This window comes from Coregonus clupeaformis, chromosome 26 (assembly GCF_020615455.1).
Source record: "Coregonus clupeaformis isolate EN_2021a chromosome 26, ASM2061545v1, whole genome shotgun sequence".
NCBI classification, from domain to species: domain Eukaryota; kingdom Metazoa; phylum Chordata; class Actinopteri; order Salmoniformes; family Salmonidae; genus Coregonus; species Coregonus clupeaformis.
This window is the reverse complement of record NC_059217.1, coordinates 25,270,857-25,494,516: the sequence shown is the minus strand read 5'-3', so window position 1 is coordinate 25,494,516 and position 223,660 is coordinate 25,270,857. Positions and strand designations below refer to the sequence as shown.

The following is a 223,660-nucleotide window of genomic DNA, read 5'->3' as shown; positions in this document are numbered from 1 at the left end:
TTTGTCTGTTCATAACTCCCTGCACCACCGTGGAGGGCTATCCTTTGCTGTTTGGCATTGAGATTTCACAGACATATGAAGGGAATTAATGACACCCACACAATGAGGGAAACCCCATTTTGTGTTGAACATGGCAGCAATTTTCTCCAGCTGCTGTTCACTTGGCTGATGAATGAGTGGCTTCAGCACTGTCACAATGATATTGTCTATATTTAGTATAAATTTGATTACTGTGGGGCTGCTCGTGCCAAGTAGGTCACCGATAGAGAGGTAGTCCAAGTTGGTGGCTAACCATATAACTATTGCCACACATTTCTCCAGGGAGACATGACAGGTGGGGTCTTTTACTTCCGGTCTGAGCTTGTCACAGAGTTGGTAGAATGTGTCGAGCCAGTCTTGAGGCTGGAACTTCATCACAACCCTCTCCCGTGAGTCTGACAGGCTCCGCAGGTGTGTAGTCTTGAGAGGGAGCTTGGTGGTGGCTGAAACTAGAATATATATATATAGCAGTTATGGATATTTGAATTCCCAATTTTTATTTCATAAAAAACCTGTTTAAGAAGTTGGGACGTTTGAATCCCCTATTTGATTCTGCCTTTGAACTACTGCATGCGTTCTCTTAATACGGACACGTGATATGTCAGGTTCTGACTGCACTTACTGTATGTGGACGCTTATTCATTTTGTTGAGGATATAGCTACATTTTATGTCTGAAATGAAGTTCGATTTCCATTTATCCATGATGGGGAAACTTTCTGAGGTGTTATGAAAGGGAAGGTGTGTCTTTGCTAATTTTTAGGTGGTGCAATGATGACCATACCAATAGGAGAACAATTTTGTTTAAAAGGGCACTGGAACTTGCTGGTTCTCCATTTACCTGTCATGATTAGTTAATGACCATTCTTTTAATTTGTCTCATTGCACAGAAGGTGACAGAGGTGATGCGCAACCTGACGCCCAACAACTCCCCAATGTCCTCTCCCTGCAAGCATGGTGACAAGTTCATCCCATCCCGTGCAGGGGCCAAATGGAGCATCACAGGATTAATCAATGTACAGTATGTCACTTTAACATCCTACCCTATGAATTATGATGGGTAAATCCATTTGAATTCAATCACTTTTTGAAAGCACCCCTTTTGATTTGAACAAAAACTTCCATACATATTTGTCTATTGTAGAAGTGCTCAGAAAGTGACTTATTGGACTTGAATGCCAAAACATTCAAGAGATAAAGGTGCTCAAAGTTGACCTATTTTGCATACCCCACCATATTATGAGACATCCATGTCTTCATCACTGGAAAATATAAGTTAACGGTTGGGATTGATACAAACAGGGTTGTCAAACTATTTTATAATTTCTCGAAAATTATTTTTTAAACCTTAAATGTCAACAAGGCAACAGTAAGCATGTTGTCCCCCACGAATGATGCAGCGCCACCCCCCTTGGGCCAATTGAAAAATCGCATGTGAGAGTTTCTATCTACAAGCCATCAGACTGCTGAACACTTGAATTGGACTGACCACCTGCTCTGATTCTCTGCACCTTAGCACACATGCACACACCCACACAGACATACACACATATATACATTCATGCTACACACACATCACAACTGCTGCTTGCTACCAGACTTATTACTATGCTGCTCAGTTTATACACTGTTTATATACATTTCAGTTATTGAGTGTGACCACAGATTATCCATTATATTGACCAGATACTTAAGCGGCCACTCTAACAATGAAAATAAATGTCTTTAAACAATGATAGGCAGTTAGCCTGGGTACCAGTCCAGTCTTTTAAATTCAGGTAAATTTGCCAGTGGCACACGGGGCCAGTACCAAGTGAAAACTACTGGCCCAAACCAAGATCACAGGAAAGCAAGTTATGCACGCAGAATTTCAATTGTGGGTGATTTAATGTTTCATTTTCAGTCTGGGATGCAAGTACCTTATATAGCCAACCATAAAATCTGATATTTACACTGATTGTTTGGAAAACAAAACAACCATCCCCCCTCTCAATGATGACATATAGCCTATATTAAACCATTTATAATGTAATATTCCCCTCCAGAAATGATCCCAATAACATATTGATGAAAAACATTATCTTTAGTGCCTGTACATGGTCCATATTATCAGGCAGGTGTGTCTGATGCAGCATGGTGGCTACATTACTGAAGCATGGGGTTGCTCCTCTGCATTGTTTACCACCATGGGCTAATCTTTAGCTAGATCACAGACTCTAAATTTGATCTTGTTGCTTGTTTAATATCTTTTTTTTTTTACTTCCACTGGCACTAATAAAATCAGGTGATATTTACAGTGTTTATAAATACAGTCTAATTGTGTGAATTTTACAGTGAATGGAGTATAGGCCTACCGTTTATGCCTTCGAATGGCTGATGCGCATCGCGCGGTTACTTTTTTTTTAATTGTCATGCCAGACACTTAAGATTGTAAAACGCTGCCCTCTTGCGCAAAATCGGAGTTGAAAAATAAATCATTACTCTTTTCAATAATTGCCATCAAAACGGTTGCATTTTCCCGAGAATGCATTTAGGAATGTTGCGAAGTGACTGGGCTTATTAGAACACATTTCTTTTTGCACAGCAATCAGCTGTGTGTGGAGTTGTGTGCTCTTGCCACCTGACGGTTGATATTCAGCCATACCTGCAGGAAGTAGGGGTGCTGAGGGTGCTGCAGCACCCCCTGAAAAATCAGAATATATATATTTTTAAACGATACTATAAACACTGAACAAAAATATAAACGCAACATGCAACAATTGAAATAAATTAATTAGGCCCTAATCTATGGATTTCACATGACTGGGAATACAGATATGCATCTGTTGGTCACAGATACCTTTTTAAAAAAAGGTAGGGGCGTGGTTCAGAAAACCAGTCAGTATCTGGTGCGACTACCATTTGCCTCATGCAGCGCGACACATCTGTTTCGCATAGAGTTGATCAGGCTGTTGATTGTGGTATGTGGAATGTTGTCCCACTCCTCTTAAATGGCTGTGCGAAGTTGCTGGATATTGGCGGGAACTGGAATGCTGTTGTACACGTCAATCCAGAGCATTCCAAACATGCTCAATAGGTGACATGGCTGGTGAGTATGCAGGCCATGGAACAACTGGGACATTTTCAGCTTCCAGGAATTGTGTACAGATCCTTGCAACATGGGGCCGTGCATTATCATGCTGAAACATGAGGTGAAGACGGCGGATGAATGGTATGACAATGGGCCTCAGGATCTCATCACGGTATCTCTGTGCATTGTCCATAGGTTATGCCTGCCCATACCATAACACCACAACGTTGACATCAGCAAACCGCTCGCCCACACGACGCCATACAGCTTCTTGATATGCCACATCTGTCAGGTGGTGGATTATCTTGGCAAAGGAGAAATGCTCACTAACAGGGATGTAAACAAATTTATGCACAACATTTGAGAGGTATAAGCTTTTTGTGCATATGGAACATTTCTGGGATCTTTTATTTCAGCTCTTGAAACATGGGACCAACACCTTACATGTTGCATTTATATTTTTCAGTATACCATTTTTTGTTTGTTTATGAGGAGTGCAAGGTCAAATTGAGTTTGTGCACTTCACAAAGGTGGCGTTCCCTAACGGAAATATGCAAATACATGCTACAACGGGCCAATAGGATCTCGCTAGCTCGCGCTTCGTTTTGTACACATCCTTGCTTGTTCTGCCCACTGAGCTTAATTTGCTCCCACTGTAAATGACACAGATTAACTATCTTTGGTTAGTTAGTAACATCTTTGGCAGAGCCGTTGTGAAGGAAGTTGTCAAGGAAGTGAGTTTGTGTTTATACAGGACCTCCCGCCCCCACCTAAAATCACTCGAGGCTAAAGAATGGCCGGACCTCCTCAGCCATTGCACCAGCTGTTGTCATTGGTAGCTCTATGGTAAGAAACATCTTGGTTCTCTGGGCAAAAACCCTGTGCTATCCTGGAGCACGGGCACAGGACATTACAAGGCTGCTTCAGACTGTTCTACGACAGCTGCCGGGAGCTGATGCTGTCGTAGTCCATGTGGGATCAAACGACATTAGGAGGGCTAGCTTGGAACTGCTGAAAATTGATTTTCAAGAACTGATTCTAGCTCTGAAAGATTCCAAAAAGCGGCCAATTATTTCAGGTCTGGTGCCAACGCTAGCCAGCAGGTGTGAAAGATTCAGCAGGCTACTGGCATTACACACCTGGCTAAAAGATTACTGTAGCTCTGTTCGAATAACTTTTATAGATAACAGAGGATGCTGTAGTCTACAGAAATGACGGAGTCCATCCAAATCATCTTGGCTCCTGTACTCTGTCCATGCATTTCAAGGTTGCGTTTAGACAATTTTACATTTACATTTAAGTCATTTAGCAGACGCTCTTATCCAGAGCGACTTACAGTTAGTGAGTGCATACATTTTCCATACTTCTGTCAATGACTTATCAATGGCCCAAGCCCAGCTCAGATAATCCCTACCATTTTGTCGCTGAGTTGTCATAATTCTGCAGCAAATGTACATTATCCCAGGGGCGTTGGCAGTCACAACATAAGTAACCTAATTTTTGTCCCTCTAACTTCCCTGAATGCCTCTGTCGATCCTACAGCTATTGTATGCAGTAATCATGTGCCTATGAACCAGAGTTATACTGTTAGCACCGAGGCGGTATGCCCTAGTAGGAAGTCCCCTGTGTGCAGCTCAAACATAAATAACATTGTCATGTCTACTTCTGATAAGCTTCCCAGTCAAGCAATAAAAAACATCAAGTATCCCAGAGAAGTGCTAAAAATAGCCCACATTAACATATGTAGCCTAAGAAACAAGGTTCATGAAATCAATAACTTGCTAGTAACGGATGACATTCATATTCTGACTATCTCTGAAAGTCACTTAGATAATACCTTTGATGATACAGTGGTAGCAATATATGGTTATAACATCTACAGAAAATACAGAAATTCCAATGGTTGCCGTTTATATTCAGAACCACATTCCTGTAAAGCTTAAAGGGGATCTCATGTTAAATACTGTTGAATTAATATGGCTACAGGTTCATCTGCCTCACCTAAAGCCCATTCTTGTGGGAAGCTACTATAGCACCAAGTGCTAACAATCAGTATCCAAATAATATGTGTGAAATGCTTGATTATGTATGTGATATCAACAGAGAGGTATATTTTCTAGGTGACCTAAATATTGACTGGCTTTTATCAAGCTGCCCACTCAAGAAAAAGCTTCAAACTGTAACTAGTGCCTGCAACCTGGTTCAGGTTATCAGTCAGCCTACCAGGGTATTTACAAACAGCACAGGAATGGAATCATCCACATGTATTGATAACATCTTTACTAATGCTGCAGAAATCTGCTTAAAAGCAGTATCCAAATCCATTGGATGTAGTGATCACAATATAGTAGCCATATCTAGGAAAACCAAAGTTCCAAAGGCTGAGCCTAATATAGTGTATAAGAGGTCATACAATAAGTTTTGTAGTGATTCCTATGTTGATTATGTAAATAATATTTGCTGGTCTGTGGTGTGTAATGAGGAGCAACCAGATGCTGCACCTGACACATTTATGAAATTGCTTATTCCAGTTACTAATAAACATGCACCCATTTAGAAAATGACTGTAAATCCCAATCCCTGTGGATTGATGAGGAATTGAAAAATTTTATGGTTGAGAGGGATGAAGCAAAAGGAATGGCAAATAAGTCTGGCTGCACAACCGATTGGCAAACGTACTGCAAATTGAGAAATCATGTGACTAAACTGAATAAAAAATAATTACTTATACTATGATACAAAGATAAATTATATAAAGAATGATAGTAAAAAGCTTTGGAGCACATTAAATACATTTTTGGGCGAAAAGGCAAACTCTGCTCCATCATTCATTAGATGGCTCATTCATCACAAAACCAACTGATATTGCCAACTACTAATGATTTTTTTCATTGGCAAGATTAGGAAATGTAGGCATGACATGCCTAGAGCTGTGGCAGTCATGAAATCTTGTCAGCTGGTGATTGTCAAGCAAATAACTGCCGGTCTCTCTGGAATTGACCGTTCATTAACATAAACACATTTAGCATCTCCTGGCTGCCACGCATAGCCTACAAGCCACTGATGAAGACCTTTGGAACATCTACATTTACAAAAGTATAATAAATCCATTTAATATAGTCTACACCATCCCAATAAATCCATTATTTATTTTAGACAGGTCTAAAGAAACATGACATTAAGAAAATGTAGTCTATTTCAGAAGAACTGAAAAGTATACTCTCAGTTGTCTTTGTTAGGCCCTGATCTGGCTATGCCATTTGGCTGTGGGCTACACAAGTTCATTTAGCAGACAAGATTTGCTTAGAATTCCATGGCATTATTTTATAGTATTTTATAGTATTAAGAATACAATTGAACATAGCTGAATAAAATAGAAAGGTTGTTTTCTCCAAACGATTTGAGGGAGTGCGCACATGCGGCTATTCTGTGTTGAGCGGTGTACAAAGAAACAGATCCTCCTATTTGCTTAATTTAGAGTTATTTATGCAACTTTAGTTGTGATACAAACATTGGGCTATATGTTTAGATTTTTAATACATTCTAAGGCTGCATGATGCGACTAATGATGATTTGAAAAAAGTTGCATGAAAGGCATGAGCTCTGCTTTGTTTTTTGTGCAGGCTGCACACACTTCATCAGTCTCTCATTCACAATTTGACCAGCACTTGATAATGCTTCGAATTTCCCAGCGGCATCCCCTTTGTATGGCCGTAATGCCCCCTAAAAAAATCCATGCCTTTTGCGGCCAGTGACCGTTGTGCCCTTCGGCTGAATATAATAATTATAATTCCCTTCTCCCGGCTGCATGCTTGGAAGCACCTCTCACTCACATGGCTCTCTCATATATCTCAATTCTTATTAGCCAATGTCCATCACATATTGAAGATGTTGGAAGAACTGTCCACATTTACTTTTCGTTAGCCAAGAAGATGAGTAGGCCTAACGAACAGCAAAAGCACTAACCTATGTCAATATACTATCCCCATAGTACAAAAGTTGACCTACTCTATTTTTTTTCTGAGGTCTTGGCTGATTTCTTTCGATTTTCCCTTGATGTCAAGCAAAGAGGCACTGAGTTTGAAGGTAGGCCTTGAAAATACATCCACAGGTACACCTCCAATTGACTCAAATTATGTCAATTAGCCTATCAGAAGCTTCTAAAGCCTTGACATCATTTTCTGGAATTTTCCAAGTTGTTTAAAGGCAAAGTCAACTTAGTGTATGTAAACTTCTGACCCGCTGGAATTGTTATACAGTGAATTATAAGTGAAATAATCTGTCTGCAAAATTTTTTTTGAAAAATTACTTGTGTCATGCACAAAGTAGATGTCCTAACCGACTTGCCAAAACTATAGTTTGTTAACAAGAAATGTGTGGAGTGGTTGAAAAACAAGTTTTAATGACTCCAACCTAAGTGTATGTAAACTTCCGATTTCAACTAATTATATATACACTGCTCAAAAAAATAAAGGGAACACTTAAACAACACAATGTAACTCCAAGTCAAGCACACTTCTGTGAAATCAAACTGTCCACTTAGGAAGCAACACTGATTGACAATAAATGTCACATGCTGTTGTGCAAATGGAATAGACAACAGGTGGAAATTATAGGCAATTAGCAAGACACCCCCAATAAAGGACTGGTTTTGCAGCTGGTGACCACAGACCACTTCTCAGTTCCTATGCTTCCTGGCTGATGTTTTGGTCACTTTTGAATGCTGGTGGTGCTTTCACTCTAGTGGTAGCATGAGACGGAATCTACAACCCACACAAGTGGCTCAGGTAGTGCAGCACATCCAGGATGGCACATCAATGCGAGCTGTGGCAAGAAGGTTTGCTGTGTCTGTCAGCGTAGTGTCCAGAGCATGGAGGCGCTACCAGGAGACAGGCCAGTACATCAGGAGACGTGGAGGAGGCCGTAGGAGGGCAACAACCCAGCAGCAGGACTGCTACCTCCGCCTTTGTGCAAGGAGGAGCAGGAGGAGCACTGCCAGAGTCCTGCAAAATGACCTCCAGCAGGCCACAAATGTGCATGTGTCTGCTCAAACGGTCAGAAACAGACTCCATGAGGGTGGTATGAGGGCCCGACATCCACAGGTGGGGGTTGTGCTTACAGCCCAACACCGTGCAAGACGTTTGGCATTTGCCAGAGAACACCAAGATTGGCACATTTGCCACTGGCGCCCTGTGCTCTTCACAGATGAAAGCAGGTTCACACTGAGCACGTGACAGATGTGACAGAGTCTGGAGACGCCTTGGAGAACGTTCTGCTGCCTGCAACATCCTCCAGCATGACCAGTTTGGCGGTGGGTCAGTCATGGTGTGGGGTGGCATTTCTTTGGGGGGCCGCACAGCCCTCCATGTGCTCGCCAGAGGTAGCCTGACTGCCATTAGGTACCGAGATGAGATCCTCAGACCCCTTGTGAGACCATATGCTGGTGCGGTTGGCCCTGGGTTCCTCCTAAAGCAAGACAATGCTAGACCTCATGTGGCTGGAGTGTGTCAGCAGTTCCTGCAAGAGGAAGGCATTGATGCTATGGACTGGCCCGCCCGTTCCCCAGACCTGAATCCAATTGAGTACATCTGGGACATCATGTCTCGCTCCATCCACCAACGCCACATTGCACCACAGACTGTCCAGGAGTTGGTGGATGCTTTAGTCCAGGTCTGGGAGGAGATCCCTCAGGAGACCATCCGCCACCTCATCAGGAGCATGCCCAGGCGTTGTAGGGAGGTCATACAGGCACGTGGAGGCCACACACACTACTTAGCCTCATTTTGACTTGTTTTAAGGACATTACATCAAAGTTGGATCAGCCTGTAGTGTGGTTTTCCACTTTAATTTTGAGGGGGACTCCAAATCCAGACCTCCATGGGTTGATACATTTGATTTCCATTGATAATTTTTGTGTGATTTTGTTGTCAGCACATTCAACTATGTAAAGAAAAAGTATTTAATAAGATTATTTAATTCATTCAGATCTAGGATGTGTTATTTGAGTGTTCCCTTTATTTTTTTGAGCAGTGTATATATACACACACATACATTCATACATACAGTGAGGGAAAAAAGTATTTGATCCCCTGCTGATTTTGTACGTTTGCCCACTGACAAAGACATGATCAGTCTATAATTTTTATATTAGGTTTATTTGAACAGTGAGAGACAGAATAACAACAACAAAATACAGAAAAACACATGTCAACAATGTTATGAATTGATTTGCATTTTAATGAGGGAAATAAGTATTTGTCCCCTCTGCAAAACATGACTTAGTACTTGGTGGCAAAACCCTTGTTGGCATTCACAGAGGTCAGACGTTTCTTGTAGTTGGCCACCAGGTTTGCACACATCTCAGGAGGGATTTTGTCCCACTCCTCTTTGCAGATCTTCTCCAAGTCATTAAGGTTTCGAGGCTGACGTTTGGCAACTCGAACCTTCAGCTCCCTCCACAGATTTTCTATGTGATTAAGGTCTGGAGACTAGCTAGGCCACTCCAGGACCTTAATGTGCTTCTTCTTGAGCCACTCCTTTGTTGCCTTGGCCGTGTGTTTTGGGTCATTGTCATGCTGGAATACCCATCCACGACCCATTTTCAATGCCCTGGCTGAGGAAGGAGGTTCTCACACAAGATTTGACGGTACATGGCCCCGTCCATCGTCCCTTTAATGCGGGGAAGTTGTCCTGTCCCCTTAGCAGAAAAACACCCTCAAAGCATAATGTTTCCACCTCCATGTTTGACGGTGGGGATGGTGTTCTTGGGGTCATAGGCAGCATTCCTCCTCCTCCAAACACGGCGAGTTGAGTTGATGCCAAAGTGCTCGATTTTGGTCTCATCTGACCACAACACTTTCACCCAGTTCTCCTCTGAATCATTCAGATGTTCATTGGCAAACTTCAGACGGGCATGTATATGTGCTTTCTTGAGCAGGGGGACCTTGCGGGCGCTGCAGAATTTCAGTCCTTCACGGCATAGTGTGTTACCAATTGTTTTCTTGGTGACTATGGTCCCAGCTGCCTTGAGATCATTGACAAGATCCTCCCGTGTAGTTCTGGGCTGATTCCTCACCGTTCTCATGATCATTGCAACTCCACGAGGTGAGATCTTGCATGGAGCCCCAGGCCGAGGGAGATTGACAGTTCTTTTGTGTTTCTTCCATTTGCGAATAATCGCACCAACTGTTGTCACCTTCTCACCAAGCTGCTTGGCGATGGTCTTGTAGCCCATTCCAGCCTTGTGTAGGTCTACAATCTTGTCCCTGACATCCTTGGAGAGCTCTTTGGTCTTGGCCATGGTGGAGAGTTTGGAATCTGATTGCTTCTGTGGACAGGTGTCTTTTATACAGGTAACGAGCTACAGGTAACGAGAACACTTGAGTGTGCTCCTAATCTCAGCTCGTTACCTGTATAAAAGACACCTGGGAGCCAGAAATCTTTCTGATTGAGAGGGGGTCAAATACTTATTTCCCTCATTAAAATGCAAATCAATTTATAACATTTTTGACATGCGTTTTTCTGGATTTTTTTGTTGTTATTCTCTCTCTCACTGTTCAAATAAACCTACCATTAAAATTATAGACTGATCATTTCTTTTTCAGTGGGCAAACGTACAAAATCAGAAGGGGATCAAATACTTTTTTCCCTCACTGTACATACATACACACACACACTACCGTTCAAAAGTTTGGGGTCACTTAGACATTTCCTTGTTTTCCATTAAAACATACAGTGGGGAGAACAAGTATTTAATACACTGCCGATTTTGCAGGTTTTCCTACTTACAAAGCATGTAGAGGTCTGTAATTTTTATCATAGGTACACTTCAACTGTGAGAGACGGAATCTAAAACAAAAATCCAGAAAATCACATTGTATGATTTTTAAGTAATTAATTTGCATTTTATTGCATGACATAAGTATTTGATACATCAGAAAAGCAGAACTTAATATTTGGTACAGAAACCTTTGTTTGCAATTACAGAGATCATACGTTTCCTGTAGGTCTTGACCAGGTTTGCACACACTGAAACAGGGATTTTGGCCCACTCCTCCATACAGACCTTCTCCAGATCCTTCAGGTTTCGGGGTTGTCGCTGGGCAATACGGACTTTCAGCTCCCTCCAAAGATTTTCTATTGGGTTCAGGTCTGGAGACTGGCTAGGCCACTCCAGGACCTTGAGATGCTTCTTACGGAGCCACTCCTTAGTTGCCCTGGCTGTGTGTTTCGGGTCGTTGTCATGCTGGAAGACCCAGGTTGTTGGCCAAGATCTCGCAATACATGGCCCCATCCATCCTTCCCTCAATACGGTGCAGTCGTCCTGCCCCCTTTGCAGAAAAGCATCCCCAAATAATGATGTTTCCACCTCCATGCTTCACGGTTGGGATGGTGTTCTTGGGGTTGTACTCATCCTTCTTCTTCCTCCAAACACGGCGAGTGGAGTTTAGACCAAAAAGCTATATTTTTGTCTCATCAGACCACATGACCTTCTCCCATTCCTCCTCTGGATCATCCAGATGGTCATTGGCAAACTTCAGATGGGCCTGGACATGCGCTGGCTTGAGCAGGGGGACCTTGCGTGCACTGCAGGATTTTAATCCATGACGGCGTAGTGTGTTACTAATGGTTATCTTTGAGACTGTGGTCCCAGCTCTCTTCAGGTCATTGACCAGGTCCTGCCGTGTAGTTCTGGGCTGATCCCTCACCTTCCTCATGATCATTGATGCCCCACGAGGTGAGATCTTGCATGGAGCCCCAGACCAAGGGTGATTGACCGTCATCTTTAACTTCTTCCATTTTCTAATAATTGCGCCAACAGTTGTTGCCTTCTCACCAAGCTGCTTGCCTATTGTCCTGTATCCCATCCCAGCCTTGTGCAGGTCTACAATTGTATCCCTGATGTCCTTACACAGCTCTCTGGTCTTGGCCATTGTGGAGAGGTTGGAGTCTGTTTGATTGAGTGTGTGGACAGGTGTCTTTTATACAGGTAACGAGTTCAAACAGGTGCAGTTAATAGAGGTAATGAGTGGAGAACAGGAGGGCTTCTTAAAGAAAAACTAACAGGTCTGTGAGAGACGGAATTCTTACTGGTTGGTAGGTGATCAAATACTTATGTCATGCAATAAAATGCAAATGAATTACTTAAAAATCATACAATGTGATTTTCTGGATTTTTGTTTTAGATTCCGTCTCTCACAGTTGAAGTGTACCTATGATAAAAATTACAGACCTCTACATGCTTTGTAAGTAGGAAAACCTGCAAAATCGGCAGTGTATCAAATACTTGTTCTCCCCACTATACATGAAATGAGTTTGAATAGGAAATATAGCAAAATGCATAGGAAATGTAGTCATTGACAAAGTTAGAAATAATGATTTTTAATTGAAATAATAATTGTGTCCTTCAAACTTTGCTTTCGTCAAAGAATCCTCCATTTGCAGCAATTACAGCCTTGCAGACCATTGCCATTCTAGTTGTCAATTTGTTGAGGTAATCTGAAGAGATTTCACCCCATGCTTCCTGAAGCACCTCCCACAAGTTGGATTGGCTTGATGGGCACTTCTTACGTACCATACGGTCAAGCTGCTCCCACAAGAGCTCAATAGGGTTGAGATCCGGTGACTGTGCTGGCCACTCCATTATAGACAGAATACCAGCTGACTGCTTCTTCCCTAAATAGTTATTGCATAGTTTGGAGCTGTGCTTTGGGTCATTGTCCTGTTGTAGGAGGAGATTGGCTCCAATCAAGCGCTGTCCACAGGGTATGGCATGGCGTTGCAAAATGGAGTGATAGCCTTCCTTCTTCAAGATCCCTTTTACCCTGTACAAATCTCCCACTTTACCATCACCAAAGCAACACCAGACCATCACATTTCCTCCACCATGCTTGACAGATGGCATCAAGCACTCCTCCAGCATCTTTTCATTTGGTCTGCGTCTCACAAATGTTCTTCTTTGTGATCCGAACACCTCAAACTTCGATTTGTCTGTCCATAACACTTTTTTCCAAATCTTCCTCTGTCCAGTGTCTGTGTTCTTTTGCCCATCTTAATCTTTTCTTTTTATTGGCCAGTCTGAGATATGGCTTTTTCTTTGCAACTCTTTCTAGAAGGTCAGCATCCCGGAGTCGCCTCTTCACTGTTGACGTTGAGACTGGTGTTTTGCGGGTACTATTTAATGAAGCTGCCAGTTGAGGACCTGTGAGGCGTCTGTTTCTCAAACTAGACACTCTAATGTATTTGTCCTCTTGTTCAGTTGTGCACCGGGGCCTCCCACTCTTTCTATTCTGTTCTGTGAAGGGAGTAGTACACAGCGTTGTACGAGATCTTCAGTTTCTTGGCAGTTTCTCGCATGGAATAGCCTTCATTTCTCAGAACAAGAATAGACTGACGAGTTTCAGAAGAAAGTTTTTTGTTTCTGGCCATTTTTGAGCCTGTAATCAAGCCCACAATTGCTGATGCTCCAGATACTCAACTAGTCTCAAGGAGGCCAGTTTTATTGCTTCTTTAATCAGCACAACAGTTTTCAGCTGTGCTAAGATAATTGCTAAAGGGTTTTCTAATGATCAATTAGCCCAAAACATCTGGTTTTGGCCTATATAGGTCTTGGTTATTATTTGCCATAATATGACTGGAAAAATATATATGTATGTATATATTTTATATATATATATATATTTATATGTATGTATATAAAATATGTATATATTTATACGGAATGGTATAAGCAGATTTATCTAAATATATGGCACTGAGTATAAGGTTTCCTTTTTATATAAGGAAGTGGAGTGGATGTAGGCTGTGTCCCCTTTGCGTTGAAAGTTCTGTTGTAGATCGTTGCAAGTTCTATTTGTCCTATTTCGGAAACGAGAGCAAACGTCACCGGATATGCTGCAGAGCGAGCGGGAAGTTGAACCACTAGTTAGTTGTACGGGCAGAAAAATATTCTGGGAAAATCATAACAAACGACGAACTGAGCAAAGACGTCTAACTTTTCTTATGATATTTCTGACAGTCATATCTTGAAAAACAAACTACTTCGCCCGTTTACTATTTATTACAGGCACCTGGCAAGCTAACATGTACGTGATAGTATTCGTTTTTGGCGAGCTTTCTTGTAGATACAGCTACAGGCAGCCAGAGCCATTTGATTTATAATAAATAAATACCCTTCTGACGCTAGCTGGATAACGCCTCTCTGGTTTCGGCTAAGGTAAGGATGGGGGACAGGACCCTCCTGCGGGAACTGAAGCGGTGGGCGACTGAAGAATTTAATCTACCACCCCAAAGTCTCCCAAACGACAACTACTTTAAAACGTGGGTAACGACGTCATACATACATGTCCTATGCAACTTTGTTTTGGCCTTGTTGAGTATTCCTCTTCATGATTTAGGTTGTTGGTAACAATTCATATAGTTGGCTAGCCGATTAAACTCCACTCTACGATTTACGAATGTTCTGCGCAATTTCGGCCTATTCTTTGGGTACTGAAATCAGTAGTTAAAAAAACAAAAACGTAATTTAATGTGACGTCGGTGCTCCAGCCCGCCCACACTACCGTGGTGGAGTGTAGTTTGGTCGGCTAATAGCTAGCTAACGTTAGGTAGTTCACAGCTACAGCTTTGCGTATCGACCGTGGCAGACTAAGTTAACTAATGTGGCCCACCAGTGAGTTAACACAAGTATATTGTTGTTTGTTTTGATTCAGGTTATGTGTTGGCCCAGGTGCCTCCATATGGAGATATGTCACACAACATATTTTCAATCAGAGGTGGGTATGCAGACAGGTTTTTATAACGGATTTTGTTTGGGGGTATACTTCCTAGTTTTTAAATCAATTATTTGTAGTAGCTTGGTCAACGATTACTTTGTATTTTTGTCATGATACGTTTGCTTTTCGTTTCTTTTTGCAGGAATGTCAGGGTTATGCGTGGAAATCTCCAGTGGTATCCTTTGTTTTTGTTCTCTTGAGCTATGTACAACTGGGGTCATTTCATTGTCTCTGAGATGAAACCAACTCTATTGTCAGGATAACGGCCTAATGTATCTGACACCAATATGACACTCACAGGTTTCGTTCAATGGACAGTTGTACAAGGGCATTTCCATCGAAAAGGACCCATGAGCGCTAACATGTGAAGTTCATAGGAGCATATCAAATTGGGTGTCAAATGAAAGCTGAGTCTATATTTTGGGGAAATGGAGGCATAGATGGGTTTATCAACCATTTTTCCAACTTAAAAATTAGGCATAAGCAAAGACTTTGATTTCTTGATAAACATGGAAAATTGGTCTTACAAAACATCTACCAGAAATAGACTCAAAAGGTATCAGAAATACATCAAACACAATAATGTTGACGTAAAGACCCCTGCCAACTAATATCAACACTTATATTTAGTTTAGGAGAAATGGTTTACCTTCTGTAAGTTTAAGAAATATTGCCTTGTGCCTTGTAATTCCGTTACCAAAAACCCACACTTCATATTTTCTAATTACTCCCACTCATGATGAGGGAGGATAACGAAAGTTCACAGAAGTAACAAGTAATGGTTGACCTACCAATTAGTTATAGTGATTTTGCTGATATCACATTTCTTTATGAATTATTAAGTGATTAAAACTCATACTTCCATTGGTAATGGAATTACGCAATAATCAGTAATGGAATTAATGCAACTGAATTGGCTACAATGGGAAATCATAATAGTCACAAACCACAGATGGGTCACCTGCTACTGTCCTCCCTTCCACTGGCATACTGTTATGTTCAGCTGATAACTTTTCTTTCTGTTGTCTGGCGTTCAAACGAAGTCTGGATAACTTTTCTCTGCCTTTCTCTCACTCACCAGTTAATGTTACCTCTCCCAGCTCTTACTGACACCTACCCATGAGCCTCCTCTCTTTCCATTTACTGTAACCAGCATCCTCACCCACTGAGCACTGACTGACACTGGATGTCCATGGACGTTGAAAAGTAGTTGAAATTTGGTCAGTCCACCCTGGCCTTGATGTTAGCGTCCACAGACGGACTGGACCAAATCTGAACCTATCATAGACGTATGTTTCATACGTTTTGATAGTACAGTGAGTAGAGCACAGTAGAGTACACTCCAATACAGTAGAGTATAATACAGTATATTACTGCACTGTACTCTACTGTGCTCTGTTGTGCTCTGCTGCACTGTCCAAACTTGTGAAACATGAGGAAAATGACATTCATATCCATAATTATGCATTTCTGTGTAGGACAGATCAGGGACTCATAATTCAATTCCATTACCGTAATTCTGTTACCGGGTGTAAATCCACTTCACTTACTGTAGTTCAATAACCAAAATAGATTTTTTCAAACTCAAGGTACCATGTCATAGCTGACACCCCACTCTTTCTGCAGAGTTTTTGGAAAAAGTGGTCACAACAACCTGAGGAAGATTTTACCGTAATTCCATTACCAAAGTTTGCATCTTTACAGTTCTGTCACTAAATAATTTTGTGTACAGTTTTCTGTTGAAATTGTTAAAAGTAGTCCTTGTGCATAGAGTTGTATGGTTTGTTAAACTTTGAAATCAATGGTTTTTGTTTGGCATACATTTTAAAGTGAAAAAAGCCTTTCCTTGACATTGTGATCTTTCAGGTACAAAGTTCTACAAGATAAGGAGGTACACCCATATTTCTAAACAAATCTGTAGATAATTTGATATAGCTACAGTATCACGATTTTAAGACCGTGTCAGAGTTAGCATTATGTTTTCTATGAACATTCTTTTACATTACATTGTATGCATTCGTGTGCAGTTAAAAAAGGTAGCGGGGCAGAGTGATGCTGCTAAGCAGCTTGATCTTCAGGAGCAGATAGAGGAGCTGAGAGCAGAACTTAACCACCTGGACTCTCAAATCAATGGGACTGAAGCACAGCTAGCTACTGAAGGTGAGCTTTTTACCAAATAGGCCTACAGTGGGGTCTGAAATGAGCAAAAATTACAGTAAAAAATAAAAATTCAAATACTGAGCTATATTGTATGCTCCAAAAAATTGGGAAATTATATGATTTTATACTAATACAATTGCTCAAAGAAAGATTTTGTAACAAGTAATATTTTTTTCCTCAAAACGTAGGGGTCAAAATTATTGACACCCCTGTTTTCAAAATGTTTCAATACCTCACCTTATGAGGATAACGGCATTGAGCCTATTTGAATTATTTTATACAGTCATTTTTGTCCATCTTTATCAAGGGTGTCAATAATTTTGGACCCCACTGTATAACAATTTTTCCCACATACCACATCCAAAATTGTGCTAAGTCTGTATATGCTGATATGTTGATGTCCCCTTTCGCCGTGACATGTTGTGCTGTGACAACTATTTGTATTGAGTAGAAGAGTCCATTAACCGGAGCTGGGGAATGGTGGAGGAGAACCAACGCAGGGAGCTGATTTTACAGGCTTTTAAGCAGCGCTGCATGAAGGCGCGCCACTCTCTCTCAGAGGATACCCGCAAGATCAGTGGGCACTCCCAGGCTCTGGAGCAGCTGTCTAGGTGTGCTTGCTAGAGCCTCTGCTGTTTACCCCTACCATTTCTTAACACATGTCCACATACATTTTAATGCCGCAAGCCCAGCCCAAATCCATTCTTTACTTTTGGTGTGTTTTGCAGGAAGGCAGAGGTGGAGGTGGTGTTTGGAAATGAAACCTCCAATAGCAGTGGGGACTATCTCAACCCAACAGGAGCAGAGCCTCAGGTTCTGGTAAGTGCTTTTACTACATTTTTTTAGTTGATGCTTTATATGAGATTTATAATCTGTGATGGTTTTGTATTGAACAAATCTTGTTTCTCTTCCTCCTTAGCGTAACGTGAGAGAGCTGTGTGATGAAAGACTCCTCTTCTTCCAGTCTTTACAAGAGAGTGAGCTGAAAATTGAGTCGTCCACTGCCACACAGTAAGAATTATCAGATGGTTTTATATAGGAACCGGAGTCATCCATGTGATTCTTCTACTGCTAAATCATCATTGACTCTCTCCGTCTCTTCAGCTTGACTCGTGAACAGAGAACTGCAGTATTTCAGCATTGGTTAAGTGCTGTAGAGGTAAGTTGCATTGTTGTTTGCATCTAGTTGGTTACATCATGGTCTGTTTCATATTTTCTTCAGTAGAGTGAGAATGGTATTATTATCCGTTTTATCTCATCAGGACTTGTTGCGATGCTATCCTCCAAACCAAGTGCTGTCAGCCTTGCAGTACCTGGCCTTGGGACAAGAAATTACATTGGAGGAGAAGCTTGCCTCATTGGATGTGGCTCGTGATGTTGCTGCATTACGGTAAATTGGTAAAATGTATACAAAATGTAGCTGGACAAAAATCTGCATGGATTGGAATTATAGGGGCAAATGTATCTGTTTTGTTTTAGGTTTCACTACGAAAGTAATCACCTACTGGACATCTGGAAAGAAGAGGAAGAGCTACCACCCGTTAAGAGTCTTTTACAGGTGCTTTACACATGTTTCAGTTTACACTTAAATACCAACATGGGGTAAAGACACTGCATAGGCTTGAACAGTAGTTCACTGTTGCTGTAGTTGATATCTGTGTCTGATCTTTTTGCAGTCAGCCTGGCAGGAGGTGGAACAGAGTCTGATGGAACTGGCTCAGACGCGTTCACAAATTCAACAGCTCAAGACCCAGCTTCATGCCCGAAAGAAAGAGGCAGAGTTGGAGCTGCTTTGCGTGGAATCTCAAACCCAAACTCTGGCACGGTAAGTCTTCACTACAGATTGGCTTTTTCCACAACATTTACATTTTGTCATTAATGAACATGCTCAGCCTCTAAAGAAGTCATGTCAATTCATCAAAATACTTTTGTATAAATTAGTCAATAAATAATGTATATATATCTATTGTATTTGCGATGCTCTACTCTTTCCCAGTTTGAAACCTATTTTCTCCCATTTCTCCCTCCTGCCCAGGTCAGTGTTTGAGCTGGAGATGCAGTGTGTGATGCAGACAGCCGTGCGAGATGGTGTGCAGGACCAGTGTGTTCAAATGGAGCAACATGCCAGGGACAGACAGGAGGCCCTGCGCAACCTGCGGAGCCAATGGCAGAGCATCATGGACTTCAGACAGCTTGTGGTGAGGAAATGTAACGTTTTTTTGCAGTCTGTATTTCTACCTTTGTCTTCCACACACAACACCACAGCATTTCACCACTTGCCACATGTTAACCTAAATAAGTGTGACACACTTTTGTCATGTTTTTCTTTATAGGACGTCAGGCAGGAACAGACAAGAGGTCTGATCAAGGGGAACTCGACAGCTAAGACTGAACTGACTCGCGTGCACAAGAAGGTAGGCCCTCTAAATGCAGACTGTGTAAACAGTGGCCATCTAACTCAACCTGTTCCTTTCTCTTGTCCGACCCCAGATTGGACAGTTTGTCCAGGGAAAACTGACTCCCCAGTTGTTTGAAGTTCTTTCAGCAGCCAATGGGCTTCGCAACTCTGTGTCCCAGGAGGCCAAACAGTTTGGAAATGTGTCACTAGTAACACTTGATCGCAGGATCATTGAAGGGTAAGTGCTTCCTATTTGTTGTTGTTTGATGGGTGAGTTGAGTTCTCCTTCTGATCATGAATTGGTCTGGCTGAGAAAAAAATGCTTAAAGGGACATTTTCCAGATGGTTACGTTCTGTCAACTGCTATATATTTCAGCGAGCAGAGAATTCCAGCTGCGTGGTTGTCTATCCATCGCTTGCATTCCTCGCCCTTCCGCAATCTGTGTCAAAGCCTGGCTTTCCCAATGTACAGGGTGAGTCCTAACAGATTATTCCATGACCATTTATGCACCTAGAGAGGTTCGCTCTTTGCTCTTATCCCGTTGTTTATTTATGTTTTCTCTATTTTATCCCTCTTTATGTTTCTCTGCCAGGCCCCTGAGGAACTGTACTCGCAAGCTTTATCCCAGCATTTGGAGCTTCGCTTTCTGCGTCGTTTGCTGCAATTGCACTCCTCCTCTTTAGCAAATGTAGAGAAGCAAGGAGCGCTGCTACCTGCACCTGACCAACAAGGTACAGGTCTTCAATAGAGTTCAAAGCTGCAAACTAACAAATGGCAGATTATTCCATTTTACATGTCTGACTGATATCTTCATCTCTCTTTAATCTCCCTTTTCTTTACTTCTCCTTAGCCCTCCTGCTATGTGTCCGGGAGGAAGACAAGAAGCTGCTTCAGTCTTTGTTACCCAGGGTTCGGGAGCTCAACCAGTACTGCTCACAGGGCCTTTCTTATGGGAATCAGGTTAAGACTGCCATTTCCTATTGGTAAGTGCTACCATCAACTCTTTCTCACATAGAGCTCCCTTACTTGTATTAAAACTCAATATTATTCACCAGCTAGACTATTGACAATTCATTTTTTTCTGTCTGTGCAGGTGGGATCAGCCTGCTCAGTTTGCTCTGCCTGACATATGCAAGGGGGGACTTACTTTTCAGCAGTGGCTACAGAGGTGGAAATTTGCAGCCAAGGCTTCTTAATGAGATTCATGGAAAATAAAGACAAGTGCATTGATCTGAACCAAGGTCCATTTTAGATGGACAACAATGCTCTTCTAAAACTACAATTTACAATATTGTTTTGCATCTCTTTTTGCAAAACATGCTTTCAATGTACACTGCATTGTGTATAAAATCGAGCACACAGCCATGCAATCTCCATAGACAAACACTGGCAGTAGAATGGCCTTACTGAAGAGCTCAGTGACTTTCAATGTGGCACCGTCATAGGATGCCACCTTTCCAACAAGTCAGTTTGTTACATTTCTGCCCTGCTAGAGCTGCCCCGGTCAACTAAGTGCTGTTATTGTGAAGTGGAAACGTCTAGGAGCAACAACAGCTCAACCGCAAAGCGGTAGGCCACACAGGCTCGCCGAGTGCTGAAGCGCGTAGCGCGTCAAAATCGTCTGCACTCGGTTGCAACACTCACTACCGAGTTCAAAACTGCTTCTGAAAGCAATGTCGGCACAAGAACTGTTCGTCAGGAGCTTCATGAAATGGGTTTCCATGGCCGAGCAGCCGCACACAAATCTAAGATCACCATGCGCAATGCCAAGCGTTGGCTGGAGTGGTGTAAAGCTCACCGCCATTGGACTCTGGAACAGTGTAAACGCGTTCTCTGGAGTGATGAATCACGCTTCAACATCTGGCAGTCCGACGGATGAATCTGGGTTTGGCGGAAGCCAGGAGAACGCTACCTGCCTGAATGCATAGTGCCAACTGTAAAGTTTGGTGGAGGAGGAATAATGGTCTGGGGCTGTTTTTCATGGTTCGGGCTAGGCCCCATAGTTCCAGTGAAGGGAAATTTTAACGCTACAGCATACAATGACATTCTAGACGATTCTGTGCTGATCTTTGTGGCAACCGTTTGGGGAAGGCCCTTTCCTGTTTCACAGACAATGCCCCCGTGCACAAAGCGAGGTCCGTACTGAAATTGTTTGTTGAGTTCGGTGTGGAAGAACTTGACTGGCCTGTACAGAGCCCTGACCTCAACTCCATGGAACACCTTTGGGATGAATTGGAACGCTGACTGCGAGCCAGGCCTAACTGATACTGTTGAGCCTGAATGGAAGCAAGTCCCCGCAGCAATGTTCCAACATCTAGTGGAAAGCCTTCCCAGAAGAGTGGAGGCTGTTTATAGAAGAAAGGGAGGACCAACTCCATATTAATGGCTATAATTTTGGAATGAGATGTTCGACGAGCAGGTGTCCACATACTTTTGGCATGTAGTGTATATCACAAGTAAATTGCTGTTGTCTTTATGCCATTAAATCAACTTTGCCTGCACTTGATATTTTCCTTAATGAGTTTGACAGTTAACCTCAATCACAAATGAAATCCTATTTGACCAAGACCTTTACATTAGTAGTTATCCATATCATCAATACATACACAAAAGTATGTTTTTTTTTTGTTGTAAATAGTGGAATAGGTTGTTGAAATAAATATGAACATGTTATTCCATAAATAGGACCACTTTGTTCATGGTATGGTTTTGCTCAGTCTGCATGGTTGGAATTGTATGAATAAATCACAAATAAATGTGTATTCGTCAGGTACACACAGCAGGTATAAAAAGTGCAGCGAAATGCTTGTATGCTAGCTCTCAACTTTACAGTACAATAATCAAAGAGTAAAATAAAAAATAACACGTAACAGAAGAGTATGCATATCTGATATGTACACAATATATACAGTAGAGTATGAATGTGCTAGGCCAAGTAGGTCTGTATTTACATTTTCACATTTATGTCATTTAGCAGACGCTCTTATCCAGAGCGACTTACAGTTAGTGAGTGCATACATTTTTCATACATTTACAAATAAAGTTTATAATACAAATATCTAGTGTGTATTATTGTAGAAGACCACTAGCTATATTCAGGTCTTGGTCTTGACATGAAATGGTCTTCTGTGTGATGCGCATTGTTTGACACATTTTATGGCACGCCCTGTACTTTCCCTCCCGGTTGATCCTGTGTTTGGGAGAGGCAGGCCGTCAAATGTTGTGCTCACACACTGGACGCTTTAACATTAGTAAAAATATTCAAATTCTGCGTGCAACGTGGATACACTTCTGTAAAAAGGTGTAATCTAGTCTGGGTGTGAAAATTGAACAAGGACTGTACTGTTGTAGTGAGTGAAGGAGGATGGAGAAAAATCCCTAGTTTGCTCGTGAAGCTCCACCCCTTTCTCCATGCGTCTGCGCATTGGATTTTCTCTGATCGACTATGCTTCCGGACAAAGATGGTGGATAAATACAGATAATTTACTCAGGCCGTTTGCCGTTGATCAAAATTGTCCGTTCCGGTCTGTTTAACGGGGTGGTTCTCCCATAGACAATAATGCAATAGCAGCTGTGTCTGCTCAGCTTAGTTCCATGACTGTAATGTAACCAGAAAAAAATGAGGGAGTGGGGTGTCTCGCTTCTTCTTCCGTCTCTGCTTCGGACGCCAAGACTGGCTGCACAGCTGCCGCCGAATTTAAAGAGACAGGCAATAGTTTTTTTTAAATATCATAATCAGCAACCATTGTCTCAAAGCTTGTTTTCCGAAGCTTCACTCTGATATAGCGTACCAGCAGTAGTTACTCGTTGGACCGATAATGGCGTTTAATCAAAGTAGCATCGAGTCGTAGCTTATTCCCATCATAGTTACTTGGCTGGATTTTCCTTATTTTGCTTGCTGGCTAAGATCTCTTACTAGCTAGCTAGCCAACTAAGCGTTGCTAGCTAGCTAGCTTCCCGACGAAGAGCAAGATTTTTGTCGGCTAGCCAACAACCAGATACCAAAGCGTATAATCAACCAAGTAGTAGTACCTATATGCCTGCTACTATCTCCGGGATCATGGCAAAAATTCAGGCACACAGCAACACGAAGCAAATAAACCAAATTCAAGACAAGGCCTATGTTGTACAAAAGCAAGTGCAACAACAGCACTTTCAAAAACTGAAGGTAAGAGACGGTAACCAAAAAGGGAAAAGTCTTACTCAGAACCATTTTGTGTTCGTCAGATATTGTATTTATCTTCATGCTAAGGAGTTAACGTTAGCTAGATAGCTAATCATAGGGGGTTCTGAATGGAATGTTGCATGAACAGTACTTTAGTGTAGGTTAACTAACGCCAGATAACTTGGATTATTCTATTGCGTTAGACACGATTTGAAAAATCATTCATTGGGTCATCCAGATACACCACAGACTAGAACATATCTAACTAGTTGCTTTGGCTGGTTAGCTAGCTACTTTCCATTGTCGGATAACTTTGGGCATCTGAAGTTCCTTGTTCACATTTTCTGCCCGCACTGCCAGAAAAAAGTCAAATTTGCGTTGTCTAGAATGGGATGGTGTTTGTTGGCACAAAATGGGAGACCTGTCTTTAAATACACACTATTGCTAGCTAGTTTGTAATCCGACAACTAACTAGCCAACATACAGTAACGTTACACGTTGGTTCACTTGCCAGCTAGGTTATGAATAGGGTTTTCTCAATACGCCATGCTAACATTAGCTATTGCATTGTTTATTCGTATTGCTTATTTTCAATCGATGAAAATATGCCACACATAACCATCGTTTTTGTTAGCTAGCTAACGTTAACCATACAGTTTATCTACGTTTTCTTACTTGGCCAGATTTGAACTACAATGCATCCAAGGTGTTCTGATTATAGCAAACACAGCCAATTTTCTTTTTCCATCTCTTGCTCAGCCTAGTTAACTGCTTATTGTTTGCAGTGTAACTACAAATAATAGTGGTAGGTAGTTGGATGGATGGATAGCTAAATGAGTTCAATACATCATGCCATAAGTTATTCAGCTAATGACTTAATTGAAGAGCAACGTAACTAATTTGCCCGTTTGTGAATGTGTAATAACAGTGATAAAATCACACACACATACACTAGCATCCTTGTTGATGATCTGTCTTTAACCTGGACCCCTTCATTTCTAGCATCTTATGGAAATAAAAATACATTTTTATATGCTCTAAATGTTTTCATTTGGTTTCACACCATTATCTTTACCTTCAGGTTGAAGATGCCCTATCATACCTGGACCAAGTTAAAATTCGATTTGGGAATGACCCTGGAATATACAACAAATTTCTTGACATAATGAAAGAATTCAAATCACAAAGGTATCACATTTCCCTTTCCCATTTGTTGATACAGTGCCTTGCAAAAGTATTCATCCCCCTTGGCGTTTTTCCTAGTTTGTTGCATTACAACCTGTAATTTAAATGGATTTTTTATTTATTTAATGTAATCGACATACACAAAATAGTAAATTGGTGAAGTGAAATGAAAAAAATAACTTGTTTCAGAAAATTCTAAAAAATAAATAACGGAAAAGTGGCGCGTGCATATGTAATATAATAATAATAATAATAATAATAATATGCCATTTAGCAGACGCTTTTATCCAAAGCCACTTACAGTCATGTGCGCATACATCTTTACGTATGGGTGGTCCCGGGGATCGAACCCACTACCCTGGCGTTACAAGCACCATGCTCTACCAATTAAGCTACAGAGGACAACTTTGTATGCACCCCCAGCCTGATGCAACCAATTACCTTCAGAAGTCACATAATTAGTTAGATTGCACACAGGTGAACTTTAAGTGTCACATAATCTCAGTATATATACACCTGTTCTGAAAGGCCCCAGAGTCTGCACCATGAAGACCAAGGAGCTCTCCTAACAGGTCAGTGACAAAGTTGTGGAGAAGTACAGATCAGAGTTGGGTTATAAAAAAATATCAGGAACTTTGAACATCACACTGAGCACCATTTTAAATCCATTATTAAAAAATGGAAAGAATATGGCACCACAACAAACCTGCCAAGAGCGGGCCGCCCACCAAAACTCACAGACCAGGCAAGTAGGGCATTAATCAGAGAGGCAACAAAGAGACTAACAATAACCCTGAAGGAGCTGCAAAGCTCCACAGCGGGGATTGGAGTAAAAAAAATAAGCAAACACATTTGGTGTTCGCCAAGAGGCATATGGGAGACACCCCAAACATATGGAAGAAGGTACTCTGGTCAGATGAGACTACAATTGAGCTTTTTGGCCATCAAGGAAAACGCTGTCTGGCGCAAACCCAACACCTCATCACTCCGAGAACACCATCCCCACAGTGAAGCATGGTGGTGGCAGCATCATGCTGTGGGGATGTTTTTAATCGGCAGGGACTGGGAAACTGGTCAGAATTGAAGGAATGATGGATGGCCCTAAATACAGGGAAATTCTTGAGGGAAACCTGTTTCAGTCTTCCAGAGATTTGAGACTGGGACGGAGGTTCACCTTCCAGCAAGACAATGACCCTAAGCATACTGCTAAAGCAACACTCAAGTGTTTTAAACATTTAAATGTCTTGGAATGGCCTAGTCAAAGCCCAGACCTCAATCCAACTGAGAATCTGTGGTATGACTTAAAGATTGCTGTACACCAGCGGAACCCATCCAACTTGAAGAAGGAAAAAAAAAGGAGCTGGAGCAGTTTGCCTTGAAGAATGGGCAAACATCCCAGTGGCTAGATGTGCCAAGCTTATAGAGACATACCCCAAGAGACTTGCAGCTGTAATTGCTGCAAAAGGTGTCTCTACAAAGTATTGACTTTGGGGGGGGTGAATAGTTATGCACGCTCAAATATTATTATTTTGTCACAACAACAAATATTTTGCATCTTCAAAGTGGTAGGCATGTTGTGTAAATCAAATGATACAAACCCCCAAAAAACTATCAATTTTAATTCCAGGCTGTAAGGCAACAAAATGGAAAAATGCCAAGGGGGGCGAATACTTTCACAAGCCACTCACTGTACATAGCTTTTTTTATACTATTGAAGTTACTCTTAAATGATGTTGAGAAGCAGATTTTCTTAATGCCATCTCGTTTAAGGTCTCTTCCTCTGTCCCAATGACATTTGTCAAATCTTTCTTTCCTTCATAGCATTGACACACCGGGTGTTATAAACCGGGTGTCTCAGCTCTTCCATGGGCACCCGGACCTTGTCTTAGGATTCAATGCCTTCCTGCCCCCAGGGTATCGGATAGAGATTCCCAAGAATGGAGTGGTTTTCCTTCAGTCCCCATTCTCTGCCCAGGTGGGTCACTCCTAAATGTGTATTGATTTGGTTTACAGACAACTCTAATACTGGCTGCCTATGCACAACATTTGTAACCCAGTTTTATTAATCAACCATTATACCAAGTACTGGCAGTAGGCCTATATATAAGTGGAGTTTGCCACAACTTCTCCACAAGAGCAGACCAAAATGGTCAGACATCAAGGTGCTCTTATGACGCATGTTGTGAAGTTAATTTATGTTAACCACGAGTGACCCTTTTTCTTTGGTAGGTGTCCCCAGGTCAGGGGAAGAGTATGGCAAGCCCTGCTGTGAGTGCCACAGGCTCATCTGTTGCTGAAGTTGGGTCTGCCCAAAGTGAAGCTGTGGCATCGCCTGAAAGTATCTACTCATCCTCTGGGCCCCCAGAGCCTCCTAGTAGACTGTCCTTGCCACTCCCCAGTCGAGAGAGCCCATCCCAGCCACAGTCCTCCTCAGTGTCCCCCCCTGCCTCAGAGCCCAGCCCAGTAGAATTTGACAGTGCCATCAGCTATGTCAACAAGATCAAAAACCGCTTCTTAGACCATCCAGAGATCTACAGATCCTTCCTTGAGATACTACACACTTACCAGGTACACTGTGTCATCAATATGGTAATTGATTTGTTTTTCTGTCAATTGAAAACAATATATTAGTTTGATATAAAGTGAAGTCTGCTTAAAGTGAAGTTGTTTGCTAGCATCAAGGCTACTTTAAATTTTTGCAGATTAGTGTGTATCATATCACAGGTTCTCCGATGGAATAATTGTCTGTTTTTGTCTTTTCAGAAGGAGCAGCTTGAGGTCAAGGAGAGCCGGGGTCATGGTAGTAGTGGGATGACAGAGGATGAAGTTTTCTCGAAAGTGGCCAGCCTCTTCAAAGGCCAAGAGGACTTACTGGCTGAGTTTGGACAGTTCTTACCAGATGCTAAGAGATCACTGGTCAGTATTTTCCCCTTCTTTCTGAGAGCGTCCTGTCCATGGTCATTTTCTGTTATCAGTTGACTTTCAGTGCAATTTGTGTTTCTATATCGAACTATCAGTTCTGTGTCCTTTCAGTTCACTGGCAGCTCCCTGACAGGGAAAGACCATCTGAAGAGGGACGAGGACATGAGCAAGAAGAGACCCAGGCCCATGCTGCTGCCTCACATGACACCACTGCTCAAGGTCTGGACTTAATCACACATTTATACACGTCTGCATTTTCCTAGAAGACATTTACTGTATGTGATTGGTTATGTTTTTTTGTTTTTAGAAAAAGATGAAGTTTTCATGCTCCAAAGACCAGTCCTTTGCCTCAGTTGGGAAGCATGGAGTCTTGCGGGAGTTCACCTTTTTTGACAAGGTAATGCTCAAGACAGCCCAGGTAATGCTCAAGACAGCCCATAATGTGTTTTGGCTGTGACAGATGTCATGAAAGCCTTGGTCACCAATTACGATTTTTTTTAAAATTCCAATTTGTTGCAGCTTCGCCGTTTCTTCAAGAGTCGGGAGGTATACGAGAACTTCCTCCGCTGCATTGCTTTGTTTAACCAGGAAGTGGTTTCGGGAGCAGAGCTGCTGCAGCTTGTCACTCCCTTTCTGGGGTAAGTGGATCGTGGGAGGTTTCAGGGAGAACAGTCACTGATGTCTGTCTCAGTAAATAAATGCATAATGATATTATTGTACTGCATGAAGGGCAGTATGTTTTGCCAAGTCTCCTCTTGAGCCATTCATTCATTTGTACATGTTCATTATTTCCTCCAGGAAGTTTCCAGAGCTATATACCCAGTTCAAGTCTTTTCTGGGAGACAAGGAGCTCTCTCATTCAGTGTCTGGCTTGTCAGACCGATACATGGAAGGAGGTGGGGGCAGGGAGGTCGACTATGCTTCTTGCAAGCGCCTGGGATCCAGCTACAGAGCACTACCCAAGACTTACCAGCAGCCCAAGTGCAGCGGTCGCACTGCCATCTGCAAAGAGGTGCTCATAACTGAAAGCAGTTCTGTATTTATTTAAAGTTTTGCCATTCCAGCACCTCTGATTTCTATTTCAAGTGTATAGCCCTTTTTTGAGTCTGGTAGGAGACACTACAAAGTTGTTGGCTGAAGGCTTGCTATGTGGCCTTGACAGGGATCACTATTGCTCCAATAGCTGTGAATCTACTTCCATGGTCGTTTTGTTTAAGCTGCTACATGCCAGTGCCTCGTGATTATCCAAATTTATTCAAAGTTAAACTTAGCTAACGCTTATTCAGTGCTTTTGTCTTGATAGCTATATCAGAAGATTGAGGATGGGGTAATTTATTAAAGATCAATCGGAATTGAATGTCATTTTGTATTTCGCCAATCAACGGCTTCTGGTTGGCATCAATGATAATATTCTCAGTTGTATGGAAAATGAAAGTAAAACCAAAATACTGTATTTCCAGGTGCTGAATGACACCTGGGTGTCCTTCCCCTCGTGGTCGGAGGACTCTACGTTTGTGAGCTCAAAGAAAACCCCATACGAGGAGCAGCTTCATCGCTGTGAGGACGAAAGGTTTGAGGTGAGCAAGCCGAGATATCAGAAGTACTACTACTACAGCCACCAACTACATGCAAACAAACTATTCTCCCTTATCTACCCAGAGCATCACTGCAGAATCACTTTTGAGGACCTTATTCGAGAAACATTTTCTCACTGTTATTTTCCTGTTTCCTCCAGTTGGATGTGGTCCTGGAGACTAACCTGGCCACCATCCGGGTCCTGGAGAGCGTTCAGAAGAAACTGTCCCGTCTGTCGCCTGAGGACCAGGACCGCTTCCGTCTGGACGACTGTCTGGGAGGCACCTCTGAGGTCATCCAGCGCCGAGCCATCTACCGTATCTATGGCGACAAGGCCCCTGAGATTATAGAGGGGCTGAAGAGGAGCCCTGCTACTGCCGTGCCTGTGGTGCTCAAGAGGTCAGGGTGCACACACGTACACATGCAGAGATTTGACCCAAATTACTTGACCAATGTGAATCTTGCTGTGTGTTAATTCTTCTGTCCTCTCCGCTGTGTCTGTAGATTGAAAGCAAAGGAGGAGGAGTGGAGAGAAGCCCAGCAGGGCTTCAACAAGATCTGGAGGGAGCAGTATGAGAAGGCCTACCTCAAGTCCCTGGACCACCAGGGGGTCAACTTCAAGCAGAATGACATGAAGGCCCTTCGATCCAAGAGCCTGCTCAATGAGATTGAAAGTGTTTATGATGAGGTGAGTACTCCGATTCAATCTACTTTCTTTGTATTCGCCCGACCGATAAATCAAAGGTTCTTAGAAAGGAGGTGTTCTCCTGTGTTGTCTAACCTGTGTGTTTGTCCCCCTCAGCGTCAGGAGCAGAGCACAGAGGAGGGGGGCGTGGTCCAGCAGGGGCGTGACGGGAGCAGCAGGGCAGCGGTCAGCGAGCCCCACATGGTGTTCACCTACGAGGACAAGCAGATCCTAGAGGACGCCGCCTCCCTCATCATCTACCACGTCAAACGCCAGCCCACCATCCACAAGGACGACAAGGACCACATCAAGCGCATCATCCAGCACTTTGTCCCTGACCTCTTCTTCTCCCGCCGCGGCGAGCTCAGCGAGACGGAGGAGTGGACGGACGAGGAGGTGGAGGAGAGAGGAGACAGGGGAGGAGGAGGTGGCAGTGTACCAGGAGCCGTAGCAGCACCAGGCAGTCAGCAACAACAACCGCAGCAGCTGAACGGGGAGTCGAGGCGGCGGCGCTGTACCTCTCCTCAGACAGTGGAGCTGGGTGGAGCCTCCTCCCACAGCCTGGCTCCAGAGGGAGGGGAGAAGGTGGACCTGAGAGACCCTGAGGCAGAGCACCAGAAGGAGCTGGACGGAGTCTACAACCTGTTCTTCGTCAACAACAACTGGTACTTCTTCCTGCGGCTGCACCAGACCCTGTGCCAGCGGCTGCTGCGGGTGTACCGGCAGGCGGAGAGGCAACTGCTGGAGCACCGGGCAGAGCAGAACCGTGAGAGGCTTCTGATGGCCGAGGGCCGCGACTTGGCCATGGAGCTCCGCCTCAAACAGCCCAGTAAGAACCTCTTAGATCTAATGTCCTTCATATTTAGTAGCCTGAATTTCTTTGAGTATAGGAGAGGGAACATTAGGCTCAAGTATGCAATGTTATTTGAGAGGGAAGTTCTGTAGCTAGCTAGTGTCTGTTCAATGACCTTTGAACTCGCTCTACAGGTGAGGTGGAACTGGAGGAGTACTACCCAGCGTTCCTGGATATGGTGCGCAGTCTTCTGGATGGGAACCTGGAGTCCACGCAGTATGAGGACACACTGCGGGAGATGTTCACCATCCACGCCTACATTGGCTTCACCATCGACAAGCTCATCCAGAACATCATTAGACAGGTCAGTGGTGTGTCTCTCTAGTTGCCAGTTTTCATTAAGAATCTACAGAACCAGATGCATGTTCGTTAACTACCTATTCATTCTTTACCTCAAGAATATAGTGATCCTGAAGTGTTTAACTGTTCTCTGAGTGCCTGTAGGTTTTCCTTTCGCTAAACTGACATGCCATTTCTCTCTCTCTTCCTGCAGCTGCAGCACCTGGTGAGTGACGAGGTGTGTCTGCAGGTGGCGGAGCTGTACCTGGCCGAGAGGAAGAGGGGCGCGGCGGGGGCTAACCTGTCGTCCCAGTGTGTGAGAACAGCCTGGGAGACCAACTACCAGTGGAAGTCTGAGAGGGTCATGGCTGAGGAGAACTGCTTTAAGGTAACGGCCTGCCCTGGGGACAAATGCTGAGCTTTGTATATTTGAAGAGATTTTCTGTATATTTTATTTGGGTGAAGCGGGATGGTTTTGTTCGTAGGAGTTCAGCTGCTGCTTATTGTAACAGAGATTTTATGCGTTCTGAAACCGTCTTAAGTGTTGATCATTGATGTTTAATGGCTTGCTGGGATGTGATTTATTTTGTAGGTAATGTTCATTCAGAACAAAGGCCAGGTGACATTGACCATTGAGCTGCTGGACACCGAGGAGTCCCAGACTGATGATCCATTGGATGTACAGGTAAAGAATCCTACGGACAGTCGCACTGTTAGCACCTTTAGAATGTCATAGTATTCCCTTTGGACATGAACATAGACTGGCCTTGAATAGCAACCTGCTGTGCCCTAAAGCAGTGGTATTCAAAGTCGGGGTTGGGAACTGCAGTGGGGTCGCCCCAATTTTTTTTTTTGACTGGATGACTCAATAGGTCTTCAGTAGCTGGAACCAAAAATTAACAATACATATATACAACGTTTTTGAGAAAGATCATTTGATAAAGCACATTTATTTATTGGTTTCTTTTCATTTTGATGAGAGATGAAAATGTAATGAATTGAAGTTTATTTGTTGATGTAAAAATGTACTGATTTTTTTAAGGTTGTCCTTATTTTTGGGGTGGGGTCCCGAGAAATTATTGCCCCAAAAAATGGGGTCCCCTGAAATTCTAGTGGAAAATAAAAATCAGTTCCCTGCTGAAATAGTTTGAATACCACTGACCTAAAGCAGGGTTTACCAAACTCTGTCCTGGGGCCCCCCCTGGCTGCATATTTTGGTTTTTGCCCTAGCAATACACAGCTGATTTAAAATAACCAACTCATCAAGCTGTGGCAGGATGAGTTTGGGAAACCCTGCCCTAACGGAACCCTAGAACAGTAGGGCCTGCACCAGCTTTTGAAGGGGCAGCTTTCTTTATACAGGTTGAGGTTAATAAATTGTCAACATTATTATTGCTCCCAACCACTTTGAAAACTAAATTAAGCAATAAGTTAAGCAATAAGGCCAGAGAAGGTGTGGTATATGGCCAATATAACACGGCTAAGGGCTGTTCATACCCACGACGCAACGCTGAGTGCCTGGATACAGCCCTTAGCCGTGGTATATTGGCCATATATCACAAACCCCTGAGGTGCCTTATTGCTATTATAAACTGGTTACCAACGTAATTAGAGCAGTACAAATAAATGTTTTGTCATACCCGTGGTATATGGTCTGATATACCACAGCTTTTAGCCAATCAGCATTCAGGCTCAAACCACCCAGTTTATAATGACCAATAAACCCTGATTGAGTTTATGGCCTTTGTTATTTAATCTCACAGTTTAGTGCTTTGAAATGGCATTGTTTTGATATTGATACATTTTTCTCTATCCCTGTTCAGTGCCTGTCCAGCTATATGGAACAGTTTGTAGGGACCAAGTCAACGCTTTGCTCGCAGAATGAAGGCTACTTTTTCAAACCTGTATTTTTGCCCAGGTGAGATATTCACGCTATTACCTTTGGTTGTGATGTCCATATCTTGGCCATTGAATGAAGCCACATGATTTCCCTAGACGTTACACAGCAATGCTGTGTTTTCACATTTTCATTTCACTATCTTAACTAATGACTGTCAAAAGCACTGCAGTGCAGATAGTTCGTTTCTGCTCGCCATAACAGCCAAGCACAAAATGAGTCCTAGCATATCAGGCTCTGATTTGAATATGACTGTCCCTTGCTTCACTGTGGTCCTCTGTCTGAACCACAGTATTTTCCCTCTGGTGTGTGTGTAGGAACCTGAGGCACTTCAGACGCTGGCAGGTGCGCCAGGTGGAGGCGATGCGCTGCAGACGGGAGTGGCACAGACAGCTGGGTGTGGAGAGTGCTGGCAGCCTGGACTGCCGCTTTAAACTCAACACCCACAAGATGGTGTTCGTCATGAACTCTGAGGACTACATGTACCGCCGGGGAGCGCTGGTCAAAGCCAGGAAGGTAGCTAGGACCATTTTATGTCTAGGATTGCATGTGTGAGGTGAAGAAAAGTTAAGTTGGGCATTGAACGAGAAGGGACAAGATTATATATGAAGTTATTTATAGCTACAGATCGCAGACAAATTCTGCTTCCAACACTTTTAAAGTGTTATGTGTCTTGTTTTGGCATCAGCTAGACATCGTCATGGCACTTATCATCCAGAGTGCTTCCACTGTGGAATGTTGTCCCTTTAAGACACTGTCTGTAGGTCTGACAGTGACTGACTCTTCCCATCTGTCTCTCTCCCACAGTCCCAGCACAGGGTCGCTGTGAACCAGCACGAGCGCTTTGACAAGTGGCACCAGGGCTGGCTAGCGGAGCATGTGATCCCGGCGGCCGAGCGCTCGGTCCACGACTGGCTGATAGGAGAGGAGATGGAGGACATGATCCCGTGCAAGACCACCTGCCTCAACACACAGGTCAAAGGCCTGCCTGTCAACAGATACCAGGTGCATTACAGTAGGAAACCCACCTCTCCGTAGAGGCCACACACACTCACTACACACACATGGAGAGCGATGGACTTGGCAGACATGTTGAGACTGAGAGACCAGGGCATCCTGGGGGAATCCAGCACAGAACACAGGAGATCTTCATCTGACTCACCCATGCTGCTTCTCTGTTCACACAGTCAGCAGTGCAAGCAGAGTGATGGGAGATTCAAATCATTGAGTTTGTTTCAGAAATGTGAATGTCTCTTTTTTTAAGTCCATTGTAGTTTTTAGCTTCTGAAGCCAGAGGGCCTTTTTGTTTGTTTGTATATGTTTATACTGAAGTACTGAGAGAAATGGTTAGAAAAAATGTGTCATACTCCATTGTCTTTTGTACAGTAAGCTGAACTTAAGTAACTGCATTACTGTATGTGCATATACAACTGTACACATTTTATATATGCATTTACATGAATATGAATGAAATTTAAAATGTCCATGGATCTAAGTGTTTTCTGGCAGCCAATTCTTGACATTTTCTTTGTCTTGTGACTAATCTAAAAATTGATGATTGCCAAGGTGACGAGTCCTCACTATTGATTCAATTTTATTAATTTTATGGAACATTGGAATTATGTATCATTGATGATTTCACCAAATCTTTACTTTGTCATTTTGCATACTAAAATAAACAAAATCAGTGTTAAAAAAAGAATGTATAACATTTATCCTGTATCAGTTATCATGAAAATAAACAACCTAGTTGTGAACTTCTTAAACAGCCTGGAAAAGCCTGGTCTTTTCTTTCATTTGATTGTGTTGGGCTGCAGAACTTGTAAGGTATGGGAGCGCAACATTGCATCTGTTATTTTCCTTTCAAAGACCTTGCCAACAAAATTCCTCACCTGAGTATGTTTATGTTCAGCATTAGGACATCTCGGTACAGACGACAATTTTTTTTATTATGGAATGGAACAAATAAAAAAGCCGGCGACAGTTTAAAAAATAAACGTGGTTTATAAAACCCAGATATGACAGGATCACCTAAGTGTATACAGAAATGCAAATGAGACCATCATAGTACAGCGTTATACACTCAACATTTACAAACTACTCTGTCAAAGGGGGATTGTAAGACGTTTTCTTTCTCTTTAAAACACAACCACATCTGATCTATTTATGTTATCGTTTTTTATAATGTAATCAAAGTACATAATCTAGTTACTATAGACACAGTTACAGTCTTCTACTTTAGAAAGAAAGGGTACAACAACATCAAGAAGGAAGTAAATATGCAGAGATATCAAACACTATCATGGGATTTGGTAAGCAGTAATATCAGCAAATCATTGAGTGGGAAAATGTGGTGTCAGGGCTTGCGTATCATTCAGGTCTTACAAAAGAACTGTACAAAGTAACCCTCTGTCAAAGGGTTATCACTTTTTGACCATCTCTTGTCATTAGACATAGGTCAGTTCTTTATAAATTAGTGAGTAACTGCTAATCAGTCATATATGCATTAGAATGCTTCCAAGGTAATGTCCTATGAAACGTCCTCCATTAGTATCTTGTGCCAACCCCTATTCCCCTCCCTCCAGTAGCCCTGGACGCCAACCCTGAGGATGAGGGAGCCAGGAAAAAGTATAGAAACCCCAACAAAATACGACCAATCACAATCCAGATTCACTTATTTTTTTACAAACACAATTCAACAGGTTTTACATTTGAATGCAGGATTGTGAACAATCAAAATGCTCCTCAGCCCCTAGAATACTGCTTGTTTTAAAGCTAAATGGAAAACAATGTGCAGTGCATTCAGAAGGTATTCAGACCCCTTCACTTTTTATTACATTACAGCCTTATTCTAAAATTGATTTAAAATAATAATATCAATCTACACACACAACCCCATAATGACAAAGCGAAAACAGGTTTAGAAATTTTAGCTAATTTGTTAAACAAATACCTTATTTATATAATTATTCAAACCTTTTGCTAATGAAATTGAGCTCAGGAGCATCCTGTTTTCATTGATCATCCTTGAGATGTTTCTACAACTTCATTGGAGTCCACCTGTGGTAAATTCAATTGATTGGACATGATTTGGAAAGACACACACCTGTCTATATAAGGTCCCACAGTTGACAGTGCATGTCAGAGCAAAAACCAAGCCATGAGGTCGAAGGAATTGTCCGTAGAGCGCCGTGACAGGATTGTGTCGAGGCACAGATCTGGGGAAGGGTTACCAAAAAATGTCTGCAGCATTGAAGGTCCCCAAGAACACAGTGGCCTCCATCATTCTTAAAATGGAAGAAGTTTGGAACCACCAAGACTCTTCCTAGAGATGGCCGCCCGGCCAAACTGAGCAATCGGGGGAGAAGGGCCTTGGTCAGGGAGGTGATCAAGAACCTGATGGTCACTCTGACAGAACTCCAGAGTTCCTCTGTGGAGATGGGAGAACCTTCCAGAAGGACAACCATCTCTGCAGCACTCCACCACTCAGGCCTTTATGGTAGAGTGGCCAGACGGACAGCCCGCTTGGAGTTTGCCAAAGGCACCTAAAGACTCTCAGACCATGAGAAACAAGATTCTCTGGTCTGATGAAACCAAGATTGAACTCTTTGGCCTGAATGCCAAGCATCACATCTGGAGGAAACTAGACACCGCTCATCACCTGGCCAATACCATCCCTATGGTGAAGCGTGGTGGCAGCATCATGCTGTGGGGATGTTTTTCAGCGGCAGGGACTGGGAGACTAGTCAGGATCGAGGGAAAGATGAACGGAACAGAGAGATCCTTGATGAAAACCTACTCTAGAGCGCTCAGGACCTCAGACTGGGGCGAAGGTTCACCTTCCAACAGGACAACAACCCTAAGCACACAGCCAAGACAACGCAGGAGTGGCTTCGGGACAAGTCTCTGAATGTCCTTGAGTGGCACAGCCAGAGCCAGGACTCGAACCCGATCGGACATCTCTGGAGAGACCTGAAAATAGCTGTGCAGAGACGCTCCTCATCCAACCTGACAGAGCTTGAATGGCTCTGCAGAGAAGAATGGGAGAAACACCCCAAATACAGGTGTGCCAAGCTTGTAGCGTCATACCCAAGAAGACCGAGGCTGTAATCGCTGCCGAAGGTGCTTCAACAAAGTACTGAGTAAAGGGTCTGAATACTTATGTAAATGTGATTTTTCCATTTCTTTATTTTTAAATCAATTTGCTAAAATTCCTAAAAACCTGTTTTTGCTTTGTCATTATGGGGTATTGTGTGTAGATTGAGGAAAAATAATTTAATCAATTTTAGAATAAGGCTGTAACATAACAAAATGTGGAAAAAGTGAAGGGGTTTGAATACTTTCCGAATGCACTGTATGTAATCAAGAATTATCAGTACAGCTAGTATAATCAGTATTCATATAATGAAAAATAAATGAAGATATGTACAATGGAAAACAAAACCAGCATGCAGGCAAGACAATCAGCAGAGCAATACTAAAACAATCATGAAGTTGGAGGGAGAAGTTTGTGCTCTCTGACAAAAGAGGATAGTGTTAGAGGGAGGTTTAGGTGAGATTAAACAGTGTATGTGTGTATATATGTGTTTTGAGGGGTAGAAGAGCTATCCATTGCTTCAAAAGGCCTGAAATGCAAAAGCTACAAGGAATGAAAAGGCATCCTTGCAGCAGAGTGCGCTTTGGTGGAAAGACTGGTTGACTGGCCTGTTCAGTAGTTATAGTGAGTATTTATTTAACCTTTATTTAACTAGGCAAGTCAGTTAAGAACAAATTCCTATTTACAATGACGGCCTACACCGGCCAAACCCGGACGACGCTGGGCCAATTGTGCGCCACCCTATGGGACTCCCAATCACGGCCGGTTGTGATACAGCCTGGAATCGAACCAGGGGGTCTGTAGTGACGCCTCAAGCACTGAGATGCAGTGCCTTAGACCGCTGCGCCACATGTATGAGAAGTATGGGAAGAAAGTGAGAGCAACTATTCTTCCAACAAAGAGGATGCACTCAGTAGTTAGATAATTGAATTGAATTGTGTGTTTTGTGATAGTGGTTTCAATGACGTACCAGACGCCATGGCACAGCCATATGTCTTTCTGACTACAATCCTCACCACAATATTATAAGAAATATATCTCAAAGGCACAAGCCATTGTATGTCATTCTTGTTGTTGATGGCACTTTTAGACATTTGCAACACATTTTGTAGCCTATGAACTTTTGTGCTGGGTCCCCAACTAATTTCTCATTAGACACGTCAACAGTCTAAATAATTCAGGCAAGCTCATGGTGATCAACTCATGGCTACTGCATCATGTAAACAGCTTAGCCACAGGGTGAAAGACAGACAGGATGTCACACACTGGGATGGGAGAGAAAGCAGGCAGTGACATACACTTATCCTTCCTTTGAAAAGCCAGGTGGCCCACAAAAAGGGTCTTACCCACTTTCAAAGTTACAGCCGATAAAGATTGTGCTCGCAAATTATATTTGTCTAAGTAAAGCATGCATGTGACAAAATGGACAAACAAACAGAGCTAACAGTGGATAACAGTTGTACAATTTCCATGGTGTTCTTTTTCTTGGCAAAACCAAAATTCACTATAAAAGTTATAAAAAGTACCAACATTTATCAAGGAACAACAAACATTAAAGCAAAAATCATGAGCTTTGTTGATAAGTGCATTGCCAATTAAGCACGAGAAACAGACGTACTGTAGAATGAGCTGGTAACACAAATCACCCTCACCTTCAACAGAACGTTTGGCCACTGAGACTTGAAACTGTGAGCTAACCCTTTCCTTAAAACCAAGTATATACTGCAGGCCTTACAACCCAAGGAGGACAGGCCCGTTTAATCATGGCTATCTGATCTGAAGTCTTTCCAGGATTAGAGATCACCTGACACAGCAGAGATACGACTCACGCACTTGGTCCCTGTTCTAGTCAACAAGCCTGACAAACACTACCACTAGTAAAAACCCTAACACATGCAGAGTCCCAGGGTCTATGATACTGTACATGACGCATGCGTTCTATATTCAGAAGTGGTGATGCAGCAGCTATGTTGTAAAAGTTGTAGATCTTTCAGAGATGACAGAGATGAGGGTGAGGACTTATTTGGAGAGTGAGAGTGCTAGCAGCCATGAGAGATAATGATCTCATGTTTAGCCAGGGAATTCCTCCCATGGAAAAGACCTCTTAGCAGACGTCAACAATATCCTGTGAAGATTCCACGTGACCCACTATCGTAGTCACAGGAACCCCAGTGGAAATGCTGGTCACTGTCAGCTGATCTTTCTCTCCACTGCTTCTGAGAAGGCTGATACCAAAACAACAACAGACCAGATACAAAGTGCCCCACACAATCAGTAGAAAACACTGCAATAGAAAAACAATCACAGTGCTGTTTCAGTTGTTGACCGATAAAAAGAGAGAATGGGATAGTATTCCTAAAGGGCAGAGAAATGCACAAGACGCTCACTCAGTCTTCTCAACTCCACCGCCGCACAGAACAGACTATTCTTCTCTGGCTAGCTAGATAGTTGATGCTATGCCAGCGAACAACATTCATTAAAATAACACTTTGGCAGAAAAGCAAAGTACAGTTTTGCAAATGTAGGGCACTTGCCATGAGCTAATTAGATAACTTTGAAGTTGTAAGGTGCTGGCTGACTGATCTGAAGCCAAGCTTGTATGAGAGGGAGAATGAGCCACCTGAAGGGTCTTCTACAACAACGGCTTTTAGAAAGCATGGCACAAGTCTAACACAACATTCCCACCATTGAGAAACACATAAATATCATTGCACAGATGCTCAAGCTATTGTCATTCTTATAAATAATACATGGAGTACATAATAGTTCTAACATCCAAATAATGCACATTAACAAATATACAAAGAAACTTTCACAGACTAAAATATGTTTAAATTATATTTATGTTTGTCTGAAATGCACTTTTCCTGCTAGTGCCGCCAGGGTTTTACACCGACTTTCTTATTACAACTCAATAAACAAAATCAACCCAAAACGTTGAGTAGAAAAAGAAGCAACAGGTTGAAACCAGTTGATTTTGTTGATATGCTGTGGTTAATGTTGCATTCCAGACCAAATGCTCAGGTTGGTCATTATTATTAGTCTTTTTGATTAATATGTCTTCTCCCTGTTGATCCTGATATACTAAATGCATGTAAACAGTTGTTTATTCTCTATTAATACATCTTTAAAAATGGCAACGAACTACAAAAACAAATATACAAAGTAAAAAGTATTAACATAAAGAAAATAAACTAATGAGTCTGTTAAAGAAAAGAACTCATTGGAAAATCCCAGGTCTGGGTGTTTTTTCTCCAATATGTTCCTGTGTGTATCCCTCTTGGTCTGAATAACTCAGAACTGTGTGTGTGTAATTCCACCTCATCTATACCAATATCGTATACTGAGATTGTGCTTGAGTAAGTTAATTGTTGTGTGTGTCTCTGTGCATGTATGTATTAGTGTGTTTGTATCTGTCTGTATGTTTGTGTCTGTCTGTCTGTCTGTCTGTCTGTCTGTCTGTCTGTCTGTCTGTCTGTCTATCTATCTATCTATCTATCTATCTATCTATCTATGTCTGCCGGTGTGTGTGTATGTGTGTTTGGTGAGGCAGCTCTGTGATGGAGTGATAGGATCACTGGGGGCGTAGAGCCGGCGCCCAGGGTTCAGCTGAAGGCCTCGTCATCCGTGTCCTCTATCAACACCTTGGTGTCCTTCTTGGATGATCTGGACGAGAGAAGGAACACACACATAGTGTCAGACAAGCACAAGGCCACCATATACAGACTCCTGGCAATGGCCATAACCTGGAGGACCCGGAGGGTTTCCTGACCAATTGACCTGAACGGGAAAAACTCAGGTCACGTTTTCAGGAAAATCTCCTAGCCTTAGCCATGTGTGTTTGTGTGTGTGTGTGTGTGTGTGTGTGAGAGAGGAGGTTCGTACTGAGAGGACATCAGAGGGCGTCGTAGAGACAGGCTGTAGCTGCGCTTCCAGCTCTTCTTGCCCTGGCGGTTCCTGACTCCGTCCTCCTGGTCCATCATCTGCTCCAGCAGCGTCTGGTCGTCGGCGTTCAGCGGAGCCACTGAGATGTCCCTCACGGCACGGAACTCACCACAGTTATTCAAGTGCTCGTTCTCCAGACGGAAGAAGTTCCAGACAAAACGCCTGTGTGTGGATACAGAGTGAGGTATATAAGAGAGAGAGAGAGCGCGAGAGAGAAACGAGAGAGACTCTGCGATGCTCCAACCCACCTGAACACCTCTAGAGGAGCCAGCACGGTGGCCACGATGTCTCCCACGGAGGGGATGTTGGTCATGGTGGTGAGGGAGATCTGGATGGTCCAGGCGAAACGCAGAATCACGTCCTCTATGATGGCACAGTAATAGTACGCCTGGAAAATATAACAGTCATCAGGTCAGAGGAGACTGTGTGTGTGTGTATGTGTTCCATGCGTGTGTGTTTGTGCAAGTCATATGTATGTGATACTCACTTTCTGCGGGTAGACGATCTCCTCCCTGAGGAAGGTGTTCTCTCCTGCTCCACGGTCAAACAGGCCCCAGTCCATCTTCAGGTCCCAGATCAGCGTGTACAGGGAGCTGACGGCTGAGAACACGATCAGCAGGTAGAAGAACATGTCTGCATCGGAATGCTTTTGTTCTGTGAAGCACAAACACAAAGACATTTGACCATCATTAGTCTGTATAACAGTAGTATTTTGAACAATCTGTCTGCATACACTGAGTGTACAAAACATTAGGAACACCTGCTCTTTCCATGACAGACTGACCAGGTAAAAGCTATGATCCCTTATTGATATCACTTGTTAAATCCACTTCAATCAGTGTAGATACCATTCCGAAACTCAACAGTTTCCCACAGAATGGTCCACCACCCAAAGGACATCCAGCCAACTTGACACAACTGTGGGAAGCATTGGAGTCAACATGGGCCAGCATCCCTGTGGAACACTTGACAACTTGTAGAGTCCATACCCCATGCCCCGACGAATTGAGGCTGCTTTGGGTGCAACTCAATATTAGGAAGGTGTTCCTAATGTTTTGTACACTCAGTGTATAACTTGATAATTAAGAAGAAACATAGCTAAATTGTCTGCTTGGAACTGCGGACTTGGACAGCAGCTTGTTCATAAATTTGTCTCTGGTCTTCACTATCCCCACTAGAGGGAGAACTTGTACCATAAATAGTACATTTACTGAGCCAGGTTACCATGGATGGAAAATACCACGCTAATCCTTAGGAAACTATTCAGAGACTCTTGAAACAATATGTTGTTGTGTCCTTCAGTCTGGCAATTCACTAAGAATAAAAATCTTTGCTAAAAAAACATATATACATTAAATGCTAATTAAATATACAAGTGTATATTTATTTAATGATTTATTATGTTCTAATTTCTTCTTGAACATTGACCTCATGCCAGTAACAATATGTAATGGCGACCAGCTGTGCAGCAGTGTCATGTTAATTTCCCTGTGTCATAGCTGTGTGTTTTGACTGGGCCAGACTCCCATGCTGCTCCAGCGACAGCCTGAAATGCCTGGGGGATTATTGATGACTGAGGTATTCTTGTCTGATCTGCCCAGGCTCTGGGCTGAACCCAGCGTTCACAGAGAGCTCTATCCCGCTGTGACATTACTGAGAGTATGGCCTAACACTGTGTGACAGACTCACACACCAACACTAGCAACAGGACACCCAGGCCTGTGGAGACACATCACGCAATGTGACGCAACCACCCTTATCACAACTATTCACACCAGCCAGCTTTACCCAGGTGGAGATTTCTGACTGACTGAACTGAAAATGGACTGACTGAAAATGACTATGGTATATCCACTGGGTAAGTCTACTGTGTGTCTTCGAATAGGTTGCTGTATGTTATTGTTCCCATTAACTAAGGAATGTGACAAGTAATCAAGATTCACAAGAGCTGAGACTTTGGACCTTGGTCATAAAGTGTGTGTGTGTGTGTGTCTGTGTGTGTCTGTTCACTGACAAACTGGTTAGATTCACAGTCTGACCTGACCACACAGAGACAGCAGACAGGGACAGTGTCATCCGTCATGGTCAATACCTCCCACTTACTGCCACCAGTGCGCCAGGAAATGAACAGGGGACATCTTTCACAGAGAATTACACTGGTCCCTCCAGCCCTGCTCTCACCCAGACAGTGGCTCTGAATCAGACTACCTCATCCAGTACCATGTCCCCACATTACCCCAACATTCCCTGCTGAGATTCATCCTAAAAATGTCCATGTCGTGTGTCTCCTTTCAAAAAGTATTTCTGATGTGTTCACAGTAGGCAATTGGGATTACATACATTATATTACATACTCATTGAAGTTTGTAGCACAAACCTGTGTCAAATTTTTTTTAAATGGAAGACTTATGCGAATACATATTCAAGGCAGTCTAATGATACAGTTAATAACACATCAATCGTGAAAACTGGAGGACTCTGTAGAACTGATGTCCATCTGATGTCCCCAGAGGCTCTAGTGTGGGTGGCTAGTCATTCATCTGGAGCTCAATAGAGGGTAACTAGCTTCTGTCACGCTCACTAAATGCTTGTGTCTTGCAGGCACCTAAGCGGTTAAAAGCCATTTGAGTTTGGGACGTTGCAGTGACAGGCACACTTTATAAGGCCAGAGGGCCAGGGCAGACCTCCCACTGAAGGTAGTAATAAGCACCCGGGAAAAGCAATCATCTGTCTTTGGGTTGTTATCTGCCGCGGTGCCGCCTGCCTGGGCTGCCTTGTACTGCTGTTCAGGTGATAAAGAATCTATTACCTGCCTGCCTCATCACTCTCTCCACCCCCCTCTCCTCACAGAGCCTATCCAATCAGACACTGAGACCTAGCAAAACAAACAAAGGTTATTCAGTCAGGGAAGGTGACCTCATGTTGATTTCACATGGCTGATTGATAGTCTGTGTAGAGTGATATTAGTACCTGTTTGGTTGGAGTATCATATTGCAGATACCGGTAGTTAGATCTGAACTCAACCTACAACTGAATATGACACTGATCATAATAGTCAATATGTCCCAGAGAGAGTGTTGTCGTAACAGGGTTGAGGCAGAGTTCAGTGGGTATCATGACCGCGATAGTTAGGTTGGGGAGTGTGAGAACAATTTGACTTAAGTCTTCCAATGCAGTGGTTCAGGCAGCTAGCGCTGTGTGTCCATAGACAATGTGTGTGTCTATGTGAGTGATCAAATCATATTCAGTCAGCCAGCCATGGCCTGGCGCTGGGTCTCATCTCCATTCCAGCAGCATCCGCCAGAGATGTGTTTCACCGCAGGCAAGTTATTACAGCACACTCTCCTCCAGCTAGTCCATCCTGTTCCCCTGCCTCCACCCCTCTCTCCACCCCTCCCCTCCCTCTCTGCTCTCCTTTCTCCTCTCTCAATCTCTTCTCATATCTTTTCGCTGATCCTTCACACTAGTTCTACTTTTTCTTGTATCTTCATTATTGCTTGACTGTCACTTACTCAGCAGGTCTATTATTCCTCTATAGACAACACTTTTCTCATATCCATCTATTTCCAGTCTGAGGGATATTTGATCTGTTTGTCTGTCTCAGTCTCACCTAGACCATGTAATCTACCCGATCCATTGTCCCTCCCACACTCTATCAGCCAGTGAGTGTCCTTCCTCCAGAACTATGCTACTCGTTCCAGCTACCCTTGCAGTATTACTCTCCCCACGGCCTGGGCAGTTCATGAAAGCATTCCTAAGGGCTTATATTTGCATGACTGCTCACCTCTCCTGCATCTAAAACGGCATTTAGTGAAGCTACTACTGTACAAGAGCAGATCCCATATTGATCCTGAATAAAGTCTTTGGCCTACCTGTCAGGCTTAATATCCTGTAGTGCTGGAGACTATAAACTCTAAAGTCTAAATCAGCAAATCCCTCATGTCCCATTTCTACATACCCTGGAACATCAGCTGGGACAGCATACACAGCATTGTTCTTTGATTTATTTACAGATTATTATTTCTTTACTAATCTGTTCACAGGACTGCCAAATATTTCTCTGGATACCTTCAGTCTTTTACCTGTATTAATTTACATTAATCCAACTCCTTTACTATATCGTAATACCTAAATAGTAGGAGGGTACATTTTACCCTCTGCATTGATTCACCTTATACATTTATTGCAATGTGCATAGAGAATAATTATCTGTTGTAGTGGTATAATACTGGGATCAATGAGGTCACAAAGCAACAACAGAGCACTACTTTGTGGATGTACAATGAAGGTGACATATCCATACACAACCTGGGAGCCCTGCCAGCATTTCCTATGCTGATTTACTACCGCTGTGCCCGGCATGAACATGATTCAATACTGGGCGATGATCATCATGCATTCTGTTCTGCTTGTGAAACAGTTGCTCTGTAATTTGGGTGCTAGGCTCCAGTCCAGTCCTAATCTATTTTTCCCATTTACTGTATGTCACAGCAGAACTGTCAAACTCGGGGCCAAGATGCGCCACACCCCCACATCTGTCTAGACTTCAGGCAGTAGGTCTATACAGCAGACCAACATACAGTATATTGTAGACCGTGACCCTACCAGTCTAGCAATAAAGAGCACTGGACTGAACAATTTGATAAGTATTTTCTTTCTCTTTAGATTCAAATGACCATGGAGAACATACTTCAAATATCTATGGCCACCCTGTGCATTCACTTTCTGTAAATTCTAGATTTGGTAGCCCTGCCAACGCAGTTGAAAGACAGCGGGTTAACTGGGCATGGTAGTCTGGATATTCCCTCCATCCCTTCTCACTTAACGCCTGGACTATACCTCTTCATTCAAAAAGAGGGCTGAAGACTAGAGGAACAGACCGAATGACTGGAGGAGGAAAAGCCCTTAATGGTCTCATTTCCTAACAACCTAAAACCTCCTCTCTGCCTCCACTGCCTTCAAAACTAAAGCCAAATGAAGAGTCAGGTTACAGGAGAAACACAAATATTGATTTACATTTCTATTGAAAAAGGAAGCAAAAATCATGCTGTGAAGTAACATTTACAAATTTCAAAGGTTGAGCTGAAGTTTAAAAGCTGGCATTTGCACAAATAAATATATAACCGTTGCTGAACAAGTATATAAATAATGAAATGGCAAAAACCGCTTAGCAAACAGCTTTGAGATTATCGACTTGGACAAAGATCTATGCAGCCAAGATGAGATAGCAGAAAGGCTGAATGTTGAAGGGATGTTTTTGTACACGCTTCTGAATCCGAATAATCAGCGGCTAATTGTGGAGCTGGAGAATAGTGCCTTGACTTCTAATGACAAGCTTTAACTTCCTTGATACTAAGTGTTATCATCCCCCTCTCTCGACTGAGATGTTGAGCTTTCTACTTTCCCATTTCCATCATAATGAGGCATCGAATAACAGAGAAGAAATCCAGGGTTGACATCTTTATTCCAGTGGCAAACCATTTGCACTCAAGGTCATCTCTGCTTTCTGTTTCTTCATACAGCTTGTGATGCGCTGTGCCTCAGCATTCAACCTGATATCCCCCTCCTATCACAGCAAAAAACCCTGTCTGTAGTCCACAGCGCAATAACACCTCTGCTAATACTCCACTTCCCATGATCCTCCCCTGACTGTCCAACTGCCTCAGAGAGCTGGGTGTGTCTCCTTACCTTTGTGGGTGCTGTAGAGTGCGGCGAAGGTGACCACAAAGAAGGTGGTGGAGTATTTGCCAGCGTTGACCAGGTGAGGGAAAGCTCGCTTGGTGTCTCGGTACCGACGGAGGCACTGCACGAAACGGAACCAAGCAGGCAGACACTGGATGATGGCACGGAGACCGTAGGAGTAACTATGGCACGTGTAATCACCTGGTCGGAACGGGGGAGAAAATAGCGTATTAACAACAACAAACATTTATCAACCACATCCATATTTACATTTTGTATATGGTTCTGGTATCAACCATTCTTACAACTTGACCTTTTGTATTGTTCTGTTGGAATGAGAGGATGCCAGGATGGACATTCATGGATTTGTTGGACTCACACATGTTGCTCCACAGAGACCACTGCTCACTGAGAGAGACAGCTCATGGTCATTGCTGGGTTAGCTTTCCTGTGTGGCTCAGTTGGTAGAGCATGGCGCTTACAACACTAGGGTTGGGTTTTCTATTCCCACGTGGGACGAGTATGAAAAAGTCTTAAAAGAATGTATGCGCTCACTACTGTAAGTTGCTCTGGATAAGAGCGTCTGCTAAATGACTACTTGAAAAAAATATATATATGTCTGAAGTCCCTGACTCATTGCCATTCCGCACTGTGCTGCTCTCCATCCCTCCCACACACAGAGCAGTAGCAGCCCTTTTGAGTGTACAGCTAATCAGCATGAAAGTCTCACTACTGGACCTTAACAGCCGTAAAAGAAACGCCTGAACCTAGATCCCCTACATCAGGGGTTCCAATTTTTTTCTTCGATATTTGGTTTTAATGTAGACGAGAGCACTGCTGAATCCAGCTTCACACAGATAAGAGCTGGTGAAGGGTACCATGAGTTTTAATGCTCTGAGGGAGACGGCAGGGTATTCCCTTTGAGTCAGGAACCAAATCTCCTCCGTAATGACCCGTGAATGCTTTGTCTGCAGCATTCATTCACATGACAGCTCGAAAGGCTGCACTTGACTGTTGCACTTGAATCCTTCCAATTCAAGCGAAACAGTCAAGTGCGACCTTTCGAGCATTTCCCACGATCTAAGGGCACCCAGGTTGAATTTAATCTTTTAGATTTCAATAATTTTAATTTAGATTTTTACATTGATTTTGAGATACAAAAACGATATGTTTGTTTTTGTATTAAAAAAAATCTCAGATTTTGGAAAGTTCCCAGTTTCGGAACCGCTGTACTACACACTCGTCTTAACGAGAAAAAAAAAACTGTTGGGGGAGCTTCTCTTCTGCACTGTCCAACCAATCCAGGAAATGTGCAGGAGGAGTGAAGATGGAGTGTCGCCTGAAAACCGGAACATCCAGTTGTTGGAGACTCGGCAAAGGCTAGCTGGACACAAGCATTTCCAAATAATTACCTGGCTGCTGATTTGTCGGGCTGCAGATTACTGAGGAGAACCATTAATGACTCATTTCCCAGACAGACAGAACAGACATACGCCACTGAACATGGACAACAGTTTCTATTGACAGGAGTCAGATTGAGCTAAACCATTTCACCTCAGTACATACAGTGCCTTCGGAAAGTATTCAGACCCCTTGACTTTTTCGACATTTTGTTAGGTTACAGCCTTATTCTCAAATTGATTAAATTAGACAAAGTAAAAACAGTTTTTTAGAAATTATTGAAATATCACATTTACATTTAATATTACATTTACATTTTAATAAAACTGAAATATCACATTTACATAAGTATTCAGATCCTTTACTCAGTACTTTGTTGAAGCACCCTTTTTGGCAGCGATTACAGCCTCGAGTCTTCTTGGGTATGACGCTACAAGCTTGGCACACCTGTACTTGGGGAGTTTCTCCCATTCTTCTCTGCAGATCCTCTCAAGCTCTGTCAGGTTGGATGGGGAGCGTTGCTGCACAGCTATTTTCAAGTATCTTCAAAGATGTTCGATTGGGCTCTTGCTGGGCCACTCAAGGACATTCAGAGACTTGTCCTGAAGCCACTCCTGCGTTGTCTTGGCTGTGTGCTTTGGGTCGTTGTCCTGTTGGAAGGTGAACCTTCGACCCAGTCTGGCTTTCATCAAGGATCTCTCTGTACTTTGCTCCGTTCATCTTTACCTCGACCCTGACTAGTCTCCCAGTCCCTGCCGCTGAAAAACATCCCCACAGAATGATGCTGCCATCACCATGCTTCACCATAGGGATGGTGCCAGGTTTCCTCCAGATGTGACACTTGGCATTCAGGCCAAAGAGTTCAATCTTGGTTTCATCAGACCAGAGAATCTTGTTTCTCATGGTCTGAGAGTCTTTAGGTGCCTTTTGCCAAACTCCAAGCGGGCTGTCATGTGCCTTTTTACTGAGGAGTGGCTTCCGTCTGGCCACTCTACCATAAAGGCCTGATTGGTGGAGTGCTGCAGAGATGGTTGTCCTTCTGGAAGGTTCACCCATCTCCATAGAGGAACTCCGGAGCTCTGTCAGAGTGACCATCGGGTTCTTGATCACCTCCCTGACCAAGGCCCTTCTCCTCCGATTGCTCAGTTTGGTCAGGTGGCCAGCTCTAGGAAGAGTCTTGGTGGTTCCAAACTTCTTCCATTTAAGAATGATGGAGGGGGACCTTCAATGCTGCAGACATTTTTTGGTACCCTTCCCCAGATCTGTGCCTCGACACATTCCTGTCTCGGAGGTCTACGGACAATTCCTAAGACCTCATGGCTTGGTTTTTGATCTGAAATGCACTGTCACCTGTGAAGTTGTAGAAACATCTCAAGGATGATCAATGGAAACAGGATGCACCTGAGCTCAATTTCGAGTCTCATAGCGAAGGATCTGAATACTTATGTAAATAAGGTATTTCTGTTTTTAATAAATTTGCAAAACAATCTAAAAACTTGTTTTCGCTTTGTCATTATGGGGTATTGTGTGTAGATTGCTGAAGATTTGTATTTATTTAATCCATTTTAGAATAAGGCTGTAATGTAACAAAATGTAGAAAAAGTCAATGGGTCTGAATACTTTCCGAAGGCACTGCATCTCCCAAACAAAACAATACTGTTATAAATGAGTTTAAACAGAGCTGATGAACCAGCATGATATACTGTATAGGTAACATACATTCGGCTGTTACCTCACCCCAGTCCTGTACTAAGACCATAACTAGTTCCTACCTAAAGGGAGCCATTGCACTAACTCACCGTTGAACATGGGCAGGAGGCCTTTGCGGTCGGTCCATTTAAGCTCGAAGCTGTAGAAGCAGATGAGATACTCCAGGTCCATCAGTACAATCACGAGAGAGTTGAGCTGGTCGGCCAGCCAGAAGTCTGCAAACTCCACGCGGTGGAACGGCGCCGTGAACACACGGAACTGGGGAGACAGACAGACAGGTTTAGTAGTCCCATAGAAGACATATACACTGAAGGGGAGGGTGCAATGCTTATTGAAATAGTCTGAGGTTATGAAAACATTGACAGCTCTTCTATCTACAGTACACCTCTGCATACTAATACTACTAGAACTCCCATGCTTGTCTCACATGAAGGCAAAACAGACAGTACAAATTACCTAAAAGAAGGAACACAAATGCAGAGACCTCGGCTCCAATCGTGTACACAAGACTTCAACATGGAGGAAGATCATTGTCATGCAGCTAAGGAGGTTGTCATGTACAGGGTATTAGAGCAGTGGAAGGGGAGAGGGCAGAGCAAAATGAGCTGGAACGTGTTGAGGGCATGAGCCCTGTAGCAGCCAGCAGTCCTTGCGTCTCCCTACAGTAAATTAACTGGTGGATACGTATGGAAAGCCTAATGAGGCTCTAGTTGGAGTGTGTCAATCTGTCACTCATTCAACAGGGCTGTTGCCACACCAGAAATAGTATCGCTGACACACACAGTATCCAACCCGACACACCACACATGCACAAAACATGACAGTCTGGGAGCAGCACCGGGTCAGCTGCAGAGCCTCTGTAGCAGTTTGATTTAATATAGTCTAATAAGATTGGGTTAACTAGTGTTTTAGGTATGTTTTTTGTTGAGACTGGATTATGTTATCAGGGGTCTGTGAATGAGACTGTGGGTGAATGGGAATGATCCCCTCACCCTCTTGCCTCCAGGACTAGCCTGACATTTCACAAGCCCATCTCTCTGTATGCTCTGCAGCCTCACTATACAGCCTCATCCAGTCCCCAGGTTGTCTCAGCTGCAGTATTGATTCAAGCTGTTATATATGTGTGATAATTAAGGATTTCTACCTGTCAATCTATGTCCTTACTAATCCCCACACCATCCCAATCACACAAATAAATTCTAGACATCCAGAGGATACAAATTATTTGAAATGTATTCATTGCGTAAACTAACACACCAGCGTATCTGTCTTGATTTGTTCCCTGATTTTGGTTAGTGCCTGTGTTCAGTGTGGGTGTGTGCATCTCCATAATGGTGCACAGGCCCAAGTGTAGCCCAATCAGAGCTAGAGAGGGCTGGGAATGGCTCAGGGAGGGACGGGGATGCTTGGGAGATGGGGAAGGTTGGAGGAGCAGCATACTGATGGATCCATCCCTGTAATGATTGCACAGTCACAGCCGCCACATACCCAGGGAAACGCCTTTCATTTGCATGAGAAAGAGACAGAGATATCGTGGACGTAGGTCGGGGTGCCTTGTAAGGATCCGACGGCGAGGGAGTAAACTGCTTCTTCCATCAATCCTATTAGCCAATGTTCAATCATTTGAAAATAAATTGGACGACCTAAGATTAAGGTTATCCTACCAACGGGACATTAAAAACTGTAATATCTTATGTTTCACCGAGTCGTGGCTGAACGACGACATGGATAACATACAGCTGACGGGATATATGCTACATCGGCAGGATAGAACGGCTGACTCCGGTAAGACAAGGGGTGGCGGTGTATATTTGTAAACAACAGCTGGTGCATAAAATCTAATACTAAGGAAGTCTCAAGGTTTTGCTCGCCTGAGGTAGAGTATCTCATGATAAGCTGTAGACCACACTGTTTACCAAGAGTGTTTTCATCTATATTTTTTGTAGCTATTTACCACCACAAACCAATGCTGGCACTAAGATTGCACTCAATGAGCTGTCTAAGGCCAAAAGTAAACAGGAAAACGCTCATCCAGAGGCAGCGCTCCTAGTGGCCGGGGACTTTGATGCAGGGAAACTTAAATCTGTTCTACTTCATTTCTACCAGCATGTTAAATGTGCAACCAGTGACACAAGCCTACCTGACGAGCTAAACCACTTCTATGCTTGCTTCGAGGCAAGCAACACTGAAGCATGCATGAGAGCATCAGCTGTTCCCAATGACTATGTGATAACGCTCTCCGTAGCCAATGTGAGTAAGACTTTTAAGCAGGTCAACATTCACAAGGCTGCAGGGCCAGACAGATTACCAGGATGTGTACTCTGAGCATGCGCTTACCAACTGGCAAGTGTCTTCACTGACATTGTCAACATGTCCCTGACTGAGTCTGTAATACCAACATGTTACAAGCAGACCACCATAGTCCCTGTGCCCAAGAACACTAAGATAACCTGCCTAAATGACTACCGACCCGCAGCACTCACGTCTGTAGCCATGAAGTGCTTTGAAAGGCTGGTCATGGCTCACATCAACACCATTATCCCAGAAACCCTAGACCCACTCCAATTTGCATACCGCCCCAACAGATCCACAGATGATGCAATCTCTATTGCACTCTACACTGCCCTTTCCCACCTGGACAAGAGGAACTCCTACGTGAGAATGCTATTCATTGACTACAGCTCAGCGTTCAACACCATAGTGTCCACAAAGCTCATCACTAAGCTAAGGACCCTGGGACTAAACACCTCCCTCTGCAACTGGATCCTGGACTTCCTGACGGGCCGCCCCCAGGTGGTAAGAGTAGATAACAACACATCTGCCACGCTGATCCTCAACACGGCGGCCCCTCTGGGGTTGCGTGCTCAGTCCCCTCCTGTACTCCCTGTTCACCCTTGACTGCATGGCCAGGCACGACTCCAACACCATCATTAAGTTTGCCGAATACACAACAGTGGTAGGCCTGATCACCGACAACGATGAGACATCCTATAGAGAGGAGGTCAGAGACCTGGCCGTGTGGTGCCAGGATAACAACCTCTCCCTCAACGTGATCAAGACAAAGGAGATGATTGTGGACTACAGGAAAAAAAAGAGGACTGAGCATGCCCCCATTCTCATTGACGGGTCTGTAGTGGAACAGGTTGAGAGCTTCAAGTTCCTTGGTGTCCACATCACCAACAAACTATCATGGTCCAAACACACCAAGACAGTCGTGAAGAGGGCACAACAAAGCCTATTCCCCCTCAGGAGACTGAAAAGATTTGGCATGGGTCCTCAGATCCTCAAAAATTTCTACAGCTGCGCCATCGAGAGCATCCTGACTGGTTGCATCATCGCCTGGTATGGCAACTGTTCGGCCTCCGACCGCAAGGCACTACAGAGGGTAGTGCGTACGGCCCAGTACATCACAGGGGCCAAGCTTCCTGCCATCGAGGACCTCTATACCAGGCGGTGTCAGAGAAAGGTCCTCAAAATTGTCAAAGACTCCAGCCACCCTAGTCATAGACTGTTCTCTCTGCTACCGCACAGCATGCGGTACCGGAGCACCAAGTCTAGGTCCAAAAGGCTCCTTAACAGCTTCTACCCCCAAGCCATAAGACTCCTAAACAGCTAATCATGGCTACCCGGACTATTTGCATTGCCCCCCCACCCCACCCCAACCTCCTCTTTTACGCTGCTGCTACTCTGTTTATTATTTATGCATAGTCACGTTAACTCTACCCACATGTACATATTACCTCAATTACCTTGACTAACCGGTGCCCCCGCACATTGACTCTGTACCGGTACCCCCTGTATATAGACTCCCTACTGTTATTTTATTTTACTGCTGCTCTTTAATGATTTGCTATTTTCTATTTTTCTTAAAAAACTGCATTGTTGGTTAAGGGCTTGTAAGTAAGCATTTCACTGTAAGGTCTACACCTGTTGTAAAATTTGATTTGATTTGATTTATCCTATTATCCCTCACCCCACTGGCCTCTGTTTCGCACACAAACAGAATCCTCCCCAAGCCAGCAAACATCAGACAAAGAAAATATAAGCTGGATACATGGAACACAATATAGAATGTGAGATAGGTATCAAATACAGTGTTGTACACACACACAAACACCAATTGAGTCGGGTTTCATTGTACTGATTTAATTTCATAATTATAATACAGTAGTTCCAGTGGAGAAGGAGCTCACCAGAAGTTTGAGCAGCCAGAAGCGGGACTTGTAGTAGCCAGTCTTGAAGGGGTTGATGAGGAAGAGGAGCATGAAGCCGTAGAGGATGAGGGGGTTGACCTGCATGGGCAGCATGATGTACTCAGAGTACAGACAGGACAGGATGCTCATACACCACAGCACCCCCAGGAATCCTGCAATCTACGGAAGACACAAAGAAAATAAACACTATCGAATTCTCAGTCATTTTCCTTTATAAAGCAGTATACACATTGTCCTTCACAATATGATCAGAAAAAAAACCCTAGTGTAAATCTTCAGATTAGTATTGATTATTGAAAATTTTTTATTTCCATTATTCAGTGCATTCGCTCCCTGGTGATCACACAAGATGATTTTTCTCTCCATTATTTCCTCTATTTCTCTCAGTATACTGTCTGACTCTATTATTGTTCATTGTCCTTGTGCATCCCCTGGTTCTCCCTTCTCCCTTACCTCAAACAGGTGCTGGTGGGAGAGGTTGCTGCGAGGGTTCAACTCGAAGATGAGCACGTGGTTGACCCCCGCCTGGCGCCAGCCATAGGTGTTAATGCCCAACAGGAAGAGGAACTCGATCAGCAGGAAGCCACCACGGTAGATACGCACAAGAGGCCACACGTTCTCATACCGGATGAGTACAGCACCTGAAAAATAATAATAGTCCTTCTCCTTCAAATATCTGACGCTACAATACAGTATGCAAAACTAACTTGAGCTCCCCCTAATGCCAAGTCTCAATATTAAGCCCCATTTCCTCTGTATCTGTTAGCTAATCCCCCAGTAAAAAGGCCTTATTAGCATGGTTGTGTGTGAACGTACCAGTGAGGATGAAGGAGATAGCGAGGACTATGAAGACCCCACAGTACAGGCCAACGCGGAAGGTAGTCCAGGCTAGAGCAGGCTGCAGGAAGGAGCAGAGAATAACAGAGATAAGCAATTACCAGTTACTAGACCTGCGTGACAGCAAGTCTTCTAGGCTCCACTGTAATGTTGTCAGGCACACAGTTTGAGAACCGCGCTTGGCATTTACTAATTCATTTAGCTTGACAGATAGACACTGTTATCCAGGGAAGCAGAAACCATTCAAAGAATAGATCACCTTTTTCTGGTTGTGCTGCAGACAATTCAGTGCATGGTATAGAAAGAGTCCTTATATTAAAGTGTGTTATCGTCAAGTACTTTGGTATGTGCTAAAAATACAAGTCATATAAAAGGTTCCCACAGGGAATCTGGACAAGCCATTTGGATCTAGCACAATTCAGGCTGGGAATGACATTGATATTAATACAGCTATAGATCTGAGGGATATGTGATAGGGGATGTGAAGCACTCTCTCCAGCCCCCTTTATCTCATCCCCTGTGGAAAAAGTCATTTGTCCAGCCTAGTTTGGAGAGCCTATTACAGGATCGATACTGTGGGGATAAATAGAGTGAGTGTGTCACATACATATATAAACACAGCAGGAAGGAGATGAAGAGTGGGAAGTGTGTCGATCTGCCATAGAATGTTGATGTTGATGAGATGCTGACACAAGCTGGAATTATCTAAAAGTGATTGGTTAATTGTCCACTAACGAACTAAAATACACACTCTAGTAAATATATGGTGCAGTCTCTATCACCTGTGCTGCCCCTAGTGGAGGCACTCTCAGCCTCTTCATGGCCTTCTGACGGTCCCCTCCCTCTAGCTCTGTGGTCACCAGAGCCTGACAAACACACAACAAAGACATGTCAAAGGGAGGGCAAATCAATTGCTCAGTCATGAACCGGTTAGAATGCAATACAACATATTCAATGGGAGTCAAAGACCAGGATCAGACTATGCTAGAATGAGAAATTTGGACAATCGTAATTTCATGATTGTACCTAGCTAAAATAGCTGACAGAGTAAACATTGTCGGAAAATAGTTAACCTCAACAATGCCTACACCTCCACAGCCAGGGGCTTCGGTTCCATACGTACCTCTGTCTCAGAGATGAGCTGGGTGATTTTCTTACAGGTGTAGAAGGGGGCCACCTCCACGTGGGCCACACGCCAGTCAGCCCCGCGGGGGGTCTCCAGGATCTTATCATGCTTCTTCAGGATTTTACGGAAACCTGTGAAGTTCAGATTCTGGGAGAAAGACCAATCCTGGGGTTAAGTCTGAACTGAGCAAGCGCTGCAGAGAGACACAACAGGAGACAATGACTGAACGGTTATTCTGCTGAGATAAAGAGAGAAACAGAGAAAGAAATTGACACCAATAAAGATAGATGGATAGAGATGGATAGAGAGAGAGTGAGATGTAGAGAGACATTTTATGCTTATAGCAGCATCAAACAGAAAGATGAGAGGGTGTGGAGACAGGCTGACTGGGTCTCACTTGGTAGTTGTGCTGTAGGATGAGGCTGAGGTAGTATCTAGGGGTAGTGTGTAGGGTTTAGGGTACTAACTTGGTAGTTCTGCAGCAGGATGAGGCGGAGCTAGTATCTAGGGGTAGTGTGTAGGGTTTAGGGTTAAGGGTACTAACCTGGTAGTTCTGCAGCAGGATGAGGCTGAGGTAGAACTCTGAGAAGGCCAGCTGCAGGTCCTTGATGTTGCGGTGTTTGCAGCGTTCCTCCTGGGACAGGTGGAACACCGTCTTGCGTTTGCGGAGGCCTGGCGCATTGCTCTCACGCTGCGCATCCAGAGACGATTGCAGCTCATTCTGCAGGGTGGCGAAACGCCTCTGGCCTTCAGCAAGTTTCTCTGCAGGAGGAAAAATATGGAAAACAACTGAGTGAGCAACAGTGTCATAGCTGCAGTATGCAGCTCAACTTCAGTGATCTGATTGCACTTTGAGAGTAACTTCTGTCAGAAACATAAACATTAGGCTTCATTAACAGCCCTGCAGGAAGTCCAGCCAGAGGTAAACACTCCTCTCCATTACGGGGGAAGCGGAAGGGGAGTATTAAGTTCTTCAGTCATGTAAATGCAGCCCTCTGCAAGCACATTACCAGGGTCAAGACAATGTTAATTTCCCTCCTGAGAGAGAGACAGCAGAGCATGGAGGAACCTGAGTGGATCTGGAGCATGGCCCACATTCTCCCCACCTCGCCTTGGCCTCCCCCAGCCTCACCGCACCCCAGTCCCGTTCCCACTACCACATTCCTGGACTGGACTCATCAAGCCCAGCTCTGACACATATCCTCCACTGTCCCCTCAGCCTGGGTCTGCACTCTGCAGCCCACCACACATCCTATTCATAGGCCAAGGCTGAAGAGAGAGGCTTTTGGAATAGACCTCCTCAGTCCTGATTCACAACTAGGCCACCTGGTCAAAGCAATGGTAGTGGCCTAGCACCGTCTCATGTTGCCCACGGTCAGTGAGGACAGGGGTGTTACATTAGGTGCAGTGGGTTTAACGGTTACTTTACCGCTCAGTTGCACACACAGCCTCTGGATTTCACAGGAATGCCTGAATAGCTGTTCTTTTGATGGCTAAAATTAGAGTAATCCCTCACAGAATAACAGTAGATTATGTCACTGTCTACATGGTCCAGAGGGTCTCCTATCGGCTCTGCATGGATCAAGTCATGACATAACATGAGGCGTGAGAAAGTCAAGACTCACATACTTTACCTAAGCAGGAAGAAATTAAGCCTGGGTAGATTTGTGTACAGACAAAGGTGCAGGCTGAAGCGACAAAAATAGGCTTTAATGTCTGAGCTTTGCCAGGAAAAGCCACAGGTAAAATATTGTCTCGGGAGTCTATATTTGAGGATACATACAAATATTTTAGATATTGTGACAGCATTTAACAGAGACTGTGTTGTGCTTTGGTTTTTCTCCCTGGAATAGAGTTAAGTCATCCTGGCGCAGTGAAATTAAGGGGGTCGATGACCCCTTTCAGAAGAGGGAAGCTGCTTGCCACAGCTCTCTGCGGAGGCGAGGAGTCTCTTATGTAAAAGCTCACACACTGAACACGACATGAAAAGAGGGAGATAGCGCTGTCTATCCAGCAAGATTCAGTAATTGCTTGTTTCATCCCAACATCCGGCTAGGAGGACTGAGAGATTATGATGCTGCAGTCTGGAGTCAGGTGTGAAGTGAATGGATGGGCTACATGACTGCTAATAAGACCCAACACTGCTGAAAACAACCTTCACTATAGATTTCATTATAGCCTACATCGAGCCAGACTGCTTTCAATTATAATAAGGCCTGGTGTCTAGCCTTGATGTGACTCAGACGTCTGCTAGATATGCTTAGGGACTCTTCGCAAATTACTATGGGGTGCGCGGACCAACTGGCAAGTGTCTTCACTGACATTTTCAACCTGTCCCTGACCGAGTCTGTAATACCTACATGTTTCAAGCAGACCACCATAGTCCCTATGCCCAAGAAAGCGAAGGTAACCTGCCTAAATGACTACCGCCCCGTAGCACTCACGTCGGTAGCCATGAAGTGCTTTGAAAGGCTGGTCATGGCTCACATCAACACCATCATCCCAGAAACCCTAGACCCACTCCAATTCGCATACCGCCCCAACAGATCCACAGATGACACAATCTCAATCGCACTGCACACTGCCCTTTCCCACCTGGTCAAAAGGAACACCAATGTGAGTATGCTGTTCATTGACTACAGCTCAGCGTTCAACACCATAGTGCCCACAAAGCTCATCACTAAGCTAAGGACTGGATCCTGGACTTCCTGACGGGCTGCCCCCAGGTGGTAAGGGTAGGCAACAACACTTCTGCCACGCTGATCCTCAACACTGGGGCCCCTCAAGGGTGCGTGCTTAGTCCCCTCCTGTACTCCCTGTTCACCCAAGACTGCGTGGCCAAGCACGACTTCAACACCATCATTAAGTTTGCTGACGACACAACAGTGGTAGGCCTGATCACCGACAACAATGAAACAGCCTATAGGGAGAGACCTGGCAGGTCAGAGACCTGGCAGTGTGGTGCCAGGACAACAACCCCTCCCTCAATGTGAGCAAGACAAAGGAGCTGATCGTGGAGTACAGGAAAAGGAGGGCCGAACAGGCCCACATTAACATCGACGGGGCTGTAGTGGAGCGGGTAGAGAGTTTCAAACTATCATGGTCCAAACACACCAAGACAGTCGTGAAGAGGGCATGACAACACCTTTTCCCCCTCAGGAGACTGAAAATATTTGGCATAGGTCCCCAGATCCTCAAAAGGTTATACAGCTGAGCCATCGAGAGCATCCTGACCGGTTGCATCACCACCTGGTATGGCAACTGCTTGGCATCCGACCGTAAGGCGCTACAGAGGGTAGTGCATACGGCCCAGTACATCACTGGGGCCAAGCTTCCTGCCATCCAGGACCTATATACACTAGGCGGTGTCAGAGGAAGGCCCAAAAAAATTGTCAAAGACTCCAGTCACCCAAGTCATAGACTATTCTCTCTGCTACCACACGGCAAGCAGTACAGGAGCGCCATGTCTAGGTCCAAAAGGCTCCTTAACAGCTTCTACCCCCAAGCCATAAGAATGCAGAACAATTAATCAAATGGCCACCCAGACTATTTACATTGACACCAACTACTCGCTGTTTATTATCTATGCATAGTCACTTTACCCCTACCTACATGTACAAATTACCTCGACTAACCTGTACCCCGCACATTGATTCGGTACAGAACGAGTTGAAAATATCAGAGTCAGTAAAAAGAGCCTTACTTCCCATCACTACGACCACCTGTGCTAATTAGCTATCTAGCGTGCTCAAACACCTCTGTGTAAGCGTAACTGGAGGAAGTGTAGTGGGAGTGTAGTTCCTCGGCTGGAGGCACACGGCCATATGGATCTGTGCAAACCTGCTACAGTAAGTGTATCTTTCACGCTGATATGAAAGAAAAGTTCCATATGTTTAGAAGAACGTATCACAATCGAAACGTTAAAACAGAGCGTCGGGATTGTAGTTCACATGGTCCCACAGGTAAGTGGTGCTTATAGCTGAGAACCCTTGGGATAAGGCAGAATGCCTTGTTAATGCCTTGGGTCACCGAGAGCAAACTAATTGCTAGCTAGCAAACTAGCCAAGCTACAAGCTGTTTCCAATTGGCTATCTAGTTGGTGTTGTTGTTGTCTATCAAATTGTATAAATCAAATTCTATCTTCCCTCTCCTCTGGCAACGACCTGACTCGCACTGGCACACACATGTAGATACCGTAGCTCTCTAGCTCTAGCATTTTGAAAGTGCGCCTTGGTAGGAGTATCATTTGATGTTTTCTATTTTTGCCGTTGTGGCAACAATTTAGCAGTGGCATAATATAAACGGAAACACCATCTCCGGTAAAAAGCCTTCAAAAACAAAGACTTAAATTAATATAAGGACCCGCAGACACCCTGGGATAGAGAGCAGTTGCTTCGCTAAGTATCTCTACCTGAAAATACATGAGTGATTGATAGTTGGTATTCAGCAGTCATAAAAGTATGCCTTATTTACTTTGAAGAACTACTAAAATAGTGTTTTAGTTAGACAGCATAGGCATCAGCTCTATAGAGATGAGAGGATGACTTGGAATGACATAATAAAGTCATCAAATAAAACAAATGTAATATACACAACTGAAATATTTTATTAAAGTGAAGTAATGTGAATACATGATGGTTAATAAGTGATAAGCAGTAATGTGCAGTCACTACCATCATGGAGACTTTTATTAATTGTTTTATTCTGTGTTGTTACAGTATTCAACCCACATAATGCATAGTGTATTTTGAAAAAAATAAAAAATAAAGACACCGAAATCGAAAACTGTCATTATTTTTGAATAATCAAACCGAAACCGAACCAACCTCAAAAAGCACTAATCACTCAGCACTACTAAGTGGGAGGGGGGGTCCAACTCCAGTTGTCACTTGAAAAGAAATACATTACCCTTCATTGAATTACCTCAATAATGATTGTGACCACAGTAACTGCCTTAGCATTAAGGTAGCAACCCTGTGTTTATAATCGCTCATATCGCCACTTCTTGTGGCATGCACAGTCCATGCCACGCTGGGCTACGGGCCAGAAGGTTGAGGGTTCGCCGACCACGTGGACAAGCTCACTCTCCCTGCTTGTTTCATTACAATATGTTGTTCAGAGTGGCTGGAGAGGATGCCGTAGGCTAGTAAGAGAGAAATAATGGAGACCACAAATATTACAATACACTATACCCTCCCCTGTGCCCAATAAAAAAACTACACAATCCTCCCCAAAGCAAAGAAAAAAGTTACACCCCCCTCCCCCATTTTGGATACCCCATCCCCCTAAGTCATTTTAGAACGGATGGGAAATCATTGTTTTTCAGGGGAGATAAAAGCGAGGAGCAACATGATTTTGGTCAGAGTCCCAGTTCTATTTGGCAGTCCAACCTGGCCTGAGTTTATTTCAGCTTCTGGCAAAGCCTCAAGGGGAGGGGATGGGAGGGGATGTTTATTGGAGAAGAAAAACATGGAGTTTAAACATCTTTCAGACTTTAAGGAAAGGCAAATTAAAGTGGACACTAATTAATGCACCTTCTGTATACTTTGTTGGCTTCCCATCTAACTCCTATCATTACCAATAAAGTATGTGCTCGTTAGTACAGATTCAGAATATATCGAATGTCTATGTTGCCAGGAGGCATCAGCCCATTAAATGCAGTTCTACAAACAGCCTCTAGGGGCAGCAATGTTTCCTGATACCTCAGAGCAAAGGTTTTTAAGCAGTACTGTATATAACATCTCATGTTACATGAGGCATATATACTCCCATCCTGAAATAAACCAGGCTTCCTTTGCTAATTTGGTCAGCCATGATTAAATCAAAGTGCCCGCATTAGACAAAACGTCACTTAGTTGGCACACAAGTAAAGCTCATCACTCTACATGACACTCAATGTACAAATGTATACATGTGCAAGATGTCAAGGCAATTACTGGCTATGCACTGCAGGCTGACAGTTATGGCATTAAATGTTAGCCTACTGTGAGTGGGCAAACTGCAGATGCTCACGGCCAATCAACAGGATGGTCTCACTTAGTCAGAGAGAATAACTCGCATAGCATAATATGCCATTTAGCAGACGCTTTTATCCAAAGCGACTTACAGTCATGTGTGCATAAATGTTTACGTATGGGTGGTCCCGGGGATCGAACCCACTACCCTGGCGTTACAAGCGCCATGCTCTACCAATTGAGCTACAGAGGAACACAGCACTAGCATAGCAGCACTGCTCCATCAAATAGGCCTACCTGAATAGAATGTGTTGATCTTCAAAAGCTCCTTCTCACAATTCTGGAAAAACTTCTCCTCAAACTTGGCGTAGTATCTCTTGACAGTGTCTTCATCTGTGACTGGAGAGGGAAAATAGAGAGAGAGAGAGAGAGGTCAGTTTTCAGAGAAGAGGTACAGTTGCTGCTTATCATAACAATATTCAACAAAAACACATTATGTAACCAATGAGAAACAATTATATGGTTTTGGTGAGAGATATATATTTTTTTAATAACAATACAGAACATACAGTGGCTTGTGAAAGTATTCATCCCCTTTGGCATTTTTCCTATTTTGTTGCCTTACAACCTGGAATTAAAATAGATTTTTGGGGGGGTTTGTATAATTTGATTTACACAACATGCCTACCACTTTGAAGATGCAAAATTTTTTTGGGGGTGTGAAACAAACAAGAAATAACTATTCACCCCCCCTCCAAGTTAATACTTTGTAGAGCCACCTTTTGCAGCAATTATAGCTGCAAGTCTCTTGGGGTATGTCTCTATACATTTTGCCCATTCTTCAAGGCAAAACTGCTCCAGCTCCTTCAAGTTGGATGGGTTCCGCTGCTGTACAGCAATCTTTAAGTCATACCACAAATTCTCAATTGGATTGAGGTCTGGGCTTTGACTAGGCCATTCCAAGACATTTAAATGTTTCCCCTTAACATTTACATTTACGTCATTTAGCAGACGCTCTTAACAAGAGCGACTTACAGTTAGTGAGTGCATACATTATTTTATTTTTTATTTTTTCATACTGGCCCCCCGTAGGAATTGAACCCACAACCCTGGGGTTGCAAACGCCCTTGCTCTACCAACTGAGCTACATCCCTGCCGGCCATTCCCTCCCCTACCCTGGACGACACTGGGCCAATTGTGCGCCGCCCCATGGGTCTCCCGGTCGCGGCAGGCTACGACAGAGCCTGGACAGAGCCTTAAACCACTCAAGTGTTGCTTTAGCAGTATGCTTAGAGTCATTGTCCTGCTGGAAGGTGAACCTCCGTCCCAGTCTCAAATCTCTGGAAGACTGAAACAGGTTTCCCTCAAGAATTTCCCTGTATTTAGCGCCATCCATCATTCCTTCAATTCTGACCAGTTTCCCAGTCCGTGCCAATGAAAAACATCCCCACAGCATGATGCTGCCACCACCATGCTTCACTGCGGGGATGGTGTTCTCGGAGTGATGAGAGGTGTTGGGTTTGCGTCAGACATAGCGTTTTCCTCGATGGTCAAAAAGCTCAATTTTAGTCTCATCTGACCAGAGTACCTTCTTCCATATGTTTGGGGAGTCTCCCACATGCCTTTTGGCGAACACCAAACGTGTTTGCTTATTTTTTTCTTTAAGCAATGGCTTTTTTCTGGCCACTCTTCCGTAAAGCCCAGCCCTGTGGAGTGTACGGCTAAAAGTGGTCCTATGGACAGATACTCCAATCTCCGCTGTAGAGCTTTGCAGCTCCTTCAGGGTTATCTTTGGTCTCTTTGTTGCCTCTCTGATTAATGCCCTACTTGACCGGTCCATGAGTTTTGGTGGGCGGCCCTCTCTTGGCAGGTTTGTTGTGGTGCCATATTCTTTCCATTTTTTAATAATGGATTTAATGGTGCTCCGTGGGATGTTCAAAGTTTTGGATAATTTTTTATAACCCAACCCTGATCTGTACTTCTCCACAACTTTGTCCCTGACCTGTTTGGAGAGCTCCTTGGTCTTCATGGTGCCGCTTGCTTGGTGGTGCCCCTTACTTAGTGGTGTTGCAGACTCTGGGGGCCTTCAGAACAGGTGTATATATACACAGAGATCATGTGACAGATCATGTGACACTTAGATTGCACACAGGTGGACTTTATTTAACTAATTATGTGACTTCTGAATGTAATTGGTTGCACCAGATCTTATTTAGGGGCTTCATAGCAAAGGGGGTGAATACATATGCACGCACCACTTTTCCGTTATTATTTTTTTTCAATTTCTTGAAACAAGTTATTTTTTTCATTTCACTTCACCAATTTGGACTATTTTGTGTATGTCCATTACATGAAATCCAAATAAAAATCTATTTAAATTACAGGTTGTAATGCAACAAAATAGGAAAAACGCCAAGGGGGGTGAATACTTTTGCAAGGCACTGTACACAAACGACAACATCACACAAACATCAACTGCATCACACCTGCCCAGACCCACATGCTCACACCCTCATCTCCAGCGCCCGCATCCCTCTCCGCCACATGACCTCAAACTGCACCATTTTGTTTCTCTCCGTCACCCGTGCATTTTCAACGTTTAGATAATAAAGCATTTGACCTTTCCATTGTGTTAACGACGGAGGATTGGTTGATTTTCTGTTTTTAATATAAGTTTTTTCAAAAGTATCATCCAATCCATCGGGTATCTCAATGCACCCTCATATGCCATGTCTTGAAATATGCAGACAGACGGGTTAAAAGTACATTTACATTGTAATACTACTTCTGACAGCCAACTTTCTAACTTCGCCCATATCTTTTGGACTTTATAACATTGCCAGAAGGCATGGATTATTGAGTCATTGTTAGTTTTACACTTAAGACATGACGCTGCCGTTGTGCTGTAGAATTTGTTAATTTTGTCTTAATTTTCGCTAACTGTAATTTCGTTAGTTATGTTCCAACATTCCCTCCATCTTGTGCCAATATCAGTTCTTTTTAAGTCTTGGTTCCAATAGCTTGTATATTTTTCAAGAGATTGTCAGTTGGATAGGCTCTCTGCAAGGTTTTATATAGCTTACCTATGAATGAGAAAAAATTCATGGACACAAACCATTATGGAAACCAGCTTTTTGTGCAACAATTCATGAATATGGTAATTGTAGACCGAGAGGAATGTGAGCATATCTTGGAAGCATACAGGTATCTGTTGGACTCATCCACATCCTTCAGGCTGATTCTCCTTCGACAACAATCAGTTTCAAGGTTTAATGTCACATGCACAAGTACAGTGAAATGCCTTTCTTGCAAGCTCTAAACCCAACAATGCAGTAATCAATAACAATGTAATACTGAAAATAACAAGGTAGAACAAGATAAATAAAATAACAAATAAGAAGTTCCAGTACCATATTTACAATGTGCAGGGATACTGGATTGATAGAGGTAGCTATGTATAGGGGTAAGGTGACTAAGCATTAGAATATATGATAAACAGAGTAGCAGCAGCATTAATGATGATTGTATGTGAGTCGGTGTGTGTAGAGTCAGTATAAATGCATGTGCATATTATGTGTGTGTGAGCAAATGATGATCAATGCACTGTCTTAAACAATGCTCTTTCTCATTCAGACCAGGGTATATCAAACCAAGAGAGGCAAACGGGTTAAAAAGGGCTTGATGGTGTCGTGAATGAGCCTAGTCAGTATGACCTGGTGACTCCTCCAGTCTCCAGACAGAGCTATGGTAACACTGAGACAAGGAAGATGACCTGGTGACTCCTCCAGTCTCCAGACAGAGCTATGGTAACACTGAGACAAGGAAGATGAAGAAGCGGAATAAGAACAGCAAGCGGCCTCAACCACAGGCAGCTGGAGAGCAGCAAAACCCAGTCAAAGGCTGAGAGGAAATGACGGGTGAAGGTAGACTGTATGCAGTTGATCCTCTGCCGGAGGGTGGAGGTAGACTGTATGCAGTTGATCCTCTGCCGGAGGGTGAAGGTAGACTGTACGCAGTTGATCCTCTGCCGGAGGGTGAAGGTAGACTGTATGCTGTTGATCCTCTGCCGGAGGGTGAAGGTAGACTGTATGCTGTTGATCCTCTGCCGGAGGGTGAAGGTAGACTGTATGCTGTTGATCCTCTGCCGGAGGGTGAAGGTAGACTGTATGCAGTTGATCCTCTGCCGGAGGGTGAAGGTAGACTGTATGCTGTTGATCCTCTGCCGGAGGGTGAAGGTAGACTGTATGCTGTTGATCCTCTGCCGGAGGGTGAAGGTAGACTGTATGCAGTTGATCCTCTGCCGGAGGGTGAAGGTAGACTGTATGCAGTTGATCCTCTGCCGGAGGGTGAAGGTAGACTGTATGCAGTTGATCCTCTGCCGGAGGGTGGAGGTAGACTGTATGCTGTTGATCCTCTGCCGGAGGGTGAAGGTAGACTGTATGCTGTTGATCCTCTGCCGGAGGGTGAAGGTAGACTGTATGCAGTTGATCCTCTGCCGGAGGGTGAAGGTAGACTGTATGCTGTTGATCCTCTGCCGGAGGGTGAAGGTAGACTGTATGCTGTTGATCCTCTGCCGGAGGGTGAAGGTAGACTGTATGCAGTTGATCCTCTGCCGGAGGGTGAAGGTAGACTGTACGCAGTTGATCCTCTGCCGGAGGGTGAAGGTAGACTGTATGCTGTTGATCCTCTGCCGGAGGGTGGAGGTTCATCTTATATGGCGACACCCCCGTCAGATCTCGGCCCTGGGATGGAGTTGGTAGAGTTGCCTGATGGCACGTGGGCCATGAAGCAGATGACACCACGGATTGTCGTCACCTACGAAGGTACCAATGTTTTACCTGACTATCTCCTTTACACGTGATGTCTACACAATGTGTTATGTAACTTAAATGTCACGTGTAAGGGGAAGGATGTCTTGTGTGACTGTAGTCAATGGAGGCATGGGCTTGGGCAATTAAGGGGTATAAAACCCAATGTAAAAGACAGGGAAAGGAGCGTAGCAGAACTTCTGGGGAAGACAGATCAGGAGCTGATTGATGTATTAGAAGTTAGAAGACTTTGTGGGGTAAGGTATGAACAGAACTGTATTACTATTGTTAGAAGCTACTGCATTGTAATTGCTATAATTTTTTTTCTCCATTAGTTGTGAAACTGTGGACCCAAAAGAGAAGTGTTACTGGTTTTCTTTAACTAGTTAAATTATTTGTTGAATAAAGTGCTGAAGAAGAAAAGTAGCATTATAATAACTATAGGCTCATGGGGTTCACCTTCGGTGTCCCGCGGCCAGACCATATTGTGGGCTTATGCAGGAAACCACAGGGGAGCTCCAGGGTAACTGTAAAAAGCACATAAAAGGAGCACTGAGTTTCTATAGTTCGTCCTTACTCAGACGAAGTGCCGAACCCCTGCTTCAGCTAAGAATTAATTTCATGATATTCGTCTTAGCTGAAACCCTATACCCTGGAATGAGCAAGTGTGACTCACCCGTGAGGTTGTTGTCCAGTCAACAAAAAAGGGCGGACCAGCCGCTAGCAGGAGTGTCTGAGATTACGCTGCGCTTATAAAAATAGTATAACAAAAGTGGTTGAACGTATCCTGCGTGAAAGGCGAGATAACACGCAGTAAGAGCTGGGGATACGCTAAAATAGAGCAGAGCGGACTATAAATAAATATTGGATTGCTCGTTAGTGTTGTAGACAAAAATAGCCCAGGTGACACGTACTACACCATGTAAGAAACTACCCATGAAGTGTTAACAGTAGGAAGGAGTAAGCTAACCTCTGGCAGGCAGATATAGACCAAGAGGGGTGACCCGGGTTGATAAATTGGAGCCCAGGGCTCCTCTGCTAACTCAGCCTAGGGTAGGAAGACAGGGAGGCCCCCTCACCGGGAAAGAGGCTCATACCGCGGAATAATCTAGGCATAAGACGCGCGGTGGGAGTTGACGCGCGGTGGGAGTTGACCCACCCTGTGTGATCAAGAGAAGATCCATAGGCAAAGACTACCCGCGCGTGAGTGAACCTAGTAGGACCTTCTGGGAGGCGGCCCATACTCAAATAAAATAAAATAAAATTGTATTTGCCACATGCGCCGAATACAACAGGTGAAATGCTTACTTACAAGCCCTTAACCAACAATGCTTGTTTAAGAAAATAAGTGTTAAGTAAAAAAATTGATAAGTAAAAAATAAAAATAACTAAGAATGAAAGAGCAGCAGTAAAATAAAAGAACAATAGGGAAGCTATATACAGGGGGTACCTGTACAGAGTCAATGTGCGGGGGCACCTCGACAATGGACAGTGTACTATTCAGCCCAGAAAGGTCACCAACACGCCCCTGCCTCTCTCGTTCCTCTGATGGTACAGAAGTGCTTGTTTTCCAAAGGCAGTAATTCACAGCATATAAATCATTAAATGTTGGGGACAAGCACAGAAACTCAGCTCTAAATAAGGACACCTTTCATTTGGTTCAGGATTCTGGTTGAAACAGGCTGGGTCAGGACTGTTCAGTAGCCTCTCCTCTCCTCTCCTCTCCTCTCCTCTCCTCTCCTCTCTCCTCTCCTCTCCTCTCCTCTCCTCTCCTCTCCTCTCGTGTTATGTTGTTTTAATTTCTCAGTCATCCGCCACACAGAGTAACCCAACACCCCTGTCAGTTGCCCGGGGGAATCCCCCTTTCCCCCACCCCCTCCCCAATGGCAGCCAAGAGGACCAGCGCCGCAGGGCTCTGTCCCAAGCCACAGGTCTACAGCACAGGATCAACAGGCTGTAGTTCTAATGCTTTATAGTAACCACATCCCATCAGTCTATAACAGCTGGCAATATTTGACAGTGATCCTGAGAGCAGAGAGTCATAGTGTCAGTGACAGGCCTTGCCTCCTGGGACTGAAAAAGACGGAGACAAAGAGGATCTGCACACTGAGAGAATGTGCTTCTCTATATCCTCTCTCTGCTACTAAAACAATTCATATTTTTCAATTATTATTCATCCCGATCACTCTCTTATCAATGTTAGCCTGGCCAGACTTGCTAGTTGACACCATCAATGTTTCCACATTGTTACGTTACAGCCTTATTCTAAAATTGATTAAATAGTTTTTTCCCCCTCATCAATCTACACACAATACCCCATTATGACAAAGCAAAAACATGTTTTTCAATTTAAAATAAAGAAATAAATAAATATCACATTTACATAAGTATTCACACCCTTTACTCAGTACTTTGTTGAAGCACCTTTGGCAGCTATTACAGCCTCGAGTCTTCTTGGGTATGACACTACAAGCTTGGCACGCCTGTATTTGGGGAGTTTCTCCATTCTTCTCTGCAGATCCTCTCAAGCTCTGTCAGGTTGGATGGGGAGCGTCGCTGCACAGCTATTTTCAGGTCTCTCCAGAGATGTTAGATCGGGTTCAAGTCCAGGCTCTGGCTGGGCCACTCAAGGACATTTAGAGACTTGTCCCGAAGCCACTCCTGCGTTGTCTTGGCTGTGTGCTTAGGGTCGTTGTCCTGTTGGAAGGTGAACCTTCGACCCAGTCTGAGGTCCTGAGCACTCTGGAGCAGGTTTTCATCAAGGATCTCTCTGTACTTTGCTCCGTTTATCTTTCCCTCGATCCTGACTAGTCTCCCAGTCCCTGCGCTGAAAAACATCCCCACAGCATGATGCTGCCACCACCATGCTTCACCGTAGGGATGGTGCCAGGTTTCATCAGACCAGAGAATCTTGTTTCTCATGCTCTGAGAGTCCTTTAGGTGCCTTTTGGCCAACTCCAAGCGGGCTGTCATGTGCCTTTTACTGAGGAGTGGCTTCCATCTGGCCACTCTACCATAAAGGCCAGATTGGTGGAGTGCTGTAGAGATGGTTGTCTATCTGGAAGGTTCTCTCATCTCCACAGAGGAACTCTGGAGCTCTTTCAGTGATCATCAGGTTCTTGGTCACCTCCCTGACCAAAGCCCTTCTCCCCCGATTGCTCAGTTTGGCCGGGCGGCCAGCTCTAGGAAGAGTCTTGGTGGTTACAAACTTCTTCCATTTCAGAATGATGGAGGCCACTGTGTTCTTGGGGACCTTCAACGCTGCAGAAATGTTTTGGTACCATTCCCAGATCTGTGCCTTGACACAATCCTGTCTCGGAGGTCTATGGACAATTCTTCGATCACATGGCTTGGTTTTTGCTCTGACATGCACTGTCAACTGTGGGACCTTATATATACAGGTGTGTGCCTTTCCAAATCATGTCCAATCAATTGAATTTACCACAGGTGGAGTCCAATGAAGTTGTAGAAACATCTCAAGGATGATCAATGGAAACAGGATGCACCTGAGCTCAATGTCGAGTCTCATAGCAAAGGGTCTGAATACTTATGTAAGTAAGGTATTTCTGTTTTTTAATACATTTGCAAAAATGTCTAACAACCTGTTTACGCTTTGTCATTATGGGGCATTGTGTGTAGATTGATGAGGCAAATGTTTTATTTATCCATTTTAGAATAAGGCTGTAACGTAACAAAATGTTGAAAAAGGGAAGGGGTCTGAATACTTTCCGAATACACTGTAAATGTCACAGCCAAGGATACATCACACCATCCACCTCTAGGGTTATAATAGAAATGTTAGCTAGCCTATCATATTGACCCTTTGATGCAAGCTGAAACCTTTAGATGGAGAGCCATTTAATTATTTTCTCAGTAATAAGAAAAAGATGCCCAAGGCTGTAGGCTGTCGATATCCCTGCTCTATTCACCTGCAAGGAGAGCAAGAATGCGGGGAGAGACTGTGATTGTGTTCGGTAAAAGGCTGTGAAAATGTTCTTCAGAGCCAGCAAGCCAGTCAACGATGCACAGCTTTACATTAAAAATATCTGTATATTTAAAAATATAATGAATTTCAATGTTAATCATGCTCAGTCGTTGGAAATGCTTCATAATGCACTTTATGAACTGAACTAGTCCCAAGGTGCTGGCATAGGAAATATGTCCCCTTCATTGAAGTTAATCCTATCCTCATGAGAGAGGCATCTTGCAGTCCTCATTACGCATAAAAACAACATAATGACTTGAACAAAGGAAAACAACAACAGCCATGCTCAACTTTCTGAACTGAGCCAGAACATAAGGACTGAGATGGACTGAGATGCCCTTTAACTTATCTTAGCTGGGTCAGAGAGAGAGAGAGAGGGGGAGAGAGAGAGACAGACAGACAGACAGACAGACAGACAGACAGAGAGAGTGTGCTGTAAAACAGCTGGGATCAGTGGGGTATAGCCAGTGTTGAGTTGAGGAGGTCCTGAGGGCGTGTGAGTGCCGTACAGTGTGTAGGTATCGTCCTCCCCAGTGTCCCTCTGACGGGCAACTCTGAAGGGCTTCCCCTGAGCTCATTATCCTCTGAGTGGTACTGTGGCACAGCCAACAGCCCCCTGGGAACCCCTCCAGGCAGCCCACTGCTGCCCCCAACCAGCATTCTGTTACAAAGACCCAGAGCCACAGAGAGCAAACAGGCTGGGTCACACCAAAGCTGGCTCCACCGGCTGTCAGTAAATGGTATCCTGCAGCAGTATCGGCCCTGACATTATAGGGATGAGTGAGCGCTTAGGTGGATTGGTGGTGTGTGTGTGTGTGTGTGTGTGTGTGTGTGTGTGTGTGTGTGTGTGTGTGTGTGTGTGTAGCGCATGCAGTGAGATGATGATGGAATGCCTCCTAGGAGACTAACAGTTCTGTCCCTGTGGGCTCTGTGTGAAGATGGATGCTCTGGCTGACTCCTATAGTGTTAGATAGTGTTTGTTTTACATCTGCATTTCACCTCTCTGTCAGACCTGAGCAGGGTTCTACTCTTTCTTTTGAGGTGAGCTCCTTGATGTTTTGTCTATATATAGTGACATGATGGAGCTGTGAGGTTTGTACCCTTTTAGTCATGACAGTGTCTCATGGAGGACATTCTGGTTAAGTTGTCATTTTGTCATTTTTCTTCATGGTTTCTTAGCTCTCGTTGTTTCAGTGTGTACTGGATATAGCATTTCTAAAAAGTAAGAGTTCAGTTTGATTAAGATGTGTTAACAAACGCTGCATATCATGGACATTTCCTGTAAGTGCCTGAAGGGGATGGGGTATATTATGCACCATAGTCCCAGTCCAAGGGGCTTCCCAGCCTGCATACATCCATTACCACCATGTTTCAGCTGACGCCCATGGCAGTCACAGGAGGGAAGTGAGAAAAGTGTAAGTGCTTTAGAGCAGTCAGGAAAATAAAAAAACGATTATTCTGTAGTAGGGGGATGGGTGAGTAGACTCAGAGTGTTTGCGAGTGTGTGACAGCATCTAAACCTACACAAACCATTAGCAGCCACCTTTATAGAGCCGTGATGAATTCTACAGTATGTTTTCCTCTACTGGTTGGTTCCCAGTGTTACTGTAGGATGAGGTTCAGCACTATGGACAGCTCCTGCTCCAGCTCTGCTGCTGTTGGTATGACCAGAGGTGTCATGCCCATATGGGGCACAGGGGCATGTGCCCCCTCAGATGTTGTCCTGCTCAAGAAGTATGCTTAGATATGCAGAAAAATAAAAGTTTTTTTTATACATATAATTAAGCATAATGATTATGTCTCTAGATTGCCGGACAAAGCTGTTTCAGGTGTTGTAAAAATGCTAAATTCTCCAATTTACAGACAACCACCCCCCAGCCATCCTCACGTACTTTGTGCCCCTTCAGATTTTTGGGGTGCATGACGCCCCTGGGTAAGACTCAGTTCAGTTGGGAACACCTCATTGGTTGTTACTGGAGGAAGCAGTACCATATTAGTCTACCTCATGAGAAGCCAATACGACAATACGCCAGCAACCATAAACCCACTCTAAAGCTCTTGATATCCTCTTGGACCTGAACAAAATGTTCTATATCTGAAGACAAAATGACTAGACTTACTGCCTACATTGTGTTTATTCGATACCTTCACTAAGAACAACTATCTGGGCTTTAACAATATATTCTCTGAGAAAAACAAGTTGTGGTGTATTCCCTTGCAGGTTGCATAACGGGCGGGCAGCCCTTCCCCTTCTCTGGTTTAAATATATAATGAGGAGCACTAGCAGCTTCTCTAGAGCTGACTCAAGTCCCCCCTCCTTAGATGGGTGGTCCCTGACCCACCCCATCAAACCTCCACAGAAATCCTTAATGTTAACCCCCCTGTGGAGATGAGCAAACATGAGCTCTCCGCCATGTCAGAGGCTCTAACCCTCCCTGAGCTGTACACACACACGCATACACACACACAGAGAGAATGAAACATGAGGGGTTGTGGATCACAGGTTATAATGAAGGATAGGGTTGTTTACAAAAATCATATAGCCTAATCAACTGGAAGCCTTTGTTTTCTAGTTGAAAATGGATGTATCTCTGTTACATTTTATGTCCAAGTCTACTTTTCTCTCAATTTTTACTAAACATCTTCCTAGTGTCCCGTTTATCACTGGGATTGTGACAGGAACATGGAGTATGACTGGGCCAGAGGAAAGAGCGGTGACGTGCTCCTTTGTGTTAGGACCAGTGATATCATCCTTTCTTATTATCCTGAAGGTGTAGTCAGGGGAGATAACATGACATGGATCCCTCTCTGCACCTCACAGACACACACAGCTATAAGAGACCCAGTCATTTTACACTTCATTTAAGCCATGTAATGATGGCTCATTGCTGTTTTATCACCCATGTCCTTCTGGCATCATTATATTAATTTCTCTCATCTCTTTCCCTTCAACCAGACTTAATGGAATGGAAGTGTACCAGAGGTGGCTATAAAATACAAGAAAAGCTATATTGTTATGGGTTCTTTGAGGACTCTTCGACCAGCCCAAATATCCTCCTTGTGAGTTGACATTTATTGGAATGAATCTTGTCCTGGAGGCAGAGCTAAGAAGTGTCCACTATACGGGCCAGCTGCAAGGTCGAAATGGGCTATGCTTGTAGGGTTAGGCATAAGGTTAGCAGTGTGGTTAAGGTTAGAGTTAAGTTTAGGGTTAGGTTTAAAATCTGATTTTATGAATTTGTGGATGGGCCAGCTAGTGACGACCTTGCACTGCTGCCTGCAGTACATGAGTCATCCCAATAAATGCCAACCTGCCTCCTCCTTCTCCATCTGATGGAGGGATGCCCAGACAGAGCGAGAAAGAGAGAGAGAGCGCGAGAGAGCACTCACACAGAGCAGTTCTTCCAGTCTTCATACATCCTCTTGTTCCAGGTATACAGGATAAGAAGAACATGAAACAAAACCAGGCAGACAATGCCCCCACACCAACCCAACCCCTCCTCCCCCTCTGCTTCGTTCCTCTTCCCATTCCCCCTCCAGCCACAATTAATTCTACCAATCATGCAGCTGTGGTGCCAAGAGACCATTAAGAATCCACATGAACTAGGCTAGCCTGCCAGGCCCTGGGTGGAGTATCAGCCCGAATAAGGAGGAGTATACATAAAACAGATTGCTAAGTAAGCAACTCAAACTGAATCAAACACAGTTGTAATCATAAGGGAGGACTCACCTTTCAAGAGGCTCACCACTTTGAGAGAGCTGTTTGTTTATTCAGTGCATCGATAAGTGTGTGTGTATGCATGATCGCACGTGCGTGTCTGTGTGTGTTGAGGTGGATTGCCGGCAACCTGCAGATATTGCACCAGTTGAATACATTAGTGGCAGGAAGGAGCCAAGACCAGATGGGATATGAAATGATCTGAGGGACCAAGAAGGATACTGAGACCGTCGAAGGATATATTATGGGATATTACACCAGCACAGTGAGACAGAGAGAGACACTGGGAGAATGAATCATGAAACATTCACCAGTTCACTACCTAATAAAACCTACTGCCACAAACTAGATTATGCTGGAGGTATTGAATGTTTTTTATTGCTTTTGTCAAGATATGCCATGTCTTTAGAGAAGTGAAAAGGGAATATTTCACAAACAGTCCTAGCAGTTGTTGATTGTGCTGAAAATAATCCCTTCCTTTGAATTGAATGTACTGAGAATGTTAGACGAATTCAGGAGATCCCTTTTGCTACAGTACTGTAGTAAGGAAGCGCTGTCCAAGGTGCTGAAAACTTCTACATTTCGGATAAGAAAAAAACAGAATAAGTTGTCTCTGATGTACTTTCAGGCAATTTCTGTACCATAATAGGAATGAACGTCAAAACAATGAATTAGAGACAAATTGGCTTATCTCCTCTCAGCCATAGAAGGATCCTTGAATGTATCCCTTTAATGAAGCCTACATCCCTCAAACCACATTAAAGCTATGATACTAAACCTAAAGGGAAGCTTGTCAAACTTTGATTATAACTTCTTCAATCTTTTACCATAGTAAAACTTTCACAATAGCTTTGAACCAATTACCTTAGAGAGTTATCTTGTCCAGCCTCTATAAGTCAAGACAATGGCCAATCAAAGTCTGACATCAAGATGCTTCTTACAACATGGGTCATTTATTCCACATTTATCATTACTTTGTTGCTCCCTTGGCCTAAAGATGCTCCTGTAATTGTTTTGGGGACTCCTGAAGTAGAAACACTGCATTACTGTCTAATTCTGAATGTGTAGGACTGCAGCTCTATTCCCCACTGTCCTGCTCTGCTTTGCTCTGCGTTGCCCTGGACTGTTTCAATCATCACTGTGATAAGGCCGGACAGTAACAGCATTTAGGGCATTCTATTGGAAACAGAGTCCTCAGAGCAGCACAGTGGATACAGACCCAGTGGGTTCCTATGCAGAAGAGACTGGGACAGCCTAAAAACACGCCACGATACAGCTATGACCGTAAGTGACTTTTTCGTACCAGGTTAGGAGAACTTACACAGCAGGTTAGGAGAACTTACACAGCAGGTTAGGAGAACTTACACAGCAGGTTAGGAGAACTTACACAGCAGGTTAGGAGAACTTACACAGCAGGTTAGGAGAACTTACACAGCAGGTTAGGAGAACTTACACAGCAGGTTAGGAGAACTTACACACCAGGTTAGGAGAACTTACACACCAGGTTAGGATAACTTACACACCAGGTTAGGATAACTTACACACCAGGTTAGGAGAACTTACACACCAGGTTAGGAGAACTTACACACCAGGTTAGGATAACTTACACAGCAGGTTAGGAGAACTTACACAGCAGGTTAGGAGAACTTACACACCAGGTGAGAACTTACACACCAGGTTAGGAGAACTTACACACCAAGTTAGGAAAACTTACACACCAAGTTAGGAAAACTTACACAGCAGGTTAGGAGAACTTACACAGCAGGTTAGGAGAACTTACACACCAGGTTAGGAGAACTTACACAGCAGGTTAGGAGAACTTACACAGCAGGTTAGGAGAACTTACACAGCAGGTTAGGAGAACTTACACACCAGGTTAGGAGAACTTACACAGCAGGTTAGGAGAACTTACACACCAGGTTAGGAGAACTTACACACCAGGTTAGGATAACTTACACACCAGGTTAGGATAACTTACACACCAGGTTAGGAGAACTTACACACCAGGTTAGGAGAACTTACACAGCAGGTTAGGAGAACTTACACAGCAGGTTAGGAGAACTTACACACCAGGCTAGGAGAACTTACACACCAGGTTAGGATAATTAGTGGCGTGTTGCGTGTTTTTAGGAAGTCCCAGTAGAGACAGTAGTTTACACCAAGGGGCTTGTTTAATAGTTGAGCTGAGGGAGAAAGATGAGACACAGCGAGACGGAGCGCGACGGAGCTACAGTGAGTGAGGCCGCAGAGGAAGTAGACCACACAATCCTCCAGCCAGACAAAGAAACCCATAGCACAGGAAGTATATTGACTATGGGCTGCTGGGAAAGTTAATCATTTAGCTAACAGGGCATTAAATCTCCTCTACTTACTGTGTTCCCCCCTGTTCGCATAAGGCTAGAAGGGTCAGAGGTAAAAAGAGGGAGTGGTGGACTAGAACTGAATACAACTAAACACAACTAGGCTAACTTGTACTCCCTGTATATATATATATATATATATATTTGTATTATTATTTTTAAACTCTGCATCATAGGAATAGGCTCGTAAGCAAGCATTTCACGGTAAAGTCTATACCAGTTGTATTCGGCACATGTGACAATTACATTTTAATTTGATTTGTTGATCTCTCCCCTCACTGACTTAGTAGAAGTCCTTACTTCTATCTTAGCCTTGATAAGATCATGCTAAAGTTCTCACCGTATCTTAATTGCTCTGGATAAGAGCGTCTGCTAAATGACTAAAATGTCAAATGTTATCACAGAGACTTTTTAGAGCACATTGATGCACATCAGACAGACCAGGGTTTTGTATATCTCCCTGTCTGTATCTCTCTTCCTCCCTCGTTCTCTCCCTCTCTCTGTGGTTCAGAGCCCTGTAGAGACTGGCAGTGTTGAGCTGCTGCTGTTGTTAAGTGTTATCTCCTGTGCTCACAGCCAGAGGAAGTTTGGCCCAGACCTCACCCTGCCTGCTCACAGCTCCACATGCAGCGGCTCCTTGAAGATTAGGGCCCTCCTTTATACGTCTCCCCCACACCTCCCCAGGTAAAGGCACAAGGAAAAGTAAAGCTGATAAGAGCTGTTTGAGGGGCTCACTGGCTACTGTCTATCACTGTTCTCTGTCAAGCAAAGGAATGGAACTGATGAAGGAGAATGAAATGTTTACCTGCCTGGACTTTTCACAAAGTTTGTTAACTTTTCTGCATTTGTTTACGATTAATATTTCAAACTGTTAAGTCCCTCTAAACGTCAATTCTGCAACACACTCACTGAAATACAATTATAGAACTGTTGTACATATACTAAATACAAGTTACATACTAAGTGTACAGTGATTGTTGCGTGGATGTAAATACATTACAGGGAATCATCTACTAAGGGAATATATACTGAAACAAATGTCAGAGATTCCCACAAGTGTCTGACTGTGACAGTGAAATCACATTGATGAAAAGACTGGGGAAATTATTCAAGAACACAGATCCTGGAGGGGTAATAATCAAACCTGAACCACAACAGGTTATGTATCATAGCATGTGTTGTATTTCAGCTACAATATGGAATTAAAATGTAAATGCTTTTGTTCTGTATTTCATTTGGCATAGGCCTACAAGTCACTGACCACCTTCCGGAGACACTTGAAACCCTACCTCTTTAAGGAATACCTGGAATAGTATAAAGTAATCCTTCTTCCCCCACCCCCCATAAAAAAGAAAAAAAAAGAAAAAAGGTGGTTGTCCCACTGGCTATCATAAGTTGAATGCACCAATTTGTAAGTCGCTCTGGATAAGAGTGTCTCCTAAATGATGTAAATGTAAATATAAGTTCCCTTTATCATGTTAACTATTTCGGATAATATTGCCTTTTATTCGTTTGGTACTGCGCCAATGAAGAAAGAAGATCAATATTATTGTCTCAGCATGCACAGTCATGGATAGCAGAGCTCTTTCACTCAAAACGAATAGGACCAAATCTAATCAAAGAGATTAAGTATTACAGGAGGATCTTTCAAAGAACAAACATTACCCTGCAGAATAAGCTAAGTCCACTATGGGATGCTACAGAACTAAGTCTCAGCCAGGCAGCTAGAACAGGCAGGACTGTGCTTTCAATTATTTTAGACAGAGGTACACTATCAGTCAAAAGTTTGGACACACCTACTCATTCAAGGGTTTTTCTTTATTTTTACTATTTTTTACATTGTAGAATAATAGTGAAGACATCAAAACTATGAAATAACACATATGGAATCATGTAGTAACCAAAACACTGTTAAACAAATCAAAATATATGTTATATTTGAGATTCTTCAAATAGCCACCCTTTGCCTTGATGACAGCTTTGCACATTCTCTTAACCTGCTTCAGCTGGAATGCTTTTCCAAAAGTCTTAAAGGAGTTCCCACATATGCTGAGCACTTGTTGGCTGCTTTTTTTGGTTACTTCCATATGTTATTTCATAGTTTTTCAATGTAGAAAATTGTAAAAATAAAGAAAAACCTTTGAATGAGTAGGTGTGTTCAAACTTTTGACTGGTACTGTATATGCTGGCATGATAATAAGATAATGAACACTTTCCCTGTCCTCCCCTGTGGAGCACTGCAGCCGAGCTTGTGAATTAACAGGACTGTCATTGCATACATCAGCATATAGCACTGCACTGCCAGCATGAAATCAGGTGGCCTTGTCTGCCTTTAGAAACAGTCTCATCCCATTTGAAATGTCATGGCATAAAGAGCTGAGGGATGAGGCAGCGAGGCACGTGCTGCTCTCTTCAGGAGAGCTGGAGCTGACCCATACACTGCACCGTGCTGCACCGGCCGGCAAAGACACCAGACAATATGGCTCCACATGCCCTGGGGCACAGCTCTCTGACTCCACATGTGTCACCGTAAGAGGAAGCAGGAGCAGGCTGGGGCCTGGGAAATGGAGGGGAGGTAGGGGGGAGATGCCAAGTCTCATCAGAATAGTGTTCTCTCCCAGCAGATGTCCAGTCTGGCAGTGTTTGCCAACTCTCCACAGACACCAGCACAGCAACACAGAGAGGAGAGAAAGCCTGTTCTGTCCTCTATCAGCCCAAATAGGACAACTAGCTCTTACTGATACTAACAGGTGACTGCCTGCTTACATTTCTATATGTGGAGAAACGGCATCTATCATCAGGTCCGTGGACATTTTATGATATATCAAATGCAGGGAATAATGTCTGATAATCTTGTCAATAATAAAAAATAAACACGTTCACTGGCCGATGACTGAGAGCAAAGTCTAATAGCTTGAACTGTAGCAAAAATTAAAGCTAAACTTTGAACTGGGCAAGATAATGGTTTGGATGTTCAGTGTGCACATTTGGAAATATCTTTCCTGCAAGTGATGGGCTGACATCTGAGATTGGCCCCAGTCTGTAATGAGATCAGAGTCCAGTTAGAGAGCAGTCATTCACCTGAACAGAGGAGCTGAACAGAGGAGCTCTGCTGGCACTGACACGCCTGTCAATCCCTAATGGATCAATCTCATTACTTTAGCTCCTAAATATCTCATGATTTTTTTTCTAATATTCAGTTATATAGCTGTCATGTCTTTATCTCCTATTTAAAGGTCAATTTAATAGTGTGTCATTAATTAAAATATTCCCATTACATTACTATGTGGATTATGAGGGGGTAATCATTACCTTGGAGCAGAGAGAGGACCAGAGGTGGAGCTCTGGGACTAGACTGATAGGACAACCCCAAAACCTCATTCCCTCTCAATAATGCAATGTCTCATCCGCATTTCCTCTGTGTTCAGATCCCTTGTCTGATTGGAGGATTTCTCCCATATACAACTGCATTAGGAGGGCAGGTCTATATGGTCACGCCTCATTAGGGACTGCCCGCCAGGCTTACTAAGACAATAATGTTTATGTTCTCATCTCATCAGACAGAGTGATATTAATAACCAACCCTTTTTTTAAAGCCACGCGATGAGGATCAGAACCGGCTGGCTGGCTGTCCTCTTGATGTCTCATTTACCGCCTCGATGGAGGTTAGACTGAGAGAAGGATGTCTTCCCTCACTCCTTTGCTCTGCTTCTCCCCTGTACTGTGCACTCAGGTGGAAGGTATAAGGGCGGTGTTCACACAGCTCTGCATTCAAAGGAAAGCAACGCTGCTACTGCCGATGCTGCTGCTATGCAGACTGAACACAGTCAACACAGTGGACACAGTTCATTAAGCCACTAGGCTGGTGATTCACTTCGCTAACATATTTCATATGTCTAGAGCAGCGGCGGTCAGTGCCGTTTAAGATGAGGGTAGACAAAAAAAATAAACATGTCAGCACAGCATATTGGATGACAGTCATTTATATTCCATTCACCCAGTTCAATGTAACAGCGATAGGTTTAGGCTACTACATGATACTAACATTTTCCCTATTCCCATCATGAGGTTGCTACAACCTAGCCTATGAATGAAAGTTTACAACGTAGGTGCACACAGGTTAAGAGAAAAATTTGAGGTGACACATGGACAGACAGTGACACATTCAATACCGCCTTGCACACTCTTGCCTGACCTAGGGTGTAATCATTAGTCCAACAGTTGCAAACTAGAGTTTCTATTGGACAAATCCAGGTATGTTTATCCCCATTTCGTTCCGTTTGCTTCCGTTTAAGAAACCTTTTTCAACAGAATCAGCTGACTGAATACACAGTTCACTTTCATAGTAGCCACGTTGTATTCCTTCTTGCATCTATGTACTCTCCTCTCACCTTTTCCCTTCACTTGTGGACTTCAGTGCACAACACATCAGCTGTATGTGACCAGGCAAAACAAAACTTTCCAAGCCCAACCATATCATAACCGCTACACACAGCCTACATCGTTGTCACCATATTAGCTAAAGTAACGTCATAGTCACCATAGCTAATAGAACTAACGCGTTAGTAAACCCGCTACAATCATGCAGTAACATTACAGTGTACAGTCAGTAAGCAGTTTAGCACTTACATCGGCAGGCCCCGGTGGCAATAAATTAGTAAAACCAAAAGCTTACTTTGACTTCAAATCAAAATCAATCAAAACAAATTTTATTTGCCACATGCGCCGAATACAACAGGTGTAGACATTACCGTGAAATGCTTACTTACAGCCCTTAACCAACAATGGGGGGTAGCCATTTAGACCGGGCAAATAGTCCGGGTAGCCATTTGATTAGCTGTTCAGGAGTCTTATGGCTTGGGGGTAGAAGCTGTTAAGAAGCCTTTTGGACCTAGACTTGGTGCTCCGGTACCGCATGCTGTGCGGTAGCAGAGAGAGCAGTCTATGATTAGGGTGTCTGGAGTCTTTGACAATTTTTAGGGCCTTCCTCTGACACCGCCTGGTATAGAGGTCCTGGATGGCAGGAAGCTTGGCCATCTAGGACCTCTATGTACTGGGCCGTACGCACTACCCTCTGTAGTGCATTGCGGTCAGAGGCAGAGCAGTTGCCATACCAGGCGGTGATGCAACCAGTCAGGATGCTCTCGATGGTGCAGCTGTAGAACTTTTTGAGCATCTGAGGACCCATGCCAAATCTTTTCAGTCTCCTGAGGGGGAATAGGCTTTGTCGTGCCCTCTTCACAACTGTCTTGGTGTGTTTGGACCATGATAGTTCGTTGGTGATGTGGAAACCAAGGAACTTGAAGCTCTCAACCTGCTCCACTACAGCCCCGGCGATGAGAATGGGGGCGTGCTCAGTCCTCTTTTTTTTCCTGTAGTCCACAATCATCTCCTTTGTCTTGGTCACGTTGAGGGAGAGGTTGTTATCCTGGCACCACACAGCCAGGTCTCTGACCTCCTCCCGAAAGGCTGTCTCATCATTGTCAGTGATCAGGCCTACCACTGTTGTGTCGTCGGCAAACTTAATGATGGTGTTGGAGTCGTGCCTGGCCATGCAGTCATGGGTGAACAGGGAGTACAGGAGGGGACTGAGCACGCACCCCTGAGGGGCCCCTGTGTTGAGGATCAGCGTGGCAGATGTGTTGTTACCTACCCTTACCACCTGGGGGCGGCCCGTCAGGAACTCCAGGATCCAGTTGCAGAGGGAGGTGTTTAGTCCCAGGATCCTTAGCTTAGTGATGAGCTTTGAGGGCACTATGGTGTTGAACGCTGAGCTGTAGTCAATGAATAGCATTCTCACGTAAGTGTTCCTCTTGTCCAGGTGGGAAAGGGCAGTGTGGAGTGCAAAAGAGATTGCATCATCTGTGGATCTGTTGGGGCGGTATGCAAATTGGAGTGGGTCTAGGGTTTCTGGGATAATGGTGTTGATGTGAACCATGACCAGCCTTTCAAAGCACTTCGTGGCTACAGACGTCAGTGCTACGGGTCGATAGTCATTTAGGCAGGTTATCTTAGTGTCCTTGGGCAAGGGGACTATGGTGGTCTGCTTGAAACATGTTGGTATTACAGACTCAGTCAGGGACATGTTGAAAATGTCGGTGAAGACACTTGCCAGCTGGTCAGCACATGCTTGGAGTACACGTCCTTGTAATCCGTCTGGCCCTGCGGCATTGTGAATGTTGACCTGCTTAAAAGTCTTACTCACATCGGCTACGGAGAGCGTGATCACATAGTCATCTGGAACAGCTGGTGCTCTCATGCATGCTTCAGTGTTGCTTGCCTCGAAGCGAGTGGTTTAGCTCGTCTGGTAAGCTTGTGTCACTGGGCAGCTCGCGGCTGTGCTTTCCTTTGTAGGCAGCTCTACCCTTTAGCTCAGTGCGGATGTTGCCTGTAATCCATGGCTTCTGGTTGGGGTATGTACGTACGGTCACTGTGGGGACGACGTCATCGATGCACTTATTGATGAAGCCAGTGACTGATGTGGTGTACCCCTCAATGCTATCTGAAGAATCCCGGAACATGTTCCAGTCTGTGCTAGCAAAACAGTCCTGTAGCTTAGCATCTGCGTCATCTGACCACTTTTTTATTAACCTAGTCACTGGTGCTTCCTGCTTTAGTTTTTGGTTATAAGCAGGAATCAGGAGGATAGAGTTATGGTCAGATTTGCGAAATGGAGGGCGAGGGAGAGCTTTGTATGCGTCTCTGTGTGTGGAGTAAAGGTGGTCTACAGGTTTATTTCCTCTGGTTGCCCATTTAACATGCTGGTAGAAATTAGGTAGAACGGATTTGAGTTTCCCTTCATTAAATTCCCCGGCCACTAGGAGCGCTGCCTCTGGATGAGCGTTTTCCTGTTTAGTTATGGCCTTATACAGCTCATTGAGTGCAACCTTAATGCCAGCATTGGTTTGTGGTGGTAAATACAGTGGGGGAAAAAATTATTTAGTCAGCCACCAATTGTGCAAGTTCTCCAACTTAAAAAGATGAGAGAGGCCTGTAATTTTCATCATAGGTACACGTCAACTATGACAGACAAAATTAGAAAAAGAAATCCAGAAAATCACATTGTAGGATTTTTAATGAATTTATTTGCAAATTATGGTGGAAAATAAGTATTTGGTCAATAACAAAAGTTTCTCAATACTTTGTTATATACCCTTTGTTGGCAATGACACAGGTCAAACGTTTTCTGTAAGTCTTCACAAGGTTTTCACACACTGTTGCTGGTATTTTGGCCCATTCCTCCATGCAGATCTCCTCTAGAGCAGTGATGTTTTGGGGCTGTCGCTGGGCAACGCGGACTTTCAACTCCCTCCAAATATTTTCTATGGGGTTGAGATCTGGAGACTGGCTAGGCCACTCCAGGACCTTGAAATGCTTCTTACAAAGCCACTCCTTCGTTGCCCGGGCGGTGTGTTTGGGATCATTGTCATGCTGAAAGACCCAGCCACGTTTAATCTTCAATGCCCTTGCTGATGGAAGGAGGTTTTCACTCAAAATCTCACGATACATGGCCCCATTCATTCTTTCCTTTACACGGATCAGTCGTCCTGGTCCCTTTGCAGAAAAACAGCCCCAAAGCATGATGTTTCCCACCCCCATGCTTCACAGTAGGTATGGTGTTCTTTGGATGCAACTCAGCATTCTTTGTCCTCCAAACACGACGAGTTGGGTTTTTACCAAAAAGTTATATTTTGGTTTCATCTCACCATATGACATTCTCCCAATCCTCTTCTGGATCATCCAAATGCACTCTAGCAAACTTCAGACGGGCCTGGACATGTACTGGCTTAAGCAGGGGGACACGTCTGGCACTGCAGGATTTGAGTCCCTGGCGGCGTAGTGTGTTACTGATGGTAGGCTTTGTTACTTTGGTCCCAGCTCTATGCAGGTCATTCACTAGGTCCCCCCGTGTGGTTCTGGGATTTTTGCTCACCGTTCTTGTGATCATTTTGACCCCAAGGGGTGAGATCTTGCGTGGAGCCCCAGATCGAGGGAGATTATCAGTGGTCTTGTATGTCTTCCATTTCCTAATAATTGCTCCCACAGTTGATTTCTTCAAACCAAGCTGCTTACCTATTGCAGATTCAGTCTTCCCAGCCTGGTGCAGGTCTACAATTTTGTTTCTGGTGTCCTTTGACAACTCTTTGGTCTTGGCCATAGTGGAGTTTGGAGTGTGACTGTTTGAGGTTGTGGACAGGTGTCTTTTATACTGATAACAAGTTCAAACAGGTGCCATTAATACAGGTAACGAGTGGAGGACAGAGGAGCCTCTTAAAGAAGAAGTTACAGGTCTGTGAGAGCCAGAAATCTTGCTTGTTTGTAGGTGACCAAATACTTATTTTCCACCATAATTTGCAAATAAATTCATTAAAAATCCTACAATGTGATTTTCTGGAGAAAAAAAATCTCAATTGGTCTGTCATAGTTGACGTGTACCTATGATGAAAATTACAGGCCTCTCTCATCTTTTTAAGTGGGAGAACATGCACAATTGGTGGCTGACTAAATACTTTTTTTCCCCACTGTAGACAGCTATGAAAAATATAGATGAAAACTCTCTTGATAAATAGTGTGGTCTACAGCTTATCATAAGATACTCTACCTCAGGCGAGCAAAACCTCGAGACTTCCTTAGTATTTGATTTTGTGCACCAGCTGTTGTTTACATTTTACATTACATTTTAGTCATTTAGCAGACGCTCTTATCCAGAGCGACTTACAGTTAGTGAGTGCATACATTCTTTAATTTTTTATTTTTTATTTTTTTTAAATTCTTTTTTTATATATATATATATTTTTTTTCATACTGCCCCCCGTGGGAATCGAACCCACAACCCTGGCGTTGCAAACGCCATGCTCTACCAACTGAGCTACATCCCTGCCGGCCATTCCCTCCCCTACCCTGGACGACGCTGTGCCAATTGTGCGCCGCCCCATGGGTCTCCCGGTCGCGGCCGGCTACGACAGAGCCTGGATTCGAACCAGGATCTCTAGTGGCACAGCTAGCACTGCGATGCAGTGCCTTAGACCACTGCGCCACTCGGGAGATTTGTTTACAAATATACACAGACCGCCACCCCTGGTCTTACCGGAGTCAGCCGTTCTATCCTAACGATGTAGCGTATAGCCCGCTAGCTGTATGTTGTCCATGTCGTTGTTCAGCCACGACTCGGTGAAACATAAGATATTACAGTTTTTAATGTCCCGTTGGTAGGATAACCGTACTCTTAGGTCATCTAATTTATTTTCCAATGATTGAAGATTGGCTAATAGGATTGATGGAAGAGGCAGTTCACTCGCTCGCCGTCGGATCCTTACGAGGCACCCTGACCTACGTCCACGATATCTCCGTCTCTTTCTCCTGCGAATGACGGGGATTTGGGCCTTGTCGGGTGTCTGTAGGATATCCTTCGCGTCTGACTCGTTGAAGAAAAAAAATCTTTGTCCAATACGAGGTGAGTAAGCGCTGTCCTGATATCCAGAAGCTCTTTCTGGTTATTTCGCTAGCTAAGTAAGTGATTCTCTCTCCCTCTCTCCCTCTCCCTTAATTTTTGGGAGAAATTAAATTTGTTCAAAACTGTTAAACTATTGTCTTTCTCTCTCTTTGAGTCAACTACTCACCACATTTTAGGCACTGCAGTGCTTTCTAGATGTAGCCAGCTTATGCTTTCAGTACTAGATTCATTCTCTGATCCTTTGATTGGGTGGACAACATGTCAGTTCATGCTGCAAGAGCTCTGATAGGTTGGAGGACGTCCTCCGGAAGTTGTCATAATTACTGTGTAAGTCTATGGAAGGGGGTGAGAACCACGAGCCTCCTAGGTTTTGCATTGAAGTCAATGTACCCAGAGGAGGACGGAAGCTAGCTGTCCTCCGGCTACACCATGGTGCTACCCTACAGAGTGCTGTTCAGGCTACTGTAGACCTTCATTGCCAAGAAGAAGCACAAAGACGAAAAGTTACAACTGTTTCATTAGAACTACACACATGAACTGCAACTCCCACCATATGTCTCACTTTCGAAAGCTTGCCGGTCAACAAACAAAACAAACAATGTTTTTGCATTTAAAAAAGTAATGGCTGGCAACGTTCAGTAAAAAACTAACAAACAGCGTAATCTAATATAAAACACATCAAATGGCCTGTAACAAACGGGTTCATTGAGTCTTCAGCTCAAGCAGGCACACTTAAGCATGCTTTCAAAGAAACAGGAGATGTAGTCCAAATTAGACTTTTCCAACTTTCGGTGATATGTCTTCTTGAGCGTCAAATATTTTTATAAAAGGCATCGGGTATGAGCAAATCAATACACTAATATTAATATAATTGTATATATATATATTGTGACGTCACGAGAGGCTACACAGCTTTCAGCGGGATTGCTCAAGTAGTGCAAGGAGACAAGGTTCAAACAAAACAAGGATTTTATTATAGGTCTTGGGAAATTAACGAAAATATAACAAAATTCTGTTCTCTTGTGGCTCTTTAAGGGTTAACAGTTCAGGGATGTCTCTTCCACATCCAAAATCATAATTCTCACTCGCTCAGATAACTTTTCCCCAGCCTTACTGTAGTCCACGTTGCAGCTAGTGGCCAACCCAGCAAAAAGTCCTTCCAAATGTCTCTCACGTATTTCCACAGGTGCATATATCCAAAGGTGAGTATTTCCCAAAGGTAAGTATCTCCAAATCCTTATATTCCTCATGGAAGTGGACGTGCAGCACTCTTGTCCTCCAGAGAGCCCAGGTTGGAGACTGTGTCTCTTCCCTTCCCAAACCTTCAGCTCATCAGCCCCTCATTTGTTTCAGCTGCGTGGGAAGATTGGCCATAGAGGGGTGGAGTTCCCGACCATACCAGCAGATGGAGCCATAGCTGTCTGGGTTTGCAGCCACCTCAGGGGGATGTAACGTCCCTCCAGGACACAGCCTCTCGTGACATCACAATATATATATATATACACACACACAGTACCAGTCGAAAGTTTGGACACACCTACTCTTTCAAGGGTTTTTCTTTATTTTTACTATTTTCTACAATGTAGAATAATAGTGAAGACATCAAAACTATGAAATAACACATATGGAATCATGTAGTAACCAAAAAAGTGTTAAACATTCAAAATATATGAGATTCTTCAAATAGCCACCCTTTGCCTTGATGACAGCTTTGCACACTCTTGGCATTCTCTCAACCAGCTTCACCTGGAATGCTTTTCCAACAGTCTTGAAGGAGTTCCCACATATGCTGAGCACTTTTTGGCTGCTTTTCCTTCACTCTGCCGTCCAACTCATCCCAAACCATCTCAATTGTGTTGAGGTCTGGGGATTGTGGAGGCCAGGTCATCTGATGCAGCACTCCATCACTCTCCTGCTTGGTAAAATAGCCCTTACACAGCCTGGAGGTGTGTTGGGTCAATGTCCTGTTGAAAAACAAATGATAGTCCCACTAAGCCTAAACCAGATGGGATGGCGTATCGCTGCAGAATGCTGTGGTAGCCATGCTGGTTAAGTGTGCCTTGAATTCTAAATAAATCACAGACAGTGTGCAAAGCTGTCATCAAGGCAAAGGGTGGCTATTTGAAGAATCTCAAATATAAAATATATTTTGATTTGTTTAACACTTTTTTGGTTACTACATGATTCCATACGTGTTATTTCATAGTTTTGATGTCTTCACTATTATTCTACATTGTAGAAAATATAAATATTAAGAAAAACCCTGGAATGAGTAGGTGTTCTAAAACTTTTGACTGGTACTGTATATCTGACCACATTTTCATGAATTTTATGATATCATCTTGAAGCCCATTCAAAAGACCAGGGACATGAAAACGGAAGTATGACGTAGGAACACTTCACTTGCACAGGTTATTGTATCATGTACCCTTGGAAATGCTTTCTCTCATAACTTAATCTCCCAGACTTCTCTCTGTTGGCCCGGGGTTAACATGATTACAAACTTTTAATACAAACGCATGGAACAAATCTCTCTAAGATTTGAAAAAGAAATACATGCACAGTATACTTTGTCCTTGAATGTCATGTGAATGTGCTGAAAGAATGTGTTGTTTACATACAGTAGAAAGAGATCCTTCTTTTGCCCTTTCTGAGAAACAGTTTTTGATGAAAATAATAATACAGCCGTCACCTGGCTGCCTGGCAGAAAATAGCTGTTGCATTTTAGTGGGTTCACTGGGAGTGACATTATCATCATCATCATCTCGCTCCGTGTGCTCCCCTGGATGGTGCACACGAGGAGTGAGGCTTTTCCACTGGTGCAGCCAATTGCTTTCACATGAACGTGTGCGCATGCATGCCAATGAGCAGGTGTCCGTGATGTGTTTGTGTGTCAGTGGCGTACCGCAGTTTGGCATGGGGCCCCCATGCCCAATTTTTTATTCTACATAGTTTTAAGGGGAAACAGCTAACTTCATACAATTCTACACATTTTGCCATGTGGCTCAGAGAAAATGTTGTCCTCTGTAGCTCAGCTGGTAGAGCACAGCGCTTGTAACGCCAAGGTAGTGGGTTCGATCCCCGGGACCACCCATACACAAACATTTATGCACGCATGACTGTAAGTCGCTTTGGATAAAAGCGTCTGCTAAATGGCATATTATTATTATTATAGCTATTTTAAAAATCTAATAAAAGTGTATTGGTTGTGTACTCATGTTATTCTACACATTATGCCATGAGGCTGAGAATTCTGCATTTTAAAACGAATTTCCTGTCATTCTACAACAATTTTCCATGGCTTATGACGTGTTCATATGCTATCTGGGAGGGGGGCTGACCTCCAGGGTTAGGGTTAGGGTTAGGGCTGATTGCGGGGGCTCTGTGGGTGCGTGGTTCGCCAGTGGTGTGTGTGTGGGTGTGTGCACACGCTTATCGGTGTGTGGGTGGGTAGGTAGGGCCGAGGGAACATGATTGAGAGGGTCTGGGCGATTGTATATGATGCGGTTCTGTTTCAGTATAACAAAAATTCCCAAATTTGATCTGAGATAAGGCATACATCCATAATAGCTACTTATCTTGACATAAAGGAGACAACAGAAAAAAATCCCTCTACTTTCACAGGAACTCTGTTGAAAAGAAATCTGCACACTGCAAGTAGTCAGCAGAACATTATCAATGGGCGTTGATTAGGCGTGTCAGGTACCTTGTATTGTATGGCAAGCAACACCCCTCTCAGTATGCCTCACAATCAATACAACACACTCCTATTATGGCTGGGATAGCTGATCTTACTGCGGGGTGAAAAGAGCAGCACAAATGATTGGCGTGAAATGAGATTGAGAACGCCCTAAAACATGACAAATACAGCATTCAATGTACAAAATCAATTTAGGATAGACACAGACTGACAGACAAAGGGGTTCCCTTTTCTTCAGGAAGAGTGTGTAGGTACAGTATGACTACATGTTGGCACTGTTGCATGAAAACCCTTTTAGACTGAGCCTTCTACTGGGGAATCATGTGTAAAAAACACACTTTTCCCTTATCACTTGGGGATCTCAAGCAAACTGAGAAACCTGGGTGGAGTAGCTAGGAGGGCTAAATATAAGACTGCCATTGTGCTAAAACTGCTTATAGAAGGAACATGTTGATGCAGTATAACACAGGACCATTTCCTAATGACTGTCTATCGGTTAACTAATCTCTAATCTCTTTGTTTCCATTGGGGGAGGTAGAATCATGTGACACCGCATGGGCGTGCCTGTGTGAATCTATGAATTCCCTTGGGGGATGTGTGTGGGGGGTTAATAGGGTCTGCATTATTGCATTAATCATGGCAGTAATAAAAACACAGAGAGCTGATGGAAGAAGGAATCCCCCTGAGGTAGCTGGCTCTTTGTGAACCTCATTCTCCCCAGATCAGCAAGCCGCCCTCTCCTCTCCACTCCACTCCTCTCCTCTCTTCAGCCAGGCCCTGGGAGATCAGCCTACCTGCCACACCCGCTGATTGATGTGACAGACACAGCCCTTTCATTGGAGGCTGGGAGCACAAACACATCTGATCGCTTATTCATTTAAACAGTTCTAACAGTCCTGGTGGGACCCTAAAATGCCTGCATGGAGAAAAAGTGTCCCCAAGAAAAACATGCTTATCATGATGGATAGGATACTATATTGCTGCTGCATGGATTTTATTTACAGGTATAATCTACCGTCCATAACCTAATTTCAGTGATTTTATGACATTGACCTGCTCGCTCAACATGTGTCCTCTGTGGATTAAATTATAGGAGCACTGTGCAGTCAGTGAGGTTATAACATATTTTCATCACACAGGATGATTTGGATAACAATGAACAAATCCAAGCTGCTATAACATATCCAAAATGGTTTCCCCATTGTTTTGGATTACTTGCCCAAACTTTTCAGTGTCAGTTGGGTTTACAGTCAACACATTACTAACACACAGCACTCAGAATCCATGGTGGTTTGTGAAAGGTGTTGAGTGTTAGGCTGTCTGTCAGTTTGATACAGTACAGTATTATTTGATGGTTTCTTACTTTAGTGTCCTCTTCATCAAACTCACTCACTACAAGAGTTTCCCACGGTGCTGTTAGTCTATTTAAAACTCACACACAAACTCAAGGACTAAAAGCTGCCACGCACACACACACACAGCTTTGTTTTCATGAATTTTCTGGACTTTTTGGTGAGTCAATATTTATTCCCATTCAAAATCCTATTTTCCCTAACCCTAAACCTAACCCTTCACCTAACCCTAACCCCAAAAACCTAACCCTAACTCCTAACCTTAACACTAGAACCGCCATAGGCCAACAGCAACTGACGTTTGATTTTGTAAATTTTTAAAAAATCAGCACCCCAAAAAAGCTATGTCCTGCTCCTTCCCTGACTTTTCCTAAATGTTTGTATTTTACACTGCTCATTTGTCAGAATTTTAAAATCACAAACACAAAAGTATTTAGAGCCTTTTTACCTGTTATTTTTTCACATCTATTCCTAACTTAACCTGCCAAGACACGTTGTGTATTGTATTGTAAGGGAAACAAAAACCTGCTATGTGTTACAGTAGGCCTTTAGAATAATGCAAAACATATCCTTGACTCTATCCAAGTTGATGAGCAGGAAACAAACGATGCCAGTCAGCCTCCACAGCCTGACCAGCCGGACCAGCCTGACCAGTCGGCCCATAGAAAAAATATGCCATTTAGCAGACGCTTTTATCCAAAGCGACTTACAGTCATGTGCGCATAAATTTTTACGTATGGGTGGTCCCGGGGATCGAACCCACTACCCTGGCGTTACAAGCGCCATGCTCTACCAATTGAGCTACAGAGGACCACACCTAAACTATACCCAAACTAATTTCAAACATAAGTTAAATTGACAATAATCTGATTAGATTGGCGCATTCTGTAATTGACAGATGCAGGGAAAGGAGCATCACTTTATCAAATCCTCCTTCAGTCACATTCAGGTAAACATTTTGATTTCTATATAGTATCAGAAAGAGCATTTTCTGCAGTTTCTATGACACTTACCTTTGTCAAATAACTCAAAATTCAAGAGATGCAGCTCTATTTCCAAATTTCACTTTTTCCAAGAATATCCGTGCTGTGCATGCATTCAGCACATGCCCACTCGCGAAACAGCATTTAGCACATGACCACTCACACAGCAGCAGTGCTTTCGCTACTAAGCAAAAACTAGTAACATACTAAAATGTAAATATGCTATTTATTTTTGCAATTGACCCTTTACAATTGTTCATGCACTGGTGGTTTTGTTTAGAAATACAGCAAATAATTTCACCTGTGCACCTGGCTGGTTATATTATAATTATCTTCTTATTTTCTACTTTGTCAAAAGAAGTTGTAATTTGACTTTATTAATTACTATAACTCCATTACTAATCAAATCTACAAATAAAGTTTATCAAATGGATTACACAGTAATGTCTTTATTGTAAGCGAAACTAAAAATAGGCTATAGGCTAACGTTTTTTCTAGGACTTTGTAGAATTATACAAAACATTGGACTATTGTTGTTAGATTTATATACACTACCGGTCAAAAGTTTTAGAACACCTACTCATTCAAGGGTTTTTCTTTATTTTTACTATTTTCTACATTGACTGCACTTGAAGAAACGTACAAAGTTCTTGACATTTTCCATATTGACTGACCTTCATGTCTTAAGGTAATGATGGACTGTCGTTTCTCTTTGCTTATTTGAGCTGTTCTTACATTTTACATTTACATTTACATTTTAGTCATTTAGCAGACGCTCTTATCCAGAGCAACTTACATGAGCAATTAGGGTTAAGTGCCTTGCTCAAGGGCACATCGACAGATTTTTCATCTAGTCGGCTCAGGGATTAGAACCAGCGACCTTTCGGTTACTGGCACAACGCTCTTAACCACTAAGCTACCTGCCGCCCTGTTCTTGCCAGAATATGGACTTGGTCTTTTACCAAATAGGGCTATCTTCTGTATACCCCCCCTACCTTGTCACAACACAACTGATTGGCTAAAACACATTAAGAAGGGAAGAAATTCCACAAATTAACTTTTAAGAAGGCACACCTGTTAATTGAAATGCATTCCAGGTGACTACTTCATGAAGCTGGTTGAGAGAATGCCAAGAGTGTGCAAAGCTGTAATCAAGGCAAAGGGTGGCCATTTGAAGAATCTCAAATCTCAAATATATTTTGATTTCTTCACTATTATTCTGAATAATAGGTCAAGAAGGAGAGTGGTGGAGTGCTGCGTCAGATGACCTGGCCTCCACAATCCCCCGACCTCAACCAAATTGAGATGTTTGGCATGAGTTGGATGGCAGAGTGAAGGAAAAGCAGCCAACAAGTGCTCAGCATATGTGGGAACTCCTTCAAGACTGTTGGAAAAGCATTCCAGGTGAAGCTGGTTGAGAGAATGCCAAGAGTGTGTAAAGCTGTCATCAAGGCAAATGGTGGCTATTTGAAGAATCTCAAATATAAAATATATTTTGGTTTGTTTAACACTTGTTTGGTTACTACATGATTCCATATGTGTTATTTCATCGTTTTGATCTCTTCACTATTATTATACAATGCAGAAAATAGTAAAAATAAAGAAAAACCCTTGAATGAGTAGGTGTTCTAAAACTTTTGACCGTTAATGTATTTCCACAAATATTTATTCATGGTATTAATCCTTTATAATAGTTTATGCACTATTTATCAAGCGTTGGTGCTTATGTTTTCTGCACCTTGATACGCATCTGATGCATATGCTAAAGGTGACGCCCGGCAACGTTCTCCAGCGGGTACTTATAGGCTGAAAGGTCAGGCGGTTCTAGTGTTAATGGAGAGGGTCCATTTGAAGCTGAGGCTCTACGCTGAATCCTGTCAAAATCACACAGAAAAGGCCACTCTATGCAGGTCACATGCTGTACATAACAAGGCTGGATGTTATTGGATGGCAGTGAAACTAATAGCTGACTAATTTTAGACAATGAGGCTTAGCGTGTAGGATGTTAGGATTCCCTGACCTACAGAAGGATTAGATGGGAGCCAATCTGATGGCATACAAGGTGAACACTGACAGTGATATGTGTTTCTGCCCCGTGGTAGTAAGAATTATTTATTCCTGTAATTTGTGTGTGTGTGTGTGTGTGTGTGTTCCCCCTTATGGAAAAAGCACATTAATTTCACGTGATCACATGTGAAGTGTTCCAAAAACACGTGATCGTATGTGAAGTTAATATGATAACGTGACAACATGTAAAGCAACATGTGATAACATGAAACTACACATGTGAAAACGTGAATTGTTAAAAAATAAACATGTTTTCACATGATTTCACGTGAAACCCTGTGATTTGCGTTTTTTCTGTAAGGACCTACTTTGTGATCGGGGTGTCAGATTCCTGTTTACCGGAGGTGCTGGCGTGGTTCATTTTGGCTAGCTCCCAATCCCCCTGTCTCCAGCGATCAATACTGGGAGTAGAGCTGGTGTGGATGTCAGTAGGCCTAAACACTACCACATTGTCACTCTACCACAGACTGAGGCGACCCAAGGCTATGTTGACGGCTCTCTGCGCTCTAAGCAGCAGCACTGTGCCGGCTAAATGTCCTCTGTCTGCTCAGTGGGTAAACGAAAGTCATTAGACTGACCTAAACTCCTTAGCCTCTATGTAGCCTTTAGCCTCTGGCCTCTAGCCTCTCTGTCAGGACAGACAGGCCTGCAGAAAACAACACTGATTAGGCTGAGATACAAAGGGCCAGCCTTAACAGAGAATGCTGCTGGTTATCTCACATCTGACACAACACTCAGACATAACAAAGCAGCGAGGCCCTTAAATACCACCAGCTTCATTCTCCGCAAGAGATCCCTGTGGAACCATCCAGTTATGAGAGAGACCAGAGAGAGGCAAAATCGCTTTATAGAGCCATGGAAATGAACATGCGTCTTCCTAAACGCTATCACAGCTATCCCACAACGGTAATGCAGCGGAGGCCTTTGTTATTGATTTTTCCTGCTCTACTCTGTGCCTCCCCCCACCTCATTACAGGGCTAGCCCTCCTGAGTGATTCATAATGAGAGACCCTCTGATTGGTCCAGCTCTGTTCTGACTGAAGGCTGCCTGCTGTCTGAATGAGGCACATACTGGATATCAGCTTGATTCTCTGGGTTTTAGAGAAAGCAGAGGAGAACCGTGTAAGTAGTGACCCAGCAAGAGCTGAGTAGGCTGTGGATTATGGTGCATACATCTGGCTGTCAATCTCTAGAATTCAATTATTTGTGTTTTTCCCGCTGGACTCGCCTTAATAAGGAAATCCTGGAGCCAATTTAACGGTTAATTAGATAAACGAGCAGCCGACGAAGAAAGAAATCGCATTTCTCTGTATTTTCTGTCATTCTGAGAAGAACTGCTGCAGTATTTAGATTCATGATTTTTCTCTCATGAAATTTGACAACAATTGCATTATGTTCACAACATTGTCCTTTCAGAGATGCAGTGTGTGCATCTCTTTGTGGTGACCTTCATCACGCTGTTTGCATACATTTCATTTTGTGGTTGTTACTATTCTAATGTCAGTCACTAAGAGCAGAATTGAATTGATCGCTCTGGGTCACCATGTCACTGCAGAGCATCAATACTGTTAACAGGCTGTGTGTGTGTGTCTCAGCGGGGTGAGGGGACAAGTCATCTTCAGTGACTAGACTGCTAATGCACACATGATGTGCTGGCCGGCCCATGAATGTCATTAAGACAATAGGTTAAAGGTCAACTCAGCCATGGTCCTGTTTATGGTTTCACCCACAGCTGAGGCAGCCTCACAATACACATATTCACCAAAAACAATAATTTAAGCACACACACACACACACACACACACACAACCCAGACAAAGAGCCTGTAAGAGGGCCAAGGCAACAGGAATAAAAGCATTCCCCACGGTTATTAAACCTCTCACAGCAACTCAAAGGACAGGTGGAGACGATAAACACACACAAACACCTTCATGTGTGAATACATACAATCTTACACACACATACTGAGACACAAGCACAAAAACACAAAACACACACAAGCCCATTGAAGAGAATACTAGATGAAAGTCAGTCAGGCTGTGGATGAGGATGCAAGGGGAAGGCGGGGGAGGGGGGGGGTCTGACAGACAGACAGACAACAAAATACATTTGACATTTTAAGTCATTTAGCAGACGCTCTTATCCAGAGCGACTTACAGTTAGTGAGTGCATAAATTTTGGTGTTGCAAGCGCCATGCTCTACCAACTGAGCTACAGGGGACCCAGTCCAGCCCTGAAGTTCAAAAGACCCCTTTCAACCACACATCTAATCGATGTACACACACTAATGCAAAAACACACATACAGTTTAATTCCATGTTTACTAAAACATGTATTTTACACACATAATTCCCTTTAATTATGTACAAATATGCTATGTGTAATGCAAAAGCCCTGGGAACATGTAATTATCCAGTAATCCTGTCTATGGATAGTTTGTTGTAATCATTTGGACTAACATGAGTATTTAGTTCTATCCAGTGGTGTGGTGGATGGTATACGCAGGTATACGCCGTATAGCCACTTATTTTTCAGTGGGCATTGTGTATACTCACTTCTTAATCCCCACTGACACGTATCAAAGTAGTGTGGTGGAAGTACACACCGTATTAATTAAAAAGGCTGATGGAACAGATCAGAATGTTTAGCTTTAAAAATGTTGATAAGCTATTATTTCTTCACATTTTAGGCGCAACAATTAACACATGGCGGTAGGCCTACATGTGAACGTTCCAAAATGCAATTGCGGGAAAACAGTGTTCTAATGCGTACTGCACATGGGAGTGGTTTCATGGACAGAGATGGAAATATCCGTTAATAACTTAGAAAGAGGGGGGATTTGAAGATGCAACAACTATTATGTGTTGCTAATATGACTAGGATAACGCCTTTGGCTGCTAGTCAGTGAAAGAAAGTTTAAAGAAAACCAATAGAATAGGAGAACGCATATGAGGAAGTCTTTATAAGAATAATTGCCTCCATGTTTCTATGGTGGGATTTTGGCTATAGGCTACTTTGAAGCAAGGTAAGACATGCCTCATAATATGAAGTAAAACGTCCAGGTTTCAAACAATTAAGGACCAGGACAAATATAGCAATGCTAATGATAAACCGTCTCTATTAAATGTTAACTAGCTACAAAGTACCCTATGCCTACCTGTCAGAATGATATCATGATTATTTGCATCAATCCAGTGGCCATTTCTTTTGCCTACTCCATCTCATGTGCAACAGAATTAAAAGGGTAACTACACTCAAAAATCAACATTTCTTAGATTTTTCCCAGACCTCAAAAGTGGTCTCCTGATGTTGTTCAAGCATTGCTATGGACTTAGAACATACCATTTTGTTGTTTTCTGTTAAAAAGGTGTGACTACATGAAAAACCCGAAACCTGTGAATTTCTGACTCAGTTGACAGCCTAATTTATCTGTTTCAATAGTAGGCCTACTATTAGCTTACTGCACAGTACAGCTTGGGAAAGACCAATATGGGATTGATGATTTTAGGTAATTCAGAGTGTGTCACCGTTTGACATACAAGTCTTCACACAGGGCTTCTTTCCTTCGCCGGGCAGGCCGTTCTGATTTTTTTGGGGTAAAATTTGAGTATACCCACTTCTCCAGGCACCACTACAACACTGGTTCTATCCTTCCTCTGATAATGAGTGGACTGTGTGTGAGGCACACGCCCAGCAGACTGACTGACTGCTCTTTCATACACTAGCACTCAACGATGCTCTTTGTTTCCAAGGGCTCTCCTCGAGCACATGCAGTACAAACACTTACAAATGGTGTGTCCTCTTTAGCCATCTGACTCCTCATGCATTTACAAGGTTAAACATTAGGCCTATAGATTATAGGTCATATACCCAGGTTCCCATAGCGTTAATCTCCATTCCTCCAGTCTTAATCTCGGTCTCTCCATTCCTGAATAATTGAATCTCCAACCTTTGTCTCTCATTTCTTTATCACTATGCTTGAGGAGAGCCATGGTTTGTCACTATTCTAAAACGCAATTCAATTACCTCTGAAACATATTTTTTTATGGATTCAAATAAACCAAAAAAGGCACATATCCACGGGACGAGAAACGAGTTGGAAAAAAATGTGCAGACAATATAGAATTTACATCAAATTAATTTCAAGAGTGACAGGACTATAAAGGTGCTATGTGCTTTGTGGTCTTAAGTCCTTGCTCCATGTGTGCAGAACAATATTCTTAATGTTACCCCTGCACCACCAAAGGGTCTAGACAGACGCCCCCAGGTATTTGTCTTCGACTCAACAGACAGCGCCTCAGGTCTGAGTGATTGTTGATGGGAGCTATCTCTGTACTCTCTCTCCTCCCTAGCTAAAATATCCATCCTCCTAAAGGCGTCAGCATGCTTCAGTTCGGCTGGCACCTAGTAGGCGAACCAAACTCGCATACTCCCTTAAAAGACCTTAGCTTGAAAAATGCTAACAGTACTGTTCGTCCATTTTGAGATGCTGTATCCAGTATACAAAATAGTCCGAATGAATCTAAGATAACTCAAGAAATCTGTCATAAAATTGACGTTTTTGCAGAGGAGATCTTGGTCGTGCAATTTTACATCTAACTAAGATGTTTGGTGCAGTATTTCTCAATGAAAAAATATGCATGAAAACAAGTCGTCTCTTATTGAATGACAACAAAGTCTATTGTAGAATCCCCAACACTGACCAATCAATGACGAAGGGGCGTAGACTTCGGCTACCGACGTCAGCTTGCCTCGAGAAACGATAAAAAAATGTGTGTGCCCGAACAGCCGGAAAAAACCTGTATCGAAGTCCAAAATGATTTTTTTCTCTCACAAAATGTAGTCATTATATATACAAACTCTTCTGAACTGTTTTGTCTGGGAAGCATGCGCACGCCTTTAGTCCCATTGGAAGGGAGTAGAGAGGCTGCAGTGCTAACTCAAGCAGTCCCAGAGAGCCTGCCTCCACGGCATTGGTTATTGTTCAGAGAGAGGGAGAGGTGATGACACTTAATCAACCTTTTTTGCTGTAAACAAAATCCTGAAGGGACGTGTGAGGAAATGTGAATCAAATGCATAAATGAATAAGCAGATTGAGTTATGTACTTACAAAAAGGCTCAGTGTAAGGCAAGCACTGAAACTATATCAACTGCAAGCTGACAAAAGGGAGCTTAAACTTGTGCAAATCCATGCCTTGAGACAACCAATAGGTAAAATGTCACAGAAACAATAGGGAGAATGTTCTGGAAAAAGGTCCAAGACATACACATAACCCATCATGTCAAATTAACTGAACTTGTGATATGTTTTGAAACCAATTGAAACTAGGCTAGATATACAGAACAAGATACAGTATGTAATGGTTGGGCTCTGGAAATGTAAATCATTATACATACTTTCCTAAGTATGTATAATGATTTAGTGTAAGAGGATGTGAGAGAAAGAGAGCTAGGGGAGGAATAACAAAGATGAACAGCGATAGATGAGAGCACACACTTCATCTGCAACCATAACGCAGCTAGCCGTAGTGACAGTGATCGGTGATTTACAACAACACTTTGCCTGGGCAGAATTTACATAATTGCAGCACTTATCACACCCTCACAGAAAAGTGAATCGTTTTGCAGAGCAAGAGCAGTTGTCATGGCAACAGCAACAACGGTTCACCAAGAGCATGTCATGAGGGAGGAGAGGGGAGTGGAGAGAGCAGGAGAGAGATATGACACACTAAGTGGACAGGGACGGTAAGCCATTAAGGTGTGTCACTATGATAAAGTTAAAACCATGTAAACAAGCAGAGACTAATCTCCATTATGGAATTACAAACCTATAGGATAAATCACCTCCACCTTTGTTAGCACAAATCAGGATAGGGCAATTTATAGAGTAGAGTCCTCAAACCTCTGCAGATCACCTGCAGGGTAAAAAGCTGTTATTTGGGGTATTTTATGTTGTGGTTTGACAACAGTGGTGGAAAAGCATCAGTCAGTGCACTGATCTCACTTTACGGTTTAATCTGGTTTTAGAGGGCTTTGATAAATGAGTGTGGAACCCTGCCATCACCCCCTTTCACTCTCTCCTGCCTTTTATTTGTCCCACGGAGAAAGAGGGGTGGAATCAGATGGAATGGGCTGATATGAATGGATGAGTGTTATAGAGAAGGCAAGGGTTATGCAGTCATTGCAGTCTTCAGTTGTCTTATGATTTAGAGACATACATTTCCAAAGTGTTTATAAACAAGCATAAAGACATTGTCAGGAGGGTGAAATAGGGTTGCTGGGCCGACTGTAGCTGCACTGAACAGTGTTAGGGTGGCGTGTGTTTTTCACAGTGCTTGGAGTAACGCGTGGGCCAGTAGCAGAAGACTTTAACGGGATGACAGTATCTGTGGCCGATTTCCCAAAGAGAAATAGACAAGCCAAGCAGCCCCTTACTGAGTCACCGTCTGAGCCTCTGAGTCAGGACAGCCACACACACACACGGCCTGGAGAATACGCAATCCTATATCAGGATCATCCACGTCTGGGAAGTATGCTTTACACACTAGCAGGGACACATTAGCAGGCAGCTTTCAAATCCTAGTTTGAAACACAATCTGATGAAGTAGCTCTGAGTAGTGACCACCTAAGATCTTAAACCAGAGTTTAGCCATCTGAACTTTATGAACTGGGTATGGCCTTGCTTCACCAGCCATTCTCGGTGCCCCTGTTGGTATGCATGTCTGTGTTCCATCGGAGACAGCCCTGTTCTATGTCTGGACTGTCTGCATGATGTCACTGCGGTAAAAATTGAATGGTAGATAAGTGACAAAAACAACCACTAGAAAAGAGAAAAAGTGTTTCATCAGTTGAGGAGGTTTATTTTGAGTCAGCTGATAACACATTTCACAAGTGTATTTACCTACCAACCTGAAAATCACAGCACAATAACAAAAGGTTTGTTGGGGAAAAAATGCATAGGCAGAATGTCACAGGTTACATTCTACCATCAGACCACTTTAGAACAAAGTGACATAATCATAAACACCAGGCCAGGCACAGATGCTTTAGATACCTCTCTGTTTACTACAGATGTAGGATCGTAATTTGAGCCAGTCGCTACAGCAGGAAAAGAATCCTGCAGCAATAGGAAATGTGAATTATTATGTGCATTATAATAAATGGACATTTTTTTGTAGGGGCAAATCAAGTTTGACATTTTAAAGTGGAAATTACACTTTAGCAGCCTTTTTAAACCTTAAATACACTACACGTTTGCATTTCCGGCTGTTTGCATTTCCTGCTCAGCAACAAAAGATTGATCAAATTAAAAGCCTACATCTGTACCACATAAAAACACACAGCCCTCTACTCGGACAGCCTGTAACATCCAAACAGCCAGCCTGACGCAATACAGCGGGCATCGCCTCCACTTTTCACAATGCTTCTTAGCTACCTTTCCAATTACTATAATAATCAGACTCACTGTACTAAATGAACATAGCAGAATGAATGTGTGGTCGGTGGTTGGACAGTATGTTCATCTAATTAATAATTAGACAATCAGGTTTCAGCACAGATACAGAGTTTAGGGGCTTTGCAGATATATCCAGTAATTAAACTATAAAATGGGAGACACATAAGTGAGTAAATGTGTGTTGTAATTACTGGGGCATTAATGCGGATTGTAAATAGCAGGGAAACAGTACTGAGAATATGAGTAGGAGGAACAGAGAGCCGATGGATGCCTCTGCAGAACACTTAGCCTTTCACTCATTCTCAAGGCCACACACACAATAAGGGGACGGCTGTATCCAGGCAACATGTAGGGCTACCGCGCTCTGCCTGACTGCGTCTACCGGCCATCAGCCAATCACACATCAATTCATACATCTGCTATTCCACTGCTATTCCATTGTGCTCGCCAACCAGCTCTGTGTGTGTGTGTGTGTGTGCGTCTTACGTGACTCTATAGTGTCTGAATGCCTTTATCCAGCTGTCACTCCTCTTTGGTCTATATAACTGGCTCCTGTCCACACTTGAAGAACAGTGCTATTGGGATTTTTATTGTATTTTTGTACACTAGTCTGTACTTCACCTGTAGTTTGGACTCTGCCAACAGGTCTCAGGATGGAAGAACACTTTTTCAATCATTCGCAGACTTACAAACAGCCTCAACTACATGAACAGAGAGAACTATCTAAATCTATATTTACGGATATTAAAATATTCTGCTTCAGTCCGAAGGGACATGAAAGGTTCGGTGAAGTGTGTCAAAAGCAATCAGAGATATTCTGGTTCAAAACACAGCTCTATTATGGCACATGCTCCAGTTATTACATTTCCAATCTTCTGGTCAGGCACACACTAAACAGCAAGCACAGGAGGGCAGGATGACAGACAGACAGGCAACAGACAGACAGGCAGGCTGCAGACACCTGGCAACAGACTGCAGAGAGACAGGGTACAGGTGTCACACACACACACACACTCATGCACGCACACACACACACAGGCTGCCTACTCGCTCAGTGGCAGACAAGTTTAGGCAAGTCAATCTGTTAGCATAACTGCCAGTGACAGGCCCTGTGCTGTTCTCTTCAGCATGTGTTTGATCCTTCAGGTAGAGGGGAATCACAGCCCACAGGGGGATCTCATCCTCCTCTAACTGTTGCTTTGAAGTCACATAACAGCATACACGTCAGGGGACAGAAAACAGGGCTAGTTTATTAGTGATTCAGAACCATTAACAGACAGTGTAAAACAGCCATAAAGCTGCAGAGAGGACAGTAAAGTTGTCAGGATCACAGCGCTAGGTGAAGCAGAGACCCTGCAGGGCTAAACCAAGTCTGTGTCTGATGTGACTCTAGGTCTTCATGAGGAAATATGAGGACCCCACGCAACAGTTGGCTAATAAACGCTCAAATAACTGTTGTGCCAATAGTCAAAGCTGGACCCATTAATCTTGAGGGAAGGAGAATATTGGTTACTGTTGGGATGGGAGATGTGGTGTAAGCACAGCTAGTGAGACTGGGGATGCTGCTGTGTCCATTAACCTAATATGGCCTTTCCATTAACAGAGTGCACATGGGTTAAGACTAGCCTTCCGGAAGCTGAGGTTATCACATGTTTTATGGCAATGTTCTCAGAGACCTTAGAATACACTCAAAATATAGCAGTGTCTTTTTGAGTTACACTGAACTAAAATATAAACGCAACATGTTATAGTTCATATAAGTCATTTGAAATAAATGCATTAGGCCTCATCTATGGATTTTACATGACTGGGAATACAGATATGCATCTGTTGGTCACAGATACCTTAAAAAAAAAAAGTAGGGGCGTGGATCAGAAAACCAGTCAGTATCTGGTGTGACCACTATTTGACTCATGTAGCGCTACACATCTCCTTCACATAGAGTTGATCAGGCTGTTGATTGTGGCCTGTGGAATGTTGTCCCACTCCTCTTCAATGGTGGTGCGAAGTTGCTGAATATTGGCGGGAACTGGAATACGTCGATCCAGAGCATCCCAAACATGCTCAATGTGTGAAATGTCTGGTGAGTATGCAGGCCATGGAAGAACTGGCACATTTTCAGCTTACAGGAATTGTGTACAGGTCCTTGCGATATGGGGCCATGCAGTATCATGCTGAAACATGAGGTGATGGCGGCGGATGTATGGCACGACAATGGGCCTCAGGATCTCGTCACGGTATCTCTGTGCATTCAAATTGCCATCGATAAAATGCAATTGTGTTTGTTGTCTGTAGCTTATGCCTGCCCATACCATAACCCCACCCTAACCATGGGGCACTCTGTTCACCACGTTGACATCAGCAAACCGCCCACCCACACGACGCCATCTGCCTGGTACAGTTGAAACCGGGATTCATCCGTGAAGAGCACACTTCTCCAGTGTGCCAGTGGCCATAGAAGGTGAGCATTTGCCCACTGAAGTTGGTTACGACACCGAACTGCAGTCAGGTCAAGATCCTGGTGAGGACGACGAGCACGCAGATGAGCTTCTGACAGTTTGTGCAGAAATTCTTTAGTTGTGCAAACCCACAGTTTCACCAGCTGTCCGGGTGGCTGGTAAAAGACGATCCCGCAGGTGAAGAAGCTGGATGTGGAGGTCCTGGGCTGGTGTGGTTACATATGGTCTGTGGTTGTGAGGGCGGTTGGACGTAGTGCCAAATTCTCTAAAACAACATTGGAGGCGGCATAAGGTAGAGAAATTAACAAATTCTCTGGCAACAGCTCTGGTGGATATTCCTGCAGTCAGCATGCCAATTGCACGCTCCCTCAAAACTTGAGACATCTGTGGCATTGTGTTGTGACAAAATTGCACATTTTAGAGTGGCCTTTTATTGTCCCCAGCACAGGATGCATCTGTGTAATGATCATGCTGTTTAATCAGCTTCTTGATATGCCACACCTGTCAGTCGAATTGATTATCTAGGCAAAGGAGATAGGGATACAGTGGAGAAAAAAAGTATTTAGTCAGCCACCAATTGTGCATGTTCTCTCACTTAAAAAGATGAGAGAGGCCTGTAATTTTCATCATAGGTACACGTCAACTATGACAGACAAATTGAGGAAAAAAAATCAATCAATGTAGGATTTTTAATGAATTTATTTGCAAATTATGGTGGAAAATAAGTATTTGGTCACCTACAAACAAGCAAGATTTCTGGCTCTCACAGACCTGTAACTTCTTCTTTAAGAGGCTCCTCTGTCCTCCACTCGTTACCTGTATTAATGGCACCTGTTTGAACTTGTTATCAGTATAAAAGACACCTGTCCACAACCTCAAACAGTCACACTCCAAACTCCACTATGGCCAAGACCAAAGAGCTGTCAAAGGACACCAGAAACAAAATTGTAGACCTGCACCAGGCTGGGAAGACTGAATCTGCAATAGGTAAGCAGCTTGGTTTGAAGAAATCAACTGTGGGAGCAATTATTAGGAAATGGAAGACATACAAGACCACTGATAATCTCCCCTCGATCTGGGGCTCCACGCAAGATCTCACCCCGTGGGGTCAAAATGATCACAAGAACGGTGAGCAAAAATCCCAGAACCACACAGGGGGACATAGTGAATGACCTGCAGAGAGCTGGGACCAAAGTAACAAAGCCTACCATCAGTAACACACTACGCCGCCAGGGACTCAAATCCTGCAGTGCCAGACGTGTCCCCCTGCTTAAGCCAGTACATGTCCAGGCCCGTCTGAAGTTTGCTAGAGTGCATTTGGATGATCCAGAAGAGGATTGGGAGAATGTCATATGGTCAGATGAAACCAAAAGATAACCTTTTGGTAAAAACTCAACTCGTCGTGTTTGGAGGACAAAGAATGCTGAGTTGCATCCAAAGAACACCATACCTACTGTGAAGCATGGGGGTGGAAACATCATGCTTTGGGGGCTGTTTTTCTGCAAAGGGAACAGGACGACTGATCCGTGTAAAGGAAAGAATGAATGGGGCCATGTATCGTGAGATTTTGAGTGAAAACCTCCTTCCATCAGCAAGGGCATTGAAGATTAAACGTGGCTGGGTCTTTCAGCATGACAATGATCCCAAACACACCGCCCGGGCAACGAAGGAGTGGCTTCGTAAGAAGCATTTCAAGGTCCTGGAGTGGCCTAGCCAGTCTCCAGATCTCAACCCCATAGAAAATCTTTGGAGGGAGTTGAAAGTCCGTGTTGCCCAGCGACAGCCCCAAAACATCACTGCTCTAGAGGAGATCTGCATGGAGGAATGGGCCAAAATACCAGCAACAGTGTGTGAAAACCTTGTGAAGACTTACAGAAAACGTTTGACCTGTGTCATTGTCAACAAAGGGTATATAACAAAGTATTGAGAAACTTTTGTTATTGACCAAATACTTATTTTCCACCATAATTTGCAAATAAATTCATTAAAAATCCTACAATGTGATTTTCTGGATTTCTTTTTCTAATTTTGTCTGTCATAGTTGACGTGTACCTATGATGAAAATTACAGGCCTCTCATCTTTTTAAGTGGGAGAACTTGCACAATTGGTGGCTGACTAAATACTTTTTTCCCCCACTGTATATAAGAAATACGTTTTATGTGCATATGGAACATTTCTGGGATCTTTTATTTCAGCTGGACCAACACTTGTTGGATTTTTATTTTTGTTCAGTGAAATTATCATCACCTACAGTTCATTTTCACGTTTTGTACTGTCATACTGTGTGGAAGCCTTGGCAAGTTTGGAAGGCAAAGAGTAATCAATTGAGATGGGAACTTGGTCAGGAGTACCTCAGTCAGCAGCAGGCTACAGTCAGCCAGTCCACTCAGAGGTATGTCAACCTCTCCCTTCAGACCTGCCTGTCATTCTAACTGCAGCAACCTGCAGCCTCTCGATAAGAACCACGCCATAATGCCTCTCTGAGGATAATAATGAGGTGAATTGCCAACATAAAAACACACACTACCCTGCACTCAGTGTGAAACAGGCTGCTAGTAGGAAGCTGTCCCATGGAAGCCGATTAACAGGCATGAAACAAATATTTCCACTGAAAGCAAGCTAACTTCCTGATGGTCATGGAAACTATTAGTGAAATTTTATTGCAGTAAGACTTTCAGCCATTAAGGAATATAAACACCTTCACACCTCATTCCCCTTAGGTCTGACTCCAAGAAACCGGTTCTTATCATAACTAACTTTCTTACGTCTCTCACTGATGATGAAACTAGTCTACTATAGATGTAACGGCTCCACATGGAGTGCACAAAATCAAAGCAACGATTTTGGATGGAGACCCTATGTGTAGCAATGATCAATCTGAAGAGGAGCACACCTCTCAAGACAAAAGGCTAACATCGCCACAGGGATCAGAAAAATTTTAATGTGAACATAATCAAATTTACATCAGGCAAGGGCGGGACCAGGACATGGAATATTCATGTTGCAGTCCAGGGCGCCATGCCTGGTCCCTGTCACTATGAGTGACTGAGTGTGTGTGTGTGTGTGTGTGTGTGTGTGAGCGAGAGGGCAGGCTAGGCTGGATGTCCCATCTGTTTAGGGTTCCACACTACACACAGACTCCTCCGAGGTTGTTCCACTGCTCTAGCACTCAACCCAAACCAGACGGAGCACTAAAAACAAAACCTTGACTATCAATTAATTATTTACTGTCCAGTGGAGGTTTCTCAGAGGAGGAACATCCTCATCAGTGAATTTCATAAAAATTGTGAAACATAAACAAAAGTTTCCCCTTTTAGATGAAACTATACTATGTCACGTCACCAAATAATTGATTAAAACACACTGTTTAGCCATGAAGGTCTACAGTAGCCTCAGCAGCACTCTGTAGGGTAGCACCATGGTGTAGCCGGAGGACAGCTAGCTTCCATCCTCCTCTGGGTACATTGACTTCAATACAAAACCTAGGAGACTAGTGGTTCTGATCCCCTTCCATAGACTTACACAGTAATTTTAACAAATTCCGGAGGACTTCCTTTAACCTATCAGAGCTCTTGCAGCATGAACTGACATGTTGTCCACCCAATCAAAGGATCAGAGAATGAATCTAGTACTGAAAGCATAAGCTACAGCTAGATAGTACTGCAGTGCATAAAATGTGGTGATTAGTTGACTCAAAGAGAGAGAAAGACAATAGTTGAACAGTTTTGAACACATTCATTTCTTCCAAAATTATGGAGAAGCAAGAGAGAGCTATATTTCGTAGTATATTTTCTTTCACTTTCACTTACTTAGCTAGTGCAGCTAGCTAGTTTAGCCTACTCAAACACTTGGCTTAAAGAGAGAGGGATGCTATGTTAGCTAGCTGGCTATGGCTATCCAACACTGGAACTCAAGTCAAGGTAAGCTTTTGGTTTTATTAATTTATTGCCACCGGGGCCCGCAGGTGTAACTGCTAAACTGATTGCTGCTGACTACACTGTACTGCATGATTGTAGCAGGTTTACTAACGCTTTAGTTCAAGTAGCTATATTTACTATGATGTGACTTCCGATTTAGGCTGTGTGTAGTGGTTAGCAGTCATGATATGAAGGTTTGGCTTGGAAAGGTTTTTTCACCTGGTCACAGACAGCTGATGTGTTGTGCACTGAAGTCCACAAGCGAAGGGAAAAGGTGAGAGGAGGAGAGGGCATAGATAGATGCGAGAAGGAATTATATATACAACAAGCTGTTTGTATGTGTCTGGTATGAAAGTGAATTGTGTTTGCGTGTGATCAGGGTTGTATTTATTACGCCGATTCTGTTGAAAAAACTTTTCTTAAACGGAAGCAAACGGAACGAATGTCATCCAATATGCTGTAATTGAAATAAGGCCATGTTCATAAAATAAATTATCATCCTCCCTCATCTTAAACGGCACCGACCGCCACTGTTACTGTCATATCACGATTTCTAAAGCTGTCATGAATGACCTACCCACCAATGTTAACTAGGACTGTCTTGAGGCATTTTTGCATTTCTTACTGCAGTAGTAATACTAGGCTCCCTGGTGAGAGCTGATTCTGAGAATTGCATTGGAAAGCGCATATTAACAGATACGTCCAGCAGGCCATGCTTATTTGAGCTGCTAGCCCTAATCTTGAGTTAGCCTGAGAGCTGTTGGTACTCTATCTGGCCTGGTTTTGTGGGCTGTATACAGGAAATCAAGTCACCAGGGAGTCATGAAAAAATAAGACAAAAACAAACTCTGGAAATAATGGACCATTGAAGAAAGGTCATCTATGCTATTATGTTATGTTATTATGGCCACCTAAGTGATAACCGGCTGTTTTGATTTATTTTGGTAACACTTTCCAATGCAATGCATTACACCTGATACCTGTAAAGAATGTTACCTATAAAAGGTCAATGCAGAGGTCGTAACCATGGTAATGAACTGCTTTACAGGATATGCATCATATACAGAGGGAATGTGGCATCCAAACTTGATATTATTAGATTAGCTGCCATTTCCTGATTCAATTAAATAAGGAGGTATTGACCTTGCCTCATAGTGACTCATGTTTCATCATAATCTGATAACAGTGAAGAATAAAACATTATGGTTCACACAATACAAAGTACCTGAGATCCCAACAAATATCACAAATAACCTGAACATTTTCTATTTTAGGGAACAGTATAAATCCGACGGGAGGTGATTTCATCCAACCGGCAAAGCATTTACTTATGTTCTGTAATGTTCATGAGACGCTCGATCAATATGGCTTCCCAGAAACATCTGAAACAAATCCGTAGCCATGGGCGAGCATTTAGGCTAACAGTGGGAATGCTCCTGGATAGGAGGGAGAGATGGAGGCTGGTTTGGGAGCCGGAGGGGTGTGTGGGTGTGTGGCACACTGTCAGTGGAGCAGCATGGGGCAGGGTCCTGCTGTGTTCAATGAGCTCGGCGAGGGCAGAGGTGCTTTGTCTCCCAGTATAGAGAGCAGTGCCACTCCGTAATGTCATTCATTCAGGAGGCTGAAGAAATTCAGCTTTTTATTTATTGACCCTTATTTTACCAGGCAAGATGACAGAGAACATATTTTATTTTACAGCAATGACCCGGGGAAGAGTTACAGGGGAGATGAGAGGGGATGTATCAGCCAATTGGAAGCTGGGGACAATTAGGTGACCATGATGGTATGAGGGCCAGATTGGGAATTTAGCCAGGACACCGGGTTTAAACACCCCTACTCTTACGATATGTTCCATGGGATCTTTAGTATCCACAGAGTCTGGACACCCATTTTAACGTCCCATCCGAAAGACAGCCCCCTACACAGGGCAATGTCCCCTTCACTGCCCTAGGGCATTGGGATCTCCTTAGACCAGAAGACAGAGTGCCTTCTACTGGCCCACCAACACAACTACCAGCAGCATCTGGTCTCCCTTCCAGGGACTGACCAGGACCGACCCTGCTTAGCTTCAGAGGCAAGCCAGCAGTGGGGTGCAGGGTGGTATGCTGCTGGCTTGGCCCCTAAGACCCTCACAAACTCCTACAGATGCACCATTGAGAGCATCCTGTCGGGATGCATCACCCCGTAGTACGGCAACTGCACCGCCCGCAGTCCCAGGGCTCTCAAGAGGGTGGTGAGGACAGCCCAACGTATCATCGGGGACACCCTGCATGCCATCCAGGACATCTACAGCACCCAGTGTCACAGGAAGGCCAAGAAGATCAAGGACCTCAGCCACCCGAGCCACGGCCTGTTCACCCTGCTACCATCTAGAAGGCGGAGACAGTACAGGTGCATCAAAGCTTGGACCGAGAGACTGATAGAAGCTGTTTATCTCCAGGCCATCAGACTGTTAAACAGTCATCACTAGCTGGCCTCTGCCCAGTACCCTGCCCTGAACCTTAGAGACTGCTGCCCTATATACATAGTCATTGAACACTGGTCACTTTAATAAATGTTTACATACTGTTTTACCCACTTCATATGTATATACTGTTTTCTAGTCATGGCCCATCCTATATAATTACTGCTGTACACACCTTTCATATTCATACAGTGAGGGAAAAAAGTATTTGATCCCCTGCTGATTTTGTATGTTTGCCCACTGACAAAGATATGATCAGTCTATAATTTTAATGGTAGGATTATTTGAACAGTGAGAGACAGAATAACAACAACAAAAATCCAGAAAAACGCATGTCAAAAATGTTATAAATTGATTTGCATTTTAATGAGGGAAATAAGTATTTGACCCCCTCTCAATCAGAAAGATTTCTGGCTCCCAGGTGTCTTTTATACAGGTAACGAGCTGAGATTAGGAGCACACTCTTAAAGGGAGTGCTCCTAATCTCAGTTTGTTACCTGTATAAAAGACACCTGTCCACAGAAGCAATCAATCAATCAGATTCCAAACTCTCCACCATGGCCAAGACCAAAGAGCTCTCCAAGGATGTCAGGGACAAGATTGTAGACCTACACAAGGCTGGAATGGGCTACAAGACCATCGCCAAGCAGCTTGGTGAGAAGGTGACAACAGTTGGTGCGATTATTCGCAAATGGAAGAAACACAAAATAACTGTCAATTTCCCTCAGCCTTGGGCTCCATGCAAGATCTCACCTCGTGGAGTTGCAATGATCATGAGAACGGTGAGGAATCAGCCCAGAACTACATGGGAGGATCTTGTCAATGATCTCAAGGCAGCTGGGACCATAGTCACCAAGAAAACAATTGGTAACACACTACGCCGTGAAGGACTGAAATCCTGCAGCGCCCGCAAGGTCCCCCTGCTCATGAAAGCACATATACAGGCCCGTCTGAAGTTTGCCAATGAACATCTGAATGATTCAGAGGAGAACTGGGTGAAAGTGTTGTGGTCAGATGAGACCAAAATCGAGCTCTTTGGCATCAACTGAAATCGCCGTGTTTGGAGGAGGAGGAATGCTGCCTATGACCCCAAGAACACCATCACCACTGTCAAACATGAAGGTGGAAACATTATGCTTTGGGGGTGTTTTTCTGCTAAGGGGACAGGACAACTTCACCGCATTCAAAGGGACGATGGACGGGGCCATGTACCGTCAAATCTTAGGTGAGAACCTCCTTCCTCAGCCAGGGCATTGAAAATGGGTCGTGGATGGGTATTCCAGCATGACAATGACCCAAAACACACTGCCAAGGCAACAAAGGAGTGGCTCAAGAAGAAGCACATTAAGGTCCTGGAGTGGCCTAGCCAGTCTCCAGACCTTAATCCCATAGAAAATCTGTGGAGGGAGCTGAAGGTTCGAGTTTCCAAACGTCAGCCTCGAAACCTTAATGACTTGGAGAAGATCTGCAAAGAGGAGTGGGACAAAATCCCTCCTGAGATGTGTGCAAACCTGGTGGCCAACTACAAGAAACGTCTGACCTCTGTGATTGCCAACAAGGGTTTTGCCACCAAGTACTAAGTCATGTTTTGCAGAGGGGTCAAATACTTATTTCCCTCATTAAAATGCAAATCAATTTATAACATTTTTGACATGCGTTTTTCTGGATTTTTTGTTGTCGTTATTCTGTCTTCACTGTTCAAATAAACCTACCATTAAAATTATAGACTGATCATGTCTTTGTCAGTGGGCAAACGTACAAAATCAGCAGGGGATAAAATACTTTTTTCTCTCACTGTATACTGTCCATACTGTCTATACACACCATTCACGTGGTCCTCTGTAGCTCAGCTGGTAGAGCACGGCGCTTGTAACGCCAAGGTAGTGGGTTCGATCCCCGGGACCACCCATACACAAAAAAAATAAAATGTATGCACGCATGACTGTAAGTCGCTTTGGATAAAAGCGTCTGCTAAATGGCATATTATATTATTATTATTACATACATATACAGTGCCTTCAGAAAGTATTCATAACCCTGGACTTATTCCACATTTTGTTGTGTTACAGCCTGTATTCAAAATTGAGTCAATAGATTTTTTCTCTCTCACCTATCTACACACAATACCCCATAATGATAAAGTGAAAACATGTTTTTAGACATTTCTGCAAATGTATTGCAAATAAAATACACCCCTTAGCTATGACACTCCAACTTGTGTTCAGGTGCATCATATTTCCTTTGAACATCCTTGAGATGTCACTACAACTTGATTGGAGTCCTCCTGTGGCCAATTCAATTGTTTGGACAGGGTTTCGAAAGAAACACACCCGTCTACAGTATATAAGATCCCACAGTTTCCAGTGCGTCAGAGCAGAAACAATACAATGAAGTCCAAGGAACTGTCTGTCGATCTCCGAGATTGTGAAGAGGCATATATTTACATTTACATTTTAGTCATTTAGCAGACGCTCTTATCCAGAGCGACTTACAGTTAGTGAATACATATTATTTTTTATTTTTTATATACTGGCCCCCCGTGGGAATCGAACCCACAACCCTGGCGTTGCAAACGCCATGCTCTATCAACTGAGCTACATCCCTGCCGGCCATTCCCTCCCCTACCCTGGACAACGCTAGGCCAATTGTGCGCTGCCCATGAGTCTCCCGGTCGCGGCCGGCTGCAACAGAGCCTGGATTCGAACCAGGATCTCTAGTGGCACAGCTAGCACTGCAATGCAGTGCCTTAGACCACTGCGCCACTCAGGAACCCATATATATCTAGGGTATAAAACAATTTCTAGTGTTGAAAGTTTCCAAGAGCAAAGTGGTCTCCATCATTGGGAAATTGAAAAAATACGGAACTACCCAGACTCTGCCTAGAGCTGGCCGTCCGACCAAACTGAGCAACCGGGCAAGAAGGACCTTGGTCAGGGAGGTGACCAAGAACCCAATGACCACTCTGACAGAATTACAGAGTTCCTTTGCTGAGATGGGAGAACCTGCCAGAAGTACTACAGTCTCTACAGCACCAATCTGAGCTTTATGGGAGAGTGGCCAGACGGAAGCCAATCCTGAAAAAAAGGCACATGACGGCACACCTGGAGTATGCAAAAAGGCACATGAAAGACTGATCATAAGGCAAAAGATTATGTGGTCTGATGAGACAGAATTGTAACTATTTGGCCTGAATGCAAAGCTCTATGTCTGGGGAAAACCAGGCACAGCTCATCACACATCTAAACACCATCCCTACCGTGAAGCATTATTTATTTTATTATTTAACCTTTATTTAACCAGGAAGGGCTCATTGAGATTTAAAATCTCTTTTTCAAGAGCGTCCTGGCCAAGATAGGCAGCACCAAGTCATTACAAAAAATTACAGACAGACAACATGAAAAACTACAAGTAATCTAGTAAAAACCATTCATGAATTCACAAGAGTATAACAATATCAAAAACAGCAAATTAAAGACATTGACAGGTCAGGGAATCAGCCTCAAAATCCTTCATCAGAGATTTAAAAACACCAATCGGGACAAGTTCTTCCAGTTTAAAATTATTTTGTAAGGTGTTCCAAGACGATGGCGCAGAGTACATAAAATAACTTTTACCAAATTCAGTTCGGACATTTGGAACAGTTAGCAGGATAAAGTCCAGTGAACGAAGAGAGTACCCACCACATTTCTGAACAATAAAAATGCCCAAATAAAAAGGTAGTAAACCCAAAATGGCTTTGTAAATAAAAAGTATACCAGTGACTGAGCCTACGAGTGACTAGAGAAGGCCAGCCAACCCTGGTATACAAAGTACAGTGGTGCGTAAGGGTTTTGCAGTTTAAAATAAATCTCAAAGTACCATGATAAAGAGTGTCAATTGATCTCAAACACTGAGCGGAAGCATTCATATATAAAATATCCCCATAGTCTAGTAAAGGCATAAATGTAGCTGATACTAGCCTCCTTCTGGCTTCAAAAGAAAAACAGGCCTTATTCCTAAAATAAAATCCCATTTTCAGCTTCAATTTTTTTGTAAGTTGTTGAATATGCAATTTAAAAAAGAGAGGCCGTCATCAATTAGAATTCCAAGATATTTATATGAGGTTACAACCTCAATCTCCTTGCCCTGACAGGTAGTAACAGGTCAGCATCATGCTTTTCAACGCCAGGAACCGGGAGACTGGTAAGGATAGAGGGAACAATGAAAAAATAAGACAAAAAAACTCTGGAAATAATGGACCATTGAAGAAAGGTCACCTATGCTATTATGTTATGTTATTATGGCCACCTAAGTGATAACCGGCTGTGATAACAGGCAAATCCTTGATGAGAACCCGCTTCAGAGTGCAAATGACCTTAGACTGGGGCGAAGAATTACATTCCAATACGACAATGACCCCAAGCATACAGCCAAAGCAACGCTGGAATGGCTTCAGAACAATAATGTGAAAGTCAGACTTAAATCCCATTTAAAATCTGTGGAAAGACTTGAAGATTGCTGTTCACCGCCACTCCCCATCTAACTTAACAGAGCTTGAGAAAATCTGCAAGGAAGAATCCCCAAATACAGATGTGCAAAGCTGATAGACAAACCCAAGAAGACTCAAAGCGATAAATCGCTGCCAAAGGTGCTTCTACAAAAGTATTGACTCAGGTGTGTAAATTGTATATTTCTGTATATTTTATTTTCACTTTGTCATTACAGAGTATTGTGTGTAGATGTGTGAGAAAATAAATATATTTAATCCATTTTTGAATTCAGGCTGCAACACAACAAAATGTGGAATAAATCAAGGGGTAGGAACACTTTCTAAAAGGCACTGTAGATGTATTTATATTCCGGACTCTGACATTGCTCATTCTGATATGTCTTCAATCCTTGTTCTTTCTTTTTTGGGGGGGGATGGGGACATAAGCATTTCGCTGCATCTGCGATAACATCTGCAAAACTGTGTACGCGACCAATAAACTTTGATTTGATTCATCTAGGCTCAGTCCAAATAGACCGGGAAAAAGGTGTAAACATATGCTTTAAGCAGGCATGGAGATTGAGTTTCAGAGAGAGAGAGGGGAGGTGTGAACTTGAAGTGTGTGGGACAAAAACCAAGGTGCTAGATGCCGGATGTGAGAGGGTGTCTAGGCCTTGACTCTGTGTGTGGCAGGAAAAGGAGAGATTAGCCAGGTTGTCAGAGGTTGTCAGTTAAAAATGGGTCAGTGTGTCTGACCCTGTTAATTCAAGCCTGGTATGAGCCTGTCCTTTAGAAAGCTCAGACTCGCTAATTAACTAGTAATGCACAGCCTTAACTAAGTACTTCCTGTCAGGTAGAACTGCAGCCAGAGTGGAGACAAAGGCTCGCTCCGATCTAAGGTTATGCAAAGCAGACAAGCTGCTACAGTAGCTAAATAACAGATCTGGAAATCAGTTAGGCTTATGTCAATGGACGATTCTTTAAAACGCTTCTTTATCCCTGTTGAGAGATCACAAGTATAACAGGAGGTCTTCAACCTTTGATCTATTTTCATGGCCTAGAAATGTTGTCAGCAATCAACAGTGTTTTGCCCCTTGAATGTCAAAGAAACCAACAAAAAAACTCCCAAACGATTCTGCTCCCATCCTGGGTGCATGGTTACCTTTGGCTGGGAGGTTTTGCTTATTCACATAACTAGACACACATCTCAAGTCATTAAAATGCCTATGAGGAAATTTAAATTGGCTTTAACAGCAAACTGCACTTTCATGCCAAGGGAACAATAGGTTATCCATGCTCAATTGAACTGCATACTAACTGGGTAATCACGGAGCCTAATTATAAGATGTTGACTGTCAGGACAACATGCATTTGGCCTGTGGGGAAAGAAATGCTAATCATAGACAAATTGTAATTTCTTAAGCCACAATAAAAGAGTTCAAGGTAACAATAGGGCAGGTCAGTTGTATAGCATATAAACAGATAGGGAGATTGTTAAACACACTGGGGTGGTGGTGGTGGTGAAAGACAGAGAGGGCGGATAGTGGTGAGTCTCCTCAGAGTAAGTACATTATGGTGCTTCTCTTCCTTGCGCCAGGGCACAGAGGCCATGTGTGAAAACTCTGACGCAGGATTAGCCTCACCATACCACTGTAATTGGTTATTATTAACACTCATCACAAATACATTATCCACAAGCTGCGGATGATATGAAATATGCATATTTCCTGAGGCCACGAAGTGCTACGAATTAAAGACGCTCACATTGTTGTCCTAGATCTACTAGCTCAACGACAGAAATTCTTTGACGGTTTTCCAACAGCTGCACAAGCGAGGCACTAGAAACTGTAACACTGTATGGCGTGCCAGCAAGCATGTGTGAATCTGTGGCAGTCCAGTGTCTCCAGGAATAAGCAGGCTGGTCAAAGATGAAGGAAAGGAATGCTGGTCCATCTCTCCAGTCTCCACAAAGAAAAATATTCAGAATATGTTAGGAAAAATTGAATATTTTAAAGGAAAACTTTAAACTGTTAGTAATTTGAGGCCATCTTTAAAGTAAGTGGCTTGATTGCAACGAACAGGCAGAATTTAACACGCTCGTGCAGGTTACCACTGGATTTCCTAAAACGTTACTAATGGGAGATTACATGCACCTGCGGGCTAAACTAAGCTTGATTGCAACGAAAAAGGGTAAACCAGCAGATTAGTTGATCTTTCTCATTGATCTCTCATTGGAAACCGTAAGGCTGATGAATGAGTATGAGAATATAGAAGTAGTAGGCCTATATTTGTTTCAAACGTTTCACCTTAATTGGCAAAATAATATAATATATGCCATTCAAAATAACTTAATAGACTACATTTTCATTCGATAAAAAAAACATATAGATTATATAACTCAATCACGATTTACTTGATTTAGTTACACATTTCAAGTATGGATTCTCCAGGGATATTTTACCCCCGATATTGATAAGAAATGACCATATCAGACTATTTATTTTAAAGACAGTTGTATTTAATGGATTACATAAATTGGAAATGAATACAATTATAAGAGTAGGCTACACTATCAGTTGATTCACATTCATACAATGTGTCGGGGAAATTGCCACATTAGATTTGCCCCGGTAAACAAGGAAATACTCTGTTTCAGTTGTATGGAATGATTGTCAAATAGATAAATCGACCTTAGTCTGCTCATAAAGTAGGACTGAGTTCTTCCGATGATAACACCAACCAGAGATCGAAATGGTCTTGAAAAATGTTGGCTGCAATCAAGACTGAAAGATAACCTCGACATCCGCATTAGAGAGCAGTAATTCGCTGGCCAATGTTGGCTGCAATTGAGATCAGCTGTGCATGTGATTTTGGGTATTGATGGTTTAACGTGAGATCAGCTGGCAATAATCTGGTGGCTTTCAATGGTTGCAATTGGCCCATTCAGTTCTACTGCTAAACCAGAAACATATCCAAAACTTGGATCTTTGATAATGGCATAATATGGTCTATTTCAGGATAACTGCCCTATCCACTTGTGTCACAACAGCATTACTTTACTGCTAATGAACATATTCAGCTGTGTGAAATATTGCTGTAGCACAAACATTTTCCTTTCCACATAAATTATGGTTTGTACGTTCTAGCTGTGTAAACCATAAACACACACTATACTGTATATCTATCCAATCCTCTAAATTAGGAAAGCAAAGGCTAGCTTTTTCAAACATAAATTTGCATCCTGTAGCACTAACTCCAAAAAGTTTTGGGACACTGTAAAAGTCCATGGAGAATAAGAGCACCTCCTCCCAGCTGCCCACTGCACTGAGGCTAGGAAACACTGTCACCACCGATAAATCTACGATAATCGAGAATTTCAATAAGCATTTTGCTACGGCTGGTCATGCTTTCCACCTGGCTACCCCTACCCCAGCCACCAGCTCTGCACCCTCCGCTGCAACTTGCCCATGCCCCCCCCGCTTCTCCTTCACCCAAATTCAGATAGCTGATGTCCTGAAAGAGCTGCAAAATCTGGACCCCTACAAATCAGCTGGGCTAGACAATCTGGACCCTTTCTTTCTAAAATTAGCCGCCGAAATTGTCGCAACCCCTATTACTAGCCTGTTCAACCTCTCTTTCGTATCATCTGAGATCCCCAGAGATTGGAAAGCTGCTGCGGTCATCCCCCTCTTCAAAGGGGGTGACACTCTACATCCAAACTGTTACAGACCTATATCCATCCTACCCTGCCTTTCGAAAGTATTTAAAAGCCAAGTTAACAAACAGATCACCGACCATTTCGAATCTCACCGTACCTTCTCCGCTATGCAATCTGGTTTCCGAGCTGGTCATGGATGCACCTCAGCCACGCTCAAGGTCCTAAACGATATAATAACCGCGATTGATAAAAGACAGTATTGTGCAGCCGTCTTCATCGACCTGGCCAAGGCTTTTGACTCTGTCAATCACTGCATTCTTATTGGCAGACTAAATAGTCTTGGTTTCTCAGCTGACTGCCTCGCCTGGTTCACCAACTACTTTACAGATTGTCAAATCGGAGGGCCTGTTGTCTGGACCTCTGGCAGTCTCTATGGGGGTGCCACAGGGTTCAATTCTCGGGCCGACTCTATTCTCTGTGTATATCAATGATGTCGCTCTTGCTGCTGGTGACTCTCAGATCCACCTCTACGCAAACGACACCATTTTGTATACATCTGGCCCTTCATTGGACACTGTTAACAAACCTCCAAACGAGCTTCCATGCCATACAACACTCCTTCCGTGGCCTCCAACTGCTCTTAAACACTAGTAAAACTAAATGCATGCTCTTCAATCGAACGCTGCTTGCGCCCGCCCGACTAGAATCACTACTCTCGGCGGGTCTGACTTAGAATATGTGGACAACTACAAATACCTTGGTGTCTGGTTAGACCGTAAACTCTCCTTCCATCTCCAATCCAAAGTTAAATCTAGAATCGGCTTCCTGTTTCGCAACAAAGCCTCCTTCACTCATGCTGCTAAACATGCCCTCGTAAAACTGACTATCCTACCGATCCTTGACTTCGGCGATGTCATTTACAAAATAGCTTCCAACACTCAACTCAGCAAATTGGATGTAGTCTATCACAGTGCTATTCGTTTTGTCACCAAAGCCCCATATACTACCCACCATTGTGACCTGTACGCTCTCGTTGGCTGGCCCTCACTACATATTCGTCGCTAAAACCCACTGGCTCCAGGTCATCTATAAATCACTTCTAGGCAAATCCCCGCCTTATCTTAGCTCATTGGTCACCATAGCAACACCCACCCGTAGTATGCGCTCCAGCAGGTATATCTCACTGGTCATCCCCAAAGCCAACAACTCCTTTGGCCGCCATTCCTTCCAGTTCTCTGCTGCAAATGACTGGAACGAACTACAAAAATCTCTGAAGCTGGAGACACTTATCTCCCTCATTAACTTTAAGCATCAGTTGTCAGAGCAGCTTACCGATCACTGTACCTGTACACAGCCCATCTGTAATTAGCCCACCCAACTACCTCATCCCCATATTGTTATTTATTTTGCTCATTTGCACCCCAGTATCTCTATTTGCACATCATCTTCTGCACATCTATCACTCCAGTGTTAATACTAAATTGTAATTATTTTGCACTATGGCCTATTTATTGCCTTACCTCCATAACTTACTACATTTGCACACACTGTATATAGATTTTCTATTTTCTATTATGTTATTGACTGTACGTTTTTGTTTATTCCATATGTAACTCTGTGTTGTTGTTGTTTTTATCGCACTGCTTTGCTTTATCTTGGCCAGGTCGCAGTTGTAAATGAGAACTTGTTCTCAACTGGCTTACCTGGTTAAATAAAGGTGAAATAAATCAATTAAATAAATACACAGTATGTCTAACTTAAAAGTGGCTTTCAGTAACTGGGATAAATTACGAGAATCGTGAACAGAGGCCATATTTCCAATCTAACACACTGTTAATAATTCAACATTTAATATAAAATAACAAGTTGTCCAGGAACAATATCATTGAATAATTGATTCACTGCTCTCTCCTCCCATGCCACTGGATATGAATTACATTTTAAAGAATAAGAAAACCATATTACTTCCTCAATTCTTTGACCCCCTGCCCTCAAATGTGCTATATTTGGCCATCCTCTTAAAGTCAAAACAAAGTGGAGAGGTGACCCATATCTATTCTCAGTGACATTTCGCAAAATTATGTAAAAACACTTCATCGTCCATCCCTGTAATGAGAACATTTAACAGAGGAGAGAAAAGTTGGTCCCCAAGGCTCCAGCTCACCACTGTACTGTCTTCCATTCACTGTCAATGTCACCAGTGTCTCCTCCTCTCCTAGTTTATCCCAGAGGCACAACTGAGCAGGAGGAGCTCCATCTCAATGCAGGAATGGCCAATTGTTCTCTCTCCCTCTCTCTCGCTCTCACACACCCACACTGACCCCATGGGAAGACACTCAATTTAAACCAACATGGTTCTGCTAACAGAAGCACTTGGATACATTCTGAAAAAATTGTGTTTCCTAGTTCCTACTGGCCATTCGAAATAGATCCCTCTTTGATTGCTGCCACAGGTAGACAGTAAAATAGAGCATCTAGTCCTGCCATTGTATACAATGAATCTGTCAATAGCAGATAGGGAAGAATCTTTACCATAATCTTCCATCTAATTTCTGAGCCGTTTTCTGTCTCCAACCTCCTATCATCACCTGCTCCCCCTGCTGAGCATTAGAATATAGATTAAAGAGAGTCAGTGGGCGAGACAGTGGGAGATAGAGGGAGGGAGGGGCCGACACAGACCTCAAGCAACAGCCACCTGACAGCAGGTTACCCAGGAGGATACCAGCAGCCAATCAGCGAACAGTCTCCAGCCATCTCTCCAGAGGGACAATGGACAGACTGGCAGATTGGAGTGCTGAAGGACGCCGTCTCTCCTATCAAATCAAATCAAATCTCATTGGGCACGTGCGCCGAATACAACAGTGAAATGCTTACTTACAGCCCTTAACCAACAGTGCATTTATTTTTAATAAAAAAGTAGAATAAAACAAAAAGTGTTGAGAAAAAAAGAGCAGAAGTAAAATAAAATAACAGTAGGGAGGCTATATATACACAGGGGGGTACCGGTGCAGAGTCAATGTGCGGGGGCACCGGTTAGTTGAGGTAGTTGAAGTAATATGTACATGTGGGTAGAGTTAAAGTGACTATGCATAAATAATTAACAGAGTAGCAGCAGTGCAAAATAGTCCGGGTAGCCATGATTAGCTGTTTAGGAGTCTTATGGCTTGGGGGTAGAAGCTGTTGAGAAGTCTTTTGGACCTAGACTTAGCACTCCGGTACCGCTTGCCGTGCGGTAGCAGAGAGAACAGTCTATGACTAGGGTGGCTGGAGTCTTTGACAATTTTGAGGGCCTTCCTCTGACACCGCCTGGTATAGAGGTCCTGGATGGCAGGAAGCTTGGCCCCAGTGATGTACTGGGCCGTACGCACTACCCTCTGTAGTGCCTTACGGTCGGAGGCCAAGCAGTTGCCATACCAGGCGGTGATGCAACCAGTCAGGATGCTCTCGATGGTGCAGCTGTATAATTTTTTGAGGATATGAGGACCCATGCCAAATCTTTTCAGTCTCCTGAGGGGGAATAGGCTTTGTCGTGCCCTCTTCACGACTGTCTTGGTGTGTTTGGACCATGATAGTTAGTTGGTGATGTAGACACCAAGGAACTTGAAGCTCTTAACCTGTTCCACTACAGCTGGCGCGTGTGCCCATGCACAAACAGGGGCAAAATGCTTCGTATTGTGTGTTTATACATACAGTACTGCGATAGTTTTCACAGTGAAGTGATTTGTTTGAGCCGAAATAAGTAAATGGGAGAAAAAACATGATTAAGAAATAGTTTTGTGCGAGTCGAACATCGTTTCCCAATTAAACTAATTGTGCTTGTAGATAATGAACAGTTGATCATTTCCCGCTCAGCAGCTTCGGAAGACAAATTGTTTACCTGAAAGATTAGAAGAGCATGTAATGAATGCATTTAAATTTGCCTCAACACAAATAAAAAGGGACTTGAAATACCTCAACATATGGTACTGCCGCCATCGTCTATAGTTCACCACCTCCTACGCCTGTGAGTGAGAGCGGCAATAAACTCACAGAACAGACAAGGGCATAGTAGCCTATGTCTCTATTTTCCTCACAGTATTTTGCTTTTTGCGCTCCACACTCATGCCATATTGTGCTGTCATAATCTTAATGGATATGGATTGAATAATACACAATAATTCAATATATTTTTTTTTAAATACCATAATCGTGATCAACGTAGATAATCTTGAAGAGGATGCAATACACAAAGCTAAAACAAATCAATACGCCACAACCCATGCAAGATTGATCATGTCCATGAATCCAACAAAAAGGTTACGTTTGACATAACATGACTGATGGCAGCCGCCAATCTTCTGATTAGGCTTTGCCCTGAAAAAAAATGCTACAGTAACCTGTCACGGTGAACAGAACAAGTCAACTGAGCAGAGACTATGTCCGAGAGCCTTTTAATCTTGAACAAACACTCTCTCACTCCTGAGACCTGCACCACGAGCAAATAACAACTTCCTCATCTCATTCTCATCTCAGTCTGTCTGTTGGCTATCAGCCCATCCATATGATACCCAGATTAGTGCCAACACAAAGCATTACAACTTCTCCATCCATGCTTCCTTTGTACGAGAGAGATGGCGCTAACCCACTGATTGCATAGACCTACTGCTCAAATACCTTAAAAGGCTAAGTGCCAGTTCTCCGTAAAGACCTTGACTCCTGCGAGCACCAATAACCTGGTGCTCCCCGGTCCTATCCCAACCTCTACCCCACATCCCTTCCCCAACACCCATTCAGGCGAGATGTAATTCACAGATGAATAATGGATGGAAAGACTTTCATCTATCAAGTTTTTTTTACCTCTTCTCTTGCATTGTGCACTATAGCTGCAGAGATAATGCGGAGGGGAGCATGCATTGGAGATGAGCCATGGGACCTTTTAGTCTCTCTCTCTCCCTCTCTCGCTCTCTGGGAAGGAGGAGGGAGGTTGGCATTTATTGTGATGACTCATGTACTGGAGGCAGCTCTGCAGGGTGGTCACTAGAACAAAAAGTGAGTGTGAGAGGGGGGTGACCTGGGGAGCTCTGAGGTACCGGAACGCATGAGAAAAAAGAAAAATCACCTTTATAATAAAGCATTGCATACATATCATCGCATTTGCGTAGTGGCATAGAGCAGTAGAGTAGAGGCACTTACAGAAGTTGCACACAACTCTACATCATTTTACATGACTGGAGACTATGGCAGAATCTTTTTTAATACCGCACAACTTATCGAAATGGCAGGCTACTTTTGACACTGACAAACTGAGAATCTGAGATAAATAAAAACGGCTTTGTGTTGAATGCATCAATAGCCTAGGCCTTGGTGTGTGGAGACAAATATTGTAGGCTACAATATGAGGAAATTATAGTCCTAAAAATGCTTTCCAGTCATTAAAACAATATTTGGATGTTGATCAAAGAGTCTTCTCTTTTCAGCAGGAGCCATTTGCTTTCCAACCAGTGTTTTCCCTCGATTGCGAAAGGCCTGGTTTGTCTGCATGCTGTTTTTTCACTGACAGATTTGCCGCGCGTTCCCAACTGTAGGCTATTCCTTGTTATTGGGCTACAATCCACAGCTAGGCTATTAAAAAAAAAAAAAAGAAGCTATTGATCCTCTGTGGCTAAATTATAGGCCTTCTCATGGTGTAGTAGGCTATTCTGAATGACTTCATTTATTTCTGAGTTGCAGGCTCATGTCTATCAGAGCAGAGAGAGATCATAGAAAGGGAATCTCATTCTAGTTATGTGAGAGATACTGGCGCGTTTCTCACACATCCACGAGTTGGTCTCAAAGATAGGTTACAATGTTGCGCAAACCATAAACCCGGTCCGGCCCAACCCGAATCAACTCTTAGAATATTAGGCCGGGCTGAAAATGTTCTTTTTCACATTACGTTTTTTTGTGGGGGCAGGAGAATTAACGAAGAGGCTTTGATCGCTTTGGTTAAAATGTTTACATTGCAAAAAGTTTTAATTATTTTTCATGCCATGAGAGGTACCGGATCCAGCCAAATAGGTTCCGGAACAAAATAGTCCAAAACGGAGAGGTGCAGGATACTGTTCAAATTAAGCACTGTTTTAAACCTAACCCTAACCTTAACTCTAACCTTAACCACACTGCTAACCTTATGCCTAACCCTACAATAATAGCCCATTTTGACTTTGCAGCTGGCCCATATAGTGGAAACCTTAGCTCTACCTCCAGGACAAGATTCATCCCAATAAACGCCAACTTGTAAAGAGGAGAGGGAGCGAAAGGGCCATCATCCAATTAGTCCCCTGCTTTTTCATTGTTCATTACCTTGATTCGATTAATCTATGACCTTGAGTTCCCTCTTAGCTCTTTATTGACCCTCCCCATCCTCCCATACTCCTCTCTGGAGCACCAGTCAGTATGTTTGTTATCCTAGTATACTACCCTAACCCCTTGATATCTTTAACAATCTCCACTAGATAAGTGCCCCCAGGCTTCTTCCTCCTCTCCTCCTACTGTAAAAGCAGTAGCACGCGAGGCTTTTTCTACAGATGCACATACAGAAGACTGAGATACGGGTGGCACCAAGCAGCTAGCGCTGCTAAGGAGGAATAAACCCACAAACACTGAGCAATTAGCATTTTGATCCAAATCGGAGCGGCAGCTTGTGAAGCAGCCTATCAATAATGCAGGCTGGTGGGAGACCCCGGCTGCTAGCCCACAGAACGTACAGGGCTGTGTCCTTGGGCTACTGAGACTGGGGAGAGCTGGGGAAGGCTCCTGCTCAGAGCTCCTGCTTAGATCCACACAGGGGCCTCTCCTATTGCCGGGCCCACTGTAATAACAGCTGCTAGACCTAGACACACGTGAGTGGAATAACAATCACGAAAATAATACCACCACCAGGCTTCAAATAGCCAGCCATGTCCTTTAGCAACCAACAGCAACAGACAAAATGGAGGGCCGCCCATCGCAGAAGGCGGAGGGCTGCGAGTGGAAAGCAGCATGGAAGGTGGAGGTATCTGGGAGTGTGATTCATGTTAGCGCTTTCATTAAGTGGATAACGCACTTATCTCACATTAATATTCCTCCTCGTACTAATTAATTGGCACTAAAAGGGGAATGGCAGCGCTGAGGCAACAGGAGGCATTGTGACAAGGTTTATACTACCATGTTTATTTTCCTTAATTAATGCAATGAAGGTGGCTTTGAAGTGTAATAGTAAATGTGTCCAGTTGAGGTGTGTGAACAAAAGGCTGCCATATTGAGGATGAAAGAGATTGAGCATAGTGTTGTTCAGTGGTCTTTGATCAGAGAAAAGCAGGCAGGCTAATTGCTAGTGCCTGCTCTCTCAGCAGGCAACAAACTTGTCCCCCTCTCCTCTCTGATAACAGCACCGCTTACTGCTCCACTCTGGACGACCTTCACCAATGCAGACTGGGGAGTCTGTCTGGGGCTGCAGCCAAACCCCCCCCACACACACACACACACACACGATACTCACATCACTATTTCACGAATTTTACGACCAGCGAAAAGCAAGATAACTTCTAATATTGTCTCCCTCCATGTCAGTTTCCTACATAATAATCTGATTGGTGGGTGCTTCGTTCTTTATTGACTGAGTTACCTGAAGTGTGCTGGAGCCTATCTGCTGGTATTGAACCTGAGGGCTGAAGTTGAGCCACAATTGCTCTTCTGCTGTTATTGATTCAGCTGCATAAAACATTTTAAGGTTTTGAGGGCTCTGGAGAGGAGATACACAGGGGGAAAAAACTCCACATATGACAAAACAGCCATGGTGCAAAGGGGGGGGGGGGCAATAGCTAGCAGTATAGTGTAAACACACATACTTTATAACATGTATTGTATTCCATACAAAACACAAAGGCTAGCTGTGTAATGAAGGTATGACCAGTCCAGAGGAGGCTGGTGGGAGGAGCTATATGAGGACAGGGGCGCATTGTAATGGCTGGAATGGAATAAATAAATGTAACGTAGTCAAACGTGGTTTCCATATGTTTGATACCATTCCATAAATTCCATTCCAGCCATTACAATGAGCCCATCCTCCTATATTTCCTCCCACCAGCCTCCTCCGGAATAGTCACATAATATTCCACTGCAATAACAGTGTGATCAGGCTGCACTGAGGGCCATTTTGCCTACTGGGTCAGAAACAGTGGTCAGTGGGACTGCTGCGAGGAAAGAGGGGGAGGGCTCAGCCTGTCCAGAAGGATGCTCCTCTGCCCAACTGAGCCATCATGGTTTATTATGGTGCTTTATCCTTTTACAGTCTGTCTCAAACTGCTGCTACTCCATACAGTAACAACACAGGCAATATGCATTCAACTCAATAAGGAAGGTACTCAGGGGAAGCACGTAAAGACTCCCCTCATTCCATTCAATCTGCAGTTTCACGCATGGCTTTCAGTCCTCCAAGCTATGTATTAAATGGAGCAACCTAGAAATTCTATAAAACATTTTACTGCCAGTTTGTGATAAAGGCCTCGGCAAACTTAGTGTATGTGCTTCGTGGTGTCCTGCTGTGAGCAGTCAATAGCACAACCCTTCCCCCACATTCCCCCTCTACCTACGCCTTTCCCCATGTGAATCATCCTAGTTCACCCCCGATGTAACTCTGCCAATGGACTAGGCCACTATTGCATGTAACATTACTGAGAGATAGTTCCGGAGGCACACTAATTCCTCCCATTGCTGTGTTTATCTGCAGTTATTGTTATCAAATCTCTCATAAATCGGCAGGCTAATTGAATTGGACTTGATCTTATTTAGGGAGACCCCTCTTTTGTAGGCCCGCGGATCAATTTCCAGAAACGGGGAGCCCCGTTTTTCTATTTTTTTGGAACTCAGTCAGGGTCTTACCAAATTTCGAAATTTGGTGGTGCATCAGCAGTTTTTCTCTTGTTATGTTAGTCACTAAATATCATTTTTTTTTTATTGATAAGTTAGTCTAGCCAGCTATCTAAACTTGTAGTGATCATGGCCGAATACCGACCGGGCACCTCCAGGGGGCCCCCATTGATTTTGTTATTGCAGGAAATTAGCTTTAAAACTGCACATTTTTTCCTCTCTGCCTCATGGCAAAATGTGTAGAATTGCAGAAAACTTGCTTTAAAACTGCAACATTTTCTCTATAGCCTATGGCAAAATGTGTAGAATTGCAGGAAATTAACTTTAAAACTTAGATTTCTCTCTCCGGGCCAAGTAAAATGTTTTGCCCGGGAGGTGGGGGTGGTTTACCCAAATCTTGTTTAGGGGCCCCAAAATGCTAGGGCCAGACCTGGCTACTGGTATAATGCATTTAGTTAAGAGAGTTAAGTAGTAGATTGTTTGCACAAATCAGTTGACTGCATGTGTGAGTATGGATGTTGGTACGCAGACCCGCGAGCCACTGCGGCCCCTCATGATGAGTTCAGATTCTTTGCGCCCCCACCCCCATCAAAGTTGCCCATCCCTGAGCTAATTCAATCTTACTGGAGAGAGACAGAGAGGAGGAGCCTGCTCCTCAGTTCATTCTCCTGTACTGAGCTGACCACAGGAAAGCCTACGGTGTTGAGAACAGTGGACACACAACCCACTGTGCTAATGCCGCTACCCCTGCCCCTGCCGCTACCCATCAATGTCTTGGGGTGCTTGTTGACAGACTCTTTGTGGAGCTGAACTTCATATCCCCTTAGGCTTCCAATGCCCTGTTCACAGTGCTCATCATACACATACTGTAGGGCATATCCTACCGTAATCACTGAAAAGGTATGCATAAAGCATAGCAAGAATCTCAAACCCTACGGGACTACAACCGCCCATTTCCTTGTTGGTTGGAGTAACATGAACTTCTGATGTATCTGACAGAAGCCTGCAGTAAGAGAAGGCCCTGACAGAGGCTTTGAAGTGCTGTACTCCTCCATGCTGAATCTCTACTATAACTATATCAGGTAGCGGGTCAGCTAGAGGGGGCGGTAATAACCCAGTAAATTGTCTCCCGGAGGCACCAGTACTCTCACAGAATACCAAACCTCACTCAGACACGGCAGGCCTCGCTGCAGAGAGAGAGAAAAACATCTCAGAAATCAGATTCCCGTAATTACTCTTTCATTGAGGGGTGATTTAATAAAATCATCCCTTTTTTTAACTCAATCAGATTTGAAACAGGGTTTGTGTGAGGAGATATGCTGTGCTAAGCGTGTATTTCACGGGAAGCCTGTTAATCTTGTTCCTCATATGAAAAGTTAAGTGTCTGGCGCTGAAGTACAGGGGTTCAAAATCAAATCAAATCAAATTGTATTGGTCACATACACATATTTAGCAGATGTTATTGTGGGTGTAGCGAATTACTTGTGTTCCTAGCTCCAACAGTGCAGCAGTATCTAACAATTCAACAACCTTGGATATGTGCTCCTGTACAGTAGTTGGTCCCATGTATTCCTCCTCCTATTTCTCAGTTTTTCCATTATTTGACCCTTCATGGTGGCTGGACTTTACATTTTCCCAGAGATGGAGTGACCTACGTATGGCAGCTCTGACAAGGGACAGACAGCATGTGATTCATCAGCCATTTTGGGGATAAGGCCAACCTGACACCCTCAGGAGAATGGTGTTTAAAAGGAGAGAGACAGCTCATATGTTATCACCAAACTAGAAACACGGACAACACTGTCATTTAGGCTTCACATGCAATCATTGGTTGAAATATTAGGTGAAAGTTTGGCTGCGTAGTCGTACTGTCAACGGCTGTTCACTAGGCTGTTCTCCTCTCACCACGATGCGACTAGAGACTATGAACACAGGCTGACAGTGTGGTCTTTGTCCGATTATTCCATGCTTGAGGAGTCTTCTTTTGGAGTCGTATATAGCCGAAACCGACCATACCTTCATCTTGTCAACCTCCAACTGGACTTTATTCTGATGAATTAATCAATCTCCTACCCTGTCAACCGCACCGGACAACTTCCTCTTTCCCATTCCACCAGAACTGTGGTTTTGGAAACATCAAGGTCAGACCAGAGGAGGCTTGGACACACCTCTCACACACACACACATTCCAACACACACACATACAGAGCCACTGACTGGAAATAATGTCTCTCTCACACCTTGACCGAAAGGCCCGGCCCGTCGGCCCAGTCTCCTGGAAGTGGAGAGATGCAGCTCCCCAGTGAACTAAAACTAGACACTGTTCACAGATCAGTGGCAGACCGTTCAACCATGACATCTGGGGAGAGTCCTCATGCACTCCTCCACACAGAGCAGCACTTCTGTGTATGATGTAAGTAGGATATGCATTGTGGAAGTGTGACATTCTGTCATGTAAACAAATTCCAGCATGACAACTCAGGCATTAATCTAAATATTGGTATTGGATGTTGAGCATGTATTACCCGACCAATGTATTTAGTGGACTTCTATAAGAGGACCCTTTCCACTCACAATGAACTCTGTTGCCCCTGAGTGTGGTCATCCAGTGACTAACTGCACTGCAACTTTAGAACTCTGTTTACTCCCGTCACTCTGCATCTAAAAACAAACCATTACACTGGTCCCTGTCACGCCTCGCTAGCAGCCTGACGTTGTAAATTAATTATCTCTGCACTGCACAGCAGTGAGGCAGTTACTGCACCCAGAGGCTGCTCTGTCGTGTGAGGGGTGGCTGGATGATCACCGCAATTTACTCTATTTTTAGCAGGGCCTGTTATTTCGGGGTGTCCGTACGGGTGCGGGGTGAGCTCATTCTGTCCGTGGACCAGGAGTTTCCTTACCTTCTATGGATGGGGCCTGATCCTGGGCTGCATACAGCAGATCCTTGAACGCCTGGTAAAGGAAGAAAGCAGAGGGATAATCACTAATCAGTTTCTCTACTGTACAAGCAATGACCCGTTGATGTTTGATTAATCAACGCCTTTTCATAGGAGTAAATTATTATAATAATTAGTGATGTTAACATAATGAACAACATATTATTGATTGATAAATTCAAGTAATCTACTTACATAGCCAGTCTCATTAATATTATCATAAGTCAATTACTTCACACAAATGAAGAAAGAAGACCTGAAAACGAAGTAGTATATTAAAAGTATATATATATATATATATATATATATATATATGACATTTCCAAACTCAGTACAGAATGTCTACATGGAAAAAAGAACCATCCTTCGGCAATAATTGGTGTTACAACCCCCAAGATGTGTGAAGATAATGATTCCAGGCGGAGTTATAGGACATCAATGCCGTTGTATTTAACCATGATGTCTGATGGACACAATTTCCCTATCACATATCTTAAACTAAACAGAGACAGAGGCTAGCCAATACTACAAAAACCTCTTTCTACAGAATTTGGTTATTTCCTTCAAACACTCTGACCTTGCAGATAATGGATACGGACAGATAATTACGAGATACGTCTTAACATGACTTTAGTCTGTGAGGCCTGGACCTGAATACATCACTATTCCTCACTACCAATCTAACTCTGGAGCAATAGCAGTATTACATTTTTTTTACGTTTTAGTCATTTAGCAGACGCTCTTATCCAGAGCGACTTACAGGAGCAATTAGGGATACGTGCCTTGCTCAAGGGCACATCGGCAGATTTTTCACCTAGTCGGCTCTGGGATTAGAACCAGCGACCTTTCAGTTAATGGCACTACGCTCTTAACCACAAAGCTACCTGCCGCCCAGTAATTGTGAACACGCTTCTTGGGCGTCCAGTCAAAGCAATTAAGCTTGGGCCTTCAGTGGGATAGACACGTACCCACATGATGAACTTTGTGTATTGTGCAACAGTGTTCAACCAATATTTGTTTTATTCAAAGCTTAGATGTGACAAAGAATCATTCAAATAATGACGCATAATGAAGAATTACGTGGTCCTCTGTAGCTCAATTGGTAGAGCATGGCGCTTGTAACGCCAGGGTAGTGGGTTTGATCCTCGGGACCACCCATATGTAAAAATGTATGCGCACATGACTGTAAGTCGCTTTGGATAAAAGCGTCTGCTAAATGGCATATTATTATTATTATAAGAAAAAATTAACTTCTTGCTCGACCTCACCATATCTGTAGTTTTTGTTCCATTTCACCATTCTCTGGCAAGGTTTATCTGATGTTTGGATAACGTGGATATATGAGAGGAAAGGATGATGATTAATCAGACTATGTGGGAGGAACCTACTTAGAAACTTTGTTTGCTCATTTTCCTACCTGAACACCAACACTGCAGTCAGATATTACTCTACACTCATATTGAACATTTCATTTGTAGCTAACATTCTTTGTAGAAAAAGTGATTTGCAGGAGACCACCTGTGCAAACATTGGTTCATGTAGCAGGGCTTACTGTCCCAGACTAATAGCTGGAAGAGACAGAGGAGACGCATTCATCAAGATGTAGGCATATTGCCATGGCAATAGCACCGATGGTAAAGGGGGCAGGGCAGGGCGGCTCTTTGGGGAATTTTCATGCTCCGACTGTAGCATAATACACCAGCTTACAGAGATCAACCTGCAGGTATCACCACACTTAGGCTGATAGTCTTCTGTTGAAATTTACAGTAGTAAAAAATAACTATATCAACTAGAGTACCGCAGGTGCTGGGTGGTCTGAGATCTGAAATTATGACTCCGATGATTCTCATCATCACTTTAACTGAGTGGATCTCTGAGTGCAGGACTGACTGAGACCAGATGCCTGCCCAGTAGGGGACAGAGGATGAGGTGTGGGAAGCTCGCCATGCCATCTCTGTTGTCTAAGTAAGATGCATACATTACACCAGAAGTGTGTCGTTTTGTGTTGGCTATAGGCTAGCATGATCATATTCATCATGTCATGTGCAATTATTTCTGTTCTCATTTTAACCATGCATCTTTTGTCAATGTCAGTGTTTGGAATAGTGAAAACTATCAATCATTTGATGTACCAATCATTTGTATTTATGGTTCACATTATCCAGTTTATGCTGTGAGTCATCTTGCAATGTGTGCCACTGGCAGCGCTCAAAACCCTGCATTTAGGCCTACCTGACAGTTGAAACACTGCACAGAGGCTAGAGTGGGAAATGAGCCCCACATAGTAACCACTGCATGTAATTAACACGTGTACCTGCTTATGATAATAATATCATGTCCCTTAGGAATAGGAAATTAGTTTACACAAGCATTCTCCTGCACATATAAACCCACGTAAGTGATTCGATTGCAGAGGTAAAAGCACACAAGGCTCCATTCTGTCGCCCACCCACGCTGCCACATTACCCTCTCCACCTTGCTCATGTTATGGCTTCAGTTGCTTTACCACACTCACACAGAACAGACCACGAACCAGACCAAGGGCCAGCCTAGATCGAACCAAGACCATGTACCAACTGCACTAGCCAAAAGGAAATGTCCATGAGATAAAACAAATAGGAGAAACGACAAAGGGAGCAGTTTAATGCTGTTTGTTTTCATATTGTCTAGAAGTGTGAGATGAATCTGTAATAATGCCAGCATATCACACAGGAATGAGCTCTGATTTTAAATGGCCTCTGGTCTCCTAATGAGCAGCAGTGGACCTCAACGCTAAACAGGTGTTTAAAATGGACAATCTCATAGGATAAGCAGACTTCATTACTTTATCACTCAATCACCTTGTCAATTCCTCAATTCACATGCAAGCGTTTTAGTGATTAGAGGTGTCTTTTCTCCCAAGCAGCCTACCCAACTGTCCTGCTGTAGCCAAACAAAGGCTTTTAGAACAATCCAGACAATGTTGCATTGGAAAAATAAAATAAAGGGTAAGGTCATTGATGGAAGGTAATAACTCTTGAAAGACCAAACTAAAGGGTGGGGATAACAAGGAGACTTGTTGTTGCTGATGTTTCCTCCACAAAGCCTTGTTCAAGAAACTTCAAGGACAGACTGATCTCTATTCTGTTTTGGCAATAAACAGACATATCCATGTAAAAGGACCCATGAGCACCAACGTGAAATTCATAGAAGCATGTCAAATCTGGTGTCAAATGAAAGCTAAGAGTCTGCATTATTGGGAAATTAAGGCATATACATTTTCAACCATTTTCTATCCTAAATACTAGGATTAAGCAAATGCTTTGATAAGTGGTCAAACACATGGAAAAGTGGTCTTAGAAAACATCTACCAGAAAAAGTATTAAAAGGTATTAGAAATACATCAAAACACAATAATGTTGAAGACCCCTGCCAACTGATAGATAGATAGATAGATAGATAGATAGATAGATAGATAGATAGATAGATAGATAGGGGGGTAGATCAGCTTTAATATTGCAGATAGATTTTAACTTCCATCAATGTAATTGTCTGCATCACTTCCAATCCCCCCATATGTTTTTTTCTCTCGCAATTATTTTTTATATATATATATATATATATATATATATATATAAACTCAGCAAAAAAAGAAAACGTCCCTTTTTCAGGACCCTGTCTTTCAAAGATAATTCGTAAAAATCCAAATAACTTCACAGATCTTCATTGTAAAGGGTTTAAACACTGTTTCCCATAAACAATTAATGAACATGCACCTGTGGAACGGTTGTTAAGACACTAACAGCTTACAAATGGTAGGCAATTAAAGTCACAGTTATGAAAACTTAGGACACTAAAGAGGCCTTTCTACTGACTCTGAAAAACACCAAAAGAAAGATGCCCAGGGTCCCTGCTCATCTGCGTGAACGTGCCTTAGGCATGTTGCAAGGAGGCATGATGACTGCAGATGTGGCCAGGGCAATAAATTGCAATGTCCGTACTGTCAGACGCCTAAGACAGCGCTACAGGGAGACAGGATGGATAGCTGATCATCCTCGCAGTGGCAGACCACGTGTAACAACACCTGCACAGGATCGGTACATCCGAACATCACACCTGCGGGACAGGTACAGGATGGTAACAACAACTGCCCGAGTTACACCAGGAACCCACAATCCCTCCATCAGTGCTCAGACTGTCCGCAATAGGCTGAGAGAGGCTGGACATCACCGGCAACAACGTCGCCTATGGGCACAAACCCACCGTCGCTAGACAGGACTGGCAAAAAGTGCTCTTCACTGACGAGTCGCGGTTTTGTCTCACCAGGGGTGATGGTCGGTTTCGCGTTGATCGTCGAAGGAATGAGCGTTACACGGAGGCCTGTACTCTGGAGCGGGATCGATTTGGAGGTGGAGGGTCCGTCATGGTCTGGGGCGGTGTGTCACAGCATCATCGGACTGAGCTTGTTGTCATTGCAGGCAATCAACGCTGTGCGTTACAGGGAAGACATCCTCCTCCCTCATGTGGTACCCTTCCTGCAGGCTCATCCTGACATGACCCTCCATCATGAAAATGCCACCAGCCATACTGCTCGTTCTGTGCATGATTTCCTGCAAGACAGGAATGTCAGTGTTCTGCCATGGCCAGCGAAGAGCCCGGATCTCAAACCCATTGAGCACGTCTGGGACTGTTGGATCGGAGGGTGAGGGCTAGGGCCATTCCCCCCAGAAATGTCCAGGAACTTGCAGGTGCCTTGGTGGAAGAGTGGGGTAACATCTCACAGCAAGAACTGGCAAATCTGGTGCAGTCCATGAGGAGGAGATGCACTGCAGTACTTAATGCAGCTGGTGGCCACACCAGATACCGACTGTTACTTTTGATTTTGACCCCCCCCCCTTTGTTCAGGGACACATTATTCAATTTCTGTTAGTCACATGTTTGTGGAACTTGTTCAGTTTATGTCTCAGTTGTTGAATCTTGTTATGTTCATACAAATATTTACACATATTAAGTTTGCTGAAAATAAACGCAGTTGACAGTCAGAGGACGTTTCTTTTTTTTGCTGAGATATCTATATACACATACATACATACATACATACATACATACATACGTACATATCCTTTTTAAAAATATATGTCCCTTTATTACTTTCCAACCCCACCACCCCTTCCCTAATTGGAGTAAACTAGTGAACACATATTTAGTTTGGATAAATTATTTGCATTGTGTACGTTTAAGAAACATTGTCCTGTGCCTTGAAATTCTGTGACCAACACCACACATCATATTTTCTAATTTCTCTCCCTCCTAACGAGGGAGGATAATGAAAGTTCACAGAAGTAACAAGTAAAGGTAGACCTACCAGTTAGTTAGTCTTTTTACTGATATCTATTTGGTTTATGAATTATTAACTGATTCAAACTTGAAATGTTGTTACCAATTGTTAACGGAAATTCAAAAATAATCTGTAACGGAATTAGTGAAATTGAATTGGCTACAATGGGAAATCATAGTAGTCACAAACCATAGTTGGGTCACCTGCTACAGTCCTCCCATCCAACGGAATACTGTTACGTTCAACTCATAACTGTTTTCTTTCTCTTTCTGTAGTCTGGTGGTCAAAGCAAATGTGAAAACAGTCTGGACAACCCCTCCCTCTCGCTCTCTCCCTCTCTCTGCTTTTCAGTTTTTTCTCTCGTTAATGTCACCTGTCCCGGCTCTTACTGACATCTACCCATGAGCACCTGCTCTTCCCATTTACTGTAACCAGCATCCTTACCCACTGAGAACCGACCGACACCGGTCGTCCATGGACGTTGAAAAGTAGTTTAAATTTGTTCAGTCCGCCCTGGCCTTGATTTCAACGTCCACAGACGTCGTTTTTGGTATGGTCCGGACCGAGTTTTTGGAAAACGTGGTCATATAGAAAACTGAGGGAGATTTTACCAAAATTCTGTTACCAGACTTTGCATCTGCACAGTTCTTCCAGTAAATTGTTAAAAGTAGTCCTTGTGCATAGAGTTGTATGGTTTGTTCAACTTTGAAATCAATGTTTTTTGTCTGGCCTACATTTTAAAGTGAAAAATCTGAGTCTCAGCGCAATTCCGTTACCGTGGAATTGCCCATAACCTTATTCCCTTAATATTTCCAAGGGATAAAACTGAGTTATCCATCTTCTCTGAGACTCAGAGGCTCTTGGCAATCTTTGCTTGTGCCTCCCACTCTCAGTGCCCTCATGTCTATAACAGACAAACAAGTCAGACAGTTGAAGAGGACTTCAGGCGCACACAGACACAAACCATCAATTCTGAGATATGGGTTAATTTAATGTGCAATTTAATGTGCAATGACAGAGAGTGCAGCAATGTGTGGGGCAATGAAATACAAAGCATTTTGCTATCGTGATTTGATTTCCATGTTTAACACCTCTCTGATACTGTACAGATTACAGTTGCAATACCAATCTGCTTGGAGAATCTGGATGGACTGTGCTTGGCCACATGACGGTTGGCTAAGGTTTACGCGCCAGAATCTACTGCTATAAACCCCATACATGTCTGCATTAAATGGAGGTAATGAATGCATGAAAAACATCTCCATATGGGATCTAGTACAGAGCACAGTAATATGTTCTGCCACAATATAGCAACCAGATTAAATCAGGCTAAGATCTTTTCTTTTTAAATTAAGCAATTACTAAAATGATATATAAACAACAGTATTGTTACTCTAGTAAATACAGTTACTAAATATGGATAAGAGCAACTTAATGTAAAGTGCTACGTTTTTAAAATCAGAATAATTCTGACCAGATCTCCATCAATACAGCGCACAAGCCTAATTAATGCAAGATCAGACAATACATCCCTCACACTCAGAGAGAAAGACACAAAGTCCACTCATCAACCACTACTTCACAAAGCAAAGTGATTTAAGTAGTAATAGGGATTATTTATCCATGGCATAGCAATTGATGGTATGCCGATCTATGTCAGAGAATCCATCATCCATCTCAGGTCATCCATCCCAGAGCTGACTGAGGTGTAAAATGGCTGATATGGCCATGTATTGGTCCCATTACTACACGCGTCAGGCTGCAAGTATAGACAAAGACTATTATGGCCATATGTGTTTTACCCTCACCTAATCCAAGTGAATGCATAGAGCTTCCTGTACCTACTTAATGAGTTAGGTTGACTTATCTTTTTTATAGCATGGTTTATGCCCAGAGTGAGGCGTGCAGGTTTGATACTGGGATGCAGACTCAGACTCTTCCAGAGGCTCGCATCAGCATCTTTGTCAATAATTCATAGAACAAAATGGAATGGGGCAGTCTTGTCAGAGCCTGTCCTCACTCAGGCTCTTAATGTGAACCAAGAAGATGCTCATACATACATATCCCAACAAAGACCCTGTCCTGGATGTACCCTCACCCTGATCTCTCCAAGCCATAGATACAACCAAACATGGCCAGTTTTAGACTTTGTGGTTTTGGCTAGGCTAATCCGTTCAATTAGTGCTTGTCAAACAAAGCAAGCTATTTTACACAAATTTCAATTAACAAAATAACTTACATAATAGCGTTATTCAATCAAATATGTTCAAATATGTTGTGTCACAAGGCAATATAATTTTTCAGGACAGTAAAAATTTTGGAATTATAATGAAAACATTGTATTGTGATTTTACCCATTTACAGAGAATATCCAATGCATAATACTTATATATATATATATATATATATATATTCAAAAAGTGAAATTTCTCATTCAAATAAATATTGTAGGTCTGGTTTCCAACAGTGGAAAACAATAACGGACTAAGCCACATAAATACTATCCTAATTGTTCAGCGTTCCAATGTAATGTAGGATGTAGCGCACGCGATGGCGACCTGAGCAGGTGACAGATATACGTCAACATCAACAAATATAAAGATAATAATGTATCCCCTAAATATAATCACTAAGCTTGTAAATAAAATAACAATTAACAAAATGAATAAATGCTTAGGGCCTATGAATAGCAAGTATTTTATCTATGAACAAAAGGCTTCTACAATTAAACTGACAGCCTCAGGAAAGGTTGCACAAAGATAACTATGATGCATAAAACCATGGCCTAAAATTACAAAACACACTAAATCAACAACAAAAAAATACTAAGACAGCACGGTCTATCAAAAGGAAAGTTACAGCCTACGCAATAGCCAACCATAAATTATGGACTATCCTTATCTAGTAGCCTATCCAAGCAATCTTTTGTTACACAATTCAAGAAGTAGGCTAAAAGTTAAAGTGACAGCTATAACAAAAACACAAATCAGGATTAATAAAATGTACCAAGACTAATAGCAAGACCATATTATGCTATTAATTCATTAGGTATTCATTTAACGATGGATTCGAGGGACTTTTTTCACTTTAAATCAGAAAGCGTTACTTCTAAACACAATCGTGTGAAATTACCTCATATTGAAGGTACTGTTTCCTCCATTCCGGAGTAATATGAGACGAAAGGTGCTCTGCGAATTTCATTTTGTCGGAGCAGCTATCTCTTCAACCTCCGTAATTCCTTTTAGGACTGTCCCCTGTTGACGCGAGTTTTGATATTTCTGTCAACTTGCTGGCTCGCATGCGGCAGCCTGCACTAGCGCACTCTGTCTTGTCCCGATTAGCGTACTGCAAAGAAACTCCGTCCCATACTATTTTTATGAGGGACAGCAGAACAGAATGCTCCCGCCCTAACAGGTGCTTTGATTACGATATAACCGTTCCTGTGCAAATTCAATGACTTTCTCCCTTCGATCCCTGGTTAGGTCTGGGGACATAGCAGTCCGCCATCGCATTCAGCCAACAACGTGGTTGCGTCACTCCGCAGTGACAGCCGGCGCCGTGTGTAGCCTATCTGAATATGGTTTTAAGGTCTGTGATCTGAAGACTGTCCTGCGCTTCCTTTCTCTTTATTAGGATATTAAAATATATACAATTATTGATAGATTATTTGAAGAAAAAACTATCCACATGTAGGCTACAGCCTATGTTCTGCATGCATTAGAGGTTTGAGATCATCTGTTGACAGACTTTCTGGGATAATGCTCCCCAACTTTTACATGGCCACATAATCACATTAATTGGCTACTGAAATGTATGTAAGCAATTTCCATAGCCTACCGAATAATGAGAGGAAATAATAATAATAATAATAATATAATAATATATATATATATATATATATATATATATATATATATATATATATATATATATATATATATATATATATACTACCAGTCAAAAGTTTGGACACACCTACTCATTAAAGGGTTTTTCTTTATTTTGACAATTTTTTACATTGTAGAATAATAGTGAAGACATCAAAACCATGAAATAACACATATAGAATCATGTAGTAAACAAAAAAGTGTTAAACAAATCAAAATATATGTTATATTTGAGATTCTTCAAATAGCCACCCTTTGCCTTGATGACAGCTTTGCACACTCTTGGCATTCTCTCAACCAGCTTCACCTGGAATGCTTTTCCAACAGTCTTGAAGGAGTTCCCACATATGCTGAGCACTTATTGGCTGATTTTCCTTCACTCTGCGGTCCGACTCATCCCAAACCATCTCAATTGTGTTGAGGTCGGGGGATTGTGGAGGCCAGGTCATCTGATGCAGCACTCCATCACTCTCCTTCTCGGTAAAATAGCCCTTACACAGACTGGAGGTGTGTTGGGTCATTGTCCTGTTGAAAAACAAATGCCCAAACCAGATGGGATGGCGTATTGCTGCAGAATGCTGTGGTAGCCATACTGGTTAAGTGTGCCTTGAATTCTAAATTCACGCTTACTCACTAAACTGAACTAGCTACTGAACTAGCTACTTGCTATTGGCCACAGCTGGCGGTGTTTCACCCAGAACATTTGATTTTTTTTTTTTCCCGCGGGATTGGTTTTAATCACTGGACATTGATCGCCGGATATTCGGACAGTCAGCACTGCGCGTTGTCGACCCAGAACATATCAGTTTTTCCGTCGCTACCAGCTGGCTACAACAAAACGGACGTAGCACACGCTAGCCGTGGCCTCTTGCTCACTGGCGCTTCACCACCGGACCTTGTGATAACTCAGCTATACAGCTGATATCTGCTGGACTGTTCCTTTTTACGGTACTACATCCTGTTTATGTTTAGCCTCAGCCCAAACATGGTTAGTTTATTGTTGTTTCGGGTTATTTCTAATTGTACTATATCACTGTAGACCCCCAGCCTAGCTGAACCTGCCTTGGTTAGCCCCTTTGTCCCTCCACCCATACACTCACAGACCGACTCAATTTATGCCTCTAGAGATACTATCTCTTTCAGTGTTACCCAACGCTTAGGTTTGCCTCCACTTTACTCATGTCCTTCCATATCCTTGTCTGTTCATAATGCCCTGAATCTTTTCTATAACACCCGGAAATCTGCCCCCTTTATTCTATGTACCCAACGCACTAGAAGACCAGTTCTTAAAGCCTTTAGCCGTATCCTTATTCTAGTCCTCCTCTGTTCCTCTGGTGATGTAGAGGCTAACCCAGGCCCTGTAGCCCCCAGTATCACTCCTACTCCCCAGGAGCTATCATTTGTTGACTTCTGTAATCGCAAAAGTCTTGGTTTCTTGCACATAAATATCAGAAGTCTACTTCCTAAGTTTGAGTTATTCACTGCGTTAGCACACTCTGCCAACCCTGATGTTCTAGCAGTGTCTGAATCCTGGCTCAGGAAGGCCACCAAAAATTCTGAAATTTCCATCCCCAACTATAACATTTTCCGTCTAGATAGAACTGCCAAAGGGGGGTGGAGTTGCAATCTACTGTAGAGATAGCCTGCAGAGCTCTATCATACTATCCAGGTCTGTGCCCAAACAGTTTGAGCTTCTACTTCTAAAAATCCACCTTTCCAGAAATAAGTCTCTCACTGTTGCCGCTTGCTACAGACCCCCCTCAGCCCCCCAGCTGTGCCCTGGACACCATATGTGAATTGATTGCCCCCCATTTATCCTCTGAGTTTGTACTGCTTGGTGACCTAAATTGGGATATGCTTAATACCCCAGCCATCCTACAATCCAAGCTAGATGCCCTCAACCTCACGCAAATTATCAACGAACCTACCAGGTACAACCCTAAATCCTTAAACATGGGTACCCTCATAGATATCATCCTGACTAATATACCCTCTAAATACACCTCAGCTGTCTTCAACCAGGATCTCAGCGATCACTGCCTTATTGCCTGCGTCCGTAACGGGTCCAGCGGTCAAACGACCACCCCTCATCACTGTCAAACGCTCCCTAAAACACTTTAGCGAGGAGGCCTTCCTAATTGACCTGGCCCAGGTATCCTGGATGGATATAGATCTCATTCCGTCAGTAGAGGATGCCTGGTTGTTCCTTAAAAGTAATTTCCTCTCAATCTTAAATAAACATGCCCCATTCAAAAATACAGAACTAAGAACCGATATAGCCCCTGGTTCTCCTCAGACTTGACTGCCCTTGACCAGCACAAAAACATCCTGTGGCGTACAGCATTAGCATCAAATAGCCCCCGCGATATGCAACTTTTCAGGGAAGTTAGGAACCAATATACACAAGCAGTCAGGAAAGCAAAGGCTAACTTTTTCAAACAGAAATTTGCATCCTGTAGCACTAACTCCAAAAAGTTTTGGGACACTGTAAAGTCCATGGAGAATAAGAGCACTTCCTCCCAGCTGCCCACTGCACTGAGGCTAGGAAACACTATCACCACCGATAAATCTACAATAATCGAGAATTTCAACAAGCATTTTGCTACAGCTGGCCATGCTTTCCATCTGGCTACCACTAACCCGGCCACCAACTCTGCACCCTCTGCTGCAACTTGCCCATGCCCCCCGCTTCTCCTTCACACAAATTCAGACAGTTGATGTTTTGAAAGCGCTGCAAAATCTGGACCCCTACAAATCAGCTGGGCTAGACAATCTGGACCCTTTCTTCCTAAAACTAGCCGCCGAAATTGTCGCAACCCCTATTACTAGTCTGTTCAACCTCTCTTTCATAACGTCTGAGATCCCCAGAGATTGGAAAGCTGCCGCGGTCATCCCCCTCTTCAAAGGGGGTGACACTCTAGATCCAAACTGCTACAGACCTATATCCATCCTGCCCTGCCTTTCGAAAGTATTCGAAAGCCAAGTTAACAAACAGATCATCGACCATTTCGAATACCACCGTACCTTCTCCGCTATGCAATCCGGTTTCCGAGCTGGTCACGGGTGCACTTCAGCCACGCTCAAGGTCCTAAACGATATTATAACCGCGATTGATAATAGACAGTACTGTGCAGCCGTCTTCATCGACCTGGCCAAGGCTTTCGACTCTGTCAACCACCGCATTCTTATTGGCAGACTAAATAGCCTTGGTTTCTCAAATGACTGCCTCGCCTGGTTCACCAACTACTTCTCAGATAGAGTTCAGTGTGTCAAATCGGAGGGCCTGTTGTCTGGACCTATGGCAGTCTCTATGGGGGTGCCACAGGGTTCAATTCTTGGGCCGACACTTTTCTCCGTGTATATCAATGATGTCGCTCTTGCTGCTGGTGACTCTCAGATCCACCTCTACGCAGACGACACCATTTTGTATACATCTGGCCCTTCATTGGACACTGTGTTAACAAACCTCCAAACGAGCTTCAATGCCATACAACAATCCTTCAGTAGCCTTCAACTGCTCTTAAACACTAGTAAAACTAAATGCATGCTTTTCAATCGAACGCTGCTAGCACCCGCCCACCCGACTAGAATCACCACTCTCGACGGGTCTGACCTAGAGTATGTGGACAACTACAAATATCTAGGTGTCTGGTTAGACTGTAAACTCAACTTCCAGACTCACATAAAGAATCTCCAATCCAAAGTTAAATCTAGAATCGGCTTCCTATTTCGCAACAAAGCCTCCTTCACTCATGCTGCCAAACATGCCCTCGTAAAACTGACTATCCTACCGATCCTTGACTTCGGCGATGTCATTTACAAAATAGCCTCCAACACTCTACTCAGCAAATTGGATGTAGTCTATCACAGTGCCATCCGTTTTGTCTCCAAAGCCCCATACACTACCCACCACTGTGACCTGTACGCTCTTGTTGGCTGGTCCTCACTACATGTTCGTCGTCAAACCCACTGGCTCCAGGCCATCTATAAATCACTGCTAGGCAAATCCCCGCCCTATCTTAGCTCATTGGTCACCATAGCAGCACCCACCCGTAGTCTGCGCTCCAGCAGGTATATCTCACTGGTCATTCCCAAAGCCAACACCTCCTTTGGCCGCCATTCCTTCCAGTTCTCTGCTGCCAATGACTGGAACGAATTGCAAAAATCTCTGAAGCTGGAGACTCTTATCTCCCCCAATAACTTTAAGCATCAGTTGTCAGAGCACCTTACCGATCACTGCACCTGTACACAGCCCATCTGAAATTAGCCCACCCAACTACCTCATCCCTATATTGTTATTTAATTTGCTCTTTTGCACCCCAGTATCTCTATTTGCACATAATCTCTTGCACATCTAGCATTCCAGTGTTAATACTATTGTAATTATTCTGCACTATAGCCCATTTATTGCCTTACCTCCATAACTTGCTACATTTGCACACACTGTATATATATTTTCTGTTGTATTTTCTGACTTTATGTTTTTTTTTCTTTACCCCATATGTAACTCTGTGTTGTTTTTATTGCACTACTTTGCTTTATCTTGGCCAGGTCGCAGTTGTAAATGAGAACCTGTTCTCAACTGGCTTACCTGGTTAAATAAAGGTGAAATAAAAAAAATAAAAAAAATAAAAAATAAATCACAGACAGTGTCACCAGCAAAGCACCCCCACACCATAACACCTCCTCCTCCATGCTTTACGGTGGGAAATACACATGCGGAGATCATCCATTCACCCACACCGCGTCTCACAAAGCCACGGCAGTTGGAACCAAAAATCCAGACTCCAGACCAAAGGACAGATTTCCACCTGTCTAATTCCAAATGCTTGTGTTTCTTGGCCCAAACAGGTCTCTTCTTCTTATTGGTGTCCTTTAGTCGTGGTTTCTTTGCAGCAATTCGACCATGAAGGCCTGATTCACACAGTCCCCTCTGAACAGTTGATGTTGAGATGTGTCTGTTACTTGAACTCTGTGAGGCATTTATTTGGGCTGCAATTTCTGAGGCTGGTAACTCTAATGAACTTATCCTCTGCAGCAGAGGTAACTCTGGGTCTTCCATTCCTGTGGCAGTCCTCATGAGAGCCAGTTTTATCATAGCGCTTGATGGTTTTTGCCGACTGCACTTGACATTTTCCGGATTGACTGACCTTCATGTCTTAAAGTAATGATGGACTGTCGTGTCTCTTTGCTTATTTGAGCTGTTCTTGCCATAATATGGACTTGGTCTTTTACCAAATAGGGCTATCCCCCTACCTTGTCACAACACAGCTGATTGGCTCAAACGCATTAATAAGGAAAGACATTCCACAAATTAACTTTTAAGAAGGCACACCTGTTAATTGAAATGTATTCCAGGTGACAACCTCATGAAGCTGGTTGAGAGAATGACACGTGTGTGCAAAGCTGTCATCAAGGCAAATGGTGGCTATTTGAAGAATCTCAAATATAAAATATATTTTTATTAGTTTAACACATTTTTGGTTACTACATGATTCCATATGTGTTATTTCATAGTTTTGATGTCTTCACTATTATTCTACAATGTAGAAAATAGTAAAAATAAAGAAAAACCCTGGAATGAGTAGGTGTGTCCAAACTTTTGACTGGTACTGTATATATAAAGAAGGACAGGGATGAAAGAGCATCTTTAAAAGTTTATATGGATCTGACTGACATTGTTTTCAAGTCTCATTGGTTTCACTGCAATTATCTCTGACTGCTCTATTTATTTATCGTATTTGAACAACTAGCCTGGCCTACTGACCATATAGGATAATAAGGTGAGGACCACCAACCAAGTCAACACAAATTAAGTTACTTTGCCTGGTTTTGTTTCCAGACCATCCATCTTCTCTGATGCCACAATCTAAGGTGCACTAGTTTCTTCGTTTATTATTTTTTTCATTTACAATAGCCTAACTCTCATTGCGCATCTCCACTAAATATGAATCATCAGCCTGTTGGAGTTCCATTCCATCATGCTAATTAAGAAATTCAGACCGGTGTGGGTGCGTGCGGTTTATTGTTGCCACCTACAATAACAGATCAACATATTGTAAATACTACCACCTGCTGGACAACATTTGCTAATAAAGCAGACTACTGTTACATAGGCTGTAATTGCAGTTTTGTTATTTTTTATACAGTCTTTTCTGTTTCATTTAACCAGATATTGATAATAAAGCTGCTTTTGTCAGAGCAACAAGTAGGCTACAATATTTTCTATTGGGTAGGCTGGCGCCGGGCGTGGTCACTTTCTCGACATAGGCTGCTACAGTTTTGGGGCAGAAAAACAAATGATATGTAAAAATATATTACATTGATTTTACAAAAATTGATCGTGTGACTTACTTTTCCAACCAAGGTACTTTTGAAGGACGGAGGGAGGAACTTCTTGATTTAAAAAGCCTATATTGGCATTTCGGTAGAACATATTTAAAAACAGCAGTTAAAGGACTAACAAACGCCAACGCTTTTCGGCTTGATATAGGCCTTTATCAGGGCATTTTGTGATACTTATATAGTATCCACATTTCTTTCCCGACACCAGACACCACGCTTTTTTTTCACAGTACTCTGTACCTGTCATAGACAGTACCTGTATGTACCACTAGAAACATGCATTTCTGTCTGGATTTTATGTGAAAATCTTTGTTCCTAGTCTAAGTTCTACCCGAGGCTTAAAGTGGGTTGTACCACAGACTGACCATTCGTGCAAAGTGAAAGCATGTCCGACTAAATACGGGAAAATAATTATTCGCGATAACGGATTAAATCATTAGAAATCCGATACATATTATATATACGTAGCCTGTATAAAATACTGAGAGCGACAATATAAGGTTGTCACTGATTTTTTTTTAACCGTCTTTATTTTCGACAATGGCATCACGCTCTCCATCGTCTTCCCCTGATTCTGCCACAGGCTCAGGTACCGACCCAGCTCGGCCTGATACAGGAGATCCTCTCGGCGGAGGATCGGACTCCGACTCAGATCTAGGACTAGGGAAATTCGACTGCGGTGCAGGTGACCCTGGTCATCGACTGGAAGGGGAGGAATTGGAACACGAATTTGAGGCAGCAGCAGACCGTCTTCGAGATCTACTTCAGACGGCCAGTAGGGAACAACTGTTGTACCTGTATGCTAGGTATAAACAGGTGACTATCAGATAGCAGCACATCCCAATGGTCCCATTAGTTATTTAGATACTTTTGGTGATATAGTGTATGTCGACACCCCTTCAAATTAGTGGATTCGGCTATTTCAGCCACACACGTTGCTGACAGTTGTATAAAATCGATCACACAGCCATGCGATCTCCATAGACAAACATTTGCCGTAGAATGGCCTTACTGAAGAACTCAGTGACTTTCAATGTGGCACCGTCATAGGATGCCACCTTTCCAACAATTCAGTTTGTCAAATTTCTGCCCTGCTAGAGCTGCCCTGGTCAACTGTAAGTGTTGTTATTGTGAAGTGGAAACGTCTAGGAGCAACAACGTCTCAGCCGCAAAGTGGTAGGCCACACAAGCTCACAGAACTGGAGCCCGGAGGGCTGAAGCGCTTAAAAAATGTCTGTCCTCAGTTGCAACACTCACTACCGAGTTCCAAACTTCCTCTGGAAGCAACGTCAGCACAATAACTGTTTGTCGAGAGCTTCATGAAATACGTTTCCATGGCCGAGCAGCCGCACACAAGCCTAAGATCACTATGCGCAATGCCAAGCGTCAGCTGGAGTGGTGTAAAGCTCGCCGCCATTGGACTCTGTGGAAACGCGTTCTCTGGAGTGATGAATCACGCTTCACCATCTGGCAGTCCGACGGACAAATCTGAGTTTGGCGGATACCAGGAGAACGCTACCTGCCTCAATGCATAGTGCTAACTGTAAAGTTTGGTGGAGGAGGAATAATGGTCTGGGGCTGTTTCTCATAGTTCGGGCTTGGCCCCTTAGTTCCAGTGAAGGGAAATCTTTACGCTACAGCATACAATTACATTCTAGATGATTCTGTGCTTCCAACTTTGTGGCAACAGTTTGGGGAAGGCCCTTTCCTGTTTCAGCATGACAATGCCCCCGTGCACAAAGCGAGGTCAATTCAGAAATGGTATGTCGAGATCAGTGTGGAAGAACTTGACTGGCCTGCACAGAGCCCTAACCTCAACCCTATGGAACACCTTTGGGATGAATTGGAACACCGACTGCGAGCCAGGCCTAATCGCCCAACATCAGTGCCCAACCTCACAAATGTTATTGTGGCTGAATGGAAGTCCCCGCAGCAATGTTCCAACATCTAGTGGAAAGCCTTCCCATAAGAGTGGAGGCTGTTATAGCAGCAAAGGGGGGACCAACTCCATATTTAATGCCTATGATTTTGGAATGAGATGTTTGAAGAGCAGGTGTCCACATACTTTTGGTAATGTAGTGTAGCTAGCAAGTGACATGGCATAAATATTCAGGCTACATTCATGTCTGTTATGTTCTCCAAACATTGTTCATCATGCCTTTGTATCCCTAATAATATCATTGTTACACTATTTTGTTGACTTGTGACGGGGTGGGAGGTTCACCACAGGTAAGTACACAAATTCCAAACAGGTGTATGATCAATGTCCATCTATTGCTTGCCATTGAATTGATAGTGATGATTCTGCTGAGAGCTGTCAAACAGATGGTTAGGCTGTGCTATTCAATATATTCCTAAGTCACCTGTATTTCATATGTTTACAGGTCAAGGTTGGAAAGTGCAATACAGCAAAGCCTGGGTTTTTCGATTTTGAAGGTCAAAGAAAATGGTATGTTTATCATTTCTTAATCATTGTGCTGATATAATGTGTTTATTTAATTCCTGGCATGAATTTGCATGGGGGAATCAGACTATGCCCTGGAGGCCTCCCTGGAGTAAGTTATGAGTGGTCCTGTTTTGAGATTTCAATTTACATTCAATTTTTTCTTGTTCCAAATTGAAACTCACCTACTGTATGGTCCTGTCCTGTTCTCTTTAATAGTTTTTGGAGGGAGAGAAATTATCTGCTGAATGTTGTTATTATGTTTTGCTACAGGACAGCATGGAAGCAGCTTGAGGACATGAGCGCAGAACAGGCCATGCAGGAGTATGTTTCGTGCGTAACTTCACTAGACCCAGACAGCAGTCAGAAGGTAAAAAGCCCTCACAAATCCAATACTACACTACATTTGATCTCACAAATTTACATAATACAATTTCCACATGCAGGAAACACTGCAATGTGAGAACTGAAACAAATGTTTATTTATAGAGTGCAAACCATAATATGTGCCACTTCTGAAGAATCCTGTCTCCTGAGCATAGCCTAAAATGTTTCTTCAGTAGCGAGGCAAATTTTTATTTTTTAAAATAAAGATGATGATCCCGTGTGGCTCAGTTGGTAGAGCATGGGGCTTGCAACGCCAGGGTTGTGGGTTCGATTCCCACGTGGGAACAGTATGAAAAATGTATGCACTCACTACTGTAAGTCGCTCTGGATAAGAGTATCTGCTAAATGACTAAAACAGGGGTGTCAAACGTCCGGCCCGCGGGCCGGATCAGGCCCGCAAACGGGTTTAATCCGGCCCGCGAGATGATAAAAAAAAAAAAAAAAAAAAACATTTAAAGTATAAAAATGCGCTGCAATTTTTCAATAAAATAAACTGCTGTTCCAATTGCGTCCCCTGGATGGCGCAATAGCAATTGTGTTAAGCAAGCAAACTGTTTATACCGGGGCAGAGCAAGTAGGTCAAGCACGTGCAGCCAATGAGCTACTTTGTTTTGCCCGCGATATTTATTACGGCTTCTACTTTTAACATTATGTGCTTTGGCACCCTCATTGCCCCAATATGTCTCTGTCAAAAAGAGAAAAGTGGACGCAGAGTGCAGAGTGTTCCAAGAAAAATGGTCATCCTATTTATTCACGGAATTGAATGGGAAAGCTGTATGTTTGGTGTGTTCAGAGCATGTTGAAGTGCTGAAAGAATATAACCTTCGTCGCCACTATGTGAGTCTTCATGCAGACAAATATGACAACTTTCAAGGACAGCGGAGATGAGAGAAGGTGAATGAACTGTTGGCGGGTCTGAAGAAACAGCAGTCTGTGTTTACTCACAGCCGAGACATCAGTGACGCTGCAGTGAAAGCTAGCTACCTCATTGCTAATGAAATCGCAGTGGCTTCAAAACCATTTAGTGAGGGTGAATTTGTAAAAACATGCATGATGAAGGCAGCGGAGATTGTGTGCCCTGAAAAGCGGCAGGCTTTTTGCAAATATCAGCCTGACAAGAAACACAGTTGCAGACAGGATTTCCGATCTTTCAGTGGATTTGGACAGCCAGTTGAAGCAAAAAGTAAAGTCATTTATTGCGTTTTCGGTTGCAATTGATGAAAGCACGGACATTACAGATGTTGCACAACTGGCCATTTTCATCCGCGGAGTTGATGACACATTGACCGTCACCGAGGAGTTCGTGGAGTTGGTGCCGATGACAGATACAACGACAGCAGCTGATATTTTTACCGCACTCGTCGGCGTGCTGGACAGGGTCGGAGTGGACTGGTCCCGCGCTGTCAGCCTGGCTACAGATGGTGCAGAGCACCTGAATAACTTGAACAAACAGCTGCAAGGGCGCAACAAAGTTGTCACGCAGTATTATGACAGCATACGTTCTTTCAAGTTGAAGCTGTCATTGTGGGAGACGCAACTTGCCGGTGGAGATGCAGCTCACTTCCCCTGTCTGAAAAATGTGTGCGCGACCCAACATGTGGCAGACATGAAGCGGTTCAAAGATAAAATAACGGGACTGTTACGGGAGTTTGAGCAACGCTTTCAGATTTATGTTTATATGTTTTTATGTTGATGTGCTATTGTTTTTATTTTATTTGTATATTTAACCTATTCTTGACTCTGGTTCTTGCACTTGTTTGGGGAACAGGATTTCATTATTTTTATCTACATTTCTGCCTGAGAAATGACACCCTGATATAGTTCTGTGATCTGTGAAACAGTTCTGTTAATCACTGAGGCATTGTGTGTTTGTGTGTTCTTTTTCTTTAGAATTTTCAAATAAACTTGACGTGTTTTATGATTAATAGTGATGTTGTGCTTGTACTATTTTGGACACACTCTTCAGGCTCCAGCTTTATGTTGTATGTTGATCGTATTAAAACAAAGAAAACAATCTGAAGTTGTTGTTTTTAAGTTATATATACCATGATTTTTCCGGTCCGGCCCACTTGGGAATAGATTTTCCTCCGTGTGGCCCCTGAGCTAAAATGAGTTTGACACCCCTGGACTAAAATGTAAAACATTTCAAGATAATGAACTTTGACAGCTCCACCTGCACCTTAGAATGCAGTATGGTACATTGACCAGCAGGGGGCACTGACTGACTATGCAACTTGGCAAACATACCAAGCATTTGTCCAACATTACCTGAGACTGTTTTAGCTTTGCATGTCGTCATCTTCTTTAATGTTTACAGATTACAATGAAACCAACTCCAGGAAATGATTTTGTGATTCTCTCTGTTTTCATGTTCTATGTAGGACTTTTTTTCTTGTGAGTTTGACATTATTTGTGAGAGGGTTTTTGATCTAGCCTAAATAAAATAAGTGTTTACTGTGCTCATAAATTGTGTATCTGGTGTGGTGTACCTGCCTGCCTGCATCAGAGGGCTAGTGTTGTAATGCAGACATGGGCCTGCTATCTCAGGGAGTAGGGCAATGGAATCATTCACTCACTAAATTCTACCATATTACAATAACAGGCCTGCCAACTGGGACCAAGCACACTGTCACAGCTGACAATGACACCCTGCCTGGAGTGAGACAATGTGGATGTGGATGGGGAGGGGGGCTGCAAAGAGGCTGAATGAAACACAACATTTTGGGATACAGTACTATCAATAGGCCAGTCCCTCATTATGTCATTTCCAGCATGGGTATTGTATGGTTTGATAAAACGGATGGAGAGAAAAAATAATATTTTTGTTCTATTCTGACCTCTATGCAACATGGCTGAGGAAAGTAGCAACATGAGACAAACCCATATGCACTTTTCTTCCCGAAGGAAAATTCAGCACAAAGAAATGTCCCCTTCTCTAACCTCCGTCCCCAAAGGAGAGATTTAGAGTGATGTTTAGCGGTGTGACATAAAAGCCTGTCAAAGGTCCTGTTTGAGTTAGTGTCTTCCACCCGCCTCTCTCTCCTTCCCCATTCGTCCCCTCCACAATGTGAGTGTCAGCAGGCATCAGTGGCCTGCAGACCAGCCTGACACATCCCTTTCTCTGGCGCTGCCATCGGGGCCAATACGTGCTGACATGGCCCCTAGTGTGGCACAATGCCAGGGGAAGGCAAATGCACAAATGCCCCTCTGAAAAGGATGTGATTGTATTAGTGTTAACAAAGCACAGGGACTCTATTCTTACCAAGTTCCAGACAAACCGATTCAGGAGAGGCTGGATGAGGATGAAGGCAGCAGAGACAATAGTCAGTTCTTGACCTCTCTCCTATTTGTATTGTTGGCTGCACTATCTTTAAATTATAAAAGGAAGTGCATCAGCGAATATTCTGAGTTTAGAAGGGAATTGCACTCCTAAAAGTGCATGTACCGTTATTTTTCTTTTTTGCCCACGATCCCCTCGGAAATTAAATCTAATTAGTTTGTTGTCTTCTGTGAGTCATTATGGAAGAGATAATAGAACATAGGTTAGACCTAGGATCTACAAAACGGTTGTATCCATGCAGACTATGATAGTTTTCCATTACAGCATGTATTAGTGGGTCAGAAAATGCAAAACAAATATAATAGCTGAAATAATTTGGAGCAGTTCAAATATTCTACTCAAAACAGACTTTATACATGTTTTGCAGTCACCTCCAAACATTGTGTAAGCGCATCGTGACTAGGTTAACCTATTGCTGTCTGTGAATAGGGAAACTCATTCTCCCAGTGGCTCTTTTGTTTTACATTGTACGGCACAGTGTGCTTGTTTTAGGTGGGGAGAACAGTGTTCGCTGGATAACTAGCTAGGAGAATACTGAACTGTCCTTAGAGCACAATAGTGTAGCACACACCACTACAGACTCACTGTTCTTACAAAAGGTGAGGGGAGCATTATGGTACCAGAATCATGCTTTTGAATGAATGTCAGGGTTTAATGTTTGCTTCTTGTTCCAGGAGAGAAGAGAGCGTAGGACAGGATTTGGAGGCCCAACAGTCAGTTCCCTCTACCAAGAAGAAATGATCAGGTACGTCACACTGTCTGTATGTCTGTCCTGTATCAGAGACAAACTTCCTCTGCACTGAGCTCTGAGTGTCAGAAGTTCTTCTGCAGACTGTAAAGCAGGGTTTCCCGAACTCGGTCCTCGGGACCCCAAGGGGTGCACATTTTGGTTTTTGCCCGAGCACTACACAGCTGATTCAAATAACCAACTAATCATCAAGCTTTGATCATTTGAATCAGCTGTGTAGTGTTAGGGCAAAAACCAAATCATGCACCTCTTAAGGTCCCGAGGACCGAGTTTGGGAAACGCTGCTGTAAACTGTTGTGGGAACATGAGACAGTCCTGATTTATGTTAATTATATTCACTCTCCTTACGGGAACCCTCAGAAGCTTGATCAAGCAAAAACACCACCTCGTTTCTGGAAAAAAGGCTCTTTTGGAAATTAAATGACTGCTATATCCAGCAGGTTTTCCCCTAAATTATCCTCATTAGTATGCATGCGCTGAGGAGAGGTGGCCTGAAAATGCCTGCCTTTTTAATTACTTTTTCAAGAACGTGTTGAAATGAGAGAGCGTTGGGTATAGAACACTGCCACGTGGCACGGGCTCCCCTGGCGATGCCCCTCTTGGTGATAGCCAATGGGGATGCCCCGTGGGGCAGGAAGTCATTAACGTTCCCCCTCGGCGAGGTCTTCCTCGGGCATGTCCCTCTCCAAACTGTTACACTCACTGGTTCGCTGAATATCCAATTTTCCCCTCTCAGTACAGGAAGACCCACCCGCTCCATATTAAATAGTCTGCCTCCTCAAGCAGGGGCTTGTTGCTGAGTTAATTGCATCCTCTTTGCTCATTTTCTGCTCTGGGTCGGGTAGCTATGTGTGGAATGTGTATTGACAAAAGCAGGATTGAATGCCGATATCCCTCAGATGGTGAAGTCTGCTGTTTGTGATGGAATAGATTTGTGTGAGCTACACTTGTAATCCTCTCACAGATTGTAAAAAGGCTCTGATCAACGTCAGACTTATGGTTCGCTGACATCCTAGACCACTTGGCTGGAAAGTCACAGCAAGTGTGAGTTCTCTCATTGTCACTCATAGCTCTTTGTTGTAGTATGTGTGTGTGGTTGACCCTCCCTATAAGAATGTGTGATTGATGGTGGAGCTGTTGAAGTCATCAGTAGCGGCCTGGCTGTGTTGGGAGATGTGTTCTCCTGTGTGTGCCTGGTGAAGGGCTGGCATGAAGGCTGATGGATGAGGGGGATATCTGTCAGTATGCTGGGATAGGCTGCAGAGCAGGACTGTGTGTTTTATGAGGCTGGTGTGTGTGTGTGTGTCAGTGAGCTGGGCTAGGTATGAGGGTGATGTGGGATTTACTCTTGCAGGGTGGTGTTCTGGATGATGGGATGGTGTTCATGGGTCATGACACCAAATCCACATTTACAGTAACTGATTAGTTGCATAGTAGTTACCATATGCACGTGATATTGCAGTTGCGCATACACTGTTATACACTTAGGCCACTCACACACACATCAGGGTCTCTCTCTCGCTCTCTCTCCTCCCCCCTTCCCCTGGCTGGTAGTCAGATGTGGTTAACCAGGCAGTGGGGATGACAGAGTAGCCTGTGACCTTCCCAGCATGACGTGCGGCGGGTCGTTTATCAGGGCACCATTAATCGTGTGCGTGCTGTCAGGCGGCCGGCCGCCGTTGGCCAAACCCTCGCCGGCCAGCGCAGCCTGACTGATGAGCTCCGCCATTGATTAGTTGCCGTGGGAGACGGATGGTGCCCACGTGGCAGGGTCACCAGAGAAGGGGGAGGGGCTGGCCCCCCACTTATGAATAAACATGATTCTCATGAGCATGTAAATGAATGTGCCCTCACATGTAACCTTATTCTGTTCAACTGGAATGAGCTGTTTATAAATCAACTTGTGATTGAGGCACAAGGCAAGCATCAGGAACAAAGGGAGAGAGGGTTCCACAGTGCTCTGTTTAACACTGTTGCTATTTTAGGCTCCATTTTGAGTTTCTGACACCCTCAGTTAGGATCTACGTATCCTCTATTTCTTTGATAATCCTATCTCTTATTCTGATACTGCAAAACACTAAGCAGAACCACTGCTGTACTATATCCTAATAATTTCTCAATTCCCCTCCAGTTAGGTAGCTCTTAGCCCCGCTAACCCCTGTTAACGAATAGTGTTAATGCTATCCTCCCCACTTCGGGGGTGTGGGGCCCTGCCAGCCTGTCCTGTCCTCCACTGGGGCTGGGACTGGGTTGCTCTCTGTCAGACAATGGAGCACTAAATGCAATTAATCAGGATCCCTGGGTAAGAGGGGAAGGCGTAAATCTCTAAATGAGATATAGCCCCTTCCCTTCCCCTCTGTCCCCGTGCATCCCCCACCCCAACAGCCCTGCCTGGCGTGGCCCTAATGCCAGGAGGTGATTAAGGGGGGGAATAATTAGAGCTAGTGTGGCGTACCGTGCTGCTTCCCCAGGGATGACTCACCAGGGAGGAGTAGGAGGAAATGTTATGTTTATCCCACCCATTCTGTCATAGCGTGTGGAGGGGGGGGGGGATCTTTCCGGTGGTGTTAACCTCATCCACACACCTATACAATACAAGATATTGGGATGTGTATTCATATCAAGATTTGTTAATGACAGATAAATAAATGTTCATTTCACTATGATTATTAATTTGTATTCAGATCTAGATTTTTATGAGGCGTGTGTGGTGGTGTTGATTGTTTTTGCTGAGATGGAGAATTCCCTGAAGAACAGATGTCTCTTCTCATCTGATGCCAGACGGTTCCGTCACTTCCATGCACTGGTACATTGACTGATGCTTTCTCTCTTCCTCTGCCCTCACAGGGAAGAAGACAAGAACATATTTGACTACTGCAGAGAGAACAACATAGAACACATTACCACGGCTATCAGTTCCAAGGAAGTGGATGTCAACGCAAAAGATGAAGAGGTAAGTGTCACCCATTCTTCAAAGACCCCGCTTGTTAAACAATACATTCATTCCAGCTGTAAAACCAGCTAATTTGCAATATGGTACAATATTCCTCCCGTAGCTCCATTGTCTTTGGCCTCAAATTGACTATTAGTCCATGGGAACTCTTCACATTAATATATCTCAGATCTATGGGAGAAGCTTAAGGCATTAAGATCATTAGATGTTTTTCACTTTGACCTCAAATCTATTCATCTGCTCTTTATTCATTTATCACAGAGGGTAAATGGCTTAGTCCCTCTCATCACAGCAATTCTTCAAATAAGGAACCAGTTGGTGTATGAGTAGCCAGGCCAAATTGTGGAGGTCTGTGTGTGGCTACTCCAGCGTTGGTTACCAGTGGACTGCATGTCTCCGGACTGACCAGCCGAGGGCAGTAGTGAAGTTCAATCCACAGCCCCTGATGCAGTCTATCCTTAGACTTTGCATCATTGTATCTGTCCCATTATGGCGTCTGTGAGAGCACGGGCAGCGCCATTGAGGCCATCTCCATTTTGAAGTAGTATATTTTCTTCTTCTACTGCTTCTATGAGTTGATAAACAAACTGAAAGGGTGCACACTGCCACCTGGAGTGTGTTGTTTGCACAGGTATAAAGCCAAGGTTGGCTATTTACTGTCACCTGCAGTTATGGAATGTTTCCTCACGAGTATAATTCATTGGCTGATCCCTCCTGATGACCCTGATGGCATCATGTGAACCTTCCTTAACCCATTGGAAGTCCCACCCAGTTGACTACTTCAAAATAGCTGCCCATGCTAAAATGGAGCTTTTAGGCACCAGAGTCCTCTATCTATCTCTATGGGTCCATCTCAGATAGGCCCCCAGCTGAGAGCGAGATGGGAAGGGAAGGTCTCTGGCATCCATTCATAGAGAGACAGAGCCTGTGTTCGCCACTTGCAGTAGTGAATATCCCACTAATTGGAATGTGCCTACAATTGAATGTCCCACTAGCAATCTAGAGACTGTATAAATGACTCTTGTTTCCACTGATAACCAAAGCCTCCAGTATTAGTGACTCAGTAGACTGTTCTTCGGCAGAATGTACTGTTGTTTGATGTTTTCAGCAGTTGAGGATATTGGCACTTTAATTCGGGGTGATATGAGCTGGGTGGTGGCCTCTGACCCCTGGGGTGGTTGGTCCCCTGACTCCCCTTCAGAGGCCAAAGGCATTAGCTGTAATGTACAGTGCAGGCGTGGGGCGAATGGGGAAATAATCCTAATGATGGGGAGAATAGATCAGGGTGTCCAGCCGCCCGCCTCAGTCTTTATGACTCACTGAGGCTGCCTCATTACTGTTGGGGGGACGAGAGTCTGGGGGCCACACTACAGGTATACATCATCCACACACATACACACACCAGCCATGAGCATGGGATCAATCACACATGCTGTGAGTCATGGCCCACACAGAAGTGTGACAAACGTCTGTTTATGGGTGTGTGTGTGTTCACTGCACAGACACAAGAATCGACTGGTGTTTTACAGTACCCTAGCTGCTTCACACTATTCTTAGTCAGTTGGGAGGTCTGTTTGGAGAGGTCTGTTATGCTGCACACTGTGCTGAGACACTATACCATATCTCTATTAAACTACCCAGAGCTGAAGACAAAGGACTGATTCTAGACAATACTGTGACTAATATACTGGAGAGTATGAATACAGTCTAGTCAGAGTTCACTAATCGAATCCCCCTCAGCCCTCATGAAGTTGTCTCCCTCACTCTGAATAATCATGAGATATTTTGTGTTTTTGCCTATTCCTGTTTTGTAGTTGTATAGTGTACAAGTGGCTGTCCCAGTAGACGGGTGAAGTGTTCACACAGGTCCCAACATGGCACTGAGAGAGACCACACAACCACCACTAACCACCATGTACCCCAACAATGGAGGGATGGGTTTCATGTTGTAATACCGCCCAAGGAACTCCTCTTTTCCCTTTGTTTCTCTCTCTTTCTGGGACAAAGTCCCACCCCATTCAATTAGAGCCAATTGAGTTGACAGGTCCCCTCCCACAGAGACTGAGGAGCAGGCAGCGGCTGAGGAGAGCGCCCTTTCAGCCCCTTTTAGACGCGTCTGTTGTGTGTTACCGTGGGTGCGAGTCAAAGCGCCTGTCATTGGCTAATCCCCTACAACACTCTGACAGGGAGGTAGCTTAACCTTCTATTACAAAAAGTGCCGCCAGCGCTTCTTCCTGATGGATGATTTCCAGTAGCGTTTCCTTCTTTTGTTGTTATCTCAGACAAACAAGAGTGCTACAGTGAAGTTTTTATGTTCCTTCTTACGATAAATGGTTATTTCAAAGTAATTTTTTTTCTCATGAAAATGCTCTTTAATCCAACCAGACATCCCAATGGTGTACTTATGAGTGTACTGTGCTGTCTTACTCTGCGAAGACCAATCCTGTAGAGAGGTTATGGTGAACTTCACTCTTTCCCAAAACATACAGTACCAGTCAAAAGTTTGGACACACCTACTCATTCCATTTCTTAATTTTTACAATTTTCTACATTGTAGAATAATAGTGAAGACATCAAAACTATTAAATAACACATTTGGAATAATCTATTAACCAAAAAGGGTTAAACAAATCAAAATATATGTTATATTTGAGGTTCTTCAAAGTAGCCACCCTTTGCCTTGATGACAGCTTTACACACTCTTGGCATTCTCTCAACCAGCTTCATTAGGTAGTCACCTGGAATGCATTTCAATTAACAGGTGTGCCTTGTTAAAAGTTAATTTGTGGAATTTCTTTCCTCCTTAATGCGTTTGAGCCAATCAATTGTGTTGTGACAAGGTAGGGGTGGTAAATAGAAGATAGCTCTTTTTGGTAAAAGACCAAGTCCATATTATGGCAAGAACAGCTCAAATAAGGAATGAGAAACGACAGTCCATCATTACTTTAAGACATGAAGGTCAGTCAATACGGAACATTTCAAGAACTTTAAAAGTTTCTTAAAGTGCAGTCGCAAAAAACATCACGCGCTGTGATGAAACTGGCTCTCATGAGTTCTGCCACAGGAAAGGAAGACCCAGATTTACCTCTGCTGCAGAGGATAAGTTCATTAGTTACCAGCCTCAGAAATTGCAGCCCAAATAAATGCTTCACAGAGTTCAAGTAACAGACACATCTCAACATCAACTGTTCAGAGGAGACTACGTAAATTAGGCCTTCATGGTGGAATTGCTGCAAAGAAACCACGACTAAAGGACACCAAAACGAAGAAGAGATTTGCTTGGGCCAAGAAACACGAGCAATGGACGTTCGACTGGTGAAAATCTGTCCTTTTGTCTGATGTGTCCAAATTTGAGAGACGCGGTGTAGGTGAACAGATGATCTCCACGTGTGTGTGGTTCCCACCGTGAAGCATGCAGGAGGAGGTGTGATGGTGTGGGGGTGCTTTGCTGGTGTTACTGTCTGTGATTTATTTAGAATTCAAGGCACACTTAACCAGCATGGCTACCACAGCATTCTGCAGCGATACACCATCCTATCTGGTTTGGGCTTAGTGGGACTATCATTTGTTTTTCAACAGGACAATGACCCAACACACTTCCAGGCTGTGTAAGGGCTATTTGACCAAGAAGGAGAGTGATGCAGTGCTGCATCAGATGACCTGGCCTCCACAATCACCCGACCCCAACCCAATTGAGATGGTTTGGGATGAGTTGGACTGCAGAGTGAAGGAAAAGCAGCCAACAAGTGCTCAGCATATGTGGGAACTCCTTCAAGACTGTTGGATAAGCATTCCAGGTGAAACTGGTTGATAGAATGCCAAGAGTGTGCAAAGGTGTCATCAAGGCAAAGGGTGGCTACTTTGAAGAATCTAAAATCTAAAATATATTTTGATTTGTTTAACACTTTTTAGATAATACATGACTCCATATGTGTTATTTCATTAGTTTTGATGTCTTCACTATTATTCTACAATGTAGAAAATAGTAAAAATAAAGAAAAACCCTTGAATGAGTAGGTGTGTCCAAACTTTTGACTGGTACTGTAGGTCTCTTGAGAGTATATACAGAATGTTCCAAAGTGGAATTATTGTATTAGAAGAAAAGGAAAGATGAAAATGTGACAAACAATCAAAGGGGCACGTCAAAAACAGAGAGAAAGCACAGTGGTATTTAGGCTCCGGCCTCTCTCATAAATATAAATGTTAACATACAGCCGTTGTGATCAATATAATTTGAGCAATAGAATAGGACTTAGGGAGTTTGCTTGAAAAATGAGCTCCCTGTGGCGGTTGTATTAGAATGAGGGGTTTGGAGCTAAGGAGAGGAGGGGAGACAGGCTGTGAGGGCTGATCAAGGTTTTTTCCACAGCATCTCATCAATCACCTCTAAGGACTCTGCCGGCCCTCCGCAATTTGTCCCTGAGCTCCTGGACAAGCCCTGACCCCCCTCCACCTCCCCTACCCCTTACACACACACACAGACCCCTCCTGCTGGCAAGGAGGCAGAGCAGAGCTCATCCTGTCACCACCTCGTTTTATAGTTGGGATCTGAAGGCTCTGAGTTATAAATTGTGCTGCATAATTAATTTTTTCTTAAGGGGAGAAATCTATTGTGAGGTTAACTTTGTGTAGCCGGTGCATAACAGAATGGAATAGATGGTTCTATTAGAGGTGAGGAAGGGTTGCGCCCTCCTTCCATGTTACTGAACGCTCCAGCAGGTCCCCACCCTGCATTTACATTTCTGTGTGTGGTCAGATGGCCGCACACACACTGTCACTATCCATAACAGCTGTTGTCCACTCACTAGACTAGGCAACCTTACTGAAGTACCTGATTTTTTTTTAGCTGCGTAAGAAGTATTGTAGTACATGAGATCTGATTTACAATGGATAGTGTTCAGGTGTGGAAACAAGCACTGACATTTACTTTGAGGGTTTTACCTAAGAGAAAAAAGATTCACATATTTGATTCGGTATCTTGACTCCAACTCATTAGCTGCTACTGCAATGATGGTAAACAATACCTGTTGCACCTTGAAGTATCTGATTATGTACGGTAGAATCTGTTTGTGCAGGAATAAAGAGGCACACCTTTATGTGTTTCAGGGCAGAAATTTGCTCCACTGGGCCTGTGACAGAGGACACAAATACCTGGTGTCTGTGTTACTGCAAAACAGCGCTGACATCAACAGCCAGGTGAGTCACACACATACACACCAGGGCTTGACATTACCTTTCTTAGCCACTTTCCCTTCGGACAAGTAGGACAGATTTTTTTTCTTATCCAAAAGCTCAAGTCAGTTGTCCCCCCCCACACACACACACACACAAATGTCTCTAACACCATTTTTACATAATTGTATGATGCAAGGAACCACTTTACAAAATAAAATGCATTACTATCTTCTTTACCATAGAGAATCAGCAGAAATGTAGGCTACACTCTGCGTATTGGCTTCTTTGCATATTCAAACCTGTCTCAAAATACAACACTGCCCCTTTAAGGCTGTCCTGGAGGATGGTTGACCACCCTTGGTGCAACATTACAATTACAACCAAATAATTACATGCCCGAGCGGTTTTATGTGACAAAGATGAAAATATCTGGTCAAAATTTAGAAAGAGGGGAGATCTAAATATGCATAAATTAGCATGGGTTAATAATGACTAGGATTATGCCTTTGGCTGCTGGACAATAAAATAAAGTTGATTTGAAAACCAATAGAACATGAGAAAAATGCTGGTTTCAATGGCATTAAGTGTTTATAAAATAATTCCCTCAACATTTCTGTGGTTGTATTTTGGCAAGGCTACTTTGAAACAAGGTAAGACATGCTTCATAAAATGACATAAAATGTCCAGGTTTTAAACAATTAAGTTTATGGTTAAATAGTTGCTGACCACCTCTGCTCAGATTCAAGGTGGGTGATATGCAAGGCACTGTCCTTCACTCTCTGGTCTTGTGACCATTTGATCTGAACGTGCCTCTCGAGTATGTTGACAGAATCAAGCCTTTAGACGTTAATGTTAATTATCTTTCATTATATTTGTCAAACATGACTGCCTTTTAGCCTATATTTATGTAGCTAATAAAAAGTTTCAAAAAGTTTGGCTACATTTTCTGGCACCTCCCTCATGTCAGCATCGGTTTGGAGATGAGGCTGAAGCCAATATGCATATACATATCACTTACACTTTGACATTTTTTATTGATGTAAATGAAAAATAGATTTGAATATATTTCCAATGTTGGCCTCTCTGATCCAATTCTGATCAGAGTATTTGTATGATATTGTGAATAGTGTTGTTGTTTTTTGTTGTATTATTATTTTTATTTTTTTACTTTTCCATTCAGACAACTTAAATCTATATTCTTCTTGTCCGACTATTTTTTAAACTTGTCCCGGACAAGAGGACAAGCGTTAATGTCGTGCCCTGCACACACACACACACACCAAAAAACTGGGGTTAGTGATCAAGTGGCACTCGACGCAGATGTCACAGGGTCAGATATTTTAGGGGATTTAAAGATTTCTGTGAGATTCACAATTGTGTTAAAAGGGGCATAACACAGAACTGGGATATGTTCCGGGTAGCTTGTGAAAATAATTTAGACGAATACACTGAAACGGTGACTGAGTTTATCAGGAAGTGTATAGGAGATGTTGTGCCCACTGTGACTATTTAAAACCTACCCTAACCAGAAACCGTGGATAGATGGCAGCATTCACGCAAAATTGAAAGCGCGAACCACCGCATTTAACCATGGCAAGGTGACTGGGAATATGGCAGAATACAAACAGTGTAGCTACTCACTCCGCAAGGCAACTAAACTGGCAAAACATCAGTATAGAGACAAAGTGGAGTCTCAATTCAACGGCTCAGGCACGAGACGTATGTGGCAGGGTCTACAGACAATCACGGACTACAAAAGGAAAACCAGCCACGTCACCGACACCGACGTCTCGCTTCCGGACAAGCTAAACACCTTCTTCGCCCGCTTTGAGGATAACACAGTGCCACCGACGCGGCCCACTACAAGGACTGTGGGCTCTCCTTCTCGGTGGCCGACGCGAGTAAGACATTTAAGCATGTTAACCCCCGCAAGGCTGCCAGCCCAGACGGCATCCCTAGCCGTGTCCTCAGAGCATGCGCAGACCAGCTGGCTGGTGTGTTTACGGACATATTCAATCTCTCCCTATCCCAGTCTGCTGTCCCCACATGCTTCAAGATGGCCACCATTGTTAATGTACCCAAGAAAGCAAAGGTAACTGAACTAAATGACTGTCGCCCCGTAGCACTCACCTCTGTCATCATGAAGTGCTTTGAGAGACTAGTCAAGGATCATATCACCTCTACCTTACCTGTCACCCTAGACCCACTTCAATTTGCTTACCGCCCCAATAGATCCACATACGATGCAATCGCCATCACACTGCTCACTGTGCTATCCCATCTGGACAAGAGGAATACCTATGTAAGAATGCTGTTGATTGACTATAGATCAGCATTCAACACCATAGTACCCTCCAAGCTCATCATTAAGCTCGAGGCCCTGGGTCTGAACCCTGCGCTGTGCAACTGGGTCCTGGACTTCCTGACGGGCCACCCCCAGGTGGTGAAGGTAGGAAACAACATCTCCACTTCGCTGATCCTCAACACTGGGGCCCCACAAGGGTGCGTGCTCAGCCCCCTCCTGTACTCCCTGTTCACCCATGACTGCGTGGCCAAGCACGCCTCCAACACAATCATCAAGTTTGCAGACGACACAACAGTAGAAGGCTTGATTATCAACAATGACGAGACAGCCTACAGGGAGGAGGTGAGGGCTCTGGGAGTGTGGTGCCAGGAAAATAACCTCTCACTCAATGTCAACAAAATAAAGGAGATGATCGTGGACTTAAGGAAACAGCAGAGGGTGCACCCCCCTATCCACATCGACGGGACCGCAGTGGAGAAGGTGGAAAGCTTCAAGTTCCTTGGCGTACACATCACTGACAAACTGAAATGGTCCACCCACGCAGACAGTGTGGTGAAGAAGGCGCAACAGAGCCTCTTCAACCTCAGGAGGCTGAAGAAATTTGGCTTGGCACCTAAAACACTCACAAACTTTTACAGATGCACAATTGAGAGCATCCTGTTGGGCTGTATCACCGCCTGGGACGGCAACTGCATGGCTCTCCAGAGGGTGGTGCGATCTGCCGAACGCATTACCGGGGGCAAACTAACCGCCCTTGAGGACACATTTACATTTACATTTTAGTCATTTAGCAGACGCTCTTATCCAGAGCGACTTACAGTTAGTGAATACATTTTTTTTTTTTATACTGGCCCCCCGTGGGAATCGAACCCACAACCCTGGCATTGCAAATGCCATGCTCTATCAACTGAGCTACATCCCTGCCGGCCATTCCCTCCCCTACCCTGGACGACGCTGGGCCAATTGTGCGCCGCCCATGAGTCTCCCGGTCACGGCCGGCTGCGACAGAGCCTGGATTCGAACCAGGATCTCTAGTGGCACAGTTAGCACTGCGATGCAGTGCCTTAGACCACTGCGCCACTCAGGAGACGAGACACCAAGAGCACCCGATGTCACAGGAAGGCCAAAAAGATCATCAAGGACATCAACCACCCCAGCCTGTTCACCCCGCTATCATCCAGAAGGCGAGGTCAGTACAAGTGCATCAAAGCTGGGACCGAGAGAATGAAAACAGCTTCTATCTCAAGGCCATCATACTGTTAAATAGCCATCACTAGCACATTGGAGGCTGCTGCTGCCTATTGAAATCACTGGCCGCTTTAAGAAATGGATAATGTTTACATATCTTGCATTACTCATCCTATATGTATATACTGTATTCTATAATATAATAAGAGGTAGTCACCTGGAATGGATTTCAATTAACAGGTGTGCCTTCTTAAAAGTTAATATGTGGAATTTATTTCCTTCTTAATGTATTTGAGCCAATCAGTTATGTTGTGACAGGGGGGATAGCCCTATTTGGTAAAATACCAAGTCCATATTAAGGCAAGAACAGCTCAAATAAGCAACGAGAAACAACAGTTCATCATTACTTTAAGACATAATGGTCAGTCAATACGGAAAATGTCAAGAACTTTGAAAGTTTCTTCAAGTTCAGTCGCAAAAACCATCAAGCGCTATGATGAAACTGGCTCTCACGAGGACAACCACAGGAATGGAAGACCCAGAGTTACCTCTGCTGCAGAGGATAAGTTCATTAGAGTTACCAGCCTCAGAAATTGCAGCCTAAATAAATGCTTCACAGAGTTCAAGTCACAGACACATCTCAACATCAACTGTTCAGAGGGGACTGTGTGAATCAGGCCTTCATGGTTGAATTGCTGCAAAGAAACCACGACTAAAGGACACCAAAACGAAGAAGAGACCTGCTTGGGCCAAGAAACACGAGCAATGGACATTATACCGGTAGAAATATGTCCTTTTGGTCTGGAGTACAAATTTGATATTTTTGGTTCCAACCGCCGTGTCTTTGTGAGATGTGGTGTGGGTGAACGGATGATCTCTGCATGTGGTGTTCCCACCGTAAAGCATGGAGGAGGAGGTGTTATGGTGTGGGGGTGCTTTGCTGGTGACACTGTCTGTGATTTATTTAGAATTCAAGGCACACGTAACCAGCATGGCTACCACAAAGGGTGGCTATTTGAAGAATCTCAAATATAACATATATTTTGATTTGTTTAACACTTTTGGTTACTACATGATTCCATATGTGTTATTTTATAGTTTTGATGTCTTCACTATTATTCTACAACGCAGAAAATAGTAAAAAAATAAAGAGAAACCCTTGAATGAGTAGGTGTTCTAAAATAATTGACCGGTAGTGTATTCTTAATTCCATTCCTTACTTAGATTTGTGTGTATTGGGTATATGTTGTGAAATTGTTAGCTATTACTTGTTAGATATTACTGCACTGTCGGAGCTAGAAGCACAAGCATTTCACTACACCCGCAATAACATCTGCTAAACACGTGTATGTGACAAATAAATATGATTTGATTTGATTTGAGCTCTCTGTCACTCACTAGTCTTCGACAGCCAAGCATACCTCCTAAACACACCTACAGTCTACTTCACTAACACACCACATAGTCAATCCTTTGTATCCCTGGAGGCTCAGTTCCTGTGGCTGATGAGCGTAGGCTATAGGCCCAGTGACACACTTCCTATCCCTAGATCCAACTGAGCAGGTCTACTTTAATTCGTTTTGGGATATCGACAAATCCCATGGGGTTTATCTGACACAGTGAGCAGGTATACTTTGTTTAGTGACCTGACTGTGGAGAAAAACCCTGAAAGCCATATCGGTTTAGAGGCAGGCAGGCAGCTTTGTCTTAAGCTGGCTGAGCGATGCGTCGGGAAATCACAGGTGTAGGGGGGGGTAGCCATTTGATTAGCTGTTCAGGAGTCTTATGGCTTGGGGGTAGAAGCTGTTGAGAAGCCCTTTGGACCTAGACTTGGCACTCCGGTACCGCTTGCCATGCGGTAGCAGAGAGAACAGTCTATGACTAGGATGGCTGGAGTTTTTACATTTTTAGGGCCTTCCTCTGTCATCGCCTGGTATAGAGGTCCTGGATGGCAGGAAGCTTGGCCCCAGTGATGTACTGGGCAGTATGCACTACCCTCTGTAGTGCCTTGCGGTCGGAGGCAGAGCAGTTGCCATACCAGGCAGTGATGCAACCTGTCAGGATGCTCTCGATGGTGCAGCTGTAAAACTTTTTGAGAATCTGATGACCCATGCCACATTTTTTCAGTCTCCAGAGTGTAAATAGGCTTTGTCGTGCCCTCTTCACGACTGTCTTGGTGTGTTTGGACCCATTTTCAATGCCCTGGCTGAGGGAAGGAGGTTCTCACCCAAGATTTGGCGGTACATGGCCCCGTCCATCGTCCCTTTGATGCGGTGAAGTTGTCCTCTCCCCTTAGCAGAAAAACACCCCCAGAGCATAATGTTTCCACCTCCATGTTTGACGGTGGGGATGGTGTTCTTGGGGTCATAGGCAGCATTCCTCCTCCTCCAAACATGGCGAGTTGAGTTGATGCCAAAGAGCTCGATTTTGGTCTCATCTGACCACAACACTTTCACCCAGTTCTCCTCTGAATCATTCAGATGTTCATTGGCAAACTTCAGACGGGCCTGTATATGTGCTTTATTGAGCAGGGGGACTTTGCGGGCGCTGCAGGATTTCAGTCCTTCACGGCGTAGTGTGTTACCAATTGTTTTCTTGGTGACTATGGTCCCAGCTGCCTTGAGATCATTGACAAGATCCTCCCGTGTAGTTCTGGGCTGATTCCTCACCGTTCTCATGATCATTGCAACTCCACGAAGTGAGATCTTGCATAGAGCCCCAATGCCGAGGGAGATTGACAGTTCTTTTGTTTTTTTTGTTCTTCCATTTGTGAATAATCGCACCAACTGTTGTCACCTTCTCACCAAGCTGCTTGTCGATGGTCTTGTAGCCCATTCCAGCCTTGTGTAGGTCTACAATCTTGTCCCTGACATCCTTGGAGAGCTCTTTGGTCTTGGCCATGGTGGAGAGTTTGGAATCTGATTGATTGATTGCTTCTGTGGACAGGTGTCTTTTATACAGGTAACAAGCTGAGATTAGGAGCACTCCCTTTAAGTTATTTTTTTCATTTCACTTCACCAATTTGGACTATTGTGTGTATGTCCATTACATGAAATCCTAATAAAAATCTATTTAAATTACAGGTTGTAATGAACAAAATAGGAAAAACGCCAAGGGGGATGAATACTTTTGCAAGGCACTGTATGGGACACTGCTTAATCAGTTTACAAAGGAATTTTAATTTCATGACTACTTGAATTCCTGTAGAATCTGGAGAATTCCAATCACAGCTGTTGTGTGTTATTGAGTCAGTGTCTCCACCATCAGACTGTGACCAATCCTTTGTCCAGACTAGAGCACCAGTTTCACCAGCAGCCCCCCCTGGCTGTGACCTACCCAAACCCCCACCACCCTGAGGTCATGACCCTGCCCCGGGCTCCTCACACTTCCCAGTCCCTGCCTCCCTCCCTCTGTCTCCTTTCCCTCCCCATGGACACTGTGTGTGTCCAGAGTCCAGACCCAATAATCCACAATTACACCCACTGCTAAGTGCACAGTAACTAAGACCCTGAGAGGACTTTTCCTTTTCATTGGTGAAAGCTCAGACATCCTGGCCTCCTCTTTGGGAATTTGTGTCAAACAAACAAGCAGCAATCTGGCTGTGTGCTGCCCGGCTGGGGAATGGGCTGTGGTGGGATTTGCAGGTAGCAACAAAAACACAATTTAAGACTTAGGTTAGGCTGATTGCAGAGCGGAAACATGTAAACAATGTGGGAGGTTCGGAATTGGGCGGATGTAATCTCGGAGAAAGGGTGAGAAGTTAAGGTGCAGGTAAAGCAACAGACAATCACAGAAAGAAACACTTTGAAGAGAAGGAGCCAAAAAGGTAGAGGGAGGAAGAGCGAGGCAGAGGGCAAGGCAGGAGGAAGACCACAGTGAGATGAAGTGGACAATGCTTTAATTGATATTGGCAGGTAGTAAATGCAGTTTGTGTGTGTGTGGGGGGACTGGGCTAGGTTAAATAATCTCCAGACAGAATCTCCTCCTGTCCTGTCCTCGGCATGTGCTTTGTGACAGTGGCAGTCCCTGTCACTATATACCTGGCTGGCTGAGCCGGGGCCTGTGTTTGTGGCTCTTTACTTTGCATTAAAACAACATGATCCATGAGGCGCAGAGGGTGACTCCCAGCACTGCTGATTCTAATTAATCCACTACCTGCCTCGGCCACGCCGGGCTAAAGAGCTTGCAGTCTATCAGATTGAAATTCATAATTTAATTGAGGTCAAAGCCGAGAGCCGAGAGAACAAAAGTCTCTGGCTGGGACCAGGTAGATCAATAGTAATAAATGTCTGTCTGGGCTACAACTAGTTAATGGCCACGTATTATGTGGGACAGACAGACAGACAGAGGCATCACAGGGCAGAGGGCCAGGAGGGGACCGAGGAAGAGGGTGGGACTCCATGTTGGTGTCCTGTCTCTTAGAGGGAGGTTCTGTCCACTGTTGGCTGCAACTGCCTGGGAGAGACTATATGGAACTAGTTTAGGTAGTTGTTACTGTGAAATATAGATATTCACATTAGACTACTCTACTACCACTCTCTATTTGATTTTGTATTGACTGCTGAGTGGCGGGTCAGCGTGCACGTTGACAACAAGGGCCGTGTGTGTGTTTGATTTGTGATACCATAAGTATATATATTTTTTCTGGACGACCTCTTAGAAAATAAACACATTGATTTGATATTGATGTGAGGAGAAATGAAATCTTTGCTAAGTGCTTAAGTGCCCCCCTGGCCTGGGTGTTTAGTGTCAATGTGGTGGATTGTTTCTAGGGCTAAATAGGGACCAAGGCAGTTTGTTGGGTTGTGTGAAGACAAGCAAAACATTCTCAGACAATATCGGGACACAGACACATGTTATGCTATAGCTGTTGTGTGTGTCAGAATCACACTAGAGATGCAGTGTTATCTATAGTGTCTTCAGAAAGTATTCACACCCCTTGACTTATTCCACATTTTGTTGTGTTACAGCCTGAATTAAAAATGGATTAAATATATATTTTTCTCACCCATTTATACACAATACCCCATAATGACAATGTGAAAATGAAATACAGAAATATCTCATTCACACCCCTGACTCAATACATGTTAGAGTCACCTTTGGCAGTGATTAGAGCTTTGAGTCTTTCTGGGTAAGTCTCTAAGAGTTTGTACATCTGGATTGTACAATATTTTCACATTATTCTTTTAAAAATTCTTTAAGCTCTGTCAAGTTGGTTGTTGATCATTGCTAGACAGCCATTTTCAAGTCTTGCCATAGATTTTCAGGCCGAATTAAGTCAAAACTGTAACTAGGCCACACAGGAACAGTCAATGTCATCTTGGTAAGCAACTTCAGTGTATACTGAGTGTACAAAACATTACAAACACCTGCTCTTTCCATAACATAGACTGACCAGGTGAATCTAGGTGAAAGGTATGATCCCTTATTGATGTCACTTGTTAAATCCACTTCAATCAGTGTAGCTGAAGGGGAGGAGACTGGTTAAAGGCAATTGAGACATGGGTTGTGTATGTGTGCCGTTCAGAGGGTGAATGGGCAAGACAAAAGATTTAAGTGCCTTTTGAACAGCATATGATAGTAAGTGCCAGGCGCACCTGTTTGAGTGTGTCGTAAACTGCAACACTGCTGGGTTTGTCACGCTCAACCGTTTCCCGTGTGTATCAAGACATCCAGCCAACTTGACACAACTGTGGGAATCATTGGAGTCAACATGGGCCAGCATCCATGTGGAACGCTTTCGACACCTTGTGGAGTCCATGCCCCGATGAATTGGGGCTGTTCTGAGAGCAACTCAATATTAGGAAAGTGTTCCTAATGTTTTGTACACTCAGTGTATATTTGGCCTTGTGTTTTTTGTTTTTTTGTAACGTCTGAGATCCCCAGAGATTGGAAAGCTGCCGCGGTCATCCCCCTCTTCAAAGGGTCGAAACTGTTACAGACCTATATCCATCCTGCCCTGCCTTTCGAAAGTTTTTGAAAGCCAAGTTAACAAACAGATCACCGACCATTTTGAATCCCACCGTACCTTTTCCGCTATGCAATCCGGTTTCCGAGCTGGTCATGGGTGCACCTCAGCCACGCTCAAGGTCCTAAACGATATTATAACCGCGATCGATAATAGACAGTACTGTGCAGCCGTCTTCATCGACCTGGCCAAGGCTTTCGCCTCTGTCAACCACCGCATTCTTATTGGCAGACTAAACAGCCTTGGTTTCTCAAATTACTGCCTCGCCTGGTTCACCAACTACTTCTCAGATAGAGTTCAATGTGTCAAATCGGAGGGCCTGTTGTCTGGACCTATGGCAGTCTCTATGGGGGTGCCACAGGGTTCAAATCTTGGGCCGACTCTTTTCTCTGTGTATATCAATGATGTCGCTCTTGCTGCTGGTGACTCTCAGATCCACCTCTACGCAGACGACACCATTTTGTATACATCTGGCCCATCATTGGACACTGTGTTAACAAACCTCCAAACGAGCTTCAATGCCATACAACACTCCTTCCGTAGCCTCCAACTGCTCTTAAACACTAGTAAAACTAAATGCATGCTCTTCAATCGAACGCTGCTGGCAACCGCCCACCCGAGTAGAATCACTACTCTCGACTGGTCTGACCTAGAGTATGTGGACAACTACAAATACCTAAGTGTCTGGTTAGACTGTAAACTCTCCTTCCAGACTCACGTTAAGCATCTCCAATCCAAAGTTAAATCTAGAAAAGGCTTCCTATTTCGCAACAAAGCCTCCTTCACTCATGCTGCCAAACATGCCCTCGTAAAACTGACTATCCTACCGATCCTTGACTTCGGCAATGTCATTTATAAAATAGCCTCCAACACTCTACTCAGCAAATTGGATGTAGTCTATCACAGTGCCATCCGTTTTGTCACCAAAGCCCCATATACTACCCACCACTGTGACCTGTACGCTCTTGTTGGCTCGTCCTCACTACATATTCGTCGCCAAACCCACTGGCTCCAGGCCATCTATAAATCACTGCTAGGCAAATCCCCGCCTTACCTTAGCTCATTGGTCACCATAGCAACACCCTCCCGTAGTATGCGCTCCAGCAGGTATATCTCACTGGTCATCCCCAAAGCCAACACCTCCTGTGGCCGCCATACCTTCCAGTTCTCTGCTGCCAATGACTGGAACGAACTGCAAAAATCTCCGAAGCTGGAGACTCTTATCTCCCTCACTAACTTTAAGCATCAGTTGTCAGATCACCTTATCGATCACTGCACCTGTACACAGCCCATCTGAAATTAGCCCACCCAACTACCTCATCCCCATATTGTTATTTATTTTGCTCATTTAAACCCCAGTATCTCTATTTGCACATTATCTCTTGCACATCTATCATTCCAGTGTTAATACTAATTGTAATTATTTTGCACTATGGCCTATTTATTGCCTTACCTCCATAACTTGCTACATTTGCACACACTGTATATATATTTTCTGTTGTATTTTTTACTTTGTTTTGTTTTACCCCATATGTAACTCTGTGTTGTTTTTATCGCACTGCTTTGCTTTATCTTGGCCAGGTCGCAGTTGTAAATGAGAACTTGTTCTCAACTGGCTTAACTGGTTAAATAAAGGTTGAATAAATAAAAAAAACAATAAAAATAGGTTATTGTCCTGCTGACAGTTAAATATCAAATCAAATTGTATTGGCCACATGCGCCGAATACAACAGGTGCAGACATTACAGTGAAATGCTTACTTACAGCCCTTAACCAACAGTGCATTTATTTTTAATAAAAAAGTAAAATAAAACAACAACAAGAAAGTGTTGAGAAAAAAAGAGCAGAAGTAAAATAAAATAACAGTAGGGAGGCTATATATACAGGGGGGTACCGGTGCAGAGTCAATGTGCGGGGGCACCGGCTAGTTGAGGTAGTTGAAGTAATATGTGCATGTGGGTAGAGTTAAAGTGACTATGCATAAATAATTAACAGAGTAGCAGCAGCGTAAAAAGATGGGGTGGGGGGGCAGTGCAAATAGTCTGGGTAGCCATGATTAGCTGTTCAGGAGTCTTATGGCTTGGGGGTAGAAGCTGTTGAGAAGTCTTTTGGACCTAGTCTTGGCACTCCGGTACCGCTTGCCGTGCGGTAGCAGAGAGAACAGTCTATGACTAGGGTGGCTGGAGTCTTTGACAATTTTGAGGACCTTCCTCTGACACCGCCTGGTATAGAGGTCCTCGATGGCAGGAAGCTTGGCCCCTGTGATGTACTGGGCCGTAGGCACTACCCTCTGTAGTGCCTTGCGGTCGGAGGCCGAACAGTTGCCATACCAGGCGGTGATGCAACCAGTCAGGATGCTCTCGATGGCGCAGCTGTAGAATTTTTTGAGGATCTGAGGACCCATGCCAAATCTTTTCAGTCTCCTGAGGGGGAATAGGCTTTGCCGTGCCCTCTTCATGACTGTCTTGGTGTGTTTGGACCATGATAGTTCGTTGGTTATGTGGACACCAAGGAACTTGAAGCTCTCAACCTGTTCCACTACAGCCCGTCGATGAGAATGGGGGCGTGCTCAGTCCTCTTTTTTTTCCTGTAGTCCACAATCATCTCCTTTGTCTTGGTCACGTTGAGGGAGAGGTTGTTATCCTGGCACCACACGGCCAGGTCTCTGACCACCTCCCTATATGCTGTCTCATCGTTGTCGGTGATCAGGCTTACCACTATTGTGTCGTCGGCAAACTTAATGATGGTGTTGGAGTCGTGCCTGGTCATGCAGTCATGGGTGAACAGGGAGTACAGGAGGGGACTGAGCACGCACCCCTGTGGGGCCCCCGTGTTGAGGATCAGTGTGGCAGATGTGTTGTTACCTACCCTTACCACCTGGGGGCGGCCCGTCAGGAAGTCCAGGATCCAGTTGCAGAGGGAGGTGTTTAGTCCCAGGATCCTTAGCTTAGTGATGAGCTTTGAGGGCACTATGGTGTTGAATGCTGAGCTGTAGTCAATGAATAGCATTCTCACGTAGGTGTTCCTCTTGTCCAGGTGGGAAAGGGCAGTGTGGAGTGCAATAGAGATTGCATCATCTGTGGATCTGTTGGGGCGGTATGCAAATTGGAATGGGTCTAGGGTTTCTGGGATAATGGTGTTGATGTGAGCCATGACCAGCCTTTCAAAGCACTTCATGGCTACAGACGTCAGTGCTACGGGTCGGTAGTCATTTAGGCAGGTTATCTTAGTGTCCTTGGGCACAGGGACTATGGTGGTCTGCTTGAAACATGTTGGTATTACAGACTCAGTCAGGGACATGTTGAAAATGTCAGTGAAGACACTTGCCATTTGGTCAGCACATGCTCGGAGTACACGTCCTGGTAATCCGTCTGGCCCTGCGGCCTTGTGAATGTTGACCTGCTTAAAAGTCTTACTCACATCGGCTACGGAGAGCGTGATCACATAGTCATCCGGAACAGCTGGTGCTCTCATACATGCTTCAGTGTTGCTTGCCTCGAAGCGAGCATAGAAGTGGTTTAGCTCGTCTGGAAGTCTTGTGTCACTGGGCAGCTCGCGGCTGTGCTTCCCTTTGTAGTCTGTAATAGTTTTCAAGCCCTGCCACATCCGACGAGCGTCGGAGCCGGTTTAGTACGATTCAATCTTAGTCCTGTATTGACTCTTTGCCTGTTTGATGGTTCGTCGGAGGGCATAGCGGGAATCCATGGCTTCTGGTTGGGGTATGTACGTACGGTCACTGTGGGGACGATGCGCTTATTGATGAAGCCAGTGACTGATGTGGTGTACTCCTCAATGCTATCTGAAGAATCCCGGAACATGTTCCAGTCTGTGCTAGCAAAACAGTCCTGTAGCTTAGCATCTGCATCATCTGACCACTTTTTTTATTAACCGAGTCACTGGTGCTTCCTGCTTTAGTTTTTGCTTATAAGCAGGAATCAGGAGGATAGAGTTATGGTCAGATTTACCAAATGGAGGGCGAGGGAGAGCTTTGTATGCGTCTCTGTGTGTGGAGTAAAGGTGGTCTAGAGTTTTTTTTCCTCTGGTTGCACATTTAACATGCTGGTAGAAATGAGGTAGAACGGATTTAAGTTTCCCTGCATTAAAGTCCCCGGCCACTAGGAGCGCTGCCTCTGGATGAGCGTTTTCCTGTTCACTTATGGCCTTTATACAGCTCATTGAGTGCAATCTTAATGCCAGCATTGGTTTGTGGTGGTAAATAGACAGCTATGAAAAATATAGATGAAAACTCTCTTGGTAAATAGTGTGGTATACAGCTTATCATAAGATACTCTACCTCAGGCGAGCAAAACCTTGAGACTTCCTTAGTATTTGATTTTGTGCACCAGCTGTTGTTTACAAATATACACAGACCGCCACCCCTTGTCTTATCGGAGTCAGCCGTTCTATCCTAACGATGTAGCGTATAGCCCGCTAACTGTATGTTGTCCATGTCGTCATTCAGCCACGACTCGGTGAAACATAAGATATTACAGTTTTTAATGTCCCGTTGGTAGGATAACCGTAATCTTAGGTAATCCAATTTATTCTCAAATGATTGAAGATTGGCTAATAGGATTGATGGGAGAGGCAGTTTACTCGCTCGCCGTCGGATCCTTACAAGGCACCCCGACCTACGTCCACGATATCTCCGTCTCTTTCTCATGCGAATGACGGGGATTTGGGCCTTGTCGGGTGTCTGTAGGATATCCTTCGCGGCCGCCTCGTTGAAGAAAAAATCTTCGTCCAATACGAGGTGAGTAATCGCTGTCCTGATATCCAGAAGCTATTTTTGGTTATAAGAGACGATGGCAGAAACATTATGTACAAAATAAATTACAAATAACGCGGAAAAACACACATAATAGTACAATTGGTTAGAGGGCTGTAAAACGGCAGCCATCTTCTCCGGCGCCATTCTTCTCCCAGTGTCTGTTGGAAAGCAGACTGAACCAGGTTTTCCTCTAGAATTTTGCCTGTGCTTAGCTCTATTCCGTTTCTTTTTATCCCCAAAAAAACTCCTTAGTCCTTGCATACCCATAACATGATGCAGCCACCACCATGCTTGAAATAATGAAGAGTGGTACTCAGTGATGTGTTGTGTTGGATTTGCCCCAAACATAACGCTTTGTATTCAGGACATAAAGTTAATTTCTTTGCCACATTTTCTGCAGTTTTACTTTAGTGCCTTATTGCAAACAGGATGCATGTTTTGGAATATGTATTTTCTGTTCAGGCTTCCTTCTTTCCACTCTGTCAATTAGGTTAGTATTGTGGAGTAAGTACAATGTTGTTGATCCATCCTCAGTGTTCTCCTATCACAGCCATTAAACTCTCTAACTCTTTTAAAGTCACCGTTGGCTTTCATGGTGAAATCCCTGAGTGGTTTCCTTCCTCTCTGACAACTGAGTTAGGAAGGACACCTGTATCTTTGTAGTGACTAGGTGTATTGATACACCATCCAAAGTCTAATTAATTAATAACCCCCATGCTCAAAGGGATATTCAATGTCTGCTTTTTTTTTTTTTTACCCATCTACCAATAGGTAGCCTTCTTTACGAGGCATTGGAAAACCTCCCTGGTCTTTGTGGTTGAATCTGTGTTTGAAATTCACTGCTTGACTGAGGGATAATTGTATGTCTGGGGTACAGAGATGAGGTAGTCATTCAAAAATGTTCAAAACTATTATTGCACACAGAGCGAGTCTATACAACTTATGTGACTTGTTAAGCAAATTTCTACTCCGGAAATTATTTAGGCTTGTTATAACATAGGGTTTGAATACTTATTGACTCAAGACTTTTCAACTTTTCATTTTCTATTATTTTTAAACATAATTCCACTTTGATATAATGTGATTTTGCGTGTAGGCCAGTGACACAAAATCTCAATTTAATCAATTTTAAATCGAAGCTGTAACATAACAAAATGTGGTAAAGTCAAGTGGTGTGATTACTTTCTGAAGGCACTGTATATGGCTATCCTTTGATTGTAGGTTCCTGATGTCAGTGGTCTCTTTACAGTATAGAGTAAATCCATCGTAATGCAGGGCTCTAAGACTAGGGATTATGTCTTGCACAGAAGCCTCAAGCAGTGGCTTAAGTACTGTATGATGGCAGTATTGACATTCTTCCAGTGTCTTACTGTGAACAACTCTTCTCTCCCAGTAAGTCAACTGTTTTTTTATTTGGGTTATTAAATGTTTGCTGCATCGTCCTAGTTAGTGGCAATGCCATGCTATGCTGTGTGGATTTGATATTTGAATGTATTGTGAATAGAATTGTCACAGCTTTGTACCCTTAGCTGTGTGAAGCTGGACTGTATAGCATCAACATTACATTTACATTTTAGTCATTTAGCAGACGCTCTTATCCAGAGCGACTTACAGTTAGTGACTGCATACATGTTTATTTTTTTCATACTGGTCCCCCGTGGGAAACGAACCCACAACCCTGGCGTTGCAAACGCCATGCTCTACCAACTGAGCTACATGGGACCACATGAGATCAGGAATTGGAGCCATGTTCCTGGTCTGTCCAAAGCCAGGGTCTGTTTATTAGAGCAATACAGGCCAGTGTACTGAACATTCTCATCTCTGTCCTCCACCTCAGTGTCAACTGCCTTGGTTATTAAACTAGTAAACACGCGCACACACACACACACACACACACGAACAACAGCGGCTGATTGAAATTCTACTGCAGGAGTAGTATTACAGGTTTGTATCCCTCCCCCTTCCCAGCACGGCCTCCCATAACAAATGGCTCAGTCATCGGAGTCATAATAAATATCTAACGGAATTCGTCATAAGTTTAACAGTGTGTGTTGGGTGGAGAGAGGGGAGGGGAGGGGAGGCCCGTTGCCTGCTGCGTGAGAATGGCAGTGTTCCCGCATAGGCAGGAATAAATCTCGTCTGCACGGCCCAGCTACAGCACACGGGTCACACACCTACGGCTCAGTGCACACATTAATACAGATATTTCAGAAAGCCAGCCCTGCTTCCTCTCTTTTAATAGGGCCATTGACAAACTGTAATGAATCGTCCCAGCGTTTCAAATCTGCACCCTCTCCCAAGCCACTGCTCAGTACTCACTCAGGCCTTTTTAGTGGCTGGGGGTGGAAATATTTTCTTTACCTTGGCCAAAGGTAATTGCCCTGTTTTGTGGAAGAACATGTTTTGTGTGTTTGCTTTCTTAATAAAAGAGGGGTCTATAGAAACTCAGTTTGACAGCTCTTTACATCATGTGCCAACAGAAGGGAATCGTAGGAGTTGTAATAAGCAACTGTTTACTTTTGATAGGGTATTACAATGTTATTTCTAATATAACATATGCATTAGCAACCCTTCTACAGAACCACTCTGCTCAGCCACACACAGACGTATAGTGTGAAATTACACCACTCATACAGAACATTTGACATTTATACTTGCAAGCAGAGGTTATATGACACATGTTTAAATGAAAGTAAAACGGCCCCACAACCATTTAAAAAGTCCCAGTGGGATAGTGCACAGATATGGATTTATTGTATGAAGCACTGTGTAAAGAAATAGCTACTTGACTCATATTCCTGCTGCAGGTAAGAAGAAAAGTCCCTCTTTGCAGTTAGTGTTGTAGCTACCTTTCTTATTGGCTTCTCACAATTTGTACACTCAACAATGTCTTTCATCTTTTTTAACCTTCCACATAAATTGCACTGAGCATTTAAAGCTGTCCTCAGCTGCTTACTGATGGAGAGCGAGAAAACAAAGGGACTGTTTTCCTCTTCAGGGTCCAGTTAGTACTCAACCCCACTTTATGGGCCTCTCTCCCAAATGCCTGCTGCCTGGCCATTGATTTTCATATGACACTCTTTTATGTATTTATTTCTTTTAGATATTTCTTTTTAAACATCATTGATGATCCACTCGACTTGGAGCTCACCTATGTTAATTCCCTGCCACTCTAACCCATGCTAATGGATTCTGAGGAGTCCCTCGGGAGCAAGCAAGAGCAGTGGGAGAGGAGGGGAAGGAGAGATGGGGGAGGGAGAGAGAGATAAGAAACAGAGAGAAAGGGGGAGAGCGGTGGCGGGGGAGGAAGAGAAGTACAGTATACGCGAGGAGGAAAAGAAGGGAGATGTAAAAAAATATATAGTCTTTCCTTTTTCCTTTCCCATCCTCCAGAATCACAGAGAACCTGTGGAGAAAAATGTATCCTCTGACACTAAAGCATGGTAAACAGAGTATTGATTTCCATGCATGTTTGTCTGCTTTCTTGCAGTGGGCATACTGTGGTTGTGGTCCTTTAGAAATCAACCCCAGACTGGTTTTAATCAACCTCAATCTAAATACCAAAACACAAACAGATCTGGGTCTCAGAAACCCAGTAGTTTCCAGCAGACATTGTTGTAAGGATCCATTTCCAAACGGTTTCAGTTGATTAGGAAGTTGAGAAGAGCATCAGACCTCGTGGAGTGGTCTTGGCTCTCTGGTTCCTCTTCTCCAGGAATTGTATAAAAGACTACAGTGTGCTTTAGAAAGCCTGTGAGGCAGTTTATTGGCACATGAGGTGACCTGCTGTGGAGCCCGGAGGCAGGCGAGGGGTGGCCCGGGCACCTCAAGGACACTTTGGGGATGCGCTAATTTGCACCAGCATGGTAGAGCTCACACGCTGAATGGCAAGGTTAACACTCACTGCCCAGGGAGGTGGCCCATATTCAATTAGGGGTGCCCCTTTCTCCTGATCCCTTTACCACTGGATTCCCAGAGTCGCAGATTCACACACACACACATAAAACCAGATAAACAAACGCTGCTGTCTCTTTTTACAAGAAAATCATGGATATTCGGATAATATATTTTTTTTTTATTCCAGTTCATGCGCTCCGTAACATATAACGATCACTGGCAGTACAGAACTCCACTCCTGTCTTGAACTTCAAACAGTCGTGACCAGTAGAGTGTCTGTATTTGGTCTGGAGACATCTGTTCAGCCCATCAGTGTGCTGTATGTGTCCTGTGATCTGCTTTACAGTACCATAGAGAACACAGACAGTACCATAGAGTACCCAGCAGCAGGTCGTCAGAGACCTGGAATAATCCGGGATCAGCCCGTTCTCGTCTGTCTTTCTGAGACTCTGATTAATGGCACCTGCTCATCATAATGCTATCTGCATATGAATGGCGGCGGATTCTATCGATGCTCCCTTTACAAGTCCCACTGCAGGCCCTGGAGACACCCTAGCCTTTCTCTCCCTTCTCCTCAGCGCCATTGTCATTATAAAAGTCAGCTGCAGCTGCATGCATTGATCATAAATCATAATTGCTTGTCCATTTTTCCCACTTGTTTAATGTGGCTGTCAGGGACAGTGGAGCGAGAGAGAGGGGGGGGCGAGAGAGAGAGGGAGGGAGAGAGAATGGGGGCGTCGGTTAGAGAGAGGAAGATTTAGCTGGAGAATGGTGTTAAAGGATAGAAATCCCACAATGGCTTTCAGCACACCTACCATATGCCATGGGCAGTTGCCGGATTGCTGTGGTATGAAAACAAGAAAGCTTTTAATGGCTGGCCATGGAGAGCACAAACCCAAGCCCTGCCTGTTGCCTCATGCTGCAGCAGGTTCTACAGATGGCAGTGGATTTGAGAGAGCTTTTTTCTCTACAGAATTTGTCTGGCTCATGTAGACACAAACCTACTTTTCTGTGGTGTACTGGAAAGATCTTGTTTTGTAACCATTTCTTTCTCTCTTTCGCTCTGTTTTATGGTCCCTTTCACATTTTGCTCTCTCTCTCTGTCTGCAGCCTCTTTCCTCCCATGCTACTAGGAAGGCAAATTCCAGCACTCCCCTCCAAGGGGTAATCTGATTGGCGCATCCTCCAGGGTTTTGGCTGCTACAAACAAATCGATAAACAGAGATGGACATATTGATAGACTCACAAACATACAGATGTAGGATTTGAATTTGACCTATATTGTCGCAGTAAAATAATCCTACAGCAACAGGATTTTAATGTTTAGTCCATAATGTTGCTTATTCGTTGGATAGGCTATTAGCATGTCAAAATGAGGCTACCTGGAAAGTGGAATACTGTTAATATAACCATGTGTTAGTGCAGGTTTTCATTGAATTTATGTAAATCACGAAGCTCATCCGCATTTCCTGCGGCGCAGGGAAATTCTCAGCAACAAAAGAGTGATCAAATGAAGATCCTATATCTGTGCACACACAGAAAAAAAGGCAGCCAGACAAAAATATATAGTTTTGTTCACTTGTGCAGACCTATCCAAAAAACGTTACATACCACTCTCAATCTGAAAAAAAGGAATGATAGATTTGTGTAAGGAGTCTTTTTGTAGTACTGCCATCACACACATAGACCAATTAATTTCCATGGTGAAACTCTCCAAACCATATTGCCCTCTGTGCCATTAGATCCAGTATGTATGTTCCCCCTACTACTCATTCCTCTCATCTGTTTTATGGATCCTGCTTTATGAAGCTGTATGCTGACATCCATCAAGGCATTTTCAAAAAGAGCTTTGCTCTGATATGCTTCTGTAATGGGATGGAGAGCTACATAGAAAACTGCTACCTCCAGCTAGGAAGTCTCCTCCTTTTTCCTAAAGCAAATGGGAGACAATCCAATTTCCCCTGATTCCATCAAGCCCCTCTTGGAGCATTAGTAAATGCTGAGAGGAGAGAGGACCCACCCTCTGGCTCCCAGACAGCCTCCACACTGCAGCCCATTAAAGAGCCCTGTAAAGGGCAGACCCCCACCTCCACTAACATACAGGGACCCTTTAGTCAGTCACAGTAGTGCACCAACCTGCAGTGTCCTACATTTACATTTAAGTCATTTAGCAGATGCTCTTATCCAGAGCGACTTACAGTTAGTGAGTGCATACATTATTATTTTTATTTTTCATACTGGCCCCCCGTGGGAATCAAACCCACAACCCTGGCGTTGCAAACGCCATGCTCTACCAACTGAGCTACATCCCTCCCCTACCCTGGGCCAATTGTGCGCCGCCCCATGTGTCTGTGTATGTGTGTGTGTGTGTGTGTGTCATGTACTGTATGAGCCAACTCTTGCATGTGTCCTCCCTGTCATACCCTGGGAGTGTCCCTGCACACACCGTGCTGTCCAAGCCGTCCGGGACTAACACCAGATTAGTTGGAGCAGATTAAGACCTAAACCCCTTACAGTTTAATTATTCCTGTATTTGTGTGCATCAAGGTCCCACTCGCTGCCTTTGCACTAAACATCTGCCACTCTGCCTCTATTGTATAGGGCAACAGACCAACTATAGTGTGTGAGAGACCGTCTGCGCACTGACATGCTTTTATTGTCCGGATTTGTACTTTTATGTGTATTTGATAATTATACTTCGCACATCAAGTGGGATTAATACCCATTCATGATATATTGCAGCTTTAGCTGAGTAAACCTAACACTGACATTGTACTGAATACTCAACAGGACCGTCGAGGCAGACCATAAGAAAACCCTGTGTCTCTCCCGACCATTTATGGTTGAGGACATTTGCATCTATCTTGGGGGAATTGAACTCTAATGGAATCAGCAGGCCTCTGAAGTGGGGCTGCTCAGGGCAAACAATAGGATCTCACTTTGGGATCGTTGGAGAGAGCCTTTTATCAAGCAGCGTAGGAGATCTCCCTCCCCCTCATGCTCTGGGATGGTTCGACAGTCTTTGTCTGACACTGGGTTGGTTCCACTAATGGTTGTCTTCACTGGTTAATAGGCTAGGGCCAAAGGCTAAGAAAAATAGGATTTACTGATATTCAAATCAAGTCAAGCTTTATTTATACAGCACATTTCAGGAATGCAACACAACGTGCTTCACAGGAAAAAAACAAATAAAAACAGTGAAAATAAAAACAAATATTTACTACACAACAAACATAAGAAGATAAAAAACTAAAGAATAACAATAAAAACTGAATGACTAAAAAGCACCCTAAGGAAAAGCAAAGCTAAAAAGGTGTTTTTTAAGATCTCTTTTAAATATGTCCACAGTTTCGGCCCCGCTCAGGTTCTCTGGCAGGCTATTCCAGAGGCTGGGGGCATAGTAACTAAAGGCTGCCTCTCCATGCCTCTTGGTCATAGGCTTTGGGATAGTTAAAAGGCCAGTGCCAGCAGAGGACCTGAGGGACCTACTGGGTACAGACAGTGCCTTCGGAAGGTATTCAGACCCCTTGACTTTTTCTACATTTTGTTACATTACAGCCTTATTCTAAAATTGATTAAATAAATACAAAAATTGAACCCGATCGAACATCTCTGGAGAGACCTGAAAATAGATGTGCAGCAACCTGACAGAGTTTGAGAGGATCTGCAGAGAAGAATGGGAGAAACTCTCCAAATACAGGTGTGCCAAGCTTGTAGCGTCATACCCAAGAAGACTCAAGGCTGTAATCGCTGCCAAAGGTGCTTCAAAGAAGTACTGAGTAAAGGGTATGAATACTTATGTAAATGTGATATTTCAGTTTTTTATTTTTAATAAATTAGCAAACATTTCTAAAATCCTGTTTTTGCTTCATCATTATGGGGTATTGTGTGTAGATTGAAATCAATTTTAGAATAAGGCTTTAACCAAACAAAATGTGGAAAAGGTCAAGGGGTCTGAATACTTTCCGAAGGCACTGTAACTTAAAAGCATGTCTGACATGTATTGGGGTGCACAATCGTGGATTGATTTAAAAACCAATAGAAGAATCTTCAAATTAATTATAAAAGTCACAGGCAGCTAGTGCAGAGACCTTAAAACCGGTGTAATGTGTGCTCTCCATCTGGTCTTGGTCAGTACCCGTGCTGCAGCATTCTGTATGTTTTGCAGTTGACCAATAACTTTCTTGGGTTAAATATGTTTAAAAATTGTATTATAATGTATATTACTGCCTTAATTTTTGCTGGACTCCAGGAAGAGTAGCTGCTGCCTTGGCAATTGAACTTGTACTTTAAACCCATACATTTGCAGATATTTAATGGTGCCTAATATGGTCTGATTGGGGTTATACAGTGTATTCGGAAAGTATTCAGACCCCTTGACTTTTTCCACATTTTGTTACGTTACAGCCTTATACTAAAATTGATTAAATTAATTGTTTTCCTCATTAATCTACACATAATACCCCATAATGACAAAGCGAAAACAGGTTTTTAGAAATGTTTGCAGATATATAAAAAATAAAAAACAGATGCCTTTTTACATGAGTATTCAGACACTTTGCTATGAGACTCGAAATTGAGCTCAGGTGCATCCTGTTTCCATTGATCATCCTTGAGAGTTTCTACAACTTGATTGGAGTCCACCTGTGGTAAATTCAATTGATTGAACATGATTTGGAAAGGCACACACCTGTCTATGTAAGGTCCCACAGTTGACAGTGCATGTCAGAGCAAAAACCAAGCCATGAGGTCGAAGGAATTGTCCGTAGAGCTCCGAGACAGGATTGTGTCGAGGCACAGATCTGGGGAAGGGTACCAAAACATTTCTGCAGCATTGAATGGAACCACCAAGACTCTTCCTAGAGCTGGCTGCCCTGCCTAACTGAACAATCGGGGGAGAAGGGCCTTGGTCAGGGAGGTGACCAAGAACCCGATGGCCACTCTGACAGAGCTCCAGAGTTCCTCTTTGGAGATGGGAGAACCTTCCAGAAGGACAACCATCTCTGCAGCAATCCACCAATCAGGCCTTTATGGTAGAGTGGCCAGACGGAAGTCGCTCCTCAGTAAAAGACACATGACAGCCCGTTTGGAGTTTGCCAAAAGGCACCTAAAGAACTCTCAGACCAGGAGAAACAAGATTCTCTGGTCTGATGAAACCAAGATTGAACTCTTTGGCTTAAATGCCAAGCGTAACGTCTGGAGGAAGCCTGTCACCATCCCTACGGTGAAGCATGGTGGTGGCAGCATCATGCTGTGGGGATGTTTTTCAGCGGCAGGGACTGGGAGACTAGTCAGGGTCAAGGGAAAGATAAACGGAGCAAAGTACAGAGAGATCCTTGATGAAAACCTGCTCCAGAGCGCTCAGGACCTCAGACTGGGGCGAAGGTTCACCTTCCAACCAGACAACGACCCTAAGCACACAGCCAAGACAACGCAGGAGTGGCTTCGGGACAAGTCTCTGAATGTCCTTGAGTGGCCCAGCCAGAGCCCAGACTTGAACCCGATTGAACATCTCTGGAGAGACCTGAAAATAGCTGTGCAGCGACGCTCCCCATCCAACCTGACCGAGCTTGAGACGATCTGTAGAGAGGAATGGGAGAAACTCCCCAAATACAGGTGTGCCAAGTTTATAGCGTCATACCCAAGAAGACTCAAAGCTGTAATCGCTGCTAAAAGGTCTGAATACTTATGTAAATGGGATATTTCCGTTGTTTATTTTTATTACACTTGCAAAAATTTTGAAAAACCTGTTTTTCTTTGTCATTATGGGGTATTGTGTGTAGATTGAGGGAAACAACACAATTGAATCCATTTTAGAATAAGGCTATAATGTAACAAAATGTGGAATAAGTCAAGTGGTCTGAATACTTTCCGAATGTACTGTACACTTAATTATATCTATAAGTAACAGAAAGGCTGTTCCTGCGGCTATGCTGGAGGCTGATAGTCAGGTTTTGAAAGCCTTAGACCTTACCTCGCAACAACATGGAACTCCACACAGTCAAAGCCGTGAAGATGGTGGTTGACTTCAGGAAATGCCGCCCGCCATCTCTCCCCCTCGAGATTGATGGCTCTGCCTTCAGCACGGCCAAATCATTCAAATTCCTGGGAACCATTGTCTGCAGCAACCTCAAGTGGGAGGACAACATCACAGTGGTGACCAAGAAGGCTCGACAGAGGATGTACTGTCTGCGCCAGCTGAGGAAACTCAAACTCTCTCTGACAGTTCTGGTTCGGTTCTTTACGTCTTCATTGAGTCCATCCTCACCTCTTCTATCACCGTTTGGGTCTGTGTCTGCCCGCTGCAAGGGCAAACTGCAGCGCATCGTCCGGTCTGCGGAGAAGGTCATCGCCTGTCAAGGACCTGCACGCCTTCAGGACAAGGAAGCGTGCAGGTAAGATCATCGCCAACCCAACCAACCCTTATATTTCAAAGATTCCGCTCTGGCAGACAGTTTAGGTCAATCATGACCAAAACGGCCCGCCACCTGAACAGTTGATTAAGTAACTTTTCGTAAGGGATTAAGTGACTTTGCATTGAGACAATGACTGCACCTTGTCATCAATATCCTCAAATACTAATCTGCACTAGACTGCATTTGCACTATGTACACGTCTGCACAACACTGTATATGCACTGTATATACAGTGGGCTACAAAAGTATTGGGACAGTGACACATTTTTTGTTGTTTTGAAATGATATGAGGTTAACGTGCAGACTGTCAGCTTTAATTTGAGAGTATTTTCATCCATATCGGGTGAACCGTTTAGAAATTACAGCACTTTTTGTACATAGTGCCCTCCATTTTAGGGGACCAGAAGTATTGGGACAAATTTACTTATGTGTATTGAAGTAGTCAAAAGTTTAGTATTTGGTCCCATATTTCTATCACACAATGATTTACATCAAGCTTGTGACTCTACAAACTTGTTGGATGCATTTGCTGTTTGTGTTTCAGATTATTTTGTGCCCAATAGAAATGAATGGTAAATAATGTATTGTGTTATTTTGGAGTCACTTTTATTGTAAATAAGAATAGGATGTTTCTAAACACTTCTACATTAATGTGGATGCTACCATGATTAAGGATAGTCCTGAATTAATCGTTAATAATGATAAGTGAGAAAGTTAGACGCACAAATATCATACCCCCAAGACATGCTAACCTCTCACCATTACAATAACAGGGGAAGTTAGCATTTTTGGGGGGGTATGATATTTGTGCGTGTAACTTTCTCACTCATCATTATTCACGATTCAATTGTATTCCCACTGTAATCAGACTATACTCCAGAGTTTTATCTTTACTGTATTTATATTGTATGTTGACATCTGTATTCTAACATTTACATTTTACATTTTAGTTATTTAGCAGACGCTCTTATCCAGAGCGACTTACAGTAGTGAGTGCATACATTTCATACTTTTTTTCTCCGTGCTGGTCCCCCGTGGGAGTCGAACCCACAACCCTGGTGTTGCAAGCGCCATGCTCTGCCAACTGAGGCACACGGGACCCTGTTTGTACAATGTCTATTGCTGGCAGCACCTATTCACTAAGTCAAATTCAGGATATGTAAATGTATTGGCGAGTAAAGGTGATTCTGATTCTAAAGAATTAGCCAGTTAGCTCAGTGACTGGAGGTATTCTAATTGTTCTCATCTGATCCTGCAGCTAGCTGGTGACAACAATATTGCAGTTTGTCATCATTATGGGGTGAAAAGGCACACTGGAGCTGAATCCCCCTTGATGATGCGTGTCATACTCTGTCAAGAGTTACACTGACCTCACTCCCGGTCTCATGCCGCCTGCACACATAGTCCACAGGATTTCCACCCCCGCTGACCCCTTTCCTAAATATTGTCTTTCTTCATATCAGCTCAGCTCCGGTCACAGACCATAGACACCACTTCAATTTGTCCCAAACGGTGGCTGTGCTCAGGGCAGACTGCTCCTTTGTACCAAGACCATTGTGTGATGGGACAGCCTCCATGGGTAATGCATTTAGCACGTTCTCACCCCAGGACAATGACGAGAGACGCCCAGGCTTTGTTCCTCGACCCTGGCCGTGTCACCCTCCCTCTGAGCCTTTTGAGCACGGAGGTCTGCCTGCTCTGCCCGGCCCATTGGCCACATTGTGTTAACATGTGGCAGGGAGGGCTCAGAGAGGGCTCAGCCAGGGCTCGGGTGGATACTGGGCTAATGCCATTGGTTCCACTGGCTCAGGCTGCTATAGAGTCTCTCTCAAGTTGAAAGGTTTAATCGTTTGCTCAGGTTGAGATCAATATTTCATATTTTCACATTATCCTCTTTATGGTGAAATTATTGGGTTTTTGATTTAGTCAAGAGGTAATAACATAGTTTTCTCAACTGCAAAGTTTGCAAGCCACAACTTTACAACTGACAAGGCTAAGGTTCTTTCATTGTTCTATGACAAACAGAGCAATGGTTATTGTCTCTATGATTAAACTTGTTTTATATACAGGGATGTAGCTCAGTTGGTAGAGCATGGCGTTTGCAACGCCAGGGTTGTGGGTTCGATTCCCACGGGGGGCCAGTATGAAACATTAAAAAATAACTGTAAGTGGCTCTGGATAAGAGCGTCTGCTAAATGACTGAAATGTAAATGTAATATACCCTATTACTGTGTTATGGGTCTGTAAGTTAGACCTGTTTGTCTTTAGCTCTTCTCAGGTTTCTTAACATTTCTCACTCTCTTTTCACAGGATGATGAGGGCCAGACAGCACTACACTATGGTAATCTTCCGGATATCAGAGATTTTAATTTTCATTTGGATTTCCGGATGAATATGTCTATGTAGGCTATGTTTGTGTATGAGTGTTTGTATGTACACTACCGTTCAAAAGTTTGGGGTCACTTAGAAATGTCCTTGTTTTCGAAAGAAAAGCAATTTTTTTGCCCATTAAAATAACATCAAATTGATCAGAAATACAGTGTAGACATTGTTAATGTTGTAAATGGCTATTGTAGCTGGAAACGGCTGATTTTTTTATGGAATATCTACATAGGCATACAGAGGCCCATTGTCAGCAACCATCAGTCCTGTGTTCCAATGGCACGTTGTGTTTGCTAATCCAAGTTTATCATTTTAAAAGGCTAATTGATCATTAGAAGACCCTTTTGCAATTATGTTAGCACAGCTGAAAACTGTTGTGCTGATTAAAGGAGCAATAAAACTGGCCTTCTTGAGACTAGTTGAGTATCTGGAGCATCAGCAATTGTGGGTTCAAAATGGCCAGAAACAAAGAACTTTCTTCTGAAACTCGTCAGTCTATTCTTGTTCTGAGAAATGAAGGCTATTCCATGCGAGAAATTGCCAAGAAACTGAAGATCTCATACAACGCTGTGTACTACAACCTTCACAGAACAGCGCAAACTGGCTCTAACCAGAATAGAAAAGGGAGTGGGAGGCCCCGGTGCACAACTGAGCAAGAGGACAAATACATTAGTGTCTAGTTTGAGAAACAGACGCCTCACAGGTCCTCAACTGGCAGCTTCATTAAATAGTACCCGCAAAACACCAGTCTCAACGTCAACAGTGAAGAGGCGACTCCGGGATGCTGACTTTCTAGGCAGAGTTGCAAAGAAAAAGCCATATCTCAGACTGGCCAATAAAAAGAAAAGATTAATATGGGCAAAAGAACACAGACACTGGACAGAGGAAGATTGGAAAAAAGTGTTCTGGGCAGACGAATCGAAGTTTGAGGTGTTCGGATCACAAAGGAGAACATTTGTGAGACGCAGACCAAATGAAAAGATGCTGGAGGAGTGCTTGATGCCATCAGTCAAGCATGGTGGAGGCAATGTGATGGTCTGGGGGTGCTTTGGTGGTGGTAAACTGGGAGATTTGTACAGGGTAAAAGGGATCTTGAAGAAGGAAGGCTATCACTCCATTTTGCAACGCCATGCCATACCCTGTGCTTGATTGGAGCCAATTTCCTCCTACAGCAGGACCCAAAGCACAGCTCCAAACTATGCAATAACTTTTTAGGGAAGAAGCAGTCAGCTGGTATTCTGTCTATAATGGAGTGGCCAGGACAGTCAACGGATCTCAACCCTATTGAGCTGTTGTGGGAGCAGCTTGACCGTATGGTACGTAAGAAGTGCCCATCAAGCCAATCCAACTTGTGGGAGGTGCTTCAGGAAGCATGGGGTGAAATCTCTTTAGATTACCTCATCAAATTGACAACTAGAATGCCAAAGGTCTGCAAGGCTGTAATTTCTGCAAATGGAGGATTGTTTGGCGAAAGCAAAGTTTGAAGGACACAATTATTATTTCTATTAAAAATCATTATTTCTAACCTTGTCAATGACTACATTTCCTATGCATTTTGCTATATTTCCTATTCAAACTCATTTCATGTATGTTTTCATGGAAAACAAGGACATTTCTAAGTGACCACAAACTTTTGAACAGTAGTGTATGTACATGTAATGTAAATTGCATCTGTTTATGAGTGTGAACAGTTGTATGAGGATGGATGGGGAACCATGAACCATCTGCTCTCTTGGCCCTGCATCTGTCCCCCTCTCCCTCTCTTCTCCCTCTTTCTCATCCCCCTCTCTTCTCCCTCTTTTACTGCTGTTGCTATCTCAGGTGCCTTTCATCCATCAGCGTCTCTTTCATCCCTCCCTCTCTCCATCTCTCTCTGTCAGTGTTAGAGGGTGTGTGTGTGTCTATACTATGGTCTATCTGTGTGTGTCTGTCTGTATCTGTGCGTATGGAGGGTTTGTGTGTAATAATCACCAGGTCTCCCCAAGGAAATTAACAGTGCTCCTCAGACTCTCAAGACCCCCTCCCATGGGCGGTCCCAATGTCCTCTGAGCCCTTGGTGTGTGTGGGGGGACACCATCTGGCCCTCGGCTGGGCTGGGTGGCTGCGGTGTGAGGACTGGGCACGTGGCTGGCGTACAGTAGACCACCACCACTGCCACCAAACCAGGCAGGGATAGGAGGATGGGGCATAAAAAAATGACCAATAAACATAAGCGATGAACTCCAGGAGACAAATAGCAGAGAATGAAAATTCATTTCCACCTCTATTTACACTGGGCCACAGTGGCTGGCAAATGATTAATTGAGGGTTTACTGCACACTATAAATTGTTCTCCTACTCAACGACTCCCAGGGGGGATGAGGGTTTTTACAGCCCAAGGCCCCGCACGGTGCACGCAGCCCGGAAAATAAAATACAATTTAGAAGGAGAAAAAAAAACTTGAATCTGACATAACCAAGCCCCTTTTTTTTCTCCCTGCTAAGAACGGGCGGCACCTTAGCCACCTCTGGGCTGGAGGTTTAAAAGGGCCTGCTGTCAATCAGCCCATCACACAGGAGCAGGATGGCTCTCTTTAAGAGGAGAGAGTGATTGACACTGGCAAAGACAAACACTCAGAGCACGAAGGAATCTAGGTGCATCAGCGCTGTGACTCGCTAACTGGTTTAAGAAAATGCAAGCCCTCTCCTCATATCTTAGCCTAGCTTGCAAGTCCTTTTAGTGGGGCACCAATTGCCAATTGGCACAAATTGAGTGTTTCAGCCAACCACAGGTTCAGGGCCTCCATATGAGCTTTACATTGACTTCTGCACTCAGGTTAAAAACGTAAGGAATATAAACACCAATGAGCTGTGCTTAGAGGCTGGTTTAGACGTAGCTGTGTGCATCATGTCTCCTCCAGTGACCTTGAAGCCTTTTGAAGGTGATCCTTTTCAATTAGTGTTTTGGGTACTGTAAGATATACAGATAAGTGTATATTCTTGTCATACCGCCCAAAATGATATATGGAAATAGCTGCTTTCATGGCATGTTACCTGTAGTCAACCCTGGATACTTTTACCTCTGAAGTGCATCACAATTATATCTCTTTCCCCTCTCTCTCCCTTTCTCCTCTCCCCCCACTCTCGCTCTCATTCTCTCTTACCCTACTCTGTTCCCTCCTCCCCTCCCCCTCTCTGTCCTGCAGCGTCTGCGTGTGAGTTTGCTGACATAGTGGAGCTGCTTCTACAGGCTGGGGCAGACCCTTCCGTTAAGGACCAGGAGGGCTCTCTGCCCGAGGAGGTCACTGAATCCAGCACCATATCCTCACTGCTGCGCCAGTACACTGCCTCCAATGGCTAGGCCCAGCTTCGCCATCCCCTCCCCTCCCTCTCCTCCCCCTCTAGCCTGTGCCCACCCCAGACCTAGCATCCAACCCTCTCAGTAATGATGATGATGATGTTATGTTTTTTATTGTCATATACACCGGATAGGTGCAATGGTCTTCCCACTCTGACAGTGCAACACACCACAACGTCATCTCTCATGTCACATTCCAAGGAATCCATCCATCATCATTGCTATTTAAAAAATGAATAAGTTCAACCAAAAAGAGGATCCTTCAGTTCCTTCTGACTTTTTCAGATGTTGTGTGTTACCTTTGGTTGTCTTGTGTTTGCTGATTAAAAATCTTTAAAAGACATTGGGATAGCGTATGGACATTCTACCCTAGTAGTAAGTCAAACTTATTTTATTATTCAGAAGAATGCTTTTTAAGCCTTTTCATTTACATCATTCTTGACAAGCAAAAGACAATGTAAATGTATATTTAAACGCGTCCTAAAAATAAACATCTAATATGCAATTTTATATTCAGATGGAGCATGGAGAAATAAAAGTTCAACTTTATCCCATAATGACTAACAACTACAGTTGAAGTCGGAAGTTTACATACACCTTAGCCAAATACATTTAAACAATTTCACAATTCCTAACATTTAATCCTAGTAAAAATTCCCTGTCTTAGGTCAGTTAGGATCAACACTTTATTTTAAGAATGTGAAATGTCAGAATAATAGTAGAGAGAATGATTTATTTCAGCTTTTATTTCTTTCATCACATTCCCAGTGGGTCAGAAGTTTACATACACTCAATTAGTATTTGGTAGCATTGCCTTTAAATTGTTTAACTTGGGTCAAACGTTTCGGGTAGCCTTCCACAAGTTCCCACAATAAGTTGGGTGAATTTTGGCCCATTCCTCCTGACAGAGCTGGTGTAACTGAGTCAGGTTTGTAGGCCTCGTTGCTCGCACACGCTTTTTCAGTTCTGCCCACAAATGTTCTATAGGATTGAGGTCAGGGCTTTGTGATGGCCACGCCAATACCTTGACTTTGTTGTCCTTAAGCCATTTTGCCACAGCTTTGGAAGTATGCTTGGGGTCATTGTCCATTTGGAAGTCCCATTTGCGACCAATCTTTAACTTCCTGACTGATGTCTTGAAATGTTGCTTCAATATATCCACATAATTTTCCTTCCTCATGATGCCATCTATTTTGTGAAGCGCACCAGTCCCTCCTGCAGCAAAGCACAACCCACAGCATGATGCTGCCACCTCCGTTCTTCACGGTTGGGATGGTGTTCTTCGGCATGCAAGCAACCCCCTTCATTATAGCCAAACAGTTATATTTTTGTTTCATCAGACCAGAGGACATTTCTCCAAAAAGTATGATCTTTGTCCCCATGTGCAGTTGCAAACCGTAGTCTGGCTTTTTTATGGAGGTTTTGGAGCAGTGGCTTCTTCCTTGCTGAGAGGCCTTTCAGGTTATGTCAATATAGGATTTGTTTTACTGTGGATATAGATACTTTTGTACCGGTTTCCTCCAGCATCTTCACAAGGTCCTTTGCTGTGTTCTGGGATTGATTTGCACTTTTCGCACCAAAGTACGTTCATCTCTAGGAGACAGAACGCGTCTCCTTCCTGAGCGGTATGACAGCTGCGTGGTCCCATGGTGTTTATACTTGTGTACTATTGTTTGTACAGATGCACGTGGTACCTTCAGGCGTTTGGAAATTGCTCCCAAGGATGAACAAGACCTGTGGAGTTCTACACATTTTTTTCTGAGGTCTTGGCTGATTTCTTTTGATTTTCCCATGATGTCAAGCAAAGAGGCACTGAGTTTGAAGGTAGGCCTTGAAATACATCCACAGGTACACCTCCAATTGACTGAAATTATGTCAATTAGCCTATCAGAAGCTTCTAAAGCCATGACATCATTTTCTGGAATTGTCCAAGCTGTTTAAAGGCACAGTCAACTTAGTGTATGTAAACTTCTGACCCACTGGAATTGTGATACAGTGAATTATAAGTGAAATAATCTGTCTGTAAACAATTGTTGGAAAAATTACTTGTGTCATGCACAAAGTAGATGTCCTAACCGACTTGCCAAAACTATAGTTTGTTAACAAGAAATTTGTGGAGTGGTTGAAAAACTAGTTTTAATGACTCCTACCTAAGTGTATGTAAACTTCCGACTTCAACTGTATATAGCACAGACATCGCCTGGCCAGGCCTCTTCATTTGAGTGAACTGTTTACCTAGCACATTCTGTCTCCCTTGGCCCACCCCACATACCCACACTCTCTGTTATGTCACTTAAAATATATTTGGATGTTCTCCAAATAGCCAACACATGGGCTGCCTCCAAATCTGCTTTAGTTTTTTGTAAGCCCTTCTGATCAGAGCAGTCTCTTTAGCACCCCCTCCCTCCAACCAGATGAGAATACTCAATCTGGAATCTCAGCTCTTAACCACCGCTTGATAAAGAAGCTAATGCATATTTGAACAAACAATGGGGACAAGCTGTAATCCCTCTTTCTCTTGAAATCTCCCTGAACATGAGGCATTAAATAACAGTCACCAAAAAGAGGCCTGGCCAGGCTGACTGCTGTCTGTCAGTCAGTCACCATGGCCCCAGTATACAGAACAGAGATGGCCCAGCCCAGACAGTCTGCTCTCTTGCGGTATCACTGAGAGAGAGAAAGCTCTTATGACCCTCAGCTTGCTATGCATTCCCTACACAACCAGGAATTATACTGTTGGTATATTTTAAAAGGCTGTTTCGCCCATCTTCCAGTAATTTCCTGAATCGCGTTGGGGTAGGAGTCGGTGACATCATACTCCATGGGCATGTCTGCACAACTGTGACACTAAGCCCATTATGTTTCCATTAATGGGCCTCAATTTTCTCTGAGCTTTTCACTTTTGACAGTGCCTCCTCTCAAATCGCAGCCCATATCACTCAACCTTCTTTACTTAACGTTTATGCATTTTTACAAGTCGCCTCTCTAACACCATTAGTGACAGATGGCCAAGGGTTGTTACAGGGATGAGCTGGAGCACTTTCCTCTCTCTCTGTCCCTCTTACTCTCCCCAGTATGGGAGCTAAAAGCAATGGCATGTTGTTGTACTGGCCAAAACTTAATGCAATCTGCTTGCTCGTCCCCAGAACAGTATTGCTTGGAATTCAAAAGTAAGCAAAATCCCAGCTCTGCTGTTAAAAAGCATCCCTCTAATATCTTCAAGAGAACTCGATAAGTCTCTGTTGCAAAGCCGTGTGTTTAGTGCATGATAAACACGCGTTGCCGTCTGCTGCTACTCGAGGTGATAGTGATCAAAGCTGCTCCACAGACAAGTGTCTATATGATTCTTCTCACCAGAATGTTCTTTAAGCAACACCTCAACAGGCACTGAGGCCAATATCCTGTTAACGACCCTCCCTCGCTTTAATTATATGTGAACTATCTAATTTCTGCTATAATGACCCAGTGAAAATAACCTAATTTCACTTAAAACAGAATAACAACCTTGAAGTTGTCATTGAAAAGCCTCTCTGTGACTCAAACCCCTTTAAAGCTACACTGTCATGGCAGCCATTGCTCATCATTCAAATAAACTATAATTTGAGGAGAAAGATATCCTGTCTTGATGTCCAAGATTAAGTTTAGTCTGAACCAAATATTTATTTACATGTTAATTTAGTCCTTTCCTTCAGAAAGAACATAGAATTGTTGCCTTCAAGAAGTTTGTAATAGAAGCCTCAGATCGATGATAATGGCATTTGTGCTTGTGTTTGTCATCTTTGCAAAAGCAACTGCAGGAATTTCCCAGATTTATTTGTATACTAGTGCTGTAAGTGCCGTGTAAATTATCCTAACTGTCTTTATCGCTGTTTATCTTTGTAAGGCAGCACTATTAAAAGCTATCCATTAATAGTCATGGCTTGTCATTGGCTGAATAAAATCAGCTTGTTTTATGCAAACGTGCTTGTTCTGCTAGATTGATATTTTCTTCATGTTACACAACAGGAGCTAAAACACAACCAAATCAATAATACTTAAGTTTAGGACAGACCTGCTATGACTCAGAAAAGGGCTGGATAACGGTTGTACTGTATATTATTGAGTTTTACATTTGTCTTCATTTGACTATGAATATGTAGCCAGTCTAGGCCTATTTCAGATGTCTATCCAACAACACTCCTTTAGCTCATGGGTTTTAGTGATGCTGAATTGTAAGGAACTTAAAATTGAGCCTGGTCGTATTCGGTTCATTTACTATGATGTGTGGTTGTATACACTCCTGTATTTATGCCATACTTAACGCTGCTGTCTATCTTGCCTGACCACAAATCATATTTATCCATATTTCACAAGGCAGTTTACAATTAGGTAACAGTGCAGGGATTAAGGAAAGATTTGACTGTGCAAAACTGCAATCTGGTGCAGTCTTTAGTAGCAGAGGGATCTGTGTTCATAGCAGCTGAGCAGATGTGCTGCTTCATCCTGTTTTTTTCTCTTCTATGGGTGGGAGGGGGGTTGGTGTATTGGTTTACGAATAAACACTACCAACCAAGGACCAGCAGATACAGAAAACCAACACCCACCACTGGTTAATACAGTCTGTTTGACTGACTGACTGGATCTCCATCATTGAATGTGTAATATTTTTATCAGTTCATCCTTAAAGGGATAGTTCATTCAAAGTAAGATTATAGTGAAAATAATGTTCACTACATTTTCAATAAACACATAGCTACAATCCTATGGGATTACTCTACTGAAGTGAGTAATATTCGGTAATTGATGCTATTCTTATCCAGTGGTGCATGGCCATTAGCTTCGCGAGCCAGCCTGTTGTTGTGAGCTTACATGAATGGTTTGCTACCACGGTATCAGCGTTAATCCATCTGGTACAAGGCTGCATGGCCATAGCTAAGGAATAACAAATGAATCATAGGTGGCAGTCACTCCTGGCCCATATGCTACTTCCAAGGTAAGAACAAGATTGACAAATGATGGAATTTGAGTGAACAATCCCGAGGGCATTGCTTTGCCTGTCTGACACACCTTTCCCTATGTGAAGGAAACACTAATCACGGTCCTCTTCTCTCCTGGCTCCTAAGTGGTGGACCATAGCTACTGTACCTCCTTCCTACTGCTGAGTTGTTGCTTGTCTTCTTCAGTCAAAAGACATGTCTCTAACTGTATCTGCTATTTGCTTTATGATGAGAAAGTTAATGTAAACATTCAAGAGAAATACAGCGCTTTAATCCAAAGACAATTCAGCTTTATTTCCTCATATATTTTGTACTGTACACAGTTCATACCATTGCACAGAAGGCTTATATGAATAGATTCAGTGCTCTCTGTTTCATCTTTTGCAAAGACACATGGCAATAAATAGAGCTGATGAAATACACCTTTTGAAACTGTACAAAATGTACAACAATTAAGAAGCAAAGTTCTGAGGCAACATAGATTGAACAAAAATGATATTAGTGTGTGTGTGTACATTTACATGTGTTGTTTTTCTGTTTGTTGATTTGCTTTCTGGTTGGCATAATCTATGCTCTTTTCAGCTGGTTCCACATTTGGCAATTGACACGAAAATAAATATAAATGAACAGACATTGAGATTTTTACAGGAATTGTTCTGTTGTTCTGTCTGCATCTCATTTTGTTACCTCCGTTTATTTCATGGCATCTTAGATCTTTTTTTTTGTTCTTCAAGGAAGTGCCTCCTTGTACAGTTACTATGGTGGTCTGTAGACACTACATGAAAGCCTTGAAACCAACACCATCAGACAAGACAGATTTAGTAAAAACCTCTCATCTCACCCAGTGGGGGTTATGTAAGATGCACGACATGACAGCATATTCAGATACCATGACAATCAGGCCATCAGATGCTTTACAGTGGCTCTAAGTATTAAGTTAAATAATCCCTTTTGCTTGTATTTACTCTGAGGAGTGATGCTACAGCTGTTGACAGAGAAGAGCAGCTTCTAAGCAGGATCAGTACTGGCTTTTCAGCATTAACAGTGAATGATCCTCAGTCAAGATTAGGTTGGTGTGTTTTTTTTCTTCAGATAAATAAATATACTGTATTAATGAAACATTTAGTAAAACCGTTATTTTGTTCCTGTATCTGTCAAATTGAGATAGGATTCCCCATGTTGTCAGCTGCACCAATAAAATAGGATATCAAATGCGAATTCCCACGTTGTTGTTGTATTGACTTTGCACTTCTCTCTACCCTACTGTCATTGGATCACAATGACTTCTAGCAGAGAGCCTATCCACTATTAGCAGAGGGCATATCCTGGGAGTATGGACAACAGATAAATAAATACTGACAAAAGCCCCCAGGACTAGAGATCATTCACAGACAAGAACAAGTCAAGCACCTACATTACAGAAGATAATGGGTTTTTAGCAAGCAACCTCCCCCTCTCAACTTCCCCCTTTTGCACACAGAAGAATCTGTGGCTCACACACTGTACAGACAGCTGGACCAACATCTAGTAATTCCTAAAAACCCAGAGCTGTTAGTTTCAGCATTACATCAAAAAACTTAGCATGGGACTTGTGACACTGTTAAAAAAAAAAAATCTAATATGGAAACACTGCTGGGTTGAATTGTGCATTCATCTCTCTTCTGTTTGTTGCTGTCCATGTACAAAGAGAAGTGTAAAGTGTAAAATGCTTTTGAACAGTGATCCTCCTCACTCAGAAGCATGCAGAAAGCTTCTTTTTTAAGGATTCCATTTAGATTGTGGCCCTAAAGCATGAAACTCACCGAGAATCTCACTGTTGATAGGAGGAGTGGGATGCCGTTCCTTCTCTTGCTAGAACAAAAGCGGTACCTGCTGCGTGCTGACCCGGTAGTGACGAACCTACCGTTTCTACTTGTAGAATCGCAATGCTCGTCAGTGGCCAACAACTTGACTTTGAGCCAATCAGAGTGCATGAAGCCCACGTGGGGGAGCCCCCCCAAAAAAGGAACAAATATGGCATTTTCTCCGTACATCCACGGATGAGCCAGTCACACTTAATTTGCAATGTGAGCTATGGGATGGTAGCTAGCTATGTGCACAGACGCAATGCACACAACACTAAATACTTCCTCCAAGCTAGCTAATCACTGTACATTGCTGATAGCTGTTTGGGCAAACACCATCCCAATGCACAAACTCATGCTGGAAATTTCAAATCCAGTTTTTGCAAAGAATGAAAAAAAATCAATCCATAAAAAAAGTAGAATACAGTGTAATTTCAACATTCAGTAGTTTTCATTCTTCCATTCTGTTCTGTGTGGCGTCACTGCTCTGCTCTGGTCAGTGGTAGGTCTCCATACTTCCTTTACTCTGTAGTGGTGGGAGGGTAGCTGACGTGTACCCTGTCTGGCATGCCTACCACTTCCACATCCATTATTGGACAACAAACTATATCAGTTTCAGGGAAATAGAAATGTAAAAAGCCTGCTTCGTCTGTCTCTGTTCCCCAGTCAGTCTGCTGTGTTCATGGTGGAGCTCAGAACTGGGAGTGGTCCATCTCGTCCAGCCATGAGGCAGGGCTGGTGGGGAAGTCTGGATAGCCCGTGCTGCTCCCTGTGGAAAGGTCAGAGGTGGGGCCTCCTGCCATGGCCCTGAGAGCCTGCCCCACGCCACCCTGCCCCCCCTGGGCCATGATGCTGTCCATGGTGAAGCCCAGGTTGTTGAGCAGCGGGGTGTGGCCGGACAGCGAGGCGATGGACGAGGGCGACTGGGGGAGGCCGTAGGGACTGCCCACTCGAATGTCATGATAGGGCTGTCCAGCAGCATCCAGAGAGAAGCCTCCGTTCAACAAGCCTCCGTTGGCCACGTCGCCCACACTCCCATACAGGCCGTTGGTGTGGCCCAGGTCTGACAGGATCTGGTCGTCTGGTGGAAGAGAGGAGGGAGTTAGCTACTATCAATTAGCCACACAGTGGTGTTTTAACACTTCTATGGAGCTGTCATCAACTATATCAACATTATACAGCTGTTATCTTTAAATAGAATTAAGTGCCTTTATGAAACCATTTAATTGAGGCAACATGATCTGGATTTCATCTAGGTAAATGGCATAGGTGTGTAGTGCTTAATAGTGTTCCCCCAGCGTTTAGTAAGAGACGAAAGAGTCATGATTTACCTTAAGCTCAAACAAAGGGGGTCTGTGCATGCAATACAAAATATTTGTCTCCAACAGTCCCTCCAGTACTGTTTCAATAACAACAATGCCCCAGAGCACTTTCCCTCTAATTGACTAAAAGCTTCACCTACTTTATAGAGTTTCTGCTACGGTGTTTTCATTTCTCGTAAAAATGGCCTCCTTTTAAAAGTGTCTTGAGACTTTTATGAGTCCCCAAAACGGGCTCACAAACATCAAATAACCATAAAAACATGGGGATGTGTTAAATGTCATTTGCACGGCCAAAGTTTCTCTTTTCATGTAGGTTCCATGGAGAAATGGGAAAAAAAGACAGGAAGAGGAGGAGGAGCTGAGGAAGAGAGAGAGAGAGAGATATGAAAGAGGTTTGGGGTTGGGTTAGCCATACTGACCTCTGAAGCTGAGCTCACTGTCGCTCAGTCCCGCATCATCTGCTGAACTCTCCTTCTCCACTTTGTTGCCCCCTCGGTTACGTTTGACGCTTTTGTAGAACTGACCCCAGCGGTGCCGCCCTGCGTCCTTCTTCAGACGCTTCTCTTTTGCACGACGATTCTGGAACCACACCTGCCATTGGGGGATAAGATACATTTCTTAGTAAATACAGAAGAGAGGTTTGACTCTTCTAATTCGTGTCTATATCTACATATTATCACTAGGATGTTCTCTTAAACTAGTCCAAACTAGACAACTGCTCAGCTTGTTATTAGAAATCCTGTTGTGAGGCACACACCTGCACTACTCTCATGTCCAGCCCCGTCTCTGAGGAGAGCTGCTCGCGGACGTGGCGTGCTGGCTTGGGAGAGTTCTTGTAGGCGATTTTAAGGGTCTCCAGCTGTTTGGCTGTGATGGTGGTTCGTGGTCGCTTTGCACCTGCCTCTGAATCATCTGAGAAAGACATGCAAGGATTATAGAATAGCTTTTAGATATTTAACTATATTTGTGACTAACGTTTTTTATTGAAATTAACCTGTGGGTTTTCCATTTTGTATATTGACTAGTAAATACAGGTGAAGAACTTGCTTGAATGGACTGAGTGGTCATGTATGGCAAGTAAATACCCTTTTGAAACTGTCCCACTGCAGGGGACATAAATCTCCCAGGAGAATGCCAGAAGAAGGGAGTTATTGGGGGCCCACCGTAAAAGTGCATTGCATCACTTAACATAATCAATCAGTGGGCCATGTAAATCTCCATAAACACACAGGCAGAGCTTTCAAAATCAGATCCATAAAAGGTCAGAGAAACTGGAGATTTAATGCCCAGGCAGGACACTGAGAGACACTGTGACCCCATCCGGCTGGGTTTATGATGATTCTGTCTCTTCACTATCCTCTTGTCTCTTGTGATCTGTCAATTCTTCAGTATTATTATACATAAAGGAGTTCATGCAGGCTGGTCTCATAGACTTGACATAACATAGTAAATAGAAATACGGGACACTCAAATTAGTATAATATGTTACATTTGGTATAGTTATATAAGACAGTTTACTTAAGGCAAAAACGAAAGGAGGGTGATTGTTCAAGGTGAATGGGTAGCCATATAACCCGAACGTCTAGCAAACCAAAGGTTGCGTGTTGGAATCTTATCACAGACAACTTTGCAACTACTTACTACTTTTTAGCTACTCCTAGCGTAGCTAATGTTAGCCACCTAGCTAACGTTAGCGTTAGCCAACTAACCACCTAGCTAACGTTAGCGTTAGCCACCAAACCACCTAACTAATGTTAGCCACAACAAATTTGAATTCGCAACATATCATACATATTGCAAATTCGTAACATGTTGTACGAATTGAAATGTGTAACATATCATAGGAATTGTAATTTGTAACATATCATACGTATAACGCAAACATCTATTAACCCAAAGGTTGTGTGTTCGAATCTCATCATGGACAACTTTAGCCTTTTAGCGAATTAGCAACTTTGCAACTACTTACTACTTTTTAGCTACTTTGCAACTACTTAGCATGTTAGCTAACCCTTCCCCTAACCCTAGCCTTAACCATTTAACCTAACTCCTAACCCTAACCCTAACCTTAACCCCTAACCCTAACCCCTAGCCTAGCTAACGTTAGCCACCTAGCTAACGTTAGCGTTAGCCACCTAGCTAACGTTAGCCACAACAAATGGGAATTCGTAACATATCCTAGGTAAGGCAAATGCGTAACATATTGTACGAATTGCAATTCATAACATATCATACGAATTGTCATTCGTAACATATCATACAAATTGTAATTCGTAACGTATCATTCGAAATGGATGATGAAAATCTACAAATGAATACATACCATACCAAAGGTAACATATCATACTAATTTGAGTCTCACAGATTTTCGTTGACTATGTTACATCTACCCCTGAATCTAGGTTGGTTAACTGCACCTTGCTGTCTGCTGAACTCCCTCCTGCACCTCTCTCCAAAGCTCCCCAGCAGGTGCCAGCAGACATTTAGAGCACCATGCCACATGGGTGAACCAGCTTGAGGCTGCTAGTCTCAAGTCTATTTGGTGAGAATGTTCTAAATATAACAGGTTACCAAGGAGACAGGACTGAATTATTCACACAAAATATTATTCACAGAAAACAGTGGCCAAAGCAATAGGAGGATGGCCCAGTCAGACACCTACCATTCTGTTTGGCCGTCTCGTAGTCCTCCTTGCACACCAGCCTGCCGTCTTCCATGAGGTAGAACTCATCCCCAGTGGCCAGCTGCCGACTGCACATGACACAGGCGAAGCAGTGCAGGTGGTACACAAAGTCCTGGGCCTTCCGCACCACCTGGGTCGGCGGTATCCCCTGTTGGCACGACGCACACTTTGTTCCAAACCGCCTGCAAGTAAACACACACACATACACACCTGCCGTCAGATACTCAAACCCCACCCAGAACAGGTAGATCCAGCCCTAGTCAGTTCAGACAGCATCAGTGGTGGAATGCATTTGTGTTGGTGGTAGGCTGGTCCTCAGGTTGACGAATGGCCTGGATCAATGTAGTGGTATAGTGGGGGCTGAGAGATCCAATAGAGAGAGCTCTGAGTAAACACACTGAAGAGAACCAATAAAGCACTGACTCAGGAGGGGCTGTAAATCACACAGCCTATACAGAGAAATAAACCCTTCCTTCAGACCAAGGTGAAGTTTCTTCATCACGGCTGGGAAATCCAGCACTATACTACCCCCGCCTCAGCACCATCACCATTATCCCCTCTCCTCTTCCTCTCTCCCGTCCCCCTAGTGCACAGCACCACTGCAGTTTTAACATTAAAAAATCCCCCCTATTGTCCCCAGGGCCGCCTAATAAAGTTAGCCTCCACTCTCTGACTTGCAAGCTTTTTAGGTCTCATTGAAGCTTCTGACATTAAAACCTCTCAAACATGATTTAGTAAAAGCCTGTCCGGATCCTGTTTTGGATAAAAGTCCAACTTAATTTTCTTCTTTAATGCCTCAGAAATTCAATCGCAAAAAGATGGAAGCAAAAGGTAGAGAAAGGGAAGAGAATAAATTCAAAGTTGCTGTTGTGTGTGTCCAGCTAGGGCTTGTAGAGCAGTAATAAATTGAATTTGTATAGAGTGTCTTTGGAGTTGAAAGTTTGAGTGTTATGTGTTCTGTCTTATCCAACATAAGTATTCAACATGGACAGAAAGGCAGAAGGATGTTGTAGGATGCTGAGCTTGATTTACCTCATTGTGTTGGTCATGTAACTCCTGAGTGGCGCAGTGGTCTAAGGCACTGCATCGCAGTGCTAACTGTGCCACTAGATCCTGGTTTGAATCCAGGCTCTGTCGCAGCCGGCCGCGACCGGGAGACTCATGGGCGGCGCACAATTGGCCCAGCGTCGTCCAGGGTAGGGGAGGGAATGGCCGGCAGTGATGTAGCTCAGTTGGTAGAGCATGGCGTTTGCAACGCCAGGGTTGTGGGTTCGATTCCCACGGGGGGCCAGTATAAAAAAAATGTATTCACTAACTGTAAGTCGCTCTGGATAAGAGCGTCTGCTAAATGACTAAAATGTAATGTAAAAAATGTCATGTCACTAAGTCTTGACACAAGCCTTTTCTCTAACATTATGAAAGTTAACTATGCAAAGAGGAAAGTCCTCACTGACCAGGGGCATAGGCACAAGTGCGCATGATTTGCTAAGTCGCTCTGGATAAGAGCGTCTGCTAAATGACTAAAATGTAAATGTAAATGTAAATTTGGCGCAGGCCCACCCACTCCGATTGTCAGTGTTCCAAACTGGACATTATTTGTCTTTTTACCTAAGCACAGTACTTGACTTGGGCAGGAGCTCACCGGAACTGAGTACCGGCACCTCAAATGTTATTCTGCTGGAGTTCCTGCACCTCCTATAGAATATTAGCTCAAAAGAATTGAGGAGTTCCTGCAACTAAATATAAATGGTACCGGACCCAAAATGAGTACCGGCACCTATTTCAGTCCAGGTCAAGCATTGGCCTAAACATGCATACACCATCAGACGAAATTCATAGTAAGCAGTATGGAGGGGGTGGGAAAACGAAAGGGATATATATTGACAATAATAATAATAATACATTTGATTTGGCAGATGCCTTTCAGGACACTTGAGGACATCTTACATAAAATCTAGTGCTATATATAAAATACATTTTTATCTAGGCCTATGTAATTAATTTGAACTATGCTTGATTATTTACCCTGAAAAAATAACAAAAAGACGAATTGTAAAAAATAAAAAATAAAAGAACCTTATCAATTTCAAAATAATGGGTGGTTCTGGCACGTGTCACTTCGCACTGATACCATGTGCGGTAAACAGTAGCTATCGCTGTGTAGGCTAGGCTACACTGTGTAGGCTACTCACCGTTAGCTAGCTAGCTAAGACTCAAGTAAAATGGCCAAACAAAGCTCACTGTTACATTTTTTTCAAGAGACCGTGTACAGAAGAGGATGTTGGAGCATTTGCCAAGTTATTTGATATCAGTGATTTCGCCATGAAGGGCCTCCAGTCCCCCTCTATATCAGTCACTGGTTGCATTGATCTAATCGAGGGTCTTAAAGACACTTTCAGTACATTCAGAGACAATGATCAGCAATACAACACTGTTTTTATTCAACACTAGAAATCATGAAACAGGCTTCTCCACTTCGACTCGCACTCTCTCCCACCCTTCGCTGAGACATGACCATCAGTCCAGTGAATGTTTTTTCTTCTTCTATTTATTTCAATGTGCCTCGCAAGTAATAGGCTACAACAACTGACCTATTACCAGTGTTATCATATAGCCTAGGGGACTCTACGTTATTTATGATAAGGGGTAGGCCTACATGGAGAAAATCGGACCTATCTTATTATATATGAAAGTAGGAAATGCATGAAACAATATTTATTTCCAGTCAATGTAAATAGCCTATCATTTTCAGGAATTTAATTGGAAATATAACTTTGCCCTGTGCTTCTCCGCCCATGCACTATAGTTAGGCCCTATAGGCTATTGATCATTCAGTTGATATCACACAATACATTGTAGGCACACTTGATCTCCCGCACCCAGCAGAGAATTGCACGCGGGTTGCATTTTGACTCATGAAGTGATCTCGACAAAGAAAAGGTTGGTGACCTCTATATAAGCTATGGATGCCTATTGTGATTATTACTGTTATATCAGGGCATTATGTTCTAGTCTCATAGTCTATTAATTATAGGCCTATGGTTTATCATGTGTAGGTCTATGTGAGTCGCATGTTACATGGGCTCCCGAGTGGCCTAAGGCACTGCATCTCAGTGCTTGAGGCGTCACTACAGACCCCCTGGTTCGATTCCAGGCTGTATCACAACTGGCCGTGATTGGGAGTCCCATAGGGCGGCGCACAATTGGCCCAGCGTCGTCCGGGTTTGGCCGGTGTAGGCCGTCATTGTAAATAAGAATTTGTTCTTAACTGACTTGTATAGTTAAATAAAAATGCAAGAGTCATGGATTTTGGTAGGCCAACAAGACTATTTGGTTTGTAATGCAAAATCACGTAAGATGGTTTGTTGTGTGCGATCAATTAGTAGGGTAGGCTAATGCTTTTGTGATCATTTGATGCCCAAATTTTGGCCCACCTACATTTTTGCTGGCCCTGCCATCAACGGATTTCTGCCGATGCCACTGTCATTGACACTATTGTCCTGAATAAGATCAAATCTAATCTGTGAGTAATATAGTAATATGCTCACCAAACCCTTTCCTCAGACCTAAGCAACATCCACCACACACCACTGAATATGTCACAGATTTCACAAGTCCAAGCCAGTGCAATCATGTTGGCATTTTTTAGCTCACTTGAATGTAGGCAATTAAATATAATGCTAGCTTTGCTTAAAAGTACATCACTTTTACATTCCATTAAGCTTGATATAATCAAATGTTCTAAATTCCCATACAATGCGTTTTTAAATGAAGAAGTTGAACTCACTTGAAAAAGTCTTCTTTGCAGTACACATTTCCCGCCCGCGAGAAACACTTGTCTGCCAGCAACGCTTGACAATCGGCGCACTTGAGGCACTTGGAGTGCCAGTGGCGGTCCAGCACCTTCAGGATGAACTTGTCGAGGATGTGTTGACTACAGCCCGCACACTGGGGGATTTCTGGAGGGAGAGAGAGAGAATACACACCATGCGTTAAGACAATATCCTGGTCCTGGAATACTGCAAGGAAACAGGTGAGCAGAGCATATGTTTTTTTTTAAACAGTAATGTAATTCCTCATCATTATATTCGACCTCGATAAAAACATAGCCTGACAGAGTAAATGGTGTCATCATGCCATTCATTCGACTTTGGTTGAGATTGATCCCATTCCTTTACTCTGCTTTTTTAATCAAGTGCCTGTGCTGGTGACACAATATTTAGCCTTGAAGTGGACTTGATTGGACCCCACTGATTCGATTTGTATTATCTTAAACCGAGTAATAATGGCATGAATGAAGAAAACTTGCCTATAAGTAGGAGCACTAATAGTGTTAAAAACCATACACCATTATCACCATTATCACCATTATCACCATTATCACCACAATACTCCATTAGTTATCACCATCAACATTACCAGTAGGCCTAACACCAGAACAGCGTCACTATTGATATAAGATTAGGCTATGCAAAACCAAATAACCAGAGTTATTATTATATTTCTAAAAAATATATATATAGAAGTATTACAATGTGATATAACAATACATATTATTGTTATTATTATATAGCCTTATTTTTTTCATTTGAGAATATGAAACCTCGGAAGTAATTTCCCTCAATCTCCGTTGTCGTCAGTGCAATGTTAGCTTATATTTACCATGTGAACAATGGCCAGGTGAAGAGGCATCTCATGGAAAATAGCATTTTCAATATCTTAGAATAGCGGTGAGGACATAATGAGATCGAAATTAGAACGGACCCTTCAAACTCATACAAATGGATGCAATAGGCCTAAGCAGCGTTCTGTGCGCAAAACAATTGGACAGGTGATTTTTTTCTGTGCTCGAGCAATATAATATTTTCACTGTATCTAAGATCTGCAATTAGCCTATCCCAAGCTAGTTGTTGTTTTAAATTAAATGAATGATACATTAAATCACACTGTCTAATCAGTAATCTAATCACACCCATACCAAGCTGTTTAAATGTGCACTGTAGAGGTCACGAGAAGTAATCCTACATGTGCTTCTTCATTCTGTACGTTGGGAGACATTTTTGGAGTACAATTGTACTATTTATATTTATAGTTTCTGGAAGGCTGCTCAGTCAACAACATTCATACATAAGCCGCATGCACAAATAATAGAGGGATACATTTAACGATACACGTATTAAGGTGTAGGCCTAAATAAATGAAGAGATAATGCAAAGCTCAATATCTTTTATTGTACTATTGTGATGTGGCATTAGCCTACATACAGTTGCATAACAGGTATTTATTTCCCAATCAACTTCAGAATCAAATACGATAACTATGGAGTACATGTTTTTTCAATAAGAGTTAATACAAAACTGAAATTAAAGATAGGTGTATTTTACATCCACAAAATATGAAATAATTCCTCTGATTTGTGGTGCTTTTGTTCATTAGATTCTGGCGGGAGTGGTGGTGCTGAAAGGATAGCTCGAGGGCCTCCAGCATGTTGCCAATCTTGGCAGTAGGCCTCGATGCCTAATAGCCTCTTCTCTCTCTCTCTCTCTCTCTCTCTCTCTCTCTCTCTCTCTCTCTCTCTCTCTCTCTCTCTCTCTCTCTCTCTCTCTCTCTCTCTCTCTCTCTCTCTCTCTCTCTCTCTCTCTCTCTCTGTGTCTGTCTGGCTCTCTCTCTGCTTGACTTATAAATCACACGATTATACCACAGATCTCTTCTGTGCCTCAAGAGGTGTCCTCAAATCTAAGAAAATGTGTTCCTATACGCTTCCTTTCCTCTTTTAGGCGGCTGTATTTCGATAAGCAGATGCTCATTTCCCACCAGTCTGATAGGGATACTAATTTTGTTTTTTAACAGGACAAAATCATATCAACCAAGTCATGTGCTTATTAGCCACAGTATCGGAATAACTGTACTGTAACACCTTTATACGAAGCCTATAGTATTAGGGAACGAGCTCATAGCCTATAGAGCTCATAGGCCTATAGTTGATATGCTTTGTAGATTGCATGACCTACACTTCAAAGCAAGCAGACTGTAAACTATATTTAGGAAGTAATCTGCTTCTTGTGCTAAAAACGGTTTAAGAATAATTACCCTTATTCGTAAGAGCATGCTAACAGCCATATTAATCATGATAACAATGTTTAGATACATAATACTAAATAGCTTTTATTCGTAGAGTAATCCGGTATTAAATCCAGCATGTATGCACCAAGGGGGGTTGAGTGGCAAGATCTTTACCCAATCTTTTAATCTCCCTCGATGTACAATATTAAAGAGCACACGCCGCCAATATATAGGCTATTTGTATAGGTTAAACAAATTATATTTCACAATTCTGCGTTATGTTTCACTGTGTGCATTATGCATTATGTTTCACTATCTTTATCAATAAGGTAGGCTAGCCTAAATGAAATTCGTATTAAGTAATACAAGAGACAGTTTTTGACAGTCTCTCTTTTAAATGGGTTAAATGGGTTAACTCTGTTGTGCACGCTATAAAAAACGGAATACAATCATGTACTAAATCGTAAGAAATTAGTCTAGATTTTGAAAAATATATATATAATATATATTTATTTTTTTATACTCTCCAGCGCTGAAAGAAGCAATGGCTCGTTTGGATCTGCGATATAAAGAAATATTTAATTGTGGATTAAGAGCAACATTAGAGGTAATACCATAATAGGTCCATCTGTACATTCCAGTGGCTCGCACATGAATAATTAGGTCAGGAATTTATCAAATTCCAGTTCCATCTTGATAGCATGATCAGATTATATGGGCCTAGAGATTAACATGACGGCGATAAAGAGCAGATGCGAAGATAGGTAATTCTTTGCTTTGATGCTGAGGTAGCCTAGTTATTGCACACACAATATAGTGAAATATTTCACGTTTTTCATTTTTTTATAGAAATTATGACAAAACCACCTGTTTTAGTAGGCTGTGTAATATCATATATGTGTCAAACAATAATAAGACAGACATAATTGTACAATTATGTAGCCTACAATAGTGCAAAACACAGCTACAACAGAAACATTAAAGCATACATTAACATATATAGCCTGGATAATTCGGATATGACTCAGTAATAGCTGTCAGTCAAACCAGCTGGGTATGGAGAGTAGGTGATGACAACGTCTGATCTCTCGTCCGTGGCCAGACTCCTTTGCAAATAAACAGCTGTCTAGCATGTCTCTGATTGTAAACCAGAGGCAAACCTCTCACACAGCTCGAGGGAATAGAATACAAAAAGCGCTGGAGGTAGAGAATATAAATATTCCTGTGCTAATAAAAAAATAAAGTGTGTGTATGTCTTGATGAGTAAACTATTATGCACGTCATAACCTAGGCCTGTGCACATGGGGCTTCTAAAATAGTGTAAAACCTGCTTGTACAACTCGTGCATAGGGCTGGAGTTGGGAAACACAACACTGTGAGCAGTACAAATGCACAGTTTAAACAATACATTCTTGTGATAAAGAATCTCTATCCATACAGCATTCCACAAAATTCCATATCAGGACCAGAAGATCAAAATGAGATGCAACTAATATCCTCACTTCAAATAATAATATGAAATACAAGTCATATGAGTCAGTGGAGTAAGAGTCATAATAATATGAATACATATGAGCCAGTAGAATAATATCACTGTCTTCATTAGCCTGTCTGTCCTGTCCCTCAACCCAGTGTAATTAACCTCTGAATATTTTTCTACAGCAGTGCCCTGCAGCATTTCAGAGCTCACCTGCCAATGTCCTTATGATATAATCAATAGAAAAGGAAGTGGAAAAGCCTTACGTTGCATTGGCACTCCGAGTATCTCCGGTAGACCCTTCACAGGACTCTCTGTTGGTAGAACAGCCGCACTTTGCATCATTGTGATCCAAAACGGGGAATAAACACACACATATACACGGTGGGCAAAAGCTCCCGTTTATTTAGTGAAAAATGTAGAATATATCAAATAGAAACAGGGTATGGACCCTTCTGTAGATCTAGCTGTCCCGTTAAAGTCCGGTATGTTTTATTATCCTGGAATATTGTCCTGTGCGTGCCGGATTTCGCCGTGCTCTTTTGGTGTGGATCATACAAGCTGCTTGATTCATTCACACTGCAGGGGCAACCATGACGACACTCTAGCATGGGCACCGCCCGGGACCAATGGGATCCTCGGACAAGCCTCAAATGGGCGGAAGAATTCTGCTTGTGAGAGCAGGTGTGCAGTGAGAAGAAGGAAGAAGTGGTGACGAGACAGAATGCCACCAGAAAGGCGGGACCTTCTTTAGGATAGTATCAATAAATACAGGCTTGCTTTGCTCGTAGCATTGTCTCTCTGTCAGTATAACTGAAAGGGTAAAACGTTGGTCACTTGAAAATGACAATATGCTTTGATAGACTTTGCACTAGTCAGGTATGCCAAATCAGTCTTCAGAGACGTGAAATGTGACATTGAGCAACCGTTAGCCTATAGGCCAACTAGTCTATACAGCCGAATCCATAGCCTACCTGCTCTGATATGACAGAGATATGAAATTAATCAGTTTCCTCATATTGTCAACGATTTGACAATTAGCCTGTCTGTAAATTGCATGTGGGTAAATGTTTTTATCTGCTCTAAACCTTCAGGCAAAGAAAGTCCTATTTATTAGGATACGAGTTGTTGAATCTGGTTGCCGATAGCATACAAAAAGACATCGATGGTGTGTAGGCTAAAACAGCATATTAATTACATTTTGTTGATTGGACAAAATCGCAATATTTGTGTCTGATCTCTATGAATAGGATGTAACCTGACTGTAATGAAGACCTGTTGTCAGAGAGCCTTGACAGGTATTAGAAGTCCAAGCACAATCCTTCTGACAGTGTTCATTTCAATTCCGCGTTTGAGAGACTGCTCTCGGATAAAATATTCCCTCCGGAGAGTTCTTAGTTCAAGCTAGATGAACTCAATCTTCGCTTCCAATTTTCTTCAAGCATAAAATAAAATGCACGGTGTTTGCTCCGTCCGCGTCCCACGCGTTCAGATAAACAATAGCCTACAGTCCTATTTTACTCAGGTTGAACGAAATTGTACAAGCAGCCGACCATCTGAATCTCGGAATATCTGAATACAAAATAACTAGCATGTAGGCAGGTTTATGTCTGCTATTACCCTAACCCGTACCACCATTACTACTATAACAACAAGTGTTTACAATAATGATCATGAACATTGAACATTTGTAACATTAAAATAATATATTTAGCCTATTAATCATAATTGAATTAGGTAATTACAATATATAAAAAATAACACCAATAATAATAATAATAATAATAATAGCCTATATTATCAACATCATTTTGATAATGAGCACAATAACTGTACAATATTTTGTCCCGATACAACAATTACGAAAGATTATAATATATATTTGGGGCATAAGTAATATATGTTTTTTTCTATTCACCTTGCGTCCACCATAGCCTGTGTCATTTCAAGTGAATCGGAATAAAACGGACAAAACCTTATATCTAATTACAGCTAAATTACTGCCATCATTATCTCGTTACTTGGTGGATATTCACTTAAATTGGACTAAAATACCCCTCTCAAAAACATGTTTTAACCACCTTTGGTGTTTATCTAAAATCAACTAAAACATCCATCGTTATTGGATTTAAACACACTTACAATTTCTGGATGCAAAAAGATAAAGGGAGTCAATTCCAAAGGGTATTGTGTCGACCCAAAAGGCGGCTTATACAGCTATTGTTGGTAAGCTTAACACTATCCTGCCCCTAAAGGTACACGAACAGTCACGTGTTTCTATATACCTGTCTCTGATATTTTCTTTCGTTTTCTGTTTTTGTACAACTACAAACTCGTTTCCGCAGCTGTAAAAAAAACATAAACACATCAATATCAATACTAGCCTACTACCCACAAGACTCAAATCAGTTGGCCCATCACTTGCAGACTGACAATATAGGCCTACTAGGTTATAGTTGAACCAATGTCTAAAAAGGAGAAGATATTCGGTTAAATGTGCATAATGGTGATATGATATTTCAGCGAAAGCTGATTGTAATACACATTGTAATACTAAAGGGCCTACAAACCACAAAAGCCGTTGTGTGTTTAATGTTTGAAATGTAGTTTAGTCAAATGAAAACACTCATCAAGTTGATTAAATGGGAGCAGCAGGGATATTCTGGGAATAGGCTACTCCCCACACCAGCCCCACAAGCGCTAAACCCGCCTTCACGTCTTTATGCCAGGTGTCCCAGTTACACCCACCACCCTCCATCCATCCTCTCATCCAGGCCGGTGTGGCAAGGGAATCATCCCTTCGTACACTTTCATTTTCATTACACTTTTCCCCCAAGATTATTCAATTACTCTGATTGTCGAGTGTATTGAAAACATGCATTTGACTTTTAAATACAGTGTGGAGAAAATGTCCTTACTTAGACTGTCAACATTGGGTCATACAATTAGATTAGTTGATGGATGTAGGCCTACAGTGGATAAAGGTACATTTGATAGAAACTGAGGGACAAAATTAGGATGTTATTTATTTTATTCATATACATTGCCTAGTAACGAAAATAAAAAGAGCCAGAAAAAATATATAATAAAGCAAACGATCAAACTATCTCGAGTGAAATAGAACTATTGAAATAGTATAAACTGCTGAATTTGAGTAAACGAGTGTTTGATCCCCTGCTAGAACGTAGCCTACAAATGGTAGTGGGCTAGTGCACCTTCTCTTGTAGAATCAGATGAGCACCCCTTAGGACAATGAGTAAGCATGAAGCTATAACTCAAGTAAATGGCGATTTTTCTGCCACCGCTGTTGACCCAGTCACCTCTAATTAGATATAATATTTCAGTGTACGAGTTCATTGACATCTGCGATTAACAAATCCATCTTATAGGTAAAGCACAAGGACCAAGAGGTCTCAGAATACAACCATTCATTCTCACCACTGGACCGCTATTGTTCATAGGCTAACCAGGCCTTCCCCAATACCTTCTTGTAGATGTTAAACGTTTGCACCCAAAAGGCTAGCTAGCCATCATGATTACCTTCAACGAAATTAAGCGTAATCGATGCTTATTATTAAAACCAAGACACACTGAGGGAAGTGGTTTGGTGATTTACAATAAGAACAAATAACTTGAGGATCTAGGCTATTATCTTACTTGAAATACAGTTGGTAGTTGTGGGTCATTAACCAGGTTTCATCCAACCATTTCATGCGGATTAATTACCTGACGCATAAAAAAAGAACAGGCTGAACCTAACCTACATACACCGAAGTTGTATATAAACCCTGGATTGTTGATGCTATGTATTGACCATTGAGAGGCTTTGAAGCCACCGGTCGGCCATACTGGCACACCGCAGTAGGAGCAGTCCTCCATAGGAATGAATGGAATTCTACAAAATGACATGTATTTAAGTATTTTTGTTGTTGTAGTGGGGACAGTAACATTTGTACTCTCAAAAAAAATAATTGTAGGAAAATGTTTTACTATATTATTGAATTAAAAAAATGTATGTTTAGCTCACATAATATAATTTAAAAAATATGCATTAAGGTGTCTGTAATAGAATAAACGTGTCAAAAACGAATGTAGACATTTATAAATGCATTTCCATTGATTCAAACATATTTTTGGAGGAGGAGTACCAAGATGGCTGCGTGGTGGCTTCATTACAGCTCCCCCTGTTAGTCATCCAGGGGTTATACACATCATTGAAATACACATATGTTTTCCAGTAAGCCAGTAAATCAGTAACAAAACACATGCACGCACACACGGTTGAGAGAGCAGAACTGTAGAGTGTAGGCTATACCATCACTATAACCATCACTATAGGCAGCCAATATGCACACGAAAACAGTAAGTTGTGATTGGGAAAAACATTATTCAAAATATAAATAGAAAATCCAATGGTCTATTTATGCTCTCTATTGTATCTTCTTCGTAAAACAACAATAATATCCTGCTAAATAATTAGTAATAAGCTAAATTCAAGGATGAATAATATTTAATCTGTTGGAAATTGTGGTGAATTTATGCTTTTATTTCATTTGTACAATTTAATTTAGGATAGTATAACGATACACGTCACTCGTATTGAACCTGGAACCAAGCACCGTGTCTAGGAGAAATCTCGAAATCTCTCTCTTATGCTTATCCAGTTACTTTTGATAAGCCTACGTAGCCTACTTGGCACAGACACGAAAATCACAATGCATGGACCCAGAATTATCACTAAAGGCAGGGTTGTGTTAGAGACCACCTAAAGCGAGACCTATTCAAGATCAAGACTAGCGCAAATCGAGTCTGAGTAAAGACCAAGACCGGAGGGGTGGCGAGACAGAGTCAAGACCGAGACCTAGAGTGGGTCAAGGGGTCCGAGACCAAGTCAAGACCGACACCAGAAAAATGCGAGTCCAATTCAAGACCATGATTGTAATTTTGTCAAATCACCACCATAATAAGAGTTTAATGTCCAGTATTTCTGTGTTCATATTTCAGAACAACATATGGATTCTTTAGACATTCAGAATAGTGAAAAAATGCAACCTGAGGGAAAATAGAGCCACTCTACGAATTATTACTAACCCAAACACAGTGGGGAACAATGGGCCTTCTACACATTCAGAGAGGGGCTAAGGATTTATAAAATAATGATTATAATAATATAATGATAATGATATTATTATTTTAAATGATGTTCTGATTTAATCTCTTCAGTTTTTGTTGGAAAGGAAATGGTTAACTCTGAAGAGAAAACATTATCCAATGAGGATTTTTCTTTGCTGGTCTCTGGGGGATAAAGCTAGCTAGCTAAGTCAGCCATTGGCTAGGCCATCAGAAGCTTGATAAAGGCATCTGCCATTCAACTGCCATTCAACTGTCTTAGGGCAACATTTTGGAGTGGCAGTGGAATCAACCGATCACATTTTGACTTAATGGTTGGGACCGTTTTTACAAAAACGTATGGAAACTTCTGCCTTCTTCAAGGCCAACAGGTCACTGCGCAATAATGAGCAGTAGTTTTCGCAAGGTCTTGCTAGCTAGCTTTTGTTGTCGGCTAGTTTGCAGCAGCTGCAGCAGGTGTTATCAAAGAGCCTGTATTAGCTAATGTGTTAGCTTCTCCCTTTTCAAGAATAACTTTCAACAAGTAGTTAAGTTTCAAATGATCATCATCTGGTGAGTGGAACTGTTATTTATTGCAGAGGGCTTGCTGTTGTTAGCCATTTCTTTGAAAATAACTTATGTGTGTGAAACGTTGTTGCATTTAAAGTGGAACTGACAGCATTTTAGCAACATGAAATCTTATTAAAATCTGTTCATTACACCCCCACACTTTTTAATTTTTTATAAATCAATAGTGGGAAAGCGGCCTAATAGACAATGCAGTAAATAAAATCGAATAAAAACATCTGTCTTGTCCAGGACCAGAGTCTACACAGACCAGTGCGCTATAGCCAATCAGAGCTACAGTAGGCCTTTATACAAACAAACCATTTGCCACACAGGCCTGCCATCATTTACCTTGAACCTTACTGTGTGTTTACAGGCAGTTGCAATATTGCGACTTTAGATCATTAGAACTCATTCGCCAAAAGTGACAAAATACACCGGAATGGATTTCTGCAAATATGTAAACATAACTGGAGTCCTCTTACATTTGGGAACTTTACAGTCCTATTGATCAAACAACCATGAAAAAGTAGTCTCTCTCTCCCAAAGTTATGCACATCACCAACAACAAGATCAACAACTAATGCTAGCCAGAGCAAGATGAGCTAAAATCTAACGAAGGAACATTAGATAAACCCTCTCAAACTTTTTCAGCTAGTTGGCCGTCAAAATTGCACTGATAAACGATGGGGAATTGTAGCCTCCTTGTCCTTCTGCAGCTTGCCTGCCAATGCATGCTTGTCCCAACCAAGCACCCAAGCTAACTGGCTAAAGTTGGCTAGATTGCTAGCTAGCTACTTCCAGACACAAAAGACAGAACACCTCACTCTGACCATTTTACTCACTGTAGCAGAGCTGGTTAGGCTGTTTACATGTTATCTAGAGCGTTCTTGACTAACTATTACTTTTTTTGCCTACGTTTACTGACACCGGTCATATTCAGCAGGTGTTGCACATTCGTAAATTCATCAGTTGTTCTGCGCTCTGGCACACTCAGACGAGAGTGCTCTGAAATCGGAGTAGATAGCCAGAGTGAATTTTCGAATGCAAGAGATATGCTAACTGGATAACAGTCGTTCAAGTTCTTGCTAGCTAACCAAATGACCTCTGCATCTCTAGCTGTGTATAGCCACCGAAAAACGATATGAGGGGAAAAAGTCAGTCACTCACCCCCTCTTCCAGCTAACGTTAGGCTCTGTGTTTTTAGCTCGCTACATAAATAGATACGCTAGCCTATTAGCCACGTTATGACTGACTTGTGATCATTGCCCTTGCTGGTTTGATTGTATTGACATTCCCAGCGTTAGTTACATTCGTCTGTTTTTGTCCAGAATATTGAGTTATTGAAACTGAAACAGTGCATCCCGAATGGAGGCAGCAGACAATGTACCAGGCCAGCTGTGATTTACAACCTGATAGCAATATTTTTTTGGACTACCAAGAAATGTATTGGTCAATTATATTAATCATGCATTGAACTGCATTTGACTGATATTATGATTGTCTGTTTCCTTCATATCTGCAAATTAGTTAAAACGCTGTCAGTTCCACTTTAAACTTTAGGTCACTGGTTACTTTGTGTGCTAAACATGAAATGGGAAGTAAAATGTGTAAATTTCGAAAGAGAAATGTTTAATGGTTGTGTTTTTGTATTGTTAGGATTGGGACCTACTGGCTTATTATGTCCAAGTTTATGGACTGCCTATCCTTTAACACCATGCTGTGTGTGACTGCTGTCTTTCCATCGGCCCTATGCAGTGGTGTAGTGGTGTAGTGGTGTAGTGGTGCCTGGAGAAGTGGGTATACTCTAATTTTGCCAAGAAGTTCCCAAACGTCCCGCCCAGCGAAGGAAAGGCAACCTGTGTGAAAAATCCTATGTTTTTTAATTAATTTTCCTATTGATTTTTACAGTGGTGTAAAGTACTTAATTAAAAATACTTTAAAGTACTACTACTTTTTTGGGGTATCTGTACTTTACTTTACTATTTATATTTTTAACAACTTTTACTTTTACTTCACTACATTCCTAAAGAAAATAATGTACTTTTGACTGCATACATTTTCTCTGACACCCTAAAGTACTGTCACGTATACTCTCCCTCTGGCCTCTAGGTCACCAGGCTGCTCTTTAATACGCACACCTGTCACCATCGTTACGTGCACCAGCGCCTCATCAGACTCACCTGGACTCATCACATTTACATTTTAGTCATTTAGCAGACGCTCTTATCCAGAGCGACTTACAGTTTAGTGAGTGCATACATTATTTTTTATTTTTTCATACTGGCCCCCCGTGGGAATGGAACCCACAACCATGGCGTTGCAAACGCCATGCTCTACCAACTGAGCTACATCCCTGCCGGCCATTCCCTCCCCTACCCTGGGCCAATTGTGCGCCGCCCCATGGGTCTCCCGGTCGTGGCTGGCTACGACAGAGCCTGGATTCGAACCAGGATCTCTAGTGGCACAGCTAGCACTACGATGCAGTGCCTTAGACCACTGCGCCACTCGGGAGTCACCTTCCTGATTACCTCCCCTATACAGTGGGGAGAACAAGTATTTGATACACTGCCGATTTTGCAGGTTTTCCTACTTACAAAGCATGTAGAGGTCTGTCATTTTTATCATAGGTACACTTCAACTGTGAGAGACGGAATCTAAAACAAAAATCCAGAAAATCACATTGTATGATTTTTAAGTAATTAATTTGCATTTTATTGCATGACATACAGTGGGGGAAAAAAGTATTTAGTCAGCCACCAATTGTGCAAGTTCTCCCACTTAAAAAGATGAGAGAGGCCTGTAATTTTCATCATAGGTACACGTCAATTATGACAGACAAATTGAGAAAATAAATCCAGAAAATCACATTGTAGGATTTTTAATGAATTTATTTGCAAATTATGGTGGAAAATAAGTATTTGGTCACCTACAAACAAGCAAGATTTCTGGCTCTCACAGATCTGTAACTTCTTCTTTAAGAGGCTCCTCTGTCCTCCACTCGTTACCTGTATTAATGGCACCTGTTTGAACTTGTTATCAGTATAAAAGACACCTGTCCACAACCTCAAACAGTCACACTCCAAACTCCACTATGGCCAAGACCAAAGAGCTGTCAAAGGACACCAGAAACAAAATTGTAGACCAGCACCAGGCTGGGAATACTGAATCTGCAATAGGTAAGCAGCTTGGTTTGAAGAAATCAACTGTGGGAGCAATTATTAGGAAATGGAAGACATACAAGACCACTGATAATCTCCCTCGATCTGGGGGCTCCACGCAAGATCTCACCCGTGGGGTCAAAATGATCACAAGAACGGTGAGCAAAAATCCCAGAACCACACGGGGGGACCTAGTGAATGACCTGCAGAGAGCTGGGACCAAAGTAACAAAGCCTACCATCAGTAACACACTACGCCGCCAGGGACTCAAATCCTGCAGTGCGAGACGTGTCCCCCCTGCTTAAGCCAGTACATGTCCAGGCCCGTCTGAAGTTTGCTAGAGTGCATTTGGATGATCCAGAAGAGGATTGGGAGAATGTCATATGGTCAGATGAAACCAAAATATAACTTTTTGGTAAAAACTCAACTCGTCGTGTTTGGAGGACAAAGAATGCTGAGTTGCATCCAAAGAACACCATACCTACTGTGAAGCATGGGGGTGGAAACATCATGCTTTGGGGCTGTTTTTCTGCAAAGGGACCAGGACGACTGATCCGTGTAAAGGAAAGAATGAATGGGGCCATGTATCGTGAGATTTTGAGTGAAAACCTCCTTCCATCAGCAAGGGCATTGAAGATGAAACGTGGCTGGGTCTTTCAGCATGACAATGATCCCAAACACACCGCCCGGGCAACGAAGGAGTGGCTTCGTAAGAAGCATTTCAAGGTCCTGGAGTGGCCTAGCCAGTCTCCAGATCTCAACCCCATAGAAAATCTTTGGAGGGAGTTGAAAGTCCGTGTTGCCCAGCGACAGCCCCAAAACATCACTGCTCTAGAGGAGATCTGCATGGAGGAATGGGCCAAAATACCAGCAACAGTGTGTGAAAACCTTGTGAAGACTTACAGAAAACATTTGACCTGTGTCATTGCCAACAAAGGGTATATAACAAAGTATTGAGAAACTTTTGTTATTGACCAAATACTTATTTTCCACCATCATTTGCAAATAAATTCATTAACAATCCTACAATGTGATTTTCTGGATAATTTTTTTTCATTTTGTCTGTCATAGTTGACGTGTACCTATGATGAAAATTACAGGCCTCTCTCATCTTTTTAAGTGGGAGAACTTGCACAATTGGTGGCTGACTAAATACTTTTTTCCCCACTGTAAGTATTTGATCACCTACCAACCAGTAAGAATTCCGGCTCTCACAGACCTGTTAGTTTTTCTTTAAGAAGCCCTCCTGTTCTCCAGACAACTGTCCACACACTCAATCAAACAGACTCCAACTTCTCCACAATGGCCAAGACCAGAGAGCTGTGTAAGGACATCAGGGATAAAATTGTAGACCTGCACAAGGCTGGGATGGGCTACAGGACAATAGGCAAGCAGCTTGGTGAGAAGGCAACAACTGTTGGCGTAATTATTCGAAAATGGAAGAAGTTCAAGATGACGGTCAATCACCCTCGGTCTGGGGCTCCATGCAAGATCTCACCTCGTGGGGCATCAATGATCATGAGGAAGGTGAGGGATCAGCCCAGAACTACATGGCAGGACCTGGTCAATGACCTGAAGAGTGCTGGGACCACAGTCTCAAAGAAAACCATTAGTAACACCCTACGCCGTCATGGATTAAAATCCTGCAGCGCACGCAAGGTCCCCCTGCTCAAGCCAGTGCATGTCCAGGCCCGTCTGAAGTTTGCCAATGACCATCTGGATGATCCAGAGGAGGAATGGGAGAAGGTCATGTGGTCTGATGAGACAAAAATAGAGCTTTTTGGTCTAAACTCCACTCGCCGTGTTTGGAGGAAGAAGAAGGATGAGTACAACCCCAAGAACACCATCCCAACCGTGAAGCATGGAGTTGGAAACATAATTCTTTGGGTATGCTTTTCTGCAAAGGGGACAGGACGACTGCACCGTATTGAGGGGAGGATGGATGGGGCCATGTATCGCGAGATCTTGGCCAACAACCTCCTTCCCTCAGTAAGAGCATTGAAGATGGGTCGTGGCTGGGTCTTCCAGCATGACAACGACCCGAAACACACAGCCAGGGCAACTAAGGAGAGGCTCTGTAAGAAGCTTCTCAAGGTCCTGGAGTGGCCTAGCCAGTCTCCAGATCTCAACCCCATAGAAAATCTTTGGAGGGAGTTGAAAGTCCGTGTTGCCCAGCGACAGCCCCAAAACATCACTGCTCTAGAGGAGATCTGCATGGAGGAATGGGCCAAAATACCAGCAACAGTATGTGAAAACCTTGTGAAGACTTACAGAAAACGTTTGACCTGTGTCATTGCCAACAAAGGGTATATAACAAAGTATTGAGAAACTTTTGTTATTGACCAAATACTTATTTTCCACCATAATTAGCAAATAAATTCATAACAAATCCTACAATGTGATTTTCTGGATTTTTTTTCTCATTTTGTCTGTCATAGTTGACGTGTACCTATGATGAAAATTACAGGCCTCTCTCATCTTTTTAAGTGGGAGAACTTGCACAATTGGTGGCTGACTAAATACTTTTTTCCCCCCACTGTATCTTTCCTTTTACTCAAGTATTACAATTGGGTACTTTTTCCACCACTGGATTTTTCAGATTTTCACTCTCAAAACCAAACTTTTTTATTTTTTACCCCTTTTTCTCCCCAATTGGTAGTTACAGTCTTGTCCCGTCGCTGCAACTACAGTACGGACTCTGGAGAGGTGAAGGTCGAGAGCCATGCGTCCTCTGAAACACGACCCTGCCAAGCCGCACTGCTTCTTGACACACTGCTTGCTTAACCCAGAAGCCAGCCGCACCAATGTGTCGGAGGAAACACCATACAACTGGCGACCGTGTCAGCGTGCATGCGCCCAGCCCGCCACAGGAGTTGCTAGAGCGCGATGGGACAAGGACATCCCGGCAGGCCAAACCCTCCCCTAACCCGGACGACGCTGGGCCAATTGTGCGCCGCCTCATGGGTCTCCCGGTCGCGGCCGGCTGTGACACAGCCCGGGATCAAACCCGGATCTGTAGTGACGCTGCAGTGCCTTAGACCGCTGCGATGCAGTGCCTTAGACCGCTGCGATGCAGTGCCTTAGACCGCTGCGCCACTCGGGAGGCCCACACGTTTTGTTCCTATAGAAAAAATACCAACATTTGATGGTCTAAGTCCACAACAATGCTTAAACCATATCAACCTGATTGGTAAGGGCCTGGCTCCCCAGTGGGTGGGCCTCTGTACACCCAGGCTCATCCATGTCTACGCCCCTGATGCAAACAGCGCATGATGACAATTGTGCATCACAAATAGCCTACTAACCAACACTTCGGACTAAACCTTTTCAACACCTGGTTTGCATACCCATTGTTGCCTTAGATAGCATTTACTGGTAGATATTATAAGTTGACACGTCTTTCCTACCCTAACGGCTACCGATGTCATTCTTCTGTGAGCTGTTCCATGTCAAAATAATTTGAGAGCTGCACACTCTTGCTGCCTGCATGTGATATTCCGCTGAAAACTAGGCTACGTGTGCGGTTCGCATGTGACTTTATTTTACGTGCTTTGCGATTGTGTAGGCTAGTTTGTGCATGATTTCTCTATTGTACTACATAATTGATAAGTCGTATACCTCCACTACACTACTTTGATACGCAGCAGAAGGGATTAAGAAGTGAGTATACGCAATGCCCACTGGGAAACAGTGGGTACATACGGCTTATACATACCCTCCACTACACCACTGGCCCTTTGTGTTTTACAGAAAGTGCACTCTCCTACATGAGTGCGCTGGTATTACGGTTGCTGTCCTTTCATAATCACGAATCTGTGACACTGAAGGCCTATAAATTCGCCACTGCGCGAACATGTCAATAGATATAAATGCTGTATATGTTTGACCTGGCGAAGCGGTTTTATGCGCTGACTGAATGGAAGCTGATAATTATTTGTTTTTTTGCTTCGCTGGTCTCGGCTGGTCTCGGGAAGAAATTACGAGTCCTCACTGTCCGAGACCTAGTCAAGACCGAGTACAAATGTATCCGACACCGAGACAAGACCGAGACACTCAATATGTGGACCGAGACACTTAATACAACACTGACTATAGGTACAGGTTTGAACATCACATCAATTAATGAACTTCCTAAATGTAAAGGGAAACTTATGTGGCGGGTGACACTTTGCTTCTTGAAAGTCCAATATCTTGAAAACTTGACTGCTGTGACATGCAAAACATTTTGGGACAGTTTCAGTGGCCTGAGTGGATCTTCCCTTTAAGAGGCATAATAACCATAGGGAGCATCACTACCGCCCATCGTTTTGACAAAACACGTACAACGTCATTCAAACCTACCTACTCAGGTGGATTTCAGGCGTCATGTTAACTTCAGCATTACTCCTGCTGGACAGCGCTCAACCTAGCGCAAGCGGGGTAGGGTGGGGCTTTCTCTCTTCTTGTTTACCCCAGCTAGGGTCTTCTGTAAGCACGAGGAGAAAGCTGTAGCATTTTGCTAAAATCATTTTTTTCCGTTTCACAAAAAATAGTGACAAAAATAGAGAACCACCATGGCGGAGGCATCATGTCAGAACGCACTCCCCATTTCTTTGCCAGAAAAAGACACAGAGAAAGATAGGGGGACCTCAGGCGAGGGCAGGGAGAAAATGCAATGCACTTGGGAGCAAATTCTATTAGGGAATAGTTGTCTCCTGACAGGTCCTGTCCATTTAGGTAATTAGTAGAAGAGATTGTTTGAACAAACGAGCTGTATTCCACAGCGATCTGATTGACTACTATTCTGTTGCTTAGTAAGTTATATTTTCCATTTGATTTCATTATCTGTAGGCTAATGTAATCAATCAGTTTAGTTGTTATTATTAGACCACAACCAGAGGTAAGCTCTGTGCGTAACAAGAAGCCCTCATACAATGACTGACGTTCTGTGTTGTAATTTCTGATGACGTATTTAAAAAATAAAACTATAATCTG

At 43.2% G+C, this 223,660-nt stretch overlaps 5 protein-coding genes across 8 annotated transcripts; 3 read left to right on the top strand and 2 right to left on the bottom strand.

Moving 5' to 3' along the window:
- The first annotated feature begins 14,002 nt into the window (after positions 1-14,002).
- LOC121540231 (HAUS augmin-like complex subunit 5) lies at positions 14,003-20,855 on the top strand. Of its 2 annotated transcripts, none has more exons than XM_041848932.2 (20): positions 14,003-14,191; positions 14,323-14,426; positions 14,819-14,881; positions 15,024-15,056; positions 16,748-16,772; positions 16,909-17,041; positions 17,493-17,652; positions 17,770-17,860; positions 17,961-18,052; positions 18,146-18,200; positions 18,304-18,431; positions 18,521-18,599; positions 18,718-18,866; positions 19,077-19,239; positions 19,375-19,455; positions 19,532-19,677; positions 19,816-19,912; positions 20,033-20,171; positions 20,291-20,423; positions 20,534-20,855. In XM_041848932.2, exons 2-20 carry the CDS (start codon positions 14,329-14,331, stop codon positions 20,634-20,636), a joined length of 1,968 nt encoding a protein of 655 aa, XP_041704866.2. In that variant the 5' UTR covers positions 14,003-14,191; positions 14,323-14,328; the 3' UTR covers positions 20,637-20,855. The 2 variants fall into 2 exon arrangements, with proteins under 2 accessions (XP_041704866.2, XP_041704865.2); XM_041848931.2 differs by having other exon boundaries at positions 14,293-14,426.
- A 2,263-nt stretch (positions 20,856-23,118) lies between these two features.
- LOC121540232 (paired amphipathic helix protein Sin3b) lies at positions 23,119-35,659 on the top strand. Of its 2 annotated transcripts, none has more exons than XM_041848936.2 (19): positions 23,119-23,608; positions 24,687-24,793; positions 26,612-26,765; positions 27,020-27,358; positions 27,554-27,706; positions 27,824-27,931; positions 28,020-28,109; positions 28,232-28,350; positions 28,511-28,724; positions 29,173-29,289; positions 29,448-29,686; positions 29,792-29,975; positions 30,090-30,801; positions 30,960-31,129; positions 31,319-31,492; positions 31,697-31,789; positions 32,928-33,022; positions 33,319-33,517; positions 33,809-35,659. In XM_041848936.2, exons 1-19 carry the CDS (start codon positions 23,477-23,479, stop codon positions 34,037-34,039), a joined length of 3,630 nt encoding a protein of 1,209 aa, XP_041704870.1. In that variant the 5' UTR covers positions 23,119-23,476; the 3' UTR covers positions 34,040-35,659. The 2 variants fall into 2 exon arrangements, with proteins under 2 accessions (XP_041704870.1, XP_041704868.1); XM_041848934.2 differs by having other exon boundaries at positions 27,020-27,379.
- Positions 35,660-40,569: 4,910 nt separating this feature from the next.
- LOC121540233 (xenotropic and polytropic retrovirus receptor 1 homolog) lies at positions 40,570-139,444 on the bottom strand. Its single transcript, XM_041848937.2, has 15 exons — positions 139,073-139,444; positions 130,588-130,639; positions 62,264-62,365; positions 56,557-56,774; positions 56,010-56,159; positions 55,669-55,752; positions 54,866-54,947; positions 54,503-54,690; positions 54,029-54,208; positions 49,925-50,093; positions 46,731-46,925; positions 41,530-41,696; positions 41,291-41,430; positions 40,983-41,204; positions 40,570-40,763 (listed from the first exon to the last, which is right to left on the bottom strand). The coding sequence occupies exons 1-15, from the start codon at positions 139,139-139,141 to the stop codon at positions 40,703-40,705; spliced, it is 2,079 nt and encodes a 692-aa protein (XP_041704871.1). The 5' UTR covers positions 139,142-139,444; the 3' UTR covers positions 40,570-40,702.
- Positions 139,445-146,515: 7,071 nt separating this feature from the next.
- On the top strand, positions 146,516-191,827 carry LOC121540234 (acyl-CoA-binding domain-containing protein 6). Of its 2 annotated transcripts, none has more exons than XM_041848938.2 (8): positions 146,516-146,988; positions 148,557-148,621; positions 148,889-148,985; positions 153,017-153,087; positions 155,938-156,043; positions 161,150-161,239; positions 188,077-188,107; positions 191,333-191,827. In XM_041848938.2, exons 1-8 carry the CDS (start codon positions 146,713-146,715, stop codon positions 191,485-191,487), a joined length of 891 nt encoding a protein of 296 aa, XP_041704872.1. In that variant the 5' UTR covers positions 146,516-146,712; the 3' UTR covers positions 191,488-191,827. The 2 variants fall into 2 exon arrangements, with proteins under 2 accessions (XP_041704872.1, XP_041704874.1); XM_041848940.1 differs by lacking the exon at positions 191,333-191,827 and adding an exon at positions 189,970-190,037.
- Positions 191,828-196,316: 4,489 nt separating this feature from the next.
- Positions 196,317-210,463, bottom strand: LOC121540235 (LIM/homeobox protein Lhx4-like). The gene is made up of 6 exons (XM_041848941.2): positions 210,116-210,463; positions 206,097-206,268; positions 202,289-202,491; positions 200,384-200,538; positions 200,046-200,217; positions 196,317-199,385 (listed from the first exon to the last, which is right to left on the bottom strand). Exons 1-6 carry the CDS (start codon positions 210,192-210,194, stop codon positions 198,997-198,999), a joined length of 1,170 nt encoding a protein of 389 aa, XP_041704875.1. The 5' UTR covers positions 210,195-210,463; the 3' UTR covers positions 196,317-198,996.
- Positions 210,464-223,660: the final 13,197 nt, after the last annotated feature.

Bases quoted from the DNA above. Each gene is read 5' to 3' on its own strand.
- LOC121540233 (XM_041848937.2), bottom strand. From the start codon at position 139,141: ATGAAATTCGCAGAGCACCTTTCGTCTCATATTACTCCGGAATGGAGG. The intron at 130,640-139,072 runs GTAATTTCACAC...TTCCTTTACCAG, and splicing joins AACAGTACCTTCAATATGAG to GCGTTCAAGGATCTGCTGTA. The intron at 41,697-46,730 runs GTAAGGAGACAC...TGTGCTTCACAG, and splicing joins ACTCTACAGCACCCACAAAG to AACAAAAGCATTCCGATGCA.
- LOC121540231 (XM_041848932.2), top strand. From the start codon at position 14,329: ATGGGGGACAGGACCCTCCTGCGGGAACTGAAGCGGTGGGCGACTGAA. The intron at 19,913-20,032 runs GTGAGTCCTAAC...TTTCTCTGCCAG, and splicing joins TGGCTTTCCCAATGTACAGG to GCCCCTGAGGAACTGTACTC. The intron at 20,172-20,290 runs GTACAGGTCTTC...ACTTCTCCTTAG, and splicing joins ACCTGCACCTGACCAACAAG to CCCTCCTGCTATGTGTCCGG.
- LOC121540232 (XM_041848934.2), top strand. From the start codon at position 23,477: ATGCCTGCTACTATCTCCGGGATCATGGCAAAAATTCAGGCACACAGC. The intron at 28,725-29,172 runs GTGCTCATAACT...CTGTATTTCCAG, and splicing joins GCACTGCCATCTGCAAAGAG to GTGCTGAATGACACCTGGGT. The intron at 31,130-31,318 runs GTCAGTGGTGTG...CTCTTCCTGCAG, and splicing joins TCCAGAACATCATTAGACAG to CTGCAGCACCTGGTGAGTGA.
- LOC121540234 (XM_041848938.2), top strand. From the start codon at position 146,713: ATGGCATCACGCTCTCCATCGTCTTCCCCTGATTCTGCCACAGGCTCA. The intron at 148,622-148,888 runs GTATGTTTATCA...GTTTTGCTACAG, and splicing joins TTTGAAGGTCAAAGAAAATG to GACAGCATGGAAGCAGCTTG. The intron at 156,044-161,149 runs GTAAGTGTCACC...TATGTGTTTCAG, and splicing joins TCAACGCAAAAGATGAAGAG to GGCAGAAATTTGCTCCACTG.
- LOC121540235 (XM_041848941.2), bottom strand. From the start codon at position 210,194: ATGATGCAAAGTGCGGCTGTTCTACCAACAGAGAGTCCTGTGAAGGGT. The intron at 206,269-210,115 runs GTAAGGCTTTTC...CTCTCCCTCCAG, and splicing joins ACTCGGAGTGCCAATGCAAC to AAATCCCCCAGTGTGCGGGC. The intron at 200,218-200,383 runs GTGTGTGCCTCA...CCCCAATGGCAG, and splicing joins TGGACATGAGAGTAGTGCAG to GTGTGGTTCCAGAATCGTCG.